Source organism: Dromiciops gliroides, chromosome 4 (assembly GCF_019393635.1).
Source record: "Dromiciops gliroides isolate mDroGli1 chromosome 4, mDroGli1.pri, whole genome shotgun sequence".
Classification (NCBI taxonomy): Eukaryota; Metazoa; Chordata; class Mammalia; order Microbiotheria; family Microbiotheriidae; genus Dromiciops; species Dromiciops gliroides.
In genome coordinates, this window is record NC_057864.1 from 452,223,003 (window position 1) to 452,466,115 (window position 243,113).

Consider the following 243,113-nt stretch of genomic DNA (forward strand, 5'->3'; position numbering starts at 1 on the left):
AACTTACTTTCTTTTCATCAGATAATAAGAATCTTTTGGAGTAGAGGCTAGTGGAGATAGCCTTTTTCTCCAGGGTGTAAAGCTCTCTCTCCCCTTCTGCTTAGAACTCTTTGCTACATAAAGGCACCCTTCCCACCCCCACCCCCACCCCCACCCCTACCCCCATCCCTCGAAGGAAGCCAGATCAAAAGGACAGTAAACAGCAGACAAGTGATCACAGTCTGGGGTTGCTGTTTTTTAAAATATAGATTATGTAAGCATCTCATTTAGGGAATAGTATGTTTCTTATCTTTGATGTCTTAGCATGTGTATTTTTAGGTAGGGCTAAACTATGTTCTATGTCATATAACGCATTTGTGTATTGCTGTCTCTGTATACCTTGGCAGGAAGCATTAAACAAGAAACCTGGGCAAGGCTAATATGGTCACAATCAAGACTAAATGACACAAAGGTTTTTAAAAAGGAAAAAAAATATCTTTGCTTTAAAATCTCTGCTACATAATGACATCACGTGTGCCACCATAAGACTTGACACAGGTGCCAAGTGACAAAGGATGGCCAATAAGAAAAAAATAAACACAATTGAAAACAAAACCCTGAAGGAAGAGTAGGAACAAACCCCCCAGAGTTTTTCCCCCTCCCTCCCAACACCCTACAATAACTGTACAATATTATAGTGCTAATCACATTTAAAAATAATTGATTATCAAAAGACAGATTCAAATGGAAACTCAACTTTTTGGCTTCTTAAATTGTGATATAAATATATATATATATGTATGTATATATATAATGTATGTATACTGTGTGTGTGTGTGTGTGTGTGCACATAGAATTTTAAAAAATAAAATATTTCCTTCTCCCTGTCCTTCTGCTATCTGATATCAGGGTAAATGGAAGGGGAGAGGAGAGGCCAAGTCAATATGACATTCCCCCCAGCCTCCCCAAGGTCGTCTGTTTTCTAGACACCTATAACTACATTAAAAACATCTTGCCCTTAATAACTGAGCCTTGTAATTAAAAACTGGCTTGAGCCAATAGAAAAAAACCACTGTCACTTCACTGTTTGTGACCCAAGGCCCCAAAGCCATGGTAGCCTATATCTTTAATCAGACTGCTGTGTTAAATGTTAAGAAGTCCTATTTGATTTGGGTTTCTACCCACCTTCCACATAGTGTTACTATATTTATACCCACCTGACACTTCCTACCCCCAGTAAAAATTTTTAAGAGACCCACCTTGACTCTAAAGGCTAGGAGAAAAACAAAGTGTAGCATTATTGACCCATTTTCCATCTGTGTGCTAGGAACAAGGAAAAATGTCTTATTCTTTTCTGTTTAGGTCTGGCTGGAGCATTGGGAAAGAAACATATTTTTGAAATGAAGTTGGTACCAAGGTGCACAGCCCAATGTGGGTAAGGGCCTCTGGCTGGAGCATTGGGAAAGAAACGTTTTTTTGAAATGAAGTTGGTACCAAGGTGCACAGCCCAATGTGGGTAAGGGCCTCTTATTGGGGCAGTTATCAAGCCAAGAAGCTGAGTTTCCATGGGGTTATTTCTCCACAGTGCTTGTACAGTGTATAATTCTGATAGAAAATGCATTGTAGTCCTTGTGGCCATGAGTCTAGGGTTTCTTAAAAAAGATTTAGCACCTGAGCTCACTTTCCATAATGTTCTTGAAGTTTTCTCCAAATGAGGAGCACCGCCAACAGTGAGAATGGCCCAGTTTTGTCACTAACAATGTTCAATGGGAAGGTGCCCACACAAAACTCTTCCACACAACTGTTCACAATGGCTGGGCATAGATGTGAACACAGCAAAGAAGTTAATCTAAATACACTTTGGCTGCAATATGGAGCAGAAAATACCTGAAATTAACACTTTAGGACTTATTTTAAACACACACACACACCCACACACAGAGTCAGGGTCCAGAGTTTGCATAATCCCCCTGCCACAAAAGAGACACAGACACACAGACAGACACACACACACGCTCACTCTCTCTCATAAACTTCTTTCTAGAGGATTTACTCATACACAATAGAAACTACCTGTATCCATTCCTAAAGCCATGTGCCTGCTCTTTCTTGGGCCTCACACACAGAGATACTTCTTTCCCCCACCCCTTCCCTGGTCCAATTCAGAGTTTGTCCAAAAAAGTCTCTGCATCCAAGGTGATTCTCAAACACTCTGCAGCTGGATCTGGAGGTCTCTGTGAAGTATCTTCCAGCCTGGAATGTTCCAAGCTTCATCTCTGCACAAAGCTCTGGTCAGGAGAAAAAGGGAAAAGATCCCCGAGTCCGTCTGGCCTCAATTTTCAAAGTTCTCAAGAATCTTGATGATCCATTCCATTGATTCTGACCATTTTACCAGGAGTGGGGAAGGGAAGTGAGTGGAGATAAGGAACAAAGGGGGCATCAGGTGGATTTTGGGGGTGAGGGAGGGGAAGGGAGAGTATCTTTATTCTGTTTACAGAAAGATTTGTTTTTTTAAAAACAAAAAATTATTTCTCTCCCCCACCCCCTAATCCTCACCCCAACAGTTCTATTCTGAAAAAGAAGGGAAAATGGCTAAGTCAGGAAATTCTTCATTGTTATAGGTGTTACCCTGGTCTCCCAACATAGACAACATCTCCTAATGAGAAAAAAGAATAAAACTGGTATTAAAAAATCAGTCCTTCACATTCATCAGACAAGCCCCCACTATACTCACTCTGGCATCAATAGGCCCCACATAAATGAATTTTGTCCTCGTGAGCTACTTTGGTCCCCAATTTCCTAACCCCAATCCCTCCTGTTGTGATTTTATCATCTTCCTTCTTGTTCAGTTAATAGAAAAGGAAGAAAAAACTATTTCCCTCCCCTACAGCATTATTCTGTTCTTAGATATGAATCTGAAGTAGCTTTAACCCTATCACTTTCTATTAACCAACACCCATTCTTCTGGCAACCTTTATTTACCAGTCTTCTCCTACTCTGTGTCCCCTGGTTGCACTCACTCCATTTACTCTCTGTCCAGGCACTTCTGGGCAGACCTCTGTATAGCTACTCTTAGTGCTACCCCTGTCTAAGCAGGCTTTTATTTGCTTCTGTTGGGTGGCATATGTCCTCAATAGCCCAAAGACAGAGAGTGGCTTCCTCTTATTTCCCCTTTCTCCTCCCATGCTGCTTAGTAAATAGGTGGTTGGGTGATTGAGTCAGGGGTGACACAGTGTCCATTGGCCATCCTTCAGAATTAATGATGCTCCTCTACTCATCCACCCCTCCCAACCTTGGCTGAGCCCAAGTCTTTCTTGCCAAACTCTCTCTGGTCCCTTTAGCCTGCAGTTTCCTTCTTGTCTCCTTGGACCCCTCACCTGGAAGACTTCAGGCTGGCTAGGCTGCTGTGGTGGTGGCTGCACGTGCTGTTCCCCAGAGCTGGATCGATGGTGAGCCTGCTGCCCCTGTGGCCACTGCGGCCACACGCTCACTCCCTCTGCTGTGCGAGCCTGAAACTGTCCCGAAGGCTGTCCGGCCTCTGAGGCTGGGGAAATGCCATCCTTTAGTAACGGGGTCAGCCCCAGCCCCCACAAAGACAATCCCCAGTAACTCAGTCCATGTTTTTTGAGAGTTGTGATCATCTCGCCTAACAAGTATTTGCCCCCACATATTAGAACATATTAAAATTTCTCCACATGCTCTGTGGTAATAATAGTGACTGGTGCTTATATAACACTAAGGTTTGCAAAGTGTTTTCCTCATCTGATCCTCCTTCACAGTTCTGAGGTGGAGACAATGCATACAATGAGTCTTGTTTTACAGAGAAGGAAACTGAGGCTCAGTGAAGTGATTTCCTACAAACACACAACTTGTAAGGAGAAAGGAAGAAGTATTTCTTTTTTTGTTTCTGTTTTTTTGCAGGGCAATGAGGGTTAAGTGACTTGCCCAGGGTCACACAGCTAGTAAGTGTGTCAAGTGTCTGAGGCTGGATTTGAACTCAGGTCCTCCAGAAACCAGGGCAGGTGCTTTATCTACTGCACCACCTAGCTGCCCCCAGGAAGAAGCATTTCTATAGCACCTACTGTGTGTCAGGCACTGTGCTAAGTGCTTTACAAACATAATCATGTTTGATCCTCACAACAACCCGGGAGGGAGGTGCTATTATTATACCCATTTTGTAGATGAGGAAACAAGCGACTAGGTGACTTGCCCAGGGTCACATAGCTAAGGTCTGCAGCTGCATTTGAATTCAGGTCTTCCTGCAAGCCTGGGGCTCTGGGCCCTCTGGCATCCCCAACCAGCCTGACTAGTAAGTAAAGAATTAAACTTAGGCCTCTCTGCTCTTCCTCGACACCCAAGACTCCTTCAATAACACCAGCTACCTTGCAATCAGGCTGTCATCCCTCCAAAGGCAAAATGTGGGCACCCACACACACACAACCCCACACATTATGAGTCCAGCATACCCCCACCACTACTTGTCCTCTCCCTTAAGACCTCCTCTCTCCACAAGGGACTCACCAAAGCTAGAGCCCCGGCCGGTGAGGTTGGGATAGGCAGCAGCAGCTGGCGATGCACTGGGGGCCCCAGCGAGGGTCATGGGGCTGAAGGAAGATGGTGTCTGGAAGCTACCGACAGCAAACTGAGGGGACCGGGTCTTGGATGTGGGTGGGGGGGCCACCTGCTACACGGACAGGACATGAATAAAGCAGAGGAAAAGCATCACTAATCTTCTAACTGGAAAACCTCTGTGGTCTGTGTACTGGTATTGTGTCTCACAAGCTCTATTTAGAATTCCTCTAGGGCAAGAACTGCATCTTCTATTACTTGTCTACCCCGCAACAGCATATAGCTCAGTATTCCACATAAAACTAATGAGCTAACAAACATTTAGTGCATTAAGCTGGAGGCTGAGTTAAGTGCTGGAGACACAGACACTAAAGGGGTCTAGCCCTTGCCCTAAAGGAGGGTACAGTATACGCTGTGCATGTCAGGTGTCTGCATAGATGCTCAGTGTGGGTGGGCTCTCCAGCAGGCTGCCTTGGCAAAGCATTCCACATACACTGGAGCCCTGTGCCATCATGCTATCATTATCCCTTTTGGAGGAGGAAGACGGGCTCAGGGAGGTTGGGGCTCTCACCCACAGTCACACTGCTTTTAAGTGTCAGAGACAGGATTTAAAACCAGATCTTCCTCACTCTACATCCATTCCTTACATTTACTAACTTTTGCACCTCCCTCAGAAGATACATATGTGGAGTTAAAAGACAAACCTATTCAAGATCTTCCTTGTACAACTCTTATTAGAGGTAGGGAGCTGAAAGACATGCTGAAGAATGGGGCTAAAAGAAGTGTGAACTAGTGTGTAGGAGATTTTCACCATGGCATTTCTACCTGGCCTTAGAAGCTGAAGGGGGAGAGTGTTATTCAAGAGAGGCCCAAAGAAGCTTTCCTATTTTACCAATGGGGAAAAAAAAATTCATCATGTGGGGCAAAGGCTGTACCTGGGCGACAAAGCTGGGCCGGGTGCTGGGGTTCCAGGCAGGAGCTGTGGCCTGCGTGGGGTTGGAGTGGCGGGAGATCTGAGCCAACATTTGCCCCGCAGAAGCTGGTGGCTGGACAATGGTCCCAGGAGGAACCAGGTTGCTGTTTCTAGAAAAGAATATGGTAGAAGAAAGGCAGAATAGTGAGGAAACCTGGGAAATAAAGTACCCATCATCATCCTCATCATCCTCGGGCCTCTCCTCTGTGCCAGAGAAAACCTGACAGAATTCAGAAAAAGGAGAGAGAGGCAGGCTGTACAGGATACACAAATGATACATACATACACACGAGCAAAGGGAGAAGACGGCTGAGAAGACAGTGCAAGGGATGGAGCCTTGCATGGGGCCAATATGAGCCCCCTTGTTTGCCTGAGTCAAGTAGTAAAGCTGGAGAAAGAGAAATCCTGGCTTTTTAAGTAGAATTGCCCTCAAAATACCTCCCTACCCCCCACCTCAGAGGACTAGCATCACATCCCAAAAGGAAGGACTCACCTGAAGTTCTCTGCTGTTCTGGGGACTGGGGGGAATGTGGTGCCCTGGGAGAACAGCTGCTGGCTGGTGGAGACAGCGCTGCCTTTACTCTGATCTGTAAAGAAAAGGAGCGGGGGCAAAGTGAGGGGACTGCTCAGGGATTGGCCACGCTCAACACATCAGCCCAAGTCACAAGAGGGGCCAGTCGGAAGACTGAAAGTTAGCATCTTGCTGGGGGGAGGAAATCTAAGTATTCTATGCAAGTGACTATGCTAATTGATGGAAATTCACATGAAGTGGTTCCTGCCTTCAAAGGGCTTATAGTTTCCAGTAAATACAAGGCAATTTAAAAGGGGACAGAGCTCTAACAACTGAGATTAGGACCAAAGCTATGCTTTCATTGGTAGGAGGAACTCCCAGTAAAAAACCTGGACCTCACCAAACACCATCTTAGAGGACTGCCTAAAATACTGGGTATTCTAGTGACTTGTCAGGGATCACAATGTTACTGGGGTCAGCAATGGTTCAACAAAGTTGAACCCAGCCTTTCCTCTATCCACTGTGAAACACTGGCTTCCATTAGGGGGATTAGAAAAGAGACGAGGGACACATACCTGCACTAATGGTGGGGTAGATGTCAGCAAACCTTGGGTCTCTCTCCTGTCCAAAAAGGCCATCTGCCTTCTCCAGGGACTTGCTATGCTCTGGGCCTGTGGCTGACCCAGGCTGAACTGAGACCTAGGGAAAGTAAAGAGAAAGGGATGTGAATTCTACCCAAGACCGACCTATTTCAGGGTCTTTTAATATAACAAATATGATGTTTTTTAAGATGGGATCCTGGGGGTAGCTAGGTGGCACAGTGGATAAAGCACTGGCCCTGTATTCAGGAGGACCTGAGTTCAAATCCAGCCTCAGACACTTGACACTTACTAGCTGTGTGACCCTGGGCAAGTCACTAAACCTTCACTGCCCTGCATCCAAAAAAAAAAAAAAGGGATCCTAAATATCCTTAATGCTCAAAATTAATACTGAATATGATCTGAGGGAAGGTCCCAGACACTGCCTGGAATAAAGGCAGGAAATCAATTCCAAAATGTCTTTATTTTTCTCGCTTGTCTCATGAACTGTCCTCATTCATCATCATCTTAGTCACTCATCTAAAGGGTTATAATAGTCATCAAGTCTCAATTCTTCAGTATTAAATTTCAAGTCCCCTCTAACACATATCTGTCCACTTGAATCCCTCTACTTCCCTCAGCTGGCTCCCCACAGTTGTGCAGGACTCGTTCTTTGTATGTATCCACTAGGAGATCCCCTTCTTCCAAATGGTCTCCTTTCTCTACGCCAAGTTATGTCCTTCCACGCTAACACTTTCCAAGCTCTACTTACAATCTGCCAAATTTGCGAAATGTTTCTTAACTCTACCTGTCCAAATATTCCAATGCTTCCTAGAATGTTTTTGCCATATATATTTCTTATATCTGTATTAGCAGTATTTGCTATATTTTCCTTCTATGTAGCATAGTTGTCCAATCTTTCCCTATGGGGCTATAAATACTCCCAATAAACTATATTTTTATCTTTGCTACATATGCTCCTAAAGTGCTTAGTGTAGGGTATCCTCAATGCAGATTGCTGAACAGCCAGGCTCCAGATTAAAAAATCGACAGTGGTCTGATCCCCACCATGGCCAGCCTCTCCCCCACCACCAGGGGCTCCAAGTTCAGATCCTCATTACGCTTCTGTTGCAATCTCTTTATTATGATAACCACTCTCCCCAAATTCAGACCTTCCCTGCTCTAATCCATGCTAGGTACTATTGCCAGATTACTCTTCATAATGCATAGCTCCAATTAACATTACCCTTTTGTCAAAAAGCCTTCAATGGCTCTGTTAAGCATCAAATAAAATTCCTTGGCCAAACCATTCAAAGCCCTCTACAATCCAGTTCTAGAACCTTTCTAGCCAAAATGGAATACTTCCTGTCCCTACACTATGTTGCTATTTATCCCCACTTCTGCCTTTGTATATATCATCCCCTTGACCTAGGTACTGTCCTCCCTTCCTCACTCCATCTGTTAAAATTCTACCTCATGGGGGGTGGGGGGGCAGCTAGGTAGTGCAGTAGATAAAGCAATGGCCCTGGATTCAGGAGGACCTGAGTTCAAATCTGGCCTTAGACATTTGACACTTGGTAGCTGTATACCTTAGACAAGTCACTTAACCCTCATTGCCACCCCCCCCCAAATCAACCTCATCTTCTTCTAGGCCCAACTCAAATGGCCACCACCTCCTCCTCCCTAATCCCCTCAATCAAACATGACTTTTTCTCCCTCCTTTGAACTCTCATAGGCATTGGGTATCTCTTTTACACATTTATCCTACTCTACTAGGTTACGAGTCTTCCCTACTACAAATCCCTCAAGAAACCAGTCAATCTTTATATCTCCATCAGTCCCAGTACATTGCCTTATAAAAACATTGTTAGCACAGTTCAATTTAATATATACTTCTAAAAAAAGGAAGTCTATATGTAAGACTTCATATACAAACTTTTTTTTTCTGTTCTTTGTACATTAATATATTCATGTTTGTTAATGTTTGTCAGGTTCATAACAAAAAGAGAAAATCTGGAAAAACAATACTTTATACATGATGCTCAAAAAATATTTATTGAACACCAATATTAAAGTCAAAAACAAGCTTTGCTACCAAAAAAAATTTATTGACTAAGTGAATACATTATTAATAGCAGAGAGGCCTGGCTCAAATAAAATAATTATCCATTGAAGGGGGTTCAGTCTTACAAATTATGTATAAAAAGAGGGAACTGTGACTAATCCAATTAAATTTAACAAGCATTTACTAAAGCCCTGACTATGTGCAAGAGACTGGGCTAGGATACAAAAAAAAAAAACAAAACAGTTGTTGCCCTCAAAGAGTTGGAAACAACCAGGACAAGGAAAGCAGCTACAACAAAATCATCTATAATTAACAGGGATATTTGTGGAAGAATGGAGTATGATGAAACCACATCTATACTATGAAAACGGGAATCTTAGGAAACAAAATCCAGCTCTCAATCTATGCCCCTCAGTTCTTCTAATGATGATCTCTACAACTCCAACTAGAATTCCTGGCCCTCACTAACTATGCAGCAAAAACTTCTGTCCCTTGACCAAAAGTACAAAAGAAACAGCATATGATAACCCCATGACTGTACCACTGACCAACTTACCTGTGGATGATAACTGGCCAATCCATCTCTTCCTGGCACCACATCAAGCTCTGTTTGCTGTTGCTGCCTACAGAACAAAAGAAGGTAAAGGAAAAAATGGTCTAAAGACACTAAGAACCCAGACCTAGAACTGGATTAACCTCCCCCATTTGACAGATAAAGAAACGAAGACCCTGAGATGGTCAAAAGTCTGTTCACCAAATTAGTCCCACCACTCACCTGGGTGCCAGCTGCCCAGAGCCCATATCCAGGGGCAGATTATTTGCAGGGCCCAGCTGTGGCCTCTGGATTGAGTTGGACAGTGTGGGACGTTGCTCTTGGTTGGAATTCCTGGAAAATATTTTGTGTAGAGAGGAAGTAGGTAAGGTGCTAGAAAAAGAGAGAAATGTGACTGTATATTATTTAGTGAACACACCTAAGGTGTCTGGTCCTACTGATGGACTTGTCACAGATGGGGCCACACAGAAATCACGTGGGCAAATAAGAACACAAATACTTAGCTTTAAACCCAGTAATTCTCCAATAAATACTTGCCTAACCCTTTTTCCTTTCAGTACTTTGTTAGAAAAATTTCTATTGATTTTGTGTGTCTCACTTCTCTCTCCTATGTAAACCCTTTGAAGCAAGGAACCACTCCCTTTGCTGTAGCATGTAAACTAAATCCCTAAGATAATGCTATCGGCCCTTGGACTTGATTTTCTACCTTTCCCATTCTTGCTGTTTTCTGAGCTCTACAATGCAGAAGGACATGGGCCACTGGATTTCCTTTTTTGTATCCCTGTTTTTCTTTGTCCAAAGCCCAAGGGGATATTGGATGTGATTTTAAGAAAGTCTCCTGTGAGATAGTTCTCAAAATCCTTTGACCCTGGACTACTGGACTTTTTGTTCCTGTTGAATCACAGATTTAAGAATGAGACACTGTTGTTCAAGTCCTGTTCAACTGCAGGGCAGAGGAAGAACCTGTATGATCTTGAGGACCCTGAAAAGTACCTGATTGTGCTCCCTACTTCCAGTATAAACAAGAAGGCTTCTTTATTATGGCCTAAAAGTAGAACTGGCTGCATGAAATCTACTCTATGCTGGGTCAGTAGAAGGATATCCTCAAGAGATTCTTCTCACACTAAATTGAAAACTAAGGAACAAAACATTCCAAAATTTCACAAAGGCCAAAAATCTATTTTATTCTATGGTGCTCATTCTTTTTGACATTCTCCTCTACTCTCCCCCCCGTGGATGATTTCTTTTGTCAATCGGCACACACACCAAAATATGGTAGCTCTATCATACTCTTCGATATGGCCATGCAAACAGGTATGTCCAGTCTAAAGTGATCATGTTTCAAAACAGCGATCCTGACTCTCTTACAGACTGCTGTCAAATCTACGGCTGGTCCCCACTACTTTGAAGGGGTGAGGGAGAGCATAGATAGACAACAGGTGTGGTCTGAAAATCATTTGGGCCAGAAACCCTGGTGAATCTACATACGTACTAGTACAGACAAGCATGAGGGGCCAGGGGAAAGACAGTACTGAGCCATGTCAAGTCATCTGTATTATATGCTAAGAAGAACTAGCTAGCCCCTGAGACAAATACTATATATTTTGTCACTGTAGCCTATTCATTTGCTACTCCATAGCAACTGGTTTGATACCCAGGATTGTTAGAAATTTCTACAAAATCAGTCTCTCTCTCACCTAGACCCACAGCTAACAAGAGCCTCTGGCTATAGATAATGGGAGTATGAAGAATAGGAGCAAACCTATAGGAGTCTTAGTGCCAAAGCTGGAGTACACCATAGCAGGGCTAGAAGGCAGGACTGGACAGAGTCTGAAGAGACCTCAGTTTGAATCCCATCACTGAGACCTAACAGTTGTATGTATGTCCATTAACAAGTCACTCAACCACTCGGAGTTCAGTTTTCTCATCTACAAATTAAAGAACACCTATAGTACCTACTTCACTAACTTGCTATAAGGATCAAATGAAAAAACATAGGCGTTATAAATTTCAGCTGTTAACTATTTAGTGAACTGAACTCAATTCACACAAATCAGGCATCTAGGCTTTCTGTTGTCGTCCCCATTATTGTCAAGCCAAGTAAACATGCATTTATCATGTGCCTAGAAGCAATGTGAGTGTCTGACGCCTTGCTACTGCCCAGGACATATCTCTCCCTTTTCCATAATAAATGAATTCCTAAAGATTATATTCCAGCACTTACCCTTATGCCCCTACCAAAAGTGTCATCTTTGTAACTGGCATAATGTTGAGGCATCAGCAGAAGGAGAAACTATATCCACATCTCTTACTCACATATGCTAACTCCCTGGCCAAAAATAAAGGCACCAGAAAAAGATGGCAAAACATGCCAAAGTGTTTCTCTTTAAAAAAAAAAAAAGATTATAAATTTAAGGAGGAAAGATAGATGAAAAAAGCCAGTCCCAGGCACCTGGATCTTCCCGGAGCCAGTCACCAATACCGTTGTAATGTTATCCATGGAAGACAAAAGCAAAACAAAACCTTGACCCCAGGGATTCCAAGTCAGTAAAGTTAAGTAAAGGCAGAAGGGAAATGCATCAGATTTCATCTGTTCTTTGTTGCACCAGGTTCATTAGAAATTCTTTAACTTTCTTTATTAAGTCCTTGCATTAGTTGACCCTGATCTTTGATTAGTATTCACAATGCCAGTTTATTACTCAGTCTAGCCATAAAGATGAGGGTTAGTGACCTGATCTAGGCCAACGAGGCAGATTAGATGGAAAAAGAAAAGCAAGCAAGTTAGAGGAAAAAAGAACCTAAAGAAAAGAAGAAGAGAAGATGGAAAGAAGGAACCAAAGACTGGTGAGACAGGACTAGTTTGGTCTTGGGGAAGTGTTCTACATATGTGAAAACAGGGTCCAGGGTGGGTGATTAGGGAAGGAGAGGGAGTCTGTCAAAGTGTTTAAAAAGAAAGAGAATCATTCCTAGAAAACAACTGAAAAATAAAATCAGGATAAATGTCCTCCTCTTCAGTGCCTGTAATGGGCATTATGACTACAGGTAACTGCAGACAGAGAAACTGTGTTCATTTCTCTGATTTCCATATTCTGACTCCCCAGCCAAAACAAAGGTATCCGAGAAAGAAAGTTGAAACATGTTCTGTTAAAGCTCCCCTCTAACTGAAATCAATCCAGACTTCCTGTCTCACCCAATGGCCCCAAATCCTGCAGAGAACAGACAGGTGAAGATTCATAGTTGAGTGTTCTTCAATATTGCTTGAAGGGGGAGGGAGAGAAGAAAAGGAGGGGAGGGCTAGCTCTGGTTAATCTGGAGGAGCCAGGTGCACCAGAAGTGCCTTCAGTGGTACCTACTTCACGCTGGTGTTGGTACAGATGATGTACTCAATCTCATCTGAGTAGGGGTTCTGGAAGGTAAAGGAGCTGGTTCTCATCCAGAGCCACTCATGGTTCTTGGACCGGAACCGGAACATGACAGACAGAACCTGGCCTTTTAATTTCACCACCTGGAAGAGTTTTTACCGTGTCAGTGGGACCCCAACCAAAGGAAATGGGCTGAACAAACACACTGACCCATCGCCCCAACCCCAGCCCCACTTCTGTCCTAGAGATACCAGGCCTTCTCTGTATTAATCTGCACTACGTAAGATTATAATCCAGACCAATAAGCATTTATTAAGTGCCTACTATGTGCAAGGCACCATTCTCAGTGCTGGGGGTACACACAAAAATATACCTTCTGTCCAGGAATTTACATTGCAGCAGGGTAATAGAACAAATAAACAAACAGGTATATACCTATGATGAGAAGGAAGAAGGCAGCAGCAAGTGGGGAGATCGGGAAAGGCTTCCTGTAGGAGACGGTACCTGGGCCACGTGTTGGAACGAACCAAGGATTCTCTTTGGAATCCTGCCACCTTCTACAGAAAGCCTCCAGGTGAGGATGGAGGAGCTACCAAGAATAGGGGCCAGCGTGTGTGCAAGCAGAGAAGCAGAGATGGAACACTGAATTCTGAGAACAGCAAGTAAGGCAGTCTGAAGGGAACGTAAGAGTGTGAGAGAAGGATAGAGAGGCAGGCTAGAGCCAGATGATGAAGAGCTTAGCAAGCTTCCATTTGGTCCTGGAGGCCACTGAAGGCTCTTGAGCAGGGGTGTGACCTGTGCTTCAAGAAGAGGATGTTAGCAGCTGTGCAAGGGTGGCTAGAGAAGGGAGAATGGGGGGGGGCGGGCGGGCAGGAATCTAACCATGAGGCTGCTGCAATAGTCTAGGCAAGGGGTGATGGGGGAAAATGAGGGTGTGCAGGGAAGGGAACAAACCTAAGCCATTGCTAAATCCAGTGTTAAGTCTGTGAGGTGTGCATGCGCGCTGTACTCCCATTAGACTCGAAACGTACTAAGGGGGAGTGCTCTGCACACAGTGGGCCTTCCCTTTTGACTAATTAAGGAGTCACCTGAAGCCTTAAACTCCACATCCTGAAGATTTAGTGTGTCATGAGATCAAAAGGGACTAAGCTAAATGAACTCTTGAGGGCCTAGCCATAGAGACTACAAAACTAATAATGATGTCCGGGTACTTTATAGCTTCCAATTCTTTCCTCACCATCAGGATCCGACAGTTGGGGGGAAAACAGAGTCATTATCTTTAAAGGGATATAGCCAGGGGCAGCTAGGTGGCACAGTGGATAGAGCACCGGCCCTGGAGTCAGGAGGACCTAAGTTCAAATCTGGCCTCAGACACTTGACACTTACTAGCTGTGTGACCCTGGGCAAGTCACTTAACCCCAAATGCCTCACTAAAAACTAATTAATTAATTAATTAATGAAAGGGATATAGCCATAAATAAGCCTCCACAACTTTAAAATGTTCTGCCTGTTCAAGACAGAACTGCTAAGTGGCTGAAAAATACAAAAATAAACATACAAGGCCTCAAACTCCTAGACTGTTATGGCTAGAGCCACGAGAGGAAGCAAATGCTTTCAGAGATCAGCAGGGAAAGTGCCTTGGTAAGCCCACTTAGCCTGGGAAAGCATATCAGCTCTCCAAAAGAAACAACAAAATAAGCCGAGCCCTTGTAGATGGTCTGGCATCCCAAACCTGAGCGCCTTAGGAGTTGGACACAGTGTACATGAAGCCACCTGATTCGATCCTTCTCCTGTTCTGTTTTTAGATCAGAAAGACAAAAACTATCAGGAGTCCAGTCAAGTTTTGCAAGGAAAATTTCTCTAAAGCGATGGTAACTTTGGTCTTCCTTTCTGCTTTAAAAAAACAATTGGGAAGCATTTTCTTTTCTAGTCAAAGAACCAAAAAATGATCTCTTGTATATCTCATTCATTCCATATCAGAAACTCAGAGCCAAAGCAACAGAGCCTGGTCTGACCCATATGTACCACTAACTTCTTCTACAACAAAGCTGACAAATAGGCATCCAGCTTTGACTTGACTTTGGCTTGAGTAAGGAGGACTCACTATTTCCAGATAGCTCTAAGTATTAGTAAGTTTCTCTTTACATGCAGGCCAAATTTGCCTTTTGGTAGCTTCCACTTATTACTCCCAGTTCTGCCTCTCTGGAACTAAGCAAAAATCTAATCTCTCTTCCACAAGAGAGACTTTCAAATACTTGAAGATAGCTATTATTCTCCCATCCACTCATTCCCTTTTCCATTAGAGATCTTTAGGACTTCAGTCAATTAACAATTAAAAGTAACTGAATATCAATCAAGAGCAGCTATGTGGCTCAGTGGGAGTCAGGAAAACTCATCTTCCTGAGTTCAAATCCAACCTTGGATACTTTCTAGCAGTGTGACCCTGAACAAGTCACTTAACCCTGTTTGTCTCAGTTTCCTTATCTGTAAAATAAGTTAACCATAAAATGGCAGCCATCCCAGGATCTCTGCCAAGAAAACCCCAAATGGGGTCATAAAGGGCAGGATATGACTGAAAACAACAACAACAACCACGGAACAACAGGGTATCAATGAATGAATTATCAGAAATCAATTATCCTACACAAAACAAATCAAGTCTTCTTTGAGATAAGATCAAGTAGGTAAATATGTATGCCTCTCCCTCTATTCCAAAGCCAAGCAGAAATGAAATGGGGATAATCTGTTATTTTAAATTATTTTACCCTAATCTTCTCCTCCATAAACACAAATGTCTGAATTGAGTATACTTGAACAAGTGAAATTATAGTGCCTTGCACAAAGTAGGTGGCCCAATAAATAACTGTTCAATGAATGAATGACTGAATGAATGAATGCCATAGCAAAAGTCTATTCCAATCTGAATCACAAGCAAGAATGAAAGGAATTACCTGTTGGAAACTGTCTCTTAGGAGCTGCTGGTCTTCATGATGGCAGAATTCCACAATATCCTTTCCCAATAGCTCCTAAGTGAAGAAAGGAGAATACGGCTATCTTTACCTAAAGCCTTAGAGTCATCTTGTTACTTTTCCCACTTCGACTTGATCTAGGATTCAGGAACCTGATTTTTAATTTCCAATTCCATCCTTATCTCCGTGCTGCTCTTGGGCAAGGTCCCTTCCTCAGAATCCCACTCTATACAAATAGGAAAAGTCTTTTTATTCTTTTCCCTCAGGTTAATAAGTGTAAATGATATGTGAGGACTTGGCCAAACCCTCAACAAGTGTTCTCAAATGGATTATCCAATGTGTGTATTACTCAGATCCTTTACTTCCTTCTCCTCCCCTTCCACCTAGGTAAGTGTCCTATTTATCAGTACTTCTACTGGAATAGAGAGAAAAGGCAAAGTCTAAATCCATTAGATTTAGGGATGGGTTCCTAAGTTTCTAATGATACTAGAAGAGGGGTTCTTGACAGTTTTTGACATGGACCCCACGGCAATGTGAGGAAGCCCAAGGACTTCAGAGAATAATGGTTCTATATGCATGAAATGAAATAGAAAAAAAATCAGGAAGGACCCCAAGTTAAGAACACCTAGAATTTTAGACCTTTTTCTGAGCTGTTAAGGATGTCTCTATTAAGCAAGAAATAGAATGTTTTCCACAGGCCCTATTGTTATGAAGTTTACATTCAGGCTGTTTTCACTTAAATGGATGCAGTTTAATTGACTTCCTGAATGCAAGATTCTAATAAGCACTACAAACCAGAAGTCTAATTTTCCCTATTTTGTGAATTCTTGTAGTACAAGAGTGATCTGAAATCTGAATTAATTTATGTGAGTATATGATCATAGCTATAATAAATATGGAAACACAGGTGTGAAAGTGTTTTGAAGTGTTTTCACTTTTTAATATGCAAATACAAAGTAGCAATTATTGTTAATTACAATAATAGTAAATAGAGATTGACAGGAGATATACACACGTATATATGTATGTGTGTGTATATATGTATGTATGTTATGTATGCATGTATATATGAATGAGGCTGCCTTTGCTTGGTTCAGCTATCAAGTATGTCTAACCTAAGGACTAGCTTTTGACAAATTAAAAAAAATCTACCTGCCATCTCTCTCTGAATCTGGATTTTTTTCTTTTTATTATCTACAAGCCTATAGTTGGTAACCTTAAAACAAAGTTGAGAAAAAAAAAGAAGCCAAGATGTCAGTTATGTCTTGTATTGAGCACCTCACCTGTGGCTGGTAGCCCACAGTAGCTATGCAGCGATGGTCCACAAAAGTAAAGATACCCTCAGTGTTGTGACGGGAAATGAATTCTGTAGGCTGGCAGACATTGCTTATGTCTGTGCAGTTGGGAGAACTGGTCACCTGAGAACCAAGAAAAAATTAAGGAAAAATAATCTCACCACCTAAGCCCTTTAAGGGAATCAAGGCCTCATATGTCGAGGCACAATAACTGCTATAAGTAATTCTCATTTCTTTGCATCTCTCTATATAAAAAAGGAAGAATGACACAAATATAGTCAGGGGAAATACAGAGCCTAACAGGAAACTCCTTTTAACAAATAGTAAGGAAAGGGGAAAACAGCCACTTACAATCCAAAAGCCTCTCCATTTCCTTCCTTTTTTTTTTTTTTTTGCAGGCAATGGGGGTTAAGTGACTTGCCCAGGGTCACACAGCTAGTAAGTGTCAAATGTAAGAGGCCGGATTTGAACTCAGGTACTCCTGAATCCAAGGCCAGTGCTTTATCCACTGCGCCACCTAGCTGCCCCACTTCCTTCTGATAGAGCTAGGTTCCTCAATCCAACTAAAAAATTGAGGCCTAAAGTAACCAAGGAGATTGTTCAGCAGTGTGGGTACAGGAAATCCGAAGTCCTAACTTCTAATTCTTTCCTCTAATTAATCTTCCAGATGTAAAAAAGAGAGGTTCTTCCCCAACACAAGAATCAAGAAACCTGAGTTGAGGGTCAAAATTAAAAGGGAGAGGGTGCAGCTAGATGGCACAGTGGTTAAAGTGCTGGCCCTGGATTCGGGAGTACCTGAGTTCAAATCCGGCCTCTTACATTTGACACTTACTAGCTGTGTGACCCTGGGCAAGTCACTTAACCCCCACTGCCCCACCCCACCCCCCAAAAAAATTAAAAGGGAGGCACCCAAGCAGAGAAGTGACACCCAACCCTCATGCTTTTCATCTTCTGTTAAAGCCAAAAAGGTATTACAAATCCCCAAGCCTAAATTAAATGTCCAAAGTTTTACATTTTTGTTTCTGTGGAGTCAGGTAATAAGAGAGAACAGGAAAGGAAGAAATAAGTATGTACAAGCCCAAAGCAGGAAAGGAAGGAGAAGTAAAATACTTCCCACTTGCCTGCAATCGGCCAATGGCTACAAGGCAGAACTTGCTTCCCTGGCTAGCCTCTGGGTCATCATCTGGGAGTGAGACACCTGTAGAATAAGATAACATCAAAGAGTGTATAGCAATATTAGCAGTAAAGAGATGTCCTGGCAACAGAGTGACCTTGAAAATAATATATCAAGAACCAAACAATGTCAACCAAATAGTTACTTCTACACCTTTGCAGGGAGAGGAAAGATCCATATTCCTATGTGTTTTTGTTTTCTGGGGCAATGAGAGTTAAGTGACTTGCCCAAGGTCACACAGCTAGTGTCAAGGGTCTGAGGCTGGGTTTGAACTCAGGACCTCCTGAATCCCAGGCCAATGCTTTATCTACTGCGCCACCTAGCTGCCCCCGCCATATTCCTACGTGAAAGAGGAAATAGGGTCATCTCATTCCTTCCTCAGTACTCTAATATTTGCTTTTTTCACCCAGAATAATAGCAATAGCATTCCCCTAACCTGAGGACCAAACCAAAGCAGGAAAAAAAGCCATCCACACTTTGGATCATAATTTGCACATTTATAACAGATTAAAATCCATTTTCAAATTCAAATTTAAGCATTCCTGCCTAGAAACTCATTTCTTTTTTTTCACCCCGGTTTCACTTTACTTTCTCCTTTCAATAGATAAAAGGAAGCACCCAGACTCAGCAGGGGAGAAAGAATGAAAAGGGGATAGAAGAGGATAGTGAGTCTCAGGAACCCAGAATCCTTTGCCAGACCAGCTGGGAGTTGTTTCCTCCCTGAATGTGTGAAACTTGACACACAGATATAGCAAAATTAGTCTGCCCCCCATCCCCTCTTCAAAACTGAAATAAAACACTCTTCCTATGAATCTTTTCCACTGATTCAGGATCTTCCTTTACTTCAAGATTTAAGGAGACCCCCTATTTGGGGAACCCTGTGGGTTGCCCTGAACTCTCACTATACCTTTATGTGCTTGGGGGATATTCCTGTCAATTTATACTCAAGGATATATTGTATTTGCTCATATTTCTTAGTGTTCATTCATGTTCAATGGTACTTCTGGTACATCTATGGTCCTCTTGAGAATACAGTGTAGCATGGTGCACACACTGAGTGAACAATAAATGTTCATCTACTTCTTACCCTTTCTAAGGAGAACTCTCTTACCTGCTGGGGGCCAGGCCTTGATGTAGCCTGTGCAGTGTACTACCACAAAATGAGGCTCCCCTTCCTTCACCGAACCAAGCCCATTCCTAGAGAAAATCATATATATCAGGAGAAAACACAGTTTTAAAGATAGGCAAAGTAGTGCATTAGTGGTGGGGCTGTGAATCAGTACAACAGTTGTGGAACGCAATAAAGTGACTAAAATGCCCAAACCCTTTGGCCCAACAATCCTACTAACTAGCTTATGCCCCCAGAATGTTATTGATAAGAAAGCTGCCATATATATTAAAATATTTACAGCAGCACTCTCTGTGATAGAAAAGAACTAGAAACAAAGTAGATACTCATCTATTTGGGGAATGGCTAAACAAATTGTAGAATATCAATGTAATGGAATATTACTGTGTTAGATGAAATGATGACTACGATGAATATAGAAAAGCATGGAGATTTACATGATCTACTGCAGAATGCAAGCAGCAGAGCTCAGAAAACAATATGAGCAACAACTTACAACGATGTAAACAGAAGAAGCACAAAACAATTTTTAAAAGTGAATGTTGCTGATCCAACCATTCCGGAGAGATCACAAAAACGGGAAAAGGACCCACATATATACAAAAAATAGTTATAGCAGCTCTTTTTGTAATGGCAAAGAACTGGAAATTGAGGAAATTCCCATAAATAGCTGAACAAGTTATGGTAGATGAATGTAATGGAATACCATTTTGCTGTAAGAAATGATGAGCAGGCAGATTTCAGAAAAACCTAGAAAGACTTATACAAATTGATGTTGAGTGAAATGAGCAGAACCAAGAAAACATTGTACATAATAACAGCAACACTGTGTGATGATCAGCTGTGACAGACTTAGTTCTTCTCAGCAATACAATGATCCAAGCCAATTCCAAAAGATTCATCATGGAAAATGCTCTCCACATCCAAAAGAAGAACTATGGAGTCTGAATGCAGATCGAAGCATACTATTTTCACTTTTTGGGGGGACAAGGGACTATTTGTATAGAGTGGGATTCTGAGAGGGAAGGCATCTTGCCCAAGAGCAACATTTTGTCTGTTTGTTTACATGTATCTTTACATGTAATTGGGAAAAAATAATAATAACATACATGTAAACAATTAAAAAAATTTTTTTACAAAGTCAGAAAAGAAAACCACCCTTATGAAACTATTTATTTAAGGGTCGGTTTTTGGTTTTGCATGGCACCTTTAACTTAAAGCTTTGAGTAATCTGAGGACAAGATAATCAATAGCTCTTTTCCACACCAAAGCAACTGACATACTATACTCTCTTATGACAGCAAGAAGAATTCATCTTAGTGAGATCCATGCTCATTCACACAAAGTGTGGACTTCTTCCTGGGAAGAGATACCCTGGAAATGGGTAACCAAAAAACCCCAATCTATTATGTCTTTTTCTCTGAAGGGCTGACAGGAAGACTTTTCCAAGGCAGGGAGAACAATGTGGTGATCTCTGGAGAAGACAGGCTACTCCAGAAATCTGTGAAACACTTTCTCTGGATAAGATGACCTTCAAACTCACCTGCACCTGTTCCTCACAAAGCTCAATCTGTTCACGGAACCTGGATCCACAGAGCTATTACCACACCTGCCCAGTGGAAAAAAGAAAGTTTAGGCTGACCAACACAAGAGGTTTCCTGTTGCACCCATGAAGCTAATAGGCCAAAGACAACCAGTAAGCAGAAGGGACATCAAAGTAGAAGTTAAGCAGTTTGGGAATTATATTGCTTTCTCTAAGGAATGAGGCTTTTAACAAAAAGAACAGGGTAGAGAACATCGCTGATATCTGAATCCAAGACAAAAACATATTACATATCCCTTGTCAAGAATGGCAACAGAAGGAGGAGTCTATATACAGACCGTCTGCCATCTTTAAGGTGTGATTTTCTTGTTCCTAGCATTAAGTATTTGCAGTAGCCATTTCTATCCCCAGGGCACTGTACTCCCTACCAGGTTCTGATTCTCATCTTCCTTCAAAGTTCTGCTAAATACTCACCTCCCTACTACAGGAAAGTTTTACTGATTAACCCTACTCAAATCTCATCATCCTTTATTCCACTTAATCTCAACAGTTTACACACACTTTTGCCCATTACTGGCTCATTTCTGCCATGTTTTCCCCATTAGAGCTAACATCAAAACACTTTACAAATATTCCTTCATTTTATCCTTGCAACAACCCTAGAAGGTAACTGCTATTATTATCCTCATTGCATAGAAAAAGAAACTTAAGTAACAGAGAAGTTAAGGGAATTGAACTCAAGTTCAAATTCCTGACACCAAGTCAAACAGTCCACTGAGCCACCTGGCTGCATACTAATTAAACTATTAAACTGTAAGGTCCCTGAGGTTAGGAGTGACCTCTCTTCTTACCTCAATGTCATCTAACAAATATACTATTTATAGATTTAGGAACCCCATATTTCTTATAAAGTTGCATTCACAGAAACAGAATGAGCAATTCTGAATGCAGATGTTGAGAAATGTATGAAGTCAGAACAACCAGGGTTCAAAACTTGACTTGACACTCAGTAATTATGAAACTATGAGTAAGTCACTTGGGCCTCAGTTTCCTTATCTGCAAAATGAGGATATCATCCATACTTCCTACTTCACAGAGCTGTTTTAAGATGCCAATAACAAAACAAAACGTATATAAAGTGCTATGCCAACTTTAAATTGCTACATAAATTAGTAGTTATTATTATTGTTGTTGACGTCCTACCCCTCTGGGTTTAAAGAAATGAATTTAAATCAATCAGTGTTTGTGGGAGTTTAAGGCCTCTGGCAGCTGATTAAAAAACGAAGTACCCGCCTTAATGCTGAGTTCTTCCTAATTAAAACCACATCAATTTTCCACTTACCTCATCCGGCAAATAAATGACCTCCTTGAACCCATACACATCCTCATGGAAGACTGCTGACCCTCCTTCTTTACTGTCCCAGTCTTCAGGTCCAAAATGCGACCTGGAAAAAAAAAGGGGGTGGGGGGAGCTTGGAGTGAACTGCTTGGTGGAAAAGAGTAAGAGATAAAAATGTGAGTGGACTGGACTAAGACATAAATGGAAGGAAAGGCAGAAAGGCATTTGTAGCCCTCACCAATTTTTAGCAAATACCATGAATTTGGCACCAATCTAAGAAAGTTCTCACTTGTTTCTTATTTCTGTCTACTGCTTTCAGGATTAATGGAAATGGGCAGCCCTGACCATCACAGTGGTATAGGGGGAGGAAGCTATGAGGAGTGGGAAAGGGAATGTGTAGCACTCTCAGCAGTCAATTACACATATACAGATTATATGTGATAAATTTTTTTTTTAATTTTTATTTATTTTGTATGTATTTTTCTTTTTCTGGCAGGACAATGAGGGTTAAGGGACTTGCCCAGGGTCACACAGCTAGTAAGTGCCAAGTGTCTGAGGCTGGATTTGAACTCAGGTCCTTCTGAATCCAGGGCCAGTGCTTTAGCCACTGTGCTACCTTGCTGCCCCCCTATGTGATAAATTTTTAATCTTAGGCTGGCTTCCTTTCCTATCCATCTGGCACATAACCTTTAAGAAAAGTTTAATAAAAATCAATCAACAGGCAATTACTAAGTACTTACTATGTGCCACTTAGTTAGAAAGACAAACTGACTACAGACACTTTAAAGGGCAAATATTTCTGATTATGTACATCTAACCACACCATTGTCCTTTACTACTGTTACAGGAATTAAGCATTAAATGTATAATCAACTAGATGATGGCATGGTAACAGAGAAAAGTAGCATGGCGTAGTGTTTGGGATGCTAGACTGGGAGTCAGGAAGACCAGGGTTGAAATTCACCCTGTCACTTACTAGTGATATGAGGTCACCCTCCTAGAATCCCTCTTTTCCTCAAATGCCAGCTCCTCTGAGCAGGCTATCCCTATCTCTCCCCACCGTACTAAAATCACCTTCCATTTATTTCCTACATACATCTGCCTATGCGTCTACAACCACCGAATGGGAACAGTTTCACTTTTGTCTTGGTATCCACAGTACATACATAATTACCCAGTTCACAGGTACATAAGCACCTGGTACACATTGAACAAACACTCACTGACTAATAGGACTGTGGGTAAATCACTTCACTTCCACAGGCCTTAGGAAACATCCTTGGAATTACCTAAGTCACAAAAAGGCTGTGGTTGGCATTGATGGAGGGAATTCCCATTCTGGGCAATGGAAAGGTTAATAAAATCCTCCAAACATTCATGCTAAAACCATGGAGAATGGAAGAGCAGGCTAACTTGAACTCCACAGATGTCAGTATGACAGAAACTAACAATCAACAATAAGATTAAGTTACTGCCAATGGTTCACCCCAATTCTTAGCAAACCTTTGATTTTCTTTCCATTAGGGTCCTCTGGAATCTCTTAAAAAAACTTCCATTTAGCAATGAAATTTTCAATGGCATCTTGAATTCTAATTTTCTTTTCAGATGTGATGTCTTATCTAGTTCATGCTATCATTAGAATAAGTTATTCTCCCTAATAAAATACTGATGAACAATGGTGTGGAAGGAGAACCCTGGCCCATTCCAGGTATCGATTTTTTTTTTAATTAATTAATTTGTTTGTTTGTTTATTTATTTATTTTTGGGTGAGAGGCAATTAGGGTTAAGTGACTTGCCCAGAGTCACACAGCTAGTAAGTGTTAAGTGTCTGAGACTGGATTTGAACTCAGGTCCTCCTGAATCCAGGGCTGGTGCTCTATCCACTGCATCACCTAGCTGCCCCCAGGTATCAATCTTGTATGAAAAATTACCCAAGGATAAGACATAAGTAGATGACCCATGTATAAATAACAAAGACTTGATTATATTGGATTAGAAGATTTCTGGAGACAGTGCATTTCCTAATGTCCCTTTAATCCAACATAGAGGGGAGAAGAGACAAATAGGGGAAAGGCAGAAAAATCACTCCTATCTTAGGGCAACATGACAAAGCACTGTCTCTGGAGCCAAAGGACTTGGATTCTGCTTCAAAACCCTTACTATCCCTTATCCTTCCCATTGACCAACTACAAAAGTCTCACCAGTCAAAGCATTTTCAGAGGTAGAGAGCTGCTCCCGGAGCTTATCCACATCATCTGGGTGCACCTGGTCATAAAGCGTGCTGCCAAACCATTCAGACTGTGGTTGGTTCAAGACAGGGGTCACTGAGTCAGATACATATACCACTCGGCCCGTCTCACATGACACAATGAACAGAAAACCATCTGCTGCTTCCAGTATCAGGTGCTTCAGCTCCTGCCCAAAGTAGAGTACAAAGAATTAATATGATAAACTCTGAGAAACCAAGTACTTCCATCAATGGAGGATTCGAAGAGTCTGGACCTCTTATGACTCCAAAAGCTCAATTTCAAAGTATTACAAGGGCTCCATCCCTCATCCATCCTTCTTCCACCTCAACCTTTTCTGTTTATAGTTACATAAATATGTAATTTTTCTGGGTATTAGTATCCTCACTTGTTAAAAAAAAAAAAGAAAGGACTTTTTCTAAGGTTCTTTCTATGAACTTCTACTTTTACCTGAATCTTTATATGATCTTTACAGAAGTTCTCCCATGGAGAACCTGGAAATAAATCTGTGTCCTTTTTCCTTTGCTTAAATTCCCTGTTTAAAGTTCTCCTACTCCAGAAAGTCAGCTTTCCTTATTCCATTCAATTCTGCTCATCTCTATCACTTATTTATCTAGCATTAGAGAATTTCTACTTCTTCGTATCATTTTTAATGCCTCTCATAGTCAGACTGGGGGCTCCACAAAGGCAAAGATGGAGTCTGCTCTGGAATCCTCAGAGTACAAAGTTCAGAGCACTCTGTCAGAGCAAAAATTCATGCAACTGCACATTGGTCTTCCTTCTTTCCTCATGTAAACTGTAGAATCATTCAGTATCAGGGACTATTCTCTATCCTCCATAAATTCTTATGCTCAGAAGAAGTCCTAGTCCCTCATACACACCACAGATTGAATTAGAGAACTCTCAAAGTTTTCTTTCTTTCTTAACAACTCTCCTCCATCATACTTTGTAAGTTAAGTGTTTGTGCCAAATTCCAAAATTCCTGTCAGCTTTAAGCAGTCCCCTCCTTACTTCATAGTCCCAACACTCATGCACTTAAGCCAGGGGAAGCAGCAGCCTAAAGGTCAACAAAGACAGCAAACAGATAAAGTTACTATTTTTACTGCAACTCATTTTTCAGTGTTTTTCCCAAAATTGCTGTTTCCTTCAACACTTCATATAGATTTATCCCTACTCTGATACAGTCTAGAAAATATAGTTATTCACTCAAAGAGAAACAAAGTTACAAAACAATCCTCCCAACTCCCAGGGCCCCTGCTGGGCTGGTGGGACCTAGAGACCTGGTCAGTAAGGAAGGATGGTTTATAGGTGCCATCAGTTGAAGTGTTGCCAGTTCCCCTCAGGGATTTCATGTGTGACACAGCCATGCGTAAGATGGTCAACTTGTCTGGTTTCCGGGCCAAGGCACTGCAGGTGGGTACCATGTCTGACAGTTCTGTAATATAAGCCGTCATCTTGTTCCGCCGTCGACGTTCAATTTCACTATGATTTTCCCTGCATTGAGAGAAAAGGGAGACGGGCCCACCTAGTACATCATACCCAGTATAGCATAAAAAAGTAACATACCTACCAGATAGGCTGTGACATTTTGTTTTAGTAGTTCTAAAGTCTTTGAGAAGTTAGGAGGGATGGTCATCCCTCTCATGCAGATCATGCACAAAAGAGAAACTGACACAAGGTAGAAGAGAGGGCAGGAAGATCTCAGGGTCTCCCTGCTAACCTAATGGAAACCTTCATTTCATATCTTTGAAAACTGCCTCTCAGCAGGAGCTGGTAGTTCATTCATTGAAGTTCCTAAGGAATCTCTATTTTCAAGTGGTCAACATTATGTTCATTTACTAAACTTTTCAAGTGAAGATGGGAAAATGACCTGTTTACCTAAGATATGTATGATTCAGAAAATGAGTGTAACTACAGCTTTTCCATATGCTGTTCCACTCTTAGCTTATGTCTTGTGCAAACAACCGGGGCAAAATTGAGGGTATTGTGTTTAAAAGTCATATATTCGGGGCAGCTAGGTGGCGCAGTGGATAGAGCACCAGCCCTGGAGTCAGGAGTACCTGAGTTCAAATCCGGCCTCAGACACTTAACACTTACTAGCTGTGTAACCCTGGGCAAGTCACTTAACCCCAATTGCCTCACTTAAAAAAAAAATTTAAAAAAAAAATAAAAGTCATATATTCTACTCCTAAAACAGAAAGTCCTATCTTCTTTAATTAACAAACTAAGTTTCTAAATAAACATTTCACTACAAGATGTTCCCAAAAGGTTTTCTTGTGAACTGCATATGTGAGGCAGAGAAATGAATGAAAATCATTCTAGAAGACCTAAGGGAGGCATACCACTTTATGACTTCAAAGGTGAGGGTAAATAGTGGGACCTGGGTTTGACCAGATAGTCATTTTAGGGCCAGAAGACCAGGTCCCCAACATTGCTTTCCCAAAACTAAAACAGGATTTAAAGTATTTTACAGATAAAAGGAACCTTTAATATATCACCTAGTACAAGCCCATCACTTTACATTTGAGGAAACAAAGGTCCAGATAGGTTAAGGGACTTATCCAAGGTCACCCTACAAGTTAATGGAAGAACAAGGACTCAGACCCAGGTGTACTGAATTCAGGGTCCTTCACATTATGCCATGCAGAACTAGGTTTTCTAAAGAGTGTGTTGGTTAGTAGGAAATACAGCATGGAATATTGACAAAAATTTTGTGGCAAAGATGGAAAAGGAGAGGTAATAAACAAGAGGGAGGAAAAGCATGGAAAAAATGAGTGGAAAAAGAATGGTAGACCTTTTTAAAAAAATCTCCCAAGTACGGGCTCCAATGACTCATCACATACCAAAGAAACTTTGACCCATTTTCTGCTACTCTCTTACTAAGTTGGGGTTGACAGCCAGCAAAAACAACCCTAAAGTCTTCCTGGGCAAAACACAGAGGGATTTCCCCTCCACAGACCTCTAATTTCAGAACACCTAAAAAACTCCACCCTTCGAGTGGGAGCAGACACCTGTCTGACAAGGGGCTGACACCCAATCCCAAAGAATGAACTTTCTGATGACCACAAAGAAGCTGCCAAGATGACTCTGAGCAGCCACAAGCAAGGCCTCCATCATGGGGGCAATGCCATGCTATTGTGGCACAGGAATGCAGGCTACAAAACAACACCGGAAACCAGGAAAGATGGTTTTCTAAAGTGGTAGGGAAGGAACTGCTGTGGTTTAAATATGGCAGGAGATGATCTTAAACACAGGGTATTTTTTGGCATTTGGCTTTCTGACAAGAAAGCACATCCTTGCCAAAGCACAAACTGGCACAGCTACTGAGACTGTGAAAGCTTTCTGTTCTGTAATCACTTGATGCTAGGGCTCAAAGCAAGAATAAAACGCAATTACTGATAGCAATTTTCTAAATTTGTAGATTTAGAAACTGGCTATTTCCCCCAACCCACATTGTTTTTCTGGGGGGCAAGCCCAAAAGGGCTTAATTTCACACAAACTTCCACAGATAAGAGAAAGCACAAAGAGGAAGGGAAATAAAAGGAGAAATTTAGATCAGGAAGGAGAAGGAAAAAGAGCATTGTTGGCTTCACCATGCTGAACACTGTTCTCCTACCTGGCAAGTCTCTCTTTATCCGCTGAACTCTGCTCATCATCCGACCTAAAAATAAAATTGATGAACTAAGCTAAAAAATTTTTTAATAAAGATAAATGAAAGGAGGATGGGCAGAAGAGAAGAAAGACAAAACGGAATTGGGAACTCAGCCCATGGCTATGCAAAAACACCTGTTAGAACAAAGAAACCAATATGGAAGACAAAGATCAATTTAAAAGAAACTCTGCCCCCCTTCTGAACATACAGCACTTTACAGCTGGAATCAGACCCTACTAAAATAGACACTGAAGATATCTAAAGTCTGTGAGAAAGGAATCCAAGAGAATTCAGGAGGCCTGCTCTGTCACGCACTGCTCCCATGAAGGGAAGGAGATAAGATGCTACTCAACAAGGTAAGAATTATTCATATCTGAACTTGGGACAAGAGATTAAGAACAGGTGATCATTAACAGACACGCATGTACACTTAAGAGTCACAGAAAACAGCAGGGTTGCACTGGAGAGGATATATAAATAGCATTCAGAGCCCAGTTTCTGGCACTCTCTCTAGTCTTTGTCTGCTTTAGAAATAACTCCTGTTTTTTATTCATTCATTCAGAACTTAACCAGCTCTCTACAGAAGGACCACAGCACCCTCGTTCCCTGCAGTACCATCCCCTCCTCTCAAGGGGAAACAATGGGATACGTGGTAACTTTTACTGGGAAACTTAGGTGCCTCAGTGGCAACTGAAGAAATATCACACTAGATGAGCACAGGAGTAGATAAAGAGTGTCAGTGATTGATTCTATTTTTAGGATATCTGATGCAGCTTAAGCGGCGAAGCACACTACACTATATTAATATGATGAATTATTACAACTGATACATTTAACATGTAGAAATGTTTATGTGAAATAATGTTTCAGTGAAAAATGAACACAAAATAACATATGCACAATGATTACAAGTATAAAAAATGTATTCTATACTCTTTCAAAGAGCAGAAGAAAATGGAGATCGATATAAATAGTTCATTGTTCATTAGGTTCTCCTCCCTCTTCCTGCTGTCAGTAAGGAAAACAGCTTAATTTTCATCTCTTTTAAAAAACCCTAAACAGGGGCAGCTAAGTGGTGCAGTGGATAGAGCACCAGCCCTGGATTCAGGAGAACCTGAGTTCAAATCCGGCTTCAGACACTTAACACTTACTAGCTGTGTGACCCTGGGCAAGTCACTTAACCCCAATCGCCTCACCAAAAACAAACAAAAACCAAAACAAAACAAAAAAAGCCCTAAACTTATTCTTTTCAATAAAGGATAGAAAACTATCCCCACACTTGAAGTCTGTAAATTCACTCTACTGAAGACCGTAGGAGAGAATGAGAGGTGCTACACAAGTTCAACTATCAGAGCTGGCCAGTACATTAGAGGACCTGTATTGGGAGAAAAATTAAATTTCAGGAAAATTCAAAATCCGACTTTCATAGGCACCTAACCACAAGCAGTCTAAGTCTCAGTTTCCTAAGAAAAACTACTTAAGTGGAGTGGATTATGGAATCAAGAGAGAACCAAGGTGCAGTGGCCATCACTATAACCTGACCTTTCCTGGCCTGCAGCCTGCTTTTGTCTGCTGGAGACTAAGAATGGTTTTCTATTTTTAAATACATTATTTAAAAATGTAAAACTGACCCCTCTTCTACGTTTTTCATCTAAAGCCAGATGGAACTTTGAAGGCCAGTCCCATATCCTTATTTTCCAGATAAAAAACTAAAGCCCAAAAAGGTTTATGATCCAAGGATATGGGTGATGAGTGGTAGAACTGATCCTTAAATTCAGGTCCTCTGATTCTAAATTCAATATTCTCTACTGTACCACATTGCTCTTGATCTGAACAGCTGCATTACAAATAAGGATCACATCTTAAAAGAATACATTTTGTTTGCAGAGAAGCCAGGCAACATCTGAAACCAGTGTACTCAGTGATTTATTATCCTAAGATAGAATGGCAAAAATATTCTCCAAATATCCCCGACCAAACTACTGGTTTAGTGATGGTTCACCTCCCAATGATTTGAAAAGTTTTTATTTCAATAAGTTGTGCTAAATGACATAACCAAGCTAGGTAGGTCCTGTCAATTCTTCCTTCAACACATCTTTCTATGTTTCTATATTTCCATGGCTACCTACAACCGAGTTAATCAAATTTAATCTTGACCAGCCTGAGAGTTCTCCCATAACCCAGCCCTATTCTACCTATGTTCCACTACTCTCTACCCCTCTTATCCAGTCAGGTCAGTTTCTACAAACACAGTGAAAGTTTCTACTTCCATGCCTTGGATAGTTTTCCTCTTAAATGGAAAGCCTTTCCATTTCTCTATTCAAATTCTATTAAAAAAAAATTCTATTCAAACTCCAATTTAAAACTCATCTCCTTTATGAATCATACCCTGACTATTCCAGGACTCACAAGTCATCATCATCCTTTTCTCTGAAATCCTACCATACTTATAATCTGTACCATACAATAAGCATTTGATTTAATACTGCCTTATGTTACACATTATTTAATCTTCCCAAACAGACTATAATATCTTGAGGACAGCGACCAAGTTTTATGTCTATTCCTCATAACAAGGTGTTGACTAGACATTATACACTTTGGAATGAAACCCATTGTACCCTTTTCTGATACAGCACAAATCTGAAAAATATCAAAATAAAACACTGTTTTTAAATGTACACATCTTCTAAGGTAAAAAATGTATGAATTATAAAAAAATATGCAAATACCTGAGTAATACTAAAAAAGAACACACTTTTTAACAAAGGGAAAAACTGAGTTTTTGACTGGCCATTTAAATAAACAAATTCTATTTCAAATCACATCTACTCTAGTTCTAAAAACAATCCCATACCCTGCATAGAGTGAATTAACATTTTACCATTTTTAATGATGTAAAGATAATCTGAGAAGTACTTCTGACCCAGGCCCAGTAACCTTACATGAACAGATTTTAAATCTCCGCTTAAATAAGACCACATGCCATAATTCCACATGGCAGTTAATTCAGATTCTGGTTGACAGTGCATGACACCCAAGTAGAACACCACTTTAATAATAGGGGATGTGCATAAACACAGTAACATATGCCAATATATTTCTACTCACTGTTTTATAGTGAAATACTGTGAACTCTATTAAACCAGGAGCTGGAGTTTTGAACCTTCCTAAATCTCTAAACAGTTGGAAACTAGGCAGACTAAGCCACTCCAGCTCAGTCAGGAAAAAGAGGATGGCGGGTGCCTCATACCATGGTATCAGGACTAAGAGCATGTATTAACATTACCTGGCAAACCGCTCCTTATCATTAGGCATCTGGTCATCATCACATCTGGAGAAGAAAAAAAAAGAACAATTTCAAGACATTGTTGCCATTTAATTTATTGTTCTCTGAGTTAGAAATATGGTACAACATAAAGGACATTACAGAAAAAGGTAGATGATGGGGGAATACCAATGTTGCAGAGATGGTAGCACCCAGGCTAGAAAAGGCCCAACAGATTGTCAATCCTTGCCAAGATCCTGATGTGTCTATCATATATCCAAAAAGGCCAAAAATAAAGGGGATGATCTCATGAGGAGAGTTGCCATAACCACATAATAGAAGAATGGCTTACACAATGCTTTGAACAATAGTTTGTTTTTTTATTTAAGTAATGAGCTCTAACCAGTCATGATCTGCTTACTAGGTAGATTACATGCTGCCTGCTACAACAGAAATAATAAGTTCTTACTGAAAATGAGATCTTCAGTAACTGCAGAGCCAATTTAACCTACATGTGGATAACCTAATTTTCTTTCTCCCTATTAAAGTAAAATGCTATAAGGCCTGGACAGCATACACTAAAAGTAGCCAGGGAAAATTTTTACCATAAATGTAAGAAAAGTTATGTCAATTGTCAAGGCTGCACTTCATACTATTCCCTCACAGATACCCCAATCTGCAATACAGCAGACCCACAAAAATGAAAATCTCTACAGATGAACTAAGTAAGCAGAACCAGAAGAACAACTTATGCAAGAACAACATTGTAAAAACAAACATCTTTGAAAGGTTTAAGAACTCTCATAAATGCAAAGACAAATTACAGTTCCAGAGGACTGATGATAAAGAATGCTACCTACCTTGACTAACAACAACTTATGTGACAGAGGTAATAGACTGAAGATGCAAAATGGTAAATACATTTTTGGACATAGTAATTTGCTTTGTTTAACTATGCATATATTATAAAGCTTTTGCTTTTATTCTTTTTCAATGGGGGGGAGATGGATGGGAAAGAAAATAAATGCTTGTTAACTGAAAAATAATGTTGCGTGTGTATATAATTTTTTTCAAGAAGGTTCAAGTGCAAAAGCAAAATGAGAATAAATGAGCAACCTTAGATGTTCAATGCAATGTCTATTAGAGTCAAATTATTTTACTTTTTTAAAGGCAAAGAATGTGCCACTGAAGTAGCCACTTTAAAGTCTTAACGATCTTGGCTGAAATAAGGGTTTCATAAAAAGCCACTTTGAATGTTCTAATAGCATTCATTCCGGATATTAGCCCCTTCCCTGTCCTCCCCAAAAACCTACACTACTAAGTAAATGACTAACATTCTGAATACTTTCTTAGAATCAGTTATAGACACTAACAAAAACGTTTGCACATTTTAAAAAACAATCATGGGGCAGCTAGATGAATCAGTGGATAGAGCACCGGCCCTGGATACAGGAGTACCTGAGTTCAAATCCGGCCTCAGACACTTAACACTTACTAGCTGTGTGACCCTGGGCAAGTCACTTAACCCCAATTGCCTTACTAAAAAACAAACAAAAAAAATCATAAAATTTAATCAATACATCTTTGCCTTGTTACTGATATTTCCTTGAACTGACCACAAATCACTATACAGTTGAAACAAGAATGCTCTGGTATAACTTGTACATATAAATTGGCACTTATTTTTCATGCCTCCACTCAAAGTAGGGATTTAATCATGAAATCATAGATGTTCACTGCAAATGAGGGTTGAGATATATGCATATGGACTGTTCAGGGGTCTCCTGAATTTGTCTGTTTGAATTGTTATATTTTTCCATTAACACTAGATGCAGAGCATGGAGGAGGCCTTGAATGTGTCAAGGATGAAGGCCTCCCCTGCCTTGCACCCCCCCCAGCTGACCATAATTTGCTGTTTGCACCCCAAGTTGAACCCCCTGCATGTCCTTGGAAGGCAAGACAGGTTCTAGCCAGTCTGTACCAGACTGGGAAAATGCTTGTGCAGCTAGGGTCTTTTGCAAATAAGTAGACAATCCTAGCTTCAGTCTAGTGGTTCCCAAGGAAGAAGAATGCAGCTTTTGGCATCGCCTTGCTCCTCCCCTTCGGGAGGGGTTTTGTCCTTTCCTCCATCTTTACTATACTTTTCCCCTCCCATGACACACCCCTTCCTGTTTTCTCCTCTTCCTTTTGTTGTACTGTCAAAAATAGTCAAACTTCTGTAAGGACTGGGAACTCTGGGTTTCCCATGCATGTTTACTTCTCCTGTAATAAGCCTGGTTTTCATTTAAGCCTTGTGAAACTGATTAGATGTTAACAGAACCAGTGTATCAATGGAAAATTACAATCCTGCCAAAAGTCTGTTCTAGACCACTCAGGCTAATATGGTATGGATATGCCAGGAGAAAGTCTACTGAACTGTGCTTGCTTCCTATCAAATAAAGTGACTAACAATAGCTTATATGAAAAAGACCCGGAGTTTTTTGATGACTACAAGCCAAAACTAGGATATATCTGCAAAGGTCATCTTAGGCAGCACCAACAGAGGTACAATCCCTAGAACAAGGATATAATAGTTCCGTACTTTGCACTGGCCAAATCAAGTCTAGAATATTTTGTCTGGTTCTGGATTCTACATTTTACTAGGCACACTCGGGAGAAGAAGAGTGTACCCAAAAGAGAGGAAGAAGATGGTAAAAGGTCTGGAAACCATGCCATGAGTGGTAATTAAAGGAAAAGGAAATGTTTATTGACGAAGAAAAGAAGTCTTGAAGGAGAGGAAATGCTGAAAGGTCACCAATGGGAAAGAGATTAAACTTAATTCTATGTTAATTCCTGAGAGCAGAAACAAGGTAGAATGATAAAAAAAAAAAAAAATCGTGTTTCTGGTCAATGTGAATAGGGCTTTCTAGCAATTAATTGTCTCCAAATGGAATAGGCTGCTTTCCAAGGTAATTAAATAGGCATCAATAAAAATGTTCAAACAAAAGTTTTATGACCTGTCAGGGAGATTTCAGAAGAATTCCTACAATGCACTGAATATTGGACATGAGTGACCACTATAATGCAAGTAAGAACTACTTCCCAGTTTACACAGCTTTTCCCCCAATAAGAGCACCGTGAGGGATGCAGTACAAGTTTTATTAATCCTCATTTGACAGACCTAAGAACAGAGCAAAGGTACCAAGTGCTAGAGACAGGATTTAGAGTCTAAGTTTCTTTGCACTGGAATACACTGACTCCCAAACTACGTGATTTCATACCTCTAGCAACTTTAGCAATCTTTCTGAGGAAGAGGAAAAGGTTAAGTGAATCTGCTAGTTTTCTTTATTGCTTCTGTATAAAGGAAGGTGAGGATTTAAGACAGGAATTAACTGATCAGTGTAGCTCAATGGTTTTCGGGGTAGGGGAGATGACAAAATTATTTGTAAATATTTGTTCAGAGAACCCAGTCAGTGTTGTCCCAAAGCTTACCCTGATGGAAACATTAAGCAACCCTCTAGTTAATAAGGGGCTAAGAACCTAAACTGTGTTTCTAAGATTATGATGAAGGGTGACACCAATTACTATATTATGTTTAAATAAGCATATTAAGCCACCGCATGTGGATAAAAATTGAACCCCCAAACACTCAAGCCACATTTTCAGAAAAAGCTCCTTCATACTACATTAAATGCAAAGAAAACAGCTCCCTTACAATGCAAGAAATAACCAGGGTGGTGGGAACACATCTGAGTAAAGGAAAGGAGATGGCTAGTTAAAAGCAACCGCCAATCACAAATCATTTCTATAATAATAGACAAGGCTCAGTTCAGGGGCCCCAGAAGTGCCCACAAATAAACAGCATAATTTCCAAACTCTACCCTCAAGAAGCAGAAGGTAATTAAGGAGGATTGCAAAGCCTGTCAGCTTCTGCCCACTAGGTCACTGCTCTGGAGTTAAGGGGATGCTCGAGTATCTTCTCAAAAAAGAAAAGAAATAGAATACATAAAATTATGTAGTTTCAACTGTGGTAAAAAACGGAAGTTTTAGCTGAATCATTTGAGAGTTGAGCACATGCTACTGAAGCGGCTTTTGAAGGACCTCCCTTTTGGGGAGGAGTCCACGACAAACTTCCGGCATGCCAGCTTAAAACTGAGGGAGGAATGGAAGTTCGCTCTCTCTGGCTTTTCAACTTAGCCGTGGCGGCGTATGCATTTTGTGTGCGGCTTTTGGGTGTGCTGGTTCCCGGCCTGGCAGGCAGTTTGGGATTCGGTGAGTTTTATAAAGGAATATAGACTAAGCTTAGATCTAAGATTATTCATTTGTATTTCTACTTTCCTATTTCCTTAATTGGTATCGCTTTTTGTTATCTAATTAATTCCCAAGCAATAAAAACTAATCCCTCACTGATTAAAACTCAGAGGCTTCTTTTTCTTAGTGGTCTGGGAGATTATATATATATATATGGGAAAAGTTAAAAGGGGGAGTTTAATGCTCATATATCCAATTTTAAATCTCACACAACCCTGGATATGGGATCTAAGGTCATTTTTAATTCCAAAAGTCTAGGAAATAAGAAAAAATTCTTACCTCAAAAATTTACTGTTTCCTTCTCCGTCATCATCAAAATCAAGCCTGGAAATGACAAAAATAAAATGTTAAAGATAGCTCATTAAGAACGAAAGGAGGGGGGAAGCTCGGTGGCGCAGTGGATGGAGCACTGGCCCTGGAGTCAGGAGGACCTGAGTTCGGATCCGACCTCAGACACTTGACACTTGCCAGCTGTGTGACCCTGGGCAAGTCGCTTGGCCCCAATTGCCTCACTAAAAAACAAAAAACAAAAAACAAAACACACACACACACACACACAAAAAAAGAACGAAAGGAGAGGCAGCTAGATGGCACAGTGGATAGAGCACCAGCCCTGGATTCAGGAGGACCTGAGTTCAAATCCGACCTCAGACACTTAACACTTACAAGCTGTGTGACCCTGGGCAAGTCACTTAACCCCAATTGCCTCACTAAAAAAAAAAAAAAAAAGAACGAAAGGAGGGGCAGCTAGGTGGCACAGTGGATAGAGCACCAGCCCTGGATTCAGGAGGACCTGAGTTAAAGTCCGACCTCAGACACTTAACACTTACAAGCTGTGTGACCCTGGGCAAGTCACTTAACCCCAACTGCCTCACCAAAAAAAAAAAAAAAAAAGAACGAAAGGAAAAACAACGGGGTGGGGGTGGGGGGCGCGGGAATTATAACAGAGCAGCTTTATTCTTCCTCACTGGGTCAAAATAGGTGGAGATCTTTTTCCCAAAGAGAACATAAAAAAGGGAAAAGGACCCACATGTACAAAAATATTTGTAGCTGCTCTTTTTGTGGTGGCAAGGAATTGGAAAATGAGGGGTTGCCCATCAATTCAGGAATGGTTGAACAAGTTGTGGTATATGAATGTGATGGAATTGTGCTGTAAGAAATGATGAGCAGGCAGATTTTAGAGAAACCTGGAAGGAATTGCATGAACTGATGATGAGTGAGAGGAGCAGAACCAGGAGAACATTGTACACAGTATCATCAACATTATGTGTTGATCAACTGTGACAGACTTGATTCTTCTCAGCAATACCCATGGTCCAAGATAGTTCCAAAGGACTCATGATGGAAAAGGCTCTCCAAATCCAGAAAAAAAAGAACTGTGGAATATGGATACAGATTGAACCATACTATTTCTTTTGGTTTTGGTGCTGTTGTTTTTCTTTTTTGAGGTTTTTCCTTTTTGCTCTGATTCTTCTTTCACAGCAAGACTGATGCAGAAATGTGTTTAATGTGATTGTACATATGTAACTTATATCAGATTACTTGCTGTCTTGGGGAGGGGGGAGGGAGGAAGAAAAATTTGAAACTAGAAATCTTATAAAAACAAATGTTGAAAACTACCTCTATATATAACTGGAAAATAATAAAATACTTTTATAATTAAAAAAAGCAAACAGATGAATATGTCCCTAGGGAAAGGACATCTAAATACTTCACTGTACTTGCATTAGATGAGTGAGTGACCTTTAAAAAGGTATCCCCAGAGACTGCTTTTTCATGAAACCTCAACTAAAAGTTAAGAGATGACATAGCATGAAGAGTTTACAATAATACTCAATTTTTGACACAGGGCTTTGGCAAGTACCAGAAAAGTTCATGTGAAGCACTGGTCCCTGATTCATTGCCACAATCTACAGAATACCTATCACTTGCTTTTCTGAAACACTTATCCTATCCCTAAAACCTAGAATAAACAAGGGGATATTTGATCTAGAATGCAAGAAAGGTTGTTATACTATACTACTTGAAAATGAGATACAGAATCAACTCAGTCTCCTGCCTAATTTCTCGCTGATTCTGATTTTAAAATATCATTAAATCTTAAGATTGAGAGTTTGGGGTTTGCTTCAGTTCAAAGGGAAGATGTTGATATCTTTTTAAAATTGTTCCAGACAGGTTAGGTGATTATAGGAGAAAAGCAATTTGCTGTTATAACTTCCATTAGAAATCATGTTTTAAGAAATGAAATTGGCTACTTGGAGTATAACATAAAACCACTAAGTTAGGGAGAGACAGTCTAACGCTGTTGGACTTACACTTCAGGAAGATCCTGGATGTGAGGAGACGAGGGTCTGGACCAGGGTGACATGGGAGATGGTGGATGTGGAACATGACCTATTTTTAGGACCTGATTGATAACATTGGTTAGTTTTGCTGAACTTCTTTTTCCGTCCTTTATTTTTGGGGGGGGGGGGGTGGGGCAATGAGGGTTAAGTGACTTGCCCAGGGTCACACAGCTAGTAAGTGTCAAGTGTCTGAGGCCGGATTTGAACTCAGGTCTCTCCTCCTGAACCCAGGGCCGGTGCTTTATCCACTGTACCACCTAGCTGCCCCCTCCCTCCTATATTTTTTACTCTTTGTTTATAAGAAACAGTTTTCTGGGTAGGGAAGAGAAAGGGATATAGTGGGAAATGATGATATAAAAGCAAAAAATATGAATAAATATATATTTTTTAAAACAAAGCCAAAATGGCTTCATAAATGCAGCACAGAGATCACTGAAGGGCAATCAGCCAACATCTTCCTCGACCCTTAAATAAAACTTCCTGTGGAGGAAAAAGATGAAGTCATGTATGCATAAAGCAGCAAAGTGCCCTGAAGAGAAAGGAGGCAACATGTGCCAGGCAATTCAACCCAGCACTACCACCTTGACCACCAAGTCCCCTAATACCCAGACAGAGAAAGATCAGGATCCTGCCCCTTAAACCCAGCCCCCAAAGCCATTGTCCAGGGAAGTTGCTCTTGTGGAAAAGGAGATGACCATGCCTACCAACTGCTGACCCAGTGCCACTGACAGGAAAGGTGTGCCTGCTGTGCTGAAGCAGCAAGGCACCTCGAGGGAGAGGGAGAAGGAGGAGGTAACATGTGAGCCAGGCAAGTCAAACCACCACCACCTCCACTACAATGTGATGGAGACAGCCCAGGCCCCTGACCCTGAAAACCTGGGAATGGTAGCCGCTCCAAGACACCAGGCTTGCCTCCAGCCAAGGTCTTCTCACCATCACTGGGGGAAGAAAGGGCCCACCTTCCTTGTCACCACCTGTTAACTAACTGCCCCTGGCAGGCAGGTAAGCCCAATAATGTGCGAGTGACAGCACCCTCAGACCATCAGTTCAGTTCGCATACCCATCATTCTGGGAAGCAACCACTATGGAGATGGATACCGGGGACTGCTCCCACAGGTGCTGGGCCACTGCCAAAAAGTTCTTATCCCCAAAGTCTTGGCATCATCAAAGGGTTCAGAATCAGAGACTGATGTCATTATCAGTGGAAATTCCATTGAACCATCTGGTTCAACCATTCTGGAAAATCATTTGGAATTATGCTAAAAAGGTGACAAGAATGCATTGCTGCTATGCCCTAAGAAGATGCCCCATGTTTTATCCGAAATCCCTTACATGTTGTACCTCACTCATTAGAACATGGGCTCTTGGAGATCAGGGACTGTCTTACTTTTCTATTTGTATCCTCAGAATTTAGCCCAGTGCTTTAAACATAATAAGAGCTTAACTAATACTTTTTTATTCATTTGTTCCCTTCATCTATCCCTTCAGTTCTCAGAGATCTTTGGCTATTAAACTATTTGTAAGATTTTTTTTTTCTTTTTGGTGGGGCAATAGGGGTTAAGTGACTTGCCTAGGGTCACACAGCTAGGTAAGACATTTTAAAAAAAGAAAATCAGGGGGCAGCTAGGTGGCGCAGTGGATTAGAGCACCGGCCCTGGATTCAGGAGTACCTGAGTTCAAATACGACCTCAGACACTTAACACTTACTAGCTGTGTGACCCTGGACAAGTCACTTAACCCCAATTGCCTCACCAAAAAAAAAAGAAAATCAGTACAAATCTTTAGTCCCACTTAATACCAAATCTAGCAAAGACGACCTCTCAGTAGTAGAACAGCAGGGGAATGACCAGAAACAGCTGAGGAGTAAGTGTAACTCTGAAACTAAGCCAATTCTTACTGAGAGATCAGGCATGAACTAAATGAACACATTCCAGAATCAGGCTTCTCAGTTTACAGAAACCCTCCACACCATCTCCGTCTGTTCTCTTACTCACCCTGGCCGACGCTTAATAGAGCGCTGACTGATGGCTCCCCCACCTTGAACCCCAGGTCCAGGGTTTCCAGACACAATGGCTGCACCCAATGATGAAACATCTGATGCCATCTCTGTCAGGGAAAACAAAACGTGCATTCTTTGTTATTATTCATCCCTTTTATTATCAGTACAGATTTCAAGTGAGCTGATAAAAGTCAACTGGCAGCTAGCATTTATTAGGGCACCTAGGAAGGTCATAGAAACGAGTTTCCTTTTTCCTCCTGAAACATGGTAACGGGGAGATGGATATGGAGATTCACATCCCAGCTCTGCTGTGACCCCTTTTGAGGCCCTGGGAGAAAGCATAAGGTAGAAGAAAGAGCACTGGATTTCAGTCTTGGCATTCGAGCTTTCTCCATGCAGAATCTTAGGCAAGCTATTTCTCCTCCCTCTGCTTCCGTTTCCTCTTTGGTAAAATGAGGGAGCTGCATTAGGTTAAAAGTTCTTAGGGGCAGCTAGGTGGAGCAATGGATAAAGTACCGACCCTGGATTCAGGAGGACCTGAGTTCAAATCTGGCCTCAGACACTTGACACTCACTAGCTGTGTGACCCTGGGCAAGTCACTTAACCCCCATTGCCCCGCCAAAAAAAAAAAAAAGTTCTTCCTCTTTGTGTCACAGACCCTCTCTGGCTATCAGTGAGATGAAGTCTAAAGACTCAGTCACAGTATAATGTTTTTAAGTACAAAAAAAATAGAATACATAGGATTGTAAAGAAATCAATTATCAGAATTTTTTTTTGGAGGGGAAGTGACCTGCCCTGGGTCACACAGATAGTAAATATCTGAGGCTGCATTTAAACTCATATTGTCCTGACTCCAGGGCTGGTGCTCTATCCACTGCGCCACCTAGCTGCCTCAGAATGTTTTTCTAAAAACAAGTTCATAGCCCCCAAGTTAAGAACTCCCACCCGAGATGATCTCTAACGTCTCTTCTATGAATAAACCTTCTATACTTACTTTATGATTAATACATTTTATAATAACAGTGATTTTGAACATATAAGTAGCAATAATTCAGTCTATGTTCTTTTCTGATCCTTATTATTATACATTCTGGTTGTTTTGTTGTTCAGTTGTGTGTGACTCTTCATGACCCATGTGGACTTTTCTTGGAGCAGTTTGCTGAGACAAACAAGGTGAAGTGACTTGCCCAAGGTCACACAGCCAGTAAGGGTCTGACACTGAATTTGAACTCAACTCTTCCTGACTCCAGGCCTAGTGATCAATCTAATCCGCTGTTCCACCTAGCTGCCCATACAGTCTGGTATATGCATACATTTAGTTATTTATATTAGCTAGCCTTAAAAAAACAAACCTCCCCCCCTCAATTTCTCACATCTAGATTTTCACAGTTTTATTGAAACTCCCAATTAGGAAGAAGCTGCCTCCTGATTCCAGCTCTCTCCTCGCTGGCGCTTATAAAAGGGTACATTCCTGCACACCCTTCTCTCATTAGCAAGTTCTTCCCAGACTCTCCATTTGGGAGAAGGGACTCAGACCTGCCACCCCCCATTCTCTGGACTTGGCCACATGTCTCAGCCCAAGAAGCTCCTCTCTCCTTCAGCTGTTCAGGCTTCCTTTTATGTGCTCTCTTCCCCTACTAAGAATTTAAGTTCCAGGGCAGCTAGATGGCGCGGTGGATAGAGCACCGGCCCTGGATTCAGGAGGAACTGGGTTCAAATCCGTCCTCAGACACTTAACACTTACTAGCTGTGTGACCCTGGGCAAGTCACTTAACCCCAACTGCCTCACCAAAAGAAAGAAAGGAAGGATGGAAGGAACAAAGAAAGAAAGAAAAAAGTGGAATAAAAGTAAAGAGGAAGAGAGTAAGAAATTAAAAATGCATGACTGAGGCAGACAGAAATATTAGAGTGCTGTGCCAACATAAATGGCTAATGAAAGTAATCAGCTATCCAAATTTTCTAAACTATGACCCACCACTTAAATGAGCTTTTTTCCTGTTTGTTTGTTTTTTAATAATTTCCTAAGTCGACCTCTAAATTGGACAGAGTAAATATAAAGTATCTGTCATCCTGAGGTACAATATTATAGTGATGCAGGTAAATCAATGAGAGGGGATAAACTCAATAATTGTAAGCTTTAAGTTTTTGCTCCGCCACCAAACAAGCATGTTTCTCTCTGTAGATAATTTGGCACCTCATTGAAGAGTTTTCACTTATGTATAAATATTTATTTGGGGGGGGGGGGGTTGCGGGGCAATGAGGGTTAAGTGACTTGCCCAGGGTTACACAGCTAGTAAGGGTCAAATGTCTGAGGTCACATTTGAAATCAGGTCCTCCTGAATCCACGGCCAGTGCTTTATCCAACTATACCACCTAGCTGCCCCGTGTTTTAAAGTTTAAGTCTTTGATAACATTGGGAAGAATAAATTTTTATTGTGTTTTTGTTTGTTTTGTTTGTTTTTTGGCAGGGCAATGGGGGTTAAGTGACTTGCCCAGAGTCACACAGCTAGTAAGTATCAAATGTCTGAGGCCGGGTTTGAACTCAGGTACTCCTGAATCCAGGGCCGGTGCTCTATCCACTGCGCCACCTAGCCGCCCCATGTTTTAAAACATAAGTTAAAAAGTTAAATTTTTTCAAGCTTCATCAATTCAAGGCATAATAGACAATTAATCTAGCATCATGAAGTTTAGATAATTACTGATATGAAGTTTTCAAAAGAATGGATTACACCAAATCACTAACAAGGGAAATGGAAATTAAAATAACTAAAGTTTTACCTCACATACACCCAGCAAATTAGCAAAGCTAACAAAAGATGGAAAACACTCGATATTCAGAAAGGCCACAGAAAGACACACTAATATACTACTAGTGGGGCTGTGAAATGATCCAACCATTCTTAAAAACAATTTGGAATTCATTATACTAAAAAAAAAAGGTGGCAAAAATGTCCCTATTGCTGTATGACCCTGGGCAAGTCACTTAACCCTCACTGCTCCAAAATAAACAAATAAATGTCCCTACACTTTGACCCAGAAATCCCACTGCTATGAAAATACCGACATTCAAGTGAAATTCAGAAAGAAAGGTCCCACAAAACAAAATATTCATGCTAGCCTTTTGTAGTCACAAAGTTATCACAGAAACTCATCAATTGGGGAAAATCTAAACAACTGTGGTACATGAAAGTCAGAGAATGTAAGAAATGAAAATGAAGAATCTGGACAAAACATGGAAAAATTTACAGAATTTACATAAAGAGTGAAGTAGAAAACAATACACAATGGCTACAGAAGTGTCAACAAAATGAAACTAAATACTGTGTGATTATAATGGACAGGGATGGCCCTAGAAAAGCAACCAGGAAATGAAGCTTCCTCCTTTCATTTGGAGAGCCGGGGACTATGGGTCCCCCAGCAGAAAGTTGTATATGCTGTCGAGCATGAACTATGTGTTGGCTGACTTTGCTTGGTCTTTTTTTTTTTCCTTTGTAATCAGGGGGCAGGGGATGGAGCTAACTGATTCAGCAATGAGTGAGATATAAAAACAAGGCACTATTTTTATTACATAACTCTTATGAAAAAGTAAGAGTAAATAGAAAAGAATAAAGACATTTGAAACATATGGTAAGATCCTTTTGGGGGGGTGCAGAAAATTCTAACTGCTCTTGGGATTCAAAAAGAACAAAAGATACTCCTCCAGTTGAGGAAATAAAAACAAATGGATACATGAAGCAACTAGAGGGTATCATGGCTGTACTCGCTCAAACGTGACATACCAGACCAGAGACGTATCTGCCGAGGCCGAAAGGACCTCAGAGGCTTAGTGCCACTTCATCCCAGAAGCCCTGTAGGTCCTGGCTTCGACAGAATGTTTGAGAGAGTTGAATACTTCAGTGGGTCTCCTCTTCCGTATGGCAAAGCTTGGAGCCCTTCCACGGCTTGTCCTCTGCAGCTCCTGTTCATGTTCTCTCATAAATCTCCCACCCAACATGTAAGGGTAGGATCTCTCTACAGCTCTCTTGACCTTGGAGCGTGTGGAGTGTCGGTTAGTGATCCCTCGATCCTGATAACTGGTTGGCCCTCCTCCTTCTCTGCCACTCCTACCACACAGTGCTTCACTGGTACCATAATGCAGCCTCTTTGTAACCACAATGCACCTCTCTGGTGCTCTCTGAGCGACCTTCAATTTTAATTCCTCAGAAACTGTGGTATTACACAACTTAAATCACACAGCAGCCAAAGAAAGATACTGGTGTTAAGAAGATGAGTCTTGGGGCGGCTAGGTGGCGCAGTGGATAAAGCAGCGGCCCTGGATTCAGGAGGACCTGAGTTCAAAACCGGCCTCAGACACTTGACACTTACTAGCCGTGTGACCCTGGGCAAGTCGCTTAACCCCCATTGCCCCGCCCCCCCCAAAAGATGAGTCTTTTATTTTAGGGGAAAGGTTGTGATCATTAAAACTAATGTGAGGATTCCCAAGGACAACCTGCCTTTTCTCATTCTCCTGTTTAATTCTAGTTCCAGCTCGCTATCCATCCACCATGCTGGTCCGAATCGATGAGTTCTACATCCAACTATATACCACATTCTAGAAAATAGGCATTCCTCCTTCCCATGTGTTTTCCCATGTGGACAAGCTAACCCCATGAAATAAAGCAAGTTAGAAAAGGTAAAGACAAGTATGGGAGTAGACTAATACCCAACTGCCACTATCAATAGGAAAGCCTGGAGAAGATGGGTCTTAAGCTAGATTCTAGAGAAAGTAAGAGAGTCTGTTAAAATATAATAAACTGGGGAAGCTAGGTGGCACAGTGGACAGAGCACCGGCCCTGGAGTCAGGAGTACCTGAGTTCAAAGCCGGCCTCAGACACTTAACACTTACTAGCTGTGTGACCCTGGGCAAGTCACTTAACCCCAATTGCCCCACTAAAAAAAAATAATAAACTTCATTTTTGTAATAATACATGATGCTCAATCTGTGTAGCGCCTCCTGATTATTTCCGCAAAAGAAAGCATTCACTGGTGGTGCAGTGGATAAAGCACCAGCCCTAGATTCAGGAGGACCTGAGTTCAAATCTAACCTCAGACATGACACTTACTGGCTGTGTGACCCTAGACAAGTGACTTAACCCTCACTGCCCCGCAAAAAAAAAAAAAGAAAAGAAAAGAAAAGAAAGCATTTATGACATATAGATATGAAGTTTCTAAGTGAGTTATCTCTAAGGGCCTTTCACCTCTCTCATTCCTTACTTCTGAACTGTATTTTTTTAGGGGGGGGGGTGGGTTAAGTGACTTGCCCAGGGTCACACAGCTAGTAAGTATCAAGTGTATGAGGCCAAATTTGAACTCAGGTCCTCCTGACTCCAGGGCTAGTGCTCTATCTACTGTGCCTAGGGGTACCTAGCTACCCCTAATCTGTATTTTTAAAAACATTTTTAAGTGCCCTTTGTGTCCATCTTTGCACCGACATTACCAAGTATCAGAATTTGGAGGGGTTTTGGTCCAGACCTCTCCACATCAATATACAAACTCCCTCTATCAATGCAGATAAGTATCTCTACTGCAATTCATAGTCTCAGAATGGGGTATTGAGTGTTAAGTGACTAACCCTGGATAACAGAGCTAGCATTTGTCAAAGGCAGAATTTGAACTCATGTTCAAGGGTCCTGGCACTTCCAGAGTAGAAGACCACACTGCCTCTCATCAAAAGTAAAGGCTGATTTCATTTGAAGGGTCTTATCCAGGATTCTCCTACTTCTTTATCTATTGTAACCAAGACTAGTACCACAAAGTGCAATTATGTGCGGGATAGTCTTTTTGATAATACCGAATTACCATAAACAATAACAGATGACTAAATGCCCCATGAAATCTTGTTTCTTGTTGCCTTGGTGGCACAATAAAACCAATTCTGGCAAATCCTTTATTTTCCACTCTAAGGAGAAATCATGAGCCATCCTTCTATTTAGCTCCCACTTCCTTTTAATGTTCTGATTTTATTTATATTAATGACATGATGGATATGATTCAGTTCTTCCAATCATATGTCCACTGACATTGGTAAGAGTAAGGAACTCCCAACCAGAGCACCAAAACTAAATGAATATCCATAGATAGCTATAGAGTATGTGACTCATGGTACCTTCTGACCTCCTTTCCACCATCCTACCACTGTCACTACAGAAACAGATGGGAACAACAAAGGAATGAAGATGATTTCTATTTTTGCCTTATACACTGCAAAGATAGCTAAACTGTTCTTCAGCTACCAACTCAATTCAGATCCCTACCCCATCTCCCCTAGTTTACTGTAAGGGCATCCTACTTAGTCTCCCTACCTCAAGTCTCACCCACCTTAGTCCACCCTCCACAATGCTGCCAGAGGGATTTTCTTTCAACACAAATCTGACCCTGTCACTTCCCTACCCAACTCCTCTGGTCCCCTACTGCCTCTAGGATCAAATATAAACTCCTGTTTAGCTTTTAAAGCCTTCCCAACCTTGCCCCAACCTATCTTTTCAGCCTTACTGAACATTACTTCCCCTCTTCCTCTGAAATACAGCCAAACTGGATTTCGTTCTATTCCTTGTTGCCCAGAATGAACTTCCTCCTTGCCTGTCCCTCAAAAAATCCCTCTTCCTACAAGAGGCAGATCAAACCCCACCTTCTCCATAAAGCCTTTCCTGATGACCTCAACTACTCATGTCTTCCTCCACTTCACAGGACCTTATATTTAACTACTTTGTGGCTATTTGTATTTATTCTATATATTCTTGCAGGGGTGGTTTTATGTATTCTACTTTAGATCTCAGCACCAGCATGATGTCTGGCATGTAGCAGGCATAATTGACTGACTGAAAAATGATGAGCGTCTCCATAATTAGCTAGTATGATCCTCTGAGAGCAGATACACCCTACTATCTTCTAGTCCTATGATTGGAGGGGATTGGGGGGAAAGGCCAAAAGAATCTCATAATTGCAAATTGGTTAGAGTAAGCAATATGGAATCTTTTATTAAAAACAGATTTATTCCACTTATACTGCATAAACCCCCTTTCATAATTAGTCTCACTTGCACAGAATGGAATATTGGACTCATGTTATATAAGAGAACTTTTATAGCAAGGCATCAGGAAAGAATAACTCTTAAGAGAAAAATTAGAATAGCCTACAAGTCATAAAGGGCTGGAAAATCCTATCTCTGATACTAGCAACACAAGTTATTTTACCTCTCTGAACTTATCTCTAAAAGGAAAACAATACCTGTAATATCTAACTTGCAAAGTCGTTGTGAAGATGGAGGATAAAGCATATTTAAAAACACTTTATAAACTTTAAAGCACTATATAAATGTCAGCTATTATCATCATTGCAAAGCATTATTCTCACATACTTTTCATTATTCCAAAATTGAAAAAAAAATCCCCGTATCTTTTTTTGGTTTTAAGAAAACAGCTTTTCAAGTTGTACTACAAAACTTCTTTTTCTTTCTGGTTTTGTTTGTTTTTGGTTTTTTGTAGGGCAATGGGGGTTAAGTGACTTGCCCAGGGTCACACAGCTAGTGTCAAGTGTCTGAGGCCGGATTTGAACTCAGGTACTCCTGAATCCAGTGCCAGTGCTTTATCTACTGTGCCACCTAGCTGCTCCCTGTTTTATTTTTTAATGTTAATTCATTCATTAGCATCAGCCAAACTACTGCTGAGCACCAAACCCATACCAGAACACTAGATCACTATGGAGAATTCTGCTACTCCACTGTCAATCAAATGTCTCTCATTTGGCACATAATAAACAGAAGCAGCAGAGAGATTATAGATTCTATAATAAATGTATTGAACTCTTCCACTAAATGCCCTATGAAAGCACTATATATGTTAATTTCCAGGAGCTATATGCAACTTTATGTCCCCAAATAATTATAAGAAAGCTGGCAACTGGAACTTCCATATTTTCAACCAATGTATTGATTAGTAAGGAGATGCTACCTCAAACTCCTCTTAACATTACTAGGGAGTATTTATTGGAGTGGCCATAACATGCTAGGCAGGATTCCTGAGAACAGAAGGTGAGGAGGACAATACAAACAGTAACTACAAGAATCAATAAATGAGACTAACACTTATTATGAGACTAACACTAAAATGAGACTAACAGTAAAACACTCCTGGCACTATTATTAAATCTGCAATGGTCCTAAAGAATAGATGATGAAGGGCAGCTAGGTGGTGCAGTGGATAAAGCACTGGCCCTGGATTCAGGAGGACCTGAGTTCAAACCCAGCCCTAGACACTTGACACTTACTAGCTGTGTGACCCTGGGCAAATCACTTAACCCCAATTGCCTCACACACAAAAACAAACAAACAAAAAAAACAAGAATAGAGGATGAAACACATTTCCCAATTCTCTATAAAGAGAATGGAATTGTGCTTACACTTTCACAGGTGGTTTTTATTTCAAGGAATGGTTTAATGGGAGTTGGGGAAGGGGGAGAAACTAGATTAAGGAATGACCTTTAAAAAAAGCAAAAGGCATCTATAAAATATTTTTCCCCAAAAAAAGCACAAATTTCTAGACAGAATATTGTGCTCAATTATATCCCTAAACTGGGGGCAGCTGGGTGGCGCACTGGATAGAGCAGTGGCCCTGGAGTCAGGAGTACCTGAGTTCAAATCCGGCCTCAGATACTTAACACTTACTAGCTGTGTGACCCTGGGCAAGTCACTTAACCCCAATTGCCTCACTAAAAAACAAACAAACAAAAAATTATATCCCTAAACTGTACAATCTAGGTGAAATCATGGTGAAAGTGCCTTCCCTTCATTTTTGTTTCCTTATAAATTAAGAACTCTGAACATAGGACTCTGCTTGGCACCTGACAGCTCCCTGACATGCTCCCTTCCCCCACATGTGAAAATTCAGGGGATGATGGCTGGATATAGATTACTCCCTACGCAGAAATCTGGCATTCTGAACACTAATCTTTAGAAGTAACTTTCTAAAATCACAGAATCTCAGAAATGAAAGGGACCTCAGAGGTCCTCTAACCCCTAGCTGCTTAAACTGTGGGTCACAACCCCATATGGGATTGTGTAACTGAATGTGGGGGTCATGAAAGATTTGGCAACAGTCAAAAGTTACGTATGCCTACTTTATATACCAGGAATCATGTAAAAATTTCTCAGGCAAAAAGGGGTCATGAATGGAAAAAGTTTAAGAAGGCCTGCTCTCTTCCAATCTGCACAAGAATCACATTCCTAATATCTATCTACAGGTAGAAAATCAGAGGGTTTTTTTCCACAGGCCAGAACCAAAATAACATCTTTGTTAATTCTCAGCTATCTGCATTCTGCTTGGGTTTAAAAGGAAGCAAACAACAAATGGAATGCTTGAGCTAAGGAACAGCTGCTTCAAAGTTTGAAATCTTGATGTCATCCATAACTCTTCCCTTTCCCTTAGTCATCCATATCCAATCAGTTACCAAGTCTTGTAGATCCAACCTCCACACATTCCCATTTATCTCCTTCTCTCCACTCACATGGCCACCACCCAAGGGCAGGCTATGACATAATACACATCTGACCTGGCCTATTCCAAGATTATCCCAATTGGTCCCCCTGTTCCTTTACACAAATGCCAAACTAATCTTCTTTAAGGCACGGATCCGACTACACACTTCTGTGCTCAGAGGCTTCAAGAGCCTCTTACTGTTTCAAGGATAAAGTACAAACTCCTCAACCTGGCTTTATGGCCCTCCAAAATCTGGCTCCACCCTACCTTTCCTGTCTTATTTTCCACATTACTATCATTGATGCCTTCTAATTCCAGCCAAACTGGACTACTGGGTGTTCCCTGACATTCCAGTTCCTGCCATCATGCATTTGTACAAGCTGTGTCCCTTACATTTGAAATGTACTCCCTCCTCACTCTGCCTCTATCTTTCATCAAGATTCAATTTAGGTATTTCCCTCCTCCATAAAGTCTTTCCTCGATTTACTGCTGCTCGATGGAGAACTCCTCCCCCAAGGAGAATGTAAGGGATTGAGGAGCAAGGGAAGATTCAGTCTTTGTTTTCTCTATCTAATGTGTCTGTTGATCTTTTTTTTTGTTAGCAAGGAGAGGGGCAGCTAGGTGGCGCAGTGGATAGAGCACCAGCCCTGAATATATACATGAGTACCTGAGTTCAAATCCAGCCTCAGACACTTAAGACTTACTAGCTGTGTGACCCTGGGCAAATCACTTAACCGCAATTGCCTCACAAAAAATAAATAAAATAAATAAAAATAAAATAAATGCTTATTAGAAAGGAGAGTGGGGGGGGGGTAAAGGGAAGAGGTCCAATTGAGGAGAGATGTTTTCCAAAAATGACTATGAGATAAAACAAAAATAAATCAATAAAACTAAATAGTATTGCCAATACAAAATAAAAAGTTTGTTGAATTAAAAAGAGCCAGCAGAACTAGAATCTCATGTGTTTTAAAACTCCCTACTTCTGCCTAAGTTCTATGAGCACAAAAAGTATATGATTAAAGGTCTACATATCTGATTTCACAGAAGAACATGCAGATTTAAGATATCTTTCTCCATATATCCAGGCTTTTGATCATACTTTAATTACCGAATTAGCAAGTAACACATTGGAAAAAGCTTTAGCTATTGAAAATATAAATGTTAAAATCTTTTCAATCCTCACTCACTCCAGATATGCTGAAGAATGCTCTCCAAAAAAGGACTGAAAGATTATATGTGTGTGTATGTAAGTATGCATGTATATATCTCACAAATGTTCACTCTTGCCATCACTGAGAAGGATAAATAGAGGTAACAGGTAAGAAGTTCATCAAATGGTGATTTTTCAATGTTGTAATTTTAGGTTTTACGGTTCTAAAACCTAAAAGGTGTGAAGTAATTTGAAGAGAAAGTACTTTTCTTAAATATCGCCCTCAAGAACACAAAAAATTTACTTCCTCTTGCTTCCCCCTTCAGTTCTGCATCTACAGTAAAACTGTAGCCTACAGCGTAAAATAGGTCTCTGTTGATATGAACCAGAACTCAGAGAAGGAAAATCCACCCCATACACAAACTACTTCACAAGGGCTGTCATGAATGCCAGAATCTAAATGAAATACCTGGCCCTCTTCCAATCAATCCCTTCCCTCCATGTATTTCTTCTCTACTACAGTATCACAAATCATTCATCCAAATAAACAAGGGATTCTAAATGTTTTTCAATCCGTAGACCACCCAAGAAGAAAAGACCTCACAGAACACCTAACCCCTCCTTTTTAGTGAAAAAATAAACAAATAAATAAAAAATTTAAAACCTAGGATTAATGGGAAAATTATTAATTCACATCAAAAACACAAGCATAGATATTTCAATATTAGAAATATTATCAGGATTCAACTGACATATATAGCAGTTTGATGTTTGCAAAAGCACTTTATAAACAGTATCTCTTTGACCCTTGCAACAATTCTGTGAACTAAGTACTGTAGGTACTACTTTCCACACTACAATAAGGAAACAAGGGTTAAGAAGGTTTGCTGATCTGCCCATGCTTACAAAGCTATCAGAGGCAAGATCCAAAACAACGTCCCACCTTCAAGTCCAGAGCTTTTTCCAGTACTCTATTCTCAAATTATCTTCCAAAGACAATAAGCAACAAACATGTCTAATTTTATAACCCCTTTTGTAGACACCATAACACCTATCCTCTCCCTCTCCCTCTCCCCACCACCATCACTATTACAGCAGAGAGAAATACCATCCTCCCAGGCCTGAAGGCTTGCAACCTAGCAGCCATCCTGGCCGCTTCACTAGGTCTCACAAAAGCTATGGTCAATGCTTGTCTATTTCACCTTTGTTTTGCACCATCTCTCCAATACTCCTCCTTCTCTCCTCTGACACTGCCTCACACCTGGACTACTGAAATAGCCTGCAGGTGAGTCTGCCTGCCCTAAGACTCTCCCCACTCCAAACCATCCTCCATTCAGCTACTCAAGTGATTTTCCTAAAAAGCACAGGTCTAATCAAGTCACCACCCAACTCAATAAACTCCCTAACTTCATCACCTAGTCCCCTCCTACCTTTCCAGTGTTCTTACACCTTCCTTACCAACAGGTACTCTTCTGAACTACTCCATCTCTCTCCACTCTGGGCATTTTTCTCTAGCCATCCCCACCCCTACCCCAACTCCCACCCCCATTCCTCGAACATTCTCCCTCCTCTGCTTTAATTACTAACCTTTCTGGCTTCCTTTAAGGGCCAACTAAAATCCCTCCTTCTACAGGAAGCCTTCCCCTACCTCTCTTAATTCCAGTGCCTACTTTTTCTTAATTATTTTCTATTTATCCTGTACATGGCTTGCTTTTGTATGTTTATTGACATGTTGTCTCCCCCATTAGATTATAAGCTCCCTGAGGGCAGGGACTGGGTTTTGTCACCCTTTTTTGTATCCCCCAACACAACACTGGCATAGAGCTAAGCACTTTACAAATATTCTCTCATTTGATCCTCATGAAACCCTGGGAGTTAAGTGCCCTGTTTTACACTAGAATCAAAAAAAGATTAAATGACTTACCCAGTGGGGCATCTAGGTGGCACAGTGGATAAACCACCGGCCCTGGATTCAGGAGGACCTGGGTTCAAATCCTGCCTCAGACACTTGACACTTACTAGCTGTGTGATCCTGGGCAAGTCACTTAACCCTCATTGCCCAGAAAAACAAATAAATGAATGGATAGATAGATAAATAAATAGATGGATAGATAAGCAAACAAACGAATAAATAAATGACTTGCCCGGGGTCACACAACTAGTAAGTGTTTGAGGCAGAATTTGAACTCAGCTCTTCCTGATCCAGATCCAAAATTCTGTCCACTATGCATCTTAGCTGTCTCAAAAATTTTTTGACATTTTTTACTAAAACAGGTAACAACAATACCTTCCTGACAGTATCACAGCTTTTTTTTTTTGCTTTGTCCTTTGAGCATCATAGATTTGAAACTGAAAAGACCTCAGAAACCAAGTAATAATGTGTCTACAATCCTCTCATTTCAAAGATGAAGATGAGGCCCACAGGGGTTAAAGTGACTTGCCCAAGGTCATATATGTAGTAAGTAGTAGGGCCAGGATTTAAATTCCTGTCTTCTGATGTCAAATACAGTACCTTTTCCCTTCTGCCTACTTATCTTTTAGAAGTACAGGCTGACAAGTTTTACTATACCTGCTTCTACCCTGTCAGCTGGATCATACTGTTCAGTATTTTAGTTATAAGTGATCTTATACTGATTCTCCCAATATGATTTTCCTAGACATGAAAGATTAATTTATTTTATTCTCTCCAAGCAACTCTTCTGAGCTCACCTATAATCAGTATTGTTGTTTAAGTCAGTGATTTTTAATGTGATTTGGAAATCATAAGTGACCCTCAAAGGTCTACCAACCTATCTCCTAGAGCATTCAATTCAACAAGTATTCACTGATTGCTGATTCCCTTTTTCATTCTCAATCAAGGAATCCCTTGGTTTCCCCATTTTAAAAAACCAAAACCAAAACCATCATACTTGACAATAGTTTGGTGTAGTAAAGAGAGTGATAGACAAAGAATAAAAAAGACCCGAGTTCAAATTCCACTTGATGCTAGGTATGTGACCCTAGGCAAGTCACTTGTATGTTGTCTAAGCCTCAGTTTTTTCATTGGTAAAATAAGCGAACCTGCCTCAAGATAAAGAATAAAATAATGCATATAAAGCATTGGACAAACCCTAAGCGCTACTTAAATGTCAGCTATATCTACTTTGTATTGAGCACATAAAATATGGCAAAAGATACTGAATTATAATTATATAAGTATCTATGATGTCCTCATTTTGAGGAAGAATAAAGGAAATAAATTTTGGGGGAAATTTACAGGGAATTACAAAAGTCTTACTAGAGTTTTAAGTTTTAACACCATAAAGGCCTTTTGGGACACCCTGTATATGTACACAGTGCATGATGCATGGCAGGCAGGATGATCCAGTGGATGGAGGACTGACTTTGGAGTCAAGAAGAGCTGGCTCAAGTTTCTGCCTATATACATCCTCATTGTATGACAATGAGAAAGTCACTTAGCAACTTAGTGTCCCTTAGTAACACTCTAAAACTACAAATTACACACCAGAGTTGTCTATCTGAACACGGAAGGGCCGACACTAATGAAATCACAGAACTGGACAAAAAAATGTATGTATATATCAAAACACATTTGTGTTTACATTTGGGATATTCATCCTTTTTAAAAATCATTCCTGTGGAAGGTTCTTAGTACTGATTAACACTAATAAACAATTATGTAAACGTGCATTACACATTTTTAAAGACTAAGACTTATTTATTCCTATGCCAAAAAAAACTCACAAAAATAAAATGCAATCAATCCTTTTAAGAATTATTCATGGGACTATTGTGCTGTAAGAAATGATGAGCAGGAGGAGTTCAGAGAAACCTGGAGGGTCTTACGTGAGCTGATGATGAGTGAGATAAGCAGAACCAGAAGAACGTTGTACACAGTATCATCAACATTGAGTGTTGATCTACTGTGATGGACTATATTCTTCTCACCAATTCAATGGCACAGAAGAGTTCCAGAGAACTTGTGATGGAAGAGGATCTCCAAATGCAAGGAAAAAAAAAAAAAAAAAGAACTGCAGAGTATAGATGCTGAATGAACCATGCTATTTCTTTTGTTTTTGATGCTGTTGTTTTTTTCTATTTTGAGGTTTTTCATCATTGCTCTGATTTTTTCTCTTATAACATGACTAATGCAGAAATATGTTTAATGTTATTATGTGTATATATATATATAACCTATATCAGATTACCTGCTGTCTAGGGGAGAGGAGAGGGAGGGGAGGGAGGGAGAAAAATCTGAAATTGTAAAGCTTGTATAAACAAAGTTGAGAACTATCTTTACATGTAACGGAAAAAAAATAAAATACTTTATTAATTAAAAAAACAAAACAAAACAAACAAAAAAAAAAGAGAATTATTCATGGGGCAGCTAGGTGGCACAGTGGATAGAGCACCAGCCCTGGAGTCAGGAGTACCTCAGTTCAAATCCGACCTCAGACACTTAACACTTACTAGCTGTGTGACCCTGGGCAAGTCACTTAACCCCGACTGCCTCACTTAAAAAAAAAAAAAAAGAATTATTCATTTTGGGGGGGGCAGCTAGGTGGCACAGTGGATAGAGCACCGGCCCTGGATTCAGGAGGACCTGAGATCAAATCCAGACTCAGACCCTTGACACTTACTAGCAGCGTGACCCTTGGCAAGTCACTTAACCCCAATTGCCTCACCAAAAAAAAAAAATTATTCATTTTTTTTTTAACTTCTAAATTTCTTTTCTGAATTTACAGAGGCAATCAAAGAACAAATGAATGCTATTCTCGCCTTACAGGTTTGAGCTAATATTGATTAGCTCATCAAAATGTGATCATGAATTTTGTTAGTATACATACACATACACACACACCCCAACCTTATTCCCACACTGCAGAAAAATTCACTTGTGACAACTTGTTTGCCCAGGCTACCATTAAATAATAGCAAATGTTTTACAACTTGGCTGGCTGGTGTCACCTTTTGCAATGTGATCAGTTTAAAATCTCATTTATTTGCTCTATGGTTCAAAGATGTCATTTTACTACAAGGTGAAGTTTACTGTAACAAACACCTTTCCAGTTTTGTTTCATCTCTCATAATTTCAGGCCATTGCCTCTCAAACTGTCTTCCTTTCTCTGAAAAAAAGTTTTAGGTATAAAAACCACATAATGAACATTGAGGGGGATAGGAGGCAGGAACTGAATGCTTTTCTAACACCCAGACATCCTTCTTCCAGAAACAATGCAGAAAACCTAGTAAAAAAGTATTTGCTGGGGGCAGCTAGGTGGCACAGTAGATAAAGCACCGGCCCTGGATTTAGGAGAATTGGAGTTCAAATCCCATCAGATGCTTGACACTTATTAACTGTGTGACCCTGGGCAATTCACTTAACCCTCATTGCCCAGTAAAAAAAAAAAGTATTTGCAATGACTGAAATTAAATCTTAACAAATTCTTACTATTGTAAAATTATAATTTTTCCCAGGGGTTCAATTTAAATTTCCACCTATGCTGGATAATCTAAGGAGACCCATTTTAATATACAAACCAACACAAGAAAATTAAAGTGCCTAACTGCCTTGAATGGATAGATAAATAGATGGATAGATAAGCAAACAGATAAATGAATAAATAAATAAATGACTTACCCAGGGTCACACCACTAGCAAGTGTTTGAGGCAGAATTTGAACTCAGGTCTTCCTGAGTCCAGACCCAAAATTCTGTCCACTATGCATCTTAGCTGCCTCAAAACTTTTTTGAAATTTTTACTAAAACAGGTAACAACTGCCTGCCAGTATCACAGCTTTTTTTTTCTTGCTTTGTCCTTTTAGCATCATAGCATTTCTAGAAAGTGATATATACACAAGTACATACGTTTCTAGAAACGCTATTCCTTTAAAAAGAAATTGACCAAAAAGCTAGTGACAAATCTAAGCTACTGGGAATGCTTAGGCAGCATTTTCAGTTTGAATCCAGAGGTCACCAAGGGAAAGCAGCTCCTCTCAAACCTTTTTACCTCTTGAGGTTTCAGCTCTATTTAGTGCCAAGATGAAAAACAAGGAGAATCTTTTTCTAAAATCCCATCAGAGAGGCAGCTAGGTGGCGCAGTGGATAGAGCACCAGCCCTGGAGTCAGGAGAACCTGAGTTCAAATTCGACCTCACACACTTGACACTTACTAGTTGTGTGACCCTGGGCAAGTCACTTAACCCCAATTGCCCCCCCACACACACACACACTCACACACACACATACATACACAAATAAAATAAAATAAAATAAAATCCCATCAGAACCCTAAAGAGGGTTCATTTCATTCTTTGGTCTCCAGGCAAAATTACATTTAGAATTATAGAATCACTATTTTAGACGTTAGAAGCAACTTTTAAAATCTTCTAGTCTGTCTACTTTTTGGGGGTTTTTTTGTGTGTGTGTGTTTTTTTTTGTGGGGTAATGAGGGTTAAGTGACTTGCCCAGGGTCACACAGCTAGTGTCACGTGTCTGAGGCTAGTCTGGCTATTTTTAAAAATAACCTAAACTAAGTCATTTTACAGAAGAAAGTGAGGCAGAAAGGAATTAATTAAGTCTCTTGCCACAGACCAACCAGTGGTAGAGATAAAACAAGAATTCTGTCATTTACTACAACAACAGTTATTATAATACTACTAGCTAGCATTTATATAGTTATTACTGCAAAGTGCTTCATCTATTATCTCATTTAATCCTCAAAACAACCCTGTGAGGTAAGTGCTATATTATTCCCTTTTTACAAATGAGGAAAATGAGGTAGAGATTAAATGATTTGCCCAAGGTCACATAGCTAATAAGTGTCTGAGGCAAAATTGGAACTCAGGTCTTCTTGATGCCAAATCTAGGACTTAATACCATATATTTCAACAAACACTTAGCAAATCCTCAATATATCCATGCTCCATCTCTGGATATCAGTTGAACACTCTTTTGAAAAGAAATCCCCATCTAGATTACCCAACATGTAAACAAAATTCTGAAGGATAGGAAACTACCCTAATCTATCCCTAACAAAATTTGAATCTAAGTTTCTGATAGCTTAATTCTGAATCACAACCCATACTTCCTAACTATGTAGGGACCACTACCTACAGTACCTAGGGACACAAGACAAACCCAAGTTTAAAAGTGGGGTCCAGGTGAGTCTCCTGACCACCTATTCTTCTATAAAATGTAAATATATCTATTCCTCAGTAAATTTTAAAGACATAGTGTGTCCCAAAAGTCTTAGTGAAGTTTGAAGTTAAAACTTTAATAGTTTAAATAGCTTCAAACTGTACTCAGACTTTTGGACACCCTGGAGAGAAAGCCAAACAGAGAAAGGGAATGAGAATTATATATACATAACTATATATACACATATACTAAATATAGACTATATATGGATATGTTTTATATTCTATATATACACTAAATACCATATACACCTATCCATATGCTTGTATATAAATGCATGTTATATATGCTAAATAACATCTACATATATACAATACTGTAAATACTACATTTACATATACTATGTAAATACTATCCATGTTTATATATCTTATACATACTAAATATGTGTACTCATATGCATATACACAGTACTATATATTTATACTATCCATGTGCGTATATATAGAGTACATTCACTAATATATTATGTATGCTATATTATTCATGTTTATACATAATATACGTATACACTAAAATACACAATACTATATATTCTATAGGAGGCAGCTAGGTGGCTCAGTGGATAGAGCACTGAGCCTGAAGTTTCGAAGACCTCAAACTCTTATTAACTGTATGACCCTGGGGAAGTCACTTAACCTTTGTTTGCCTTGATCCAGTGAAGAAGTATCCAGTATCTTTGCCAAGAAAACCCCGAGGACAGTGACCACGTGGTCACCAAGAGTCGGACACTATTTGACAACAATACAGATGGTACTATATACACACATATACTTCTCTGCGCATACTAGCCAATGCTTACAGATGCATAATACCGATAAAAGTGATATATACACAAGTACATACGCAATGCTATACAGACACACTATGGTGTAGGCACATATATGCCATGTATATGCTTGTATGGAGAATGCACATACTATGTATATACTAAATCATATCTACACACACACACACACACACACACACACACACACACACACACACACACGGCTGAGAAGACACAATGCTCCGGGTTCAGAAGCAACCCCTGCGGTGAATTCCGCCCCTAGACAACTCTCATGCCGAGCCATCCCAGTCAAACCCCCGAAGCTCCCCAGGGAGGGGGGCGGGGGAGGCCGCCCCCCCACCGGGGGACCCCGCGCCCACCACGCAGACTCCACAGGCCGGAATCGTTCCCCGCCCCGCCGCCCCTCCCTCCCTCTCCAGCCTTTCTCTTGCTCCTTCGCTTTCCCTTCCTAGCCCCCGCCCCGGGACCCCAAGCCCCCACCTTTCCCTCGGGTGGCCGCCCCCCGCCCCGCGCCTGTCGCCGGCCCTTTCGGGAAGCCGGTGTCTTTGGGTCCCCAGACGCCGGCCCCTCGGGCCCAGGCCTCCCCCCCGCCCCCTCCCCTGCCCCTGCCCCTGCCCCTGCCCCTGCCCCTGCCCCTCCTCCCCCGGTCCGGTCTGCAGGCTCCTCACCAGGGTTTGCAGCGGTCGCCGCCATGGCCCCCGCTGCCGCGCCCCCCAGCGGGAGGAGTCGCTGCCACCGCCGCCACCGTGGCCGCCGCCGCGAGACCGGGAGGGGCGGGGGCGGGGAGGGGAAAGTCACTGCCCGGAGCCGACGCCTCAGCCACCGCCGAGCACCACCGCGGAGCCCAAGATGGCGGGCGCCCCGGACCCTCCCTGACAGGGGAGGTGCCTCCGCGCCGGGGAGGAGAGGCCTAAGCTGAGCCTGGCCTCCTCGGCAGGAAGCCGACCAATAGGCAAGTCTGGGTCGGACCCAGGGCCCGTGGAGGTCGAAGCGCCAGCTCGTCAACTGGGAGCCGGGCTGGGGGAACCATCTCCAGATCTCAGAATGGCCCCGCCTCCTGGGCGGCTCTGGGCAGGGTCAAGGGTCGAGGTGACGTCAACAGGCCCGCCTATATAAGGTCCGGGTCTGCGGGCTGCGCTCGGGGGCTACGGGTCTGATGGGGCTGACAACTATGGGTGCCTCAGAGACACAGAGTCTAAACTGGGGACGGCCTCGGAGGCAAGGCGCCGGCTTCTCGCAGAAGGTGACGTAGGCAGAGAGACCTTTGCTCTGCAATAGACTCGGCTGCTGCCCCTGAAAACCGCTTGTAGGTGGGGCGGCGGGCATCCCATGCCAATAAAAGTAACGAAAAATGGAATTGAGCACTAGGAGGTGCCGGAGGACGTGTGCCAGGTGTGGGGGAGAGGCCGGCTCTGCTAGGAAGAGAGGCTTGGAAATGAGAGCAGTCAGGAAACAAGTTCCCCAATGGGAGGCTGAAGTGCACCTTCTGCCTCTTAGAATTCCTGAGTGCCTTCAAAGCACATGGGTCAGTGTCACCTTGTGAAGAAGACATTTCATTTTTTATATATTGTTGGGGAGGGGTCGTGGTGGCCTTTAGATATTCCTCAATAAAGAATTATACTCTCACACAGTCCAGTTAGAATTAAAGAGGCTTTCATTTGGCGCTAGGGAAAGTGACTGAGTGAGAAATCAAAGATTTCACCCTGGAGAGGAGGGCTGAGAAACATCCTCCTCCTCCAACAGAGGGGGAAATAAGCTTTTATAGAGGATAGATGGGGTATCCACTTGAAAACTGGAACGTTCCCTTTTGGGGTGGGGTGGGGAAAGCTTGGATGCTTGTCATATTCCTGAGAGTCAAGGGGGATTTTTTTGAAATGATGGTCCCAACCTTTGGGGTTATCTCTGTCTCCTAGCTCTGGTCAGGTAGTAGCTATGCCTAACTGACTTTCCTGCTATAGAATTTTATCTCCCCTTACTTCTTAGGTATGTCTGTCCTGATATCTAGTTGGTCAATCTAAACTGTAATAATCCCTTGATTTCTGGAGATGTCTGTCCTGTTATCTGGTCATCTTTGGTTTTGCTTCTCACAGGAGCATGTCATCTACCCCCTTCTTTTTTTGTTTTTTTGTTTTTTATTGTTGTTGTTTGTGTGAGGCAATTGGGGTTAAGTGACTTGCCCAGGGTCACATACCTAGTATTAAGTGTCTGAGGCCAGATTTGTACTCAGGTCCTCCTCACTCCAGGGCCAGTGCTCTATCTACTGTGCCACCTAGCTGCCCCCCCCCCTTCTTTATAGCTAAGGGAAAAGGGGGCAAAGATTTTTCTTCTGTACCTGCTTCAAGCTGAACAAGGTCACAGAAATCACAGGGGGAGGAGGGGCCTGGTCCAGAGAGTAAGGAGATGTATAAGCCAGCCTTTAGCTTAAGTGAAACAAGCTTTAAAAAGAATCAAAAGGACAAGAACCAATATCACTATAGGGAGAAAGGGGGTCAACCAAGAGAAAAGCCAGGAACCCCAGGATCCCATGTTAGAAATGAAGAGCTTAAAAAAAGTAAAGAGCTGTTCATGAGTACAGTTCATCATTAAAAAAAAAAAAAATCCCACTGTTTGCAAGGGCTTCAGGGCATTTTTTTCAGTGGACTTACTTCCTTGTTTCCAGATGTCTTCATTTTGGAAGTCCTAATCTAAATTGCCCTTGATTTAAAATAATTGCAATTTGGGGCAGCTAGGTGACCCAATGGATAGAGCACCAGCCCTGGAGTCAGGAGGACCTGAGTTCAATTCCGACCTCAGACACTTAACACTTACTAGCTGTGTGACCCTAGGCAAGTCACTTAACCCCAATTGCCTCGCCAAAAAAGAAAATAAAATAATTGTAATTTAATTCAATTAATCAATGCCCTCCTCAGGAGGAGCAGAGACAGATAATGATCTAACCTTCAAATAAAATTTAAGTTACAGAATACTTTTATAAAAAGATGACCACAAATGAACTTTTGTTATAAAAATTACCAAGTTAACTTCAATTGTAGTAAAGGACTTAAAGTGACACTTAATTAATTTCAAAAGAATACATGTCAAATAAGTTGTCCATAATAAACCATGTTTACACTATAGGACATGCTCTACAGACAGGTGTTATTTTCACATTACATAATAAACCTAAACAAAGTTGATCTTTCCATAGGTATAACAAAACATTCTATAAGTTATCCTCTAAGAAAACTGGTTGCATTAAAATTCTTTTCTTCAAAATAGAGGTGTTTCTGATTCAGGTTCAAAATGTCTAATTAATAAAAGTCAGATGACAAAGCCAGATGCTTATAGACTTTAGTTGTTTAGAATTTAGATTCTAAAAGGAGGAGAATTTCTAGGTTAAATAGTTTAAACCTTATACCTGTATCTCACTATAGTAAGCCATTTATACTACTAACTGAGAGATGAAGATCCGATAGTTAATTCATGCTGATCACATGACATGATTATAGGAATTTTCCACAAAAGAAGAGGAACATAGCTCTCAGAGAATAATACTTCCCTAAACTTCACACCCACTCCAGGCAGAAGTTGTATAGATGGCCAATTGCATTGGGCCAGACTTTAAATCAGCCAGGTGAGATAGTTTTCATTCCATGTGTCATATTGAGGAAACTGAGTCAGGAGAATCGTTCCTCAGCCTTTGCTAAGTCATTCTCCCAGCCTTCCCCAAGAGAACTCCACCTGGAGTGCACACATGTAAGCATCCCATAGGGTTGCTGGCACCATGGCTCATTTGCTCAGTAGTATTCCTCAATGATCATACTTGAAGTCAGACTCACAGTTAACAGTCCAATTGAAGACATAATGATGTCCTTAAATAGCAAGTTCCAATAACCAGTACTGCAAATGAATTCATTTCTTAAGGATCACATATCCTAGATACAGGCATTTACTATACTTGTGCTTATGTTGAACAGGTGCTTTCCATCGCTAAGTTAACATTACACAAATGAATTTTGCTTTAAAATGCTTAATAACAAACAATAAAAGAGTTGAAATCAAGTGTAAATAATCCCAAATTACATACAGAAAATAGATTAGAAACTGTTTCACATAACAGTATACAGTTTCAGTTTTTAACCATGTAAGCATAAACATATAATACTGCTTTCAGAATTCCTTTAAACAATGGAAACATCTTTAAAGTGACTCAACTAGTTTGCATACAGTTCCACACATGTTCTAATTCCAGACTAAATGATAAACATAGGTAAATTCAGATTTCTCTTTTTAACAGAAACTTTAAAAAAAAAATTTGGCATCCAGATTATAAGAGAAATTTCTTTTCTACCATAATTTATACAATTGTTCACCAATTTATACATTATAAGAAAATTTAGAAACATAATACCTTTAAACAATATTAGGAATTTTTTAAACTTGAAACAAAACCAATTCATTACCAATCAGGTGTTCTTAATTCAGTTACATGTGCTTTTGCTCTATACTTTACACAGAAAATCATTCCTATAACATTTGCCCTATGCAAAGACCTTACAATCACATGGTCCCCAAAACTGTGGGGAGTCGGTTCTATCATTATGCTTTATCAGATATTAAATGGAACATTTTAATTTCTAAGGCCTAATACTTTTAGCACTTTAAAAGAAAAAGACTACTTATCCATAAATTGTTATACTACATTTGATAACATGGTGACAACTTCCCAGCTATGTTTAACCTTGTTCCCTCCTCTTCTCTAAGGAGCTAGGACCTCTATCCTTACCTTAGAAACTTATCAGATAACAAGTTAAGAGTTAAAACAGGGACACTTTTTCTTTTACTTCTGTTGCAGCTGCTTTTTTGGTCAAGGCTTTTGTGGCCAGCAGGTAAAGAGACTTAAGGAATTTTGGTTTAACACTGATGGGGTGTGGCCCATTTTGCCAGAGTTACTTAAATCAAAGCTAAAAGCTTTTCTTAGGACAGTATGGTTCAATGGCTAGAGACGTTAAAAAAAAGTTTTTTTAGGGGCAGCTAGGTGGCGCAGTGGTAAAGCACCAGCCTTGTATTCAGGAATAACTGAGTTCAAATCCAGCCTCAGACACTTGATACTAGCTGTGTGACCCTGGGCAAGTCACTTAACCCTCATTGCCCTGCCAAAAAAAAAAAAAATTGTTTTTCTTTGCAACTTCTAGCTTTTAACTACCTGATTTTAAACTATTCTACTAAAAAAAAATTCTAAAAGTGGCAGTATACATAGGTTTCAACCGTACTAAATCCTTAGGCACTAGTTGCCATCAGACTGGTCCCCTTCCCCATAGCAGAAACCACCATGTGGAAATAGAGGGGCTTTAGGACACATGGCATCCTCCATTTTGATTCTAGCCCCCATAACAATTTTGGAAATTAAAAAATCCATGTACTCAAAAAAAGTCCATATAATCACTCTACCCAGGGTTTGCAGCGATTATCCTTATAGGATTAGAAGGAGTTATTTACAGATAAAGATAGCCTTCACCACCATTAATTACTAAAAAATCCCAAAAAACAAACAAAAAACCCAACAGATTCTACAAAGTTCATCTAAGGCTATGAATGCCTAGCAGAGAATTTACATTCCAGAACCAGACTCAAATTCTGAGTAGTTCACAATCTAAAGACATCCTGCAGTCAGAGTCTGCCCTTCACCCACCTTCTCAGCCTGGCCAAGCTTGGGAAGGCAGAGAAATCTTAGAATTAACCTATCAACTACAAGCAACAATTTTCTATATAGACACATAAATGCACATAAGACACACAATCCGGGGCAGCTAGGTGGCGCAGTGGATAGAGCGCCGGCCCTGGAGTCAGGAGTACCTGAGTTCGGGTCCAGCCTTAGACACTTAGCACTTACTAGCTGTGTGGCCCTGGGCAAGTCACTTGACCCCAATTGCCTCACTAAAAAAAAAAAAAAAAAAGACACACAATCAAACTAACAACTGTGAGATAGGGAAAAGTTACTCCTTCCTGTATACCTTACTAGAGCCTACTTTGGGTATAGGGGCTGATCTGGCTTAAGGCCATGAGGGCTTTCAATTTCAACCTGCAATTGCAAGTCCAATTGTTTTTTCAAGTATGTAAGGTCAAATTTAGCCCATTTATTCAGAATTCACCCCAAAGGGAATACCTCAGAATATTCTCTCCCTGTCCCATGGGCAGAAGGCTGCTTAAACCTTTACCCAGATATCGTTCTTTCATCCAAGGAGACATCTAATCCAAGGGTCCAAACCCAGTTTGTACCTCAGGCTGAACTTTTCAAGATGGAGACACCCCTTCCCTTCACATGGAAAAACTGACCCAACTTCTTTCCCTCCATAGCCCGCTGGGAAGGGAATCAGGCATGAGAGAGAGAATAAACGAAAGGAGTTCTTACCTCAGGGTTTTGTGGCAAAAGGAAAGAGGAATTTCCCACTTCCCACTCAGGGAGCCAAAATATGACAAGGGGGGGGGGCTTAGGTATTCCTCAATAAAGAATTATACTCACACACAGTCCAATTAGAATTAAAGTAGTCTTTCATTTGGTGCTAGGGAAAGTGACTGAGAGGGAAGTCAAAGATTTCATCCCTGGGGAGAAGGGCTGAGAAACATCCTCCTCCTCTAACAGAGGCGGAAAAAGCTTTTATAGAGGACAGATGGTTTTTGAAAACTGGAAAGTTCCCTTTTTGGGGGGGGGGGTGTGGGGAAAGCTTGGATGCTTGTCATATTCCTGAGAGTCAAGGGGGATTTTTCTGAAATGATAGTCCTGACCTTTGGGGTTATCTCTGTCTCCTAGCTCTGGTCAGGTAGTAGCTATACCTAACTGACTTTCCTGCTATAGAATTTTATCTCCCCTTACTTCTTAGGTATGTCTGTCCTGATATCTAGTTGGTCAATCTAAACTGTAATAATCCCTTGATTTCTCAAGATGTCTGTCCTGTTATATGGTCATCTTTGGCTTTGCTTCATTTATCCTAAGACCTATGTCATATAATAAACATTTTTATTTAAGGTTTTGAGTTCCAAATTCTATCCTTCCTTCCTTCCTTCCCTTCCCTTCCCTCTCCCCTTGCGTGAAGCAATAAGCAATCAGATATAGCTAATACACGTGCAATTATGTAAAACATTACCGTATTAGTGATTTTGTACAAGAAAACTCGAATAAAAGAAAAAAATGAAAGAAAAGGGAAAATAGCATGCTTCAGTCTGTATTCAATCAATATCAGTTCTTTTTTTGGATGTGATAGTATGTTTTATCATTAGTCCTTTGGCATTGGAACAAGACCTTTCTTGGGGGGGGGGGGCAATGAGGGTTAAGTGACTTGCCCAGGGTCACACAGCTAGCAAGTGTCAAGTGTCTGAGGTCAGATTTGAACTCAGGTCCTCCTGAATCCAGGGCTGGTGCTTTATCCACTGTACCACCTAGCTGCCCCGGAATAAGACCTTTCTTGATCCCACCAGGTATTATTGCTCTTTCCTTCCTCAAATTACCATGTATCTATATTGGTTTACATTTTGTATTGACTTCTACCCTCACTACCCCCACCAACATACCCACAGTCCTGGATGAAAGGGGATGTTTTGTCTTTCTATCCCAGGAACCTAGGATCAGGCCTCGTTCTTAAAAGGCACTAATTTTTCTTTCTTCTTTTTTTTTCCCCAGTTGAATTGTATTCCTTTTGTCAGTAAATGCAGAAAATTCCTACGGATCTAGTCCAATCCAATCATCATTATAGGGCTACAATGTGAAAGGCCCTGTGTGATAACATTTGAGGAAGAAGTACTAAAATTTGGTATGCTCAGAAAGGGCTTTGTGTGACCAGGATGTGGCATCAGTTATGACTGATACCTTTCTGGGTCTTCATAAAGGCCCTTGAAGTGTTTTCCTCACCTATAAAATGAAGGAGTTGGATTAGACAATAGTAGGCATTCTATAAATGCTTATTCTTTTCCCTACCCTTCCCTTCGTAAATGATCTCTAAGATATCTTCCAAATCTATAGTTATCTTATGATCTAGGTATGGACAAATTCATAGAATGGAAAGGCAGCCAGACAAAATCAGGGAACATCCAGTTTGACTGGAAAGTTATCTTAGAGCAAGACTGTAGAGGTCATCAAATGCCTGGCTAAGGAACCACATGTTCCTTAGGGAGGCAGGGAAGATCATTGAGGAGAGGAGTCCTATAGTGGGACCTGTGTATTAGGAAGGTTATTTTGGCATCAATGTGAAGGGCTGATAGAGAGACCAGGTAGGAGGTTCTAACAATAGCTTAGGGCCTGAACTAAACTGGTAACTGTTACGTTTAAAATTTAATGTGTGGGGGCAGCTAGGTGGCACAGTGGATAAAGCACCAGCCCTGGATTCAGGAGGACCTGAGTTCAAATTCGACCTCAAACACTTGACACTTACTAACTGTGTGACCCTGGGCAAGTCACTTAATCCTCATTGCCCCACAAAAAATAATAAAATAATAAAATAAAATTTAATGTGTGGTCACCTTATTCCTGTCCCAAATGTAGGGAAAGCTAGCTAGGATTTACTTATAAATTAGAAGCTTCAGCACCAGTTTGGGGGCATTAAGAATTTATTAAAGCATACCAAATATTAATAGAGAGAACACATGGAGTTCAGAAAGTTAAGAAAAAGCCTATCTACCCTAAAGGAGAGATGAGTCCAGCCTGGCCTGCTTCTTCCAAGAGTCCTCTGCCTCCAAGATCCTGTTCGAGACATGAACTGCCTCAGGATTCTTCTTCCACATCCGGAGGAGAGGCAGGGTAGAAGAACTGCTTCAAGCTAATTGTCTGGCATCACCCAAATCCATTGGTTCACTGGTCTTTAGGGTGGTCCCGTGTTGAGGTCAGAGTCCATAGTCTCTGAGAACACACCCTCTTCAGAATCAGGCAGGTATGGTTTCAACTGAATTAACTTTAAGTACATTAATCAGCTAGTCAGTCAATCTCTGTCAGTCCAATCAATCTGGGGCCTTTGGGCGTTGGCAAAGCCCATTATTTTCTTACATAACACTGAGTAGGAAGAAGAGGTAGATACAAGAGATGTTGTTGGAAGTGGAGTCAATAAGATTCAAACAAAAGTTTGTCTGTGAGTGTGAGACCCAGGACTGAGGTTTGGGCCCTGTGTGACTGAAAGGATGGTGGTCCCAGGAAGTAAGTAAGGAGGAAAGAGGCAGGTTTAGTGGAGGAAATGACTTGTACAATTTTGGACATGTACCTAGCTATAAATCCAGAACAGGTTGCATCTATAAAAGTACCAGCCTGAGACAATTCCTGTCCTCCCATGGGAGTAGGTGAAGATCCTATTCACCTACAGCACAGGAGCCATGAACTCCTGAATGGCCTCAAGAAATGACCTTGGGGATTTCCTATTTCCTTTCTCCTTTTCAATACCTGGCATGGCAAGAGAGTCCCTGTATTTCTCCTCCCCAGCCCCGCCTCCAGCTGGAGCTATGGAAACTTTGGAGACAGGATTCCAGGCCAGATAGTATAGCCAAACTAGCAAGTAAACCCTGAAAAGTCTGGGGCAGAAACACCAGGGGCAGAGGGGAGGAGGAGGGGTCAGTACTCGGAACTTGGTGGGACTATGTTATATTGTAACTGAGTTAAGCAGTTTGTATGTTTTTTCTTGCTATATTCTTGAAGTTAATATTCTTTTGTGAAAGCTAATCTGATTATAAAATGGTTAAATGGAACTGGGTTGCAGAAACCGCCCTCAAAATTGATCAAATATAGTTAGTGGGGGCTAGAACCTTCAGTGGTAGAAACTAGATGCCCCCAATCTGCTTTAAGGGCAGCAGCGGGGAGTGGGACATAAAATATAGCACATCTTACCTTCATGCAGAAAGTATAATATATTATATCACATATAATATATGTATAATATGTTATTGATTTTATTATGCATTATAGTATTATAGTAATTAGTATGATAAGCTATGTTATATACTATGTATTATATAGCATATAACCTAATCTATTCTACAATGGTGTTACATAATTTATAATTTATATTTTGTTGTTGTTCAGTCATTTCAATCATGTGCAACTCTTCATGACCCCATTTGGGGTTTTCTTAGCAAAGATACTAGAATAGTTTGCCATTTCCTTCTCCAGCTCCTTTAATGGATGAGGAAACTGAGACAAACTGAGTTGAGTGACCTGCCCAGGGTAACATAGCTAGTCAGTGTCTGAGGCCAGATTTGTTCCTGATATCAGGCCCAGCACTGTATCCACTGTACTAATTAGATGCCACAATATATTATGTTATATATTATTATATAGGATATGCTATATTATGTTATGGATAATATAGTACATATTATATGAGATGTCTACCTCAATATTGCATTATAATATGCATAATATATAGGATATATGACTAGATACCTAAATGATATATATTTCTAGTGTAATATTATATTCATATAATATATGTTCTATATTACACATTGTCTTACTACATCGGGTATATTGTATTATATAAATTACATGCTATTTTTATATATCATATTATAATTTAATTATGTTATATATTTTATATTATAGCATGTCCATACAAGAAATATTCACCTTAATAACCAATGTTATTTTTTCTGTTATATTCTATATAATACAAATAACTAGGTACCTAACATGTATATTATATAAAATGTATTTCTGTGTATTATGTATATTGTGAATTCCATGTCATTTTATTATAGTATAAGATGACATACTATATGATATGCTGTTATATTGTATTACATTGTATTATATTTTTAATATATATATACACATATTAGGCCTTCTGTTATACATGTATATATTATGTGATGTTTAAAATCTAAATGTGTGTCTAAAAAAATCTAATGTGTGGTCTCCTTAAATTAGAAGCTTTAGCACCAATCTTTGGGCATTAAGCATTTACTAAAGCATACGAAGTATTTACGTGGAGTTCAGAAAGTTAAGAAAAGGCCTATCTAACCTAGAGTTCCAGCCTGGTCTGGTTCTTCCTCAAGTCCTCCACCATGAGCCTGCTTCAATCATGAACTCCTAGAAAACTGAGTGTAGAAGCTTTTTATAGGTCCAGAGCATAGAAGGTCCTTACACACTGCTTCAAGCTGATTGGCAGGCATCATCCAAATCCATTGGTTCACTGAACTTGAAGGTGGTCTACAGTTAAATTCAAAGTCTTTAGCTTCTGAGAACAATACCTTCTTAAGGGCTAGCCAGGTGTGCTTACAATCTAGTTAACTTGAAGTAGGCTAGTCAGTAGTCAATCACTCTCACTTAATTCAATCAGTTTAGATTAATCTCCAGGTGGGCCTCTGAGTATCTGCTAAATCCCATCATTTTATCACAATTATATGATGTAATGTAATATATATTGACTATTGATGTGCACATCTTCTAGATGTAATATATGTATATATGTCTGTGTATGTGTTGTGTGTATGTGTATATATACATATATAATAGCTTACATATAATACCTTATAGTTTTTAGTGGGCTTTCCTACAGGATTCCTAACAGGGTTAGGCCTGTAGTACATGTATCACATTTCATGTAATATTAAGGCTATTAAGGTATAAATTTCCTATGATGATATAGTTTTAAATGAACTCAATTGTATAGTGGAGAGTGAGAGTAATTATACTAACATTTATATAGTACTTTAAGATTTGCAAACCACTTTACATGTATTATCTTATTTGTAATACCTGAGCTAGGCAGTAGGGACTCACACTTTCTTTTTTTTATGTTCTTAAACATACTATTGAATACTAATATTTTGAAGTGCCTGACAGGTACCAGGAACTATGCTCAACACTTGGATACAAAGACAAAGAATGAAACTCTCTCTATTATGAAGTAATTTACATTCAGAGGGGGGAGACAACATGTTTCCATATTATATACAAACAAAATCATAATAAATATATAACAAAAAAAATATATAGTTAAATACAAAGTTGTGAGGTAGAGCATTAGTTTTTGCAGGGAGGAAGGATCAATAAAGGCTTCATTTTGAAGGTGTGTGAGCTCCTTCTTTTTTTATACTCTAATGAAAATATTACATTTATTTCTGACTCTGTTGCTTTTTGGGACTCACACTTTCAGGGAAATGCACCTATGCAAAGCTGTATGTCAAGGGAAGAGGTTTAAGGTAGGTTACTGATAGAGGATTATGCTGGATGAGGAATGTATAAAATGAAATACATTGATATTAGTTTGTTTTGATTCATCTCAGCCATTCTGATTTAAGAGATTGTATGTAAATTTTCATTTTCTCTAAACCTACTTCCCCAGCTCCCACTTATATTGACAATTTGGGTCATTAGAGGAAAAGTATAGTTTACTACTACTCAAAGTTTATGAGGTAAATCCCTGAGGTGCTAGGTTTTTCTAGTACTGTGAGCCCCCATTAGTGTGTTCCCCATTGACTCTCAATGAGTAATTTTATTTTATTTTTTTACAAAAGGGATTTACTTTAATGGAATGGTACCAACAGTTGTTACAAAAAATATTTTGTAATATTTGAGAATACTCCTCAAACCATGGGTACACTTTTTCCTTACACTCATAAGGTCTCTAGATAAAGAAGGCTAAAATGAAAATACAAAAGTAATTATTAATGGAAGTCAAAGGAATGCCCATCAACTGGGGAATGGCTGAACAAGCTGTGGTATATGATTGTGATGGAATATTATTGGGCTATAAGAAATTACAAACAGGATGATTTCAGAAAGGCCTGGAAAGACTTGTATGGACTGATAGATAGTAAAATGTGCAGAACCAAGAGGATGTTGAGCACAAAGACAGCAATATTGTTTGATGAAGACCTGTGAATGACAACATTTTCTCAGCAATATAATGATCCAAGTGTTACAGGCTAAAATTCTAGCTAGTCTGTCGAAAATATCTAATGAGTGGTTGCCAATAAATTATAAGCTTTAGCAAGAGTTAGGCTTTTAAGCATTTATTAAGGAGAATAAGAATTTGGTAAAGAGAGAAGGAAAGGCCTACATTCATCTATCTATTAAAGGGAGAGAGCATTCCTAGCTCCGCTCTCCGCCAGAGTCCCCAGGAAAAGAGAACCAGAGTCAGAGTGCCAGGCTCCCCCTTCTTCCTCCCACAAGTGTCACTTCCTGATGCCAAAGAAAAGACACATGGTCTTGCCCTCAAAGACATTCACCTTATGGGCGGAGCTCTTCTACAGTAAGTCTCCAGCAGGTGGCGTCATTCCAATCATTACACAAGACAATCCCAAAGGACTAATGATAAAGCATACTATCCATCTCCAAAGAAAGAACTAATATTGATTGAACACAGACTGAAGTTTGCTATTTTTCATTTTCTTTCATATTTTTCTTTCATGCAAGTTTTCTTATACAAAATGACTACTATGGTAACAATTTACATAATTACACATGTATAATCTATATCTGAGGTAAAATTTTGAACTCAAAACTTTAAATATAAATGTTTATTATTACTTTAAAATAATAATAACAAAAACAAAGTAATTAATCATAGTTCCTAGAAGTCCTTTTCTCCCTTTATAGCATCCTTACAAAGTATCCTCTAGGTGCAAAGTTCTCTGCCAGGCTCTGACAATAGGGGCCTTTGTAGGATCTATAGCTGGCACTTCTCTTTATCAAAAGGGGTCATAATCCCTGAAGCTTCTGCCTACTTTTTCCACCTCTGTCTGCAGGCATTTCCTCTATCATAGGCCACTATAATTCTATTTCTTCTGTCATAAGTAACTACCACTCTGTTGGGCTCTACTACCAACTCTAGTCACCGGTGGGACTTATGATGACTCTGATGGATCTCCCAAATTCACATAGTTGACTAGGTGATAAAAACTGCTGAAATGTACAATTCCAAACTAGTTTGAAGTTTAATAAATGGCCCAGAGTTATATATGATTCTTTTAGCTCATCACAAGATATTTCCTGTGTAGGGCACTATATCTCTTTATCCCATGATCAAAATACTTTATTCCTCTTAAAATGATTAAGGACTTGTTTATATTCTTTGTGGATGGATTATTTCAACCCAGATATTTGAGCCTTTTGTAATTACATTAATTATAATGGAATGAAAACCTCTACCCTTACACAAACATATCTTAGTAAGAATCATTAATATAAAAATAGGGATAGGACAAAAGGGATCCATCTCCTTAAATAGGGTATGGGATAGAAGCAGTTAGGTGGTTCAGTGGATAGAGCACCCAGCCTGTAGACAGGAAGACTTGGATTCAAATCCAGCTTCAGACACTGACTACTATTTTGTATTTACTCATTTATGTAGTTGTATCTTCCTCATGGAATGTAAGTTTCTTGAGAGGAAGGTCTGTTTTGTTCCTTATCTTTGTCTCCCCATGCCTACACATAATGCCTTGCATATAGTAGGCATTTAATAAGTGTACTTTGAATTTAAATAACCTGAAAGTTATCTCTCAGATAAGTATAACATGGTGTCCGTGAACTCCATAGGGATCCATGGATAGATTTCAGGGGTTCCATAAACTTGGAATTACATCTGTATTTCAACATAATTGGTTTCCTTTGTAATAGTATGTATTGGGCCAGCTAGGTGGCATAGCAGATAAAGCACTGGCCCTGGATTCAGGAGTACCTGAGTTCAAATTCGGCCTCAGACACTTGACACTTACTAGCTGTGTGACCTTGGGCAAGTCACTTAACCCCCATTGCCCCGCAAAAAACAAACAAAAGTACCCACCACGTTACACTATAAGTAAGTGTTCTCTAATATCAACAGGACCCTCTAATCCCCAAAGTAATAGTATGTCTTTTATTTTGTTCATTTAAAAATTTTATTGTGAAAAGGGCCCAGAGACTTCACCAGACTAGCAAATGGGGACTATGACATAAAAAAAAAAATGGTTAAGAATCCCTGCATTAGACCAAATGACTGGACTGCTCTACCTCCCACCACCCATACTCATGAGCAATATGTTTCTTGGCTTCTCTGGACTGGGTCAAGTTGTGGAAACAGTCCCCTGATGACCCAGGTTCTTATTTAATCAGTCAGGATCATTTTCTCAGTCATTATAGAGTGTCTGAAACTTGAAGCTGTTTTAGTTGAACTATTAATGAAGTGCCTGGTTCTTCGGTGTAGGTGGTGGAGATGAAGAGAGCAGTCTGACCACCAGACCACCACCACCTTGCCAGCAATATGGGGTGAATAGGGATCGCAAAGATCACACACTGCTAAAGAGATGCATTTATTTAAGTGAAGTCTGCCCTACTAACCATCAAATCCAGCCTTGGATGTCACTGTCTCCAAAGGTAAAAAGCTATTGCCATTAGATCTACTATGGAAAGGCCCTTCAGAAGGACTGTAATTATGACTTTCATCCTGTGAGATTCAGTATATGGTGCTTTTCTTTTAGGTTTTATATTATGAAGGTGATTGTAGGAGGAAGGTTTTCACCCTAGAGCTCATTAAGAAACCAAGATATCCATCAGGTCTTAGGTATGGTTTGATGTGTGGGAAGATGACCTAGAGATTGAATCTCCAAAGAGTTCTGTCTACTAAAGTAGTTTATGATTAATAGGTTACACTGTATGATGTCTTAAGGTTACAAAGTATGCTTTCACATACACTTTTTCTTGAATTTCACAACCTATGAGACAGGAAGTACAAAGGGAATAGTATTATAGCCATTAAAAGATGAGGAAATTCAAAGTCAAAGAATTGTGTCTTGCTTCATTTAAGTGACAGAGCCCAAACCCTAATCCCAGACTCCACTGGGTCTATTATTCTTTCCATTATACTATAGCCTATCTTTTCTAAGAATTGTAGCATGAAAGGCTATGGATCATATTGAAGATTCCTTCTTTCTCAGAGCCAATCGTACTGGAAAGAGGGAGACTGATGCATTGTTTAGGAAAGAGGACTGGCCAAAGAGGAAAGAAAAGTGAGGTGTGTTGGGAAGGGAACATGTGGCAAAGCAAAAGAACTTGATCTGTCTGGGGAATAATGAGAGGAATATAACTTTCTTGCATGATCTGAAATATTGCTACTCCCTACCCTCAAAAGGAGCTGAAACCCAAGCAATATGGGTAAAGATATTAACTCCCTGCCCCCCCCCATTTTTTTCAATTCTTATCCTAAGGAGGACTGTATTTTTTTTTCTAAAAAGCAACAAAGAACCTTACTAATTATTTTAAATGTCTGTGACAGGTTTCTGTTTTTTACTTTTTCTGTTTCTCATGCTGAAATCCAGATCAAATTTGGTCCCTACATTTCTTAGCAGTATTCTTCCTGTAGTCACATGAAAAAATAGTTGATTGAATAAAGCATGGTTTCTGCTTTACCTAAAGAACTGAATATTTCCTGCCTGTCCATCTGTGTCTCTACATCATATTGTCCAGGGATAATATCTTCAGTCTAAATTATTGTTATGTAATCCCAGGATTGTAACACTGGAAGACCCCTTCGAGACCTCCTAATTTTACAAATGTGGAAACTGAAGTGACTTAAGAAAAGTGACAAATCAAATGTTGAGATATGTGGTATGTGGTATAGTCAGAGTAGGGGATTAACTGGATCGCTCTGTTTAGAGAAGACTTCATGGAGGAGCACTTTAAACTGTACACTATTACAACAACCCTGGAAGCTAGGTAGGGCTGGTACCATCCTCATTTTACAAATGTAGAGAGTGTGTTCCTCTCCACAGGAACATGTGCTTTTACATTGGCAATAAGAACTGTCTACTGTAGAGGGGCAGAACTAGTGCTTCGAGTGCCCCCTTGAGGGCTAGCGCTGGAATAGCTTCTCAAAGTAAAGTCTATGTAAATCACCAGATGGTGTTCTAAATTCAGATTGTTCCAGCTTCCTCCCTTTGTGCAGGTGCTCTAGTCCCGCTTCATCCATCTGATACCTTGTGAATGTACTTTCAGTAAACTTCTTTCTTTTTTTTTTATTTAGAATTCTATTTTCCCAAATTACATGTAAAATACAAATTTTGACATCAATTTTTAAAAAACTTTGTGTTCAGTAAACTTATTTCAATCCAGATGAGTCCATACTCCTGACCAACAACCAGCACTGGGAAATCTGGTTGTCCTCTGCCTCCCAGTGGACTTGTCTCCAGCACCTCATTTCCCACCTTCATTTGTCACCTCCAGCACTGAATTCTCATCAAGGCAAGGAGGCACCCTAGTTATGATGTCAGGGGAGAGGGTCCATAAGAGAACCCCAGTTTTTCTTTTACCCTTTGTGAGCCTTGGACAATTGATATATTGGATGGGAACTCAGAGGAGATGCCGTGTCAGCTTTATGACCCAAACTCCCCTGATGTGAGGACTAAATAAGTCCCACTAAGTTTTTTTCAGGACCTTATCTGAGTCCCTTCTCAGTCTTTTTTGCATATGTAAAGTTGTGACTTGTCTCAGTCCCCCAGATCCCAATGCCTCAGCCCAAACTGATTTAATCTAGTTTAAGGGCATTAAGATTTCCAGCAATAAATTATGACTTATGTGATTCATTTTCTCCCATTCCCGTAAGATTTTTATCTCACCAACTTTATCTGGTCTGTAAGAAATCATTTTGGCCAGCTAGATGGCGCAGTGGATAGAGCACCGGACCTGGAGTCAGGAGTACCTGAGTTCAAATCCGGCCTCAGACACTTAACACTTACTAGCTGTGTGACTCTGGGCAAGTCACTTAACCCCAATTGCCTCACTAAAAAAAAAAATAAATTAAAAAAAAAATAAAGAGAGAGAGAGAGAGACATCCAGACTTGCCGTCCCCTATGCCTTTCGACATGACTCTGCCCAAGACAATTTCAGGTAACATTTATGGGAATCTCAAACAAAGAAAAGATCATATGTTAAAATACAGTTTGGGGTTAACCTCCCAGAATAGTTACCCTTCACTTCCTTTCTGGATCACTTCTCCCCTCTGAGTTCTTGCCTGTGATCAATATCTTAATCTTGGATTTCTAAACAATCACTGTCTCCAGGTGTGTCATATTGCCCAATCACTCCAGGTATGTAGGAAATAATACCAGCTAGACAGGAGTTCAGTTTGTTATATTGCCCTTGCTTCCTTTCAAAGGAAATTGCCAACCTTTGTTCTTCCAAATTTGCTAAAGAAAATGGACTAGAAAGACTTTTATGCAGGAGAAGTAAATAATGTTTTGTGAGAAACAAGAAAGATTTTAAAAATATGTTTCCTCAACAAGCAATTCAAAATAGTGCTATTGTTTGCTGAGGGAGGGAAAGAGGGATAAAAATTGGGACCCAAAACTATAAATAAAAAATGTTTATTATTAAAAACAAAAAAGAAGAAAGAGAGATCATTTTCAGCTGGGAAAATCAAAGCAGTCTTCATATAGCAAGTGGTATTTGGACTATGCCTTGAATCAGGACAAATTTTTAATGTTCTGAGGATATTACTTTCCAAGCATGGAGAATAATAGGGGCAAAAGCAGAGAGGGAGGAAAGCCTGAAATAAGCTCAAACAATGGATATTACATACAATAGTTTACATGTAGTTAAGTTATGTATGAAGGGCAATAATATGCGATAAGCCTGGAAGGTGACACCAGCAGCTGGGAGGAGATGTCCAAGGATCACGCCCGATGGAGTTCGGTACTCAGGAGCAGCTTGTGCGCAACTGAGTTGGGCCTCCAAGCTCTGGAGGAAGAAAAACGAATGAGACACAGGAACCAATGGCAACAGAGAACGAAGTTTTCCAATGTCCTTGCTGCAGCAGGAGTTCGGCTCCCAAATCGGACTGCACAGCCACACTGTGGCCTGTGGCTTTTGAAGGCGCTGATCCATGGTCATCCTTGACTGGCAGAAACCTACTAAGCCAGAAGGATGTTTGTGAAAAACCAAGAACATCAGATTAATGAGTTCAGGCCTCATTTGGTAAACAGTGGGATTTGTTGCAGGACTTGGAGCACTGGGATGACATGATCCAATATGGAAAATTCATCTGGTAGCAGGAAGTTGGATGGACTAGATCAGAGAGAGACTGGGAGGCAGGAATATATTAATTAAGAAGCTGTTAAGAACAGCTTGAACTATGGTGGTGGCGCTGGGAGTGGAAATAAAGGGATAGATATGAGAAAAGTAGAAGGAGAATCTCCAAGATTTAATTATTAATTGGATGTTGTGGGTAAAGACTAATGAAGACAGCAAAATGACTAAAAAGTTTTGACTGCAGAATAGTGGTACCACCATTTTTTAAAAAGTCAGGAATAAAAGTTGGACTTGAGTAAAAGCCAGCCTAAAAGTGGCACCCCTTTGGAGGGCAACAGCCCCTGTGATTGAACCCTAAATTATAAGGATTATTTAACTCTTATTCTCCCCAGGCTACCATTCCTAGCTTGCCAATAAGAAGGTTTACTAGGTAATTAAGAAGAATTCAATAACTATTAAGTTCCTACTGCTATGTATAAGGCACTGTGCTATACCAATACAAAAAACAAATAAAACAAAACCCTGACCTCCAGGATTTCTACAGCATACCAGAGGGACAAATGAAACATGTAACCAAATAAGTAAATACAAGTTAATTCAAGGAGGGAAATTAGGAAAAATACAATAAAACAAAATAAGGAATAAGACCCTTAAGATTGTTAAATTTACAAAGGTGTAGCAATAGACTCCTTTTTTTTCCCCTGGGGCAATGAGGGTTAAGTGGCTTGCCCAGGGTCACACAGCTAGTAAGTGTCAAGTGTCTGAGGCCAAATTTGAACTCAGGTCCTCCTGAATCCAGGGCTGGTACTCTATCCATTGCACCACCTAGCTGCCCCACAATAAACCCCTTTTAACTCTGTGTAAGCCCAATTTGGGAAGTTCTGCTCTTGCCTCACTCTGTTCTTGTCTCTGATCTGAAATATGTTCAATAACCATATAAAAGATTGGTTCTTCTTTTAGATAAAACCTAACCACTTCACCACAAGTGATTATCATAGTCTAATTTAGGCTCATTCCAAGTGGCTTTTAATGGCTTTTATCATTTTAATCCCTGTACCCTCTCCTTTCTCATAGTTTCTCTCTCTCTCTCTCTCTCTCTCTCTCTCTCTCTCTCTCTCTCTCTCTCTCTCTCTCTGATTCAAAACCAAAACTCTGGCAGAATAAGGACTGGAGTATTTTAGAATTTCAAAGTTCACTTCCCAACCAAAGGACACTTCCCAAGTGCATAAAAGCTAAAATTACCAACTTCATTTGCACATTCTATCAATTTCCTATGTTCTTGGTTTGGGACTCCATTTGCCCTGAGGGAACTGGCCATCCAGTGAACTTTATAATCTTACAATATTGCAAAACATTAAGTATACAATAATAGCACTAAAAATTTCCACAAACATGGGGTCATTTGATAATAGAGAATGACAAGTTGGGGTGGGGATAGCTAAAAATGCCCTTTACTTCTTTTTCTCCCAACCATTTCATTTAGTTACAATGCCATGTATATAGTAGGTATTTACTAAATGCCTGTTAAATGGAGAATAAATCTTCCCCTTATCGGGTTTCTCTAAGCTTTGCTTCCCTCCCTTGGCTTCTGTAAAATAATAATAGCAACAACAACAACAAACAAAACTGTCCCTAGAGGAATCTACATTCATGTTTCACCCTTGTTTCTCCCAAGGAATACTATAGCTGTGTCTCGAGGGATCTAAGGAGGCCTCAGCATCAGTAGGAAGAGGATCTGCATGGAAGAGACAAGCTTGATCTCCAACATCGATGTGGATAAAGGTTTTGCCATTGGTTTTGTTGTTCTTATGTGCCTGTTCCTGATTGTGATGACAGTTCGGTGTGCCAAGCTAGTAATAGACCCTTATAAGGCAATCCCCACATCCACTTGGCAGGAGGAAGACGTCTAAACAGCCACAGGGCCCAGGAAGTTTGCCATCTCTGCAATGAAGCTGGGGCAAATAATACTACATGTTGTAAGCTGGTGGACCGGATCCATCTGCTGTCAATTGTACAGAGAGTGATGATCTAGCACATTAGATAACCAAACTTCCTTGCTTTTCAACATTCTTGTTCCGACTCTCCAGGTATATCATCTGTAACCTAGAACGCCAGTTCTGGGTTTATAGGGACTGGATCCAATTTCTCCAAAAATCTTTTTGGCTCATTTTGTTCCCATGCTGGGATTGTCTTGGGAACCATAGAATTTGGTTCACTTTGTTTCTACCCTGGATGTCCTCTGGGAACATCCACATATATAATGTCTAGATATCTACTATGATTTAGGAACCCCAAGCCCTGGATTGACATAAAACAAGGTCAATCCTAAGGACTACCCCAAAAATTACTCTTTCTTTGGCTTTCTATTACCCCCAACTGGAGTTTACTCCGGGAAATCTCAAAATATAGTTAATGTCCAGTCTCCACAAATGAGGGTAACAAGGTCCCTAATTCCTGTACAAGTGCTCAAAATAACATTTATCAGGTAACAAGAAAGGTAAACACCTTTATTTCAACCCATAGAAAATAGACTCAAAGGAGAACCATAAATGCAGAAAACACATAAAAGAATGCTAATTTACCACAGGATCCTATATAACTTGTTACCAGATCTGTAATTCCACTCTTGTGGTCTAGACTCCCCTTGGAAGGGAAACACATGTTACCCCTAAACAGACAACATCCTTCCTATTGGACCCACAGTATCCAAAGTTCTTTGTAATGACACATACAGAGTCAAGGTCCTTTGTTCCTCCACAGCAGGACTTTTGGTCCTTTGCCATTGTCCTACCACTCAGAGCCAAGTGTTGGATTCTCTTTTCTCTTCAAGAGGCACGCTGATCATGAAAGTCCCCTTCTTTGGATAGTGGGCTAGATGACTGACTCTCAAACTCGGGGTTATTCAAAAGGCAACTTGTTCAACTCTGCTATCCAAGAGATCTCCCTTCTCTGGCTATAAGAATAAATTTCAGGATCTAGTCATTAGCCCCAACTCCTTCCCCTGGAAACTTGGACTCCACTCCTGGAACCACACTGAGCTCTGATAGGTGAGCTTTCATCTTATTTTGCCTGGATCTAAGCCCCTATCTCATATCCTGGCTAGCTCCAAAACATGCTCTACCCTTGTCTCCCTCCTCTTTCCAGCTCAACCAGTGTTGCCTTTCCTCATTACAACTTAAAATCTTGAGGGCAAGGACTATCTTGTTTGTTTGTATTTGTACAGCGGTGTTTAACAATAGTGCCTGACACATAGCAAGTGCTTAATAAATACTATATTTCTGTATCTATCTACCTATCGATCAATCTAGGAAATCCCCTTTTACTGACTAGAAGTCCAGATTCCAAAAGTCTGAAATTTAAGATTACTTTTCCCCTATGAAATCCCACTTCTCTGGTTAGAAGATGAGGGCTCAGAAACAATATCAGCTATGTACTCCTCCCTCAGTGCCATGTAGGCAAGGACATTTTTGTCCTCTCTTGTCCAAGAGGGAAAAACTCTTCAGGACCTAAAGAGCAGATTCGAAATACTTTGGTAAAGGTAGCACTAATTGCCACCAAAATAACTTAAAACTGCTTTAGTGCCCAGCTGAGAAAGCCAATCTGCAAAGCTCCGGGGCTGTTGTTTCATGGAAGGAGTGTGATGCAGTTGTTTTATTAATAGGATTTACCGCTGCTCCAGCAGCCTCAGAGTAGCAGAGAAGCAACTTTACACAGCAAGAGAGTGGAGAGGGTTAGAGCAGGACAGACAGACTATTTCCTAAGAGAGACCATTGACAACCAAGCTTGAAGTCCAGTTTTGAGCTGCCTCAGGTACCTGGATTTCTCTGCTCGCATGTCTCATTACTAGATTCTGTAAGTGTGTGCCCACTCCTACACATACGTACTATGTGCATTAGTGGCAGAGCGACCAAGGTTCATTGATAGACCATCAAATTTATCTATTCCTACTTCTGACTTCTATTGAGTAAGTGCTATATGATGATTGTTATTGCTTTGCCTTCTTGTTTAGTAAATATTTCATATTTAAAAATTAAAGGTGTCATTGTAACTGCTTTGTGTAAATAGGAGCTGGTGGGGGCTCAGGAACTACAGCGGTAAGTAGTAAGAATGCATCTTCCCACACAATAGCTAGCCCAGGACCTTGAGAGTGGTCTGTGGCAGTCATGGCAGTCATAAGTTCTCTATCAAATAAATCTTCTTTTGGCTTCCATATTTATAAGATAAAGTCTTCAATATTTACAAGGCTCCCTTAAAAGGTAAAGCAATGGAGGGTCTAGAGAAGGTTGACTTCCTTCCCCTGGGCTTGCATAGTCCACACAATTCATTGTCAAAAAGGAGGGTGAGCTCTGGATTCACTTTATCATGGCTTTCTCCCAATACCTTTCCACTTTGACCATCTCCCTGGGTGCTTTGTGGACCATGTGCCTCCCTGGCCTAACCCAATTCTTTGTATATGGATAAGGCCTCCTATCTGCTCTATTAGCCCTGGACAATCTTTCCTCCACATCTGTGCCTATTTTCTTTTTGGAGGCCAGATCCAGGCATGGTGCTCGGATTTACCTCAGACATGATTCAATTGTCTTCACCTGATGTCAATAAGCCAGAGCTAGGGAACTGGTCACATTCTTAGCAGGGAGATATCAGATTCCCCAGGATGTTCATGTATTGTATAGAAAGATAGTGTCTCAGGAAAGAGCTTATGGAGAGAGGGGACAGATAGGGGAGGAGTAGGGCAGTGAATGAGCCTTACACTCATCAGAAGTGGCTCAAAGACCTTAGTCACATCAGAATTGACTCAAGGAGGGAACAACATACACATTCAATTGGTTGGACTAATCTATCTAACCCTGCAGGAAAGAAGGACGGGAAGGGGATAAGGAGGGAGGAGTGAAAGAAGGGAGGGCAGAGTGGGGGAGGGGGCACTCAGAAGCAAAACACTTTTGAGGAGGGATAGGGTGAAAGAAGATAGAAAATAGAGTAAATATCATGTGGAGAGAATAGGATGGAGGGAAACAACAACAGTAACTGTGAAAAAATTTTGAAGCAGAGGCAAGAGTAATGTAAGATGATGATTGATTAATGGATGAATTGATGATGATTGGATGAAGACGAGGACTGATTGATGATAAGGAGGTTTGATTGATGAAGATGAGGATTGATTGAGGAGGAGGAAGAAGATTGATGGGTGATGAAGGATTGATGATGATGACCAAACTCATGGTACTTACTTTGCTGGGCTATTGTGAAGAAAATTCTTTGTCAGGTATAAGGTACTATATAAATATTATCTATTACTGTTGTTGTAATAATCAACCTCATGGGTTTATTGTAAGGAAATCTCTCTTTAAAGTACTATATAAATGTAGTTTACTGTAAAAAAATGATGAGCAAGATGCTATCAGAAAAATCTGGAAAGACCTACATGAGCTGATGAAAAGTGAAATGGACTGTATACAAAATAACAGCAATATTGTAAGATGATCTGCTGTGAATGACTTGGTTATTTTCAGCAATGCAATGATCCAAGACAACTCTGAAGGTCTTGTGAAAAAATGCAATCCATCTACAGAGAGAGAACTGATGGTATCTGAATATAAATTGAAGCATAATTTTTTTTGTTAGTTCCTTTATCTGAAGTTTTGTTTTGTCTGTTTTCTTTCACAACCTGGCTAATATGGAAATGTTTTGCATGACTGCTAATGTATAGTGTATATTGAATTGCTTGAGTTCTTAGGTGGGGGAAGTTGGGGAGGGAGGGAGGAAGAGAACTTGAAACACAAAGTTTTTAAAAATTGATGTCAAAATTTGTATCTTACATGTAATTTGGGGAAATAAAATTCTAAATATTGAAAAAAATTTAATAAAATTTAAAAAAATTTAAAATGAAAGATAGCTTCTACAAAGGCATTCAACTGTTTGATGCTGTTTGCCAGAGATGAGTGGCAGTACTAGACATCTATAAGTATAGAATCCATTACTGGCCAGGGAAGACTAATATGGATGCAGATACCCTGTTCCAAAGACCATATGACAGTGAAAGCTATATTTAACTCCGAAGTTGCTAGAAGGCAGATGGCAGAACACCTGGAAGTTTGGGACTTCCATCAGACAGTATGTAGAGAGCAGATGTAATCTTTTTTCATAGAGTCAACTCTATTTCAATCCAACAGTAAACATTAAGTACCTACTATTTGACAAGCAAATTTAGACACACGCAAAAAAATGCCTAAAAGACAATCCCTGCCCTTAGAGAGCTCCCAACCTATTTACCTCAGCTATTTGTGGATGATCATTGAAGAGAGCAGATGGCTGACATACCTTTTTTTTTTTTTTTTTGCAGGGCAATGGGGGTTAAGTGACTTGCCCAGGGTCACACAGCTAGTAAGTACCAAGTGTCTGAGGCCAGATTTGAACTCAGGTACTCCTGAATTCAGGGCCAGTGCTTTATCTACTGTGCCACCTAGCTGCCCCCTGACATACCATTTAAAGTAATACAAACCAAGAAATGTGGCAGAAAGGGTCACTCACAAGTCACTTGAGGGTACTTGATCATAGAGACAATGGCAGAAATTGGAGTTGTATAACAGAATGCTAAATTGCACTCAAATCAACAAGTCATCAACAAGCATTTATTAAGTGCCTACTATGTGCGAGGTACTGTATTGTCACTGAATACTACAAGACACCAGGAAACAGTTAATACTACCCAGAGCATATTGTGATGAAATAATGGGATTTAGCAGATACTCAAAGACCCACCTGGAGATTAATCTAGACTGATTGAATCAAGTGAGATTGATTGACTGCTGATTAGCCTACTTCAAGTTAACTGGATTTTAATCACACCTGGCTATCCCTTAAGAAGGTATTGTTCTCAGATGCTAGACTGTGAACTCAATTTGAGAACACCTTCAAAACCAATGGATTTGGATGACGACAACCAATCAGGTTGAAGCAGTGTGTAAGGCCCGCCTCTGTTCCAGACCTATAAAAAGCTTCCACAATCAGTTTGCTAGAGAGTTCCTGATTAAAGCAGGCTCATGGAAGAAGACTTGAGGAAGAACCCAACCAGGCTGGAACTCTAGGCTAGGTAGGACTTCTTTTTCTTAACTTTCTGAATTCCATGTGAATACCTATATGCTTTTTTTTTTTTTTTTTTTTTTTTTTTTTTTTTTTTTTTTTTTTTTTTTTAGTGAGGCAATTGGGTATAAGTGACTTGCCCAGGGTCACACAGCTAGTAAGTGTGTGTTAAGTGTCTGAGGCCGGATTTGAACTCAGGTACTCCTGACTCCAGGGCCGGTGCTCTATCCACTGTGCCACCTAGCCGCCCCAACCTATATGCTTTTAATAAATGTTTAATGCCCAACGACTGGTACTGAAGCTTTTTAATTTAAGGCGATCACACAATCTAGATTTTAAACATCACAATATCTATCTATGACCATGAAAGTTTTACAAAATGATTTCAGACATTGGATGAGAAAGGATCCTACAGCTAATAAGAAAGAGATTTTACTGGCCCAAAAGGGCTACAAGTGTCACCCAAAAAGTGTGATGCTTGTGCCCACGAGTGCAAAATACTATCAACTCACATTGCATATTTAGAGAAAATTAGCACTGGCAAATTTTTAGACTATATCTACAATGACTTTTTATCTTTGTTAAACCTATGGTTCAAAAGCCATTTGTACAGGGTGCACCAAAAGTCACGATGTTGTAATAACTTTTTGAAAGTTATTTTTTCCTTATTTTTCACCATTTACGAGATCTGATTTTTAAGACATAATATAGTCACTTCCTATATATACTATATATGATGCTATGGTATTATGAATTATAAACAAAAAACAAAGGAGTTATTAAATACTCAAACCCCTTCATGACTTTTGGCCCATTCTATATAAGATGCTTCAGATTGGTGGCAATTGAAGGGCAGAGTTGGCAAGATCTTGAAGGAGAAGAGAGATCCTGGTCTTCAGGCTTCCAAGAGACACAGCTTCTCTTCATGAGGAGGTCCCTGAAGGGAGAGAAAGAAAATATGTAAAAGAAGCCAATATGTAAAACAGCTGGCACTTCATTATGTCCACAATGCCAACTTATTACCCTAAAGATTTCAGGGAATTTCCCCCTGGGTGAAATATGGGACTTTCATTGTTAGGATGAGCTATCTTGCTCCCAAGGAGAGAACTCATTCATTCTGTGTATTGTCTAAAATGTTCTTGTAGACTTTCTCTGATTTCTGCTTGCTGGTGGTTGGGATAAATTGATTTATTTGCAACATGTGTTCTTTGTTGAAGTGAAATTTGGTGGAAAGAGGGAGCCTTGGGTATATAATATGGAATATTCATTCTCCATTAAGAGATATTTCCCTTAGACTAACAACGTTTGGAGCGTGGTAGTTGACTAGATATTCTAGCCTAGTACCCTTTTTCAGAGGAGAATAGGGTGGCAAGCCCTTGGATTCAATGCCCTGCTTACCCTCTTTTCTTTTTTTTTAGTGAGGCAATTGGGATTAAGTGACTTGTCCAGGGTCACACAGCTAGTGAATTTTAAGTGTCTGAGGTCGGATTTGAACCCAGGTCCTCCTGAATCTAGGGCCGGTGCTCTATCCACTATGCCACCTAGCTGCCCCCCTGCTTACCCTCTTGGCAACAATCAAAGTTTCCTTCTGAGACTCAAGGCAGGGAGGCAGAGCCAAGATTGGGGAGTAAGTAGAAACCTAGACAAACTCTTCCAACATTCCCCTCAAAACAACTTTAAAATGTGTTTGCTAAATTATTGTGCTAGTCTGTGCTTTCTAAAATTGTTGCTGTATATATATTAATGTATAACACCTGTTCTGGCAGTAAACATTTATTATTAATGAATATTAAAAATTAGTAAAGAATTGACCGTGTAGCAGTTAGCACCTAGCCTTTCCCAAGAAGAGCCCCAGAAGACCCATGCTGTCTCTCTGAGAGTTCAGAACCCCTACATTACCTACTCTGTCCTAAGAGGAGAGCACACACCAAGAAACAGAATTCTGAGCCAAGAGAATGGGTCCAAGCATGTCAAGAATGCCAAGATGGCAACCCACAAATGGTTGAGGTGTTTTATCCTCTTTTGATAGAGGCAGGTCACTATACATTGATCAAAGCTAATTGATTAGCATCATTCAATTCCATTGGTTGATGTGACTTGAGGGTAATCCAAATTAAAATGAGTTCTACAATGACATCAGGGGGAAGTATGCAAAAAGACTCCCCCCCAAGTTGCTCAAGGCAAGTCCATTGTCTAGGTGTGGTTTAATCCCATCAACTCAATTTAGCTAGACAAAAGAGTCTATGGGGGCAGCTAGGTGGTGCAGTGGATAGAGCACCAGCCCTGGATTCAGGAGGACCTGAGTTCAAATCTAACCTCAGACACTTGACACTTACTAGCTGTGTGACCCTGAGCAAGTCACTTAACCCCAACTGCCTCACCAAAAAAACAAAAATAAAAACAAAGAGTCTATCTCCATTTCTTTAGTTCACCTGGGCTGGTCCCAAAGAGATTAGTTCCTCAAGAACTGGACTTTTGAGTGGAGAGGGGGGAGAAGGGGCTAAAATTGGGTCTCTGGGTCCCCATGAAATTCATTATTAATAATCATTTTCTCACAATAATGCCTCAAATCAAATTCTGTAGCAGCAGAGCCAACAAAAGATCAGGGTGAGGCATTTTTGCAGCCCAAGACAACTTAGGAGGTTAGCAGGAAAGATCTCTGACAACAGGGTAGGGGCCAGCCCAGAGCACACACAGTGGCAGCACCAGCAGTGGGCTTTGGAAGCAACTACCACAGTGGCAGCAACAGGTTTGGGAGCTTTCAGCCCAGAGAAAGTAAGAGGATTGGGCAACAGGTCAGAAAGAGATTCTGGGCAACTCTTTACTAGCCCTGGGTGCAGAGACCTATTGCACGGACCATACACAGTTTCTGGTCACAGTTCCAGGGCAGAGAGGAGCACAAACAAGTACTTGTGACCACAGGAGAGCCAAGGACCTGGTCATGGTTTCAGGAACTATACTAGCACTTGTGGCTGTAGAAGAACAGAGACCCTTTCACCACCTTGGAAGCATTGGAAAAACATACAGACCCCTAGAACTAACTCTGAAAACAACAGTCAAAAAGCCTGAAGCTTGTGAAAATGCCCCACCCAACCCCAAAAACAGAGTCCAATTTTAACATAAAGTTAAAAGTCAAGAAATAGACTAGAAAAATCAACAAACCACAAAAAAAGGACCTGACCATAAAAAGCTACTATCATGACAGGTAAGATCAAGACACTCAGAAGAAGATGACAACAATATGAAAAGAGCTATAAACACAGCCTGAAAGAAAAATACAAATTGGACACAAGCCCTACAAAAATTCCTTGAAAAAGCTAAAGAAAGCAACTAGAGTGGTAGAAGAAAAACTGGGAAAAGAAATGAGTGATCCAATAAAATTATGAAGAGAATTAACAGTTGTGATGTTTAAAATCTAATGTGGGTCCTCACCTCCCCCCCCAGTTTTTTTTGGGGAAACTAGCTAAGATTTACTGATAAATTCAGCAAGAATTTAAGCATTTAAGTATTTATTAAAGTGTATTAGAAGTTAGTGAAGAGAGAGAATGGAAAACCCTAGCTTAGATCTATTTGGTATAGCCAGAGAGAAACTGTTGCTTTTCCTAGCAGCCCATGTGAAGTTCTCCTGCTAAGCTCATGTCCTGGACGAAAAGAGGCCCTCTCTTTTTCTCTGTCTCTCTGCCCCCAAGCCAAAGTCTGAACAAAAAAAAGAGAGATCCAAGGAGCCACCCTCACCTTCCTAATTCCTGTTTCCTTCCCGAAAAGGGAGGTCCTTCAAGCTGATTGGTTGAGGGTGGTCTCCTGTTGATGTCATAGTCCACAGCCTCTGAGAACAACACCCCACTCAGGGCTGGCCAGGCATGGTCTCAATTTTATCAATCTTAAGTAGGTTCTATAAGGGGGGTAAAATTCTAGCTATGATGTCTAAAATCTAATGAGTGGTCGCCTTAAATGAGAAAACATATAACACCAATCTTTAGGCATTAAGTATTTATTAAAGTATATTAGGGGTTAGTAAAGAGAAACACGTGGATAAAGCCTACTCTCCCTAAACTGCCTCCCCTGCCACCAACCCAAAGTCACCAACCCAAAAGACTAGACTTCCTACAGGCTTCTCCTTGAAGCCTCCTGTGAAACCACAAGCAGGGCTGTACACACGTACACACACACACACACACACACACACACACACACACACACACACCTCCAAGCTAATTGGTTGGTAGCTCTGATTGACGGGTCCCACAGGTGGTTCTATAAATGTAACTTCCATAATCCAGGCAAATTCTGGATACTAAAGTCACATGGTTTTCAAGTCACATGCTTTCTCCTCATGGTGGAGCTTCCATGCAATATCTTTCCCAGCATGGGGTGTCATTCCAATTCTCACAGTTCTCAGTATCTCAGTCTCACCCAATTCAATTAATTCCAAATCAATATTCAGGTGGGGCCCCTGGGTATCTTCCAAATCCCATTATTTTATCACACAGTTTGGTAAAAGAGGCACCAAAAAATATTGAAGAAAATAACACATTTTTAAAAATTAGCATATGGCAAAAGAGGCACAAAAATTCACCAAAGGAAAGAACTCCTTAAAAAGCAGAACTGGCAAAATGGAAAAAAGAGGTACAAAACTCACTGAAGAAACTGGGCAAGTGGAAGCTAATGACTTCATGAGAAATCATGAAAAAGTAAAAAGAATGAAAAAAATAAAAGAAATGTGAAATATCTCATCAGATTACTTACCATGTCAGGGAGGGGAGAGGCATGGAAGAGATAGAGGGAAGGATGGGACTTGGAACTCAAAACTTTAAATAAAAGAAATTTTAGAATAAATTAGAATACTGACATGGAAAAAAGGAGAGATCATTTAACAAATATTGGACTAACTGAAAGTGATGATCAAAGAAACTGCCTAGTCATCATAAGAAATTATTAAGGGAGACTTCCCCAATATCTTAGATCCAGAAGGTAAAATAGAAAGCAAAAGAATACACTGATAACCTACTGAAAAAGATCACAAAATGAAAACTTCCAGGAATATTATAGCAAAATTCCAGAACTCCGAGGTCAAGGAGAAATTATTGCAAGGAGCCGGAAAGAAATCATTCAAAATCATGGAGCCACAGTCAGAATCACACCAGATTGGGCAGCTTCCACCTTAAAAAAGTGGAGAGCTTGGAATATGATATTCCAGAAGGCAAAAAAGTTAGGATTACATCTATAGCATGTAAAATTAAATGTGGTCACCTTATTTCTGTTCTCAGTTTGGGGAAAATTAGATGGGGTTTCTAATATATTTGTTACTTATAAATTAGAAACTTTAGCACCAGTTTTGGGCATGAAGCATTTATTAAAGCACACTAAATATTAGTAAAGAGAGAACACTTGGCTGAGAAAGTTAAGGAAAGGCCTATCTAGCCTAGAGCTCAGCCTGCCTGCTTCTTCCTCCTCTACGATGTGCATCTGAGAGCCTAACTGAGAATGGAAGCTTCCTCTGGGTCAGGAGGAGAGGCGGCCCTTCCACACTACTCAAAGCTAATTGGCTAGCATCATTGAAGTCTATTGGTTTATTGGACTTGAGGGTAGTGCATGGACAGAACAAGCTGAAATCAGAGTTCAGAGGACACACCCCCTGAGGGCCAGGATCTCAGGTAGGTGTGGTTTCAATCAAGTCAACTTTAAGTGAGTTAATCAGCAAAGTCAACCCAATCAATCTAATCTGGGCATCCTAAAATCCATTACCTTCTCACACATCCAAGAACAAACTATCCAGAAAGACTGAGTATAATCCTTCTGGAGGGAAAATGGATACTTAATGGAATAGAGGACTTTTAAGTATCCCGATGAAAAGTCCAGAGCTAAGTAGAAAATTTGACATTCAACACAAGACTCAAGAGCAGTATTAAAAGGTAAACATGAAGGAAAAAAATCATACGAGATTTAATATGCTTAAACTACTTACATTCCTATATGGTGTGACGATTGGAATGACGCCACCTGCTGGAGACTTACTGTAGAAGAGTTCTGCCCATGAAGTGAAGGTCTTTGAGGGCAAGACCAGGAGTCTTTTCTTTAGCATCAGGAAGTGACATCTGCTTGTGGGAAGAAGAAGGGAGGAACCTGGCGCTCTGACTGGGTCTTTTCCTGGGAACTCTGGCAGAGAGCAGAGCTAGAAATGTGTTCTTCCTTTAATAGATAGATGAATGTAGGCCTTTCTCTCTCTCTTTATCAAATTCTTATTCTCCTTAATAAATGCTTAAAAATCTAACTCTTGCTAAAGCTTATAATTTATTGGTGACCACTCATTAGATATTTTAGATAGTTTAGCTAGAATTTTAGCCTTAACAATGGGAAATTGATATATGTAACTCTTAAGAATTTTATCATTATTAGGGCATTTAGAAGGAGTCTCACATAAACAGAGGGAATGGATATGAGTTGATTATGTTGGGATGATCTCAAAAAAAGTGAAGGGGTGAGAAAGAGGGAGATACTGGGAGAAGGGGGAAGAGAGACAAAGAATGGGGAATATTATCTCACGTAAAAGAGACATGCAAGGAAGCACTTTGACAGTAGAAGGGAAAATGGGAGGTGATGACAAGGCAATGTTTCAACCTCACTCTCATTGTAATTGGTTCAAAGTGGGAAGAATATATACACATATGTGTGTATATACATGTATATATATATATATACACACTCAATTGTGTATAGAAATCTATCTTACCTGTGAGAAAATGATGGGATTCGGCAGATACTCAAAGACTCACCTGGAAATTAATCTAAACTGATTGAATTAAGTGAGAGTGATTGACTTTGTTGATTAGCCTACTTCAAGTTAATTAGATTGTAACCACACCTGGCTGGTCCTTAAGAAGGTATTGTTCAGGGGCAGCTAGATGTCACAGTGGATAGAGCACTGGCCCTGGAGTCAGGAGTACCTGAGTTCAAATGTGGCCTCAGACACTTAACACTTACTAGCTGTGTGAGCCTGGGCAAGTCACTTAACCCCAGTTGCCTCACCAAAAAAAAAAAAAAAAGGTATTGTTCTCAGAAGCTAAGGACTTTGAACTCAACTCGGAGACCACCTTCAAGTCTACTGAACCAATGGATTTGGATGATACCTACCAATCAGCTTAAAGCCGGGTATAAGGACCGCCTCTGCTCCAGACCTATAAAAAGCTTCCACACTCAGTTTGAGAGCAATCCATGGTTGAAGCAGGCTCATGGTGGAGGAATTGAGGAAGAACCCGACCAGGCTGGAGCTCTAGGTTAGATAGGCCTTTTCTTAACTTTCTGAACTCCACGTGAATACCTGGTATGCTTTAATAAATGCTTAATGCCAAAGACTGGTGCTAAAGCTTCTAATTTAAGGTGACCACATATTTAGATTTTAAACATCACACACCCAATAGGAAATTAGGAGGGGAAAGGAATAAGAGAATGGGGAAGGATAAAAGTGGAGGACAGATTAAGTGAGGCATTGGTCAGAAGTAAAACAGACTTTTGAGGAGGGATAGGGTACAAAGAAAGAGAGAAGGATAAACAGACTTGAGGCAAAGGCCTCGCTTTAAGGCAGCTAGCAGTGTAATGGATAGAGTGCTGAGCCTGGAATCAGAAAGACTGGAGTTCAAATCCAGCTCAGATACTTATGAGCTGTGTGACCCTGGGCAAGTTATGTAACCTTTTTGTTTCAGTTTTCTCAGTTGTAAAATGGAGAAAATAATAGTACCTATCTTGCAAGGTTGTTGTGAGGATCAAATGATATAATATTTGTTTTTTTAAAAACCATTTAGCGGGGCAGCTAGGTGGCGCAGTGGATAGAGCACCAACCTTGGATTCAGGAGGACCTGAGTTCAAATACTGCCTCAGACCCTTGACACTTACTAGTTGTGTGACCCTGGGCAAGTCACTTGACCCCAATTGCCTCACAAAAACAAAACAAAAACAAAAAAACCCAACCAAACAAAAAGAAAACCATTTAGCACAGTGCTGACACAGTAGGGACTATATAGTTATTCTCTTCCCTCTCCTTTCCTTTTCCTTCTGTTGTAGAAGGTTAGGTCAAGAAGTTTCTAAAGATATCTATTCATGTTTCCCTTTGAGCCACATCTAGACAAACCCATGTGGACACACATAACTTGCATGTTCAAAACACAGCACATATTTCTTACATTTGGAAGGAGATAGCAAGAACATGTCATATACTGGTGGTAACTGACCTCTTCACAAGGTATGTGTCAGCATACCCAACCATGAACAAGAAAGCTTTCATGGTTGCTAAAATACAATGGGCGAACTATTTCTCCGGATATGGACTTCCTCCCAGAATCCATTCAGAACAAAGCAGAGACTTCAAAAGTACCCTGCTCAAAGAAATGTTAGCTTTGGCAGGCTTTTCAAAGGTCTAGAACAACATCTTAAGATACTCAACACCCACCACCTAAATGCTTCAATGGCATACTGATGGACATGTTCTGTACATGGAGACTAGAATAAAAATCTCAGTATAGCCAAAGTGGTTTTCGTAATACGTGCACAGAACTCCACCAAAAATAATGACTCTGGCTTTACTCCTGTTTACTGATGCTTGAAATGACTAGGGCCTCCCTATTGAATTATGTGTTGGAATCTCTGAAGAGGGAGACACTACAGAAATGTACAACCACTACAATTCTCAGCTGATAGAAAAGCTTAAGGAAGCTTTAGCACCCAGTTACTTCAGCCCAGAAGAACCACAAAAGAGATAAATAACAGTATGATGTGCAAATTCCTTTTCAAGACCTTCAACAGGATGATAGAGTTCTTCTGAGAAATCTTAATGTGTTTGAAACACACAGGATCTTGTTGTTTGACCTTTGTCCCAGAAGAAATCCATGACATCAGGGTGGGTATCACCACTTGCACTGAATTGTATTTTTAAGTGATGGAGGGCTGTGCAAAGTCACTAGCCTCATTTTCTCCTCTAGAGCCTCCAGGATGACTGGAGATGGCCCTGAATGTTTAAGGCAATTGGGGTTAAGTGAATTGCCCAGGTTCACACAGTTGGTAAGTATCTGAGATGAGATTTGAACTCAGGTTCTCCCAAATTCAGGGCCAGTGCTCTATCCACTCTGCCACCCAGATGCCCCTTTGAGACTCACACAAGTCAGCAGATCAATGGAACATCACTTCATACTTAGTAATGGCAAGAATAAACAACTTACTTGTCTAACAAAACACTGCCAGAAGCTGGTGGAGGCTCTGCAAAGATGATCCACTGCCATTACATATTACCAGTGGGTGAGTTAGTTGGATTCCCTTACAAGCCTATTGAGACTACTGGATGTTCATCTTCACAGACTCTAAACCAAAGACTGACTGCCAGTCATACAAAATTTATGTCTCACAAGTAGACATTTCTTATAAAAGAGATTTTGCATTAAGTACTTCAAGAACTAACAATATTTTGTTTGTTTGTTTGTTTTTTGTGGAGCAATGAGGGTTAAGTGACTTGCCCAGAGTCACACAGCTAGTAAGTGCCAAGTGTCTGAGGCTGGATTTGAGCTCAGGTTCTCCTGAATCCAGGGCTGGTGCTTTATCCACTGCAACACCTAGCTGCCCTAAGAACTAATAATATTGATAGTTATTATATGACTTGACCCCTCTCTGCGCTCAAGATTAGGAAGACAGAACTATGGTTCTGATGAAAATCATGATTCAGCCAATACCAACAACTAGTACTAGCACAGGGCAGATAATTCCACAGAAAAACAAGAACTAGGTGACCAGGGAGGAGAGTGACTTAACAATATACTAGGGAAACAATTACACATCTAGCCAGATGATAAAGCTTAGTCACATGTGTTCATTGACAGACATATTGTCACATGCTCCTGTCTTGTTTTCTTTCTTGTACTTTTATGTTTATTTGCTTTGTGTTTTTATCATGCTTGTACATATCTTATTAATTATATGTTGTTATTATCTAGATATCTATAATCTGGTTATTTTGCATAGCCTATGGGTGTTATTATCTGATAGATGATATAACACTCATTTTGGTTAGGATTAGACCCACTGCCTTTCATGGGGAGCCAGTGTTGCCAAAGAATCTGACAGTAGCATTTCTTCTTATCTTGGAAAAACAAGCTCTCCTGGGATCAGAACTGGAGGGTGGCATTTTATTTCCCACTAGAGCGGGAGTTTAAATCTTCTGGAGAGGGAAGAATGTTAATTACCAGATTTGATTATGACCTGTACCACACAGATTTTTCTCAAGACTCATTAGTACAAGGCACTGAAGTAGCATTCAAAAAAGTAAATGCAGCACATTCCAAAGTCACTAAAGAATTCTCGAGGATTTAGGATTATGGACATTGCTAAACATGCCCCAGTAGATTTCCTAAGAATGGAAGATATTGAAGCTGGGGTGGTGAGAAGAATATAAGGGTGGGCCTTGTGGTATTTAAAATTATATGTGGTCATCTTATTTTTGTCTCCAGTTATGGGAAAATTAACTGGGGTTTCTAATATATTGATACTTATAAATTAGAAGCTTTACCACCAGTTTTGGGCATTAAGCATTTATTAAAGCATACCAAGGGGCAGCTAGGTGGCGAAGTGGATAGAGCACCGGCCCTAGGGTCAGGAGTACCTGAGTTCAAATCTGGTCTCAGACACGTGACACTTACTAGCTGTGTGACCCTGGGCAAGTCACTTAACCCCAATTGCCTCACCAAAAAAAAAAAAAAATTAAAGCATACCAAATATTAGTAATGAGAGAATATATGGCTCAGAAAGTTAAGAAGGCCTATCCTACAGGAGAGATAGAACTTATCCTGGATTCCTTTTTTCTCCAAGTCCCCCACCACAGCACATCCCGTGTGCATGCGCGCGTGTGTGTGTGTGTGTGTGTGTGTGTGTGTGTGTGTGTGTGTGTGTGTGTGTGTGAGAGAGAGAGAGAGAGAGAGAGAAAGAGAAAGAGAAAGAGAAAGAGAAAGAGAGAGAGGCGGCCCTTCCACACTGCTCAAAGTTAATTGGCTAGCATCATTCAAGTCTATTGGTTTACTGGACTTGGACTTGAGGGTGGTCCATGAGCAGAATGAGCTGAGGTCAGAGTTCAGAGAACACACCCTCTGAGGGCCAGGGTTCAGGTAGATGTGGTTTTAATTAAGTTAACTTTAAATGAGTTAATCAGCAAAGGCAGTCTAATCAATCTTAAAATTATCCACTGGGGGGTGGGGGGGAGCTGTCCCAAAACCCATTATTTCCTCACAGCCTCTACTGATTATCTAACCCACTTAAAAGTGATTACTTTCACTAATTACTTTCATTTGTTAGTTAAACTTATTCACTGAAAAATCAGTCAGTCAATAAGCATTTAGTAAGTACCTACTATGTGCCAGAGACTGTACTAAGCACAAGGCAGATTAAAAAAGGCAAAAGATAGTCCCTGCCTTAAAAGAACTTACAATCTATTGGGGGCTGACAACAAGGAAACAAATATGTACAGAACTAAGTATGAACAGGGCCTGTGCACTTCCTTGAATCAATCAAAATTATTGTGTGAGAGACTTGGCCATGCCCTCAGGAATTTATATAAAAGGAAGGCACTATCCCAGAACTAGATAGAAATTCTGAGGATCTGGTTTCTAGAATTTGGTGCATAGCATTCCAACATACCTGTGGGGAGAAAAAAGGTAGGACTGAGCTATGTCAGAGAAGGGAGCCACACAGCAGCATCCTTGGCTCTATAGGTATAAGTAACAGCAGACCTGGGCTAAGGGAAATTCTGAGAAAAGGTCAGCATTTTTTCCAGTTTCCCTCCTGTACCTCTCTATCCACTGACACTACAATATAAGCTGCCCTTTTGTTACCTAAACATTTCCAACAAGCTGATTTTGTCTCAATTTAAGCCAAGGGTTAACTAGAGATAGATATAAATGTAAAATTAGGCAGAGAGCCGAATCTCTGCCTAAATGTTAGGAATTTTCCTAACTGGGGGCCAAGAGCAACTGTGACTGAACTCATAACTTTCTTTTTTTTTAAATAATAAATTTATTTATTTAGAATTTTCCCTGTTACATGTAAAAACAAATTTTCTCATTGATTTTTTTTAAACTATGTTCCAAATTCTCTTCCTCTCTCCCTCCTCATCCCTCCCTAAGAAATCAAGTGATTCAATATAACTTATACATGTGCAGTCATTCAAAACATCTCCACATTAGTCAGGTTGTAAAAGAAAACAGACAAAATAACTTTAGAAAGAGGAACTAACAAAAAAAATTATACTTCAAGCTGTATTTGGATACCATCAGTTCTTTCCCTGTAATTTTTCATTTATAAGTAACAAATACATTAGAAACCCCAGCTAATTTTCCCCAAACTTGGGAAAGACATAAGGCAACCACATATAGTTTTACATGCCACAATTTTGGCAACCATGAAAGGGGGTGCTGAACTGCTCAATCTTCTGATCTTCTCTGCAAAACAAGTTGGGTAAGAAATTTTATGTTTGTGCTTTTCAACTCTTTTCACTGCTTTTATGTGCGTGTCCCCTTTAAATTTTCAAAGGGGTTTCTTCTACCTGCTAAGGACCTAAGTACCTGCTTTTCTAACTTTAGTCTGGTTAATCATACAAACAGGGATGAGAGGAAAAGTATTTTTATTTTGACTTTTCTTCGTGTTATAACAAGGAAATTTTTGAATTCTAGGAAGGGGATTAGAAAATAGCATACCCTGCAATATTCCATTAGGAAAGCTACTCATGGATTGGGTTGAGGGAAAATTTACAGTGTTTTATGTGGCATAGCTTATTAGAGGAACAATGACCACAATATGGGTCATTTGATCCCCAAACATTGAGGAATTTGCAAACAATCCTGTGCCATGCCCCCCCCCAATATTTACTTTATTGGGAACTCTAGAGTAGGGTAAGTCAGGAGCTCACACAAGGGGATACACCAACTTCTATCCCCAATCCCACTATTTCCTCTATGCCAACCACTGAAGAAAACTCTATGCCAAACACAGAAGAAAATTCACTTTTAGAGGAAACAGAAAAGTCCCAAATTCTTCCCCTTCAAGAGATCCTCACCCATGATCTAAAGGGTGCTGTAGTGAGGCTCAGATAATACACACCCTTTGGGCCCAAAGATCTGAGTTCATGGAAACAAGCTATTCCTAAATTTGAAGAGGATACCACAACAGTTATCAGCCAGTTTAGGGCACCTTTTTTAGGGCACCCACTTGGGGTGATGTTACTGATCTCATGGAAATGATATTATCTTCAGGTGAAAATGTTGATATAATAGCTGCAGCAAATTCCTTAGAAACATGAGGAGAAGTTGCTATTTGATGGCCTTTAGAAGACCCTAACTGGGACCCCAATATCCCTGAGCATTTTGATAAGTTGCAGGAAACAAGGGAAACATAGTTAAAGGCAATGGAATCCTGTGCTAGCAAGACTTGATAACTGGCAAAAATTTATAGATACGGTTCAGAAACTTAATGATGCTAGAGATGCACATTTCATATCTAATCACTTTCTTCACCAATCCTTGCTGGAAATATGGAAATATTTTGAAAGGCAGTATCCAGGTTGGAATGCCCTGAGTACAGACAGAATTAAAGAAATAGCAACACATATTTATGAAGGAAATGAGAGGGAAGAAAGGGACAGAGTATTTTATCTCCATTACAAGAAACCATGAGGCAAAAGGGAAAAGGACCCATATGTACAAAAATATTTATAGCTGCTCTTTTTGTGGTGGCAAGGAATTGGAAATTATGGGGTTGCCCATCAATTGGGGAATGGCTGAACAAGTTGTGGTGTATGAGTGTAATTGAATACTATTGTGTTGTAAGAAATGATGAACAGGCAGATTTCAGAGAAACCTGGAAGGAATTGCATGAACTGAGAATGAGTGAGATGAGCAGAACCAGGAAAACATTGTACACAGTATCATCAACATTGTGTTGATCAACTGTGTGTTTCATCAAGGAAACACCGTGTTCCTCAAAGAAACAAAGGGGGGAATGTGTAAAGATAATGGAATTTGGTAGATGCCCAGGGGTCTGACTTGATTGACTTAATGCTGTTTGAATTGGGTGTGAAGGAGGAACTACTAGGTGCCCACTTAGAGGTGATTAGATCTTGAATTTGAATTTGGCCAGCCCTGAGAAGGAGTGTTCTCAGAGGCTGTGGACTGCTGAATCAGCCGGAGACCACTCTTAGCCAATCAACTTGAAGAGCCTCCCATTTCTGGGAAGAGGACATGAAGTAGGAAGCAGATGCTGGCAGAGAGCTTTTTCCTCTTTTGGTTTGAGACATCGGCTTGGTGGCAGGACCTCACATGAGTGGTTAGGAAGGCAAGGATTTCCATGCTGTAATGAATCTGTTCTCAATCTTTCTCTCTCTTTACTATCTTATATCTTTTAACAAACCATTAAAAGCCTAAACTCTTGGTGAATTTATCAGTGATTTTAGCCAGTTTCCCCCAAAACTGGGGGGGACAGATTAGAACCCACATTTAGATTTTTTTTTTCACATTTAGATTTTTAAACAACACATGTGATAGACTTGATTCTTCTCAGCAATACAATGGTCCAAGATAGTTCCAAAGAACTCATGATGGAAAAGGCTCTCCAAATCCAGGGGGAAAAAAGAACTGTGGAATATGGATGCAGATTGAACCATACTATTTCTTTCTCTCTTTTTTGGTGCTGTTGTTTTTCTTTTTTTGAGGTTTTTCCTTTTTGTTCTGATTCTTTTTTCACAGCAAGACTAATGCAGAAATGTGTTTAATGTGATTGTACATATATAACCTATATCAGATTACCTGCTGTCTTGGGGAGGGGGGAAGAGGGAGAAAAGGGAGGGAGAAAAATTTGGAACTAGAAATCTTATAAAAACAAATGTTGAAAACTTAAAAAAAAGAAACCACAAGGCAATGAGGTCAGGCAGTTGAGGGTTACCATCAACCCCCTAGATTTTGCTATTACTGCAATAGACAGGGACACACAATTTGGGACTATAGGGTTAGGCAAAGGTAATTTAGACAGATGATGACTGGTGAATTTAGAAACCCCTTTGGGGGCAGAATCAAAACAGTTATAGATACTCTCAGAGAGGTACAGAGGACTGATGGTGCAGGGGAGGGGAAAGGACGGTGGAATCTGAAGGCTTTACCTTTCCAGACCCCACTATCCTCAGCCCTCTTGTGCCAGTCCATTTACCTCCCCAGAATAATGAACCCCATGTAACCCTTAGGGTTGGGGACACTTATTATGATTGTTTATTAGATACAGGAGCCTCAAGATCAGTCCTAGTGAGCACACCTGACCCTGAATGTACATCTATTGGATCTCTAAATGTAGTCAGGATCTCAGGGATGCTTAATGCCCAAAACTGGTGCTAAAGCTTCTAATTTATAAGAAATAAATATATTAGAAACCCCTGCTAATTTTCCTCAAACTTGGGACAGAAATAAGGTGACCACATTTAGTTTTACACACCACAGTTCCCTCCACTCTCCTTCTACCCCCCCAAGCTTTATGTACAGGTTAGTAACCTCTCTTTCTATTTGAGTTTGACACCACTGAGAATGTATCAGAAGCAGGATTTGGAATTGGGTCTTTCCGGATCAGAGGCCAGCTCTCTGTCCATTATATCACAGGATTTCTGCAAGAGTGAATTTAAGAGGAAATGAAATTCAAATCAGTTTTTATTACTTCGTGGCCATAGCCTTAAGAAAAATGTGTAAGGGGTAGAGAGGGAAAGCTATGTGTAAAATGGCATTATGGGGAAGCTGTTTACTTTATTCATGAACTCAACAGCTATAAAGTTGGCCATATATTGCTACTTTTTATAATAAAAAAGAGACATTCAGGACAAACTAGGAAGCAGTGGGCAAGGAAAAATGGAAATTAGGCTGGAGTGGACCACATAGGGTGAGAGACAGGCTGAAATCTGACACTTTGGATGTTTGCTTCCTGCCCACCTTTTTTCCCCTCACTAAATCATAGCTTTAGAATTGTTGATCCATAAATTTGAGGGCAAGTCCAATTGCCTGGCTTTACAAAGGGAAAAACTTAGGCCCAGAGAAGTTGACTGATTAGCCCAATGTTACTCAAGTTTGTCAAGATTAAAGGAGATAAGATATCTAAAGTGATTTGTAAACTTTAAAGGTGCTATGCAAACGTCAATTGTTAAATAATAATAACAACAACAATAATAAAGAGCAGCCAATATTTTAAGCCAGATTGTACCTCTAAAGGCAGTGCACTTTCCACTATACTGTGCCTCTCTTAATGCCGGGACAATCAAACTCAGCCTGGACAGATTAGCCTTATTGACACCTTTTCCCTTCCTCCCTGCACCAAAGTTTCTAAGGCCTGAACAACTAACTATTTAATAGATAGGATTATTGGAAAAATTGGTGGAAATCTCGACAGAAGAGGCAGCCTGGTGGAAAGAAGTGGGGCAATCAATCAATCAATCAACATTTATTAAGCGCCAATGATGCCAAGCACCCTGCTACCTGCAGGGGGATACAAAAAGAGGCAAAGGACAGTCCCTGGCCTCAAGGAGTTTACAATCTAACGGGGGAGATAACATGTAAATAGATATAGGCATAGCAAGCAATATGCAGGATCAATAGGAAATAATTAACCTAGGGAAGGCCCTACCTATGTAGAGTTTTACACTTGCAGGACTCTAGCCTCTACTTAGTTATGGGCAGGGTTCGGAAGGCACTCCAATTCTGCCAATTTCTGCCTGACTTGTGTTGAGCAAATCCCTTAGTCTCTCTAGCCAGAACACACAAACCATCTGCCCCGCAGGCAGCGCCGGTGGGGCGGCGTCTCCTTTAAGACAGGCCCCGCCCCTCCCCTCCTCCTCCTTCCCTCTTCCTTCCTCCCTAGAACCCTTCATTGCCCGCCCCCCAGAGACTCCGCCTTCTAACACGTGGGGGCAGCCGCCTCCGCCACAGAAACTCTAGGCCGAGTCGGAGGCCGATGCTACACCGGCGGAGTTTGAGCCCGGCCGGCCGCCATCGCCGGGACCGGAAAAGCATGAGGGGCTTACATCCGGTGTCCGTCCCGCTTTGCGTTCCCCCTCTCACCACTCCTTCCCCCGACCCCCCGCTCCATCCTGCCTTTCCCTCATCCCCTAAGCTTTGGCTTCCCTCGTAGTCCCTACCGCTGCCGGCCTCGAGGCGTGAGTCTGACTGGTGGGAAGAAAGGGCTGAGGGTCGGTTGTCGGGCGAGCGTGGGACGCTGGGGGCCGGGAGAGGAATGGGGAGTGGAGCAGTTGGAGGCTGAAGAGGTAACTCCAGCAGGGACCGGGCCCCGGGGGCTGCAGTCATGGAGGGCGCGCTGGGCCCCTGAGCCTGGGGCGGCGGGAGAGCGCGCGTGTCTAGGGAGTTGCCGAGCCCAAAGTTGACTGGGTGAGGGACGGAGTTGACAGGGCCCTGGGGGCCTGGGGGGGGCGGGGGGAGGTGGAGAGCTGGGGGGACCACGTGACTGTTCTGCCTAAACTATTTGTATTGTAAACCTTGTCCGGATGTCAATCACCTGGAGCTCTAGATGGTCCCTACCTTTGGTGCCCGGGATGTGGCTCATCCACCGTCCATTGGTAGGGCCAGGCTGCTTCCCGCCACCTCTCGGCGTGTTTCTCTTCTGTTCCGGTGCTTGTCGTTTTCAGGGAGTGCAGACTCGTTTGAGTCCGGGCGAGTGGTTGCTGTGGTTAGGGAGAGGGATAATAATGCATGATATATAATCAAAAGTCACACTCTTATAAGTGTTTTTTTGATTAAGGGACTAATTATCAATGAAAGATGCTCAAGAAAGTTACTCCTGTCCCTCCCAGCATGAAAACTCTTCCTAAAAGTTATCTTACACTGTATGAGCTATCTATTATCATGAAAGCTTATGTTTTGGTGTCAGTGTGCACAGAAGCATCAAGTAATGTAAAAGTTGTGATACTTTGCGTATGTTACCGTAAATAAGAAAAAGAAAAGGCAAATAGCAACTTAAAGACCAAATCTCAACTTCCACCGATGAAGACAGCTGTCCTGATTACATCACGCTTGCCTCTTTTGTCGACCTTATTGGTCACTTAAGAACTAAAAACTTCATAGGAACATCATCCTTTCTGTTAAAGGAAAGGATCCTTTTGTTAATTGCATGTGGGTTTTAGTTTGTTTTAGTTGTTCTGCCCGGCCCCCCCCCCAAAAAAAAAACCCACCCAACAATAAATGATAGACTAATAGGTTTACTTCTAGAAACTTAGAATCTGACATGAATTTTTTTTCTGGACCCGCAATTTCCTTTGTACTGAGCTTTAACTCCTCTTAGCTTATAGTCTTATAGAGTTACCTGGGCTGCTGAATAGTTAAATGATTTTTCTATGGCCACACATCTCGTTTGTATCACGAGCAACACTTGAATCCAAGTCTTTTAGACTCCAAGGATTCCCTATCTTGACGCTGCCTCTTAAATCCATAACTACTGACATGTACATACATGCACAGAACATAAACTAAAATCATTAGAATAAGATGTGTGTATAGTCACTTAATCTCTGTTTACCTCAGTTTCCTCATCAGTAAAATGAGGATGATAATTGCATTTACCTCACAGGGTTTTAGTGAGGACCAAATGAGATATTTGTAAAAGTGCTTGGCACGCTGCCCATCACTATAGGGATGCTTATTCCCTTCCCTTCTACTTCACTAGTAAAATAGGTATTTGTGTAATCTATAAGACTGTGTTCCTAATGTTCTTCTATCCTCCTCAATTCAATCCTGGTTTACCAGTCAGTTACCATTATGGACTAAATACTCCTTGTGCAGGAGATAGCACAGTATTCAAAGTTAAATATAATTGGATTATCCAAGGATAGGGCAGGGACACATATTTCTCAGTTAATTGTGGTCATGGTGTATTTTTTTTGTCTTGCACAGAGAACCTCAGGCATGACCTCTTTTCCTGGGTGTTTTGGTTTCGGTGCTGCAGCAGCTGGGATGGAACCTCAGGAGATTGCTGAGCTGCAGCAGGCTGTGGTGGAGGAGCTGGGCATCTCCATGGAAGAACTTCGACAGTTTATTGACGAAGAACTAGAAAAAATGGACTGCGTGAAGCAACGAAAGAAACAGCTGGCTGAACTGGAGACCTGGGTGGTGCAGAAAGAGTCTGAGGTCGCCCACGTCGATGAGCTCTTTGATGAAGCATCCAGGTCAGGACCAAATGGACTGGGGACAATATATGTCAGCATTATTGAAAAACATTTACTAAGTGACCAGTTGTTTAAATGCACCTGGCACAGCTTTTGTAAAGATCCTGACCAGTTCCCTAAGAGTTCGTGATCTAAGACTAGACATCTTGAAACAAATAAATATGTATAGAACGTTCAGACATCAGTTATAAAAGTAAAAGAACGTTTAGTGACTTGAAGAAAACTTCAAGTATTTCCGTGTTTTATAAGTCAGTAGTAGGTATATTTTAGGCATGATGGCCTAAGGTAGTTTCATAATTAGGTGGAGATCAAAGAAGATAGCTATGAAAATTTACTTTCCATCTTTTGTGTTATTCAAGCATCTCATTCTAGTACAGTCAGTTCCTTACTTGTAAATACTAAAAAAATTAAAATAAAAATAAATTGTATGTACAAATGAGCAACGAGGAATTCCAAGTCCAAAGCCTTAGTTCTTGCTTCCCCCTTTCTATCCCTGTTCTACCACAACTGCCCTTTGTTCTCTAATTTAGAATATCAGGTGGATGACTTACCTGAGGAAGTGGCTTTCTTTAAGTAAACGATTTGTAAATAAATTACTGAATTCCAGTGTCTACTTCAGCCTCTTCCTGCTACCACACCACCCTCCTCAAGATGTTGTCCATGGCACTCTTAGTGGAACTCAGAACACTTTCCAATAGAAACTATAAATGGTGGTAAGGTATGCCTGAAATAGAAATATTAGTTTCCTACTATAGGTACATTATGAGTTAAATAAACTTTATTGAGAACAATATACGATGGTGGAAAGAGCACTGGACTTGTCAGAAGACCTGGGTTCAGTTCTTAGCTCTAACATTTTATAGCTTTTGGGCAAATCATTTAGCTTCTCAGAATATCATTTTCTACATCTTTAAAATGGTCATAGTAATTCTTGGCCTATCTCCCTCATAGGGTTCTTATGAAGAAAGCAGGGGTTAAATTGTGAAACATTGTATAAACTATAATTATTATATGTGGGCTCCTGTGAAAACATAAACACCATTTATAACAATATCCAACATTTCTGTAGTGCTTTAGAGTTTACAGACAGACTCTTGATCATTGTTTCACTAGGAGAATGCCTTCTGAATTACAAACAGCTGTCTTAAAAATGAATGACCCATGGGGCAGCTAGGTGGCACAGTGAATAGAGTACTGGCTCTGGAGTCAGGAGGATCTGGGTTCAAATCCAGCCTCAGACACTTGACACTTACTAGCTGTGTGACCCTGGGCAAGTCACTTAACCCCAATTGCCTCACCCAGCCCGGCCCCCCCCCCCCCAAATGAACAGCCCACTTATGTGTGTGACTCCTTAAGGGTCCCTTCTCTACTACTCTTGCTGGCTCTGACCCTTTTCCCCATTTGTGTCCCAATGCCAGGGCAGTGACTAACTGTGAATCTCTGGTGAAGGATTTCTACTCCAAACTGGGACTGCAGTATCGGGAGAGCAGTTCTGAAGATGAAGCCTCTAAACCCACAGAAGTAATTGAGATTCCTGATGAGGACGATGATGTCCTCAGTGTCGATTCAGGTGAGGGACAGGGACTAGGGCAAAGAGGCCTCAGGGCTACAGTGGAAGCAAGGAACCGGACAGCCCTGTTTGTAGGTGATCTTTTAACTTTATGTCTGATCTTTCCTACAGATTCCCAGCTTGATTCTCTTTTAATGACTTAAACATTTGTCTAGAGTCTTCTCACTCAGCCCTGTGCAAAGGAGAAATAGAAAAACAGTCCAGAAAGATAGGCCCCATCTTTAAAGAGTTTACATTCTATTGAGGGACACAACCTTTAAATAGCTAAGTATAGACAGGATAATTGAAGAAGGGGGACCAATGAGAAAGCATAGAGAGAAAAGCTCGAGGAACAGAGCCTAGTTGAATGTTAGACTTGGGGGTGTAACAATTGGAATGATGCCACCTGCTGGAGACGCCTTCTCCTCATGGCGGAGCTTTGCTACAGTAAGTCACCAGCAGGTAGCATCATTCCAATCGTTACAAGGGACAGAAAGAAAAAAAAAAAGAGCAAAGATGAATTAGAGGGGTGGCTAGGTGGCACAGTGGATAGAGCATGGGCCCTGGAGTCAGGAGGACCTGAGTTCAAATCCAGCCTCAGACACTTAACACTTACTAGCTATATGACCCCGGGCAAGTCACAAGAATTAGAGAGGCAGGGTTACCAGAGTGATGTAGTATCATCAGGAGCCAAGGGAGGAGGAAGCAGCTAGAAGTTTTCAAGAGTAGTAACTGCTCCAGAGAGGGTAACGAGGATGAGGATGGATAAAAGGACATTTGGTCTTGATTCTGGGGTATTTATTTTCAAGAGGAAAATTTTAGTCAAATGGAGGGGGGAACCGAATTACAAGGTATTAAGCCTATAATGAGGAAGTGGAGGTAATGAATTCAGACCCTTCAAAAAGGTTAAAAGTAAGGGGAGAATAACAATATGATGAGGCAGTCAGAGATGGTGAATATGAAGAATTCATAGAAATGTAGATTTGTTTCATTCATTCACCAAGCATTCATTAGACTCTAGCCTGCTATGGGACATGAAAGTGAGACAGACCCTGCCCTCAAGAAGCTTACTCTCCAACATTCTTGTATGAGTAGATGGAGAGCAAAGTAAAAATAATTAATGACAACAATGATGTAAACTAAAATAATGCTAGAAGGGATCTGAAGTCTAAGTAATGCTAATGACCCATCTCAGAAGAACAGGTGATGCAATATGCATCCCTTCTCTTGGCATATGCCACATACAGGCAGACAAAGTCACTGTTTCAGTTGTGTTTGCTTAACAATTTTTCTTTGTTACAAGGGAAAGTTCATTGCTAGTGGGTCATATCCAGAAATGACCAAAACATAAAAACAAAAAGTATAAAAATTTTTATTTGATTTTAAGATTTTTAAAATTGGAGGTGGGGGCAGAAGAAGATGATGCTAGTAATTGTTGGTAGCAACATCAAAGAAATTTATTTTAAGGATAAGAGAAAGCTAAGCCTCTTTGTGGATGGAAGTGTAAGAACCGGGGCAGCTAGGTGGCACAGTAGATAGAGCACCGGCCCTGGAGTCAGGAGGACCTGAGTTCAAATGCAGCCTCAGACCCTGGGCAAGTCACTTAACCCCAATTGTCTCACAAAAAAAAAAATGAAAAGGAAGTGAAAGAAACTGAAGCTGTGAGGGAGAGTACAGGAGTCATTTGATGGGGAAAGATCCAAGAAGATTCTAGAAGGTTGGGTTTAATAGAGTTAGAAGGGTTAACCTTTGAGGGTGGGAGGGATTCTTTATTCTCTGATACAGGAGAGAAAGAGGAGGAAGAGATCAGTGAAAATACAGAGAAACTTTGAGGTAGAGAAGAGGGAAGTTGAGGGAGCATCTGTTGATTAATTCTCAAGGAGAGGTAAAGACATTGAGAATTGTCTACGTTCAGGAAAAAACCATGATCACTTCCAGCTGGAGTGGGAGGGAATGCTTTATGGAAGAAGTAGGAATTGTGTCACCTTAAAGGGTGAGTAGTATTTGGATAGGTATGGAGAAAACCAACAAGGGCATTTTAAATCAAGAAAATATAGTGAGTGAGTGAAGACAAAGACTTGTAAAGCAAGTGGTGGTCAGAATAAAACCATTTGATGAAGTAAATGATTCATGTAAGAGGCAGTAATGAGAGAGACGGATCCAACCACATACTTGAGGAGTGACACAAGTACCCTTTTGGCAGTGGTATCTGAAGCAAATGGAAAATTGGCCCAGATGAAGGGTTCAGTCTCTGGTCCTGGAATGGATTTTTGTAGGAATATGATTGACATGTCACTATTGCCACCCGGAAGTTTCTCTTGCTCCCATTTCTCAGAACCCTGTTCCTGAGCCTCTTTCCTGCTTAGTCTCCTCTCCCTTGTTTTCTAGTTGTTTGCTTGTCCTTCCCCTCAGATTGTAAGGTCTTTGAGAGTAGGGCTTGTGATGTAGCCAGCTAGTACATGATCATAGCACCAGATAAATGTTTGCTTTTCGGTGATTTGACAATTAGCTCCATGTTAGAACCAAGCCCAAAGAAACAGAAAAGAGAAGAGCTTCAATAGCCAGTACATGGTTTCGTGTGCTAATATAGAACTTTTAACATTCCCTTCAAGGTCTTATTTCCGTGATTCCTCATCAGGAATCTTTATCTTTCAGGAACTGAGATGCAGTCTAGAAAATCCTAAATGTGAAAGGTCATCAATCTACAAGCAATTATTAAGCACATATTATATACCAGGCACTGTGCTCAACTTAAGATCCAAGGGAAATTGGTCCCTGGCATCTAGTTTACATTATGATGGAAGAATATTTAAACAGGCATATATAAAATAAATACAACCTTAAAATGGCACATCCTTATTTGCCAGTGGACTTGTTTTCTAGAAGGTTTTGCCTTCTGGTTTTAAATCACTTCATCCTCTCTGTCCCATCCTGTAACATTTTCAGGCAGCTCCTTCAGTATCTATTAAGTGCTTACAATGTGTAGATCATTTTGCCAGGCATTAGAGAAAATTCAAAAATAAGACATGGCGCTCCCTTCAGTGAGCTTACAGTCTAACAGGTTGGAACATGTATATAAATGTACAATACTGTGACATTAACATGCAGTCACTGTAGGTCAGAATAGGCAATAATAAGAGGTAAAAAGTGCTTTTGTAGATGGGAAAAAGAGAAAAGTCATTTCCTAACTGGGGAATCATTGCAAAATTCTTAGAAATAGTAGCATTTTCTCTGGAGCATGGTAGAGTAGACTGAGTAGAGGATTTGTATCCATAGGAGTGAAGTTCAACTTCCAACCCTGCTGCTTTATTACTTGAGTGATGTGAGGTAAGTCACGTATTCTTCCTGGGCTTCAGTTTTATCACATGTAAAGTGAGATGATCACTAGGTCACAGGAAATTAGGAGTAGTCCTTTTTAGCTGGAACATAGTGCATATGGACAGGAATAGTAAGTAGTGTGTGGTAAGGCTGGATCCACAACAAATTGTGTGTTTTCACTCAAAGGAGTGAAAACATTTGATAGACAATGGGGAGCTGTTTTCTCCACTAAAGCCCTTCTCCAGAGCCCCATCCTGGCAGGGACGTGACCCAGGATTCTCAAAGGGATTTGGAAAAAGACCCCCCACACACACCTTGATCTCAGAAATATTAAATCAAGTGAACTATTGAAGGGTTTTGAAGGGAGGAGTGATATTAGATCTGTGCATTAGGAAGGTGAAGTGAGGAGACCGGTTTGCCCTTTGCAGTAGCTCAGGTAGGTAGTAATGAGAGCTTGTGGCAGGTTGGCAATGGTAAAAATAGAAAGGAGGCCAAGTCCATCACGATTTTGAAGGTTTAATTAGCACAGTCTGGCAATGGATTGTTGGTAGCAAGGGAAGAGTCAAAGAGATTTTGAGGCTGGGTAACTGGGTGAATGGTGGTGCCATCAACAGAAGGAGACATAGACAGAGATGGGTCAATTTGAGGGGAAAGAAGTTTTCTGATTCTGACATGTTGAGTTTAAGGCACTTTTAGTACCTTTAGATAGTGATATCTGGGAGGGATTTGGGGAGAGGTTGGGCCTGGAGGTGTCAATTTGGGGGTCTTCTGAGTAAAAAAGGGAGGAGGAATCATGGGAGTAAATGAGATTGTAAAAATCGAAGAGGACCCAAGAAAGAACCTTTTGAAAGACACCTGAGAGGAGGAGGGGCCAGAAGAGGTTTGGTCAGGCCATGAGGAGAATCAGAAAATACTCACCTCACCAAATCTAGCAGGTGAGGGAATCTCAGGGAGGAAGGTGCGCTTAGCAGTGTCACATGTCAGAAATGTCCCTTGAGGACTGACCAAAGAGGATGCAGTGAGAAAGGAAGTGTGTGGTGACCTTTAGGAGCCGAGCTTCTCTCACGGCGTTGAGGGTGGAAACTGCATTGCAAATGTCTGCACAGCAAGTAGTTGATTAAGTTTAGTTTTTATTTATAGGAAATGTAATTATAGGGATGTCTCTTTCTCTTAAACCCGCAGGTGATGCAGGCAGTAGAACCCCAAAGGACCAGAAGGTGAGTTAACTGGGAGGGTAAGAGGCAAGAGGATTTAAGAATCAGTTAGAATAGGGTTACCCAGCAGCATTTGAGTGCTTGCTTTTTGTGGAGACCTGTTCCAGACACTCTAGAAGACAGAGAAGCTCTTGATTCTAGGAATTAGGTTTCCAGTTAGGGAGACAGAGCTCACACTCATGGAAATGACCCACATAGACATTGTGAAGATAAGTTGGATGTACAAGTGCAAGATAGTCAAGAAGGATCTAATAAGTGCTTATTACAAAGGAAGGCAAAAATATAGTCCATGACTTCAAGGAGCTCCCATTCTAATATGAATGGGAGACAACATGCAAATAACCATGTATATACAAGAGAGAGAGAATTCTTGGAAGTACTAGCAGTGGAAGGAGCTGAGAAAGGCTTTCATCCAATTTAGGCTTTGAGCTCAGTCTTGAAGGAAGCTGGGGAGTGAGGCAGCAGGGATAGATGCAGAATCTAGGACTGATGAGAATCAAGGTAAATCAGGGAAAGTTCCCTGGAAGAGCTCAATTTTGAGCCAAGTTTGGAAGCAGAAGTGTACCCATCCTGTTGACTCACTACAACTCAGTCAGTTTTCTTTGAAAGGCAAGCTAGTTCTGCACTTGGCGAGAAGACTCTTGCTAATTCAAAGCTTTTGCTTCCCCATCCTCTGTTGTGCAGCTCCGAGAAGCTATGGCTGCCCTAAGGAAGTCAGCCCAAGATGTCCAAAAGTTCATGGATGCTGTCAATAAGAAGACTAGCTCCCAGGACCTGAACAAAGGTCAGACTTTCCTGTGGCTGGTGTCATCCTTGCTCTTCAGAGCTTTGGCTGTATCAGTAGCATGATAGTTCTTATTTGTGATCTATTTAAAACCTTCTTCTTAGGGTATTGCTTTTATTGACATTAACAAAGTCCTCTGTCTAACAATCCAGACCAGCTTATTTTCTGTAGTTGCTTTTGAGGCTTGGTTGCCTTGGCACTGTTCATCTGGCATATAATGGCTCACTTAGATCCATGGGCTCTTTCTTTATTCATCTCCTGCTCCTTGACCTTTGGGGTTTTGTTTTGTTTTGTTTTGTTTTGTTTTGTTTTGTTTTGTTTTGTTTTGTTTTGTTTTTTGACTGGGTGAAGTGACTTGCCCAGGGTTGCATAACTAGTAAGCGTCAAGTGTCTGAGGCTGGATTTGAACTCAGGTTCTCCTGACTCCAGGGCCAGTGCTCTGTCCACTGCACCACCTAGCTTCCCCGACCTTTGGCTGTTTTGCAAAACCTGAAAATTTTCCCCACTGTAGGGGTGAACAGAAAAAGTACTGTTGACTCTTTTTAGCCAGGAAGATATGCAGAACCTTTGGATGAGGATTTGAGATTATTCGTGGATTTTGGCTTTCTGGTTCCCACCAGGTGGCACTGGTGATTGAGATGGGGTTTGCCCTCTAGCAGCTCATGAATCTTTTTTGTGTCTTTGGGCCAGTCCGATGAAACCTGTGGACCTCAGAATAATATTTTAAATGCATAAAAATGTATAGTATTATAAGGAAACTGATTCTATTGAAATAAAGATGTCATTTTCCCCCCTACTCCCTGGACTTCCCAAAATCTATCCAAGGCTCCTTGGTGGTCCATAGACTCTAGGTAAAGAACTCCTGCATAAGAAACTAATCCCAACCAATATGAGCAGGGCAGGGGTCTCCTATTCCAATCCCCCTTTCATATTTCTCCAAAGATGGCAGACTCAGCAGTTTGGTGTGCTTGTGTCCCCAAGCCATGGAATGAGAAGGACCCGAGTTGGAATCCTCTGATACTCGCTTATTTCACTTTTGAGCCGATTTCCTCATCTGCCATAGGAGATAAGAATAGCATTAACTGCACAGGTTGTTGTGAATTTCAAACGAGATCAAAGATCTTTTAAGCCTTAAGTGCTATTTGAACGCTGTTGTTCATCAATGTTGTGGTTCTTCCCTAGGAGCCTTAGGCCAAGTACCTGTTGAGTTGAGTAAGGATGGTGACCTAGTCGTCAGCATGAGGATCCTGGGCAAGAAAAGGACCAAGACATGGCACAAGGGAACCCTCATTGCCATCCAGACAGTTGGTATGTACAGCCAAGGGGAAAGTCAGGGGTATAAGGAATTGTCTGGGCATCTATCCCATTACTTAGGCAGTCAGTCCTGATGCCTCGTGAGCATCATTTGATCCTCTCTTTGGAAGCCTACGGGGTCTCCTAGTTGCCCTTCAGACAAGATCTAAACATCTAATTATAGTCTTCTAGACACTCTAACCAACTAACAAACTCCCTTTACCAGCTATTTCTCTGCTGTTATAAAAGCTGCCTCTGTGTCCCCATAGCTTTCACTTGGGTCCTACTTTCTTTGGTGCTTAGCCTCTCTTCTCTCTGCAGGTCCTAAGCTTTTTTTTTTAAAGTTGACTCTTTTTATTAACACATAGACATTTACTTGTCTTCTGGCTTGCGTTAGACAACACTTGCCACAATAATGTCTGTCAAAATGGCTAGCCATAAAGACTCTGGCACCACATTCATCAGAAGGGCACTTTCATCAAAGGTGACTGATCTTGCCATCCTCATCAGCCTTATAGTACTTCAAAACAACAAGCTTAACCTTCTTTCTCTTACGCTTGCTCTTTTTGGGAGTGGTGTAAGATTTTTTTTACTCTTCTTAGCACCACCCCTAAGTCTCAGAACAAGATGAAGCATAGACTCCTTCTGAATGTTGTAGTCAGACAAAGTCTGTCCATCTTCCAGTTGCTTGCCAGCAAAAATCAATCTTTGTTGATCAGGGCGAATACCTTCCTTATCTTGTATCTTTGCCTTGACATTTTCAATAGTATCAGACCGACTTCAAGGGTGATGGTCTTCCCCATCAGGATCTTCATGAAAATCTGCATCATGCCACTAGGTTCACCCGTTGATTGTAGATCTGAAAGAGAGAAGTCTTAAGCTTCTTATATGCATTTTAGTTTTTCTCTAGTATGCAATCAAAACAAATAACTGACTATTTGGCTTTTCACTGTGTATTCTTAGGCATGTGCTTTCTCCCCATTTAAACTGTGAGTTCCCTTAATCAGGAGCTATTTACCCTCATTAGTGGTAAGAGTCCTGGAATGCAGGGATTATTTCTTCTCTTTCTCTATATCTCTGTCCAGAAATAAGCACAGGGTTCTGGGTGTGAGGAATTAGCAAAGAAAGTAGTGGAGAAAGTATTGATTGAATTTAGAATCAGAGGACTTGTGTTCAAATGGGGCCTTTTCCACTTATTGCTTGTGGGACCTTAGGCAAGTTACTTAACCTGATTGGGCCTTCGTTTGTTTTATTTTGTTTTTTAATATGTAAAAGGAGAAGAATGTATAAGGTAATCTCTAAGGCCTCTTCTATATCTATGGTTTGTGAATTGACAATTATATTGATGCCTTTCTTCCTTACCTAGGGGCTGGGAGGAAGTTCAAAGTCAAATTTGACAACAAAGGAAAGAGCCTGTTGTCTGGGAACCACATTGCCTATGACTACCACCCTCCAGCAGACAAACTGTATGTAGGCAGCCGTGTGGTGGCCAAGTATAAAGATGGGAATCAGGTCTGGCTCTATGCTGGCATCGTGGCTGAGACTCCAAATGTCAAGAACAAGCTCAGGTACTGGGACGGGGATTATAGAAAGAGAGGCAACGGGAAGACCAGCAGCCAATGCGTCCATTAAGAAATATCCAACTTTCAGAACTGACTCCATTCTCAATCTTGTCTTTGGTTCTTATCATAAATCCTCCAACCTCTGGACACTGTTCCCAAAGGCCATCCAGCCCATTTTTCGCCTGAGAGTTGTAGAGATGATTCTTCCCTTCTTAATTCCTATTTGATCTTGTCTTTCAAGCCTTAAAAAAAGAAAATATCAAGTAGAGAGCCGCAGAAATTCAAAGTTTAAAAAATTGGTATAAAAATCAATAAAATAGATAACCATTATCTAATTTGATTAAAAAGAAGAAAGAAAAACTCAAATTACCAATATCAAAAATGAAAAATAAAGGATAAAAGAAATTTTTTCCAACTCTATGCCAAGAAAACCAACAACTTAAATAGATGCGCATTTGCAAAAATATAAAATACCCAAGTTAACAGAAGAAGAAATAGAGAATTTAAACAATCTAATCTCAGGAAAAGAAATTGAATAAGCCATAAATGAACTTGGAAAGAAAACCTTCAGGACCAGATGAATTTACAAGCAAATTCTATCAAGCATTCAAAGAACAATTCATTCAAATATTTTCAAGCTGCTTATAAAAATAGGAAAGGATGTGATTCTACCAAATTCATTCTATGACACAAATATAATCTTGATACCTAAACTAAGAAGAGTCAAAACAAGTGATAGAAAATTGTAGACCAGTGGCCTTAATTAGCTTTGGTGAAAAATTTTTAAATAAAATATTAGCAAAGAAACTATAGCAACACATGGCAAAAGGTTATACATTATGACCAGGAATACAGAGTTGGTTTAATATTAAGAAAACTTCAAGCACAATTGACTGTAATATTAAAAGGGACAACCAAATTAAATCAATAGATGCCCAAAAAGGCTTTTGACAAAAAAAAAACAAAACAGCCCACTTATTTCTGTTAAAAACTCTAGAAGACCCAGAGACAAAATAATTTTCTTTAACATGGCACAGAGTATAATCAAGAACCAGTATTATATGTAATGGATATAAACTAGAGACCTTTCTAGTAACATTAAAGATGGGGCAAGGATGCCCATCGTCACCACTTCTGTTTGAAATTATTCTAGTAATAATGGCTGTAGCAAGAAGGCAAGAAAAAGAAATGGAATGCAATCATTAATGAAGAAACAAGATGACCATTTTTTGCAGATAAGGTGATGGTGTTTAGGGGCCCTAGAGAGTCCACTGAAAACTAATTAAAACACTCATTTCAGTAAAGTTGCAAGATAATAAATCCATACAAATGATCAGTGTTTCTGTATAATACCAATAAAACCCAACAGACACACACACACACGCACACACGCACGCACACACATTCCATTTAGAATAAATACAGAATATATAAATATACAGAATATATAAAATACTTGAGTATCTACTTACCAAAATAGCTCTAAGAACTATATGAATACAGCTATAAAACACTATTTGCAAATACAAAGACAAACCTACATAATTGGAAAAATATAATTGTTCATTGGTATGCTAAGCCAATATAATAAAAATGACAATATTATCTAAATTAGTTTACTTGTAAGTAAACTACCAAAGGATTGTTGTATAGTATAGATCCAGAAAAAATAATGAAATTAACATGGAGGGAAAAAAGGTCAAAAATTTCAAGGGAAGCAATGTAAAAAAATGGAAAGGAATTGGGTCTTAACAGTAGCAGTTCTCAAACCAGGTGACCAAGCAGTAATTTTCAAAACAATTTGATACTAGCTAAAAAAAAAAAATCAATCAATGGAACAGATTAGGAACACAACCTGTAGAATAAACAAACTTTTAGCCTAGTGTTCAGTAAACTCAAAAGTTCCAGGGCTTAAGGACTCAATGTTTGAAAAAATCTTTGGGAAAACTAGACAGTAGTTTGACAGAAATTAGATTTAGACCAACACCTCACACCCTTTAAGAAGGTAAGCTCCAAATAGGGACAGTATAAAAGGTCATGTCATAAACAGATTACCTGATGTATGCATAAAGGAAAGGTTCATGACCAAACAAGGGATAGATAGGATCACAAAAAATAAAATGTACAATTTTGATTACATAAAATTAGTTTTTGCCAATCAAATCCATTATAATCAGTATTCAAAGAGAAACTTGAAAAAATACAGCAAGTGTCTCTAACAGAAAAAGAGAATGACAAATGTCGGCGGGGCCACAGGAAAATGAGCATGCTAATGCACTATTGGAGCTGTAAATTTGTGCCGCCGTTCTGGAAAGCAATTTAGAATTGGACCTAAAAAGCTACTGGCCTAGTGATACCACTAGTAGGTCTATAATGCAAAGAGATAAGAGGAGAAATAAAAGGTCTCATGGACAAAAAGAGTTATAACAACTCTTTGTAGTGGTAGAGAACTGGAAACTAAGGGGATGCCCATCATTTGGAATGGCTGAACAAATGATGGTAAAAAATGGAATACTTTTGTGTTATAAGAAATGAAAAAAGATCATTTCAGAGAAACCTGGTAAGATATGTATGATGCAGAGTGAAGTGAACAGAACCTGGACTAATTTACACTATAATATCAATATTGTTAAAGTAAACAATTAGGAACTCTATTCAGTGCATTGACCAAACGTAATTCCAGAGGACTGATGATGAAGAATCCTACCTACCTCATGACAGAAAGTCAGTGGATTAATGTGCAAAATGAGAAGCCCATTGTTGAATATGGCCAATTGTGGGATTTGTGTGTGTGTGCAACTATTCTTAGGTGATATAAGGATTTTTTTCCACTAGTGGAGGGAGAGGTAGAAGGGGGGAAAAATAAATGTTTGCTGATTGAAAAGTGGGGTGGGGGTTAAAAAAAACTAACAATTAGGAATCTAGAGAATGTGACCTACCAGAAACTAGTTAATTGCACAGAATAAGAATCTAATAAGTCAAAGAGAGCAAATGGTCTCTAATTATAGATGCAGAGATAAAGAGTAGCCTTAAGGTAGAACTCTTAGCCATTGGGGTGGGAGAAAAGCCTGAGAACAGGGTGAAGAAGGGTGTGGGCTGCACTGTCACTCCACAGAGAGCAAAAAAAGCTTCATCTTTGGGGTAAAAGAGTAGAGGAAACATGGGAATAATCTACCAAAATGTGCTGAAGGACCCTTGTCTCCCAAACAGGCTTGTGTGATGATCACTTTTTGTTTTTAGGTTCCTTATCTTCTTTGATGATGGCTATGCATCCTATGTCACACAGTCTGAGCTCTATCCCATTTGCAGACCACGTGAGTTTCCCTTTCCCCTTCTCACCTTGTGTCTTAAGAGATATGGTTGACATTCCTTTCTTTATGGTTTATTGTGACCTCGTAATTCCACTCTAATCCTAGGAAAAGGTGTATTGGGTGCCAGAGCCCCGGTGATGCCCTTTGTGAAGGGTGTATTCATTGGCTAGATTCTAGAGCCCTATATTCATAGCCAAAATGGAAGAAATTTCTGACACCACACTGGTTAGGCTGATCTTTGTTTTGGGGGTAACTTACAAATATGTTGTTTTGATACCCATTCTTCCTGATGTTGGACTTGGGCATGAGGAAGAAGTCGCTAAATTGTTGCTTTATAATATCCTAAATGTGTGAATATGCCTGAGGAAGAAACTTTCCAGGGAACAACCAGTTTGTCTTGATGCATCTCTTGATTGCAAACATTCACATTCAAAGACCTTAAAAGATTGACGTTTGTGCCTATGTTTTTATTCCATTTTGGACCAATGTTATTTTCTTGGATTTGCTACCTGGCTTCTTTTAAACCCTTTAACAAGAGTTTCCATTTGAATTTTCCTGAGGATCCATATTCAGGTGTATGATGTGAGAGGAATATGTGTATGTGATTTGCGTATTTTTTGCACACATGAGATTTGCATATGCTTACATGTGCTATAATCATCTATCCTCAGTTTTCAGGTTAGTCTTGTTATGGCCCTTAAAATTATAATTGCTTTATATTCTTTTTCCCTCCTAACTTAACGAATCCCAATTTTCCATTTCTCCTTTCTTCACCTTCCCTTTAACACAGCCTTTTTTCTTTTGAACAGTGAAGAAGACGTGGGAGGACATTGAGGACATTTCATGCCGAGACTTCATCGAAGAATATATTACTGCCTACCCCAACCGTCCAATGGTGCTACTTAAAAGTGGGCAGCTCATAAAGACTGAATGGGAAGGCACTTGGTGGAAGTCACGGGTGGAAGAGGTGGATGGGAGTCTTGTCAAGATCCTATTCCTGGTATGGTCTCTTCCTAGGGTTGTGGGGAGGAGACTGTAAGTGTAAGAGTAGCTGTGTGAGAGCAGTTAATAAGGGTCAGTTTGTATCCCACAGAGTCTCCTCTATCTCTTCCTTCACTCCCACTTGCAGTCATTTATTGCCAGACTTCATTTCTAATGCAAGATAGCAAGAGTATCTTCATAAGTTGATATTAAGTATTTTCTTGTGTACAGGAAGTAGGCGTAGATTCTGCCATTGGATAATTCTCTAGTTAATGGAGGAAACACAGGAGAAACAGATACGAGATAAAAATAGTAGAGACATAGATACAAGCCTGCATTCAGCACACAGTGCAAACCATGTAGTGTTGATTCTTGTCATTTGTGGGAGTAACATGAATATTGATTCTTATACTACTGAACCATTGCTCCGAGGGAAAGTACAGGGTTAGGTTCCTGCATGCCTCTGGTCACATTTACTTCAGCACTTTCTGGAGTGGCCCCATGTACACGTTGGCGAATTTCTTCTTCCTTTTTCTGCATGCACCATCACATTATTGATGCAGCACTAGCCCTCCTACATGCACAACGCTTATCTAAGACACACCCTCAGCTGGGACATGGGCATTGGGCAAATCTAGGTTTTCACTGCTGTGCCTCTCTGCAAATAGTCATGAAAGTGCTATCAATGGATGACATATTGATTTGAGGGTTTCAAATACACTTTAACAAGTAGTCAACTTCATAAATACAGAGTCTGTGAATAATGACGATTGACTGTATTCATCAGTCAGTGCTTGGCTTTGTATGAAGCTTTGTGGCATGTAAAGTAGGGTTAAGATGTTTTCTCTCCCCTTGTAGAGCTTATAGTCTAAAGCAGAAACAAATCATTCATGAATATAATTTAATGAGTGCCTCCTGGTTATAGAGCCTGGTTATAAGACTGTGGAAAGATAAAAAGGAAGAAGGAACTTGGGTTCTAGGCCCTAGGACACATATAAGACAAACATATGAAAAGATTGTTGATAATAATTACCAAGTAGCATACAAAAGAAGACAAATTAGCAGCTGTATAAAAATATAACAAAATTATATTTTTGTTCCAGTATGGAACAGAATGTGAATGAGAAAGAGGGGAAATAGGGAGCTTGCAGTGATGAGGAATTTAGGGATGTTCAAAGGAAGCTTCCTCAGAGAAAGTAGCTTTGGTGTGCTCCCCACAAATGACAGGACAGACTCCGGCCTCTCTCCCTTCTCCCCCGACATCAGGATGACAAGCGGTGTGAATGGATCTATCGAGGCTCCACTCGACTAGAGCCCATGTTCAGCATGAAGACGTCCACAGCTTCCACACTGGAGAAGAAGCAGGGGGGGCAGCTCCGCACACGCCCAAACATGGGTATGTCTCAGAAGGGCCCCAGAGGGAGGATTAGAGAGAGATTCTACTAAAATGTTGTGATCACTTCTTTGCTTTTTTGGCTCACCACAAATTGTTTTGGTTTTTAAATTGTGGCCGCTTTGCTGGTCTATCCATATGCTATGACATTGTACCCTTTATGAAAATAGCATGCTTGTGATAACATCTGGACGTGGTGACAATTTAGGGCAATATGCTGTAGAATGTAGTTTTTCTCTTAATGATGGAGGGATGGGACAGCTAGGTGGCGCAGTGGATAGAGCACCGGTCCTGGATTCAGGAGGACCTGAGTTCAAATCCGGCCTCAGACACTTAACACTTACTAGCTGTGTGACCCTGGGCAAGTCACTTAACCCCAATCACCTCACCAAAACAAAAAACAAACAAACAAAAAAAATGATGGAGGGATCATGACCACTCATGTATAACATTGAATTGTTTGAGTTCTTGGGGGTGGGGGTGGGAAGGGAGGGAGGAAGAGAAGTTAGAACACAGAGTTTTAAAAAATTGATATCAAAATTTGTTTTTACATGTAATTTGGAAAATAAAATTCTAAACAGAGAAAAAAAATTTAATGATGGATGGATCATTGTCAGCATGATCTAATTTGTTTTATTATTACCAGTCAGTTTTTAAGCCTAGTCTAGTTTTTCTTCCTGTTATTCAGCATGCTTCTACCATCTTGCATACTTAAAAAAAAAATACTAACCTGAGTAAAACATAATTAGGGAAGAAAATCCAGATGATAGAAAATTGACATTGTATGCCAAAGCCCAAAACAACTACCTCTTGCATTATCTGTGCCTCTGTATTAGTATGGATAATAGAGAAATCAGAATAACTCCATCCAGTTATTTGCTGAAGGTGCTCCTGCTACTCCTTTCTCTTTTACCTAAAGGAGATGAGGGTACAATGTGGAGTAGGACATAAATGGCATTAAACCAAGCTACTCCCTGGTCCATATTCTTTCCCCTGCCAGGTGCGGTAAGGAGCAAAGGGCCTGTGGTACAGTATACCCAAGATCTCACTGGTACTGGAACCCAGTTCAAGCCTCTGGAACCACCTCATACTACCTCCTTGCCTGCCCCCACCCTGTCCCCTCAGGTGGCTGATTTGGAGTAAGTACGATTCCTTCCTGTTTTCCAGACCCTTTTGGTCTTACCTCATCCTTTGTACATCATTTGTTGAAAACTCTTCAACCCCTTCCTCATTACGGCCTTCCCTCTATGACCTGCTTTTCTCTTTCCCAGAAGTCTGGAGAGTCAGCTTGCCCAAGCACGGAAGCAGGTGGCCAAAAAGAGCACATCTTTCCGGCTAGGTTCCGTGGGTTCTGGTCATTCGTCCCCTACGTCTCCTGGGCTTAATGAGGCAGCCCCTGGTGGGAAACCTGTAGTTGGCCAGACAATCAGGTGAGATGTGATGGACCCCCGAAACAGTCTACGAGCTCATCAGTATCACGGCCTCAGGTGTAAAATAAAGTTGTCATGGTGTAAAATAAAGAGGAAAGTTCAGTTCAGCGAAACAAGAAGACATGGATACCTAAGGCACAAAACCACATACCAGGGAATGTTGGCGTTAGTGTTGAGGGATTACAATGACCAGAGCCAGGATAGTTAGTCTGAGGAGACTCCCTGAAGGAAGGAGATCGGGAGCGAGATTGGGAAGAGCAGGTACACGGTATGGTCCACAGCAGGGATAGTGTTCAAGGCCAGTGAACTGCCTCTCAGACTTGGGCAGGTGAAGGTAACTTGTAAGGAGAGGATGAGAAGCTAGCTTGGCCGTGTGAGATGGGATATTCCAGCCAGGGAATTTCAGGAAAGGGAGATGGTTAGGGTTACCTTGAGGAAAGGTGATAAAAAAAAAGAAATGGGGGAAGCTCACTTAAGATTCTGGGGAACAGTGTGAGAAAGTTGTCCTAGAAAGCAGGAGACAAAGAATGCATTTGTTAGGCCCTGAAGTGTGTGGTGCTTGCTATATAACACTGGCCACTCATTGGGGAAAATCTCTGGATTTGGAGTAAAGACAACCTGAGTTCAAATCCCACCTCAGACCCATCCTAGCTATGTGACCTTGAGCAAGTCACTTCACATCTGTCCATCTCTGTTTCCTCCTCTATAAAATGGGGCTAATAGCACCTAGTAACCAAGAGGTGAAGATCAATGAGATTCATCTGTACAGCACTTTCCAAGCCTTAAAGCGCTATAAGATTTCTGAAGTTAGCAGTGGTAATAGTGGCAATAATAATAACTTACATTTCTTTAACGCATCAAGGTTAGTGAGTTACTTTTCTTAGCAACAGCCCTGTGAGGTTAGAATGCTGTGATATGTCGCTTAGCAGCTGGAGCAGTAATGCTTCATCAAGAGGTGTTACTGAGTTCCCATCTAATCTTCCTTCTCTCCCTACTTACTTTCTTTCATTAGATTAACGCCAGGCTCTGCGGCCCCTGGCCCGACTTTCCCAGCTTTTCATGGCATGCTGGAGCGGGCTCCAGCTGAGCCCTCCTATCGGGCCCCGATGGAGAAGCTTTTCTACTTGCCTCACGCCTGCAGCCACACCTGCCTCACTCGAGTGAGGCCGGTGAGCAACACACAGTACCGGGGCAAGAACCCCCTCTTGGTTCCTCTGCTCTATGACTTTCGGCGCATGACTGCCCGGCGCCGGGTCAACCGCAAGATGGGCTTCCATGTTATCTATAAAACACCATGTGGTCTCTGCCTGAGGACGATGAATGAGATTGAACGCTACCTCTTTGAGACAAGCTGCGATTTCCTTTTCCTGGAGATGTTCTGTTTGGACCCATACGTTCTTGTGGATAGGAAGTTCCAGCCTTATAAGCCTTTTTACTACATCTTAGACATCACCCACGGCCAGGAGGATGTTCCTCTGTCATGTGTCAATGAGATTGATACAACCCCCCCACCACAGGTGGCCTATAGTAAAGAGAGGATCCCAGGGAAGGGCGTCTTCATCAACACTGGCTGGGAATTCCTTGTTGGCTGTGACTGCAAAGATGGTTGTCGGGATAAGTGAGTTGGTGGTGCTGGTCATTCTTATTTCCCTCCTGCTGCTTCTCTCCTTTCTCAGGCTCCTATTTTTCTTCTGTTTTATCCCCCTTGTGAGTCTCCTTCTCTTTCTTTTTATTCTTCCCCAACTGTGGCTCTGCCCTAAGGCCTCTGCTGATAGGAAGGAAATGGCAGGATATTCGAGTCTGGATTTTTCTTCTGAGTAACTTTGGTCAAATGCCTGCCTGTCTCTGTCCTACTTTGCTTTCTTCTTTTCCCATCATTCTGTTTTATTGGCTTCTCCATTATTCCTCAGTGGTCCAGTATGCAATGTGTTTTCTCTGTGTGTGTCTGTTTCTCTTGAGTGTATGTGTATCCTTTCCTTTAAATATGTGTATTTCTGTGTCAGAGAATCTCTCCTGTCATCTCTTTCCTCATCAATTACTTCTCACCCCTAGAAAAAAGTCTTCCAGCCTCACTCATCCATCCTCTTTTATTCTACATCCAGGTCTAAATGTGCTTGCCACCAGCTGACCATCCAAGCAACAGCCTGCACCCCAGGAGGCCAGATCAACCCTAACTCTGGCTACCAACATAAGAGACTAGATGAGTGCCTGCCCACAGGGTAAGTGCAAGAAGGAAACTGAGCCTCAGACATTAAGGAAGTTATTTGTGTCGCTTTTGTTTTTCTTTGTTTGCAAAGACTTCCAGTATCCTGGAACCAAAGGGAATATAGAAACAGTTGTATTTTGCTTTTTTTTTTTTAAACAAGTATTAAGTCCAGGGGCGGCTAGGTGGCGCAGTGGATAAAGCACCGGCCCTGGATTCAGGAGTTCCTGAGTTCAAATCCGGCCTCAGACACTTGACACTTACTAGCTGTGTGACCCTGGGCAAGTCACTTAACCCCATTGCCCTGTAAAAAAAAAAAAAAGTGAAAAAAAAAACAAACAAGTATTAAGTCCAGTTGGGTTCCATTATTTTGCCATCATTGAAATGAAATAAAAGAATGCGACTGAATAATCATTGGAAATTTTGCTTTGAGGTATAGTTTTTATGACATTCATCTTAGTTGGCAAGTAAAATTGTTAGAAATGTATTTTGTGGAGTCAGTGCATTGATATTTGACTGGGGGTCATTATAGGCCAAGTCCTGTACTAGATGTTAGATACAAATGGAATACATAAAATAAGTTCCATCTCCTTAAGGGAGTTCCAATATCTGTAGACATAATGTAAATATGTATAAAGACCTAACAGGTAGAAAGTCATTATCCTACTAAGTACAAAGTAACATATTGCCACTAGCAATATAAGCCCTAAAGAGATGTGAAGCCCAAGCATTCTTGAGGGGGAATCAGAGCCTTCTCAGAGGAGAAAGTTGAGCCAGTTGTCAAAGGGCATCAGGGACATGGATTGGCAGTGAGGCCATTCTGAATGGGAGCAGGGTCCAGTCAACACGGGGCTTACATCCTTGAATTTAAGGGTGTTAGAAAATGGACACCTGGGATTGGGTAAACACATAACCTCTGATTTAGAATAAGCCAAGAGATTTTCACTAATGTCATCATTGAAGGGAAGAAAAAGTCACAGCAGTCCTTCTAGGAGTTAGCTGTTGACCCTGGGCAAGTCACTTAACCCTCATTGCCCCAACAAAAGAAAAAAATAAGTTAGCTGTTGAATTTTCATACAAGAGAGCTAGAAGGGTGTTTTAACACCAAGGTCTTAAAGGTAATTAACTTCAGCAGTGATGTTGACAATCTAAACAATTGCTACAGCATGCTGATTAGCAGATTACTCTTCCCATAGGTATCAACATTAGCCTTTTGACTAAGTCATCTGCTATGACTAACAACTTTGAGGTCTTTGTCCATTCCACTCATTTTAAAACAGAAGCACCTTTGACAATACAGATTGGTGGCTGTGATTAATGTCATGGAGATCATGTTGTAATGGATTTTAATCTGACCTCTTTGCAGGGTATATGAATGTAATAAGCGCTGCAAATGTAACCCGAACATGTGCACAAACCGCTTGGTGCAGCACGGGCTCCAGGTTCGACTGCAGCTCTTCAAGACACAGAACAAGGGCTGGGGCATCCGTTGCTTGGATGACATCGCCAGAGGCTCCTTTGTCTGTATCTATGCAGGTTGGTGCTGGGAAAGAAGAATCACAGACTCTTAGGATTAGAAGGGATGTCAAAGACTGTTAATTCAGCTACAGGACTGAAATATCCCCAACAAGCAGTCACCTAAGCATACAGACAAGTTAGACAGAGAGAGAGAGAGGGAGAGAATTCAATTGTCAGACCACTACTCAGTGGAGAGTAGTAGAAGGGTTGTGAAGGCTACTAGACTAGAGACAAGAGTGCCTTAGTAAGGAGGCTAAGACCAGAAAAGGCTAAAAGTGGTAAAAGTGAATGCAATTAGATGTCAAATAGGGCTGCCTACTTGACAGTGGTGAGACCTTTTAGAGAGAAGCTAGGACCTTTTGTTTCCCCTGGAGAGATCTCTTAGCATGAGAGAAACATTACTTCTCTGGGCATGGAAAAAGAGACATTTAGAAATAAGTTGGGGAATGGGAGCCCATTAGCTTAAAATTCAGAGACTTTCCTAAATCCACATGGGTGGGAAGTCATACAATGGTTTGTTATCAAGGATAGACTATTAGCAGTCTTATGTTGGTGGGTTTGGGGATCATGGTCGTGGGAAAGAGGGGAAGAAATAGAATGAACTTGCCAGAGACATGATCCCCTTCTTTTTCCATTCAGGCAAAATTCTTACTGACGACTTTGCAGACAAGGAGGGTCTAGAAATGGGGGATGAGTACTTTGCAAACCTGGACCATATCGAAAGTGTGGAGAACTTTAAGGAAGGCTATGAAAGTGATGCCCCTTGCTCATCTGACAGCAGTGGTGTGGACTTGAAGGACCAAGAGGATGGCAACAGTGGCACCGAGGACCCTGAAGAGTCTAATGATGACAGCTCAGATGATAACTTTTGCAAAGATGAGGACTTTAGTACCAGTTCAGTCTGGCGTAGCTATGCCACCCGGCGGCAAACAAGAGGCCAGAAAGAGAATGGCTTATCTGAGACGGCCTCCAAAGACTCCCGCCCCCCAGACTCTGGCACCCCTCATATTTCTGCCCCAGGTTCCATAGGGGGGTGTAAACCTCCTTCCTCTGAGGACACACCCAAGAACAAAGTGGCCACATGGCTGAGCTGCAACAATGTCAGTGAAGGCAGTTTTGCTGACTCAGATAGCCGCTCCTCCTTCAGGACCAGTGAGGGCGGAGATGGGAGGGCTGGGGGAAGCCGTGGGGATGGAGAGAAGCCCTCTATCTCTGGGGTAGGGGTCAAAGAAGAAGGGGATATCAAGCCACCCAAGAAAGAGGTGAGCAGTTCAGAATCCAGAGGCTTCGGGGTTCTCTGTGCGTAGTGCTGATCCTTTATACAGTCAACTTTCTGAATTGTCATGGGGGGGTTCTACACTTTCTAGATAATTTTTAGCAAAGGTTTAATATATCTATCTAGCTTTCCCCAATACCCACCTAGGTTGGTCTAGGTTACCATCTCCCATCATCATCTAAATATGTGTCCGGGAAATGTGATTCATTTTAATATTATGAACAAGACATTCGCAAGAGAAATTATCTGATAAATTATATCTTGTGAATTTTTTTTTAATTGTCTGCTATTTGGGGTCCTCTGTCCCACAACCATCACATTCTTTAGTGGGAAGAACGACGTATTGACTTTATAGATTTTTTGTTCTCATTAAATAGCCTCCATGTTCAGGGTGGAAAGGGAAGCTCTGGGCCGAGTCCACTCTTAGCCCCTAAGGGTCTGGAGGTTTGCCAGAAGGCTCACACTCCTTCCTGAAGCCCTCTCTCCCAGAAGTGTAGCAGAGCCTACTATGGCCATGCCTAAGATGCAGGGTCCCTCCATCCACCCTGCCCTCTGCCTTTAGACAGCAGAGCCCCACCTAGCACTATTCCTTGGTCAGGGGGCAGGGAGAAAGGCAGGGTGTGATTGTGGAATTAAACAGAAATTAACTTTGCCTTTGCTGTTGTATTTCCCAGGAGCCTGATGAACAGAACAAGATTTCGTTGTAAGTGTCCTCTGTTAGTAACTCCATTTCCAAGATCTATTCTCTACCAGTCTGAAGGTGATGGGAAACAGCTCTCTGTCCAACACCCTTCCCTTTCTGTTTTGCACACTAGGCCCACTGAAAGTTCCAGGATGTTTGGTTACAACCCATCCCCCTCGAAGATTGAAGGTATCAAGCGTCCCCCTAGCAAGACCAATATGCATCAGACCCGGAGGCTTGGGGGCCCTGCCCAAGCCAACCCTGATGTAAGTGATGTTGTATAGCTTCTCTTTTCATGATTCTGCTTGTCTTAGTCCTAAGACCAGGGAAAGCTTTTTGACCATCTCTTGGACTTCATGATTTTGCTATAGTCAGCCCCTTGCATTTCTGTCTTTTACCCCACCCACCCCACACTCCATTTTCTACCCATTCATTCATTCATTATGGAGAACTGAGGCAGAGGAGGGACAGTGACTTGGGCATGGATATGGAATCCACGATTTCCCCATGCCTAGCCATCCCTACAGAGGTAGTATTCATGGTTCCTTAACCCTAATCTTTCTGCCAGGATGTTTTGACACTGTCCAGCAGCACAGAAAGTGAGGGGGAGAGTGGGACAAGCCGAAAGCCTGTGGCCGGTCAGGCTCCGGCCACAGCAGCTGACAGTGATGACATCCAGACCATCTCATCTGGCTCTGATGGCGAGGATTTTGAAGACAAGAAGAACCTCTCTGGTACTTTGGGTGAATTTAAGGAGAATTTTTTTTTATTAAGGGAGTTTAAGATCTGGAATAAAGCCCAGAGCCTAGTACCCAAGGCCACCATCTTCCTCCCAGCAATTAGTCATTTTCATACATCCCCTCCCTTTTCTTAGTTTGCTAACTCTCTCCTCCAGCAGTTTTTCTGTCAGTTTAGTGTAGTTTTACCTGAAACACACACACCCCCATTTAAGGTTTTGCTAAGCATCCCAAACTATCTTCGGTGTGGGGAGTAGCAAGCCTACAGGGAGGAGCAGAGATGGGATAATAACTGACTTCTATATAATACTTCAGTTTGCACAGGGCTTTAAATGTATTATCTCATTTGATCTCCATCCCAAACTTTTGAAGTCAGTGTCCACCTAATGTCACACAGCCACTGTTAAGAGCTGGGATTTGAACCTAGCCCTTTACTGGTTCTCAGCTCAGGACTTCCCTGCTGGGCCAGGCTGTGCCGTCTCCCAGCCTTCATCTTCTCATTTCTCCACAGGCCCAATCAAACGTCAGGTGGCTGTGAAATCCACACGTGGTTTTGCTTTAAAATCAACACACGGCATTGCTATCAAGTCAACCAATATGGCGTCCGCAGACAAGGGAGAGAGTGTACCTGTCCGCAAGAATACACGCCAGTTCTATGATGGCGAGGAGTCTTGCTACATCATTGATGCCAAGCTAGAAGGCAACCTGGGCCGCTATCTCAACGTGAGCCTCCCTTCCCTACTATCCCAAAGGTCCTCAAGACTGGACACCCCAAGGACCTGAAAACAAGCACTTCCTAACCCCCTCATTCTCAGACCAAAAATCCCATCTGCTTTATTAGGCCTCATTACCTAATCAATTTGTCCCTTTCCTTGCCTCCAGAGAAGCATTTTAGCCTAAAGCATCTCGGCAAGATATCTCCTCAGGGTTGGAGACTCACCACCTCTTACTCATCTCCCTCTTGGCTCTTGGTCCCTGTCCTCAAGTCCAACCATTATTCAGCATTCTCAGCCAAATTGTGACCATTTATTCTTCTTGATTCTGACTTCATCCTGTTTCCATCCCCACAGCACAGCTGCAGTCCTAACCTGTTTGTCCAGAATGTCTTCGTTGACACCCACGACCTTCGTTTCCCCTGGGTGGCTTTCTTTGCCAGCAAGTAAGAATCAGGGAGAAATAGAAGGGGTCTGGGCTTGGCAAAGGGAACCTAGGTGGGCATTCCCCAGCTGTGCCTCGTTTTTTTATCTTTGAACTGAAAGGGATCCAGGGCTCCTGGGCTGGGCTGTGTCCATTCTTTATTTCCCATTCCTTTTTCCAGGAGGATACGAGCTGGGACAGAGCTGACCTGGGACTATAACTATGAGGTGGGCAGTGTGGAAGGAAAGGAGCTGCTGTGCTGCTGTGGAGCCATCGAGTGTCGAGGACGGCTTCTTTAGACCCACCTGCCTGCCACATTCGAGACCCTCGGAGTCCTCTCAAACCATGTCTCCCTGTCCAGTGGACTTGATCTCTTCCCCCCCTTCCTCTAGTAGATCAAGATGGGAAACCCTGCAGTTCAAGGGTCCCTTCCAGTGTGGTGCTATCAGGCAGGGCCCATCCCCCCTCCCAGCATGTCGTCTGAGGAGATCACATCGTGTGGACAGGGCATCTCCATTCCTGTCCCACCTTCTTCTTCCCTGTCCGAGATGGGGTTCTTTCTTACCCCTACCCTGACTCCCACTGTGTATTCTTCCTTGAAAATCTTAACAAGGAGGTAATTGTGTCTCTGGTTTGAGTTTTCTTTCCCAGCTCCCTTATCCAGACAAGGGAGTCTGACGCTATGATCTTAGTTTTTTCCTCTTGCCCATACACACTGTCCTAAGTGTCTTGGATCATCAGTTAGTCCTTTCCTATGTCCATGTGCCAGGTGAATTGTAAGGGGGGGGTGGGGGGAATGTGTGTGGATCTTTAAGGTTAGTTGTGAAGAAGATAAAGAAAGATAAACTGTTTTCTTGTTTCCCCACCAAATTCCCATGTTCTCACATGTCTGTTGCCATGTTTTATTTAATCTTTAATATATTTTAATTAAAAAAACACACACACACAAACAGTACAACATTTGGTCTGTGGGTTTGAAATGGTTTGATATGGTCCTCTCTGGTGAAATGTCTGTCACCCTCCTCTCCCTAGGCTGTTTGCAGTTCAGGCTTTCAAACTGAAAACCGAAACTCCAAAGTACAATAAATAAGTAAAACTAGTTGCCGCCCCACTTCAGTTAAGCTAGCCTGACAGAGAAGGAGGAGAGTAAAAAGGGGGAAAGGAAAAGGCAACAGGAGGAAGAGTCGCAATCCTATACAGGAGGCTAGAAGGGCAGCTAGAAAGGTGTGACGGAAGGGAAAATGATATCCTTGTGCAGGGGGCCTACTTTGGATAAAGAAGGCAAGGATCATGCTAACCCTTGTACACTCAAGTTCTAGATGTGTCTGGTTAGAGGAAAGAAAGGATTAGGCAGCTCAGCTTTGGTCCCCAGCCACAGTAGGGAACCTGGAATTAGGAGGAGGGTCTAGCTTTGGCAGAATGAAACCCAAAAAGGGAATGGTAAGGCACAGACTCTGTCTCTGGAGCCCCTGATCTGAAACTACAGTAAGGAATGTGAGTTGTTCCCCTCACTGAACCCAAACTGAGGAGTGGGGGAGGGGGAAAGTTTGTCCCAGAAATGAATGACAGGACAGGCAGCTTGGGGGGGGGAGGAAACCTCCCCCTGTAACAGAGGCTATGACCAATCCCCCTCACACAAGATGGACAGGAGTTTGGTTTAAAGGCAACTGGGTGACCAGGAAGAAGGGCAATTGGAGGAAGGAGTGAAGGAAAAGAGAAAACTTACCCTTTCACTCCCACCCCCAGATTTTGGTAACCTCTGAGACACACACCCCCCTCCAAGGGACATCTTCCCCTTGTGGTAGAAAGAGGTGGTTTCTTGGCTTTATGAAATCAGGCTCAGTCATTTTTTCTGTGGTTATTGTTAAGAACAGGGTGGCCATTGGCTAGATGATGGCTCTTCGTTCCCCCACCAGTGAGAGGCTCCTCGCCCTCAGAACTCTCCGTCTCTTCCCGATCACTGCGCTCGTCTTCTACCAGCTAAGAAGAAAAGGAAGCCAAAGATCAGAAGCTGTCTAGAAACTCCTTCCCTCTCTGCACTTAGGCCCCTATCTAATTTTTAAACTGGGGAGCATACTTGATGTGAAGGAGAACTAAGCTATAGTATTCAGGGATAGGAAGGTCTTAATTTCTTTTGCTATGAATTGTGGATCATGAAGAAAATTCGCTGGGGTGGAGGGAACCCTGTCTTAAAATGAAGGAGATACAAAGTTGAGGGAGTCCTCACCTTTCCAGTTACGAATTTGTGGGCCATTCGAAGGATGAGGTAGGCCCAGAAGATGTGCAGCACTTGCAGCACACCCATCATGGAATTGAAGAAGTAATAACCAAAAAAGGCAGGATACAGCTCAAGAGGGTACACCACTGTGCAGTGCAGGATCCTGAGGGGCAGAGAGGCAAACACTGGGAAGACCGGGAAGAGACAAGAGGCTGGGGGAGATGAGGTCACATAGTCTAGGAGCAAGGGGAGCAGAGGAAGAACGAGAAGCAGGTGGGGATAGGGGCTGGAGACAGCAAGAAAAACAGGGAGAGACCCATCTCCTAAGCAGGCAGCACCCCTGAGCTCCCACTCACCAGAAGGGTAAGATGACGAGTCGAGTGATGATGAAGACAATGGCGAAGACAATGAAGATATTGTTGCACGTGTTTTTCCATCCCGCGTAGTTAAACATCTTGGCTGACTGCACAGACACCCCCAGCCCCCTGTAGCCGTCATCAAGGGCCCCATCTCCCCCTCCAACATACATATATATGTGTGTGTGTGTGTATATGTCTATATATGTATGTGTATATACAAGCAGGACATTGGGTATTGACCCCTTATCCCCACCCGATGTCCCCAAAGGAGGCAAAAGGGGCAGAAGAGATTTAAGGTGCAGGGGAAGGTTATTTGGCCTGGGGTCTTGGGTTAAGGGAGTTCAGGGAAATCCTGACCTCCAGCAGGTAGTCAGAGGAGTCATGAAGAGCCATGATGAGTGTCCCTGCCCGGATGTAGTTGGCAAACCAGGAGAAGCTGATAAGGATGATGGTGGCCACATGGTGGATCACCTGCTCTTTGAAATCCTAGGGAAGAGATCAGAGGTCATGGGATGAGGACTTTTCTTTGTTCCCCAATCCCCACTGTTCCCTTGCCTTCCTTTTTCCAAATATCTTCCAACCCTTGCCCCTCAGGCTAATAAGGTCCTTGCCGACCCCCTAAAGCAGGGATTCCTAAATTGGGGTCCACGAATCCCCAAGGAGGTCTACAGATTTTGGGCTTCCATGAATATGGATGGGGGAAAAATTGCATCTTTATTTCAATATAATTGGTTTCCTTTTTAATTCTATCTTTTTATTCATTTAAAAACATTCAGATGGGGCAGCTAGATGGCACAGTGGATAGAGCACCGGCCCTGGAGTCAGGAGGACCTGACTTCAAATCTGACTTCAGACACTTAACACTAGCTGTGTGACCCTGGGCAAGTCACTTAACCCCAATTGCCTCACCAAAAAACCCCCCAAAAAAACCCCACAACAACAAAAACATTCAGAGAGAAGGGGTTTATAGGTTTCAACAGACTGCCAAAGGGGTCCAGATCACTGAAAAAGTTAACCCTAAAACAAAGGGAAGTTTGAGATGATCTCACACCCTTATTTCCTTTCCGATTTAGCTCAACCATACCAACAAGTTAGAGCTTCTAGTAGTAAATGGGAGAGAATTTCCAAAAACCATCCCTTTGCCAGCCAGTTGGCCTACCTTTCGTTTAACATCAGAAGCAATACTGAAGAGTAGAGACCAGTAGAAGGAGAGTTCGATCATGTAATACCAGTACTGGGAAGGGATGGTAGACTAGGAAAGAGGAAGGAAAACTGAGGCCCACCAAAGCATGAATATTCCCCAGAAGTCCCACCCCACACTGCTTTCTAGAGTTATACCCTTGTACCCCAACAAAGAGCCTTCCCAGGCCTTCCAACTTCTCTCATCTCAGTTCTTTCCAAATATGTCACAGATTCCCTTCATCTCAAGTGTCTGTCCCATCCTACCCTCCCCCCACCACAAATCTCTCTTCACCTCTTGTCCCAGATGAGGCTCTGTAGCCCCCACTTCTCATACCTGTATGGGGTAACCTTTCCATACTTCCTTCATGTCATAGAACCAAGGTTTCTGAGAAAAGATAGTGGCAAATCAGAGGAGTTGAAATACCGAACAGGGGACCAAGACTTGTGACTCCATCTCTCCTCTATCAAACCTCCACCTCCTCCCTCCCTCCCTCCCTCCCTCCCTCACTCACATCCACAATGACAGCCATGCCAGCAATGAAAGCAATAAGATAAAAGGTGAATCTCCAACTGGAAGAAGAAGCAAAGGGGACTCAGTGGGAGAACCCTGGCCTCCCCACCTATAACTCATGACCCTTTACCTCTATTATCAAGATATATAGAACATCACAACATCTCCACTTCATCCTTTTCCACACCCAGCCACTCCCTGTCCCCTTTGACTCCCGCTCCACCACCCTTGACTCTGTTGCCACCTGGCCTCCCGGAATTTCTTGAGTTGGCTTGGCCGGTCCTGATTTCGGCGTCTACGGAACCATCTTTCCACCTGACGGCTTGAGAGTCCACTCTGCCGAGACAGGAGCTCCACCTCGGCCTGAGAGGGTTGAGCAAAGACAGAAAGCTTAGCAGTGACTACTAGGCACAGACAACCCAAGTGAATGCTGATCCCCCTCAGAACCTCCAACAGTCTTTCTGGCACTGCCTCCCTAATTCTCTTCCTCAATCCTGAGCTCCAATCCTCCTTTGCATTCCTTTTCCCGAAACATCCCCTTTAGCGACCAGGGCACCAGATTCCAGCCATGACATTGTCCCCAAAATTAATCTCTTGATTCTCTAGTATCAACAAGCCCAAGGATCAGTATTTTCCATCCAAACCTCTCATTTAAGATGAAAAAGGTTAAAAGTGACCCAAGAAGGGGCGGCTAGGTGGCACAGTAGATAGAGCACTGGCCCTGGAGTCAGGAGTACCTGAGTTCAAATCCGGCCTCAGACACGTAACACTTACTAGCTGTGTGATCCTGGGCAAGTCACTTAACCCCAACTGCCTCACTAAAAAAAAAAAAAGTGACCCAAGAAGCAAAGAGTAAGAGTAAGCCAGTATATGAGCCAAGGTCTTTTGGCTACAAAGCCAGGAATCTCTATTTTCCTGCTGCTTCACCAATTTCTTCCCTGTTGTGTTCACCTTGGATGCATCCTTTCCCTCCTTCCCCTGCAACAAATCAGGTGCTCTTGGGAGAGGGGGGTGGGGGCTCAGGGGACTTGAGTCTCTCATCCTCCATACCTGTTTGGGGTGTTTGCCACTGGTACAGTAGAAATTCTCCAGAGTTGGGTTGGGGGATGCACGAAGCCTAGTCTTCTCCTTCACATTTAGGAGGGCAGCCAACGGTGTTGCCACATAACTGGGAAAGGTGTCTGGTTAAGGAGAGGGCCCATCCCTTTCAAGAACCCCTATGACATCTGAGGTTGGGGTGGGGGGATTGGGAGCTTAGAACCTTTTCTATGGCCTCAGTTTCCCCAGCTCAGTGCTGGAGAGAGGTTCCCTGGCACCCCCTCTGGCCTCTTTTGTTTCCCACAGCTCTGGACAAAGCAGCTTGTGTCCACTAGTAGCCTGGGGGAGGGGAGGAAACAAATGGCTATTGAAAGAATGGCCTAGGGGAGCTAAACCCTCAGGCAGACAATGCTGCCTTCATGGGAGGGCACTGTGGGGACACGGTAGGCAAGAAACAGAGGAGCTAAGACACTAAGGCCTAAGGACCGGTAAAACAGCCAAAGATCTCTAGGCTGAGAAACTAGTCAAAGAGAGCAGGCAGGAAAGTCTAGGAAGGGCAGAAGGGCAATATGCTCACATCTCAAAGAAGTATCTGATAATGAGGAAAAGCAGGGCCAGGGGCAAGGTGATGTAAAGGTCGGAAGCTTTGGCGTAGACACGCCCATCCCGGTCCTCCAGGTCAGCCCAGGTCAGGTTCACAGGGAGCCACAACCGCTCCCACCAGAAGTAATCATATAGAGTCTGCAGCATCCTAGGGAACCAACAGGGCAGGAAAGAAGCCATTAGGAAGAGGAACAGCCAGGGATGAGGAGCAGGAATGTTGGTGATTGTAGCATTCTAGGGGAACAAGGCTTGTTTAATGAGTCTTTGGGTTGGAAGGGTAGAGATCACTCATCACTCCCCCACAATCTGAGGGAAAAACTCAATTGTCTCCTGTAAATATGAACTTTAGGCTCTGGACTTCCCTTTTGGACCCAGGCATGAAGGGACACAAGCTCTGGTTCACTTCAATCTATTTACTGGCTAATGACGGAAGAACCTTCCCTCTGCTCCTCCTTCCATCTTGCCCAGTCCTAAAATGACCCTAACTGGGGCCAGCGAGGTGGCGCAGTGGACAGAGCACCAGCCCTGGATTCAGGAGGACCTGAATTCAAATCCGGCCATAGACACTTAACACTTACTAGCTGTGTGACCCTGGGCAAGTCACTTAACCCCAATTGCCTCACCAAAAACAAAAACAAAATAAAATAAAATGACCCTAACCAAGGACGCCTCTCTGAGGATAAGCAAAAAAGGCTTCCAGAACAAGGGAAAATGTCTCCTCTTCCCCATAGTCCACTTATGGAGTGGGCAACAAAGAACTAGAACAAGGGACTAAAGGGAGGAGTGACCGATTAAACAGAAGAAGGGACAATAAATAGGTGAAAAAAACTGTAGGTGAGAGCTAACCCAGCAGACTCTGGGCTGCAGGCCAAACTCTACACTTCTAGTCACTGGACACAGGACCCCAGACCACTGAAATCTTCACTCACCCAGGGAGAAGGGTTCAAGCAGTCTAACAGATTGACTCAGTTCTTCAAGCCCCAGTTTGGGATGGGGAGGGGAGGAAGTAGAGCAGTGGCAGGTGCCAAAATTTAGTAGGATTAAGAACTATATCATGTTAGAACTTGTCCAGAAAGAATACCACGCTAGGGGCAGGGAGCACCTACTGCCAGAGCTCTGTAAACCCTGGGGAAAGGCTGCTATATTGATATTGGTAACTAACACCCTCACCACCACCACCTCCTAGAAGGATGAAAGAGAATGGGGTTGTAATGACTGCTTGGAGAAAAGGGGGACCGGGCTGTTCTGGAGACACATGCAGAAGGAAATGTTCTCCATTGAGAAGGAAGAGGGTAGGTGGGAAAGGGTGGTTTTTAGGGTTAAGCCTGAAATCCCACAAAGCACAGGACCCAAGGTTTAAGAGAGTGAGTAAACAAGAAGATGGCGCTATCAAGTTACTCTAGTCATGGTGGTACGAAGATGACCAAGCCACTATTTTCTAGGCTCTCCATCCCTGTCTCCATTCCATGTTCAAGATGGGTCACTGAAAATGAACTGTACAGGGGACAGCTAGATGGCGCAGTGGTTAAAGCACTGACCCTGGATTCAGGAGTACCTGAGTTCAAATCCAGCCTCAGACACTTGACACTTACTAGCTTGGGCAAGTCACTTAACCCCCATTGCCTGCCCAAAATAAATAAATGAATGAATGAATGAATGAATAAATAAATAAATGAAAGAAACAGATTGATTAATTTTTTAAAAAAAGAAAGAAAGAAAACGAACTGTATCCCCCAGACCCCCAGAATATGTTCTGGCAAGAGAAAAATGATTTCTTCCTTCACAGTGATGACTTCACTATGATCTAGGAACCAGAAGACTAAGTCTTCAGACCATAATATAGCTCAGCCTATCCCCTCTTCTTCCTCCTCCTCTTCCTCCTCTTTCCCCCACCCCCTCCTGGAACTTGCGAAATCCCAACTCTGCCACTCATGGGCAAATACTCCCAGCATGAGGACTTTACCCTCTTGTGTTCACCACTTCCCCTCCTTGAACACTGCCCTCAGAAGAAGTCAGAGGTCAGTCACTGAAACTAAAGAAGCTTACGGTGCTTCCCTCACCCAGCCCAACTCTTTTCTCCACCTATACTAAGATCTTTTCACACTAAGGGCACTGTTCCCCATTCCCACCTCCATCTCGGCGGGATCAAATATTGATTTGAGTTCGAAGTGAAATGAAACCTTTTTAAATGAAAGCAATAAAATTATCTACATCAAAATCTCCTCCTCAATCCTATCCTTTACCTCCCACATTGTTTTTGTCTGGGGGAGAAGGTACAACTGAAAAGAAGGAAGGGACAGGGTAGAATTCTTAAGAATAATACCACCATGGGGTAAAGAGTAGGGACCCTAGTCCTACCTGTACGTGTCTGTACCCTCAACTAGTCCCCCCCTTCTTTTTCTCTTTTCTGCTCACCCAAAATGGGGTTAGAGAGACATATCTACTGACCAAATGGGCTTTATACTGGGACAAAGTTGCTCCCTCTGATGAAATATAGAAAGCCTATCCTGTAACAGGACTAGGCTCTAGTTATCCCCTCACATAGTGAAAGAGAAGAGAAAGATGGACAGGGGAAAATTTTCACTTGCTTTAACCCCTTTGGGGAGTTGTGAGAATTAAGTGCTTAGAGATCCTGGCAAGGGTCCTGAAGGTTGTGGGAGGAAGCCATTTCCTTGCTTTTGCCTCTTTCTCACTCAGGGAGCCCAGGTACATCTTGTTCCTGGATGGGGTTGGGGTTAGGAGGGAGGGTTTAAGGGAGAGTGGGATGTTAGCAAGGAAAGGAACCTGAGAGGAACCAACTCAACCCTAAGACTTTCCCTCCCCCACCCCCTCCCAGGAGCAAGGTAAAGTGTCTGTTCCATAATGATTGAAATAATGAAGAATGGAATTCTCTTGCCTGTTTCAGGCTCTCTCTAACCACAGACCTCCCCCCCACCTTCTTTTTCTCACCCTCCTCTACCTCCATTAGCAGAAGCTCCCTTCTTCCCTCAGCCTGCCTGGCAGAACTGGGAAAGGCACAGTAGGGACACAAACCAGATAAACAGAACAGACCTGTACAGCTCTGCTCCTAAGTTCTGTAAAGTTCCTGGAAAACTTCCTTGTTTCTGCCCCCTTCTCCCAGTAGGCTTCTTAGGACCCAGGAACCAAGTGTGAAAGAGCCAAAATAAGAGCCCAGAGCAAGAAAACTCTCTCGGGGAGAATGACATTGGTTCCCTCTACCCCTAGTGGAGTCCCTGGTTTTTTTCATTCTGTACCAGACTCTCTTTTCCACACCTACCCTCACCTTACTCTACACAAACCTTCCCACTCCCAGGGATTGCCCCCTACGCACAAAGATACATACACTGAGACACAAAGAGAAGCAGTTATCCCTCCTCTGGAAACAGAGACACCACTTTCTGAGGCAAAGCCTGGAGAACTGCCAGGAGAGCAGAGATTTCCTAGGCATTTAGTTACAAGGAACTTGAGCTGGGAGCTGCCCAGCCCATCCCTTACCTCTTCTCATTCTAACCCTAACCCTCTTCACAATCCTTGTTGGTTTTGTTTTTGTTATTTGGGGGGCGGAGAAGCTGGGGTTAGGGCTAGAAGCTCATGGGCCAAAGGACGAGGAAAAGGGGAGACCAGTTATATTTGCAGCCTCCAGTAATCTTTGCTGGGTAACTATAAGATCAGGGATTAGCTCTGGAAGCATTTCTTCCTCCCTGTAGACTTCTTTATTTTTAAGTGATCAAGTAACCTATGGGTAAAACACTGTGGGAAAAGCTGGAAGAGGAAGGATGAGGGCAGGAGAGCCAATGCTACAAACTACTCCATAAACACTCCCCCCAAATTAGGTCAGTGTTGGGACACAGAAACAGCAAGAAAAAAAGGGGCTCTCCGGTCTTATTTAAGGTCACCTGATGTGAAGCCCAACTGGGTCCCCTTACATAGAAGCCCAGCACCCAAACACAACAGCCCCAGGCTGAGTAAGGCAGATAAAATTGCAAACCCTGGGGGCAGGGATTGCAGGACAGGTTAGAAAGGTAGAGGAACAAGGAAAGGGAAAAGCACGGGAAGACAAAGAAAAGGAGAACGTAAACAAATTACACCCCGAAAGAGAATAGAAGAAAAGATGAAAAATGAAGTTCCCTTTGGAACAAGACTCCCCATTCTCAGGCAGGGCAAAGTACTAAAGGGTTAGATTGAGACAGGCGAGGGACATAGTTACACACACAAAATGACAAATGCCAAAACCTCTATATTCAAACACGGCAAAACAAAGTCACTAAAGCTTCTTATGCCCCAATACGCTTTGTGACAGCTACCCAACAGACCTAGTGGAAATGGGAGAGGCATCCCCTGTCAAAGACCCTTCCCAACCTAATCCCTTGAAGGAAAAGGGTTCACAGAGAGTAGCCAGGTTCCAAAGAACCTCAGAGACCAAAGTGCTTTGTCTAGAACTTCCAGGTCGGGGAAGTTGAAGTTAGGGCTTTGGGGCCCAGGGAACAGTCACCTCAAGCTAAAACTTAATTACGTTGGTTAGGAGGAAGGGGGTAAAAGCCAGGAGTAAGAGAAGCCCCAAATGGGCCCCACACTTTAGCCAAACACCTGCAATTAACCCACTTGTCAAATTGCCTTTCCCACTTCTGTAATTAGCAGCCTGCAGCCCAGAGAACCGGCCCAACCAGCATCCCCCCACCCGCCTGCCCGCCCCGGCCTCCTCACATACACACCCCATAACGGTGCAGGAGTGGCAGGCCCACAGGAGCCAGGGCTGGCTCTCTTAACCACTCCTTCCCGTTTCCCGTTAAGCAGATGCGGGCTGCTAGCCTCTCCGAGGTGGTCACAGCAGGCAACCCTCTTGCTCCTTTGCGGGCACATGGGGTGAGACGCAGCCCGAGCCCGCTGCGCACCCGGGCAGGGCGCACGGGCGGCGCGGGGGCTGCTCTGAACACCCTCTCCATTCTTTCCCTTTCTTTCTTTTTCTCTGGCCTCACCTCTAGGACCCGAGGCCAGGCCCGCACCCTTTCGTGGTCCTGGGCGAGGCTTCTCTCCCGGGACCTGTTGCCCAGTGTGAGAAATCTCCAGGCCCGGCGCGGAAGGGAGCGCGGGGAAGGCAGAGCTCGGAGGTGCTGGGCGAATGGGCACGTTCGTGGGCCCCGCCTCGGTGGGGCCAGGAGCCGGGGGCCCCGGCCTGGCCCAGCTCAGGCCTCGTCCCTCCCCTGGCCGTCCCTTCCCTCCCCCCAGGCTCCAGCCGCCATGAGCAGAGCAGGCGGAGGCCTGGGAGACAGCGACCGCCCCGGCAGCGGCCCCGGCCCCGGCCCCGGCCCCGGCCCCTCGCAGCCAGGCGCCTCGGGCGCCTCGCCCGCTCTCCAGCCCCGGGAGCTGGGCCGGCCGCCAGCGGGTAACCCCAAGAGCGGAGGCAGCGCCAGCGACGAGCCGGGGCTCCCCGGCGTCCCGACCAACTTGGTCCCGGCCCCCCGCTCGAGTTTCGCCTTCCTCCCGCCCCTCCGCCCCCTCCCCGGGCCCCCAGGAGCCTGGAAGGGAGTGAAGACTTACTTGGCAGGGTCCGCGGTGGCCGGGCTGGCTGTCCTCTGCTCTCACCTCCTCCGTCCTCCCTCCTTCCCCCACCTCCTGGCTCCACAGGGCTGCTCCTCTCCTCCCCCTTCCGCCTGCCCGCCTGCCCGCTCGCTCCCTCCTCCCGCCGCCGGCGGAGTCCGAACCCCAGCCCAAGTCTAGAGAGAGCAGAGCCGCGAGCCCAGAGCCCAGAGCCCAGAGCCCAGAGCCCAGAGCCCAGAGCGTCAGCCAGAGCCGAGGCGGGAGCCTAGCCGGCGCAGGGGGAAAGGGAGGGGGAGAATGGGCTGGGCCGGGCCGGGCCGGGAAGGGCGGGCGGGCGGGGGCGGGGGCGGGGGTCTGCTACAAACCTTAGCAATCAATAGCCGAGCCACAGATCGAACCCCCCCCCCCCCCGCCCACCCCCGCCTCAGCCGTGCGGCCAGGGTAGTGGACCTTCTGGGTGGTCGGAAAAATAGATTCCTCGCTAGCGCTTCCTGCCCGCCCCACCGCACCCCCCCATTCCTAACTAAGCCCCGCAGGTAGAAAGGGGATCCTGCACTTGGGGGAAATGTGCATTTGTCACTTGAATTCAAAGCGCTTCAGATGGGAGTGTGTGGCTTCCCAAAGCAAAGAGTGGGAAGATGCAAAGGTCAGTGGACTTTTCTGACCACAAAGATCACTGAAATATTTAAACTGGAGGAAGGTCGGTGTAACAAAAGTTTGGTGGGCATGACCTTGGCAGTGCTCAGCTTGTCTCTGGGGCACAGGTAGGCTCCGAATTACTAACTAGGCAAGTTAGACTGAATTATAAAAATGGGAGGTGATGGCACTCTGTCCCATTCACCTCCTCTCTGTTGTGCCCATTGCCTTAGTTAAAGATATGTTACATAGCTTCAGCCCAATTGCCTCAGTCTCCCCAACTGGTGATTTCAGCACAGTTCTTATCCTATCTTTCATGTAGGACTTGAGGTGAAGGAGTAGGTGTTGGCTAGTGCTTCTCCTAACTTTGATGATGGTGTGCCTGGGTCTTAGGGAATCCCCAAACACGCCGAGCAAGATACAAATAAGCATGGTTGAGATCCTCTCAAAGGGTCAAGGCATTAACATCATCCATCTCCACCACCTCTTGTCTGACAATATCAGTCATCACCAACTCTTGTCTGACATCCTTTCCACTTTCCAGAGAATGTGACTAATGGTCTGAAGCTTACTAATGTAGAGAGGGAGGAAGAAACAGGAGGCTAACAAGTTTCCCATTAGTTAACTTATTAACCTTCCAGAAGTGTCTTAGCCCAAGTTTGAACCTTCATACTCCCACATTAGTCTCCAAAACGAGTCTCCCAGATGCCCTTCTTTTCTCTACTTCCCCAATGCTAGAACCTGTTTTCCACCTACTTCTTAGTAGACCTTATTCATCAGTGTCCCTGGCCAAGTCCTGGGTCCCAGTGCCCTCTAACAAGCCAACATTTTCCCAAATGCCTTTCCAATTTTAATTCTCCTAGTTTTCCCCTTCTCTGTTGTGTTCAAACAGCCTGGATTTTCTGGGACAATCTCAAGAAAGGTTTAAGAAGAAAAATAAGTTTTTGGAAAAGGGATATTCATTTTCAGACCACATGCCCCAATTTTTTGGTCTGAAACAAAGATCATTGTCTGTACCTTATTAGTTCTACTCTCTCCCAGATTTCCAGCTCTTGTCTTCTCTCTCTCTCTCTCTCTCTTTCTATATATATATATATATATATATATATCTGCCTTTCCTAGCATTTTCTCTCTACTCCAGGGTCCCAGTTCTTTCTCTAGCCCTCAATAACCTCTTAAGTCTCTATCTAGCTGTAGTCCTCAGAGTTCCTCCTCCTTTTCAATTGTCTCCTTTCCTTACTTCCCCCTCCCCCTCCCCCTACACCCTCCCCACCCTCCCTTTTTTAGCACCCTGCTGTCCCAGACCTCTTTTCCTATCACCCCAAAGTGAAGGCTGACCTCACTTTGCACCCTCCAGGCCCTCTCCATATTCAGCTCCCTCTACTGTTCAAGCCTGCTAGGTTCCCCTTTTGCCTTGCATTCTTTCTCACCCCTCCAGCTAACTCCCAGCGTACCCAATTGTTACTCTACCCTTCCAGTTTTCCATTCCCACATCTACTTTCTTCCAGCCTTCCACCCTTCCTTCCAGCCCACCCTCAGAGCTCAGCTGCCAGTGGAGGAGGGGACATGCAGACAGACACTGGCCTTTCAATTTTCCCTGTGGTACCTGCTACTTCCAAATCTGTATTCTCTCCCTTGATCCTTTCTGCTACTGTTCCAGGGGAACAGGATACTAATAACTTTTCTGGGGGGTAGGAGTGGGAGCGGGACGTGTGTGTCTGTGTGTGTGTGTGTGTGTGTCTGTGTGTATCTGTGTGTCTGTGTGTCTGTGTGTCTGTGTGTTCTGAGGCAGTAGAACTGCCCGGAGCAAGAGTTCAGCCAGGGCCTGAAAAATAAAGATAATGATTATAACCCTTTGCTGCCTGTCAAAGAGGGAAGCAGACATCTGTCCTGAAAGAGAAGAAACTAAGCCCCCGCCTAGTATGAGGGTGATGTTACTAGCTTTGTCATTATCACTGTGGTCTTATCCCAACACTGTTAGGCTCACTGCCCTTCTCACTCATACCCTCACCCAGGCTTGCCAGGCTGGTATGGCCACACCCACAATGCCCCTGTGACAAGTAGAGTGACTCACTTCCTTTGCACAGGCCTACTGAAGTGTCAGGAAGGTGGAGGTGCCTAAGGCTACCATAGTGCCTTTGGCTCCTGGGCCTTAGGGTATAGGGCAGACTGCCAGGAGAGTTAGAGAATTAGTTAGTATACATACTATAGATCTTTTTCCGGGTCAGGCAAACAGTCCAACAGAGAAGGAACAGTGGGAAAGAGAAACAGTAGCTGGTAGGTACTTTAGTACAGAAATAAGGACTGAAATAGTTTAGAGAGAAAAATCAGTGAGGCAGAGGTTACTGGGTAGAACTGGTCACTGATGGGGAGAGGAGAAAGGAGGGGAAAGAAATAGAACAGAAATGTCTTAGTCCCAAGAGTTTAGACCTACTCATTTTTTGTTGTTGTTCTCATGCCCAAGGTGAGCTATCCTGCTCTCTCTTCAAACTGGTTGGTTAGGGCAACTGGGTAAAAGGAAGGGAGGAAAGCAAGAATCCTTATCCCACTCATAATCTTTGTTTGGATTACCACCAACTTAATAGCAGGAAGGGACTGTGTTTGAGGGGGGAGAAGCACAGGCTTATTCAGCAATCATTTCTACTATTCTCTGGAATCCAGGGGTATAGGCCAAGAGGAATGGTGTGAAGTGGAAGGAAACACAGTGGGGAAATTTGTGGAAAGGATGTAGGGAGAGGAAGGGAGCCTTTGGACTAGATTCCTTTTCCTCTATGCAAAAGTATGAGGTCTTTCAAAATCCCAACTGCTAAAATAGATCGATTACAAAAAAGAAGTGAGGAGGAAAATTCACTAACATCCAGAGAAATTAAAGATGGAGGCATTTTTGGAAAAAAAAAAAAAGATCTCAACTGCTAGTACCTCCCACCCAAAAAATTACCTTGTGTTTGTTTTTTACATTTTTATATACTTATATAAGTATTATAGATATACACATATGTATACTCCTATATTGTCTCTCCCCATCGAAATGTAAGCTCCTTGAGTGCAGGGACAATTTTATTTTTGTTTTTGTATCCCTACCACATAGTAGACAATTAATAAGTACTGGTTGATGATTGATTGAATTAACCTGTGTTCTCTACATTGTGCCCATGAATTAGCAGTAGGGATCTCAAGTAATAAAATCAATCCCTTGGGTGTCGTAAACTGGTTTGAATTATAGAGCAAGATAGCTCACCTAGGGGGCAAGAAAAAAAAAATGAGTAGGTATAATCCCCTGCTACCAGGACATCTGTCCTGTTTCTTTCCCATCCTTGCTTCTCTCCCTGTCAGTGACCTTTTAGACCTTGGGCCAGTTCCACCCAGTAATCTCTGTCTCAGGGGGTCTCATTGATTTTCCCCTCTGACACTTAGAAAGCTGAGTAGAGTTGACCAAAAATGACCACCAGGGGGCAAGACCCCTTTCCCTGGACTTGCTGAAGACAGAGGTTCTTGACATTGGTGCCCTCTTGTGGATTCTTAGAGGTTACAGCTGAGACGCTTGGGAGGAGGGCCTCAATTGGACTATCCCCCTAGAGGAGCAATTAGGCATTTGTCCCAGGCATGTGGGCGCTATCTGCATTTTTTTGCACGGGAGGAAGAGAGATCAGAGGTGCCTACCAAGGCTGAAATCTCTTCCAAGTGACCTGGCACCATGAGAATTGATACCATCTACTTTGTAGAAGTAACCTAATCATTAGGGGATCTAGGTGAGGTAAGGGAGGGACAAGTTTTAAGCAGAAAAGCTCTTTGGAGGGTGGAGAGGGAAGGAGAGAGGGAAGAGAGAGAGAGAAAACAGAAAGAGAGAGAGAACACAGAGAGAGAGAGAGAGAGAGAGTCCTGAGGAGGACGGATATTCTAATTGGCCCTGGAAATGGGAAAAGGGCTGTCCTCTGTCCTCAAGGGGTACATTATGAAACCTGTGGAGTTCTCCAGAGTCCCCTGCAGCACTGCAGTACTGTTCACTTGCTGTTCACCTGCTGCTTTGTGTACCAATGGGTCCCAAAGGGAGGCAGGGCCCAGCTGCTGGGATTGCATCACCTACAGCTAAAACTGCTGGTGAGCCAATAAAACGAAAGGGCAGCAGACAACCACCACAGGGTAAAAAGCTGAGTCTTAAGGCTCAAAGATCTTAAGAGTCTCCCGTGATCCCTTTCCCCCACATTGTAACCTCTTGGGAGTGACAGATTTAAGCTCAAAGCTAGTCCAACATCTCTTTTTATAGGTCCTCTTCCCCATCCCTCCCACCATAATATGCCCCCCGCAAAATTCCTCTTTACTTAGACTTCTGGGGAAATAAGCGGCGTCCTATCTACAGTGCCCAAGATCCCTTCCCTGCTGCTACAAATACATCACCAAGTTGTCTATCCAGGGAGTGGTGTAAGGAGGTTTGGGCTGGGACCCCTGTGGGGGCCTGTCATTGGGGTGTCCCTTCTGGCATGTGCCCCAACAAGTTCTCCCCAACTCTATCAAACCTGGGATCAGTGAGAGCCTGTCTGACTTGCCCCCACTACCCTCCCTACAGGGAGCTGGGAGCCAGGAGGCTGAGTTAGAGCCTGGCTTCTGTTGCCCCTACCACCTGGCCCCCTTAGGGAAAACAGTACACAAAGCCCCCAGTGTCTGGCACTCAACTGCTCAGAGGGAGACTGTGGGATGAATGGGGTTCAGCTTGAGCCAGAAGAAAGGACAGGCAGGGAAGTGTGGGGGTGTTGTGCCCAGGTACAGTCAGATCCTCTCCCACAGCTGGGAGGGGCTAAGGGCGGGAGACACCAGCTGGTCTGGTCTGGAAGGAAGGTCACCTGACTCACAACTTAGCCTGGTCCTGCACACACCCCCTCCAGTATCACAGAGAAGCTGATCCCACACTCAACACTGGATAAACAGTTGTACCCTCTGTTCCAGGTAAGCTCTCTGATCCTGTACCCTCACACCATGGGGTCTCTGCACTCTCAGGGCTGGGCTGGGCTGGGCAGGTCTGCCTTTCACAGACACACAGGTTTACACGACTGCATGCACGTACTGATCTAAATTCAGAGGTGCACACATACCTATACATGAATTGTGCTCGTGGATTAGAGAATCCCAGCCTAAGCCTAAAGGGAGATGAGCAGAAGATGGAGGAGGTCAGGTGAAGTGATAGATAGTTACAGGGTAAAAGTAGGTGTGGGGAGTAAAGCGAAGAATGGAAAGTGTTTGGAAGCTGGGGCTCTGGCCTTAAAGGATGAGAATGGTCTCCTTACCTCTCCCTACCCCCTCATTTTCTACCCTACACTAAGATTCAATACTATTGGGAACTCAGCAGCCTATGGGGTGAAGGATAAAGACTTGTTAAAGGGGGAAATCTGCTTTAGACCACAGATCTGATATTGTTGGGATCATCACCTAGGGTGAGGGTGAGTCCTGGCTATAATTGGTGGAATTCCTAGCTGTAGCTGTAGGCTGTAATTCCTGTCGCCCCCAAAGGGACGTAGGAACAGTGGGAACTTCTTTTCCTCTGATGCTGTGGCCTCCAGCTGCAGCCCTCACTCCCAAACCTGCCTAGCAGGTTGATGATGGGTTGTTTTTTTTCTTACAACAGAGAGAAGAGTGGGAAGAAAAGGTAGAGGAAATGGGAAGGAGGGTCAAAGCTCAGGGGTATAGGAGACAAAGAGGACCAAAAGGGATGGGAGAGCTCACCTCAGCTCCTGCTTCTCTCCCCAAAGCTGCCAACAACATCATGTCTGTGAGCAATGGGAGGTTGGAGTCATCCCTGGTCCATGAGATCCTCAGCCACCTGGGTCTGGCCAACAAGGTAGGACCATGAGGATGTTCTAGGATACTGGCTGGGTATATAAAGGAAAACCTTTAGACCACTTAGTAGGTTAGGCTGAGAGTAAAGTTGAGGAACCAAAATTAAACAGGTCATCCTTTTCTTGGACTCTTGAAAGCTAAGATCAACTCTACTATATTTCTCTAGACTGCAGCTTGGGGCACCTTGGGCACTCTCAGGCCCTTTTTGAGCTTCAACGTGGACAAGGATGTACAACAGCTGCTAGAAGCTATCGCAGGCCAAGGTGGTTTTTCTCTCTCTCCATCTTCCCTTTATCTATCTTGTCTCTATGGGCCAGGGGTCTCCCTTCTCTGTTCTTAAGAATTTCCCTATTATACATAGTGAACTGGAGACCAGAAATGAATTGGACAAGCTTACAGAATGTTTAGTATATCATTTGCATAATCATTTAAAGACACGTATCAGAAATCACCCCCTGCCTAAGCACTGTCCTTCCCAAAGAGATTCTAGCCCCAGTATATCTTATGGCCTTAGTCTTTGCTATATTATATTGGATAATCCAACCTTCAAAAACTCCCTGGTTGACTTCTGTCTTCTGTCCTGGTTCAGGTGTGAATCAGGATACCATAGTGGATGTGCTTACCAACCGGAATGGTGAACAAAGGCAACTCATTGCCAGAGCCTTCCAAGAGCGCACCCAGCAGGTAAGACCCCTTGGGAGACACTGGGAAGAGGTGTTTACTTAGCTGAAATGCACCCACTTGTCCATATGAAGTTGTTCCCAAGCTCACCACAAGGAGGACTGACCCACCATGAATGTGGTATTGGCCAAACTTCTCCAGGTTCCCACAAAACTGGGGTCCATTGGCCAGTTTTATCACTCCGGCCCAACCTGCTCTGGAACTTAATTAATGTATATTTATCACAGGACTTGCTGAAATCCCTGCAGGCAGCTCTTTCTGGAAGCTTGGAGAAGGTTGTGGTAGCACTGCTGAAGCCCACAGCCCAGTATGATGCCCACGAGCTAAGAGCAGCCCTGAAGGTATTGAGAGGAAATGTACAATAAATGTCTTGGAAAGAGGAATATATTCTCTAACCTGGGAACTGCCTTCCCAATCTCCCAATCACTGCTTGGCTCAGGGCTTGGGGGGGGGGGTGGAGGGAGGAGATTTGGGCTCTAAGTCTGATCTCCGCTTGAGTCTCTTCTTAGGATCATTAGTCCATGCTCTTTTTTTTTTTTTTGGCGGGACAATTGGGGTTAAGTGACTTGCCCAGGGCCACACAGCTAGTAAGTGTTAAGTGTCTGAGGCCAGATTTTGAACTCAGGGACTCCTGAATCCAGGGCCAGTGCTCTATCCACTGCGCCATCTAGCTGCCCCCAGTCCATGCTCTCTTACAGGAGCAGAAATGGCCACTGTCTTCCTCCTATTCCTACTTCCACCATTCCAGCTGTCATTATGTCTCAGTCACAGACTGGACCCTTGGTTTCTTGTAGGATGTAAGTTCTGCTGAGGACGTAGGAGTGGAAATCCTTTCTACACGTTCCCCACCCCAGCTACAGGAGTGTCTGACTGTCTACAAACATGGTAATGGGGCTGAGGGGCAAGGGATTCAGAAGGGAATCAATGGGGACATCCCACTGAAGGGAAAGCAGCTCTCTTGGTCTTCCCCCATCTTTCAGCTTCACCACTGCCCGTTTAGGGGAGGAGTCCTGGAGACAATGCTATATTTTACTCTCTGACGAGTTCCTTAGGAGCCCTTCTCTCCGCTGGTGTCTCAGTTTCCCCTTGGAAAAAAAGCCAAGTGTGGTCATTCAGAAAAAAAAGAACACAGTTATTAATCCTTTCAGCCTAGGGCCTTAGGTTAATAATAGAGTTAGACTCTAGTAATCACTAGATATCCATTCCTCCCCCTTCCCTATCTCTCCTCAACCCCCTTTCTCCCCACAAAACATACAAACACACTGTTATCAATCTCTTGTCTCAAGATGAGTGGAGCCTGGCCACAGCCCTGAGAGGATGCTGGGAACCCTGGTCTTTAATTCATCCTTCAGCATACCTCTTAGGCGCCAGACACCTGTGTCCATGTCCATGGTCCTGCCCAGCCCAGCCCAGCCCAGCAGCTAGATGCCTTATCCTTGTCTGCTTCTTCTTACCTTTTCCTAATTCTTTTATTCCCTTGGTTTTTCACTACATAATAATAACTAGTGTCTCTATAGCACTTTAAGGTTTCCAAAGCACTTTACAATTATCTGAGAGATCAGTGCTATTATCATTATCTCTGTTTTAAAGATGAGGAAACTGAGGCAGAAAGCAATTAAGTAACTTGCTCACTTAGCAATGACTTAGGTCGTCTAACTAAAAAAAACCAATGCTCCAATTGTCCTTTTTCCTTATGTCCTTTTCCTCAGAGAATCAGAATTCAGGTATCCTCTCTCCCAGCCCAGATCTAGAATCATTTTTATCTCTCTTCCACTAAGGAAACTAGTGTTTAAGCATCTTGGCTCCAAACCTGGATTTCTTTCTTTCTTCCTTCCTTCTGGCTGAACTTTTGTCGAGGGAGGGAGACCCAGGCTGCCCCGTTGCTGTGGCATGCAAAAGCTGACCACCTCTACCTCTCCCTGACTCAAACAAGAGAGCGAGTCAGGTGGGAGAGGGAGAAAAAAGAACCCCAGAGGGAGGTTCCTACCTCCAGGTTTTTTGTGGTAAGAGGAAAGAGGAATTTCCCGTACCCTGCAATGTTGGGTGCCAATTATGTTATGGGGAAATAAGTGGGAGTTTGGGATAGGGGTCCTTAGGAATTCCTCTTTAAAGAATTACACCCTGGCGCAGTGGATAGAGCACCGGCCCTGGAGTCAGGAGTACCTGGGTTCAAATCCGACCTTAGACACTTAACACTTACTAGCTGTGTGACCCCGGGCAAGTCACTTAACCCCAATTGCCTCACTTAAAAAAAAAAAAAAGAATTACACCCTCTTGTACACAAATCCAATTAGAATAAAATAATAGTTAATTTAGGTGCTAGGGAAAGGAAACCAAGAGAGAAATCCTTGGATTTCTCATGGGGAGAAGGCATGGCACAGAGGGTTGGCCCTGAGATACCTATCTCCATGAGCAGAAGACAGGCAGATACTTTTATAGAGGCCCTATGGTTGTCCAATGAGGTAATCATCTGACTAGAAAGTTCCCTTATTGGGGAAGGACCATCCCCGACTGGTGGTGGCTGGAGGAGTTGGGTGAGGGGTGGCTGCAGATCTCTCAAGCCATCTCTCTCCCCCTCAAGCCACAAAGGCAGCAGCCACACCTAATCTTATCTCCCTGAGGGGTGGGGGAGACTGGAATGAAGGGTGGTGGTCCTGGAGCTAACTCAGTCCTGATCCAGTGCCGCTTATCTCTTTAGGTGTGTCTGTCCTTTGGTTTAGTTTCTCAAGGAGAAGGTTCTTTTGATTTACTCCACAAAACTTCTGGGGTACCCAGGGCCATTCAAATGAGGTACTCAGGCCCATAACACTTCCTTCCTTCCTTCCTTCCTCCCTCCCTTCCTTCCTTCCTTCCTTCCTTCCTTCCTCCCTTCCTTCCTTCCTTCCTTCTTTCCTTCCTTCTTTCCTTCCTTCCTTCCTCTCTCCCTTCCTCTCTCCTTCCCTTCTTCCCTCATTCTTTCTTTCCCTCCTTCCCCCTTCCCCCTTTCTTTCCTCTTTCCTTCCTTCCCTCCTCCTTCCTGCTTGCTTCCTTTCTTTCTTTCTCTCTTCATCCCTTAGTTACCAGCAGATGCCTTCCACTCCTAGCAGTATTGCTATAGAGTTTTGAGATTCTTTAATATCAACACTGAGGTTAAACAATTTCCTTCCCAACATTTGGCTGTGTATGTGTGTGTGTGTGTGTGTGTGTGTGTGTGTGTGTGTGTGTGTGTATATATATATTACAATTCAGAAGTATTTCCAGAGATATCCATAATGCCTTGGCATTAAATGCTAGGAGCCACCAGAGTCCTTTGGGTCTGGGGATACTGGAGCTTGCTGGGTACTGTGGGCCAGGTGTTAAGGCTAGCCCTGGTGGTTCAGATTAGAAAGGTTAGGAGAGCATATAAAAGTTAAACTTCCCCTCTCACTCTGATGTTCTCTCTGGACCCTGCCCTAGATTTTCAGGTGGAGATTGAGGATGATATGAGGTCAGAGACAAGTGGCCTCCTCAGAGACCTGCTGCTAGCATTGGCTAAGGTAAGGAAGCCAAACCATGTTCCCCAGTACAGGGGGCCTTGGATGAAAGACAAGAATTTCTGTGGGAATAGAAGCAAAGAAAGATTCTAAGGAGTCCTAGGGGTTAATTTCTTTTTTGGTGGTGGGGAGAGAGGGGCAGGGCAATGAGGGTTAAGTGACTTGCCCAGGGTCACACAGCTAGTGTCAAGTGTCTGAGGTCAGATTTGAACTCAGGTCCTCTTGAATCCAGGGCTGGTGCTTTACCCACTGTGCCACCTAGCTCCCCCCAGGGGTTAATTTCTACTCATATAGGATAGTGGAAAGAATGTTGAATTTGTAGAGCCAGGAGACATGAATTTGGAATCCTAGCTTTTCTGTCTACTATCTGGGTGACCACAGGCAAGTTGTTTGACTTCTCTGGACCTCAGTTTCCTCATCTGTGAAATGGGGACAATCACATTCCTTACCCCTCAAGGGAGTAGTTGTGAGGAAAATGATTTTGCAATAAATGTGAAATGCTGTTTAATTCTTATTAGAGACATTGGTTTAAAAAAATAAACAAAAGCTTCTATCTCAATATATACACCCTAAACTCAACCCCAAATTCCAGGGCACTCGGGAGAGCTATTCTGGGATAAAGGATTACAACCTGGCAGAGCAGGATGCACAGGTGAGTTGAGGCTGCCTAGGGGCCTCCCCAGCCATCCCCCTGCCCAACATGGGAGGATTATGGGGAGGGGGGAATAGGTTGCCCATCCCTCAGCTTCAGACCCTTCTGGGGCATGTCCAGGAGACAGGTGGGGGTCTCACCTGACACCTGTGCATGTCTGACCATATGGTTCTTTGACTCACAGGAAATGAGTTCACCAACTTCCAGATTCTCATGCCAGGGGATGGGGGAAGGTGTTGGGGGATGACTAGGACCCTCCAGGGCTTCAGCCCTGGGCCTTGTGGGGGGGGGGGAGGGTCTCACACCTGGGGAAGGTGAGAGGCCCCTAGCCCAGAGCCTGCTTCCTTCTGACAAGACAGCAGCTTCTTCTGGCCTCCAGACACATAGCCCTAGGGGAGAGAAAGGCATGGTACCCTTCTCCACATATGCACACACCATGGCTGCCTTGGCAGCCCCAGGTGGTGGGCCCCTGCTGCCCTTTGTCCCCTAGAGGGGCAGGACTAATGGCAAACAGCCCCAAACTTTCCAGGCTCACTGCCGGGGTGTGGGGAGGCAACCTGGAGGGTAGAGTGATGATGAGCCCCTTATCCTAAGGTGGTTTAGGCTCACAGACCAAGATTTAGAGCCAGTGGTCATTTTAGAGGACAGGATCCTCAGTACCCCATGGCCTCCATGGGTTAGGGAAGCATACCCAGAGTCCATTGGAGGCCATAGCTCATGTTACTTTGTTTCAGCCCCCTGTTTCTCACTCCTTCCCTCTCCAAACCAGATCTGCTCCTGCCTCCCTCCTCTTTCCTCATTCCTGTTTCTCTGTCTCGGGCCCAGGACAGGCTCAATAGCAAGAACATGGTCAAGAGGGCATAGCCTGTGCTAAGGATTTGGAAAGGGATCAGGAGGGAGGGATCTTGGACTGGAGCCTGGGTAGGGAAAATGGAGGGGGGGGATTTAGGGAAAGTGGGAGAGACCTAGTCTATAGGATAAGGGCACCTTGTTCCTTACAGTGGCTAAAGCAGCTATGGGCCCAAGGGATGGGAGGAGTCATCGTACTAATACATGGGACATAGGGACCTGCCCCCAGTGTCTTCCATGTGGAGTGGAGGATTTTTTTTTTTTGCAAGGCAATGAGGGTTAAGTGACTTGCCCAGGGTCACAGGGCTAGTCAGTGTCAAGTGAGGAGTGGAGGATTCTGCCACCATTTTTTAGGTCCATTCCTCTTCTTGTCTCATTTCTCCCAACCAGGCATTACAAGAGGCTGGAGAAACGGGCACAGGGGCAACTTGGATCATGATTTTTACCCAGCGAAATACTGAACACCTCAACCGAGGTAAGACAGGACCCCAACACTCTCTAGGGATGGACCCTGACTGAAGGAGAGTCCCCTCCACCATGGCCCATTCCCCACACTTTTCTATTCCTTCCTCCGCCCCCAATAGTGTTTGATGAGTACCAGAGCCATAGTGGTCAGGTGATAGAGGAGGGCATCCGGAACTGTTTTCATGGAAGTGCCCAGACTGCTCTTCTCACCCTAGGTAAGGTCATACTCTGAGCCACTGAGTCTCTGTTGAAATGGAAAGTTTGGGGCCCTCATGTTGGCCTTTCTCATTTTCTCCTTTGCTTTACAGCCTCTGTGATCAGGAACACGCCGCTGTACTTTGCTGAAAAACTCCACCAGGCTCTCCAGGTGAGAAGGGGGAGACGAACCCTGGATGGAGGGAGGAGACCTGAGGTGGCAATTAATATGACATTGGCATTTATCACTGTATTGTCCTCTCGATAGTCTGCAAATTACTACCTGTCCTTAATATGCAAAGAGGATGAACCAGAAATAGAGCTTATGATTGGAGTTCTTTTTTCAGTAGGAGTGATGAATGGGTTCTATGTTTATAGCCTCTACTAAAGTCTTCCTCTGATGTCTCATTGGACTGTAGAAGTGAATCTGGGTTCTCTAGGTCTATGCCACTGGAGCCCAAACTCTGGCATGGTCTACCTAGATATAAAGGTTTCGGGTAAGGACCCAGTGATGAACTATGTCTGTTGTTCAAATTCAGGTGAGTGGTCTTTAAATGACCCTTTACCAGGCCGGCTACAAGGTGATTTTGGCCACAGCAATTCTTTTTTTTTTCTTTTTTTTTTTTAATTTTACGGGGCAATGGGGGTTAAGTGACTTGCCCAGGGTCACACAGCTAGAAAGTGTCAAGTGTCCGAAGCCGGATTTGAACTCAGGTCCTCCTGAATCCAGGGCTGGTGCTTTATCCACGGTCACAGCAATTCTTGAAGGCCACCTCTGAAGGTATAGATAAATTGGTGTCACTGCCTGGAAGAAGGAGTACCTACATGGTAAAGATCCAACATGTAGATCCTCCAATTTTTTTTTTTTAATTGGCAAGGCAATTGGGGTTAAGTGACTTGCTCAGGGTCACACAGCTAGTAAGTGTCAAGTATCTGAGGTCAAATCTGAACTCAGGTTCTCCTGAATCCAGGTCCGGTGCTCTATCCACTGTGCCATCTAGCTGCCCCTCTTACCCTGTTTTTTACCTTTTGTCAGAAAATAAAATGGTCTGGCATTTGAGCCTCATTAACCACTGACCTGAGGCTGTAACTAATGTGACAATGACTCAATTAGTGTGATATAGTCTTCTCAGTTTCTACATCTGTAAAATAAAGGATTTAGAGTATCCCAAAATTGCAGAATTTTTGCGCTGGGTGGGATCTCAGTAACCATATTCATGCTACAAAGTGCCTTCTTAAAGACCTCTAATGAAGGAGTGTTGCAGGGGAATTGGGATAAAGAACAGCTGAGCCACACAGGAACAGCAGCAGTTAACAAAACTTGATTACTACTCACAAAGGGAGCAGAACAGATGTTAACAGGGAACAGTCTCAGGGAAGCACACCATGAGGAAGTATAACAGAGGCACAGAGGCCCTTAGGGCTCAAATTTATGGAAAAAGTGTTTTAACATCTTAATTTATTATTTATTTATTTATTAGCATTCTTTTCTTTTCTTTTCTTTTTTTTTTAGTGAGGCAATTGGGGTTAAGTGACTTGCCCAGGGTCACACAGCTAGTAAGTGTTAAGTGTCTGAGGCTGGATTTGAACTCAGGTACTCCTGAATCCAGGGCCCATGCTCTATCCACTGCACCACCTAGCTGCCCCTAGCATTCTTTTCTTTTTAAATTTTGAGTTCCAAATCCTCTCCCTCCTTCCCAGCTCCTCCCTCATCCATTGAGAAGGCAAGCAATGTTATATCAATTATACATGTGAAATCATGCAAAACATACTTTCAAATTAGCTGTATTTCAAAAAAAAGCAAGAAAAAAAGTGAGAAAATTATACTTCAGGTTGCACTCAAAGTTTATCAGTCCTCTTCCTCGAAGTGAATAGCATTTTTTCATCATGAATCCTTGGGCATTGTCTTAGATTGTTGTCTTGATCAGATTAGCAAAGTCTTTCCCAGTTGATGATTATTACAACATCTCTGTTACTGTGCAAAGTGAACTTCCAGGTCTCACTTCACTTTGCATCAGTTCACATAGGTCTTGCCATGTTTTCCTGAAACCAACCCCTCGTCATTTCTTATACAACAATAAAGTACTCCATCACAATCATATGCCACAACTTGTTCAGCCATTCCCCAACTGATGAGCATCCCCTCCATTTCCAATTCTTTGCCACCACAAAGAGCTGTTACAAATATCTTTGGTGGGGACAGCTAGGTGGCACAGTGGATAAATTACTGGCCCTGGATTCAGGAGAACCAGAGTTCAAATCTGACTTCAGACACTTGACACTTACTAGCTGTGTGACCCTGGGCAGGTCATTTAACCCTCATTGCCCTGCCAAAAAAAATTATCTTTGAAATTATAAATAATATTTTATTTTCTCAATTGCATGTAAAGATAGTTTTCAACATTCATTTTTATCTTAGATTCTTTTTTTTTGTGGGGCAATGAGGGTTAAGTGACTTGCCCAGGGTCACACAGCTAGTGTCAAGTGTCTGAGGCCATATTTGAACTCAGGTCCTCATGAATTCAGGGCCGATGCTTTATCCACTGTGCCACCCCTCAACATTCATTTTTGTAAGACTTTGAGTACCAAATTTTTCTCCCTTGCTCCCTTCCCTCTCCCTTCTCCAAGACAGGAAGCAATTTGATATAGGTTATACAGTATAGTCATGTTAAACACATTTCCAAATTAGTCATGCTATGAAAGAAAAATCAGAATAAAAGGGAAAAACCACGAGAAAGAAAAAAAAAACAAACAACAAGTGAAAACAGTATGAGTCCATCTACATTCAGACTCCATAATTCTTTCTCTGGATGTGGGTACCATTTTGCATCACGAGTCTTTTGGAATTGTCTTGGATCATTGTATTGCTGAGAAGAGCTAAGTCTATCATAGTTGATCATCTTACAAAGCTGTTGTTACTGTGTATAATGTTCTCCTGGTTCTGCTCACTTCACTGAGCATCAGTTCATGTAAGTCTTTCCAGGTTTTTTCTGAAATCTGCCTACTCATCATTTCTTATAGCACAATAGTATTCCATTACATTCATATATCACAACTTGTTCAGCCATTCCCCAGTTGATGGGCATCTCCTCAGCTTCCAATTCTTTGCCACAACAAAAAGAACTGCTATAAATATTTTTGTACATGTGGGTCTTTTCCCCTTTTTTTATGATTTCTTTAGGATACAGACTATATAGTGGTATTCCTGGGGCAAAGGGTATGTATAGTTTTATAGGCCTTTGGGTGTAGTTCCAAATTGTTCTTCAGAATGGTTGGATTAGTTTACAACTCTATCAACAATACAGTTTTATCAATTTATCAGTTTATCAATCAACAGTTCAGTTTTCCCACATCTTCTCCAACATTTGTCATTTTCCTTTTTTGTCATATTAGCCAATCTGATAGATATGAGGTGGTACCTCAGAGTTGTGGTTTAGGGCATTTTTTCATATGATTATTAATAGGTTTGATTTCTTCTTTTGAAAATTGTTTATATCCTTTGACCATTTATCAATTAGGGAATGGCTCTTATTTGAACAAATTTGACTCAATTCTGTGCTCAGTATATATTTGAAAAAAAAAAGGCTTTTATCAGAGAAATTTGCAGTAAAAATTTTTTTATATCAGTTCATTGTCTATGGTACCTTTTTAGCATAATGTGGTTTCCCTAATTTTCCCTTTGAATTAGGTCTGGTTTTGCTTTTGCTTTGTGTGAGATCATGATTACTACCTTGCCTTTTTTACTTCAGCTGATGCATATTAGATTCCGGTCCAATACCCTATTTTAATTCTGTATGTGTCTTTCTATTTCAAGTGTATTTCTTGTAAACAACATATTGTTATATTCTGATTTCTAATCCATTCTGCTATCTGCTTCCTTTTATGGGTAAACTCATCCCATTCACATACACAGTTATAATTACTAATTGTGTATTTCCCTCCATCTCATTTTCTTCTGTTTCTTCCAATATAGGAATGTAAACAGTTTAACTTTATTGAATCCTTTATGATTACTCTTTCATGTTTGCCTTTTTATGCTTCTCTTGAGTCTTGTGTTTGAAGGCTGAATTTTTTATTAAGCTCTGTTCTTTTCATCAGGAATGCTTGAAAGTCATCTGTTTCATTAAATATCATTTTCCCCCTGAAGGATTACACTCAATTTTGCTGAATAGGTTATTCTTTTGTTGTTGTTGTTGTTGTTTTGTTTTTTTTGGTGAGGCAATTGGGATTAAGTGACTTTCCCAAGGTCGCACAGCTAGTATGTGTTAAGTGTCTGAGGCTGGATTTGAGCTCAGGTCCTTCTGAATCCAGGGCTGGTGTTCTATCCACTTCACCACCTAACTGCCCCCATTAGGTTATTCTTGGTTGTAATCCTAGCTCCTTCCCCAGAATATCATATCTGATCTGTTACTGTAGAAGGAACTAAATCTCATGTGAGATTTAGTTATTCCATAATATTAGAATTGTTTCTATTTTTTCCCTTTTTTTGGTGGGGGCAGTGAGGGCTAAGTGATTTGCCCAAGGTCACACAGCTAGTTAATTGTCAAGTGTCTGATTCTGGATTTGAACTCAGGTCCTCCTGAATCCAGGGCCGGTGCTTTATCCACTGTGCCACCTAGCTGCCCCTCTTTCTAGCTACTTAAATTATTTTCTCTTTGGCTTGGGAGGGCTAGAATTTGGCTATAGTATTCTTGGGAGTTTTTATTTGGGGATCTCTTTCAGGAATTGCTTGTGTAGGGACCAGAGGTGTTTTTTTTTAATTCTAGCCAAAAGATGGGGTCATAAAAACCTAAAATAACAACTAATTCTTTACACTTGGTAGGTTCTTTCAATTTCTATTTTGTCCTCTGGATCTAAAATATCAGGAATTTCCTTGATAAGTTCTTAAAATATGATGACTAGGCATTTTCTTTGATCATGACTTTCAGGTTATCTAATAATTCTTTTTTTTTTTTTTGCGGGGCAATGGGGGTTAAGTGACTTGCCCAGGGTCACACAGCTAGTAAGTGTCAAGTGTCTGAGGCTGGATTTGAACTCAGGTACTCCTGAATCCAGGGCTGGTGCTTAATCCACTGTACCACCTAGCTGCCCCCTTATCTAATAATTCTTAAGTTTTCTCTCCTCAGTCTATTTTCCAGGTCAGTTCTTTTCCTTTCCTTTCTTTTTTTTCCCCCCTGCAGGGCAATGAAGGTTGTGACTTGCCCAGGATCACACAGCCAGTAAGTGTCAAGTGTCTGAGGCCAAATCTGAACTCAGCTCCTCCTGAATCCAGGGCCAGTGCTGTTTTATTCACTACGCCACCCAGCTGCCCCCTTTTCTCTTCTTTTAATAAACTTTTTATTTAAAGTTTTGAGTTCCAAATTCTATCCCTCCCTCTTTCCCCTCCCTTCCTCTGCCCCTTCCCTGAAGTGGTAAGCAATTAGATATAAATTATAAATGTGCAGTTATGTAAAACATTACCATATTAGTCATTTTGTATAAGAAAACAAAAGAAAAAATGAAAGTGAAAAATAGCATACTTCAAGCTGTGTTCAATCAATATAAGTTCTTTCTTTGGAGGTGGATAATATGCTTCATCATTAGTCCTTTGGGATTGTCTTGGATCATTGTATTGTTGAGAATAGTTGTCATTGGGACAGCTAGGTGGTGCAGTGGATAGAGCACTGGCCCTGGATTCAGGAGGACCTGAGTTCAAATGTGACCTCAAACACTTGACACTTACTAGCTGTGTGACCCTGGGCAAGTCACTTAACCCCCATTGCCCTGCAAAGCAAAACAAAACAAAACAAAAGTGAGTGGAGAATAGTTGTCATTCACAGTTCTTCATCAAACAATATTACTATCACTGTACTCAACGTTCTCTCAGTTCTGCTCACTTCACTATACATCAGTTCATACAATTCTTTCCAGGCCTTTCTGAAATCATCCTGTTTGTCATTTCTTTTTTTTCCCTTTTTTTTGGTGAGGCATTTGGGGTTAAGTGACTTGCCCAGGGTCACACAACTACTAAGTGTCAAGTGTCTGATGCTGGATTTGAACTCAGGTTCTCCTGAATCCAGGGCCAGTGCTCTATCCACTGTGCCATCTAGCTGCCCCTGTCATTTCTTATAGTACAGTATCTCACTCCATTACAATCATACATCACAGCTTATTTAGCCATTCCCCAATTGATAGGCATCCCTTTGATTTCCAATTCTTAGCTACCACAAAAAGAGCTACTATAAATATTTTTGTACATATAGGTCTTTTTTTCTTTTCTTTGCCTTGGAACTGTGACCAGGGCCCCAGTTCCCTTGTAACTGACCCCCAGTGCTCCTCTCTGCCCTGAAACTATGACCTACAATGGTGTATGGGCAATAGAGTTGCCTATCAGCACCAGCTGCACCCAGTGCTAGCAAAGAGTCCCCTGTAATCTCTTTCCAACCAGTTATCTGACCCCCTTACTGTCCCTGGGACGAAAACTCCTGAAGCTGCTACTTTTTTCTCCACCAGGTGTGTGGGCTCCAGACAGACATCCACTTCAGATACCACAGACTTCTCTTGCTGACCTTTTAAGTTTTCTTGGGCCAGAAAAATTCACAGAAAAATGTTTTTGCTATGCCAAAAATTGATTTGAGATATAGTGTTTGGAGGGGAATGCTGGGAGAGTTTGACTGGGTGGCTGCCCCTAATCTGTCATCTTGGCTCCACCTCAAATTTATATAGAATTTAGACAAAGTGATAGCATGATACCAGTGGGGTATTGCCCTACTTATAGGAACGATAAGAGTATTTTCTAACTTGCCTAATAAGGAATGAGAGACAGGATGTAGGGAACTTAACCCTACTAGTCCAGCAAGAGGCCGAAGGTGTTTAATGTCGTGTCTAGATTTATTAACCTTGGTATACATGTATCCTGGGAGGCTGGAGCTCTACCATTCGAACTGGTTTTCACTGGTCAACAGAGAGAGAGAGAGAGAGAGAGAGAGAGAGAGAGAATAAGCATTTATTTAGCACCTAAAATGTGCCAGGCACTGTGCTAAGCACTTTACAAGTATTATTTAATTTGATCCTCACAACAACCCTGGGAGGTTGGTGCTGTTATTTTCATTTTACAGCTGAGGGTCCCATAACTAATAAGTGTCAGAGGCCAAATGTGAACTCAGATCTTGCTGATTCCAGGGCCAGCCCTTTATCCACTGTGCCACCTAGCTTTCTCTCTGCAGGGAGAGTCCATTATCTCTTAAAGCAGCTGGTTTTTCTTAGAGATAGCTCTAATTGTTGGGAAGCCATTTGCTTGTTGTTTCTCTCATGATATTAAGCGGAAATTTGCCTCTTTGAAACTTTTGGCTATTGCTCCTGGTTCTATGCTCTGGGGCCAAATAGGACAAGTCTCATCCTCTTTCCGTATGACAACCTTTCGTAAAATTAAACATAACTATCTCATTCCTACTGAATCTTCTCTTCTCCAGAATGTCAGCAAAGGCCCTTCCAACTTCCAAATTTATACGGAGATGTTTCCTATTATTATAGATTTATAATTACCATTAGCACAAAATCTCATCCTTTCATCCCAGTCTCAGCCAGATTCTGTTCCATAGTCTCCAAACAAAAATTAAACACCCTAAATTGTATTAATAATAACATTGTATGCAATTCTCAGATTTTCTACTACTCTATATTGCTGTCACACTTGGTAAATCTTTCCAAAATCCTATATCCAAAAAAAACACAAATGAGTAGGTTCTAGGTGGAGTTGGAAGAACCATTTTGTGTGCTTGGGAGCTACCGTTCTTTAATGTCAACCCTAAAAGTGACTTCTGATCCTTGCTGTATCAGATTTGGCTATTGTAACATCAATAGAGCCTATGAAACTTTAAAGAGTAAACACCTGATTCATCTGTTATTTTGTTTAAATGTCTACACAATAAGCAAATTTCCAACTCAATTTTAAATTAACATACCATCCTTTACTTAAGAAGAAATTTTATTTATGCAGATGCCCATTTAGCTACACTCTTTTAAGAAAGAGGCAAAAAAAAATTATGAGAGATATTCAGAAGAGCAACCTTGAGGGAAGGTTATTCAGTATAGACTCCAACTAGTCTTCTAAGTCTTAAGTCTCCAACATCTGATGAGTGAGCTACTATAGCCAGTGATGGGCTGGAGAGAAGAAATAGGATTGGAGTTGTCTGTGGACACTCCAAAAGATGGCCTTCAACTTCAAGAAGTCCAATAGAGTTGTTCTCAGAGAGATGGAAGTGTGGTGTAGACTGGGATTAGGATGCCAATGGTCTACTGCCAGCTCTCTTACTGTCTTTATGACTTTGAAATAATCCCCTCCTTTCTCCAGACTCAGATTCTTCATCTGTAAACTGGATGTGACATCTGAGGTTGTTCTTAGATCAACAGCTAAAAGGCAGTTAAGCTGCTTTTTGGGTCATCTCATAGTAAAAAGGAGCTCAAAACTGGGGGCCAGCTGTCAGAGCAGAGGCCTCGGCTGGGTGGGGAGCAAAGGGTGATGCATGTGTTAAGAAACCTCACTTCCATTACTTCCAAACAAATACTGCTCCTCACGAAAGTATATTGAAACATATTGACAAATAACCTGCATGGTATTTAAAATGAGATGGTTCTGGCCTTTGAATTCCGGCTCTCAGGTGAAATAAAGCACTGTTCTCTTGGAGAAATTAATTTGGGTACTTTTTTTTTTTGTTTAGTGAGGCAATTGGGGTTAAGTGACTTGCCCAGGGTCACACAGCTAATAGGTGTTAAGTGTCTGAGGCCAGATTTGAACTCAGGTACTCCTGACTCCAGGGGCCGGTGCTCTAGCCACTGCACCACCTAGCCGCCCCTGGGTACTTTTTGCTAAAAATCTCTTAACATTTAAAAGGTCTTAACAAAATTAAGATAGGTCTCATATAGGAATGTTTTTGCTTACTTTGTGCTTTTGAGCTTATTAACATTTTCAGAGTAAGACAAATCTTATTTTGTAGCCATGAAATTTCTACTGATGTTTGACTTTGACCATAGATGACAATAGTGACACCTGGATTGTGAAATGTGCTCCTGAGAAAAATCTTCCCAATGAACTAAAAGATTCTTATGAAAAAGGAAAGTGGAACGAATATATGGGCAGAGGCTTTAAATATTTAGGAGATAAAGGAATAAGGGAATATGAAATGAAAAGAACTATGACAGAAATACCTTTTACTGAAGGAATGATAGAGCTTATAAACTTTGTTGGAAAGAATAAAGATATTTTTGACTGCATAATCATTTCAGATTCAAATAAAATCTTCATAGATTGGGGGGGCGAAAGGAGCTCAAGACAAGATGAATTTTGTGTTAGTAGATCTAAGCTTGAATTCCTGTGTTTTCAACCTACCTTTGTGACTTTAACCAAGTCATGGCATATCTTTAGACCTTGGTTCTCCAATCTATAAAATTAGATGGGGGCAGCTAAGAGGTGCAGTGGATAGAGCACTGGCCCTGGAATCAGAAGGACCTGAGTTCAAATTTGGCCTCAGACATCTATGACAGCTTCTGAGACTCCTTCCTGCTCTAAACACAAGTTCTACAGTGTTATACGATGATAATAGTGAACCTGATCCACTATGAGAGTCTGAAGCATCAGAAATTAAATAAATATAATTTAGCTCTAATTCCAAGTATATTTTGATGAATATAGGCCAACACTCAAATACTGTAGTGACAGGTATACTTGACCTCTTTTTTTTTTTTTTTGTGAGGCAATGAGGGGTTAAGTAACTTGCTCAGGGTCACACATCTAGTAAGTGTCAAGTGTCTAAGGCTGGATTTGAATTTAGGTCCTCTTGAATCCTGGGCCAGTGCTTTATCCACTGTACCACCTAGCCGCCCCTGACAGGTATACTTGAAAACTAGAAGCAATACCTAGTAACCTCTGGTGTTAAGCAACATATCCAATTAATTAGAATGCCTCATTCCCTAACTAGAGTATTTTAGATAGAGAAGAGTTTATTGATTTTATTAGTTCTAAAATATATCATAGTTAATCCCAAAGCCCTCTGTTGTGAAAATATAATACTGTGTCATCTTGTTTCCATGAGAAAACAGAACAAGCATTTAAGAAACAAAGATTATGATTTACTATATTTGTATCATTGTGTCCCTCAAATGTCTCCATTTGAAAATTATACATTGTTTGTATACCCTCATAGCATCTCCCTGAAAGCAAAGGGTAGAAAGAAGTCATTGATGTTGGATTCCAAGACCAAAGAATAGAAATTGAAGCAAAGAAAAAAGGGTTTATACTATAGCCCTAATCATACCATGAGCAAGGACCAGGACTAGACTCCAAGAATCTTTGCTTTTTTGTTGAAAATCAAGGTGAGGGGTAGCTAGGTGGCTCAGTGGATAAAGCACTAGCCCTGGATTCAGTTCAAATACAGCCTCAGACACTTGATACTTACTAGCTGTGTGACCCTGGGCAAGTCACTTAACTCCAATTGCCTCCCCCCCCCAAAAAAAAAAATCAAGGTGAACTGAGAGACAACGGTCTGAACATGATCAATTATTAGTTAGGCTAGCATAAATCAATAAATTGGGTCAGTGGCCTCCCTTAATAACCAAAGACCCTGAGATAGGGCTTACCAGCCTTCATATAATTTTGGAAAGTACAACAGAACAAAGAACTGAGTTGGGAAAACAAGGCAATTGGTTACAGGGCTGGCAGCATCATATATGGAGAAAACACGATTGATTGGAAATTGAGAATGAGGAGCTAGCAACAACCTTCTTCTTCCCTCCTGTGCCTAAGAAATGTTCGTTATTTGAGTCCACCAGACTTCTTTAGATAACAAACCAAAAATCCTTGAAGGATAGTTTAGTGGTATGATACCAGGCCAGATTCCTTAGTGTCTACCTGGATCCCTCAGGGATAACAGATTTCCTTGAGACAAGAATAAAACAATGATTGGCAGGAGAACTGAACTTGTAAACTTAGCTTATATGAAGAATTGTAGCCTGAGCAAGCATATAAAATGGGATGGTAATACAGAATAGGATCAATTATAAAATGATATCGAAGGGGGCAGTGGATAAAGCACCGGCCCTGGATTCAGGAGAACCTGAGTTCAAATCCGACCTTAGACACTTGACACTTACTAGCTGTGTGACCCTTGGCAAATCACTTAACCCCCATTGCCCCGCAAAAACAAACAAATAAATAAATAATAATAAAATTATATAGAAATCATTTTAATTTCTTCACCCCCTACCCTCTCTCAAAGGAGCATTAAAGGAGTTAGTTGAAAACTGTTCACTGTAAGTGTTTCCCTGGAAATGCAAGGACAATTTCAGCTTTCCATTCCAGTTTTCAGGTATTTCTGGGCTGTATGTTCATTAACATGCTTTCCAGACCTCTAAAAGCTAGCAGTAGTATCAGATGGAAAAGGGGATCACTCAAGTGCATTGGGGTCCTCAGCTAACCCCATAGGGTACTGGAAGAAACTGGGATCAAGCTGTTTTTCTGAATTGTTTCCCACACAGACTACCAGCAAAAAGGCAGGAAGGCGTTATGGATAATAGGCCCTTTGCTCATTTTTTTGGTCTGTTGGAGAATTAAGAACCTCTTCCTAGTCCATTCCTGTTTCTCCTTGACTCCACTTCCAGAATCAATGATTCAGTTACATCATCCAGCACATACTGTCAACAACTATTTGCCTAATATTTAACTAACCCTATGCCCATTTCTCCCTCATCTAGGGAACTGAGCCAAACCACCAAGTCTTGATGCGCATCCTCATTTCTCGAAGTGAGACTGACCTTCTAAGCATAAGAGCAGAGTTTAAGAAGAAGTTTGGAAAGTCCCTCTATTCATCTCTCCAGGTCGGACCAGGCTAAGGGACCCACCTTAGAGGGGCAGGTCACCATCTTAAGCCCCAGAGTCTATTTGCACATTCTGTCCCCATTAATCCAATGGGTTCAGTTTAAGTTGAGTGACTCCAGGGAGGGTATTTCTCACGTGGGCCGAGAATGGGGGTGGTGGAACAAAATCTGAATTTTGGCGGGAATGGATTTACTGATCTTGGATTTCCCTCTCTTCAGGAAGCCATGAGAGGGGACTGCCGGTCAGCTTTACTAGCCCTATGTCGGGCTGAAGACATTTGACATACACATCCCCCAAAACCTTGTGTCTACCACTCCCGTCTCCCCCTCTTGTCATTTCCAAGGATCAGAGGCTTGCAGGCCCAGCTGAGCCCTCTAAAGGTCATTTTGTCTATTCCTTTGCCTTTAAACAAGATGACTCCACTACAACCAGACAGGAATCTTTTATATGACTCTCAGTTTCATCTATAGCCTCTGCTAGGACCCTACTAAAAGTTTTGCCTGAATCCTGTACTCCAAGGTTAAGGTTAATCTGCTTTCTTTCTCTAGTTCTGCCCTGGCTCTTCCAGTCTTTACAAGGTACATTTGTTCAGTGGAGAATCTGACAAGTGCCTAAATTCTACAGGCAAATTTATGGTTTGTGTTCCCTTGGGTGGAGAACTTAAAAGCTGGAGAGGCTTTGATCTGCGCTTTCAAAACACAAACAGGAACTGTTTCTGGAACCTCCCCTACCGCAGACCCTCCTCTCTACTGCTCACCCCCACCATTCACCCTTCCTAGGGGAAGAAAGACAATAATTTAGCAAAACAATTAAGAAAATAGCCAGAGGGCAGAAGACACAACTTGAAAGGTGGCGAGAGAGGAAATAGCTTCTGCGTTAGATGGGGTATAGGGAAAGGGACTAAGATGTCTTTTAGAGTTTCTGTGATCAACATGTAGCCTGACCCAAATCTCATGCACCAATGCCGATTTAAAGTGATGATTTAGAATTCGAACATTATAGGACCTACAATGGAAAAAAACAAACAAACCCAAGAGCAACAAAATGCGTTCACTCTCCAGCCGGATGTCTAGATGAGGCTCCTCTATTATAAACCCTAGAAAAGCATCAGGAAATGTGGAGTTTGGGATTCCAGGCTGATGGGATAGTAGAGAAGACAAAAGTGATTGGCGATACTGATAGAATCAATCTCAGGAGGGCAGAGTCCTGGGAGGTGTGGGAATTTGAAGCTCCCTCTTTTAGCCCTAGGACAAGCCACCCTCTGTATTCCTCACCCTCCCCCCCCCCCAACTAAAACAAATACTCTCCTCCACCCTGCTCCTTAAAGAAAGCTAAGGTTAGGGGCAGCTAGATGGCACAGTGGATAGAGCACTGGCCCTGGAGTCAGGAGTACCTGAGTTCAAATCCAGCCTCAGACACTTAACACTAGCTGTGTGACCCTGGGCAAGTCACTTAACCCCAATTGCCTCACCAAAAAACAAACAAAAAAGAAAGCTAAGGTTAAACGCACACACGAAACAACAACTCAGGAAAGAAGTTTTATTTTCAAACTTCCAAGAAGGCATTACAAATGCCAGGTAGAAACCCAAACAAAACCCTGAAACCAAAATGAAAAAGCATACCCTGGAGACAGCCAAGAGAAGTCCAGCCAACTGGATGTGGGGAGAAAGGGCCACTCTAGACTAAGAAATTTCACCCAGGAGCCTGAGTCTGTGCATTAATGTCTCTGTATTAGGGAGCAGAAGATGGGGCAGCATGAAGCCCTGCCCTTCATCTTGATGCTTCCCTGTGTAATGGGGAGAAGGATCAGGGGACAGCAGCAAGTGGGTGTGAGATATAGGAGGCACAACCCATGGACAACACTGAGAATAGCCCCATGGACTTGATCAGCTCTTGCCATGGCTGTTGCTCCCTGCTCCCTAGTACCCCACTACTAAGAAAACCCAGAAGGGCTGGGGTGAACAGGCGGGCAAATGGAGGAGCCATAATGAGAAGCCTCTCAAAGGAGTGGGGCCCATCAGACTAGGCACAGCTGCTTGGCTTGGGGTACGGCTAGAGAAGGATGCAGTCTGACTCCTGCTTTGGCCGCTGCCTACGTTCTCCAGCCGGACGTCCAGATGAGGCTCCTCTCTCCTGTATCAACATAAACAATTGGTCAAATTGTTATCAACTCTGGAAAAGTGTCAGAAAAAGTGGAGTTTGGGATTCCAGGCTGATGGGACAGTAGAGAAGACAAAAGTGAATGGCGATACTGATAATCAGAATCAGTCTCAGGAGGGCAGAGTCTTGGGAGGTGTGGGAGTTTGAAGGGAAGAAAAAAGGGTTGGGAACACTGATAAAGAAGCATTTGGGGGAAAGGACTAGCATCAGAGACCGACCAAAGAAGGGAGTATTAGGAGGAAGTACTAGGGCTAGTGCTGGGAAAACATTAATAGGGTGGGTTACCTGTGGTGATGGGGCTCGGGGTGGCATGGGCTGTGCCTGCTGTTGCTGGTATTCCTCCTGCTGCAGCTGCCTGGCCAGTTCCAGATCACTGAGACCTAAAGTACCTTGTTGCTGTTGTTGCTGGAGGGACAGGGCAATCATATAGTCCTGAAAAAAGAAAATAGGAGCTGAGGAGGAAAGACACTATGGAGACTCAGGTCTTGCTTTATAAATAAGTCTCCCCCGCCCCCCCCCCCAAATCACCAGCCCTTTATCTCCCTTGCAGCCAAAACAAAACAAAAAACCAGTTCACTTTGTATAATTGGAGATATCCCATGCTTTATAAATAAGTCTCCCCCGCCCCCCCCCCCCCCCCCCCCCCCCCCCCCCCCCCCCCCCCCCCCCCCGCCAAATCACCAGCCCTTTATCTCCCTTGCAGCCAAAACAAAACAAAAAACCAGTTCACTTTGTATAATTGGAGATATCCCAGACAATAAGTAGGGAAACAGAGGGCAGGAAAAGAAAGGAAGTAGATGGATAGTCTACATTTTATCCCCTAACTTGAGATTCACAGAGCCAGGAATCCATGTGTCCGTGGAAAGATTTCAGGGGGTTTATAAAGTTGGATGGGGGGTGGGGAATACAATTTCATTTTCACTAACCTCTAATTGAAAACTAGCATTTCCTTCCATTGCAAATTGGGGAAAACACAAAACAAAAACAAAAACACATTTTGGGAAGGAGTCTATAGGCTTCACCAGACTGCCAAAGAGGTTGATGATACAGAAATGCTTGAGAACCTGGACTAGATCATCAAAATCAGTTTAAACATCAAATTAGCTCCCTTACTCCTTACTTGCTCTTGCCCCCTGAAGCTGTTGTAAACCCCTGCCTTTCCCACTCACCTGATCCACTTGTCGTTGTGTTTCCTGAGATTGAGCCCCACTCCCTGCCCCAGCCTCCTTGCCCAGAGTGTGGCTTAGGTGGAAGTCTGAGTCACAGAAGCAGCTGTCTCCATCCACATTGTGTAGGCTCTCCCAAACCACCTGTTCCTCCTGAAGAAAGCCCTGATCAGTGACCAGTAGGTAGAGATGACTCTGTCAAAGTAAGAAGAGAGTGTTCAGAAAACAATTGCTAGAAGCCTTGGGGATTTTTTTTTTTGTAATTTGGGGCTGATTACTCTTTTATTTTATTTATTTTTTCTGCAGGGCAATGGGGATTAAGTGACTTGCCCAGGGTCACACAGCTAGTGTCAAGTGTCCGAGATCGGATTTGAACTCAGATCCTCCTGAATCCAGGGCCAGTGCTTTATCCACTGTGCCACCTAGCTGCCCCTGAAGCGTTGGGGATTTTTGTGGAGATACAAGTTATAGGAAGCACCTGGGGGCACATTTAACCCCCCCCCCATTTGGTAAAAGGATGTGAGCATAATTTTGGTTATTTGCATCTTTTTTTTTTAAGCCCATGTTTCCACGGGATCATAGATTTAGAGCTAGAAGGAACCTTAGTGCATTATTTGGAAATAAGGGGATATCTGAGCATAAATGTATCTTTTTTTTTTTTTAGTGAGGCAATTGGGGTTAAGTGACTTGCCCAGGGTCACACAGCTAGTAAGTGTTAAGTGTCTGAGGCCGGCTTTGAACTCAGGTACTCCTGACTCCAGGGCCGGTGCTCTATCCACTGTACCACCTAGCTGCCCCTGAGCATAAATGTATCTTAAATATGTGATCCCTGTGGCCCTGTTCTCCCTGCCCCTTCCTCACTGCAACACCTGCTACCTACCCAAGGGCTATGGAAATGGAGTCACATCCAAATTCTTCACTGAAGGACATCAGTTTAAGTGGGGAGAATAGCATGTAGGAAAGAGGTCAGTGGGAATGTGTAAACCCCTAACCCGCTGAAACCTCCATCACCTTATGCTTGATCATAGTGCTAAAGTGATTGTTTCGAAAAAAGACACTGAGTTCTCCTTCCTTGGCAGCCGCTGTTAGCTCACATAGTCCGTGGTATGTCAACTGTGCTGCTGTCACTTCCAGGAACTGTTCTGCAATTAGGCCTGGCAATGAAAACACAGATTGGAATGAATTTTGGTTTAGGTGCAGAGTCCAAAACTGAAAGGATCACCCAGAGATGACCCTAAAACTCTGGGGGTCCTTTAAAGTCCAATTATTCTTATCTCCCCAAACATTACCTCCACCTCCCCTATTGCCTGCCTCAGTCTCCCCTCCCCATAAAGCAGGGGTGTGTTCCAACAGTAGAGAGTAAGGGCATTACCTTCAGTCACTAGGTTGGTATCATTTGAGTGCTTACAGGTGATGATCTTCTCCACCAACTGATTATAGCTCAGTTTGCCAACTGCACTCACAGCCTCAGGGCTCTGTAGGGATGATGAAGTTGAATGAATGAAGGGAACATTAGTTCTCCCTCCTACCCCCCCAGGGAAAAAAAAAAGACTGCTTATAGCCTACCTAGGTAACATGACCAAAGGTCTGATATCTCTCAACTCAAAGAATTGGTACAGGTTTACATGTGGTATTAACACTTCATTTTAATATCTTTTGTTTAAGGTTACTCTGCCCAGAAATTCCCATCAACCATTGTCCTCTTATTGTCCATTAGAAAATGGCTGGCTCATCCCTCTTCCTCTCCTTTTCCTCTTAACCCCTATTCTGTCCTTGCTGCTCTCCTGAGTATCTCCTCCTGTGTCAATTTTCTTTGGAGAAATTGAACTCATTCACCCTTTTTTTTTTGGAGGCAATTAGGGTTAAGTGACTTGCCCAGGGTCACACAGCTAGTAAGTGTCAAGTGTCTGAGGCTGGATTTGAACTCAGGTACTCTTGACTCCAGGGCGGGTGCTCTATCCACTGCACCACCTAGCTGCCCCAAACTCTTACCTGTGGATCTACCAGCCAGCCATGGTAGAGGGGAATTCCAAGTAGGTCAAAGACACTGCATTCAGGTGTGTATTCAAAATCAGAGACGCCTGTGAATCGCACATTGACATCCAGACCCGTGGCCAGTTTGGGTAATACTGTCATCGCATCATCCACATTCTGTAGGGGAGGGGGAGGGACAAAGAAGCCATCCCATACCTTCATACCCTCCACACATCTCCAAAAAGACAACTGAATCCTGCTATTTCTGTACTCCCTAGACCCCTCAGTCTTGATTCAAGATTCATCCCCTCCTGATCTCTGCCTTTTGCATCTTCAACCCAAACAGATAAGGATCTTTCCAGGGGAAAGAACCCCTGCCTTAAAAATGGGGGAAAGAGGGGGGGCAGCTGGGTGGGGCAGTGGATAAAACACTGGCCCTGGATTCAGGAGTACCTGAGTTCGAATCCAGCCTCAGACACTTCACACTTACTAGCTGTGTGACCCTGGGCAAGTCACTTAACCCCCATTGCCCCGCCAAAAACAAAAAAAACAGGGGAAAGAGAAACATACCAGGGAAGGATGGGAGGTTTGTCTAAATTGCCCAGTGGTAAAAAAGCCAAACAAACAAAAAAATAAATTACCCACCTCCATTCCCTCCAAATCTTCTTTCTTCAGATCTCTAACTATCTTGGAAATCCCTCCTGCCTTACCTGCTGAAAATTTAACTGCAGTGCTTCTGACTTCTCTTGTGGTTTGATGGATAGTAGGCAGTCTCCTACAATAGAAAGTCCCTTATGAACTAACCCTGACAAACCTCCCAAACAGGTATTTCCTTATTGTGGAGAATTGGAGATTCATAATAGAACCCAGATATGAAAATATATTAGAATTCATCTAGTCTCAACCCCCTAATTTAATAGATGAGCAAACAAGCCCAGAGAGGCTATACAGAAAGGTAGTAGCCAAGCAACAGGTCAAATTCAGGTCTCCTGACTACCGATCTGCTGTTTTTTAACCAGCCAGACTTATAGAGAATGTCTAACAAGGAAAATCCCTTGCTATTCTGAATTTCAATTCTAGACAAATCAACTACCTGCAGGGCTGCACTGAATACACTCCAGTCCACATGCAACCCACTCACCAAGGTGTGCCATCAGCTCATCTGAAGTGATCACTTCCTTTTGAGGTGCCAGCTTCACCTGAAAACAAGAAGAAATACCTAAAGAATTAATGGTGTCTGTCCTTTCACAAATTCCAGAATACAAAGAATTGTAGAGAAAGGGACAAAAAAAGGGAAAAAAGGCTAGGGGGATGAAGTGATATAAGTAAAAACATCTACAAGGAGAGTAAAAAGAAAATGAAGATTAAACACCAGGAAAGACTTCCCATTTTTCAAGGGGATAGGACAAAGAAGGATGGCATCTATCTCTGAGTTACTTGAAACAGGTGATACAATGTGAAGTTCTGTTTCCATTCGAAAGAAACAGGAATGATGGGGAAGGTAACCAGAGAAGGAGGCACTCCATGCTTCCCCTCTGCAGAAACTCTTCCTGTGTCTCCTCTACACCACACCACACCTTTTCCCCCTCCTCCCCCCTTCCCAAGTGCACATGTGCTCATACCTTCCACTGAAGAAAGAGAATGTTCATGATGGCAAGGAGTGGACAAGGCCCATTGGTGCTCTGAGTGATAATGGGTGTCCGCTCCCCCTTCCAGGGGATCCACTTCACACAATAAAAGTCAGGCTCAGACTGATGGTTTGAAGGAGACTGGGGAAGCTCCTGGGGGCTGGCCTCTGCCTTTGCTGCCTCTGCTGATGTCTGGGTGTCTAGGGCTGGTTCTGGCTGTTGTGGATCATCTGGAGGTGGTGATTCCAGGTTCCCCTCGTCCTGGCTAAGTAGTGAGACTTGGTCTATTGGTTCCTGCCCTCCAACTGCTCCTTTAGTATCTTGAGCATCTTTGTCCTTAGGGTCTAACTCTGGCTCTGATAGGACTTCATTATTTTCAAGGGTGTCTGCTTCTGGAGCTCCGATCTCATCAGAGGATGGCTGGCTGGCTTGAGGATGCTCCATGACTAGAAGGAAGCAAGTAGGTTGTGTTCCACAGGTGAACTCTCCCCAGTGACCACAATATGATCAATCCAGCCTTGGCTATCAGCACAGTGAATAGTTCAGGGAAAAGTGAAGCATCAGATATAGGCAGATCCAGGAAAGCCTAGGAAAAGGAGGAGAGTGACAGTGATGAAAATCTGGGTGTGGTTCAGGCACTGTCCCTCTACTGCCTATAAACAGGACTGACTTCTTCTTTTCCTGGCTTGTATAAACAGTAAGGTCACAGGCTAATCACTTTCTGCCTCTATCTGGCTGTTACTGGATGGAACTAAAGAGGAGAAAGCATACAAATATGTGGTGGATTACTCCAGTGAAATCAGGAGCACAGGCTGGAATCAGCTCTCAGAAACAAAGAGAATGAGAAGATAAAAGGAACAAGAGTGAGAAGAGAAACAAGGAGAGAGAGAGAGAGAGAGAGAGAGAGACGTGGAAAGGAGATAGAAGATAAAAAACTGGGGGCAACCTAGGTGGTACAGTGGATAGAGCAGGGGCCCTGGAGTCAGGAGTACCTGAGTTCAAAATCCTGGCCTCAGATACTTAACACTTACTAGCAATGTGACCCTGGGCAAGTCACTTAACCCCAATTGCCTCACTAAAAAAAAAAAAAAAAAAAAAGAAGAAGATAAAAACCCTGTGTTCTGCTCACCAAATGAAGAGTCATCAAGACAATAACCCCAACCACAATTCTTAGAAAGAAAAGGGTTGAAATCGTAATCTGGATCCCTGTGTCTTACACCCAAGCTCCTGCTACCTGCCTGCCCAAGAGAAACCTTGAACAGAGGCTTGATGTATTCCCTCAACAAACAAGTTATCTGCTTCCTCCCTTCTTTTTCATGAGGGGTAAAAGACTGAATAAGTTTAAGATACTGGAATTTTTAGAAGAGATGGATGGTAAATTAGAATAGTGGCCCCTTTAGGGCACTGAGGGAAATTTTATGCTTTTCTGAGAAAATATCCTACTTGTCCTGCATGGCCCCAAAGGGCAGCAGAGGAGTAAGAGATAGAGCTTGGGAAAACACTTCCCAGTGGATGAGGAAGAGAAATATAGGAATAAGTTATGGAAACCTAAATTGAGGCCTTGATCATACACCAAGATCTCCAGCCTCAGAGCACAAAAGCAGTGGCTAAAATAGTACAGGAAACCATTTGGGGCTAATTGGAAGATACTAATTACTTTCCTCCTAGGTTCTACTTATCAGATATGTTCACACTCTTTTGAACTTCACCCACCCCACACATATATACAATATGCATTTTCCCCTTGATTGTATATAATGGTGTAGGATCAGGGAATTCCATGATTAACTTGTGGGGCTCTGTAGAGAGATGAATCTGGGCCAGCTAGGTGGCGCAGTGGATAGAGCACTGGCCCTGGATTCAGGAGGACCTGAGTTCAAATTTGACCTCAGACACTTAACACTTACTAGCTGTGTGACCCTGGGCAAGTCACTTAACCCCAATTGCCTCACTAAAAAAAAAAAAGAGAGAGAGAGAGAGATGAATCTTTGTCTGAGATTTTAATTCTCTCTCTCTATGGATGGTGTCAACATATTTGTTGGCATTTGTAGATGTATTCATAACTCACTGAGGGAGAGTGACTTAATCTTATAGATTGGAGATGGGTTTAGGTTGTTGTGGATTGATTTAGAATGGATCAGTTGACTTAAGTCATTGGGTCAAGGGACTCCTTTATGCAGGGCCTATAGACAGAAGCAGACACAACAGGCCTTTCATCCTTTTTGCCTTTTTGGAAGACAGAGAGGAGAGTAAGCTCCGGGCTCTGAGGGTTCCCAGATCCATCTCAAAAGAGAAGGAGGCATTTCCTGGACAACTTTGGCCTTAGGATTATTTCTCTAATAACTTCAAGTCTGAGAATTCTGGCACTCAGGTTTTTACAGATAGAAGGGAAGTTATTGGGTAGCACCAGCCTCTTGGGGAAGAAGACAAGAATCATACTCATGGCTCCTTGAGCTGGAAGAGTAGCAAGAGAATGAAACTGCAACATGAGGGAACAAAAGATCTCTATCCTTCTCTACTATCATGAATTATTTGAATGGTACCGGCCCAATGGGAAAGGGGGTACATATCTAGCAATGCTTTTCTTTTCTAGGAATAGTCTGAGCATTCAAAATAATATTCTAAGACTTAATGCCTATATGAAGAGCAAACAGAAACTCACCAGAATATTTGGGGTTTACCTCCCTAACAACCTCAAGTTCATTTTCCTTCTTAAGGGAATTTGAAACCACAGGGTGGTGCTAAGACTCTGAAGGACCACATAGGCCCTTTAAGGAGAGTGGAACTCACTGGCAAGGGAGGGAGAATCTTATTGACTGCTTAGAAACTACTGTGAATATTTGTTTTTGCATTTTCTGAGGAATGGAATAAAGCCTGTCCTGTACCCAATATACACCATTACCCTGAGTACTTGTAGCAGGAGCTAGGGATCCTTTTACCCCAATCTTTGGAGTCTGAATTTGAGTTATAGTCTGAAACTTCCCAAAGGCAACTCAGTGGGAACAATAAAGACAAAGATACATGGCCTATGTGGCTGTATCCAGTTGTGAACCCAGAACTTAAGAGGTTGAGCTTCAGGTATACATGACTACATCAATAAATAATTAATTTACTTATTTAATGCATGTTCTTGTTTACATTCATCTAGCTATCTTTGTGTCCTTTATATCTATAACCAATTAATTAAGCAGCAATAAGGACATAAACATGCCTTGGATGATAGTTGATGAAAAGGGTCTTAGGCCTTGATCTCTAGAAAACATCTCCCCTTGAACTTCCTTGTTCATATTCCTTTTATATAGGTCCCAAGAGAGAAATGAAATCTTCATAGAAATCATGCCTTCTTCATTTCCCTATGCTAACCAAGAATGCTCCCAATTTTGAAACAGATAGGGATTTGAGGGTGAAAGTGATAGGCACAACTGGAAATGGGGAATGGGAAATGAAAGTTAAGAAGAATTGAAGGAATAGGGCTGCAGCACATGTACTCAAACTACCCATCCCTTAAACTTAAGTATCAAAATAGTTACTGCATGTCATTTGTATTTTGTTAATTTTAGGTCAAAATGCACAAAAAGTACTTTCATATCTTATTCCCTTCTCTCTCTCTCTCTCTCTCTCTCTCTCTTCTATTCCCCCAATCTTCCAGGGGGCACTTAAAGAAAACTCAAGAAGTTGATATTAAAATGATTGGTAAAGATGGAACAGTTTGGAAAGCCACTTGTGCCAGAATTGATTTACAACAAATTAGGGTATAGGAAACTAATCAAAGACTCCAGAGGCAGACATTCTTTTTTAAAAAATGGGGTCAGAGCTTCTATGTGGCACAGTGGATAGAGCACTAGCCCTGGAGCCAGGTGACTTGAATTCAAATTGGAGGGGCAGCTAGATGGCACAGTGGATAAAGCACTGACCCTGGAGTCAGGAGGACCTGAGTTCAAATCCAGCCTCAGACACTTTACACTTACTAGCTGTGTGACCCTCGGCAAGTCACTTAACCCCCAATTGCCTCACTAAAAAAAAAAAAAGAATTCAAATTGGAGCTCAGACACTTATTAGCTGTGTGATCCTGGGGCAAGTCACTTAACCCTGATTGCCTCCAAAAAAATTTTTTTTATTTAAAAAAAGAATGGGGTCCTATGAGGTCAGAAGAGTCTAGAACAGGAATTGGGGGCTAGACAACAAGAAAAACCTGAGTCTTAGAAATAATGACCAGATGTGGGGGGCAGCTAGGTGGCGAAGGTGGATAAAGCACTGGCCCTGGATTCAGGAGGACCTGAGTTCAAATGTGGCCTCAGACACTTGACACTTACTAGTTGTGTGACCCTGGGCAAGTAAGTCATTTAAAACCCTCATTGCCCCGCAAAAATAATAATGAATAAATAATAATAACAATAACAATGACCAGACCTAGAAAGCTCCCTATTCCTCAAGGTATACAAACTACATCTTGTCCCTATGCCCACCCTTGGTGTAGTGGGTTTTCAGAGGATTTCATTGTAGCAAGAGATTATGTGAATTGTTCAAACCAAAATTGATAAATTCTCTCTTCCTCTTGCCCCCCCAAATTCTTAACCATGCTCCTTAGGTCAGTGAGGATGAAATAAGGTCACCTTCAGGCCCTTCTTGAATTCTTAGGAAACACCAATTAGTGACAGATAAGAAGGCAAAAAGGAAAGAGGGACTTGTGGGTTATCTCAAGGAGATCCCAGGAAACTTCCCTCTTACACTTGAGTCCCCCTTTGTCCCCGATTCCCTTTCAGTCTCCCCAGAAACTCTCAATGCATGGTTCAGAGCTTCTCCTCCAAATAACTCAAACCAGTATCATGTGCCGCCATCCACTTGCCTACACAAAGGAGCAAGATGCATTAAAAGGAAGAAAATGTAAGGATCAAAAAAACTCCTATATTTTTCCCTCCTCAGAAGACCTTTCAGAATGCGTGGAATAAAGCTTGGGAGGGGTGGTGTCAGTGTCCCAAAGGAAAGGGAGGTCAGGTAAGGGAAGTAATTAAAAGAAAGTTTTACCTTAAACCAAAGGGAGTTGTTCAGGGACTCAGTCAGGAGTTTCCTAGGGGGCTCCCGATCCAGAGAAGGATGCTCTCTGCTCAGTTTCAATAGCTTCTTGCAGCTGTCAACACCTGGGGCGGACAGGCTGGTTGGTGTCCAGGCTTGGTCGAAGCAGTTTCCGTCCTCACGCCCACCACTGTCGGGCAGTGGGGGGGGTTGGGGGGGGGGAGGATGCTCCTGACACCGCTCAGCTTTCTCCCCTCAGCCCCGCCCTGTCCACCCTTCGAATACACAGACCCCTGTAGGCTTTGGGAGGGTCTCCGGGTCTAGGGTGTGCTCTCCAGGCCCTGGCTAAAGCCTGCTTTTCCAGGGGGAAGTTTCTGTTTGTTCTTTTTTTCCTTCTTTTTTTCTATGGAGAGAAAGCATCAGTTAAAGACAGATTCCCTGGGCCAGAGGGTAGACTGGCGAATTCCAAAAGGTTTTCCTAAGGGCCATCTGCCGTGGTCAGCAGCTGGCGACAGGCAGAGAGAGGGAGAGGGAGAACGAGAAGGAAGCAGAGAAAAACAACAGAACCCTTCTGTTCCCTCCCACTGCTGCTAGAGAAGATGAGGACTCTTGTGCCTCTCTGGTGAGAGCAGGGAAGAGCAAGAGAGAGGGGAGGAGGAGCAGGAGAGGGAGGGGAAGGAGAGGGAGGGGACAGCGGGCTGCCCACCCAGCACTCGGGAACAGCTCGCCAGGTTTTTGGTGTGTGTTATTGGCAATCAATCATTTAATGCCAACGTGTATTTTGTCTTCCTTTGCCCCTGTTCCCTCCTCGGTGCTCTTAGCCCCTATCCTCTCCCCAAGCCCGTGCTGTGTCATTTTGGAGTCCTAGACAAACACCTTATACAACCTTACACCCGTAACTGAGAAGGCAGCACGGTCAGTCCAAGACTCCTGGTTTCCAGTTCTTTGGCACCCCCATGAATTACCAACTTAGGGGGCATCAAAGTGGGAGCAGGGCTTCAGAGAGGGAAATAAAAAGATGGATAAGCAAATGAAAACGTTTCAAGGAACAGTCCATTGACTTTGCCTCAGCCATTACCACTGGGGTAAGGAGGGGAGGATGAAGGTAATGAGAAGTGACAAGAAGGTAGGAATTCCATTTCTAAATTCTGAGGGGACCCCAAGTTTAACTGAACAAGCATTCGGTGACTATATTAGCCGGGCACTGTGCTAGGTGCTAAGAATACAATGTACCAAATGGAAGTCCTGAAATGGGACGCACTGAGTTGGGGGGTGGGGGGGGGGAGGGAGGTGGAAATTCTGTGTCTTGGAAAGGCAAGGGATGGATTAGGGTGGTGAGAAGTTCATAGGATCATAAGATGGAGAGCCTGGAATGCCTCCTAGACGTGTCAGATACAACGTTTCCAAAATAGTACCCATTATTTTCCCCTCCTAACCTGCCCTTACTCCCAGACTTCCCAATTTCAAAAATGAAACAGTCTCTGTCTTCAAGAAGCTCACATTTTACCCAGTGATCCAATACATATAGAGATGAGTATATAGCAATCGAAGGTATCAGTCAATCAATAAACTTTTTTTTTTTTTTGCGGGGCAATGAGGGTTAAGTGACTTGCTCAGGGTCACACAGCTATCAAGTGTCAACTGTCTGAGGCCAGCCTTGAACTCAGGTCCTCCTGAATCCAGGGCCTGTGCTTTATCCACTGTGGCTGCCTAGCTGCCCCTAATAAGCATTTTTAAGAGCCTTTAAGTGCCAGGCACTGCTAGGTGCTGGAAACAAACAAAAGAGTGAAACAATTCCCATTCTCAAGGCATTTACATTCTGCAAGGGAAAACAACAAACACAAGTATAAGTATATGCGAAATGAATATGAAGAAAATAAATACAAAATAGCTTGGGAGTGAGGATGCTAGCAGTTGAGATCAGGAAATGCTAAATGTAGCAGCTGGAGCTTGAACCTATCTTGGAGGAGAGAGAGATTCTGAGGCAGAGGTGAGAAAGAAGTACATTTTGGGCATGTGGAGTAGCCAGTACAAAGGGAGAGAGATGAGAGATGGAATGTATCATATAAGGAACAGAGAGAAGGTGAGTTTGACTGGATTAGTCAGTGTGGGAAGGGGAGAAATGTCTAGGGAAGCTAGAAAGATAGACTGAGACAAGATTGTGCAAAGCTTTAAAAACTAAATAGAGAAGTTTAAATTAGTCCTGGAGTCAGGAGGGAACCATTAGAATTTGTTTAATAGGGAATGACATGGTGAAGGAAAATCACTTTGCAGCTGTATGGAGGTTGGACTGGAGTAGGGAAAGACAAAGCTGGCAGATCAATCAGGAGGGCTTTGCAATAACCTAGACAAGAGGTAATGAGGGCCTAAACCAAGCTTGTGGCAATACAAATAGAAGGGGGCTAAAATGAGAAATGACAGAGGTAGATAGGGTAAGGTTTGGTAGCTGATTAGGTGTGTAGAGTAAAAGAGAGTTGGGGGCAGCTAGGTGGTACAGTGGATAAAGCACCGGCCCTGTAATTGAGGAGGACCTGATTTCAAATTCGGCCTCAGACATTTGACACTCACTAGCTTTGTGACCCTGGGCAAGTCACTTAACTCTCATTGCCTGGCAAAAAAGAGAGAGAGTTAGGAATTGAGGAAAATCCAAAGGTTTCTGGGAACCTGGAACAATATTGATATTTTCTGTAGAAATAGGGAAGTCTAGAAAAAGATCTTTAGTTTCTGTTTTGCATATGTTAAATTTAGGATGTCTCTGAGACAATAAATTTTGAAATGCCTAGCTGGTCCTTGGTGATACTCAGAGGAGAGAATGGAGTTGGATATATATATATATATATATATATATATATATATATATATATATATATACCTGAGAGTCATCTACACAAAGATGATACTTTTAAACTCCATGGAAACTAATAAGGTCACTGAGAGAATGTGTAAATAGAAAAGAGAAGAGGACCCAGGTCACAGCTATGTTCACCAGGAATTAGGGAGCATGATAGAAATAATGAGTCGGGAAAGGAGTCTGAGAAGAAATGGTCAGAGAGGTAGGAGGAGAACCAGGAGAGACCATCATGATGAAAATCTAAAAAAGAGAGCATATACTACCTAGAAGAAAAGCATGGTTAATATTATTTAATGCTTCAGAGAGGTCATGGAGGATGAGGACCAAGAATCAGATTTGGAGACATTTGGTAAATGTGGAGAGAGAAGTTTCATTTGAGTGACGGGGTTAGGAGCCAGACTACAAAGCATTGAAAAATGAGAGGAGAGGAAAGAGGGGCAACCAATAGAGATAGCTTTTTTCCAGAAGTTTGTCAGAGAAGGGAAGGAGAGTTTTAGGGTGACAGCTAGAGAGGACGATAGGGTCTACTCAAGGGTTTTAGATTTTTTAAGCCTAATATCAAGAGTCATTACTGGGCAGGTTCAGTCCTGAGGGAATGTGATTACTTAGTGATGGGATATTTTTTCTCATACTCTTTAGCTCAATGAGCCCCTACCTTGGCAATCTGGGAACAAATTATTTAGAGTTTAAGTCTGGGCTCATGAATAGGTCTCCCTAAAGGGGGAAATAGGAAGTCATTCAATATACAATACAAATCAAGTATGGGACAGCTATTTACATGTAGAAAAGAAATGCTAAAAGAAACAAGAGACATTGACAATAACTAAGGAATTGGTAACATTTCATCTATTTCATTCTGCCAGAAACTTGAACTATAAACATCAGAACATGAAGCAGTTTATAGGACTACTGATCAGTCATTTCACATTTTACTTTATCTTTGAGCTGTCTCCCTCTCAAAGGCCTTTTTTTTTTTTAAGGTCAGGAGATGAACTCTTCCACTTCTCTGGTGCAGGAACTCCTCCTAATAATCAGATCTATCTGATGAACCTAGTTCCTCTGGATCTTTCAAACTCACAAAGTCATTTGATCCAGGGCAAATCCCTCAACCTCACAACTTTATAGTTGTTCAGTGGTGTCAAACTGTCCCTGACCCCATTTAGAGTTTTCTTGGCAAAGATACTAAAAGTGGTTTGCCATTTCTTTTTCCAGCTCATTTGACAGATGAAAAACTAAGGCAAACATGGTTAAGTGACTTGCTCAGGGTCACACCACTAGTTGTCTGAGGTCTGATGATGAGTCTTCCTGATTCCAAGCCAGGTGCTCTCTATCCACTTCTCCACCTAGCTGCCTTCAACCTATCTGTAATGTGTAGATAATAATAGCACTAACCTCACAGGATCACTGTGAGAATCAAACAAAATTACTAAAACTAATGAATGAATGAAGTGCTATTGATATTGATATTTGGTCAATAAGGGTGGGACTCAGGTACAAGATCATCTAGCTGAGACCCCCTACTCTAGTTTCTCAGGCTTCTTTCAAGGCTCAGCTAAAGTCTCATTTTCTGCCATTCCTAATCCCCCTTAATTCTGGAACTAATGCATTTCCCCTACACTGAATATGCAGGATACATTTCCTATATATACAGTATCTTGTTTGTACATAGCTTATTGTCCACTCCATTGGATTGGGAGCAGGGGCTGTCCTTTGCCTTTGTATCCTCAGCGTCTGACGCGGAGCAGACTTTCAGTAAGTGCTAGTTGACTGGCTGACTGACAAGTGGCCATCCAGCCTCCCACCCCCTCGAATAAAGCCTTGGTTTTGGGTGGGTTTTTTTTTGGGGGGGGGGGAGGGTTGTTTTGTTTTTCAATGCAACCTGGAGGGTAGAAGAAATCAAACCGGAGACCGTCTCTTTTTAACTAATTCAGCATTTCTACGCCCTGGAAATTCGAGTGGTCAAATTCTCTGGGACTTTTTGAGGAGGGAGGTCATTTTGTTCTCTTGGAATAAGGCCTCCCCTAGAAAACCAGGGAGGGGTCTTCACTGTATGCTATGTAACACACAAGATGACTGTCTCAGATGCTTTCCGAACCAGAACTATATGGACAGGCTTGGACTAAGTAGAAAAGGACAGATGTCAGAGTGTGGGTTCTTGTGCCATTTGCAAACGTCCACTAAGAATTCTCTTCGGAAACACCCCTCTCTATCTCCTCTCACAATTTCAACGTTTTCTCAAACCCAACAGACTACATTTCCCAGGAACCCCTGCGCCACCCGGGGCGCATTCACCTCTCCGGAAACGGCTCTGTGGGCGGGGCCAAGGAAGAGGCGGCTCAGGACGTGGCGAGAAACTTGAGTTTCTCCACCCTCTGAAGGGCGGGATGACGTCGGGCGACGTGAGCGGTCCGATGACGTGCCCCCTCTTCGGGCATGGGGCGGGGTCGGTATGCGGGGCGTGCGAGCCCCGCCTCCCTCCCCTCCTAGCGCCCAGCGCCTCAGGCCGGTTGCCTGTGGCCTCCGGGCTCGGGGCGGGGCGCGTCGTAGGGAGCTCGAGGGGCATCTTTGCGGGGCTGTGGAGAAGGCTACGCCGCGCTGCGCCCGCTCGAGCTCGGCCATGGAGCGCTTCTTGCAGGGCTGTCGGGCCGCCGTGCAGGTAACGGGGCCGGGGCCCTTCCCGAGAGGGCGGGGCGGGGCGGTGAGGTGAGGCGAGGAAGGGGTCCCCGATCTCCGAGAGGGAGTGCTACCGCCTGCCGCCGGGACAAGGAGCTGGGGGGCGAAATCCTTCCCTCCCCTGCGGCTCCTGGGTTCGCCGTCCAGGGGGCCCCTCCCCCGGGGGCCGAGCCGGGTTTCCTTGGGGTTCTCCCGCCCCGCCCCCTTCCCCTGGGGTAACTGACGGGAGAGCCGGGCCGGCTTCTCCGGGCTTTCCTCCCGGCCGTGGGTCTGCGTGCGCGCTTATCAGCAGGCCCGGGCACCCGGGCTCTCTCCTTGGCAGAGTTTGGGCGCGTTCTAGATAACAAGCTGTTGTGGGTCTCAGTCTCTGTGCTAAACATATACTTTGTCACCCCGCACTGCTATTCACGCGCACCACGTGTTGTCCTGCCCCCGTGTTTTCTCTCCTGTAGGCACCCACACTTAATCATAATTCCCTGCCGCCTGAGTGTAAACATGAATAATCTGGAAGTCGACTGTAGGACAATTCGGTCCTCTTTGAATACTGTACTGTTTGGCCCGTCCTGGGTGAATGGTGAAATATGCCTAGGCGGGAGCGCCTAATAATAATAGTTATAATAATAACAACAGTAAGTGACATCAGATAGAGGTTTGAGGTTTGCAGAGTGCTTTATGTATGTTAGTTATCTCCTTCGATCCCACTCCAGCTCTGTGAGTTCAGTGCTACAGGTATTATTTTCCTCGTTTTCCAGATGAGGAAACTGAGGGTTAGACCAGGGATGAAGTGTGATTCGAATGAATGAAAATGAATGACAAAACATTAATGCTCACAATGCACCAGATTCTGTGCTAAATGTTGGGATATAAATTAAGATTGAGACACTCCCTGGTCTTAAGGAGCTAAAAAAAAACCCCCACATAAACAAGTTTTCCTGGCGTCAAGTATACTCTACTCCACTACATGGTGCTATCTCTTTAAGAAGTTTGGCAGGGAAAAAGACTTTCCTAAGTCATCTGGCACTTTTCATTTCTGGGTCAGATTATACCTAAAGCAACCTAGGAGTTAGTTGACTATCGTTTTCCTTTAACAAAAAAAAAATCTCCTGATACCATAATTTTCATGTATTCAATGAAATTCAAATTTTTTGCCCTACTCAAGGGATAATACATGATAGTGTTTTACAGTACACCTGATAGGTGAGATTCAATTAATGTTCACTTTCTTTTTTTTTGGGGGGGGTGGGAGTGGGAAAATGAAGGTTAAGTGACTTGCCCAAGGTCACAAAGCTAGTTAGTGTCTGAGGTCAAATTTGAACTCAGGTCCTCCTGAATCCAGGGCCAGAGCTTTATCCACTGTGCCACCTAGCTGCTCCCAACACTAGAATTTTTGCCGGTATTCCTCTTCCACCCTTTCCTAGAGAGCCATCCCACATAAAAAATATTTTAATAAAAAGAGGAAGAGAAAAAAAAAACAACAGCAAAATCAACCAATACATTGGAAACGTCTGAAAATATGTGCAGTATCTAAACCTGTGGACCTCACACCTCTGCAAAAGTGTGGAGTGTCTCTCCCTTGGTCATCCTTGTTCTTTTTAATTTTGCAGAATTTACTTTTGATCATTTTGGGGTTGTTCTTTACATTTACGTTGTTGTAGTCATTGTACATATTGTTTTCTTGGCTCTGCTTACTTTACTCTGCATCAGATCCTGTAAAGCTTTCCAGGCTTCTCTATATTCATCAGTCTTCATTTCATACAGCATAGTAATATTCCATTACATTCTTGTTCCTTGGTTTGTCTTGCTGTTCCCCAGTCCACGGCGAGATGGGAGTCTGCTTTGTTTCTAATTCTTTTCAGCCATTTATGCTTTAACTTGTAATTCAAGTACTTGCCTCAGGAGTAGGGGTAAATTTTAAAGCCGATTAGATTTTAATTTAAAAATTAGATTTAACTGTTTTTATTATATTGTGTGTATGATTAATATTTAAAATTTAAAACCAGTTATATGAAGTTTTTCCTTATAAACAACACTTGGGACATCTCTAAGGATCTTCTACCTCTAAAATTCTATAATTCATGTTATAGATAAGAAAAAAAAATTATTTAGCAGTTAGAATAATGCCCCAAATGAGGTTTAATAATCAGTCCTAGAGAAATAGATTCCAAACTTGTATGGGTGGACTGGAATAGGGATGAAAATGGACATGGAAGGGGGTGGCTAGGTGGTGCAGTGGATAAAGCACCAGCCCTGGATTCAGGAGTACCTGAGTTCAAATCTGGCCTCAGACACTTGACACTTACTAGCTGTGTGACCCTGGGCAAGTCACTTAACCCCCATTGCCCTGAAAAAAAAAAAGAAAGAAAAAAGAAAAAGAAAATGGACATGGAATTTCAATTCAGGTTAGGACCTTCTCTTCAACTTAAAGCCTTAGAGTGTTGCCTAAAGCAAAGTCTCTTAAACTGGGTTGAGAAAAATTTGGCAACTGTAAAAGGTTATTTATATCTGTTTTATATACCTGTATACCAGAAATTGAGTAAAAATCTCCGGTGGGGGGGGGGAGGGGTCAAGAGTAGAAAAAGATTAAGAAGCCCAGCCTAGAGTACTGTATCAGTCCAGCCTTGTGACTTTTTATTCTGTTTAGATGGACTGAAAGGACAACTCAAATGTCCAAAGGAGGCCATTCAGGATGGTGAAGGACCTTGAGTCGTGACATGAGGATCAGTTGAAAGAATTGGGTATATTTAGCCTAAAGAATAGAAGATTGGGGGGGGGTAGTGAGAGTGTGTGAGAGACATGGTGGCTGTTCAGATATTTAAGGGTTGCTCAAATGTGGAGAAGGTGTTAGACTTGTTTTGTCTAATAGGTGTGGCTGTCCCACACCTACCCCAAATAGCTGAACCAGGAGCAATAGTGGAAGTTGCAAAAGGGGCCGATTTCTAACAACTATCGCTATTAAAATGGAATGGGCTGATTCTGCAGCCCCCTCCTTGGAGAGGGGTTCAAGTAGAGGCTTTTTTTTTTTTTTGCAGGCAATGGGGGTTAAGTGACTTGCCCAGGGTCACACAGCTAGTAACTGTCAAGTGTCTGAGGTTGGATTTGAACTCAGGTACTCCTGAATTCAGGGCCGGTGTTTTAACCACTGCGCCATCTAGCTGCCCCCAAGTAGAGGCTTTTATATATGGTTTGTACTACATGTCAATTCTCAGATCGCTTGATTAAGGAGCAAGAAATTCATTCAGTTCAACAAGCATTTGTTAAGCACTATTAGGTTGTATTATAAAGTATTTAGCATCATTCATTCTATACAGCACAGAGGGGATGGGGAAATGGCATTATAGGAGGAGTGAATGAAAGGAATAATGGCAGGAAAAATAGATTTTAGACAAGAAACAGTGATGAGGACAAAGGTTCATGTTGAGTAAGGTATAGGATAACTGATAGGGAAGAAAGAAGACTTTAGAGTTGCATAAGCTAGAGCAATCTGATAACCCAACCCAGCTTTCCTTTCTGTTAACATGTTTTTAGCTTTTGTATCAGAAGAATGTTCCTCAGTTTTTGACACAGTGGTATAGGATGACCCATTTAAAGGGAATTCTGTTGAACAAATTGGCTCATATAAATTTGTCCTTTGCTGTTCCAGGACTAATGGCCCCAGGGGTGATTTCTCTTTCACTTGTGTACTCTTGTCTTCTGGATTGAGCTACCCCTAGAGGTCAATCAGACAGCTGCCCTATGGAAGTATTAATACTTTTCAGGGGTTAGGTTGGAATCAGCAGTCACCTGCCATCCTTGAAAACTTTGTCTAATGGCCTAATATCATTGAAATTTGCTTGGTCTGCATTGTGTAGGTGCTCTGTCTTCTTGCTTATCTTTTTTTAATCACCATTGAATACTGTAATATAAAGTATGTATCAGACAGACTAAACTTTTGGAATTTGGGCTTCAGCTGGTGTACCCCACTGGATGAAGATCAGGGACACAGAGACAAAGCAACTGGGCTTCTGCCTGATGGGTCCTTTTCAAAAGGGAAAAAAATATCTTTATTTACACATGGCTCTTGGATTCCACTTCTTCCATCAGAAGCTCAGGTTTCCACATTGCTACTAGGCATAGCTATATTTGGCCTGAACTCTCTCTCTCTCCCAGTCAGAAAACTGAGAGTGTTGTCCAGTTGAAGCTGCTTTCAGCTTGTGAGGAATGGGGGTGGGGATTGAGAGCTACACCTGTTATTCCACACCCTCTTCTCTATAAGTCTGGGCCACCTTCTCCAGTCTGATGTCTGTGGCTTTGCTTTCAGAGTTGATTGGCAATAATACTGTATTTGAGCAGATCAGGTTTCTTCACTTTGGTCTCCCTTTTAGTCTTTTTCCTGATTCAGCTTTCTCACCTCCTTTTCTCATCTGCTGTTTCAGGATAGTCCTATCCCTGCTTGAGAATCCATTCTTATATCATTATACTGTGGGCCTCCCTTTTTCTGCTATTGGATGCTTTTTTTCCATTTGATCTGTAAAACCTTTAAGAAGCTGAGTGAGCACTGTGGCATAAGGTGGTCAAGAGGAGATTCAGATTGTAAGGCCAGGCTGTGCTGGGCTCTGAGGATACAAAGGCAGACAAACATGAAACAGGCCCCACTTTCAAGGAGTTTATCTTCTCTTGAGCAGTTTCAAGCACTTATACAAATAAGTGTGGTACATGGAAAGTTGAGGAAGAAACACTTTGTCATTGATCAAGCATCTTAGGAAAGGTGCTACTTAAGCTGAGCCCTAAAGGAAAGGATTCTGAGAAGCAGAGATACTCAAGTATGTTGCAGTCAAAGTTATTAATCATTGATTAGGCTCTTACTTTATAGCAGGCACTGTGCTAGGGGAGAAAAATTCAAAAGTGAGCTGGTTCTTGCCCTTAAGGAGTTTACATTTTGTACATAATAAATGCACCACAATTCTGGGGTAGGGCACTGATAATTGGGGAATGAGGAAACAAGCCTCTCAAAGGAGATGGCTTTTGAAATGTCTTGAAGGGAGTTTAAGTGTGTGTGTGTGTGTGTGTGTGTGTGTGAGTAGAGTTGAAAGTCTGGTTGCTTTGGGGATTAAGAAAATGAGGGTTGAGATAAATGGGAAGTGAGAAGTGCAGGTATTCTTTTCACATTTGATGTTCCAGCCAAAATAAACTTAACTACTAGCTGTTCCAGGATTAAACACAAAATTATTCTCTTTGGCATTGAAACCTTTCATAACCTAGCCCCCTTTTATCTTTCCAGTCTTCTTATACCTCCCTCCCAACTACACATTCTTTAATCCCTTTACACTGGTCTCCTGGGTGTTCCTAGAACAAGATGCTGTCTCTCAGCCCTGGATATTCTCCCTTGCTGTTCTCCCCTTCCTGCAATGCTGTCCTTCCACACTTAGTACTGACCTACCTGGTTTCCTTTGAGTCCCAATCAAAATCTTACCTTCTACAAGGAAGCCTTTCCCAATCCCTCTTAATTCTAGTGTCTTACCTCTCTTAATTTTGTTTCTGTTTATCTTTTATATAGCTTGTTTGTACATATTTGTTTTTTGTCTCCCCCATTAGATCGTGAGCTCATTGAGGGCAGGGACTGAGTCTTTTGCTTCTTTTGCTTAGCACAGTGCCTGGCACATAGTAGGCACTTAATAAATGTTTATTGACTGACATGCAAATAAATAAAAGCAGGTAATGGAGTGTTGAGTTCTGGAGCAGCTAGTAGTTCACTTTGGGTAGAACATCAAATTTGAAGAGAAGAATATAAAATAAGGCTTGAAAGGCAGAACAGTGCTGCTGTAAACAAAAGAAAAGATATGGATTTGGAGAGAAAAAAATACTCTGTCTTTGAACTCAGTACTTCTGGTGAAAGTCTGACTGATGTTATCTATATGGAATTGTCACATGACTATATGGTCAAAAGACAGTTCCTAGTAGACAAATGGTTAAAAGACAAGAATGATTTTCTTTTCTTTTCTTTCTTTTTTTTTTGGTGAGGCAACTGGGGTTAAGTGACTTGCCCAGGATCACACAGCTAGTAAGTGTCAAGTGTCTGAGGCCAGGTTTGAACTCAGGTCCTCCTGAATCCAGGGCCGGTGCTCTATCCACTGCGCCACCTAGCTGTCCCGAAGAATGATTTTCAGAGGAAATATAAACTTTCAATTATCACTTAAAATTTTTTTTGAAATGACTGATAACAAGATAAAACATATTGAAAATCCTGATTTGTATTACCTCATATTCCTTAAATTAGCAAAGATGCTAAAAGATGGGAAAATTCTTTGTTGGATGACCAGTCTTCCCCAAGGCCTGCTGCTTCTCTGCTGGTGGAGTTATGAATTAGTTAAGCCATTACAGAAATCAATGTGAAGTTATGCAGAAAAAGTTAATGAATTATTCATATCTTTTGATCTAGAGATGCTACCATTGGGACAAGCTTACTGACATTAATAAAAGACATATATGGAAATATTCATAGAGTTATTGTTAGTGATAACCAAAAGCTGGAAACAAAATATGTTCCCAACAATTGGTTAACAGCTAGACAAATTACTTGATGTGATTGTAATAGAGAAAGTAACTGTAGTGGATAATCTGTTGAACTTGGAATCAGGAAGACCTGGGTTCAAATCCTGCAGCCTATAACACTTAATCTCCCAATTCCATTACTAAGTCTCTGTACTTTTTCACTTCCTTGTCAATAGACTTCTCACTCTGAATCACTGTCAGGGACCACCATTTCAGGAGGTACACGGGTCATCCATCCTTATTTCACTCCTGGCCCCATTCCAGTCTCTGCATTTTTCTGCTTCCTCTCTAGCAGCCTTGTTCCATATGGATGCCCTCCTCCCTTTAATGTGTTGCCTTCCATTAGAATGTAAGCTCCTTGAGGGCTTTTTTGCCTATATTTCTTTTCTTTTCTTTCTTTCTTTTCTTATTTTTTTGTGGGGAAATGGGGGTTAAGTGACTTGCCCAGGGTCACACAGCTAATAAGTGTCAAGTGTCTGAGGCCAGATTTGAACTCAGGTACTCCTGAATCCAGGGCCGGTGCTTTATCCACTGCACCACCAAACTGCCCCCTATATTTCTATTCCCAGTGCAAAACAGTGCCTAATACATAGTAAGTGCTTAATAAATTCTTTAACTAGCTAGTTATGTGGCTATCTACTGGCTTTTTGGCCCTGGGTAGGTCATTTAATCTGAGCTTCAGTTTCCTCATTTGGAAAAAGGAGAGAATAATACCTGTAGCACCTCACAAAATTGAGGCTGAAATGAGATAATCATATTTCACCTTGTAAATTTCAATGCCATATATAAATCTTTATTACCATGTGATGAGGAATTATGAGTATGAAGATGCAGGGGAAAATAGAAGTATATGAAGTGATACAAAATGAATAAAGCCGACCTAAAAGAATCAAATGCACCGTGAATGTGACACTATAACTCAACGTGGAGTTAACAAAACTGGTGAAATAAGACATTGTTAAAATCCTAGTGCCAAAGTTAAAGGATTTATCTCTCTTCTCTGTTAATAGTAAGTAAACTGATGTTTTTTGGGGGTAGGGTTTTGTGGGGGGAGACCTTTGGGGGGAATATTTGTTGTATCAAACACAGATGATACGAAAATTTAAACGTCTTACTCCACTCCCCAGTAGCAGGTGTGAGCCACATTATGAAATTGCCAAATTGAGGAATTAGCATTTACTCAATTAGCAGTGGAAAACCACTAAACATTTTATAGTAAGAAAGTGCCTGAAGATTATTCTAGTAGCCTTATGGAGGATGGATTGGAATGGGGAAAGCCTGGAAGGAGACAGATTAATGAGGAGGCCATTGGCAGGCAGGAGATGGTGAGTACATCCATTTGAGTGCAGAAAAGGACCCGGGGGAAGAGATGTGAGGGAGGTGGAATTAACAATATTTGGCAGTCGATGGACATTTGGCAGATGAGGAAGGAGAGTAAAGAGTCATGGATGACTCCAGGGTTTGGAGCCTTTGTGGCTGAAAGGATCATAGATCCTCAGCGGAAATTGGGAAGTTCAAAAGAGGTGCATTTGGTTAAGGGGGGGAAAGATGACACACTGAATTGTCTTCTCTTCTGCACGTGTAGATCTAGTTGTTCCTAATCCTCTAGGATTCACCTGCACCTCAGGTACTTGAAGATAATATTTCACCCTTGATTTCTGCTCAGTCTTCTCTCCAAGGTCATTATTTCTTATCCCGGTGAGAATGATGTTGTTAGTGGAGTTTGGTGCTGGAGTCTGGCTGAGCCTGAGTTAACTTGCATTGAGGTAGCACTAATCTAAATGAGCTTTTGGGAAAGGTTCGTACAGAGACTAGTGTTCTTTGAGTTCATTTTAGTGCTAAATTATAGCTCTCCCTCTCTCTTTGACTCTTTTCTGTTCCTCTTCTCTTTTTCAGTTCTAGAACCATATTCCACTCTTGTTTGTGTACTCCCTCTCTCCCTCCAAAGGATATCATATCCCAATACTGCCTTTGCAAGCAAGTTATCTTTGTGACTACTTATCTTAAGTGCTTTTGCTCTTCAGTCCACATCTGCCCAGGCAGCTCCCTGGTATCCAGGAAACCAAAAGAGCTCTTTCATTCATTAGGGCAATAGCTAGGAAGAGAGTGGATGGGTAGCTGCCAGGATGGGGTCTTGTATACTTAGTTTTTTCCCCTATATAAAAAAACTTCTCAATACTTTAAAAGAATATCTTTCTCTAAATCTTCGTGCTGTTTGGCAAGAATAAGATGTGGCTTCTCTATTCAAGGCTGGGGCAGCTAGGTGGCACAGTGGATAAAGCACCGGCCCTGGATTCAGGACTTGAGTTCAAATCTGGCCTCAGACACTTGACACTTACTAGCTATGTGACCCTGGGTAAGTCACTTAACCCCAATTGCCTTACCAAAAGCAAACAAAGAAAGTGGCTTAGAAAGAAAGGCTAGCCTAGGTGACCTAGGAAGTGCCCTCCTCAAAAAGCCTTTGTCTGGTAACATACCCAGTACTTTTTGTCCTTTAACTAATAGGGATATTTCAACCAACCAATCAACCAACCACCCTGGCACAACCAGCCTGTTTAAAAAAAAAAAAGACAAAAAAAACCCTTTTTATCTAACCTGCAAACTTTTGTGAAAAATCATTTTAAACTGGACACTAACAAAACAACAAAAAACATTTAACTACGTGTTCGTGGTATGACTGGATCATCTTGGAAGTATTCCTCTTAAGTTTAAAAACCTTGGTGTGGTCAGGATTTACTACCAACTACTTAAAGGTTTTTTGAGGTCTTGTGGTTATCAGAACATTTTTGAATGAAGTTTTTGGCGCCATCCTATTTAAAGGACCATAACTTTTAAAAATCATTTTTATTTTCAGTTATGAATTCTTTCTCTCCCACTTCCCCCTCCCTCACCTCCTTGAGAGAAAATGAAAACCATTAAAAACAAATATAGTCAAACAAAACAGATTCTCCCATTGGCCATGTCCAAAAAAAAAAAAAAAAGGTCTCAATCTACAGTGAATCCATTTGCTTTCTGTCTGGAAGTGGGGGGCATGTTTCACCATGATTCCTCTGAAATGTGGTTGGGCATTATTTCTATTAGTTCCTAATATTGTTGTTGTTGTTGTATAAATTGTTTTCCTGTTCACTTTTTTTTTTTTTGAGGCAATGAGGGTTTAGTGACTTACCCAGGGTCACACAGCTAGTAAGTATCAAGTGTTGAGGCCAGATTTGAACTTAGGTCCTCCTGAATCCAGGGCCAGTGCTTTATCCACTGTACCACTTACCTGCCCCCAGTTCACTTTTCATCAGTTCATACAAGTCATCCCAGATTTCTCTGAAACCATTCCTTTCATTATTTCTTGGTTTTGTTTTGTTTTTTTTTTTTGCTTGGTTTGTTTTTTTGTTTGTTTTGGTTTTTTTGGTGATGCAGTTGGGGTTAAGTGACTTGTCCAGAGTCACACAACTAGTAAGTGTTAAGTGTCTGAGGCTGGCTTTGAACTCAGGTCCTCCTGAATCCAGGGCCAGTGCTCTATCCACTATACCACCTAGCTGCCCCATCATTTCTTACAATAACAAATGTTTATTGATTTGATGACACACAGTAGCATTCTGTCAAGTTCATACACCATAACTTATTCTGTTATTCCCCAGTTGATGAGCATTCCCCTCATGCCACCATGAAAAGAGCTGCTATAAAGAATTTTGTACACTTGGGTTCTTTTTCTTTTTCTTTTTTTTTTTTCTATTTACAAAGGCAAACACGCCTCATTCATTAGAAGTCAGTGTGTTTAGCAATGGTACAAAAACTGAGGGAAACAAAAGGCAGGATGTCAGTGACCTCACGCAGACAGAACTGTGAGCCATTCACACATAGATGCCGACCCAGAGCAGCAGAAAGAGGACCCCGAAGTCCATGAGGAGTGAGGCCAGCAGGGAGATGAGCAGTAAGATTATATATTTATTCAGAGGTACTCCAGAAGAGAGACTTGAGGCCATACTGGGATAGAGATGGTTTGGAGAAGTCTGATAGTCTCCTTTTTCCTTAGCATTAGACAGGTTTAGTTGATTACTTTTCCCAGCCTTAGTTTATCCCGTCATCTTTTTGCCTCATTCCTAACTCTTCCAGGAAATCTTCCTGATCTGCTTGAAGTGTGCAGGATTTGTGCACTTCTGCTTCGTACCTACAGTCACTCATGCCAAGATCACACATTCCCTTAGGATCACAGAATCCTAGATTTAGAGCTGAAAGTTAGTTTGGAGGTCTTCTAGTCCAACCCCCTCATTTTACAGTTAAGGAAAATGAGGCTTAGAGAAATTAGGTAACTCTTAGGAAACAGGCTGAAATAGGAGTTGGAAAAGAAAGCAATAAAAGAGAATGTTTCATAGTGTCCAGAGCCTGGGGCTCTGTGTTCATATGAATGAATATCATGTAATAAATAACAATCAAGTTACTTGGGCACTGATGGGTTTAAATGCATTTTATTTTAAAGTACCGTGATATCTAGGGAGGTACGAGGTAGCCAGGTTAATTATAGCAGCTGACGTCTCTCCTGCCTCAGAACTCTTAGCAGCAGCTTGGCTTTTCAGAGCCTTTTAAAAATCAAAATTCCATCAGCAGCTGTTATTTTCATTCCAGCCTTGGATCTGAACCTGCTAGGGAAAACTTCTATGTTTTAAGTTGAGGAGCAAGAGTTATGTGAAGAATCTCTGAGAATGGCAGCATTAACATGGGTATCTGTAGACCTGATTAGATTTTGTGTTTATGTAACAAGTTTATTTTCACATATCCTTTGCATTTTGTTCTTCTGATGTGTAAGTGTGGCACATCTGTCCATTTTTGAAGACCTAAACCAAACACACACCAAAACATACTACTCTGCAGAGAAGCTCAAGAAGGCAAGAAATTCAGGGTACAAGACAGTATGGAATTAAATTGGTTAAGTAGTTAAACGGGTTAACTAACTGTAGGGTAAAGACTATAAAGGGAGGAAAAGTAAGGCCAGAGTAGGGATGAGTCTTCCTTCTTCAGACTAAATCTCGCCTGTTCCTTGAAGCAAGTCTCATATGGCACGGACTTACATCTCTTCACCATCCTGTTTGCCTTCCTTTGGTTGTTCTCTGGTTTATTGAGGGGGTCTTCCTAAAGGCTGATTCCCAGAAGACAAGGTGGGCTCATCTGTACAAGCCTCTAATTCTACAGGTGAGGAAAGAGGTCTAGAAAGACAAAATGACTTGTCTAAGGTGAAGGGATCAGCATTGCTTCTTGCCTTCTGCTTCTCACACTCCTTAGCTTCCTTCACAGATCTTCTAGGATGATCCCTATGGGAAGCCTTTTCAGATCCCCGAATTGGTTGTTGTCCTAAGTGCTCAGAGGACCAAAATGACATCACTACGTCAGGGTCAAGGTACAGTAACTATGGCTGATCAGACCAATATGAGCTCAGAAGACTCTGCCACAGCTTGGACAGTGAACATTTGGAGTGGAAATGTTTTTAAACTGGCACATCTCACCTTTCTTTTGAGCTACTGAAATTCTGCTTTGCTCATAGAGTGTCTTCTTTGATATGGGTACACGATGCTGGGAGGTCTTGTGTCAGTGTGCCAGAGGCAGTAAGTAGATGATGTATACGGTTTTTACTTAAATACCTCCAAAAGCTGTATTTCATTGGTTTAGGGATCCCCTCAGCACTTTCATGATTTAGTAAAGGGATTCTTTACCTTTTTTGTGTCATGAACCTGTTTGGCAGTTCGATAAAGCTTATTGACTCCTTCTTAGAATCATGTTATTAAATTCATAAAAAATAAAATGCTTAGTATTATAAAGAAAGCCAATTATATTGAAATAGTTATCGAAATATTAAAAACAAACCAAGTTCAAGGACTCCTAGTTTAAAAATTCTGACTTAGTAAATGGGTTTATAAGTTTCTATGAGCAAAAATATAAAATTAGCCCATTCCCAGGTCTGTACATGATACCTTTCCATAATGGTCATATCTGAAGAGTTTGAATTTCATCGGTATAACAAGAACCCAAGGTTACTTCATGCCACCGTTAGGTTTTGTAAGGGCCAAATTTAGTATGGGAAGAGTTCATTGGGTGACTTGCCATAGTATTGGGGTAAGAAAAGAAACAGCCTCTTTCAAAAACAAAACAGATTTATTAATGGGAACAAGTTCAAAACACAAGTGAGGTTAATAGAACTAGAAACAATGTATAAATCTCTGGGGTAAAAAAACCCCACAAAACCCAGGCACCCTGAACCTGCCTCTAGCCCAGCCAGCTCCAAAGAGCTAGCTTTGCCTCAAAAAAACAAATTCACCAACACCCAAAATCTGTAGCTCTAAGGAGAATTAGCTGTGTAGTCTTGTCTGTTTTTGTCCGAAGGTCAAACACCAGCAGCTCCTCTGTCTGCCTTCCTTCCCTGTTTCTCTCACCAAACTCTCCTCAGAAAACTCCCCCTCTCCCTCTTCCTCTAACTGCCTCTAACTCACTCTCCCACCAGCAGGGAAGGGGTGGTTCTTAGCCATGCTGAGTCTCCAATTGGCTCAGCACACCCCCATTATAATCTGGCCATGCCCATGTGGACACAGGGAAGCTATTGGAGGGAGGCTTAGTTACTTAGTTTCAATAAATGTTCCCTATGGTCAGGGTTCCTCTTGTTTGTTCAATTATCTCCCAAAGTACACATCCATCTTCTCTTAGGCTTTTCAAGCTTAAATTTTTTTTAGTCTGACCATAATAAAGCAAAGGTAGGGTTATGAAAACCCCAAATCACAATTAATTCCTTACAGCTTTAAAGTAGGAGAACACACACACACACACACACACAAATTCCAAAACAATACATAAATACATGAGAGGTACAGAGTAGTAAATAAGGTCTAAGTAAGGAAATTTCATTATCAGTAAAAGAAGGATTAGGAAAGTTCCAAATAGTAGGTGATATGTGAGTTTGGCTTTAAAAGACAGGTAGGAATTAAACAAGCCATAAATGAGTGAGAATGATATTTGAGGCCTAGGGAACAGTGTAAGAAAAGTCACAGAGGTAAGAAAGCAAAGGACACACACTGGAGATAGTAAGTAGGGAGGGCATGTTTGGCAGAATTTTAGAGTGTGAGAAGCGAATAGTATAAGATAAAGCTAAAAAAAAGAAGGGTCTGTAATGTTGTGGAAAACCTGAAATGTCAGTCTGAATTTGAACTTTATTCAGCATTGGAACTAAATTCTATTTTCCAGCCAAAGTAGCATACTGTTCCTCAGGCTTGCTATTCCATCTTCCACCTCCATGCTTTTGCAAAGGCTGTCCCCAGGCCTGGAATGGACTTCATCCTCTTCTTCACCTCCTAGAATTCATGTCTTTCTTCAAGGATTAGCTCAGGTGCCACTTCTTCAATGGAGCCCGCCTTCACCCATTCAAGTTATTTTCTCAAATCTCACCTCCCTTCTTCATAGCCAATGTCCTAGAAAAAGTGTAAATTACTCAGTCTCCACTACCTCACCTCCTACTTAATTCTCAACACCTTGCAATTGAGCTTTTGACTCCACTACTAGACTAAATTTGGTTTCTCTCAGGTTACAAGTGATCTCTCTTGATAAACTAATGACTTTTTCCCAGTCCCACTTTATCCTTCTTGATGTCACTATAGTTTTTGATTCTGTTGACCTCCTCTTGGAAAGTCTCTGTCTTTGAGTGTTCATATTCTCCTTGTTCTCTTCCTGTCTACCAAATGATTTCTCATTCTCCTAAGAGGCAGCATCCCCTATGAGGTGTCCCTTAGAGTTTTGTCTTTGATTTTTTTCTCCCCCTCCTCATTCTCTTTAGTGATCTCTCTCTCTCTCTCTCTCTTCCTCTCTCTCTCTCTCTCTCTTTTTTTTTTTTGCTGCAGGGCAATGAGGGTTAAGTGACTTGCCCAGGGTCACACAGCTAGTAAGTGTCAAGTGTCTGAGGCTGGATTTGAACTCAGGTTCTCCTGAATCCAGGGCCAGTGCTTTATCCACTGTGCCACCTAACTGTCCCTAGTGGTCTCTTAAGTACCCTTCTGGTCAATTATCTGTCCTCTTAACTGACTCTCCTCTCAATATTCAAGCCCAAGTCCTCTTTTCTGAAATATAGCCCTGTATCACCAACTGCCTGTCACCATCTTCATATAGATGCCCCCATAGACTTCTCAAATTCAACGTGTCAGAAACAGAACTTGTTATCTTCCCCTGTAGACCTACCCTGAACTCACATTTCCCTATATTTTTTTTGGGGGGGGGTGAGGCAGTTGGGGTTATGTGACTTGCCCAGGGTCACACAGCTAGTAAGTATCAAGGGTCTGAGGCTGGACTTGAACTCAGGTCCTCCTGAATCCAAGGTCAGTGCTTTATTCACTGCGCCACCTAGCTGCCCCACATTTCCCTATTTTGATAGAGGATACCACCATTCTTCCAGTTGCCCAGGTTTTCAACCTTGGAGTCTGCCCCTGTACATCACTGCCACTCATTTGCCCATATCCAATCAGTTGTCTAGTCTTATTGATCGTACCTCCACAATAATCTTGTATCTGTTCCCTTCACTCATAGCCTAGATTCAGGTACTTATCACTTCTCACCTGTGCTGTTACAATAACTGGTCTCACTGCCCCCATTCTTTCCTCTTTGCTTTCCATCTTGCACACACCTGCCAAGATTGTCTTCATAAAGCAGAGCTCTGACCTTGTCACTGCCTTTTTTTTGTTTGTTTTTAAGTGAGGCAATTGGGGTTAAGTGACTTGCCCAGGGTCACACAGCTAGTAAGTGTTAAAGTGTCTGAGGCTGGATTTGAACCCAGGTGCTCCTGACTTCAGGGCCGGTGCTCTATCCACTGCGCCACCTAGCTGCCCCCTTGTCACTGCCTTTTAAAGAAGTTCTCTACTATCTCTAGGTTAAAATACAAGCTCTTCAACTTGGCATGTTTAAAGCCCATCCCACTTAAGTTTCAGGCTACCTTTGGTTTTATTTTAAATTTTTAAAATTACCTTTTTTTTACCCATCCCACACCTCCAACTCCACCTTGGAAAAAAAGAAAAGTGAAAGCCAAGTTACAAATATGCAGTGTCAAGAAAAACATTCCCATATTGGTCATGTCCAAAAATGTGTGTCACTTCTGTCACAAGGTGTGCAGCATTCTTTACTGTGTCCTCTGGAATCCTTGCATTGGTTGATCACTGTGTTAAGTCTCCAGCATATTTTTTTATTTAATTTTTCCCCCAATTATATGTAAAAAAATTTTCCCCATATAAACATATTATTTTCTGGTTACATTTAGAGATAGTTTTCAACATTTGTTTTTATAAGATTTCTAGTTTCAAATTTTTCTCCCTCCCCTCCTCAAGACAGCAAGTAATCTGATATAGGCTATATATGTACAATCACAGTAAACATATTTCTGCATTAGTCATGTTATGAGAGAAGAATCAGAGCAAAAGGGAAAAACCTCAAAAAAGAAAAACAACAACAAAAAACAATACAATTAGTATGGTTCGATCTGCATCTAGATTCCACAGTTGTAAAAAACAATTTTTAACATTTGTGTTTTTTTTTTAATTTTGAGTTCCAAATTCTCTCCCTCCCTTCCTCATTTCTCCCCTCCCTGAAAAGGCAAGCAATTATACATGTGCAGTCATGAAAAACATATTTTCATATTAGTCATGTTGTGAAAGAAAACACAGACAAAACCAAGAAAAATAAAGTTTAAAAAAATATGCTTCAATCTGCAATCAGACTCCATCTGTTCCTTCTCTGGAGATAGCATTTTTCATCATCAGTCCTTTGTAATTGTCTTGAATCATTGTATTGCTGAGAATAGCTAAGTCAGCCACAGTTGATCATCATACAGTATTGCTGTTATTGTGTATGGTTGTTCTCCTGCTTCTGCTCATTTCACTTTGTATCAGTTCATGTAAATCTTTCCAGATTTTCCTGAGAGCATCCTACTCATCATTTCTTATAGTACAGTAGTATTCCATCACAATCATCAGCCAAACTTGTTCAGTCATTCCCTAATTGATGGCATCCCCTCAATTTCCAATTCTTTGATGCCACTAAAAGAGCAGTTTTAAATATTTTTGTACAAAAAGGTCCTTTTCCTTTTTTAAAAAATTCCTTTGGGCTACCGAACTAGTAGTGGTATTGCTGTATCAGTATGCATGGTTTTATAGCCCTTTGGACATAGTTCAAAATTGCTTTCCAGAATAGTTGAATCAGTTCATAATTCCACCAACAGTGCATTAGTGTCTCAATTTTCCCACATCTCCTTCAACATTTGTCATTTTCCTTTTCTGTCATATTAGCCAATCTAATAGGTGTGAGGTGGTATTTCAGAGTTGTTTTAATTTGCATTTCCCTAATCAGTAGTAATTTAGGGTATTTTTTCATATGACTATAGATAGCTTTGATTACTTCATCTGAAAACTGCCTGTTCCTATCCTTTGACCACTTATCATTTGGAGAATGGCTCTTATTTTTATAAATTTGACTCAGTTCTCTATCTGTATTTGAGAAATGATCCAGACTACTTTTCTAGAGTTATTTTATATGAGTTTTCATTTATTTGTGTGTATCAGCAAAACTAGTTTACTGGCTGTTTCCTAACTCTGCATTCCATCTCTGTTTCTGTGCCTTTATACAGCCTGTCCCAAATATTTGGAATTCACTACCTCCTACACCTATGTTTCTTAGAATGTTTAGCATCCTTTAAAGTTTATCTGTACTTTCTTTCATAACTATATTCCAGTCACCTGGTTGTCAGCATTTCCTTTCCCCTCATATTGTATTTATTATGTTTCCTTATCTGTGTAAATGTTGCATCCCCAGTAGAATATAAGCCCCTGAAATGCAAGGATTTTTGTTTTTGTCTTTGCATTCTCAGCACATGGTATAATGGTTTGTACATCATAGGTACTTAATAAATGTTTGTTGGTTTGAATTGAATTGGGGGGACAATAAGTATCTGTTTAAAACAAAAAATAGAAGGGAAGATAAATCTGAAGTAGTCATGACCCCAAGATGACCCTGGAGTTATGCTGACCCTAGAGCTGCCTAAGCTCTAGGACTAAGGAGTCCTAGATCATTATGTGCTCCTCTACTCCCTCTTCCTGTTGTGTCCAGGGCCCTCTCTTAATATCCCTGGTAAAAGATCAGAATGTATATTTACTGCAACAGTAAAGTCACATGGTTTTCCAATGGGATTCGAACTGGCTTTCAGAGGAACAGTAGAACCTGACAGATATATAACTCTGGGATGTCATCATGACTTGTGGGTTGTTTAGTGACATTTACCCTCAGAATAGAATTTCTGTAAGTCATGAGATCATGAGGAGTTATGGAAAACTGAAAAGGGAAGGATGGTGACTCAGAAGAACAATAATGTTTGTTAACTGACTGCTGAACTTGGTCTCTTGATATCTACTGGATGGGCTGATCAGAATTCCAGAATATTGCAAGTGTAGAGTTAACTGTATTAATGGAATTTCTTCTGAAGAAGGAAACTTCAATGAAAATCAACTGTATGCCACTAATGTACAGCCTAAAGAAAGAGCTAACCAGCCTCAGCTCAGCTTGTCCAAAGCTTATGGCCCATTAACTGCTGAGGTAAGGAACAAAAAAGAGCTAAAAAGTAGAGGAGTCGGTACTGACCCAAGGGGATACGACAAGATGGAAGACAAGGGAAAAGAAGAATTCAGCTCCATATCTGGGCCATTACTTTAGCCTAGACTCACCACTATGCCAACAAAGTGGAAGCAATAAGAAATAATTAAAATTCGATCCAGAGCAGCTCTTCAGGCAAGAAGGAAAGGCAGATTCACTTATACTTCTAGTAAAGCCACCACCATTTGTGTGTCCCAGCCATACTGGAAGTATGTAGCCTGTAAGGCTCTGCAACTGGAGACAGCAAGAATTGAGGACTTTTCTGAGAACACCCTAGGAAAGAGACCTCAGAAGCCCTAGAGAACGGCAGCAGCAGTGACCAGCATGTACAGCACTTGACCATGAACAACCCAGACCCAGGAGCTTCTCCTGAGATGCCAGGTATTGAGTGAAATTAAAGCCCTTGTGGAAAGAATTGGAAAGAAATAAGTAGCTTAGAAAAGAAAGTAGCAAACCTTCCCCAAGAAATGGGATTCCCTGAAAACTAGAATAGACCAAAGAAATCAATGATTCTATGAGACAGCAAGAAACATTATGGTGCAGACAAAAGATTGAAGAAATAGAAGAAAATGTAAGATATCTGTTACCAAAAACAGCAGACAGGGAAGAATATCAAGAAGAGAATTTAAGAATCTTTGAACTTGGGGCAGCTAGATGGCGCAGTGGTAAAGCACTGGCCCTGGATTCAGGAGTACCTGAGTTCAAATCCGGCCTCAGACACTTGACACTTATTAGCTGTGTGACCCTGGGCAAGTCACTTAACCCCCATTGCCCTGCAAAAAACAAAACAAAAAAGAATCTTTGAACTTCCTGAAAACCATGGTTTGTTAAAAAGCTTGGATAATATTTCAAGAAATCTGAAATGAAAACTGCTCAGATCTTTTAGAACCAGAGGGCCAAGTGAAGACAAAAAGAATCCACTGTGGGGGGCAGCTAGGTGGCACAGTGGATAAAGCACCGGCCCTGGATTCAGGAGTACCTGAGTTCAAATCCGGCCTCAGACACTTGACTCTTACTAGCTGTGTGACGCTGGGCAAGTGACTTAACCTTCATTGCCCCCACACAAAAAAAAGAAAGAAAGAATTGGAAGAGGACCAAAATGACATTACTGTTTTGGAGTCATGGTACAGTGTGTCAAACACTGTGAGCTTGGAAGGCTCTACCACATGTTGGGAACAAATAGTTCATGTGAACATTTGGGGTGGATTCTCTAACTTTACACATTTTACATTTCTTTTGAGCTATTGCAATTCTGCTTCACTCATAGAGTATAACACCTTCTTTGATGTGGGCATGCTATGCTGGGTATATGATTCTTGTAAGGGGAAAAGATACAAGTGTCCCTTCAGAATCTTAATGTCTTCAAAGGATATTGAAGGAGTTAAATAAGAAAAAAGGGGTTTCTCTCCAGTGTGGATTCTCTGATGCTCAAGCTCCAATCTTGCTGTACATCAGAAAATCCACACTGGAGAGAAACCTTATGAATGTTATCAGTGTGGCAAGACTTTCACACAGAGCTCCAATCTTGTTGCACATCAGAGAATCCACACTGGAGAAATCTTAGGAATATTATAAAGGTAGTAAAAACCTTTAGGCAATATTCATATTCTAAAAAAAGGGGGGGGTTGGGGTCGGATTGTTTTTTTCTGTGTGTTTTAAGAAAACAAATGAGAGGGTTAAAGGAGGAATACTCTAGTATAGAAAGAAGAGGTTGAAACTTGCTATTTCTCTTAATTGTGATGTATGAAAAGAAGAATATTGAATATCCAGAGGAATAGGCATCAGTGAATTTCACCCTCATCTGAAATGGACAAAGGTGGGTTGAACACATACACAAAAAGTTCTATGTAAAAATATATTTAGTTCAACAGGAAAATAGTTGGGAATAGTGAGGAGGCTGGGATTAAAAGAGATGATAACAGGGAAGGAATTTGTTGTTCAGTCATTCAGTTCTGTCCAACTCTGTGACCCCATGGAGCACACCAGTTCCTTCTGCCCTCCGCTATGGCTGAAGTCTGTCCATGCTCATTTTCATTGCTTTTGTGACACTATCCATCTCATCCTCTGCTGTCCCCTTCTCCTTTTGCCTTCAATCTTTCCCAGGCTCATTCTTTTTCAGTGAGTCCTGTGTTTTCATTATGTGGCCACAGTATTTAAGTTTAGTTTCAGTATTTGTCCTTCCAGTGTATAATCAGAGTTAATTCTTTTAAGTATTGACTAATTTGATCTTGCTGTCCAAGGGACTCTCAAAAGTCTTCTCCAGCTCCACAATTTGAAAGCCTCCATTCTTTGAAGCTCAGCTTTATTTATAGTAAAACAGACTTTCTGGTAGAGAATTAAGGATTAAAAAGATGGGAGAGCCAAGAAGGTAAGCAAGTAGAATTTTAAATTAAGGGTTGCCCTAAATTATTATATAAATAAAGGCTGAACAAATTGTAGTATATTAATAAAATTGAATATTATTACACCATAACAAAAGAGATGATTTCAGTGAATCCTAAGTAATATGAACAGACATGGAGTGGAGTAGAACCAGAATTTGTACAAGGATGACAACATTGTTAAGCATTTTTCAGTTGTGTCTGACTCTTTGTGACCCCATTTGGAGTTTTCTTGGCAAAGACTATTTGCCATTTCATTCTCCATCTTCTTTTACAGATGAAGAAACAGAGGCAAACACAGTTAAGTAACTTGCCCAGGGTCACACAACTAGTAAATGTCTGAGTCTGGGATTGAACTCATAAAGATGAGTTTTCCTGACTTCCAGCCTGGCACTCTACCCACTGCACCACTCTCCCCAACAGCATTGTAAAGAAAAACAACTTTGAAGGACTTAAGAACTGGTCAAAGTAATGGCCAACAGCGCCCCCAGTGGGCCCGTGACATGACAGAGATGCTGGACACGAGGCGCATTGACAGATGGTTTTTGATATGGCTACTGTGTGGATTCCTTTTAGTTGGTAGTGATTTTTTGTTCTTGTTACAAGAGTCTCCTTTTTCCTTTTTCTTTTTGGTTAATGGGAGGGGAAGAGCGGTCAGCAATAATGAAGCAAAAAAAGGGGGCATTGTAACTGGTTTTTTAAGTGCATAAAAACGAACAAAAGGAAATTTAGAAGGACATACTGGAAATCAGGAGTTTTGAAAGTAAGGTGTAGAATATACTGTATCACTGCCTATGTATAACTTATATTGAATTTCTTTAAATTGTTTTTTTTTTTGGTGAGGCAATTGGGGTTAAGTGACTTGCCCAAGGTCACACAGCTAGTAAGTGTCAAGTGTCTGAGGCTAGATTTGAACTCAGGTCCTCCTGACTTCAGGGTTGGTGCTCTATTCACTGCACCACTCAGCTGCCCCAAATTTCTTTAATTCTTAGGGGGGTGGGGAGGGAGGGAGGAAGAGAATTTGGAACACAAAGTTTTAAAAATCGATGTGAAAATTTCTTTATACATGTAACTTGGGGGGAAATTCTACATAAATAAATAGAATATACTATATCCATCTATCTAAATTTGTTTTTAAAAGCAAGCAGTGTGAAATGTAGATATGTGGTTTCATACAGAATTTTCTATGTACTACAGTGTATGTAAATGCCCTTTCTTTGGTTTTTAAATTCAGAATAGTAATTTAAAAAATAATAATGGGGGGGAGCGGAGCAATGGGGTTAAGTGACTTGACCAGGGTCACACAGCTAGTAAGTGTCAAGTGTCTGAGGCTGGATTTGAACTCAGGTCCTCTTGAATCTAGAGCCAGTGTTTATCCACTGTGCCACCTAGCTGCCCCTAAAAAAAATAATCCTTGATTTAGAGTATACCCATGGACAAGAATGTGGGAAGAGATAAGCAAGTGTTTAAGATTAAGATTTTCTTGTGTAGATTATTTTAATATTTTTGGTTTTATTCCATTTGTTTCACTGGGCAAGTGTAAAATTTGTATATAGCCAAATAAACGTGTATATGTGTGTGTGTGTGTTTGTCCAGCAGTGGTATAAAGGATGAATTGACTGAGATGGGAAGATCTGTTAAGAAAATAGTAAATTACTCTAAATGGTATGGAGGAGTCTGTTCTAGGGTGATAGATGTGCCAGAGATGTGCAAAGAGAGAATCTATAGAACTTGGTAACTAATGGGACATGAATAGCTTCATTCATCATCTTTATTCATAGTTACCATCAGGACTTCTCTTTTCCTCCTTATCTTCATACTAATCAGTCACCAGTCACATAGGAGAAAACTATCCTTTAGGCACTCCTCCTCTTCTTTTTACCCCAATCCTTTTCAGCCTTACCCCACTCCAACCCTGCCCATCTTCCACTGTGCCCTCTGGAATTCCTATTTAAGTATGAACCACCTCCCCTTCATCCCATACCCCCTTTTCTCAAATTACTTCTTTCAACCAGCCCTCTCTGATAACTGGCTCCCCATGCTGCATCCTTGGCTATACCTCTCTAGCATTGGCTATACCTTCTCTCACACCCCTCCCCAACCCTCAACTCCAAATCCCCTGCTTGCTTCTGGAGGGAGTCTGTCCAAGTCAACCAGCCTTTAATTTAAAAAATTTTTTTTACTGGTATTTGACTTGGGGATAAATGCTGGGAATGCAAATACTAGGAGAAAGTTGTGCCCGCCCCCCCCCCCCCCCCCCCCCGCCCCGCCCCAGCTTACATTCTAATTGTAGAAAACTTTCAAAATAGCGTGAGAGGGTAGGTATGTGGAAGGAAATGCTGAGAGTCTATAGTGTAGCTTCTTTTGAGGAAAGAAAACTTGGGTACCCTGAACACTATCCTTGTTCTGGGAGGAATTGACCAATCCAGGTAGCATAAACTTTGAGTGCAGAGGACAGCATAGCAGAAAAAGTCAGGCATGGAGGCTGGAAAGCAATGAAGACATAACATACATGAGTCAGAATACGCTTTGCTCCCCACTGTCATTTCCAGACTTTCTCTTTACCTCCATCAATCCTGCCCACTCAGTCGAGATTTTTCATCTAGTCCAAATCATGAAGACTGTAGGATTCTAACCCCCAGATCATTCTCACTTCTTTACCAAGAAGTTTAGCATCGAGCTCATCGTTTTGCTTACCTCCCCACCTTCTTCCTTTATACTAGTCATGTAGATGTTCCCCCAATTTCTCTAACCTCTTTAATGACCTATACCTTCACTTCACAGACACATGTAGGGATGGTCACAAACTAGACTTCATCATTACTCACAAGTTTTCCACTTCCCTGAACAGAAAGTCTGCTTATATATATATATATTTTTTTTTAATAAAGTATTTTTTCCTGTTACATGTAAAGATAGTTCTCAACTTTTGTTTACACAAGCTTTCCAATTTCAGATTTTTCTCCCTTCCCTCCTCCCTCCCCTAGACAGCAGGTAATCTGGTGTGTGTGTGTGTGTGTGTATAAAACATTAAACATATTTCTGCATTAATCATGTTATAAGAGAAAAATTAGAGCAATGAGGAAAAACCTCAAAATAGAAAAACAACAGCACCAAAACCAAAAGAAATAGTATGGTTCATTCAGCATCTATACTCCACAGTTCTGGGGGCAGCTAGGTAGCACAGTGGATAAAGCACCGGCCTTGGATTCAGGAGGACCTGAGTTCAAAAACGGCCTCAGATACTTGACACTTACTAGCTGTGTGACCCTGGGCAAGTCACTCAACCTTCATTGCCCCGCAAAAATTAATTAATTAATTAATTAATTAATTAATTAATTAATTAATTAATTAATATACTCCACAGTTCTTTTTTTTTTTTCCCCTGGATTTGGAGATCCTCTTCTATCATGAGTCCCCTGGAACTCTTCTGTACCATTGCATTGGTGAGAAGAATGTAGTCCATCACAGTAGATCAACACACAATCCTGAACAGAAAGTCTGATCTTTCTACATCTGATATTGAAGAAAAAATATTAAGACTGTACTCTGCATTTTAGTCACAAGTCTGACAATTTAATTTAACATTACTCTGATATCTAAGCCATAAGCATTGCTAGCTTAGTGAGAGATGTCCAAAACAGCCTTGCACTTCCTTCCTTCATGTCCTAAGACATATCCCTACCTCAAAACAATTAGACATAACATTATAGGAATTTTGGGGAAAAAAATATGAAAATACAATTTTGGGTTAATATTTCAGAATAGTTAAATAATGATGGTCATTTCCATTCTTTGATCATTCTCTTCAAGAATTTAAAAGGGACTCTGTGAAACATTATCAAAGATCTCTTCTGACATTGAAAATAATAGTAGCTAGCATTTACATGGAATTTTTAAGGTCTGCAAAACTCTTTACAAATATTATCTCACTTTATTCTTACAGTGGTCCTGAGGGGTAGATGTTTTTATTCCCATTTTACAGATGAGGAAACTGGGGCAGATAGCGATAAGTGACTTGCCCTGGGTCCAACAGCTAGTAAGGATCTGATGCCAAATTGGGACTCAGACACTTCCTGACTCCATGTCTAGCGCACTAGCCACTGAACCCTTTCTGCCTCTTTCAGAATCTCTTCTGAGTATTGGAATATTTTGAGTATTTCCTTTGAAGACAATTGGGGTGCTTTCTTTGGTGAAGTCAAGTCTACAAACATTTATTAAGTGCTTTCTATGACCTTGGGCAAGTCACTTAACTTTGCCTCAGTAAAAGAGCTGAAAAAGGAAATGGCAAACCACTCCAGTATCTTTGCCAAGAAAACCCCAAATGGGGTCACAAAGAATTGGACAGGAACATCCGACTAAACAACAAAATATACTAAGTGCTGGGGATACAAGGAAATGCAGAAAACATTGCCTGCTCCCAAGGAAATGAGTCTAGATGGGGCAGCTAGGTGACGCAGTGGATAAAGCACTGGCCTTGGATTCAGGAGGACCTGAATTCAAATCTAGTCTCAGACACTTGACATTTACTAGCTGTGTGACCCTGGGCAAGTCACTTGACCCTCCTTGCCCTGCAAGAAAAAAAAGAAAAGAAAGAAATCAGTTTAGAGAGACTACATGCAAACAACTGTGAATAGACAAGGTATCTGTTGGATAAATCATAGATAATCATAAAAGGAATGCATTAGCATTAAGGGGGATTGGTAAAGGCATCTTGGAGGAGGTAGAACTTTAGCTGAAACTTGAAGAACGCCTAGAGGCAGAGAAGAGAAGGGAGAGAATTCCCGGGATGAGGGCAGCCTTCCCCTAAGGAGAAAACTGCCTTTAGCCCTGGTTGAATTTACAACCCTATCTATGCTTGGGAAGTAAAAGCTAAGGTCCTAACTTGTTGGAGGTATTCTTTGTTTTCTTTTTTTCTTTTTTTGCTGGGCAATGAGGGTTAAGTGACTTGCCCAGGGTCACACAGCTAGTAAGTGTCAAGTGTCTGAGGCCGCATTTGAACTCAGGTACTCCAGAATCCTGGGCCAGTGCTTTATCCACTGTGCCACCTAGCTGCCCCTCATTGTTTTCTTAAAAAATTGTTTCCACACTGAATATAACCTCCTATCATTCCACCTTTCCGTATACTTTACCCCCTTTAAACCTATTTTTCACCTTTGTGGAGCTCTCCAGTCCCTCACCTCTCACCACTTTCTCAGAACATCACCCTTTCTCTGACTTCACTTTCTTCCCCTTCTAATCTCAGTTGAGTATTTAGTTATTTCCATTTTTTAACACTGCCTTCTGCTCTCAAATCACTTGCTTCCTTGTCCTGTCATTATTCATATCTTGCTAAACCTCAGCCATGGATTACTCCCACCATCTGCCTCCACTCCTATTCACCAGCTGATAAATGTAGTTGGAGAAAATTTTACAACCTTGTTGACTGGATCCATTACATATTCATGTTAACCACCTTCTACTATGCCTCACTGCGCTAGTAAGACTTTTCTGGCGTCATCCAATCTGTATACATATGTACTTGATACTGTCTTCTCTGGTCTTTTTCAGCAGAATGTTTCCTCCATCATCTTCTCTCAAATATCTAACCTCTCAGTACCTATTTCTCTACTGTCTTTGAACTTACCCAGATAGATCTCCCTCATCCTTAAAAAACAACAACAAAAAACAACCCACCTTTACTAGACGTTATCCCCTCAATCTATCATCTTCTTTCCTTTCTTAGCCAAACTCCTTAAAAAGCTGTCTGTACTACTTGCCTCCACTTCCTTCTCCTATCACTTTTCAGTCTTTTGCAATTAAGCTACCAGCCTGGTCACTCAGCTGAAGCGGCTCGCTCTAAAATTACCTACTCTCTCTTCTTAATTTTCAAATTTGTTGGCCTTTTTCTTAGTCCTTATCTGCTTCTCTGTAGCCTTACCACTGTTGATCATTATCTCTGACTGGATAATCTCTCTTCTTGAGGTTTTTGGGACAGTGGAGAGACAGTGATGTCACCTGCATCTCCTACTTCTCTGTCCATTCTTCCTCAGTCTCCTTTGCTGACTCCTCATTCCTAGAGGCTCTCTGTTCTTTTCTCTCTACATCAGTTCTTATGGGTTTCGTTTTCATCTTACTGAAAATGACGCCCAGATTTCTATATCCAGCCCCAAGATCTCTCTTGAACTTCAGTCCCACATCAGTCATTGCCTATTGGACATTTCAAACTGAACTGCCCAAAGATATCTCAAGCTCAACCTGTCCAAAAGGGAATTCATTATCATCCTTCCTTCCTCTCTTCCTAAAATCCCTGTTTTTGTTTAAGGCACTACAAGCTTTCTTCATTATCCTCAACTCCTCACTCTTCCTCAGCCCATACTTCCTCACCCACTGCCAAACATTGCTGTTTCCCAATGCACAACATCTCTTATATCTTCTAACTTCTCACATAGATTATTTTAACATACCACTCATTGGTCTCCCTACTCTCTCTTTCCCAATTCCAATCCATCCTATACTTTGCAGCCAGAGTAGTTTTCCTTAGGGGTGAATCTGATCACATGCTTCCCCTATGCAACTCCTGTGGCTTCCTCCTGCTCCTTGACAAAATATTAACTCTTCTGTTTAGCTTTTAAGCCTTTTTGCAAACTGCCTCCAGCCTATCTTTTTTTTTTTTTTGACAGGACAATGAGGGTTAAGTTATTTGCCCAGGGTCACACAGCTAGTAAGTGTCAAGTGTCTGAGGTCGGATTTGAACTCAGGTCCTCCTGAATCCAGGGCCAGTGCTCTATCCACTGTGCCACCTAGCTGCCCCCTCCAGCCTATCTTTACAGTTTTAATAACATTACTCTTCCTCCTGCACTTTCCAGTTCAAACTCACTTTTCTGTACCTTGCACAAGACATTCACTCCATTGCCTATCTCCTTACCTTTGCACTGGCCATCTTGAATGCCTGAAATGCAGTCTCCTTACCTCTACTTCATAGAGTCTTTTTTTTGTTTTTGTTTTTGTTTTTGGTGAGGCAATTGGGGTTAAGTGACTTGCCCAGGATCACACAGCTAGTAAGTGTCAAGTGTCTGAGCTGGATTTGAACTCAGGTCCTCCTGAATCCAGGGCCGGTGCTTTATCCACTGTGCCACCTAGCTGCCCCCCATAGAGTCTTTATATTGCTTTAAGATGTAACTCAAGCACCATATTCTTTTTTGTTTTCATTTCTATATACAGTATGGTAACAGGGGAGGATTGTATAAGAAACTTCAAATTTCCATTATGCAGAGCTAACTTTTCTCTTAAAGCATATAATAAATTCACCATGAAACTTTGCTTGTTTGGGATTTCTTCTATTCTCTTCTCAACTTTGAATAGGGGGGTCCTATTCCTATCCTTCCTCTTTGTTCTACTCTCCACCCCTTAGAAGAAACAAACACAAAACCATTGTAACAAATGTACATAGTCAAGCAAAACTAATTCCCATGCTTGTCTTATCTAAAAATGTATGTCTAACTGTATGCTGAAGTCTATCATCTCTCTGGAGGTGGGGTAGCATCCTTCCCTATCAGTTAAGTATTTTAAAGTTTCTGCTTTTTACAAAGTTGTTATTTCATAAATGATTCTCCTACTTTTGCTCATTTTACTCTGTATCAGTTCATAACTGATAGCAAAAATTCTCAGGTTTCTCTAAAACCATCTCTTTTGTAATTTTTGACAATACAATAATATTCCATTATATTCATATATCAGTTAGTTCAGTCATTCCCCAACCAATGGCCACTCCTGTAGTTTCCAATTCTTTTCAAGCCTTGTACAGTAAGCCTTTCCTGAGCCTTCCTCAACTGCCAGTGGCCTAACTCCCAAACTCTCTTAATTACTTTATATGCATTTGTATGTATCCACTTTAGGTTTGTGCTGTATATATTCATATATGAACTTGAATTCCTTGTGAGTAGGGATTATTTCTTTACTTCACTTGTATCCCCAGCACCTGGGAAAATACCTTGTACATAGTTGGGCAAATATTTGTTTGAACAATTGAGAAGGAAGAGTCAGAAAGGATCCTACAGAGGATTGGGACATGGGAGGCTGAGTAAATGCTGGTGCTCCTCCCAGGGATAATTGAATTAGAAAAAGCAGATTGGAAATGTTAACCTGAAAATTAATTAAACAATCAATATAGGAAAAATATGGTTTTTAATTGGGGCAGAGAAGCTATAACTCAGGGTATTGCAAAGCAAGATTGCTAGGAATACCCAAAGATGGGGAACTGAGAACTGGGTTTATATGGGGTAACAGAACAAAGGGAACTATGAGAGACTGCCCTTTGAGTGAAGTATAGAAACTACTTAACTACTTAATGTAAATTAACCTTTCCTTTTTTTCTTGTTTTGTTTTGGTTTTTGAGAGGCAATGAGGGTTAAGTGACTTGCCCAGGGTCACACTGCTAGTAAGTGTTAAGTGTCTGAGGCTGGATTTGAACTCAGGACGTCCTGAATCCAGTGCCGGTGCTTTATCCACTTCACCACCTAGCTGCCCTCAACAAAAAGGAACTTTAAGACTGTCCTTGAGTTAAGTATAGAAGCTACTTAACTCTCTTGGATAAAGCACAGGCTTTATATATATATATATATATATATATATAAAACACCTATATCAGATTACCTGCTGTCTAGGGGAGGGGGGGAGGGAGAAAAATTTGAAATTGGAAATCTTATATAAACAAATGTTGAAAACTATCTCTACATGTAACTGGAAAATAATAAAATACTTTTATTAAATAATAAAAAAGAAAAAAAAAGAAGCTTTAGTAGCCAAGGAATAGGTATGCCTACGCATAGAGAGGGAAGAAGAAAATGGGTAAGGATCCTGAACACTTGTCCTCAGTCTCTTTGATGTGGGGAGTGGGTTTAATTGATCAAATTGATAGTGAGATGTCCCAAAGAGTTACAAGATTCAGTGACTCAGTTTCCCAAGTTTTATTATCAGACTGTGTTGACTACAGGGAGAGACCAAGGAGAAAAAGTGTCTTGAATTGGGAGAGGAAAATGATTATATTTATAGTAAGAAAAAATTGATTATCTCCTCATTACCTTTATTGGGGGGGGGCAATGAGGGTTAAGTGACTTCCCCACGGTCACACAGCTAGTAAGTGCTAAGTGTCTGAGGTCGGATTTGAACTCGGGTCCTCCTGAATCCGGAGCCTGTGCTTTATCCACTGCACCACCTAGCTGCCCCTCCTCATTATCTTAATCTCCTCCTTTTGGGAGGTTCATGGAAGGGCTTATCCTAATTTGGATTTCCTGAGGTCCTAAGACAACCTCCAAGGCCGGTACCTTTTTCCCCGGAGGTGTGTTTTGGGGGTTTACAAGTCATAATAAGGTGGTGAACCTAAGGACATGTTTGACCTTCTCTGTGCATTTTCCAAAAGACATACTTAAACTTGTCAGACCCAGAGGGTCTCTGTGTTTATTTCATCTCTTTACTTAAGATCTGGTTTCTAGGTGTCCTGTCATTTAGGAATATTAATGGCTATTAATGGTCCCTAGTTACTGTCTCTGTTGATGGTGAGGGTTGATAGGGACAAACCCTCTTGGTTACTGTAAGAACACAAATCTTGTTTCTCTGTTAACCCTTTTAGGTACTATTGATAGGTTATCTGTTAACCCCTTTTAGCCTCCTCCATCATCCTTAGTACAGTATCTGCTCCAAATATGGTGACTTAGGAATGTGGTTGTGGCTTTAAAGAGAGAAGAAAAAGTTTGAAACAATCACTCTGGGGAATGAAATATGGATTCATTAAGGAAGTTAGAGAGTAACCTGGAGGTTCCATCAAGCTTGGATAGGAAGAGGGCCAATATAATCAGTATTATTGTTCTATCTATTATTTATCTTATTCCCCCATGTGAAATGAACATCATCAAAATACTACCAGCCTATTTCACAGGGTTGTTGTGAATATCAAATATGTTGAAAAAGGTAGGAAACCTTTTTTAAATTTTAGGTTAAAAGTCTCAACTTGACTTTTTTTTTTTTGGTGAGGCAACTGGGGTTAAGTGACTTGCCTAGGGTCACACAGCTAGTACATATCAAGTGTCTGAGGCTGGATTTGAACTCAGGTCTTCCTGACTCCAGGGCCAGTGCTCTATCCACTGTGCCACCTAGCTGCCCCTCAACTTGACTTTAATAATAATAGCAACTAACATTTATATACCTCGTACTAGGCACTGGGCTCTTGCAAGATGAGTTATTGAATAAAACATAGGAATTGTTACTGCCAGTCTGGTTCTGAAAATATTCCTCTATCAAAGAATTACTAGCACACATGATCCAATCAAAATTTAAGTAACAGTTCAGCATGCAGAGGTATTGCGAGAGAAGTCTTCAACTCCTGGGGAGGAACAGATTTAAGGCATGTTCCTTAATCAGTCAGCACATAGAGAGAAGTCTTTTCCCCTTTTCCCCTCTCTTCCTAACTACCTCTTTTCTTTTTTTCAGGAGTCCCGACCTCTGCATGTTGTATTAGGAAATGAAGCCTGTGACTTGGACTCTATGGTGTCTGCTCTTGCCCTGGCCTTCTACCTGGAAAATGTGAGTGCCTGGGTCAGGGTTGCTTGCATCACTCCAGAGTGGTAGTCTTCCTAATTTAGCTTTCCACTCACCCTAGGAACTTTGATTCCATTCTTACAGGCTTCTGCATACTAATAATTGTCTTTTCCCTCTAAGTACTTAGACTTCAGAGTTATCATTTAATTGATTTTCACATCCCCACTATATAGAAGGAGGGTATTTTCAAAGATATAGAGTAACAAGCACAATAAATGTCTGTGACTTAAAATTCACATTTGACTAGTGTCATAGATAGTAACAAAGTAAGATCCTAACATGAGGTTATGTCACTCTGCTTTGCACTTGCTGTGAGCTCTCTCTCTCTCTTTCTATATATATATATATATATGTATATATATATATATAGATAGATAGATAAAGAGAGAGACAGATAGACTTTTAGAAACAGAGCTAGAGAAAGAGCATTGTAGCCAAGAGATGGGCCATCTTTCCCTTCTCCCATCTATTCTTCCTTAACATACCATATTTCTTTTTACCTTCCTACCTAGACATCTGAGTCCAAGACAGCCTTTGTGCCAGTTTTAAATATCCCACGTTCTGAGCTACCCCTGAGAGGTGATAATGTCTTTCTGCTCTCGGAACTTAACATCCCAGAGTCCTCATTGATTTTCCGAGATGAAATTGACCTTCATGCTTTGCACCAGGCTGGACAACTTACTCTTACTCTTGTTGACCATCACATCCTTCCAAGGTAAGTGTAGCAAATTTTTTTTTTTTTTTGGTGAGGCAATTGGGGTTAAGTGACTTGCCCAGGGTCACACAGCTAGTAAGTGTTAAGTGTCTGAGGCCGGATTTGAACTCAGGTACTCCTGACTCCAGGGCCGGTGCTCTATCCACTGCGCCACCTAGCTGCCCAGTGTTGCAATTTTTAATTATCAGTATTTATCAAGTGCCCCTCCTATGTGCAGAGCATACTGGAAGACACATTATCTTTATTATTATTGTTGTTGTTATTTTTTTTTTAATTTTAAATAATACGTTATTTTTTTCTAATTATATGTAAAGATAGTTTTCAACATTCATTTTTTTTTTTTTTTTTTTTTTTTTTTTAGTGAGGCAGTTGGGGTTAAGTGACTTGCCCAGGGTCACACAGCTAGTAAGTATTAAGTGTCTGAGGCCGGATTTGAACTCAGGTACCCTGAATCCAGGGCCGGTGCTCTATCCACTGCGCCACCTAGCTGCCCCTCAACATTCATTTTTTAATAAGATTTTGAGTTTCAAATTTTTTTCTCCCTCCCTTCCATTCCCTTCTCCCCAAGATGGCAAGCAGTCTGATATAGGTTTACATGTGCAATCAGACACATAATCTTTCACAAGAGGTTCCCAGTTTGATTGTTGAAGATGGGTGACACACTTTAAGTAGTTTCATGGATAATCTAAAATAGTTAATGATGGGGGCAGCTAGATGGCTCAGTGGATAACGCACTGGCCCTGGATTCAGGAGGACCTGAGTTCAAATTTGGCCTCAGACACTTGACACTTACTAGCTGTGTGACCCTGGGCAAGTCACTTAACCCCCATTGCCCCAACCAAAAAGAAAAGGTTAATGATCCATACATTTTCCCCCTTGGTTTTTGTATATTAATTATAGGGGTACTTAATATTACTGTTGTGATAGCCAGTGTACAATGTCCTTGTAGCTCTGCTTTTGAAAAGAGATCAGAAAATTCCTATATAAAGGAATGTGACTTCTTGGTTACCTCTGAGTAAAATCTTACAGTAGATTCTGTAAATACATTAGTAGTGTTTGTTTTTACTTTTACTTTTTTTTTTACTTTTTAAAACTTTTTACTATAATGATCCTGTCCCCATTTTTCTACTGGAAAATTTGTCATAATATATAAATATATCTTCATAATTATGTTTGGCTCAAACTAACATTACAATAAGTTTTACATTTCCGGAGGACACACTTTAAACTGGTAGCTAGATTTTGGAGGGAGACATCCCAGAAAGCGTGCTGAGTGGCAGGGGGAAAGCAGTTGGGAAAGAAATACTTCAGACAGTATAGAAGATATATAATCCACCAGTTACCAAAAGAATTATACAAGTGATTATTGGATTGTTGATTTGGAGAAGGGCTAAGTGTCCTGGATAGCATAGGAGTTCTATAAAGACTTCCTCAATGTCCCATAGATTAGTAGGGGATGGTTGGAGTTTTCTTCTATAGCCCTATCTTTTTCTTTTCCTCACAGCAGTGACGCAGATCTAGAGAAGGCTGTAATAGGGGTGTTGGACCACCGGCCCCTGGAGCAACAACGCCCCCCTCCCTGCAGTGTAACAGCAGAGCTGGTGGGGTCCTGTGCCACTCTGGTGGCTGAGAGAATCCTCCAGGGGAAGCCAGAAATCTTGGACTGGCAGACTGCAGCACTTCTGCATGGTGAGGGGAGTGTGGGAAGTGTGGGGAACTATGGGGGAGGGAATGACTGGATCTTCTTCAAGACATTTCAGTACACACCAAAGGGCTTTTCCCCCCTTTGCTCACTGGAGCTAGCCTATAATACAGTTGGGTATTTGTCTGAAAGCTTATAGGGTAATTTTCATTTTGGACATTTTGGGGAAGACAGAAGGAAACAGTGGCAGTAGTAGCCTGCACCTTTGTAAGCTGTTTAGTAGTCCAGCATCACTGGGTTTTGCCTGTTTTGCTTTGACAAATCTCATCTCTCCTTGCCTGTGATAAAAGCTTTCCAAGCTGCCTTTATTTCCACTTCCACCTCAAGGTCCTTTTTCCCCTTCTAAGTTTCAGGGATTTTGTTTATTTTTAAATTTTTTTTGGTGAGGCAGTTGGGGTTAAGTGACTTGCCCAGGGTCACACAGCTAGTGTCAAGTGTCTGAGGCCGGATTTGAACTCAGGTCCTCTTGAATCCAGGGCCAGTGCTCGATATATCCACTGCACCACCTAGCTGCCCCCAATTTCAGGGATTTTGAAAAGCAGTCTTCATTCTCAGTTGATAAGTACAGGTAGAGGGGCAGCTAGGTGGCACAGTGGATAGAGCACTGGCCCTGGATTCAGGAACATCTGAGTTCAAATTTGGCCTCAGACACTTGACACTAACTGTGTGACCCTGGGCAAGTCACTTAACTCCAGTTGTCTCACCAAAAAAAAAAAAAGTACAGGCAGAAATAAAGTTGACACAGTATTTCTGAGGCCTTATTTTCCAGTGAATTTACTCTACTCTTTCCAATGCTATATCTTCAGTTAGTCTGAAAGAAGTTTTTGGGGTAGTATGTGAGGGCAGAATTCAGGTATCATGGGGCGGCTAGGTGGCGCAGTGGATAAAGCACCAGCCCTGGATTCAGGAGTACCTGAGTTCAAATCTGGCTTCAGACACTTGACACTTACTAGCTGTGTGACCCTGGGCAAGTCACTTAACCCCCTTTCCCCCGCAAAATAAATAAATTAATGAATAAATAAATAAATAATGAATAAATTAAAAAAAAAAGTCGATCCATTCCCTCTAAAAAAAGGGGGGGGCAGCTAGGTGGCACAGTGGATAAAGCACTGGCCCTGGATTCAGGAGGACCTAAGTTCAAATCCACCCTCAGACACTTGACACTTACTAGCTCTGTGACCTTGGGCAAGTCACTTAACCCCCATTGCCCCACAAAAAATTAAAAAAAAAAAAAGAATTCAGGTATCATTCTTCTTTCCCACAGGGACCATAATCTTGGATTGTGTCAACATGGCTCCTGAGGCTGGCAAGGTCACCCCAAAGGATTCCAAGTATGTAGCACAGCTCGAAGCCCAATTTCCAGACCTACCTAGTAGGAGCAACATCTTTGAGTCCCTGCAGAAGGCAAAATTTGATGTATCAGGTATGAAACATTAAGCCAATTTTCATTCTTAGCACAGTAGGTGAGCAAACCTATGGGAAACTCTTGTTCTTCCTTTGTTCTTGGACACTAGCCGTGGTTTGGGGCATTTGGAAAGTATGAGAGCTAGATTAGGCTATAAATATAGGGTAAACATAAGCCAAAAATAATCAGGATTTGAGACTGATTATTTAGTTAGTCTATAAGGAATATTTGTCCAACAGCTAGGTGTCTTCTTGGTACCGGTGGTAACAGAGCATCTTGGCTTGTGTGGGTTGGAGAGTCTCTCTTTTTTTTTTTTTTAATTTTTGCAGGGCAATGAGGGTTAAGTGACTTGCCCAGGGTCACACAGCTAGTTAAGTGTCAAGTGTCTGAGGCTGGATTTGAACTCAGGTACTCCTGAATCCAAGGCCAGTGCTTTATCCACTGCGCCACCTAGCTGCCCTGGAGAGTCTCTTTTAAGAGACATGTTCCCTTTGCTCAGAAGCTCCCTGTCTAGTCAGGGAAACAGAACATACATTTTAAAGCAAGTAAATCTTGTATTAATTGAATTCATAGGTACTGAGATAGAATACCAAGTGATGGAGGGCTTAGTCAGTATATGGGGAGAGAATAGAAGTGAATTTGGGTACCTGCCTCTAATCCAAGGGAAGGATAGGGTTAATATTTATGAGATATGAAATTCTGTGAGCCTAGTCATTTACTGGTATATCCCCATTCCTCAGACTTTTTTTTTTTAATCTTTGAGATCGTTTGTTTAGATTCTGCTCAAACTGCTGCAATCTGTATTTTTCTTTTTACAGTGTTAATGTTAGGGGGTCGCCAAATCTGTTTTGTCATTTTTTGGCTGTTTTTTTTTTCTTTATCTTGCCCATTCATTCCCATTGTACAGTTCCTTTATACCTTCTCAGTAGTCCCAGTCCTTTATCAAACTGAAGTTTCTTAGTCTCTGAGCCCTGTACTCTTCCTTTAGCTCCATTGTTCCATACCTTCACCCTTTGCCTATCCACTTTCCAGGGCTGACTACAGAACAGATGCTGAGAAAGGATCTGAAGACAATCTCTGGGGATGGTACCATGCTGGCCATTAGTGCAATATACGTGGATTTGGAGGTAAACGTCAGGTATAAGGGAGTTTACTCAGACTCCGTATGGAGGAAACAAACCAATGCTTCATGTAGCCTTCCCCTGAAACCTCAAATTACACTTGATGAATTATTTCATGATAGTGTTAGAGAATCATATAATGTTAACAGTAAAAGACCTTAGAAATCATTTAGCCTGTCTCATTTTACACGTGACAAAACTTGAGTTCTTAATTAGTCTATGACTCTAAATCAGTCAGCAATTTTGCTGCTTATGCCATTTCATGCCCATGGGTCACTAGTGGAAATATGTGTCACAGACTATTTACATTCACCATTTATCCTTCCTGTGCCCTTTGGATGTTCTGAAATTTTGATACTTCAGAAAGTATGGTGTTCTAAGATTAGCAACCACACTATGTCAGTGGAAGAAATTTCAGTTAAAAAATGATGGGGTTTTTTGCCAAGGAGCAGCTTAAACTCATATAAGGGACTTCAGTTTCTCCAGTGCAATCCAGCTGATTTGGAGGGGAGAGGAGAGGAGGTAAAAAGAAAGGTAGCAGGGCAGCTAGGTGGCACAGTGGATAAAGCACCCGCCCTGGATTCAGGAGGACCTGAGTTCAAATCTGGCCTCAGACACTTGACATTTACTAGCTGTGTGACCCTGGGCAAGTCACTTAACCCTCATTGTCCTGCCCAAAAAAACAGAGAGAGAGAGAGGTAGGTATCTTCCCTCTTGTCCCTAGGGTGTGGGAAGTAGGAAGTGGGAAGAGAAGTGGGTGCCTTACCAGCATACCCCCTTGTATCTCCTTACTGGTTTCCAGCCTGCTGTGGGAAGATTAGAAGCTCCTTTCCCACATACCTGTCTCCCAATGCTGAGGTGTGAAGAACACATACCATTCCATCGAGTTTCCAACTTGGTCCCCTGCCTTGGGGAAGTAGAATATTACTACCCCTTCTCCTCCATGTTCTTGCTCCCTCACTTAAACTGCCTACGGTTCTAAAAGGGAAGGGAAAGGAGGGGAAAGGAAACAGGCATTTACTTAAGCTCCTACCAAGTGTCATGTGCTGTGCCAAGTGCTTTACAAATATTATCTCATGTTATCCTCACAAGAGCACTGGGAGGAAACCGAGGCAAACGGGTTAAATGATTCGCCTAGTGTCTAAGGCAGTATTTGAACGTGAGTCTTCCTGACTCCAGACCCAGCATATCCGCTGTGCCACCTGAATGACTCCATCCTTAGTATATAATATTATTAATATCTATTGTTATATAATATTATTCATGTTATCATTTTCTCTGAGATGAACACATTTCTACCTCCTCACATCTTCCACATCCCAGTGATTCTGACCTCCTGGAGGTCATCATTCAAACCCAATTCCTTATTCCCATTCCCTCAGTACAACCCTGTTCCCACTATGTTCCCCTGTAAAGCTGCCCACCCCTTCCACTGTGCCCTCTAGAACGCCTGCCACGTAAGCAGTCAACCGTTCATCTTAAACCTTTTCCTTAGACCTGACTCCCTCCTCACAGCAGCCTCTCTGGTCACCCTTTCCAGCCCTGGCTGAAGTTTTATTCATTCTGCCTCAATTTGCAAGGCCCCCTCTCCCCCCCACTATCACTCTGAAATCTCTTCCTCTTTTGAGATTCACTTAATCCAATTCTGTCATCCAATCAAAATCTTGATAATTGTTGTCTGTCTACCTCCAGGTCCCTCTCCTTCAGTCCTTTATACCAGGGCACTTCAACATACATGTTGATCTGCTCTCAAACACCCCCTCCTCTCAGTTCCTTAACCAACTGGTTTCCCATGATATATTTCTCCACTTCATCTCAGCTGCCCATAAAGATGGTCATCTCCTTAATCTTACCATCACTCACAAATGCACTGACTCTGTTCATGAACTCTGAAATTCCCTTATCTGATGACAATCTCTTGACCTTCCAACTGTCCCTCTGCCTTCTATTACCAAATTCTTTTCTTTCTTCACACTGTGACCTTCAATCCCTTGACCCCTTGGTTTTCTCCCAGACCATTGCCCCTGCACTAGCCATGCTCTCCTCCTTTTTGATCCCTTGGTGAACCAGTTCAACTCTACACTATCTTCTTCTCTTGAGTTCTTTTTCCCCTTATCATATTGCCAATTGAGCTTTGCTAAACCTTGAATCATTCCCACTGTTTACTGCCTTTGAGCCCCCATGTGTGCTGCTGAATGAAGGTGGAGAGAACCATGCAACTGCTTTGGTTGGGTCCACCATACATGTGCTATATAGTCCCAACTGTGCCCTCACTGCTGCTTGGCAATCCTTCCATGCTTTCCTAATTGACTGACTCACTTGCCTACTCTCCACAGTGGCTCTTCCATAACTTTTCTTTCTTTTTTGCGTGGCAATGAGGGTTAAGTGACTTGCCCAGGGTCACACAGCTAGTAAGTGTCAAGTATCTGAGGTCAGATTCGAAGTCAGGTACTCCTGAATCTAGGGCAGGTGCTTTATGCACTGCACCTCCTAGCTGCCCCGCTTCCATAACTTTTCATTCTTCCTCAAACCTCCTGTGGCTCCCCTTCCCCATCTTCTCAGCTGAGAACCTTTCTTCATATTTTACTGAAAAAATGGAATCCATTCACTGAGAGTTTCTGCTTCTCATCTTGTATCACTCAGGTGCCTTCTGCCACTATCTCCTCCTTCATCCCTGTCTCACACGAGAGCAATGGGGCAGCTAGGTTGTGAAATGGATAGAGCACTGGGCCTGGAGTCAGGAAGAATTGAGTTCCAATCTAGCCTCAGACATTTACTAACCGTGTGACCCTGGGCAAGTCACTTAACCCATGTGTGCTTCAGTTTCCTCAAATGTAAAGTAGAAATAATAATAATAGCACCTACCTCCTAAGGTGTTGGAAAGATCAGATGAGATAATATTTGTAAAGTTGTATCTAACTCTTCCTGACCCCATTTGGAGTTTTCTTGGTAAAAGTACTAGACTGATTTACTATTTCCTTCTCCAGTTCACTTTATAGATGAGGAACTGAGGCAAACAAGGTTTGCCCAGGGTTACACAACTAGTAAGTGTCTGAAGCCACATTTGAACTCAGGAAGAGAAGTCTTCCTGACTCCAGGCCCAGCACTCTATCTACTACGCCACCTACTGTCCTGTTTAACACACTACCTGGCACATAGCAAGTTCTATATAAATGTTAGCTGCTATTATTATTATTATTGTTATTATTATTCAATTCCATGAAGAGTTGGTGCATCCCCTTGCCAAGAAAACCTCCTCTCTGTGTCCAAATAATCCCATTCTGTCCCCTCTCCTCCAGCAGATTCCCTCTTCTATCATCCCCGCTCTCTCACTTATCTTCAGCCTCTCCTTGTCTACTGGCTGGCTTCCCTAATGCTGACAAACATGCCCTTGTCTCTTCATCCTTAAATAATCCTCACTTGATCCTACCATTCCCTCTGATGTCCCCCAACTCTCCTGCTTTTTTGTGTCCAAACTCCTTGAGAAGACTTACCTGTGTGATAAGTGCCTCTATTTCCTCTGCTCTTGCTCTCTTCTTAACTCTGTTCAGTAGGGCTTCCCACCTCATCAGCCAACTGAAACTGCTTTCTCCAAAGTTACCAGTGATCTCAGCTGCCAGATCCAAGAACCTCATTCTCCTTGATCTCTCTCTGCAGCCTTTGACCCTGTTGATTATTCTTCTCTCCTGGTTCTCCTGCCTATCCGACTGTTCCTTCTCAGTCTCCTTTGCTGAATCTTCATCCATGTCATGTCTGCTGGTTGTGGTCGTTCCACAGGGCTCTTTCCTGAGTCCTCTTCTCTCCTCCTTCTGTCCTAATTAACTTGGTGATCTCATCAGCTCTTATGGACTCATTTTAATCTCTAAACTAATGATTCTCACAATCTACCTCTCCCGCCCCAATCTCTCTGCTGACCTCCAATCTTAAATTTCCAGCTGCCTTTCAGACATCTCACACTGGATGTTTGTAGACATCTGAAAATCAAATATGTCCAAAGCAGAACTCGTTATCTTTCCCCATAAACCCTTCTCCCTTCCCTGTTACTGTGGAGGACAACACTATCATTTCAGTCCCTCAGGCTCACAACCTAGGAGAGATCCTGGACTCTTCACTATCTTTCACAACCTTTATCCAAGCTGTTGCCAAGGTCTGTTTCACCTCTAAAGTGATTTTCCTAAAGCATGGGTTTGACCATGTTAACCACTCCCACCTCCTCCCCCCAACTCAATAAACTCCAGTGGCTCCCTGTTACCTCTAAGATCAAAAGCAAAATGTTCAGTTTCATATTCAGAGCCCTTTATAGCCTAGCCTATTACTTCTTACACCTTATTCCCTGTCGGGAATTCTTCAGTTCAGTGACACTGGTCTCCTGTTCCATGACAGACACTGGTCTGTTGCATGAACAAGATTCTCCATCTCTCACCTCTAGACTCTTCCCCTGATTGTCCTCCATGCCTGGAATGCCCTCCCTTTTCAATCTCCCCTTCTGACTTTTTGGCTTCCTTTAAGTCTCATCTAAAATCTCACCTTCCACAGGAAGCCTTTCCCAACCCCTCTTAAATCTAGTGTCTTCTTTCTTCTTTCTCTTATTTCCCATTTATCCTGTATATAGCTTGTTTGTACATATTTATTTGTTTGTTCATTGTTGTCTCTTCCATTAGATTGTGAGCTCCTTGAGGGCAGGGAAAGACTTAAAGGGAAATTATTCCAATAAGCAGGAAAAATGAGAATTCCAACTTAGATTTTTTTTTTTAAAGAGATGGGTAGAAAAGGGAAAGTGTAAATAATAGAGGGTATAAAAGTATGCATAGTGCTATAAAAAACTGTCTAGAGCAAAAATGGTCAGGATGAACTGAGGGTGAGAAAAGCTAAGGATAACAAGAGTTAAGCAAAGTTGGGTTTTTGAGGGGGAGTTATGTTTTTGCTATATTGAAGGGGAAAAGTATTAAAGAAGGACTGGGGCTGCTTCTTGAATAGACTAATGATAATTTATTGCCAAGAAGGCAGAGCAGCTCAATTCCTGTTTTGTATCTTCCAAAGAGAGTGACATTTAGATAGGAAAGGACAGAGCAAAAATACCTTACAGGGAATTGTTATCCAAGATAATTAATTAGGTAGTAAAAGATCATCTTGCTTCTCTGGATGAATTCAAGACAACTGGCTTAGTTGAACTACATTCTTGAGTACTGAAAGAAATGGCAAGTGTTATTGCCAATCCATTGTCAATGATAATTAAAAGATCATGGAGAATAGGAACGGTATCACAGGAGTGGAGAAGGGTGACTGTCCTATTTTCCAAGAAAGAGAAGTAAAGTCTGCAAACTATGGGCCAGTAATTGATTCCTAGGAAAATGCTAGAATATAAAGGTGATGATTAAAATGTAAAGTTAGTGAATATCTTTTAAAAAAAAAGGATAGCTTCATCAAGAGTAGATTATTACAGAAATATCTATAACAGCTCTTTTTATAGTAGCAAAAAACTGGAAACTGAAAGACTTAAGAATTCTGTTTGTTGCGATGACAAATGTGATTCCATAGGACCAAAGGGATTAGATCTGTGGTGGGCCATGTGCTATCATTTTAATCACTGATTTAGACAAAGGCATAGACAACAACTCATTAGCTATTTCTCCCAGGCCAATAAGAAAGGAGCCTCACAGCCTCTTTTCCACAAATGAATCAGGTTTTATTAATGGGAATGAAATAAACAGCAAAGGTGGAATTAATAAAATCAAAGACAAAGGAATAGGGAAAAAGAAATACGGATAATCCTCCTAACTTTAATCTATACAGTCTCCAAACTCACTTCCAGTTCAGCTAATTCAAAAGAGCAGGGCTCATATGTTAACTCACCACCTGGGGTCCATAGCTTCAATGGAAAAACAGCTTTGCAGCCAGGGCCCGCAGGACAAAACTGCTAAGAAAGAACCTCTTTCTCGTCCCCTGCTGCAGCTCACACCACCAGAAAGAAAGTCACTTCAGAAGAGCCTGAGCTCCCCTCAGTGAGCATTTACTCTTCCTCTCCCAAAAGGGGAGGTCCTTCGAAACTGCCTGTGGAGAGTGGTTTCTCCTGCTGACATCAGCAGCACACGTCACTCAGGGCAGGCCAGATTTGGCTCATCCCAATCAGTCGGCCAAATTCCAATAATCTTACCACAAGTACAAGATGGAGGAGATAGGGTTAGACAGCATTTGGAAAAGGATCTGGGGGTTTCATTATGTTACCAGCATGCTGTGAGCCAATAGTATGATAGAGCAGCCAAAACACTAAAGCTAAATGTGGCCTCAGGCTATCTTCCCGAGAGATGCAACTCTAAGCTTTTAGGGAAGAGATTGTTTTCGTTGTCGTCTTTATCTCACAACATCTAGCACTTTGTATGAGCTTATAGTTCCTAGTCATGAAAAGGGGATAGTCACACTACTCTCTGCCCTTAACAAACAACATCTGAAATATTGTGTCTAAGTCTGGAAATAAATTGGAGAATGTCTAGAGGAGCATAACCAAAATGATAAAAGGCCTTAAATCTATGCCATGTAAAGATTGGTTGAAGCATGGGAAACAGAAGTCTTAAGAGCACCATGATAGCTATCATCAGGTTTTTGAAAATGATGTCGTGTGCAAGAAACATCAGACTTACTCTTCTTTTCCCAGAGGGCCTAGGAACCATGAGGAGAAGCTGCAAGGATTTCAGTGTGATGTTCAGGGGAAACACCCCAGGAATCAAAGAGATTCAGAAGTGAAACAAGCTAATTTGGGAGGTGACCTGAGGGCCTTCATCTATAAGCCAAAGTCTAATGTTTCAGGGAAACCCTGGTTAAGCACAAAAGCCACAGCCATACTTTGGGAAGTCCCCAAGACTGAAGCTGGTATATATAAGCCCAGAACTCTGGGCCATAGGTTACATTTGAGATAAGACTGATAGGAGGATACTGAGTTGAAGAACCCCTTACATTGCAGGCAGGAAGTTTGAGTTAGACTTGGCGAGCCATAAAGAGCCTCTCAAGATATTTGAGCAGAAGAATGACAAGAGTGGCTGTATATGGTTGTTTTTTTTTTTGTTTTGGTTTGGTTTTTTTAGTGAGGCAATTGGGGTTAAGTGACTTGCCCAGGGTCACACAGCTAGTAAGTGTTAAGTGTCTGAGGTCAGATTTGAACCCAGGTCCTCCTGACTCCAGGGCCGGTGCTCTATCCACTGCGCCACCTAGCTGCCCCTGTATATGGTTGTTATAAGGGTTGTGTTTTTATTTTATTCTTTTAAATTGGAAGGGAAAGAAAACAAATGCTTGTTATTAGAAAAATACATTTTTAAAAGGAAAGATTGTTCTTCCAGGTCTATGAAGAACAGATTGGAATGGTGACAATATGAAGTGTAAGAGGTATGTTGTGATCCAGTTAGATAATGATCAGGGTCTGTCCTGTGGTGGGAGAAGTGAAAATAGAGGTGAAATAAATTTCAAGAGACGTGGTAGGAATGGAATTAAGAAGGCTAAATAATCAGATCAAGGTGTGAGGAGAGGGGAAAATCAAAAAGATAACCCCAAGGATGTGAACATGGAAGACTAAGTGAACTGGGGTGGCACTGACACAAATTATATACTTGGAAAAACTAATTTGGGGGAAATAGAGACCTGGTTGGGACGTGTTAGACCTACCTCCAGACCCAGGTGGAGGTGTCTGATTGGCAGTTGGAGCTCAAGAATGTGTTTTGGGCACCATCCACATGATAGCAGTTGTTGAAGCTGTAGGAGGTACTGACATGACAAGGTGAGGCACAAGAAAAGCACATAAAAGGAAAGGATTGAGACCTTTAAGAAAACTCACATTTTAAGGAGTTTATCGGTGAAGGGGAGAAGAAAGATGGGAGAGGAGCTAAGTGATTTAGATGAGTTAAGAGATATGGATTTTTTGGACTGGGGAGACCTGAGAGTGTTTGTAGGCAGATAGGAAGGTACCAGTTGTGAAGACGAGGTTGCAAATTCATGAGAGAGCGAGCAGGGAAAGACTGAGAGAGCCAGGTCCCAGAAGAAACAGGAATCAGATCAAGATGAAGTCTGACCTTGTCATTCCCTACTCAAAAATTTTCAGTGAGACTCTATGGCTTCTGGGATAAATATGAACTCCCTAGTCCAGCTTTTAAAGCCTTCTAAAGCTGGCCTCCTGCCTACCTTTCCATACTTCTTTTACATAACTCTCCTTCATTCAGTCCGAGTTCCAGCCTAACTGGCCTCCTAGCTATTCTCTGAGAAAAATATAGGAGGTTCAGGGGCAACTAGGTGGCGCAGTGCATAGAGCACCAGCCCTGGAGTCAGGAGTACCTGAGTTCAAATCCGGCCTCAGACACTTAACACTTACTAGCTGTGTGACCCTGGGCAAGTCACTTAACCCCAATTGCCTCACCAAAAAAAGAAAAGAAAAATATAGGAGGTTCAGGTCAAACTGATACAACTATGAGGTCCCATTACGTGCCAGGCACAGTGCTAAATATGGAGGATAGAAAGAAAAAAATGCAATCATCAGGATCTTTAAGGAGCTGGCTATACAGCATGGACATGAATAAGTATAGCAGAAGAAAAGTGAGGAGTGAGGCCATGCTGACAAATGAGGGGTTCTTAGGAATTCCTCTTTAAAGAATTACAGCCTCTTGCACACAAATCCAGTTAGAATAAAATAATAATTAATTTAGGTGCTAGGGAAAGGAAACCAAGAGAGAAATCCTTGGACTTCTTCTCATGGGGAGAAGGCATGGCACAGAGCATGGCTCTGAGGTACCAATCTCCTCAAGCAGGAGACAGGAACTGATGGGGGTGATCATCTGACTGTGGAAAGTTCCCTTCTTGGGGGAGGACCATCCACCACTGGTGGTGGCTGGGGGAGTTGGGTGAGGGGGTGGCTACGGATCTCTCAAGCCATCTCTCTCCCCCTCACACCACAAAGGCAGCAGCCATACCTAATCTTATCTCCCCGAGGGGTAGGGGAGACTGGAATGAAGGGTGGTGGTTCTGGGGCTAGCTCAGTCCACTTATCTCTTTAGGTGTGTCTGTCCTGTGGTTTAGTTTCTTAAGGAGAAGGTTCTTTGATGTACCCCAGAGAACTCCCCCCTTCCCCCAGAGAATTTCTGAGGTACGCTAGCTAGGCCCATAACAACATATTTCAGAAAGATGGTCAGGTTGTGGCAATTAAAACTATATGTGGTCGCCCTATTACTGTCCCAAGTTTTGGGAAAATTAGCTGGGGTTTATCATATATTTGTTACTGAGAAATTAGAGGCTACTGCACCAGTTTGGGCATTAAGCCAAAAGAGAAAAGTGGGTTGGGGGGCTCCCCTTGTACCCCAGGCCAAGAGGGAGATCAGCCCGCCAGCGCAAGCTCCCTGAGGGAAGCAAGAGAGGCAGCCCTTACACACTGTTTAAAGCTAATTGGCTAGCATCATTCAAATCTATTGGTTTGCTGAATTTGAGGGTGGTCCAGCTGATGTCAGAGCCCAGAGAACAGATCCTCAGGTGGGAACAAGGCTTTCACGTAGGTGTGGTTTTGAGTGAGATAACTTCCTGAGTCTGGGCTGGCCTTAAGAAAGGTCAGGCCAGGGGCAGCTAGGTGGTGCACCGGCCCTGGATTCAGGAGGACCTAAGTTCAAATCCAGCCTCAGACACTTTACACACTTACTAGCTGTGTGACCCTGGGCAAGTCACTTAACTCCAATTTCCTCACACAAAAATAAATAAAGTATATTGTTAAAAAAAAAAAAAAGGTCAGGCCAGGCTCTCTCAGAGGGGACCTCTGAGAGTCCCAAAACCCCTATTATCAATATTTTTCTCACAAGGTCTAAGGTGTTTTTGTGTAGCAGACAGAGGTAGCATAGAGAAGGTTATTGGAATTGAGGAATTGTGTCATCAAGCTAAGGAACTGTCATCATGAATTTTAGATGATAGTAGGGGAAAGGAAAACAAAATACTAAAGTAATTGAAAAGATTGGGAAAATTACCTGGGGGATGGATGAATGGAGGGAGAGATGGCTAGACAGACAGACACACAGATAAGAGACCATTTATTAAGTGCTTACTATGTGCCAGGCACTGTGCTAAGCTCTACAGATATAAAAACAAGCAAATATGACTCCCTACCCTAAAGGAGCTTACATTTTAATGGGGGAAGACAACACATGAAGGGAATCGGGGAAAGTACTTATGCATGAGGGTAAGGTGGCATATGAGGAGAAGAGGTCTGGAGAGTGAGCCCAGGTGTGCCTAGAGTCCTTGCCAATATGCTATTCCTGGGGATGAAGTCACCAACCTGGAGAGCAGGGCCTCGAGGGAAGATTTTCCATGACAAGGCAGCAGGTGGGAAGAAGAGGTCCCAAGAATGACTCCAGGCTTGAGGGGTAGCAGCCGCTTTCACAAACCTCCAAAGAAAAAAGATCATTGAGGGATATGATAAAATAGTGATATAGAAGTGGTTCTGGAGAACATGAAGCTTCTTCCTAGCCTGTAATTTGAATGAGATGGGGAAGGAATGACCACTAGAGAACAGGATAGTGAGGCTTGTAATGTCTTCAGGAGAGACCTGGATTTTCATTCAAGTGAAGTAGAAGGAATCCTTTTTGAAGTTTGAGGATATACAAGAGGTTATTAATAATGGAGAAGGGGTTCTAAAGAATCCCCAACAGCTCATAGGTGAACCAAGTTCAAATGGGACTGTGGGTAAGGATTAGTGATTAGAATATGGGTTAAAGTTTGGGAGAAGGCTGTATGGGCATGCAACTTGCTCCAAGGCTTTTTATGACCAGGATTGGAGAGAGAGTACAATAGGAATTAAGTTGAGGTAACATATGCCCTTCTTTGGCAGAACCTAACCATTAGAGAAGTTAGAGTTAACCAGGCCCAGAGTTTGAAAATTTATAACTCCATCAAGTTTCCCCTCCAGGTGTTGCTCTGTTCATAGAACAGTTAGGCCTTCCTAGTGTTAGGTAGGACAGTTAGAGGGTTGTCCGAGTGTATGAGCAACCTCTATGGGGTACTTCGTCCAAGTTTGTTTTATGCCATTAATTGAGGCATAAATTAACAACAATTTAATGACTGAACAATGAAATTGTGGTATTTCAACTATTGTAGCATTAAAAAATATTGTTAAAATTATATTGATCTCTGATAAAGGTCACATTTCTCAAATATATAGAGATCTGGGTCAAATTTATAAAAATACAAATCAATTCCCAATTAGATAAATGGTCAAAAGATAATGAACAGGCAGTTTTCAGACAAAGAAATCAAAGGTATCTATAATCATATGGGAAAATGCTCTAGATCACTATTGATCAGAGAAATGCAAATTAAAACAACTCTGAAGTATCACCTCACACCTATCAGAGTGGCAAATATTTTTTGGGGGTTTTTTTTTGGTTTTGTTTTGTTTTTTGCAGGCAATGGGGGTTAAGTGACTTGCCCAAGGTCACACAACTAATAAGTGTCAAGTGTCTGAGGCTGGATTTGAACTCAGGTACTCCTGAATTCAGGGCCGGTGCTTTAACCACTGCGCCATCTAGCTGCCCCGCAAATATTTTTAAAAAGGAAAATATTGGATGTTGGAGGGGATGTGGAAAAACTGGGACTCCACTATTGGTTGAGTTGTGAAAAGATCCAACATTCTGGAGAACAATTTGGAACTATGCCCAAAGGGCTATAGAACTGTGCATACCTTTGATCCAGTAATACCACTGGTAGGTTTATATCCCAAAGACATCCCCAAAAAGAGAAAAAGACCTATTTGTACAAAAATATTTATAGCAGCTCTTTTTTGTGGTGGATAAGAATTGGATATCAAAGGAATGCCCATGAATTAGGGAATGGCTAAACAAGCTGTGGTATATGATGGTGATGGAATATGATTGTGCTGTAAGAAATGACAAGCGGGATGACTCCAAAAAGGCCTGGAAAAAGACTTGTATGGACTGATGTATAGTGAAGTGAACAGAACGAAGAGAACATTGTACACAGAGACAGCAGCATTGTTTGATGAAGAACTGTGAATGACTTAACTATTTTCAGCAATACAGTGATCCAAGACAATCTCAATGGACTAATGATGAAGCAGACTGTCTACCTCCATAGAAAGAACTGATAGTGATTAAATAGCATGCCATTTTTCAAACTCTAAACTCGAAATAAAAATGTTTATTATTAGAAAAACTAAAAACATATGCCTAATATAGAAAAATAAAGGATATTGCAGTGAAAAGCACTGAAAAAAATTACATTATATGAGGAATATCAGGAAGTGTGAAAAGACATGAATTGATGCAAAGAATTTTAAGAACAAAGTACATATTGACTACAACAGTAACAAAACTTTATACATATACAAAAGAGATCAGATGGAAAAATAGTGTTACATTATTATGGTTATTGTATTTTAAATATTCAGATGATATGGTTTTATTTTTATTTGTTCATTTGTAATGACTTAAATGTTCATTTAAAAATATTTTTTGGGGACAGCTAGGTGGCACAGTGGATAAAGCACCAGCCCTGGATTCAGGAGGACCTGAGTTCAAATCTAGCCTTAAACACTTGACACTTATTAGCTATGTGACCCTGGGCAAGTCACTTAACCCTCATTGCCCCACCAAAAAAAAAAAAATTTAATGTGAATGAAGAACATGAATTTACAATGAATAAGTAGGAAAATATTTCTCTTGTCCTGTGTCTGTCCTCTACTTAGTGTGCACTATTATTATTTCTCTATTTGTATATAAGTACCTAGAAGATGAAGAACTGTGACTAAGATTATAAAAGCTTCTTGTAGACAGATACTCATTTCTTTTGTATCCCCAGTTGCCCTTTGCATGGCATCATGTGCATGGTAGAAAACATAGTGGGTACTCAATAAATATTTGTACACATTATATAATTTTCTTTGTACATTACCATACTGCATGAAAACATGAGCTTTTTATTGATGAGTGCCTTTGTGTAGTTCTTAAGTGTCCCTTCTCTTCTTTTTCCCTTTTCCAGGTCTTCCTTCAGAGATCCAACCTCATGGCAGAGCTAGATGCTTTCTGCCAAGCTCATGGCTATGATGCTCTTGTCGCTATGACTATCACTTTCAATACTCACAATGAGCCAATGAGGCAGCTGGTTATTTTCTGTCCTAGCATGGACCTCCAGAGTACGGTGAGTCTGTGGCCCTTCAAGCTAACTTCCATCTAACCCTAGAGTTAGGAAGTCTTTTGGCAGCTCTCCTCTACCCTGAGTTGGTTCTGTGTGTACACAAAGCCCTTTTGATGTAGATCCTGATTTTTTTGTTTGGAATGATGCCGTTTATAGCCTTGTCTCGGCTCTTGGTGGCAGGAGAGGTTACAGTAGAAACATGAGTTATGGTCATAGTCTCTACCTTCAACGAACTTTAAATCTATTTGAATGGAGCAATTCTAATTGATCATCATTTCTGGGTTCTCCTCTTTACTTAGCCACTCATCCCTTTGCCATATCCCCTAAAGTATCCCCCCCATTCGGATCTTACCTGCTCCTTTCTCTACCTGATTCTGTTCAACCCCCTGTAAAATTCAGGTCAATTTTCCCCACCATCAAAGAATTGTTTTGGTTATGAATTATTGGGTGATAATATTCTTAAAGAAAGGATTGTGAGAGGGTAGACTTGGCCCCTATCCCAGTCTTCTTGTTAACTATCTGACCCCACCTTCCCCTTTTCTCACCTCTTGATGGTTACTGATTAACTCAGGGGAAATTTTAAGCTAGATAGAAGGCAAAAGGATTGTTAGGTCCATATGAGATGCTAAGGACTGATTATAACCAGACACTTTTATTCATTTAAATAAAGTATATCCATCCTTCTTCTTTCCCTTTGTCTACCCTGTCCTCAGCTGCCCAGGCTGGACAAAGTGATTCGGTCTCAGAAGGCAGAGAGTATTAGGGAAAACAGGAAACATTCTTCATTCCCCTTACTGTTAGTGAATCCAAAGCCCTTCTGTTCCCCTCCTCAGATGGGAGGCTGGTTTTCATTCTTCTCAATCTGCTCTATCATATCCTCCTTCCCTTGCATTTGATTGTTCATTCCAGCTCCACAATGTTTTTCCTCTTCTCCTCTAGGTAAGGGTTTCTCTCTCCATAGGGGTAAAATCTCAAGCATGAGATTACCCCCTTTGTAGGATGAGGCTATTTTAGGAGTTCTCTGCTTCGTTTACCTTCATTCATTCTTATTTCTTTTTCCCTAGATCTGTGGAGCCTTGGAATGTTCCCAGTGTCCACCCCTGAATCTGACTCCAGCCCCGACCCCCCACCCTAACCTCAGAGCCTATCTCCAAGGAAATGCTCTTGCTTCCAGGAAGAAAGTTCTCCCCCTCCTCAGAGATGCCCTATGGGCACATCCTGGTGCCATGAAGACACTCTCAGGGAAGCCTGGGCCAGAAGGCTGCTCCCAGGAGCAGATGGATGATGAACTGGACAAAGCCATTAATACCCTGATTCCCGAAATGAGTCGAGATGAGGAGGAACCGGTGCTGCCCCCCACACCCATGAACAGCTTGGTAGATGAGTGCCCTCTCGACCGGGGCCTACCTAAACTCTCAGCTGAGGCTATCTTTGAGAAATGTAGCCAGATCACAATGGCACGTTCTTCCACCAGTCCTCCCCAGAAGAAGAAGTGACTTTGGGGGTGGGAATAGGGGGAAGTTGCAGAATATGGTGGGAGAAGGTGCCCAGCCCAGCTTGAATGCATGATTTGGAATGTGTAGAGAATTTCTGTGATTCTCTTCATTGCTCCAGGACCCAGATACACTATTCACATAGATGTGGGAGGAGATAGAAGTGAAAGGAGATGTGATGGCCCTAAGGATGGTTTTCTACCATCCCCACCAATTTGCCACCAATTAGCCAGTTTTCTTTATTGATTCGTTCTGGAAATCTGCACTGACCTCACTCTTCTACAACCCAAAGGTACAATCTCACACACAGACCTATGAAATGATAGCTATTAAGAGGGAGAAGGAAATGGGATCAGGTGAACTCCAGCAATGCTCTCAGTCCCTATCTGAACAAAGACTGGGTACCTTCCATGAAACTGAGGGACAATTCCATTTGTTCAGCAAGTGTTTGACTTTGTAGGTAGGGAGGAGATGGCTTTGGAAACTTACAGGTTTCAACCTATTTATGATGCCACTACTGAGGTAATGGCATTTAATTCAAAAGTTAAATTTCCCTTCAACTGGTTCCATAAAATTGGTTGTGGACTCTCTCCAACATTGCAAAGGATTATGCCCGAGGCTGGATATTTAGTTTCACTTTCCTGAGCTGGTTACCAGGCTTTAGGATTCTCCCAGTCAGTCCCCTTTTCCATTGTGCCAGGATTTCTTAAAGATTACTGTCTGATCAAGTGTTTGGGAACTAATCAGTGAATCATTCGCTTAAAAAAAGAGTCAAACTGAAGCAGTGGTTCATTCTCTGTCTCTGCCTTACTGTGTGTCTATCGCTGATCTGTCTCTTGTTTCTCTCTTCCCCTACCATCAGTTTCTTTTATGTTTCTTTCCTCTTTCTCTTCATTTAGAACAGTTGGTATTATGGAAAGAATTGGACTGAAAGGCAGGAGATTTGATTGCTGACTTTGCGTTTTATTTTTTATTGATGCCCTTTGTATTTACATTTCTGAATACATCCCACCTTAATCTTCCACCCAGTGAACCATCCCTTGTAACAAAGATTTTAAAAGAAAGAAAACACAGGTCTTAACTATAGGACTGTGGGTGTCAGTTAACCTTGCTGAACTTCTGTTTCCTCCTCTATAAAATGAATTAATCTTCATTGACTGATCCCTGGGATTTCTTCCAAATGTAAGTCTTTTATCTGTCTTTCCCTCTATTTTTCTGTCTTCTTTCTCCATCAGTTTTCATTTGAGGATGTGAAGTGGAAACATATTCTCCCACTCCCCAACTCAGCCCAGCAAGGTCCTGTGTGTGTGTGTGTGTGTGAGAGAGAGAGAGAGATTGATTGATTGATTGATTTGGCCAAAGGACTCAGCCTCATGTAGCATATACAAGTATATGAATCATACCATACCTTAGTGATTTAACCAGGAGCAGTCTTCCATTGACTCGCATGTGTTTGATTCAGCCCTCTGTTCTTCCCCTTTAATGTCCTCCTATACCCCTCCAATAGGCCTGCTTCCCTTCCACTTCTCTGTGTTCCCAGATGACCAGAGAAGGTGCTACCGTTAACTGAGTATTTAAGTACCTTCCACCCTTTGGCATGGCATTGATGGCATTGTCCCTCAGAGAGAATGAGAGAGAGAGAGAGAGTGTGTGTGTGTGTGTGTGTGTGTGCGCGCGCTCACATGTACAGGGAAATTGTTTCTTTGAAGGATGTCTGCAGCTGTATGAAAGATAAAAAGCAATGGCATAATCACTGAACCAAAGGAATTTGTGTTTTGTAATTGTGGGAGGTTTTATTTTGCACTTTGTTAAAGCATTAAATGCATTTTTCGTGTCCTGTGTCCATTTGTCTTTTTAAAAACCCAAGCATTTGCATTCCCTCCTTTTGCCTTCCTCCTGTGAACCTCATCCTTTTCTACCCAGTTCTGCTCTTCAATATGGATGGTCAGTGGCTTTGCCCCTACCCATCTCCAGCTCTCTTTATTCCTGGAATAAACAATGCCATCTTCGAGAGCCCTTTTCTCTGTTAATAGAGGCCTATACCCTCCCTATGCAGCCTTGCTCATCCTAGGAAGGCTGCCAAGAATCAAATCAGTTGTGAGACTGAGGAGAGGAACATAAAGAGGTACTTGCTTTCTCTTAAGCACCTCCAGAGGCCATGGGACTAGGAGAGAAAGAAGGGCCAGTTCTCTCTCTCCTCTCTCCCTCTCTTTCCATCCCTCCCCTTCCGCCCCCCCTCCCTCTCTCTCTCTCTCTCTCTCTCTCTCTCTCTCTCTCTCTCTCTCTCTCTCTCACACACACACACACACACACACACACACACACACACACACACACACACACACACACACACACACACCCCTCTCATTCTACCTATCCCATGGAAATCTAGTCTGGGAACCGGAGCATCCTTCTCCCGCCCACCCACTCCCCACACCCCTACATAAAGAGGCGGGTTTTCTTTGGGCAAGCCTCTCTGGGAGGGGAGGTGGCAAAACCTGTTTGAAGATGAGTTTACTTCCCTCTCTCTACCTCCTCCTCCTCCTTTGGAGGCCATAAGAGCAGTCACTGAGACAGCAGCACAAGAGGGAAGAGGTGATAGGGGCCGGAGAACTTTTCCCCACTCCTCATCTTGTTTAGAGACCAGAGAAACCTGTGAAGATGGGAACTTTACAGGAATCAAAAGATCTTGGGTAAGTGCTGAGTCCTCCCCTCTCACCTGGCTGCCTCTTGGAAACGCTGGTGTCATTGGTCTTGAGGGGGCATGCCTTCAAGTCCCATTAATTTGGCTCATAAGCCAAAGCTCAGAGTGGTTTCATAGAGGAGATGGGACAAATTAATCACTTTTGGCAGACTTTTAAATATATAGAGACAGGTGGAAAGGACCCCAGAAGAGCTCCTTGGGCAAAATAGGAAAACAGGATGATGTGCTTTCAGTTCTAATCCACTCTCCCCCAAACAGGGAAACGAACCAGGACCCTTTTTGACTTTGTTTTCCTGTTCTAGCCAATGTTGACCTATGCCTTGATTTCCCCGGCCCCACCCCACAAAAGGTTGGGGAAAGGCAGGCCTGACTGGTTGTCATCTTCCTCAACTGTAATGTAACAACTGAGTAGGTTTGTCCTGGATTCAGGCCAGTTGCAGTGTAGGTTACCTCTCAACTTAACTTTGCAGTTGGGGAAATTGAGTTAGGTGTAAGGTGTTCAAGACATATTCCATCTTGCTTCTGTCTCCAAAGCCAGAGTTAGGGATAAGCTGGTTCACTTACAGAGTGGGGAGAGGCATCTGGCTGGATTCTCTTACAGCTTTGCTGTTTGTGCCCTCTGCTGCTTACTGTTACTCCCAAGAGTAATGCTGCCCAGCTGACCCCCTCTCCATTCCTTTGTACCTTGGCAACGGTCTCAGGGCCGGAGAGAATGTGAAAGCAGAAGAACTGGAGCCATCATTGAGATTTGGAGAAGTGGAGTTGAAGGAAGAATGGCAAGATGAAGAATTCCCTCGGTGAGAGGATGAGGGAAAAGAAAGTGGAGTAGGGGTGTATAGGAACAGAGGATCAGGAAGCTCTGGGAGCATAGGGAGATGACAGCAGGGGCAAAGGCATGGGGGGAAGAGCATGACTGTTAGCACCCTGCTCCCCATTTCTTCCTGCTCCCTTCATCTTATTAATTCCGCACATCCCAGACTGCTCCCTGAGGAGATCAATTCCTCTGAAGATCCAGAGGACAATAGAGAAGGTACCCAGATGGGTGAGTAAGATCAGAGCTGGGTACCAAGCCCCGAATTTTACTGTGGGGAGGGTGTGCCTCCCTTTTCCATCTTCAACATTTGCCCAGTTTTCCTTCTCTTGTGTCCCTCTTGTCAATCCCACCCTCATCCCTCCCTCTTGCTGTTCCCCAGGCTGGCAAATTTACCTTTTTCCTCCCCTCGGCTCTCTTTTCCCTGTTGCCCCAGGTCCCTTAAGCACTTTAGCACTATGTGGCAGGCGTCACATGAGGAAACGCCTTTCGGCCCCAGAGCTCCAGCTGAACTTGGGAGAGAACACAGGAGATCAAGAAGTCTCTCCTACCCACTCCACACCTTCTTCCCTACGTGGTAGCTCTGACCTAGATGTGGGTGATTTGGAAACGCCCTCAGACTCAGAACAGCTGGACAGTGGGCACGAATTTGATTGGGAAGGTAGGAAGTGAAGCTAAGAACTAAACTGAAATAATTGAGGATTGGGGGAATGAGTGGATCTAGTTAGAATAACAGGGATAATGAAGTGGGAGATAATTTAAGAGGCAGGATTAACAGGCTGAGGGGCCAGCAGGGGTAAAGATGTAGTTCATAAGTTTGTAAGGGGCATAGCTAGTGGACCTGAGAGAAAATCATTTGAGGTTAATAGGATTAATCTGAGACAAAATGAGACTAAGGATGGAGTTCATGAATTGTCCGAGTGAAATGGGCTCTTCCCCCTCTGGTGGTCTTCAAGCACGGGCTGGATGATCGCTTGTCAGGAATGTTCTAAATGGCACTTTTGTTTTGGGTAGAGGTTGGACTGGTGGGCCCCTATGGCTCCTTCACTCTTTTAAATTCTGTGAATTAAAAGACTAGAAAGAGACTGGTCTGACACAGATTCCCTTGGCAGTGAGAGGAAGCATTCTTCAATAAAAATGGTACTGGGGGCAGCTAGGTGGTGCAGTGGTTAGAGCACCGGCCCTGGAGTCAGGAGGACCGGAGTTCAAATCCAGCATCAGACACTTCACAATTTACTAGCTGTGTGACCCTGGGCAAGTCACTTAACCCCAATTGCCTCACAATAAATAAATAAATAGATGGATAGATAGATAGATAAATAAATCAATAAACAAATAAATGAATGAATGAATAAATAAATAAAAATGGTACTGGATCTGCAGTCATAAGACCTCAATTGGAGGCCCTCTCTCTGGGCCTCAGAGTAAAATGGGGAACCAAACTAGATGATATTTAAGGTCTCCTTTAAGTGTTTTGATCCTTATGATCCTGCAAATGGGGATAAAAGTGGGAGGTCAGTATGGGAATGGAACTAAAAAGGCAATGGGGAGTAGGTCTAACAGAGCCATAAGCAGGAATGTGTGTATGTGTGTGCATTTTTTATATATTTAAATAGAATACACACATTTATGTATAACATAGACGCATACACACGTGTGTATGTATATGTGTGCGTGTATGATTTGCAAGGCCTTTATATCAAAGGGGCCATAAGTAGTTAAGTAACTGGGAACTGGAAAGGACTTTCATTTGGGGCATAAGAGTCTTTAAGTGGAACAAGGCCACCAGTTGTCCCCACTGTGGGTACAACCCTGGCTATATTCACAGAGAGTCAGGGAATAAAGTTTGAAGTGGGGCGATAGGGAGATGAAGGGGAATGTAACCTAGTGCGCAGGTCAGGATGCTTCTGTTACGCCCAAGAATGAAGAGATGTGAATTCACGTAATCTATTCTTGTCTTTTTAGATGAGCTTCCAAAAACAGAGGGCCTAGGGGCAAGTGAAGCCGCCGAACGCTTGGGCCAGGATTGCGTGTGGGATGTGGCTGGGGAGGATGGTCACCGCTGGAAGGTGTTCCGAACAGGACATCGGGAGCTTCGAGTGGATATGACAGTCATTGAACCTTATAAGAAGGTCCTGTCTCATGGAGGTAATAGTTGACAGAGGAATAAGGATAGGAGCTCCATTTCCTATAATCAATAGCGTCGCCATTCTAACTGCCTAAGCCCCTGTACCTTCCCCTTTCCCTCCATGTCTGCTCTCAAGCTACTTCTCAAAGACTTCACTAATTCTGTTTTCCTTCCTGCCCCTAATCCTGTCCTCCCCAGGTTACCATGGTGATGGCCTCAATGCTGTTATCCTTTTTGCTTCCTGCTACCTACCCAGAAGCAGCATCCCTAACTACAGTTACATCATGGAGCACCTGTTTAGGTGAGGAAGGAAGCCTGAAATACTGTGGGGACAGTGGACTAAAGGAGGGAGGGAAAAGAAGTCAGAAAGACCTGTAACAATCAATAATCAGCCTCACAATATTTTCTCCTTTCATTGCCCCTCTCCCCCTCCCCCATTCCACCCTCAGGTACATAGTGGGAACTCTAGAACTACTAGTAGCTGAGAATTACCTGCTTGTCCACCTGAGTGGAGGAACGAGTCGGGCTCAGGTACCCCCTCTGAGTTGGATCCGCCAATGTTACCGTACCTTGGACCATCGGTGAGACCTGGCAAAGATCATTGATTGGCTTTTCCTTACCCCCTCCTTTCTTCTCTGATCTCATTCCTTTCTCCTCCCTTGGTCTCCCTCTATCTTCCTCCATACTTTCCTCTCTCTCTCTCCCCTTCCTTTTTTTCCTTCTCTCTCTTTCCCCAAATATCCCTCATTTTTGTTTTCTCTTTCCCCTACTTCCAGGCCCATATTTCTTTTTTCCTCTTAGCCCTTCTTGTTCTCTTCTACTCAATGAATATATGCCACCTGGAGTTCTTGTACAAGAACTCTGGAAAAGAAAGCATGCAAGAGGAAGCAAGGGAGACACAAGAATGAGGAAGAAACTAAGAAACTACAGATAGAAGGGTCCAGAGAAAAACAAGCTGAAGGTCTGTGTCCCCAGGTTGGATTGGATTGGGGACGGAAGACATTTCAGCAATTTCTTCAGATTGACAAGGGCAGGAGAGACCAAAAAAGAAGTGAGGGCCACAGACTTCAGCTAGAAAGATGAGGATCAGGGGCAGCTAGGTGGCATAGTAGATAGAGCAGCGGCCCTGGATTCAGGAGGACCTGAGTTCAAATCCAGCCTCAGACACTTAACACTTAACTAGCTGTGTGACCCTGGGCAAGTCACTTAACCCAATTGCCTCAAAAATAAGATAAAATTTTAAAAAGAATAAAATAAAAAATAAGATAAAATTTAGAAAGATGAGGATCAGACCTCAAAGGGAAATTCCTAATGGAGGATTGGAAGTAGATGTTGATTAAAGGGGGGATCAAGAAGGTACAGAAGAGACATCCATCTGGGTGTAGGGTTCAGATTAAGAAGAATGAGATGATCTCACCCTTTTTGCTTCAGACTCCGAAAAAACCTTCGTGCACTGGTGGTCGTACATGCCACATGGTATGTGAAGGCATTTCTGGTGATGCTTCGGCCTTTTATCAGGTATTTACCTCTTGGGATACAAGCATCCTGTTCCTCAGAGCCACTGTTCTTCCTCTCTTCCTCACTATGAGGGTCCAGATTCAGGTTTCCCACCTTCCCCTCACCCTTTCTGGCTCTGACCACACTTCCCTCTCCCAACTAGCCACTGATTCCCCTTGTCTTCTATGAAGATCTATGAGAGTCATTTCTCTAATCTTAAATGCACGTGACCTTTCCTCTCTCCTGAGTTCCAAGTTTAGCAGAAAGGTTCGTTTTCTGGACAGTCTAGGAGAGCTGGCCCAACTCATCTCCTTGGAACATATTCACATCCCTGATGCTGTAAAACAGTGAGTTCTAGGAGGGGCTCCAGGGTGGGAGAGAGGGGAGGAATAGACAAGGAGAATCATGTGGGAAGGTAAGAAATGAAAAACCTAATTCTTACCTTCAGAACTTTATAATTAAAACTTAAGAGACTAGGGCAGCTAGATGGCGCAGTGGATAGAGCACTGGCCCTGGAGTCAGGAGTACCTGAGTTCAAATCCGGCCTCAGACACTTAACACTTACTAGCTGTGTGACCCTGGGCAAGTCACTTAACCCCAATTGCCTCACTAAAAATAAATAAATAAATGAATGAATGAATGTTTTTTTAAAAAAAGATTACAGGGGCAGCTAGGTGGCACAGTGGATAGAGCACCAGCCCTGGATTCAGAAGGAACTGAGTTCAAATCCAGCCTCAGACACTTGACACTTACTAGCTGGGTGACCCTGGGAAAATCACTTAGCCCTCATTGCCCCACAAAAACAAAAGAAAAAGATTACATGGGCAGTGAACAGCAAAGCCCTGTTTGAACCCAAAATCCAGCACACACAATGTAGGGGAAACGCCATAGTTTTAAGAGGGCAGATTTTATGTAGAGAAGCCAAGGAGTAGGGAAAACTAGAAGGGACTGGGGCATCTGTTTACTGGCTCCACCATGTCACTCAAGTTAGAGTAGGATCCAGATATGGTGCTTCACTCCCTTTGTCCTTTCTTTCTCCCTACAACTTAGGCTGGACAAGGATCTGCATGGCTCTGGAGGGACCTAACCCTGATGTCTGAATTGGATAAGGTCCCCAGAACCAAGGAAAGAGACTGCACCCAGCTCCTGAACCTCCTGAATTTATATACTCTCTCTCTGTCTCTTCCCCTCTCCTATTCACCCCTTTTGGATTTTGCTTTCCAACCCATCCAGGGGTTTCTCACCTAGCAGACTTCTGGGATCCAGGGGTTCCTAAACTCCATGCATGCTAGTGACTTTTCCTTTCCATTTAAGCCTAAGGGCTGGACTGAAAAGGCAAATTGTGCCCATGACCATATATCAGGCGTAGGAAACTGTCTGAGCTGCCTCTCTGCCTGTCTCAATGCCTTCAGCACTCTGTTCTTCGTCTTCAACAAATCCAGATGTGTAACTGCAGGTTAATAAATTTAGTTAAGAGAGACGACTCAGTTTTGTGAAGGAAACCTCCGGGTTCCCAGCCCAGTGATGGTCACAGTCTCTTTGCCGACTGGTCCTAGCTGCCACGCGTGTCTTGTGGGGAAGGGGCATGGGGGTGGGGGGGAAGCAGAGACAAAGAGATGTTATGGGTCGGGAGTGGGGGTGGGAATTCTATGGCAAGGTCCCTCTGTTTCCACGCAACGCCCCAGGGGAAACGTCACGAGCTACCGCAGCCGGAGATGCCCATTTCCCCCACCCCTGGGGCGCTCGAGCCTTCCCCCTCAGTTCAAACGAAGCCGGGAGTCCCGAACGAAGAGGGAGGGAGGAAGGCGCTGAGCCCCTGCCCCTATCCTCCCCTCCCATCTCTTCGCCTCCAAACGTCCTACCACGTGTCCTCCCCATGATGCCCACCTGCCGCTCGATGCTTTGGGCCCTGTGGCTGATCCTGGGGGCCCAGGCGATGAGAGCCAGGGTCCTTGTCCAGAACCAGCCCGGAGCGGATTGGGCTGGTGGCAATGAAGGGGACACTGTCACAGGAGGGATCCTGAACAAGGTCTGGCCCAACATCGCGAAAAGGCTTGAACTTGGTTTGGTCAGGAAAACGATAAACCCAGAGGAAGAGGAAGAAGACAAGCTGGCTGCCCCTGCCGCCGCCAAGCGCCTGGCAGCCTCGGTAGCAGGGAACCGGGAAGAACAGGGCCCGGAGGAGGGCAAGGAGCTAGACGGGGATGCGCAGCAGCAGAAGGAAGACCGAGAAAATGACGAGGACCCAGCGCAGGAGGAGAACAATGCCCAGGACCGAGAACTTGACCAGATGGAAGAGCAAAAGCAGCATTACGAACACCCAGGGCAGGATCGGGGTCAAGCGCAGGAAATAGAGCAGGAGCAGAACCAAGAACAGGGCGAGATCCAGGAGACAGAAGAGGAAGAGCTGATGCAGGGGCTTGGGGAGCAAAGGCAAGGAGTGGGGGAAGAGAGCCAAAGGCAAGAGGAAGAGGCTAGGTGGTTAGAGGAAAGTCAGAGCCTGGGCGAAGAACTGGAGCAGGTTCAGGGGCAGGCGCAGGAGCAGCAGCGGGAGCAGGAGCTGGAGCAGCCGCAGATGGAGGAGCAGCAGCAGGAACAGGAGCAGGAGCTGGAGCTGGAGCAGCCGCAGGTGGAGGAGCAGCCGCAGATTCAGGGGCAGGAGCTGGAGCAGCCACAGGTGGAGGGGCAGCCGCAGATTCAGGGGCAGGAGCTGGAGCAGCCACAGGTGGAGGGGCAGCAGCAGATTCAGGGGCAGGAGCTGGAGCAGCCACAGGTGGAGGGGCAGCAACAGATTCAGGGGCAGGAGGTGGAGCAGCCACAGGTGGAGGGGCAGCAGCAGCAGATTCAGGGGCAGGAACTGGAGCCGGAACAGGAGAAGCAGCAGCCTCAACAACAGAATCAGGAGCAGGCGCCCGAGCAGCAACAACAGCAGATTCAGGAGCAGCCGCAGGTGAAGAAGCAGCAGCAGATTCGGGTGCACATGCAGGAGCAGCAGCAGCCGCAGCCGCAGCCGCAGGCGAAGGTCCAGAGGCCAGGGCAGGAGCAACTGCCCCGGGAGGCCTCTGAGCAGGCAAGTTTGGGTCTGGGCGGTCCTCCACCGGAGATGCAGTTGGTGATGCTAGCTTGGGGCCCGTGGCAATGCCATTGCCCCACAGGTACCATGAGTCGAGTTCGGGGAGGAAAGTTTTTGGGTATCACTGGGCGTCTTCGATCTGGGGTCCTGAGCCGCCTGCAGACCCAGCGCCAGCCCTGCACCTATGCCCACTGCCACTGTAACCAGGAGAAGGAAGAATGTCCCTCAGACCACGTCCCTTGTCCCTCCACCCCTGGTGCCTGCAACTACGGTGCTTCCTTGGTCCCGTTGGGTAATCCGGAAGACACCATCAATGAAACGGCGTTTTGGAAGCAAGTCCGAGAGGGGCTGGAAGAAGTGTGGGTAGGACTGCGGTCCCTGGTGACTAAGGAGAAAAGGGTGAGCATCAGGGATAAATAAAGAAAGGAATGGAGGAATGAATGAA

General features: G+C 42.2%; 8 protein-coding genes and 1 pseudogene across 25 annotated transcripts; 5 read left to right on the top strand and 4 right to left on the bottom strand.

Annotated features, from left to right (window-relative positions):
- Positions 1–452: 452 nt before the first annotated feature.
- Positions 453–59,502, bottom strand: ARNT (aryl hydrocarbon receptor nuclear translocator). Of its 4 annotated transcripts, none has more exons than XM_044003276.1 (22): positions 59,156–59,493; positions 39,835–39,946; positions 35,775–35,819; positions 31,227–31,271; positions 27,902–27,946; positions 25,566–25,779; positions 24,241–24,454; positions 22,043–22,145; positions 20,701–20,766; positions 19,140–19,225; positions 17,976–18,052; positions 16,843–16,977; positions 15,542–15,616; positions 12,582–12,733; positions 9,451–9,561; positions 9,232–9,298; positions 6,608–6,731; positions 6,015–6,108; positions 5,484–5,631; positions 4,501–4,660; positions 3,357–3,523; positions 453–2,635 (listed from the first exon to the last, which is right to left on the bottom strand). In XM_044003276.1, the coding sequence occupies exons 1-22, from the start codon at positions 59,178–59,180 to the stop codon at positions 2,546–2,548; spliced, it is 2,355 nt and encodes a 784-aa protein (XP_043859211.1). In that variant the 5' UTR covers positions 59,181–59,493; the 3' UTR covers positions 453–2,545. The 4 variants fall into 4 exon arrangements, with proteins under 4 accessions (XP_043859211.1, XP_043859210.1, XP_043859213.1 ...); XM_044003275.1 differs by having other exon boundaries at positions 4,501–4,663; XM_044003278.1 differs by lacking the exon at positions 27,902–27,946 and having other exon boundaries at positions 59,156–59,502.
- A 19,682-nt stretch (positions 59,503–79,184) lies between these two features.
- Positions 79,185–79,355, top strand: CTXND2 (cortexin domain containing 2). Its single transcript, XM_044003571.1, has one exon. The coding sequence runs from the start codon at positions 79,185–79,187 to the stop codon at positions 79,353–79,355; it is 171 nt and encodes a 56-aa protein (XP_043859506.1).
- A 22,168-nt stretch (positions 79,356–101,523) lies between these two features.
- SETDB1 (SET domain bifurcated histone lysine methyltransferase 1) lies at positions 101,524–128,760 on the top strand. 7 transcript variants are annotated; one of them, XM_044000927.1, is made up of 22 exons: positions 101,524–101,836; positions 103,476–103,747; positions 105,166–105,317; positions 109,797–109,831; positions 110,513–110,612; positions 111,795–111,920; positions 113,272–113,473; positions 116,708–116,781; positions 117,588–117,778; positions 118,987–119,155; positions 120,153–120,291; positions 120,424–120,582; positions 121,595–122,200; positions 122,685–122,801; positions 124,152–124,321; positions 124,943–125,565; positions 126,254–126,282; positions 126,395–126,527; positions 126,830–126,995; positions 127,510–127,721; positions 128,069–128,157; positions 128,317–128,760. In XM_044000927.1, exons 2-22 carry the CDS (start codon positions 103,488–103,490, stop codon positions 128,432–128,434), a joined length of 3,870 nt encoding a protein of 1,289 aa, XP_043856862.1. In that variant the 5' UTR covers positions 101,524–101,836; positions 103,476–103,487; the 3' UTR covers positions 128,435–128,760. The 7 variants fall into 7 exon arrangements, with proteins under 7 accessions (XP_043856862.1, XP_043856865.1, XP_043856866.1 ...); XM_044000930.1 differs by having other exon boundaries at positions 120,427–120,582; XM_044000931.1 differs by having other exon boundaries at positions 119,026–119,155.
- LOC122753537 lies at positions 112,278–112,732 on the bottom strand (annotated as a pseudogene).
- A 263-nt stretch (positions 128,761–129,023) lies between the features above and the next one.
- On the bottom strand, positions 129,024–139,854 carry CERS2 (ceramide synthase 2). 3 transcript variants are annotated; one of them, XM_044000934.1, is made up of 12 exons: positions 139,585–139,854; positions 138,759–138,892; positions 134,021–134,194; positions 133,456–133,573; positions 132,650–132,768; positions 132,407–132,464; positions 132,229–132,279; positions 131,872–131,964; positions 131,070–131,198; positions 130,710–130,816; positions 130,363–130,516; positions 129,024–130,115 (listed from the first exon to the last, which is right to left on the bottom strand). In XM_044000934.1, exons 2-12 carry the CDS (start codon positions 138,761–138,763, stop codon positions 129,975–129,977), a joined length of 1,149 nt encoding a protein of 382 aa, XP_043856869.1. In that variant the 5' UTR covers positions 138,764–138,892; positions 139,585–139,854; the 3' UTR covers positions 129,024–129,974. The 3 variants fall into 3 exon arrangements, with proteins under 3 accessions (XP_043856869.1, XP_043856870.1, XP_043856871.1); XM_044000935.1 differs by lacking the exon at positions 138,759–138,892 and having other exon boundaries at positions 139,585–139,852; XM_044000936.1 differs by lacking the exons at positions 138,759–138,892; positions 139,585–139,854 and adding an exon at positions 139,023–139,041.
- A 278-nt stretch (positions 139,855–140,132) lies between these two features.
- On the top strand, positions 140,133–164,629 carry ANXA9 (annexin A9). Of its 2 annotated transcripts, none has more exons than XM_044000937.1 (13): positions 140,133–140,230; positions 145,962–146,050; positions 146,216–146,312; positions 146,639–146,733; positions 146,958–147,071; positions 147,525–147,615; positions 150,166–150,245; positions 150,835–150,894; positions 152,134–152,218; positions 152,328–152,423; positions 152,517–152,575; positions 164,131–164,253; positions 164,473–164,629. In XM_044000937.1, exons 1-13 carry the CDS (start codon positions 140,185–140,187, stop codon positions 164,533–164,535), a joined length of 1,098 nt encoding a protein of 365 aa, XP_043856872.1. In that variant the 5' UTR covers positions 140,133–140,184; the 3' UTR covers positions 164,536–164,629. The 2 variants fall into 2 exon arrangements, with proteins under 2 accessions (XP_043856872.1, XP_043856873.1); XM_044000938.1 differs by lacking the exon at positions 140,133–140,230 and adding an exon at positions 144,937–145,161.
- Positions 164,630–165,779: 1,150 nt separating this feature from the next.
- On the bottom strand, positions 165,780–176,809 carry MINDY1 (MINDY lysine 48 deubiquitinase 1). Of its 2 annotated transcripts, none has more exons than XM_043963001.1 (10): positions 176,208–176,809; positions 171,177–171,628; positions 170,696–170,753; positions 170,265–170,329; positions 169,573–169,731; positions 168,953–169,055; positions 168,592–168,734; positions 167,584–167,775; positions 166,700–166,846; positions 165,780–166,387 (listed from the first exon to the last, which is right to left on the bottom strand). In XM_043963001.1, exons 2-10 carry the CDS (start codon positions 171,624–171,626, stop codon positions 166,307–166,309), a joined length of 1,398 nt encoding a protein of 465 aa, XP_043818936.1. In that variant the 5' UTR covers positions 171,627–171,628; positions 176,208–176,809; the 3' UTR covers positions 165,780–166,306. The 2 variants fall into 2 exon arrangements, with proteins under 2 accessions (XP_043818936.1, XP_043818935.1); XM_043963000.1 differs by having other exon boundaries at positions 171,177–171,768.
- A 4,676-nt stretch (positions 176,810–181,485) lies between these two features.
- PRUNE1 (prune exopolyphosphatase 1) lies at positions 181,486–234,698 on the top strand. The gene is made up of 8 exons (XM_043963700.1): positions 181,486–181,702; positions 212,748–212,840; positions 213,368–213,570; positions 215,075–215,259; positions 216,537–216,695; positions 217,710–217,804; positions 230,807–230,965; positions 232,027–234,698. Exons 1-8 carry the CDS (start codon positions 181,496–181,498, stop codon positions 232,456–232,458), a joined length of 1,533 nt encoding a protein of 510 aa, XP_043819635.1. The 5' UTR covers positions 181,486–181,495; the 3' UTR covers positions 232,459–234,698.
- Positions 234,699–234,791: 93 nt separating this feature from the next.
- Positions 234,792–241,108, top strand: BNIPL (BCL2 interacting protein like). 5 transcript variants are annotated; one of them, XM_043999977.1, is made up of 10 exons: positions 234,792–235,148; positions 235,861–235,956; positions 236,137–236,201; positions 236,407–236,631; positions 237,936–238,118; positions 238,297–238,399; positions 238,548–238,679; positions 239,530–239,616; positions 239,844–239,942; positions 240,646–241,108. In XM_043999977.1, exons 1-10 carry the CDS (start codon positions 235,117–235,119, stop codon positions 240,680–240,682), a joined length of 1,059 nt encoding a protein of 352 aa, XP_043855912.1. In that variant the 5' UTR covers positions 234,792–235,116; the 3' UTR covers positions 240,683–241,108. The 5 variants fall into 5 exon arrangements, with proteins under 5 accessions (XP_043855912.1, XP_043855913.1, XP_043855915.1 ...); XM_043999978.1 differs by having other exon boundaries at positions 235,761–236,201; XM_043999980.1 differs by lacking the exon at positions 236,137–236,201.
- The last annotated feature ends 2,005 nt before the right edge of the window (positions 241,109–243,113 follow it).

Excerpts from the sequence above, each read along its gene's own strand:
- SETDB1 (XM_044000927.1), top strand. The coding sequence starts at position 103,488 with ATGACCTCTTTTCCTGGGTGTTTTGGTTTCGGTGCTGCAGCAGCTGGG. Across the intron at positions 126,283-126,394 it reads GAACAGAACAAGATTTCGTT|GCCCACTGAAAGTTCCAGGA; the intron begins GTAAGTGTCCTC and ends TTTGCACACTAG. Across the intron at positions 127,722-128,068 it reads ACCTGGGCCGCTATCTCAAC|CACAGCTGCAGTCCTAACCT; the intron begins GTGAGCCTCCCT and ends CCATCCCCACAG.
- ANXA9 (XM_044000937.1), top strand. The coding sequence starts at position 140,185 with ATGGGAGTGTGTGGCTTCCCAAAGCAAAGAGTGGGAAGATGCAAAG. Across the intron at positions 147,072-147,524 it reads AGCTAAGAGCAGCCCTGAAG|GATGTAAGTTCTGCTGAGGA; the intron begins GTATTGAGAGGA and ends GGTTTCTTGTAG. Across the intron at positions 164,254-164,472 it reads CCCTCTATTCATCTCTCCAG|GAAGCCATGAGAGGGGACTG; the intron begins GTCGGACCAGGC and ends CCCTCTCTTCAG.
- PRUNE1 (XM_043963700.1), top strand. The coding sequence starts at position 181,496 with ATGCGGGGCGTGCGAGCCCCGCCTCCCTCCCCTCCTAGCGCCCAGCGC. Across the intron at positions 181,703-212,747 it reads GCTGTCGGGCCGCCGTGCAG|GAGTCCCGACCTCTGCATGT; the intron begins GTAACGGGGCCG and ends TCTTTTTTTCAG. Across the intron at positions 216,696-217,709 it reads GGCAAAATTTGATGTATCAG|GGCTGACTACAGAACAGATG; the intron begins GTATGAAACATT and ends TCCACTTTCCAG.
- BNIPL (XM_043999977.1), top strand. The coding sequence starts at position 235,117 with ATGGGAACTTTACAGGAATCAAAAGATCTTGG. Across the intron at positions 235,957-236,136 it reads CAAGATGAAGAATTCCCTCG|ACTGCTCCCTGAGGAGATCA; the intron begins GTGAGAGGATGA and ends CGCACATCCCAG. Across the intron at positions 239,943-240,645 it reads ATCCCTGATGCTGTAAAACA|GCTGGACAAGGATCTGCATG; the intron begins GTGAGTTCTAGG and ends CCTACAACTTAG.
- CTXND2 (XM_044003571.1), top strand. The coding sequence starts at position 79,185 with ATGGAAGAGACAAGCTTGATCTCCAACATCGATGTGGATAAAGGTTTT.
- MINDY1 (XM_043963001.1), bottom strand. The coding sequence starts at position 171,626 with ATGGAGCATCCTCAAGCCAGCCAGCCATCCTCTGATGAGATCGGAGCT. Across the intron at positions 170,754-171,176 it reads TTCTCTTTCTTCAGTGGAAG|GTGAAGCTGGCACCTCAAAA; the intron begins GTATGAGCACAT and ends TCTTGTTTTCAG. Across the intron at positions 169,732-170,264 it reads TGCAGTTAAATTTTCAGCAG|AATGTGGATGATGCGATGAC; the intron begins GTAAGGCAGGAG and ends CCTCCCCTACAG.
- CERS2 (XM_044000934.1), bottom strand. Across the intron at positions 132,280-132,406 it reads GCATGGCTGTCATTGTGGAT|AAACCTTGGTTCTATGACAT; the intron begins GTGAGTGAGGGA and ends ATCTTTTCTCAG. Across the intron at positions 131,199-131,871 it reads CTTCTGATGTTAAACGAAAG|GATTTCAAAGAGCAGGTGAT; the intron begins GTAGGCCAACTG and ends TCTCTTCCCTAG.
- ARNT (XM_044003275.1), bottom strand. The coding sequence starts at position 59,180 with ATGGCGGCGACCGCTGCAAACCCTG. Across the intron at positions 35,820-39,834 it reads TCTATTAAGCGTCGGCCAGG|GCTTGATTTTGATGATGACG; the intron begins GTGAGTAAGAGA and ends TGTCATTTCCAG. Across the intron at positions 15,617-16,842 it reads CTGTGGGCTACCAGCCACAG|GAGCTATTGGGAAAGGATAT; the intron begins GTGAGGTGCTCA and ends TTCTTCACTTAG.